General features: G+C 37.1%; 10 protein-coding genes and 1 long non-coding RNA gene across 23 annotated transcripts; 6 read left to right on the top strand and 5 right to left on the bottom strand.

Moving 5' to 3' along the window:
• The first annotated feature begins 27,868 nt into the window (after positions 1–27,868).
• Positions 27,869–72,071, top strand: myo7ab (myosin VIIAb). Of its 5 annotated transcripts, none has more exons than XM_053478517.1 (49): positions 27,869–27,932; positions 29,885–29,998; positions 30,124–30,276; positions 31,021–31,205; positions 34,546–34,667; positions 35,103–35,245; positions 35,538–35,651; positions 35,778–35,816; positions 36,159–36,273; positions 36,356–36,432; positions 38,182–38,301; positions 38,609–38,751; positions 38,838–39,048; positions 40,456–40,591; positions 41,934–42,040; positions 42,453–42,494; positions 43,239–43,376; positions 43,891–44,049; positions 44,576–44,668; positions 44,814–44,908; positions 44,998–45,082; positions 46,667–46,885; positions 47,004–47,321; positions 49,010–49,210; positions 50,529–50,684; positions 51,721–51,810; positions 54,230–54,351; positions 54,894–55,020; positions 55,134–55,253; positions 55,427–55,600; positions 56,569–56,796; positions 56,886–57,056; positions 59,756–59,873; positions 60,085–60,211; positions 63,411–63,580; positions 63,670–63,860; positions 64,334–64,458; positions 64,623–64,777; positions 64,908–65,061; positions 65,329–65,484; positions 65,587–65,692; positions 67,067–67,180; positions 68,686–68,773; positions 68,864–68,964; positions 69,180–69,365; positions 71,038–71,154; positions 71,302–71,385; positions 71,649–71,768; positions 71,881–72,071. In XM_053478517.1, exons 1-49 carry the CDS (start codon positions 27,915–27,917, stop codon positions 71,971–71,973), a joined length of 6,540 nt encoding a protein of 2,179 aa, XP_053334492.1. In that variant the 5' UTR covers positions 27,869–27,914; the 3' UTR covers positions 71,974–72,071. The 5 variants fall into 5 exon arrangements, 4 of the variants coding, with proteins under 4 accessions (XP_053334492.1, XP_053334491.1, XP_053334493.1 ...); XM_053478516.1 differs by having other exon boundaries at positions 68,858–68,964; XM_053478518.1 differs by lacking the exon at positions 42,453–42,494 and having other exon boundaries at positions 68,858–68,964.
• A 3,119-nt stretch (positions 72,072–75,190) lies between these two features.
• On the top strand, positions 75,191–85,534 carry nadk2 (NAD kinase 2, mitochondrial). 3 transcript variants are annotated; one of them, XM_053478661.1, is made up of 13 exons: positions 75,191–75,317; positions 76,400–76,674; positions 77,404–77,492; positions 77,593–77,681; positions 77,797–77,878; positions 78,662–78,745; positions 80,515–80,651; positions 81,157–81,244; positions 82,484–82,627; positions 82,706–82,761; positions 83,505–83,558; positions 83,671–83,794; positions 84,347–85,534. In XM_053478661.1, the coding sequence occupies exons 2-13, from the start codon at positions 76,441–76,443 to the stop codon at positions 84,483–84,485; spliced, it is 1,320 nt and encodes a 439-aa protein (XP_053334636.1). In that variant the 5' UTR covers positions 75,191–75,317; positions 76,400–76,440; the 3' UTR covers positions 84,486–85,534. The 3 variants fall into 3 exon arrangements, with proteins under 3 accessions (XP_053334636.1, XP_053334635.1, XP_053334637.1); XM_053478660.1 differs by having other exon boundaries at positions 75,197–76,674; XM_053478662.1 differs by having other exon boundaries at positions 75,198–76,674; positions 82,532–82,627.
• A 169-nt stretch (positions 85,535–85,703) lies between these two features.
• skp2 (S-phase kinase-associated protein 2, E3 ubiquitin protein ligase) lies at positions 85,704–94,904 on the bottom strand. Its single transcript, XM_053477775.1, has 10 exons — positions 94,534–94,904; positions 92,363–92,601; positions 92,062–92,176; positions 91,491–91,634; positions 91,278–91,412; positions 91,088–91,186; positions 89,919–90,046; positions 89,293–89,344; positions 88,804–88,911; positions 85,704–87,991 (listed from the first exon to the last, which is right to left on the bottom strand). The coding sequence occupies exons 1-10, from the start codon at positions 94,545–94,547 to the stop codon at positions 87,790–87,792; spliced, it is 1,236 nt and encodes a 411-aa protein (XP_053333750.1). The 5' UTR covers positions 94,548–94,904; the 3' UTR covers positions 85,704–87,789.
• Positions 90,097–96,982, top strand: LOC128507128 (uncharacterized). Of its 2 annotated transcripts, none has more exons than XR_008355783.1 (3): positions 90,097–90,316; positions 92,007–92,182; positions 96,524–96,982. It is a non-coding gene; the product is annotated as an uncharacterized LOC128507128 (long non-coding RNA). The 2 variants fall into 2 exon arrangements; XR_008355784.1 differs by lacking the exon at positions 96,524–96,982 and adding an exon at positions 92,349–92,465.
• An 807-nt stretch (positions 96,983–97,789) lies between these two features.
• Positions 97,790–120,833, top strand: lmbrd2b (LMBR1 domain containing 2b). The gene is made up of 18 exons (XM_053478480.1): positions 97,790–97,966; positions 99,993–100,197; positions 100,355–100,455; positions 105,259–105,357; positions 109,852–110,019; positions 110,110–110,320; positions 110,670–110,744; positions 111,908–112,021; positions 112,557–112,740; positions 112,849–113,030; positions 114,844–114,977; positions 115,818–115,923; positions 116,065–116,162; positions 116,419–116,522; positions 116,660–116,706; positions 118,137–118,254; positions 118,361–118,484; positions 119,563–120,833. Exons 2-18 carry the CDS (start codon positions 100,024–100,026, stop codon positions 119,624–119,626), a joined length of 2,103 nt encoding a protein of 700 aa, XP_053334455.1. The 5' UTR covers positions 97,790–97,966; positions 99,993–100,023; the 3' UTR covers positions 119,627–120,833.
• A 4,127-nt stretch (positions 120,834–124,960) lies between these two features.
• Positions 124,961–132,380, top strand: capslb (calcyphosine-like b). 3 transcript variants are annotated; one of them, XM_053478279.1, is made up of 6 exons: positions 124,961–124,998; positions 126,250–126,394; positions 128,091–128,268; positions 129,252–129,461; positions 131,519–131,554; positions 131,817–132,380. In XM_053478279.1, exons 2-6 carry the CDS (start codon positions 126,258–126,260, stop codon positions 131,868–131,870), a joined length of 615 nt encoding a protein of 204 aa, XP_053334254.1. In that variant the 5' UTR covers positions 124,961–124,998; positions 126,250–126,257; the 3' UTR covers positions 131,871–132,380. The 3 variants fall into 3 exon arrangements, with proteins under 3 accessions (XP_053334254.1, XP_053334253.1, XP_053334252.1); XM_053478278.1 differs by lacking the exon at positions 131,817–132,380 and adding an exon at positions 129,718–129,842 and having other exon boundaries at positions 131,519–131,634; XM_053478277.1 differs by having other exon boundaries at positions 131,519–132,380.
• A 447-nt stretch (positions 132,381–132,827) lies between these two features.
• Positions 132,828–139,310, bottom strand: il7r (interleukin 7 receptor). The gene is made up of 8 exons (XM_053478275.1): positions 139,090–139,310; positions 138,509–138,620; positions 138,253–138,413; positions 138,018–138,157; positions 137,766–137,931; positions 136,366–136,453; positions 136,202–136,274; positions 132,828–136,073 (listed from the first exon to the last, which is right to left on the bottom strand). Exons 1-8 carry the CDS (start codon positions 139,157–139,159, stop codon positions 135,711–135,713), a joined length of 1,173 nt encoding a protein of 390 aa, XP_053334250.1. The 5' UTR covers positions 139,160–139,310; the 3' UTR covers positions 132,828–135,710.
• A 12,644-nt stretch (positions 139,311–151,954) lies between these two features.
• myo5b (myosin VB) lies at positions 151,955–230,133 on the bottom strand. 3 transcript variants are annotated; one of them, XM_053478586.1, is made up of 40 exons: positions 229,951–230,133; positions 203,493–203,603; positions 201,330–201,501; positions 193,006–193,150; positions 191,183–191,339; positions 189,556–189,699; positions 189,349–189,430; positions 188,354–188,461; positions 187,570–187,679; positions 187,168–187,433; positions 183,724–183,805; positions 183,154–183,294; positions 182,698–182,820; positions 179,545–179,628; positions 178,385–178,522; positions 178,182–178,279; positions 176,215–176,301; positions 174,909–175,017; positions 173,007–173,218; positions 172,088–172,244; positions 171,690–171,929; positions 169,174–169,410; positions 168,343–168,436; positions 166,851–166,996; positions 165,225–165,344; positions 164,955–165,089; positions 164,604–164,675; positions 162,277–162,516; positions 159,403–159,494; positions 157,892–157,963; positions 157,336–157,534; positions 156,860–156,953; positions 156,635–156,766; positions 156,393–156,544; positions 154,984–155,073; positions 154,749–154,899; positions 154,330–154,615; positions 153,767–153,941; positions 153,596–153,676; positions 151,955–153,014 (listed from the first exon to the last, which is right to left on the bottom strand). In XM_053478586.1, the coding sequence occupies exons 1-40, from the start codon at positions 229,978–229,980 to the stop codon at positions 152,862–152,864; spliced, it is 5,517 nt and encodes a 1,838-aa protein (XP_053334561.1). In that variant the 5' UTR covers positions 229,981–230,133; the 3' UTR covers positions 151,955–152,861. The 3 variants fall into 3 exon arrangements, with proteins under 3 accessions (XP_053334561.1, XP_053334559.1, XP_053334560.1); XM_053478584.1 differs by lacking the exon at positions 157,892–157,963 and having other exon boundaries at positions 229,951–230,132; XM_053478585.1 differs by lacking the exons at positions 157,892–157,963; positions 229,951–230,133 and adding an exon at positions 226,054–226,505.
• Positions 230,134–230,858: 725 nt separating this feature from the next.
• On the bottom strand, positions 230,859–239,052 carry cfap53 (cilia and flagella associated protein 53). Of its 2 annotated transcripts, none has more exons than XM_053478940.1 (8): positions 238,888–239,052; positions 237,583–237,812; positions 237,290–237,463; positions 235,457–235,760; positions 235,033–235,251; positions 233,388–233,604; positions 233,080–233,182; positions 230,859–231,544 (listed from the first exon to the last, which is right to left on the bottom strand). In XM_053478940.1, the coding sequence occupies exons 1-8, from the start codon at positions 238,972–238,974 to the stop codon at positions 231,316–231,318; spliced, it is 1,563 nt and encodes a 520-aa protein (XP_053334915.1). In that variant the 5' UTR covers positions 238,975–239,052; the 3' UTR covers positions 230,859–231,315. The 2 variants fall into 2 exon arrangements, with proteins under 2 accessions (XP_053334915.1, XP_053334916.1); XM_053478941.1 differs by having other exon boundaries at positions 238,906–239,052.
• Positions 239,053–239,932: 880 nt separating this feature from the next.
• On the top strand, positions 239,933–253,159 carry chek1 (checkpoint kinase 1). Its single transcript, XM_053478590.1, has 13 exons — positions 239,933–240,097; positions 241,590–241,657; positions 241,743–241,966; positions 242,053–242,117; positions 246,957–247,026; positions 247,118–247,306; positions 247,401–247,505; positions 248,116–248,211; positions 249,501–249,588; positions 249,678–249,846; positions 252,342–252,473; positions 252,588–252,689; positions 252,791–253,159. Exons 2-13 carry the CDS (start codon positions 241,593–241,595, stop codon positions 252,884–252,886), a joined length of 1,401 nt encoding a protein of 466 aa, XP_053334565.1. The 5' UTR covers positions 239,933–240,097; positions 241,590–241,592; the 3' UTR covers positions 252,887–253,159.
• Positions 253,160–253,191: 32 nt separating this feature from the next.
• Positions 253,192–265,938, bottom strand: LOC128507570 (V-set and immunoglobulin domain-containing protein 10-like 2). The gene is made up of 12 exons (XM_053478589.1): positions 265,869–265,938; positions 264,695–265,048; positions 262,090–262,365; positions 261,712–261,987; positions 260,312–260,569; positions 259,903–260,163; positions 259,502–259,801; positions 258,559–258,846; positions 257,190–257,312; positions 257,043–257,067; positions 256,437–256,528; positions 253,192–253,690 (listed from the first exon to the last, which is right to left on the bottom strand). Exons 1-12 carry the CDS (start codon positions 265,936–265,938, stop codon positions 253,590–253,592), a joined length of 2,424 nt encoding a protein of 807 aa, XP_053334564.1. The 3' UTR covers positions 253,192–253,589.
• Between the last annotated feature and the right edge of the window lie 3,484 nt (positions 265,939–269,422).

Genomic DNA, 269,422 nt, shown 5'->3' with positions numbered 1-269,422 from the left:
AAGACAACTACTCGAATACATCGGTTACATTTTATTTATCATATCATATGAACGTTTGTAATAAAATCTAGTAACAAAAACATATAAACTGGTGACAAATAGAAGGATGTAAGAGCATTTAATTTTATCCTGGAAAAAGAAAAGCTTACTGCAATTCTATACAACCTGATTAATTATAATCACCTTTATCCTATGATAAAACATTTTTATCCTTATAAGGCAGAACACAAGAGCTCACTGAATGGTTTGATGAGGATGAGAATAATGTAAATCATATTCCATGGTTTTCACAGTCACCAGATATCAATCTAGCTGAACATCTGTGGGAGATTTAGGAGTGTTATGTTAGACGGCACTCTCTACCATCACCATCATCAACAAAAGGCCAGCTGAGGGAATAGCTTTTAGAAAAATGGTGCTCATCGCTTTACTACAGTTCCAAGCTGGGCGTTCCTTTAATTTGTCACTCAAGAGATGCCAGTACTGTATTAAAATGATGACTATCTGAGATTAATCATTACGAGCTTCTAACAAACATCATGGTTATTTGTGTTCTGAATTCTTTGCATATAGTTAATAATACAGCATAAAATAACACACTAGATTTGGATAATCTATTGAAACTATGAAACTATTTTCATATCTGTCCAGCATTCTAGGCAAATATACTGATGCTCAGTATTTGATCGCTGCCATCCTAATTGTGTCATTAAATAATAAGCATTAAACAGCAACCTTATTTATGGATAAAAAGCAGCACTAGCAGACATGAATCATTGCTTAATTCTTCAGTGTTTAAACAGAGGCTTGTCCCAGCATGGGGTACAGTATGTTCTGAGGTGCTGCAGCTAGCTGTCACTCATTGATTAGCCCCTGCATTGTGGCCTGTAGTAAATGAGGACATCATCTGCTTTAAGGCTGTATTCAGAGTTGACTTAAGCATGCATAGTTAAGTCTACACACATGAGTATTCAGATCTCAGATGGACCCACAAGAGTATTCAGAGAGACTGAATATCACATGTCTGTATTGATTTTATTTCCCTCTGACAGTAATATGTGCTGGATCAAGTGCTGTTTTATAAACTGAAGAATACAGGTCAAAGCCATATAGTAAATTTAAGCCAAATTTGCAGAAAAGTGCTAAATGCAGTCATTTAAATGCTATTGAAAAGCCCATCTGAGTTGCTTTCCACGCAAGAAACATCTGACAAGTTTACAGGAATAAAACACAAGAAGGTATTTGAAATAATCAGACTAGCAAGATAAGAATCACTTAACCCAAACCTGAATATGCACAGATATTGGCTTTTGTTTTGAACCTAAATAGCTAACTCTGAATACAAAGTCCTGAGAGATGGTGTTCAGGTTGGTTTAGCATGAAGTGCCAAACAAATAAGTGTACAAGAGATGTTCTTGCCATGCAGATTAGTCCTAAGGCATAAAGGTAAAACCAGACAGCCATAGATAATGTGACTTTATTATGTGTTAGTACGTAGCAAATTAGGAGAAAAGGGAATGTTGATGTTCTTACTGTTCTCCCAGTTCTTGTATCTTAATAGCTGGTTTAAGAGAAGATGGTTAACAGTGTATTTGTCCTGTTATTATAGCCTGAGTATTTAAAAGAATTAAGTTTTTCCATCAGTCACTCCAGAGTGTAAGACATGCCTTAGGATTGTTGCTCTGTTGCATGAATTAGAGTCATCACAATGTACCAGGTATTTTGTAAACCTAAAATGACAACTCAGAACCTCTAGCATTGTTGTCCAGTTTAGTCTTTGCCTACTTAGCAATGCTGTAATTGGTTGCTGCATTGTTCCTTAAACAAAAGACTTTGTTTTACTGCTGATCTTAATCTCACTCTGACTTCAGAGTGCTTTCTATTTATAGGTCTATTCTTTTCCAAGAATGTACAGTATTATGGTAATACACTCTTACACACACACTCTTTTGCTATACTGCTTATCCTGTATAGGGTGGTGGGGGTGAAGCAGAGTACACACTGGAAGAGGTGCCAGTCCATCACAGGGCATACAAGCACACACACACTCACATGTGCATTCGTACACTACAGCTTGTATGTAGGAATCCGGATTACCCAGAGGAAGCCCACCAAGCAGGGCGAGAACTTGCAAACTCCATGCACACACAATGGAACCCTCAACCCTGGAGGTGCGAGGCCACTGTGTAAATCATTACACCACTGTAGCACTGTAGCACTTTTCTCCCAAGATCTGATGCAAACAGTCATTCCAGTTTTAACTGTATTTAAAAGTGTAAAGGGTTGTGTAACAAAAGTAGCTTAATTACAAAACTGAAATTCTCCTGAAACCTGTACTGAACATCAAAATAATGACTAATGATAATTTAAAATATTAGCATATAGTATTATTATAATTATTGGATATTAAAACAATGCGGTTTTCCAAAACAGTCCTTAAATGGACTGAAATTTGTATAGTTAGATGTATTAACATAAATAAAGATAAGCTAGGACAATAAGTAAACCCGTTTGCAATTATACAACAGTATAAATAATCAAGAATTTGTATTTTATGTTACAGACATAAGTAGTCACTCATTACATTATTTTTAGGTGTTAGTTTTATTCATAGCCACATACCTACCTTATAGGCGATAACAATTCTACTATATCAAATTAAAAACCAACAACAAGCTTAAAGCCTTGTGCTTTTTGACAGAAAACATGCTGAATCGAATTTTAGTTTGGCTACAATTTTATTAGACATGACTTTTGGCCAGGATTTTTTTTTTTTTACCTTTAAAAGTCTGGTATTAAATGCACACAGGTTATAATTTGTGCTATGGCCAACATAGTACAGTAGGTGAAATATATAAGACTTTTAAATTAAGAAAAAAATTGGTAAAAAAAAAAAAATATATATACATATATTAGTGCTGTCAAAATTAGTGCGTTAACGCATGCGATTAATTTGAAATATTTAACGCATTAAAAAAAATTAACGCAATTAACGCGGTTGCAGTTTTTTTTATTTCCTGTTGTGGCCGACGTGTGTTCAACGTGCAAAGAAGTATGGATAAGACCAAGGAAGGACTTTTAGACGGGAAGTTTCAGTATAAAACTCTGCCGGATGGTCCTGTGGATAAAACAAAAGTAATCTGTACATTTTGCAAAGCCGAATTTAAATACCAGAGAAGTAATTCGTCTTTGACATATCACTTAAAAGCAAAACACCCCACAGAAACAATCTTTACAGGGCCTTGCCAATGTAAATTGCATTGATTGTTTTGAAATTCAAATGACACAAATGGCACATACCTGTGTTTTTATTTCTGTAATAAATATGGCTTTCAAGCCAACAGTTAATTTGGAGAATATTGATGGTTTATTGCAGGTATGTTGTTTACATGAGAAAATCTGTGTTACAAGTTAAACAAAAATTCCAATAAACAATCATATTTGAATTTAAATAGTTTAATTGTCTTGAGTTTACATTAATTATTTACATTTACATATCCAAAAAGTTTCAGTCTTTTAATTGTGATTAATCGCAATTAATTGCAAAAAATTTTAGCGATTAATTAGTTAATTTTTTTTAATCGATTGACAGCACTAATATATATATATATATTTTCTCCCCCTGATTCTTCAACATATGTAGGAAAGGTTTAAATACCAAACATTGTTGAATAGAAGAAAAAAAATTGATACTGTAAATGAAAATGAAAAAGTGCATTTTTCATCATATAAAATTAGGCTGAGGGTTCCTTCTTCTTTACTCATTCATGGAATCCTCATTTAAATATTCTAAAAATAGGATTTCAATGGATTTTCCCAAGGCCCTCCGTGTAAACAAACTTGCACTCACTGGATCTCAGCAACCAGCCATGATATAGTAATATACTCATTAAAATGGAGCTTATTAGGAATCAACTTTTCAGGAATCTGAAAATGCATAACTCAAATGAGACTTAAGATAAGATATACCTTTATTCGTCACAGTGGGAAAATTTCTTACTGATTTCTTGGAGATTTTGGACTGGAAACTGGAAATTTCTTTTTAAACTTAATACAGTACAGGATTTGTTGTGACGGGTCAGAACTCTCTGTTCATCTCACATAGTTTGGTCAGTAAAGATTACTAAGAGAGTCTGTGATTATTTTTGTTGTATTGGAAATCATAACCCCACTATTATTGGATTCATAACTAACTTGTAATGCTTATTAGCCAGTCGAATGATTACTCGATTCGACTTGGTTTATTCCAAATGTTTGAAATGTATTTCTAAATCGTATGCTATACAGTTCTTAAATTCAAACAAATAATCTCAATCAGTGGATGAATTATAATTGTGTAGGTTTAAATTGTAAGCTTTATATTTGAAGAGAAATAATTCTAGACTGAAATTGGCTAAGGAATAAAAGCTTTTGTCTTCTAGTCTGGAAAATGCAAAAAAAAAAAAAAATCACATCCAATACCCATGCCTTCAAGTTCTTATTGTCTTTATTCAGCAGGAACATTTAGATACACTTTTCTTTATTTTTCTCATTTTCAGGTTGAATTTGTTTCGTGTAAAGTGATTAATGTGCCATCTAATACTTGAATGTTTTTATTTACTTATTTATTTATTTATTTATCTGTTTTAATTGTATTCTCTGTATTTCTTTTCTAACATTCAGTCTGTAAAGCCTAACACAATGGAATATGTATTTATCTACCCCAATGTTTCAATCTTACCACACTTATTTAGCAACACGCACATTTATTAAGACGATGCTCAATTTAACAACAATTTGTGCGTGCCCGTTTTCCAGAGGCAGGTTTACAGACACACATGCACGCTAACTGTTCTACAGTGTTTCATGTTAAAATGAGACAACAATACGGACGTCGCTGCTGCTTGCACAGGCAGGTCTGCGCTTTCGCCGGATGTGCTTTTCACCAGTGCACTTGTGTATGCACTTCGTTCAGCTTCAGCCAGGCACGTTTCTATATATAAGTGGCAGCAGTCTGGAAAAGAATGGCCTGCTGGACATCCAGTTTCATGGATGTTTGTAATATTACAGTACAATTCCGTGAAGATATTAACCTGCATTATTGTGTGATGAAACTTTTCAGCAGTTTGTACGTTTGAAACGGGGTGGGAGGGATCTTTTTAAATGCTCACTACATTTCTACTCAGACAGAGTGCTATTCCTGGTCGTTGAAGTTTGCTTATGATTCGGGTTGTTACTGTTTGACGAATGAACTTTTTCAAAATGCAGGTTAAAATGATTTTTCGTCTCCTGCTGTCAATTTATTTCACGATTCCGTCCCTCTGGATTACAGCTTTTATTCTCCATGCACGGGATGCAACTGCACTAAAAACTCTTTGGATGCGTTATCTGCTCACGCTTTAAATCCATCTACATTGCTACCTCTGCTGCAACTCCTAGCATGTTCCTAAATTTAGCATACACATCCTCTATCAAATGCACAGAAGAAATTGTGGCTGAGCAGTGCTTCACACTACTGCGCTAGTTAAGTAGTATTTTTTGTCCTCTTGCCCTGTGCATACTTTTGCCTTTCTTTACAGACTCTTTTTTTTTCATTTATATATATATATATATATATATATATATATATATATATATATATAATTCTAAATAAACATCTTTCAAAAAACATTTAGGGGATTTAATCTTGTTGCTTTGTTTTGGCTTTTAGATATACAGTATATAAAATACAAGGATTTTTACAGAGAAATTGTAACAAACTTGTTCTTCAATTTTTACCACAGGCTTGTGCATTTTAAATAGTATACCGTGACATGATGAAACCACATTATTTTTAAACTAGGATACCATTCCTAGAATATTTGAAACCGTAATATCTCTGCTCTGATGAACGGAACTACTTTTATCTGTTCTCTGTCTCTTTTCTGTCTCGGGTGCACTAGCTTGCTGGCCTGCATTACTGCATGTACTGTGACTAACTGGAAGCTCCGCTCGGACAAAAAAAATATCACGAACGGTGAAATGTGCCATGTCTGAATTCTCAAAGCTTCACGGAGCTGCCGTCGCCTTAAGATTCGGAGAATGCTTGCGTGACAATTCCCTTTTCTTCTTCTCCCTTTATTATAATTTGTTTCATTTAGAACAAATCAGACATCCAGAGAATGAGCTTGTGATACTCTTGTATTTTTCTTCCGACGTTGATCTTAAAAGCGGCGCTGATATAAACTTGCATGATGACATTCTACAGTATATATGGTAGCAGACGCTGAGAACTTTATAACAAGTCTCTTTTAGCAACGTTTTGTACTTATTTGTTTAATCTTTTATATCTGTCCATCAAATCTTTCTGTTAATCAAAATAATAGTCTACCTTTATTGATTATATACGTTGAAAAAAGCTGTATCTTATGTATGTTCTAACGTGTTTTATTTATTTGTGTCTTTCCTGGGTTACACTGTGGTTATTTTATATTTACTCTTGAAGTCTTTATTTTCTCTATTTTGTATTTTATGTCAACTTGTGGCATGACTTTGAAATAAAACATTCATAAAACATAATTTGGGGTATTTTTATATAGTCTATACATTGCACTTATCTTCACTGTTAGCTCAGTATAGTCAGGATCTCTTAGCACACATTTCTCCATTAGGACACATGTAGCACTAAAAACTCTGAAACTAAGGCAAATATAAAGGTCTTGTGATAAAAACTGTAAATTTGTAAATTCATCAAGTATTCCATATAATTTAATTACTACTAGTTAATATCAACAAACCATAATGTAAAGCATTAAACCATTACCCAATTTGTCTTCATGGGTGAACTCCTTTCTATGCTGAAGTCGTCCAAAAATATATAAAAAAAAAAAAAATTTGGTATTTATTAATATTAACTCTCTGCCATAAATTCAATCAAAATGTTAAGTAAAACATTCTCTCCTCAAGCATCATCCTGAACACTGGCGTTCCACAAGGCTGTGTACTAAGCCCCTTCCTGTTTTCACTGTACACACATGACTGCAGTGCTATGTATGGTTTCAGTACCATAATTAAGTTTGCTGACGACACAACAGTGATTGGCCTCATCAATGACAATGACGAGACCAACTACAGGGCAGAGGTAATGCACTTGGCTGAGTGGTGTGCTGACAATCACCTGCTTCTGAACACCAGTAAGACCTAGGAGCTCATTTTGGACTTTAGAAGGAGAAGAGGTAACACTCACACCCCTGACTACATCAACGGGACAATGGTCGAACGTGTTACCAACTTCAAGTTCCTGGGGATACACATTTCTGAGGACTTAACCTGGTTCACTAATACTTCCAGTTTCCTCAAGAAAGCTTCCCAGCGTCTCTTCTTCCTGAGATTACTGAGGAAGAATCATGTTTCTAAGGACATAATAAACTATTTCTATCGTTGTGCAGTAGAGAGCATCCTAACCAGCTGTATTACAATCTGGTACGGTAACTGCTCTGTTTGGGACTGTAAATCCATCCAACGGGAGGTGGAAACCGCCCAGCGCATCATTGGTACCTCACTTCATGGCATTAAGGAAGTGTACAGGAAAAGGTGTCTGTGTAGGGCCCGTAGCATCGTCAAGGACACCTCTTACCATGCACATAAACTGTTTTCTCTCCTTCCTATGAAAAAAGGTTCAGATGCCTAAAAGCCAAGAGCAGCAGGATGAGAAACAGTTTTTACCCCACAGTGGTTACCTTATTGAACACTTCACCAACCACCTAACCCTAATCATCTCTGATAACCCAACATCCCTGTATAGTGTCTCTGTAAATATTCCCTGTACATTCACTTATATAATCTGCACATAGACAGTACACTAATATATGTATATTAATATATGTATACAGTGGTGTGAAAAACTATTTGCCCCCTTCCTGATTTCTTATTCTTTTGCATGTTTGTCACACTTAAATGTTTCTGCTCATCAAAAACCGTTAACTATTAGTCAAAGATAACATAATTGAACACAAAATGCAGTTTTTAAATGAAGATTATGTTATTAAGGGAGAAAAAAAACTCCAAATCTACATGGCCCTGTGTGAAAAAGTAATTGCCCCCCCTTGTTAAAAAATAACTTAACTGTGGTTTATCACAGTTAAAAGTTAAATTTCTGTAGTCACCCCCAGGCCTGATTACTGCCACACCTGTTTCAATCAAAAAATCACTTAAATAGGAGCTACCTGACACAGAGAAGTAGACCAAAAGCACCTCAAAAGCTAGACATTATGCCAAGATCCAAAGAAATTCAGAAAAAAATGAGAACAAAAGTAATTGAGATCTATCAGTCTGGTAAAGGTTATAAAGCCATTTCCAAAGCCTTGGGACTCCAGCGAACCACAGTGAGAGCCATTATCCACAAATGGCAAAAACATGGAACAGTGGTGAACCTTCCCAGGAGTGGCCAGCCGACCAAAATTACCCCAAGAGCGCAGAGACAACTCATCCGAGAGGCCACAAAAGACCCCAGGACAACAACTAAAGAACTGCAGGCCTCACTTGCCTCAATTAAGGTCAGTGTTCATGACTCCACCAAAAGAAAGAGACTGGGCAAAAACGGCCTGCATGGCAGATTTCCAAGGCGCAAACCACTTAAGCAAAAAGAACAACAAGGCTCGTCTCAATTTTGCTAAAAAACATCTCAATGATTGCCAAGACTTTTGGGAAAATACCTTGTGGACCGACGAGACAAAAGTTGAACTTTTTGGAAGGTGCGTGTCCCGTTACATCTGGCGTAAAAGTAACACAGCATTTCAGAAAAAGAACACCATACCAACAGTAAAATATGGGGGTGGTAGTGTGATGGTCTGGGGTTGTTTTGCTGCTTCAGGACCTGGAAGGCTTGCTGTGATAGATGGAACCATGAATTCTACTGTCTACCAAAAAATCCTGAAGGAGAATGTCCGGCCATCTGTTCATCAACTCAAGCTGAAGCGATCTTGGGTGCTGCAGCAGGACAATGACCCAAAACACACCAGCAAATCCACCTCTGAATGGCTGAAGAAAAACAAAATGAAGACTTTGGAGTGGCCCAGTCAAAGTCCTGACCTGAATCCTATTGAGATGTTGTGGCATGACCTTAAAAAGGCGGTTCATGCTAGAAAACTCTCAAATAAAGCTGAATTACAACAATTCTGCAAAGATGAGTGGGCCAAAATTCCTCCAGAGCGCTGTAAAAGACTCCTTGCAAGTTATCGCAAACACTTGATTGCAGTTTTTGCTGCTAAGGGTGGCCCAACCAGTTATTAGGTTCAGGGGGCAATTACTTTTTCACACAGGGCCATGTAGGTTTGGATTTTTTTCTCTCTAAATAATAAAAACCATCATTTAAAAACTGCATTTTGTGTTTACTTGTGTTATCTTTGACTAATAGTTAAATGTGTTTGATGATCAGAAACATTTAAGTGTGACAAACATGCAAAAGAATAAGAAATCAGGAAGGGGGCAAATAGTTTTTCACACCACTGTATGTGTGTATAGATATACTCCCTGCATTTCCATCCAGCTGTTAAGTTATTCATATTTATTCATTTATATATCCATATTATTGCACATGCTGTCAATTCAACCATATATAGTTTCTGTATATCTTTATCCCATACTCTTATATTTAGATATATCTGTATATTTACACCTATTCAGTCAATTAATTCATCATTCAAATATATACATACAGTATATTCTTCTGTAAATCCAATTCACACATAGCCTTTATTTTTATTTATTTATTTATGTATAGTATATATATATATATATATATATATATATATATATATATATATATATATATATAGTTTTATAGATCTGTATATATTTTTATATCCCACTGCTAACTTACATTTCTGGTTAGATGCTAACTGCATTACGTTGCCTTGTAACTATGTGCAATGACAATAAAGTTTAATCTCATCAATCCTGTGAAATTTTACACGCTGCAGTAATTTTAAGACAAAACGTAATCTTTATCCAATATACTTTTTTATTTTCTCATCTATAATTTACTCTCCGATTAACAAACAGGGAGGGCATTTGGCTGATGACTAAAGGACAAAGTTCAAACAGGGCGTAAAATACTCAACCTTACAAAATGTTATTTCTTTGTATTAGGAAGGGTTAAATTCTGTCATTAAGTTCTGTCATACAGAAAGACAGGCAGACGTACATGGGCTTCAACCTGAAATAATAATATCACTGATTGCATTAAAGCTGATCAGCCTATTTTTAGCTTAAACTTTTTGACTATTTTTATTATTAGCTTCTATTAAACTTACTGTATTAGCTGTCACTGACAAGCACTTACGCTAATATGTAATAATCTCTAAACATCTTCTACTCAGCTGTAAGTTCTAACATTTGTGTGTTAAAATAGCAACTGATTATTGTTGGTGTTCCTTGATTACCTAATGCCATACAGGCATTGTATGTGTTATTTAATGGATTTTTGAAAAATCCAGTACTGTTCTCAAATATAGAAAATAAATCTAAACTTAACACACATACATACAAACGTACGTACAAACAAACAAACATACATACATACATACATACATACATACATACATACATACATACATACATGACTTTCAATGGGTTAGGACCAGTTAATGTGTAAAAATGATCCCATGTTGTCATGATTTATGCCCGGTCTGCCTTGTGCTCCCTTTTTCCCACGCTGTCACTTTGTCCATGTGCTCATGTTTACCTTAGTCTGTCTGTGTCCTTTCCCACGCCCCTGTTTCCGCCCCGTCTGCACACCTGTCTCTAATCCCCGTCTGATTACTCCAGCATTTAAGCACGCGCTGCGCGCTGCTTAAATCGCTGGATTATCTTGTGTATTTTGCCTCGATTCTCTCGCGTTATTTTTGTTCCTGCTTTCACGTTGCCAAGTCTGCTTTGTTTCTCGTTTTTGCTTTCGGTTTCTCGTCTCGGTTTTGTTTGCCTCGCTCTTTGATCTCCCGGTTTTGACCTCGCGCTTCCTTGCTTTGACCACGGCTTTTGTCTCTCGTTTTTTTGGTTGTCGCTTCGCTGATTGATTTCCCGGTTACCGATTAAACGCCTCCCCTTCTGACTACTGCTCTCGTTTTACGATTTGACTTTAACGCTGCGCTGATTTATCTCCCGGTATTGACCTCCGATTCCGCTTTCCGACCTCGTTCTTGTTTTCACGTTGCTGCCACTCATCTGCGCCTGGATTCACCTCGTTCCGCTCTGCACCGTGACAGAATAATCCAGCCACGAAATGAATCCAGCAGATATCGACCGCCTGAAATCAGCGCTGGGGAGTCAAGGTGCACTTCTCGGAGCTCACCAGCAGGAGCTGCTCAACACCAAGCAAACCCTCACTGATGTCATGAATCAGCTCCAACGGCTCCATCTCTCTCCGGCACAAAATGGGGGTCTCTGCACGCAACGGGAGCCACGACTTCCCGCGCCCCCCACGTATGAAGGAGATCCAGGCACCTGTCGCTCCTTCCTCTCTCAGTGCACGCTGATATTTGAACTCCAGTCATCCACATTTCTCACTGAACGCTCCAAGGTCGCCTACGTGATAACTCTCCTCTCAGGACGGGCTAGGGAGTGGAGCACTGCACTCTGGGATGCTCATGACCCCTGCTGCTCCAACTACGAGCACTTCGCTAAGGAGATGAAGAGGGTGTTTGATCGCTCGTGTCACGGCAGGGAGGCAGGTCACAAACTGTTAACACTCCACCAAGGTTCACGTTCAGCCTATGACTACGCCATAGAGTTCCAGACCATAGCTCTCTCCAGCGGGTGGAATAGTCGGGCCCTAAGTGACGCCTTCTTTGAAGGTCTAACTGAGACGCTCCAGGATACCTTGATCTCCCAAGAACTTCCCTCGTCGCTCCAAGATCTCATGGATCTAGCCGGCCGAGTAGATTCGCACCTCCGCCTTCGAAAGCCAACTGGACTCTCGCCTCCTAAAGACCTCCCGCAACCTCACTCCCCTCAAACTGTTCCTCAGGAGAGACCCATGCGACTGGACGGGACCCGCGTCTCCCCTGAAGAACGACGACGACGCAGAGTAGATGGTGCCTGCTTCTACTGTGGGAGATCTGGTCATCAGCTCAGGAACTGTCCTGTAAAAAGGGAGCGTCTTCTTGTACAGCTGGGAGGATTGGAGGGTGTGACACCAGAAAAATTCTCAAATCAACGCCGCCTGTTTCCAGTCTTCCTCATCCACGAGCAACGGACCCATCTGGTGCAGGCACTGATTGATTCAGGTTCAGATCGCAACCTGATCAATGCGACTTCTGCCAAGACCCTAGGAATCCCCGCTCTACCCTTGGAGACCCATCTCAAAGTTCAGGCGCTCGACGGTAGCCCGCTCCCACCTATCAAGCACAGAACGCCCCTCATCGGGCTAAGGGTCTCAGGCAACCATTTTGAACAGACTTCATTACTTATCATGGAGGGATCACATGCTACTGTTGTCCTGGGCCTGCCCTGGCTAACCCGTCACAATCCTCAACTCGATTGGGTCAGAAACACAATCATAGCTTGGAGCCCGTCATGCGCCACTACCTGCCTGCGAGCTGCAGCCACGTCTTGCCTCAGTCCTGCATCTGTGAAGGAACCGCTGGATCTCACAGACGTCCCGTCAGAGTACCATGATCTCAAGGAGGTCTTCAGTAAATCTCGTGCTGTCTCCCTGCCCCCCCACCGACCATATGACTGCGCTATCGACCTGCTCCCAGGCACCACGCCCCCCAAGGGCCGCCTATATTCTCTGTCACCCAGGGAACGTGAAGCTATGAACCATTACATCTCGGAGTCCCTCGCGGCAGGGATCATTCGCCCCTCCTCCTCCCCGGCGGGAGCCGGTTTCTTCTTCGTGGGCAAAAAAGATGGGTCCCTTCGTCCATGCATCGACTATAGGGGCCTGAACCAGATCACAGTAAAGAACCGCTATCCCCTTCCATTAATGACAACCGCCTTTGAACTTCTCCAGGAAGCAAAGATCTTTTCCAAACTGGACCTTCGCAACGCATACCACCTCGTCCGAATCCGAGAGGGTGACGAATGGAAGACTGCTTTTAATACTCCAACAGGACACTATGAGTACCTGGTGGTCCCGTTTGGCCTGACCAACGCCCCGGCCGTCTTTCAGGCTCTCATCAACGATGTCCTCAGAGATTTTCTGAATTTATTTGTATTTGTGTATTTAGATGACATTTTAATCTTCTTCCGAGATCTAGGGGAGCACCAACACCATGTTCGACGGGTGCTACAAAGACTGTTAGAAAACAATCTCTTCGTCAAAGCAGAAAAGTGCGAATTTCACACAACAACCACCACCTTCCTGGGATTTGTTATTGGCCCCTCAGGCATCGAAATGGAGCCTGCCAAGCTCCATGCAGTCACAAACTGGCCCACGCCCACCACAAGACAGGAACTTCAAAGATTCTTGGGTTTTGCCAACTTTTATCGTCGGTTCATCCGAGGCTACAGCTCCATCGCTGCCCCTTTAACGGCCCTGACTTCTCCCAAGATGTGTTTCCGTTGGGACATGACCTCTGAAAAAGCCTTCTCGGAACTCAAGAAACGCTTCACGTCTGCCCCAATCCTGACTATTCCAGATCCGTCACGCCAATTTGTTGTGGAAGTCGACGCCTCCAGCACAGGGGTAGGAGGTGTCCTTTCCCAGAGAGCTGCACATGACAACAAGCTACACCCGTGCTCTTTCTTCTCTCACCGCTTAACTCCTGCTGAGGTGAATTACGGCATCGGCGATCGAGAACTGCTGGCCATCAAGCTGGCCCTAGAAGAATGGAGACACTGGTTAGAGGGGACGGAGACCCCATTTTTGGTCTGGACCGACCACAAGAACCTCGAATATCTGCAGAACGCCAAGAGGCTAAACTCTCGCCAGGCTCGGTGGGCACTGTTCTTCGCCAGATTCAACTTCGTTCTCTCCTATCGTCCTGGGTCCAAGAATTCCAAGCCAGATGCACTCTCCAGGCAGTTTTCTCCTACTCACGACTCCGCTGCCAACGAAACCATTATTCCCCCGTCATGCTTGCTCGCAGCTGCTGAGCTTGATATCGAAACCAAGGTCCAGCAAGCCCTGTCTTATGAACCCGGGCCAAGTAACGTGCCTCCAAACCGCTTGTTTGTTCCACTTCCCCTACGTTCTCAAGTTCTGGAATGGGCACACAGCTCCAAGCTTTCCTGTCATCCTGGCTCAGCTCGAACTCTGTCTCTAATCCAACAACGTTTCTGGTGGTCCACGGTCAAGGAAGACACCTCCAGCTTTGTGGCAGCATGTGACACCTGTGCTAGATGCAAGCACACCAACACCGCGCCGGCAGGCCTCCTCAGACCATTACCTATCCCATCTCGTCCATGGTCTAACATTGCCCTGGACTTTGTCACAGGGTTACCCTCCTCCAACGGCCACTCATGCATTATGACCGTGGTGGATCGGTTCTCTAAGGCGGCCCATTTCATTCCGCTACCCAAGCTTCCATCCGCCAAGGAAACCGCTGATCTCATGATAACGCACGTTTTCAGGCTGCACGGTCTCCCCAATGACATCGTCTCTGACCGTGGGCCCCAATTTACATCACAATTTTGGAAGGCGTTCTGTAGACTCATTGGAGCCACCCCCAGTCTGTCCTCAGGCTTTCACCCCCAATCCAACGGACAGACGGAAAGAAAGAACCAGTCCCTTGAGGTAGCCTTAAGGTGCATGACCTCCCGAGATGTCGCCTCCTGGAGCAAGTTCCTGCCTTGGGTGGAATACGCCCACAACTCCCAAGTATCGTCATCTACTGGTTTGTCTCCCTTCCAGTGCTGCCTGGGCTATCAACCACCCTTATTCCCGTCTCAGGAGGAGGAGGTCAGTGTCCCATCAGCCCAAGCTTTTGTTAGGCGCTGCAGAAAGACCTGGCTGCAAGCGAGGAGAACACTGTTACGGGTCGGCAGAAGATATAAGACACAGGCTGACCGCAGACGCTCTCAGGCTCCCAAGTACAGGGTGGGGCAGAGAGTCATGCTCGCCGCCAGAGATATTCCCCTAAAGACCACCTGCCGCAAGCTTTCCCCTCGTTACCTCGGCCCCTTCACCATCACCAAGATAGTCAACCCCTGCGCTGTTAAACTCTTGCTCCCCTCAACCATGCGACGAATCAATCCTACGTTTCACGTGTCCCAGCTGCGCCGTCTCGCCTCATGTCCATTAAGTCCCCCCACCCACCCTCTACCTCCTCCCCGTATCATTGACGGCAGTGAAGCCTACACTGTCCGCCGACTCCTGAAAGCTCGCCGCCAAGGTAGGGGCATTCAGTTCCTGGTGGACTGGGAGGGCTATGGACCTGAGGAGAGAAGCTGGATCCCTGCCAAGTTTGTCCTAGACCCCAAGTTAATTTCTGACTTTTATAAATGCTACCCTGAGGCTCCGCGCTCTAACGCCCAGAGGCGTTCATAAAGGGGGGGGTACTGTCATGATTTATGCCCGGTCTGCCTTGTGCTCCCTTTTTCCCACGCTGTCACTTTGTCCATGTGCTCATGTTTACCTTAGTCTGTCTGTGTCCTTTCCCACGCCCCTGTTTCCGCCCCGTCTGCACACCTGTCTCTAATCCCCGTCTGATTACTCCAGCATTTAAGCACGCGCTGCGCGCTGCTTAAATCGCTGGATTATCTTGTGTATTTTGCCTCGATTCTCTCGCGTTATTTTTGTTCCTGCTTTCACGTTGCCAAGTCTGCTTTGTTTCTCGTTTTTGCTTTCGGTTTCTCGTCTCGGTTTTGTTTGCCTCGCTCTTTGATCTCCCGGTTTTGACCTCGCGCTTCCTTGCTTTGACCACGGCTTTTGTCTCTCGTTTTTTTGGTTGTCGCTTCGCTGATTGATTTCCCGGTTACCGATTAAACGCCTCCCCTTCTGACTACTGCTCTCGTTTTACGATTTGACTTAAACGCTGCGCTGATTTATCTCCCGGTATTGACCTCCGATTCCGCTTTCCGACCTCGTTCTTGTTTTCACGTTGCTGCCACTCATCTGCGCCTGGATTCACCTCGTTCCGCTCTGCACCGTGACACATGTGCTTTCAGAACCACTTAACACAATTTGCCTCTTGTTGAATATTGCCATTGTTTGCCATTAATGAGTTAAAATTAACCACATAATGTTAATGAGACCAAACCTGTGCAATCCATGTAACTCTTAACGCCTCTGGAGGTTTGTTAAATACAGTAAGCACTATGCATGACGGGTGCATCACTTCTAACCCTGATGCCTTGCTCCCGCATAGGGTCAGTTAGGACTCATTAGACCACCTCATTTTTTCCTTTACTCCAAAGTCCAATTTTTGCGATCCCTGGCAAAATAAATCTTTTTTTCTTTATTAGCCTCATTAACAAGTGGCTTTCTTTATTTTCACTACTACACATAAGTCCGAATTCTGTTGCCATAAAATTTTTGATTTTTATGGCAACATTCCTTTCAGTAAGTTGATGGTTTAGCACTACCTTTCCAGATCTTAATAACATGATGAACAGTTCTTAAGGCAATTCCGGTCATTTTACAACCTCAGTGTTTGTTCTCTTTGTGTAATGCAGGCCAATAATTAGATCTTTCTTTTAACAAGACCATGTGATACATCTTCTGTCATGGGGGATTAAAAAACAAGAAGCTACTCACTACATTAGTCACGGTTAAAAGAATTGCTGCTAACTAAAACATATTAATCACTTCAGTAATTATCCACTTAAAGCCATTTTAGTTATTTGCTTTTTTAAAATCCAAACAGCAGTTTTATTTTGGCAGGCAGTGTAGATTAGTTCCTTAAAGATACAATTTAAATAAGCATCTATAAACCACATGTTTGTCTTTTTACTTATTGTACTCTATAAGTAAGAAGATTTTTATTGTTAGTATATATGTTATACTGTATTTACTTTTATTAATAGCACATTCTGAAGTGTATTGCAAACACAAATTATTATTTTCTTTAAGTATAATGCATCATCATTTCTATTCATTTCTTTTTAACCTTTAATGTTCTGCAATATCTTGCCTAGGATGGAAAACTTTGTGGATGGTACAAAGCACTGACATTTGTGACTCCTTCTATAAATGTTAAATAAATACATCACATTTTTATTCTCTTATAATATTTGTGAGCAAATGGCAAAAAAATTTCTTGTTCTATGTCTTTCCATAGAAATAGTAATAACATTAAGAAGTGTGTAGTAGCTCTTGTGTGGTTCGTAATTACTAATTTCACTTCTCTAATTCTGTGTGATATAGAAAGCTGTTTTGGACTCTTGTCATTTCCCTAAACAAACTATTCATTGATAATATCAGTCACACCCAGCTACCATTTTTACATGGAAAAGCACTGACCTTTTCCCATACACAATCCGAGAGAGAGAGAGAGAGAGAGAGAGGAAGCAGCGGGTGAGGGACGTGACCACAACATGTAGTGTACTGACCGGAAGACCTTTGTATCAGCTGTTCAATCTCGTGGCTCTACGTGTACCTTAAACCTTCCCTCCCTCCTTTAATCAGGATCAGGAGTGGACCTGAGTGACGTGCCGTGTGTTTCACTGCTCTAATGCTGCTGGATCCAGCATCGCTCAGAAGCAGGTAGAAGGTTCAGCTCTTCACTTTATACACAGGGAAGAAAACATACAAAGTTGAATTATGTGTATATTGGACTTATATCTAATATTGGACAGGATAGAAGTTTGATGGATGAGAATGCACTATAGCTACTGAAGGTTGCTTTTGAGTTTGTGCATTCATGTGTGAACCTACTGTACCTCACGTATTTCCAGAGAAATCGGATAAAGGAAAGAAATGGAGTGAAATGAAGAAAAGAGAAGTGATTTTTTTCAATATTAAAGGTAAGTAAACTTTCGGCAGCAGGGTTTAAGCCGCCTAGAGCAGCACATGCTTAACTGAGGCTTTACTCAAAGCTTCTTACTGCTATTTTCTAGTCTCCACACCGGGCCTCATTCATAGACCCTTTACCAGAGTTAAATAAGGTAATCCATTCATTTTGTTGTTGTTCTGTTTGATCTTACGGCTATATAAATAGAGTTTCCACATCCTGAACCTTTACAGAAATATACAGATTAAAAACAAATAAAAAGTGTGAAAGCATACAATTTCCAAGTACAAAACTGTGACAAGTGTTATGGTGATGTGAGAAAACACATTAGTGTCCTAGAGAAGGAAAAGTAATTATGGACATTTTCTTGATCTTCTACCACAGTGCTGATGATTCGAATCAGACAGTACTAATTCTTTAAGAACATTTTATAACAGATTTGTGTACAAAGTTAGTACACCTCCCTTCATTTAATTCTACGTGTAAAATCATCTTCAACATATTTTATTTCAGCATTCTATTATTTATTTAACAAAAATGAAGCCGAAAAAAACACTAAGGCCACAATAAGTATGCCCAATACCTTGAAATCCACCTTTAGCAAAAAAATAACTTAAAGTAATCATTTTCTGTCTGAATTTGACAGTCTCTCACATAACTGTGGATCAATTTTGGCCTATTCTTCTTTAAAAAATTGCTTCAGTGCTCTGTTAAGGTTCTGCCACAGCAGCCTAGGCCATTCCAAGACCTTTATCCTTTTTGTTTTTAGCTGTTAATGTAGATTTACTGGTGTGCTTTAGATCATTTTACTGTATTATAATAATTTCGACCAAGATTTAGCTGTTGAACAAATGGCTTCACGTTTGTCTTTGTAATATTCTGGTATACAGAGGAATTCATGGTCTACCCAATGACTGCAAGGTGCCCAGGTCCTCTGGCATCAAAACAAGCACAAATCATCACCCTTGTACTGCCAGACTTAACACTGAGTATGATGTATATCTAATAATATTATGTTAGGTTTTTGCCAAACATAGCACTGGGCATTAAGGCTCAACGACTGTACCTTGGTCTCATTTGTAGACAGCAAAGGCTTTCTCCCTTTCTCCTGGCAACCTTTACAAACAAACCATATTTGTTCAGTCTTCTTCTAATTGTGCTGTCATGGACTTTAACACGTAACATGCTCAGTGAGGCTTAAAGGGTATGAGATGTAGCTCTGGTGCTGTTTTATTTATTTATTTATTTATTTATTTATTATTGGGGTAATTGGGCTAGGACAGGTACTCCTAGGAAGATCTGGCAACTAGGCAACTGTCTTGAATGCTTTCCATCAGAGAATAACATTTCTCACTGTAGAATGTTGAACTACAAATTGTTGGGAAATGGTTTTGTAACTCTTTCCAGATTGATGTGCAGCTTCTCTACCCTCTTGAATCCTGTGGGAGCAGGATTAGTCTAGCCTGCAGGTTTTTTCTTTTTGACTTTTTTTTGTTAAACAAACGAGGTTAATAATAATAAATGATGGTACAGTAAAAAGGGTTGTATGTTATTCTTCATCTGGCGTTGTATTTGCTTAATACTAAGACATATTATGACCAGGGCATGCTCTTAAAGGAAAATAATCATTAACAGAGCATTGTGACTTTTGTGAGCATTGTCAACAGTAAAAATGTATTTATTAAACAATAGCAAAATTTTCTTATCCATTCATGAATACATGTTGTGCAACCCCAACTATTATTTGGTTCTTATTTTCACTTGCATTATTACAGCTCGGAACATCCATTAACTCATCAACTCTTTTCCTAACTTTTTTCAAGTTAATAAGCTTATCAGCTTATATAAGCAAAAACCTATCACATTACCAAGAAATGTCCTTTGTCCTGAAGACTTTTCTGTGGAGGACATTTTAAATTTACAATCTTACTTATTGTAATACATAAACATGAAACTCCTTCTGTAAATATTAAATAAATATAGTTTGTCTGATGTGCATGACCCTGTGTAAAAGCTGTTTCTATAGAAATTATTACATAATGTTGCTGATGTTAATATACAACGATTGCATTAATATACTGTATATAAACCTATAACCAAACGAGGTCCAAAACTCAGAACACTTGCAGTCTTTTACTCCAGAATAATGCTTATGTTAATGCAAAGAATGAAAAGATTAACCTTGAGACTTGAGTCTTCACAGGGGATGAATTTTAGACATGCTGCAGATGGAGAAATAGAGGCATGTGGTCAAAGTCCTGTTTCAGTCACACAAAATGTCTCTCTTTCTGTCTAATTAAATGTGTGAAAGCCTGTCCAATATATAACAGGTTTTTATGCAACAACATGATCAGAGCGACTTATGGCATGACATACTGTATGAGGTCAGAACACCTTGGTACAGATACACTCACAAGTAAAATAAAACAGATTTTGAGCATAGGATAAAGTAAAGGAAAAGCAAATAATAATAAATAATAATTGCACTTAATAATTTCTATCCTGGTGACTGGCACTATGCTGGGCTCATTAGCACATAGCTTGTCTTCATATCTGTGTACAGTACAGTGAAATTGATTTCCTTTCAAGTTACAATTTGAAGGCTTGGAAGAAAGCTGTAATCATCTATAGTCAGCGTCCTTCCTAAATGCAGTAATCCTGAAACCACTTGGTGATTAAGGTCTTCCTTAAAGAGCCAACTAAGGCAGCTTGGAAGTGCTTGAGTTTCAACTTTCAACTTTTCAGTCATCACTCCAGAACTTCATCTGTTAAGACATTGCTGCCCATGCATTGCAAACTATGTCCATCATACCAGAAATCAATTTAGACTTCCTACACAGACACAGTAGATATTTTCTTTTTGGCACAGAAAGGGAAAAAAAAGTTGACATAAAAGATGCAGAGGCTGTAGGATGGCATTATGTTTGGTAACTCAGCATCCCATTTCTTGGCAACATCTAAGATGCTGTAGTTCGCAGCAGGACAGCCTGTAACAGCTGAAGGGCCATAAAACACATTTATAGGCTCCTACTCTTCTGAAAATCATTTTTCAGGATTTTTCAGATGGCTCTTCCTGATAGAATGGTATATTAGAATGTCTCACATCTGATAATATACAACCACTGATGACCAGGGGTGAAAGTACTTTGAATTCTTGTCAGTGATACTACCACAATTGTTCCCACAAAGTTGGGAGCATGAAATTGTCCAAAATGTCATGGTATTCTGCAGCATTAAGACTTCTTTTTACTGGAACTTCTGAAAAAACAACCCAACACCACTTTCCAACATGACTGTGCACCAGTGCACAAAGCAAGGTCCGGAAAGACAGGGATGAGCAAGTTCGGTGTGGAAGAATTGACCCCTGACCTCATCCCGATAGAACACCTTTGGGATGAATTAGAGTGGAGACTGCGAGCCAGGCCTTCCCCTCCAACATCAGTGTCTGACCTCGCAATTGTCTGACCTCGCAATTGCACTTCTGGAAGAATGGTCAAAAAGTTCCCATAAACACACTCCTAAACTTTGTGGAAAGCCTTCAAAGAAGAGTTGAAGCTATTATAGCTGTAACACCATACTAAACCCTATGGATTAAGAATTGTATGCTATTTAAGTTTATATGCTTGTGATGGCAGATGAGCGAATACTTTTGGCAACATATTGTATTTATCATCATTCTTAGAATATGTTGCCAATCTGCCAGACAAGTCCCTGTGATTAAGCTGGTGCCATAGAAACAACTGCCTTTTAGGATGAGTGTATTCATACTGTATAAACCTGCGATTTGTCAGAGCTGCTACTAAAGATTTATCAGCATCTGTGATTGTACAGTAACCAGTCAGAATGGTGAACTCAACAACACAGTACTCAAACTGTTATACTGTACTTATAGTAAAATGCATCTTATCTGTACAGCTTCAAAAGGTCAAGACCAGGTTTTTCAGGCTTTTAAAGATGTGTGTGAACCGTGTTGGAAGAAAACGCTAGAAAATCCTGTGAAATGTGGGTGGACAAATCTTTTTCCTGAAAGAACTCTAGAGGTTTACTTAACAAATCTGCTTATATGTGTCAGTTCTTAGGTTACAAAACACAAGTCAGGCTGTGAATTTCTTCATCTTACCTTTAACCTAGTTTTAAGTTTTTCTGTAAAATATAGTCAATATTAACTTTTAAGTACAATTTTTTTTGTTTTCTCATTCGGGGGAAGACATCTGTTCTTTCTTCCATTGCCCACAACTCGAGCTACAGCTTGAGAACAATAACCTTGGGTTCAAATTGTAGTTTATTAGCAGCAAGTACATAAAAAGACCTAAAAATTATTACTTGAGGCAGACACCAAACATTTAAACATACACTGTATGGTCAAAAATATGCAGAGACTTGTCTATCACACCACACTATTGACTTGACCATTTGTTCCAGCATAACGGAGTTGCTGAGAAACAAAGCAAGGTCCATGAATGCATGTTCTACCAAGTTTGGTGTGGAAGAATTAAAAAAACTTGAACAAGCCCTGATCTCAACCCCACTGAACACCTTCTGGAAGAAACTGGACGGGGGCATCTCTAAACTGTTCCCACAAAGTTGGGTGCATAAAATAGTGTCTATTTCCAATAGTGTGTGACTGTCCGAGTAACATGCAAGGAAAAAAAAAACTAGGACTAACATCTACAGTATGGACAAGGACAAAGATAAATAATGAACATCTGTTGACATTTCGGGTCAGTCAACATTTATTTGAACCATTATTGCTCTCACTATCCAGTAACATCTTTACAGTTCTTTTGTATTGAAAGATTCAAGGCTTTACCCTGCATGACAGTAGCTACTTGATTCTTGTCAGAGGTCATAGTAGACCCAGAGCCTATTCTAGGAAAACTGTTTGTGAGGTGGGAATATAACCTGGATGGCCCAATAATATTTTTATTATTTTGTTTTTAATCTGTTTGTTATTACAACCCAATTCTGAAAAAGATTAATGTTGAAAAAAAAAAAGTAACAGAGTTAATGTTACCACACTAATGTTTATTAGGTTCCTATAACAGCACATTATAAAATGTTTCATATAATACTTATATATTACATTATGATACAAATGATAACAATTTTAATTTATTAACAGAAATAATAATTTGTCTAATAATTGTTGCAGAATGTCCAATAAATAATTAAATTTCTGATATCACTTATGTTATAGCATAAACATATCATAGATTTGTTCCCTCACAAATATAAATTTTTTCTATAAATCATAATAAGATGATAAACAGAGCTTGCCATGATACCCAGGAATCAGAAAGTCAACAATTCTGTGTCCTAAATACTTTTTCATACCAGAATACCTTTAGTTTTCACTGACAGTGAAAGTGACCGTTTAAGTGATGAATCCATCATGTACAAGATTTATGTAATGTAAAATATATATATATATACAAATCTGGATAAAAGATAAACAATTTTAGATATTTTCATACCCTTATTGTGTTCAAGCAATTGTGTTTATTAAAAAAAGATATTGAAACATTCATGTTTAATCACAAATATCAGCTTCTTGGTTTCATCCAACTGCTAAAGCTATGATCTGTTAAGAGTATTTAAAGGATCTCATTGTCAAGAGGTGCACCACAGAGCCTTTAAAAAAAAAAAAAAACATTCAGTCCGAGGAGTTTGACAAACTGTATCTGGAGCTTTTTTGTAAGAGTGGAATAAAATTGCAGAATCAAAATGCTAAATTGCTAGACTCCTATCTGAAATGACAGAGTGATGCATTGCAAGTAAAATGAGTTTTACCAAAGCATTAGTTACCGGATGTGCACAGTCAGGCTATTGTAAATGTTTTGTTTTGTTTTTTTTTATTCAATTTAAATTTGGTTAGTTGCTTTATCACATTAATGGTAGAAAAAGACCTGACATGATGTATCTCTGGTCACTTTACCATTACAACCACGTTTCCTTCCATTCTCTATACATATCACATTTATAGAAAGAAGGCTTGATATAAAACCTGTACGTTATATGATTGAAGTCTGTATATTATAGTATTTATGAAAGCAGGCTTGATGTACATTATATGAAATATGTCTCAGCTTATTTCCCAAAGTACTCTTCACTTTACAATCAATGTTCTCAGCTTTTTCCCTCAATACATTCTTACTGAAATCTCAGCTGACCAGCTTGCAGTAATGCTAACATAGTTTTTCTTTTCTGTAAGAAAGAAGGTTGCTGTGGTAACACGATAAAACACAAAGATGAATGAGAGCACAGTGTTGAATAGGGAAATGAATAAACAGAAAAATGGAAATTAGAGGTCTGCATAATTAGCAGCAGCTTTATCCCTAGGAATTTGACTAAAGCCCTAAAGCCCTCAGACCAGCTGCTCTGTGTTGTGTGAGATGTAATGCTGGCAGTAAAATTGCTGAGGACACACATAAGAGATGTAGCAAAGAGTCACAGTGACCACTCAGAATTTTTCAGTTCCACTATATGTATCTGTATATATACTCAGCAAAAAAAGAAATGTCCCTTTTTCAGGACTGTGTATTTCAACAATGATGTTGTAAAAATCTAAATAACTTTACAGATCTTCATTGTAAAGGGTTTAAACAATGTTTTCCATGCATGTTCGATTAACCATAATCAATTAATTAACATGCACCTGTGAAATGCTCGTTAAGACCCTAACAACTTACAGAAAGTAGGCATTTAAGGTCACAGTTCTAAAAAGGCAGGACACTAAAGAGACTTGTCTACCGACTGTGAAAAACACTCAAAGAAAGATGCCCAGGGTCCCTGCTCATCTGCGTGAACGTGCATTAGGCATGCTGCAGGAAAGCATGAGGACTGCTGATGTGGCTAGGACGATAAATTGCCATGTCCGCACTGTGAGACGCCTAAGACAGCGCCACAGGGAGACAGAAAGGACAGCTGATCATCATCGCAGTGGAAGACCACGTGTAACAACACCTGCACAGGATCGGTACATCCGAATATCACACCTGCGTGACAGGTACAGGATGGCCACAACAACTGCCCGAGTCACACCAGGAACACACAATCCCTCCATCAGTGCTCAGACTGTCCGCAATAGGCAGTCCATGAGGAGGAGATGCACTGCAGTACTTCAAGCAGCTGGTGGCCACACCAGATACTGACTGGTACTTTTGGTTTTGAGCCTCCCTTCATTCAGGGACACATTATAAAACATTTTTAGTTTGTGTCTTATGGTGTTGACTCTTTTAGTGTTCATACAAATATTTACACATTACGTTTACTAAAAGTAAAAACAGTTGAAAGTCAGAGGACGTTTCTTTTTTTGCTAAGTATATTTAGTGCACTTAAGATCTTTACCAATACAGTATTTATATTTAAAATTGGGAATGGCTTAAAACAGATTGCTTTTATTCATTATAATATATGCACCACATCACTATACCGCAGAAAATAAATAATGTGTAAAATTCCACCAGAACGCTACATAATTCCTGGTGGGTGCATTGCTTAATTCGCTTCTCTTCTTATCCTGATCATATGTCCTTTTTCCACACTTACTTTCTCACTCACCATATATTACGCTTTAACCTGTATTCAGGGTTGCGGGAGGCGTGGTACACCTTGGATGGGGTGCCAATCGATTGCAGGGCACATGCACATACACTACGGGCAATTAGAGAAGCAAGTGTCAGGACAGTGGGTGGAGTAGCCGGAGGAAATTCACGAAGCACAGGGAGAACATGCAAACTCCATGCACACAGACTCTAGGGAATCCAACACAGACCCTGGAGGTACTAGGCGTCGGTCCTAACCATTAATCGACCGTGCTGCCCTTTTCCCACTCTTCCAAAGTTACTTTTTTTCAGTTGCATTTACCTTTACAGTACAGCATTTGGCAGATGCCCTTAACCAGAGCGACTTACTGTACATTTTAATCTCATTATACATTTAAGCAGTTGAGGGTTAGGGGTCTATCTCAAGCCTTACATTCTCACATATGCTGTTTTAATAAAACATTATGAGTCCTTACCTCTTATTTTGATGCCTCCATTAAATCAAATAAAGTGTGGAAATAAATCCCTTAAAAAATGAACACAACTAAATTTTATTTTAACTATATGCATAAAAAAGACTAGGGTTAGCTAAGCCAATTTCACCTAGGCATTGAGTGTGTGGCTAATGAAAAACAGGATTCAAGTGTGTAACCTCACTTTGTAGTTTACTTGGATGTGGTCCGTAGGATAACACAAAAGAGATACAAGTTGAAAAAAAATGTATGACACTTCCTTGAAAATTTGGCTTGCAAGAGACAATGAGACAGGGTACAAATATAGGGCACACAAGAGATGCACACTTTTACAAAACAAGCCATAAACAGGGCTGGCACAAAGAGGACTAGAGTTAAACTAAGGTACATAGCAAAATAACTCCCTGCACGTGGAAGACAAAGATCAAGTGTTAGCAGTGCTTTCCATGATTCTGTGTATATACTGTATGTGCCATGTGTTGATTGACATCTACCCATCCCCACATTATATTGTCTTTTTGTGAAACATCACGTGGATATTATTTCAGCACTATATATATATACTGTACATATACAGCAATTTTATAGCTGATTGCTTGGAGGTGGGTATAGAGGTCAGTATAGTAGAAGTGCTTTTACAATCACATTTACATTTATGACATTTGGCAGGTGCCCTTATCCAAAGCTACCTCATTACACATATGATCAGTTAAGCAGGGTTAAGTCACATGCGTTGCATTTTTTCTTCCTCTAAGTGTACTAAGAGGAGTTAACAATGACTTTAGGGTTTAGGGGCACAGACTCCTGACAGTCTTGGTCATGTGATTTGCCGCTATTCTAATACCTATTGTGGCTAAAAACGGAGCAACAGTTACTTTCACAACGATTTCTGCCCTGGCTGGGATAGAAAGCTTTTTGTTCTGGGGAATTTGAATATTTAATGTATTGCATCACGCGAGAGACATTTCTTTCTAAAAGCATAAGGTTTTAAAGGTTGTCTTAAAGGGAAGGTATGGTTTTGCATGGTTCAGTGATACACTACAGTGCTATCTTTGACAGAGATAATCTGCAAGCTAATTAACATAGAGTAGTGGAGCAATTAAGCTGTCCATGACAAACTTCACATCAGCTTTATTTAGTAACAACCAGGAAGTATCATGTCAGCTATAGTTTCTTCCCTCAACACTCAGCCCATTAGCTACTTTATGACCTTTTGCTTTCAGTTTCTACTTCGAGATACTATACAAGCTGTTATCCAGTCATGTGATTAGAAGCTTCACGCTGAGGCACTTTGTTCCTGTCATTTCTCTGGTCAGCGGCATGTGCGCTTTAGGAAATGTGCTATATATGGTGGATGGGCCTACAGTGTATTACCAGTGCTTTATAAGTGAGCAATGTGTTTAAAAAATTTAATAGAAATATATATGATCTAAAATTTTAAATATACCTAAAAGTCACATAAACTTCACATTTGGAATGTGGACATTTCATTGTGTTATGCTTTTTTTGGACATTTCTATTGTGTTATAATTTTAATACATGAATGATTGTACTTGCACATGTTTTATCCTTATGAGTAGTGCAAACATTAAAATTTTTCACATTTGAATTCTCACATCACATCCTTTTTAATAAACATATTGAAGCATGCAAACACACAATTACGAGATTCATGGAAGGCACATTATTAAAAAAAAAAGGAAAGGTTTTGTTTGTACATTGCTTTTGTTTGCTCTTTCAATGATATCTTTACAGTTCATACATCAGAGGACCTGAAACCAGTCTAAGAACAATTTCAGTCCGTATGCATGTCTGTTTGTTCAGCCGATGTTCTGGCTGTACAGAATTCATTGGAACTTTGCCAGTCCTTTAGTATTTGCCTGAAGTTAAACCTGCATAACTTATACGTAACGTAATCACATAAGAAATGCAATGCTTTTTACATAAAGGCTACAATTTGTTTATAGTGTTACTAAGAATGTCGCTATTTATTTCATGCAGGAGACTCACATCATGTCTAACGCCAAGAAGTAAAAAACAGAAACATGGTCATTCTGCAGCAGGTAAGACTCCAAAACACACTATACAGGTGCAAATACAGTATTTCCCCTCGGTACTGTTTGTTTTAGTGGTACTAATTTGGTATTTGTGACTTTTTCCTTTGATTATCATTTCAAATGCTTATAAGTATGAATAGTAGGAATGATGCAAAAATAAAATCACTAAGTCATGAGCCCAGCTTATCAAAGCATAATGAGTAAAAACATAAAATAAGTGTATTAAAAAATTTATATGTTTTGTGGGTTGTGGAAGTATAAGGAGGTAGTTAGAATAGCATTATTGTCTTATGATACTATTATAAAGTGTAAACTCGACTTATGTTCGGCTCCTAATAAAAATATACAAATGAATAATATTTATTTTTTTTTTTGTTTGTTTGTTTGTTTTTGTTAACCTACATACTCAAAAATTCAAATTCAAATTTTATTTGTCACATACACAGTCATACACAGTACGAAATGTAGTGAAATGCTTACACGACCGCCAGTGACCTTAAAAAGAGAATTAAAACTTATAAGTAATAAATATCAATAGAAGAAATATGATAAAAAATTTAAATAAAAATTTAACTAGAAAAAATAGAACCTGAAAAATAGAAATATATTGTATACATAGAACTATAATTTTGTGCAAGTATGCATAGAAAAAGTGACTTTGTGCAATGGTTATTAAAGTGACTTTGTGTAATGGTCCAGAATGTAAACGTGAACATGTAGTGTAGATGTGATGTCCGTGGAGTTGTCCATACTAATAACAAATATGTTGTATCTGTGCCTATTACTCATGTATTGGTGCTTATTATATTTGTTTAGAAAGTTTGCTTATTTTTTCAAGATTATTATTATTATTATTACTGGATGTGCCCATGATTTTGTTCACATGGAATTTAATTGCACATTCATAAGCGCGTATTTAAAAATGTACAGCACCATTTGTTGAATTTTGAGATGAACTAATGTTTTTTTCAAGGTTTTTTTTATGATAGAAGGGCATTGTCCAATGAAATATCAAAGTAGAACATTTTCTCTTCCCGTGGGCCGATTGTGATGAAACAAAGTCAATACAGTATGTTACTTCAAGCTCGGCCGTAAACCATCTTGGTGTATTCTATTACTCATCTTACGCCTCCAAAATTATTTTTTTGCAAAAATCTTTAATGTACTAACAAGCCAATATTATTATACTATTATACGGTATTATTATATTGTACGTAGAGAGTATTAATATTATTATGATTTTATTACTTCTAATGCTACTATCATTATTAATAATAATAATAATAATAATAATAAGGACAAGACAGAATAAGACAAAGCCTTTAAATATTTTAGGGTATATGGTCAAGAGGTTATGTAGAGTTTGTTAATAATTTACTTAAGTTTTTTTTCCCAATATATATATTGGAAGAATTATTTGCTGCTGACGTACGTAAATATACTTAAATACAAACCAGCTCATTTAATACTATCCCAGTTTACATTATAATCACAATATGTACCTTATCAAAATAATTGCATAATTGTGATTCTATTACATTTTACTGTATATTATGTGTATTTTTGGTTGCTTTAATATTATTTGTTATAAACTATAAAGGTATTATGATCTTCAAGGGGTTGTAACAAGAATTTAATCTAATCTAATCTAATCTAATTTAATTGATTTTCTCTTCCTTACAAAGCCATGAACATGCATTAGTTTTAATTAAGGATTGATTGTAACACCCACAAATTATTGCATTGCTTTTGTAATTTATTATGTTTGTGGGCTGCAGGATTCACAGATGGATCTTCTGCTGTATTTTGTATAAAGGTTTTAATATACTTTTAATATATTTTGACTCTTAGGACATAACTGTGCTTTTAGGTGGAAATTGGCTAAATTTGTCAAGGTAGTTTCAATTATCAGGTCATTGATTTATTGATTAATTTTCCCTACATCATAATCTCTACAGGGGGATTATGTCTGGTTGGATCTTAAGACAGGCAAGTCATTTGACGTTCCGGTTGGAGCTGTGGTCAAGCTCTGTGACTCAGGCTTGATTCAGGTCTTGGATGATGAAGGTCAGGTGAGTGTTTAAGTCAGACAATGACAAACACCCGGCCAAGCGAGTGCCCTTATGTCTTGTCATTTGACCTTTAGTGTGAATGATGCTGCAATCTAAGTGTACTGTGTTTTTTTTTTTTTTTTCAGGAGCACTGGATCTCTCCTCAGAATGCCACAAACGTAAAGCCTATGCACCCCACTTCCATTCACGGTGTGGAGGATATGATTAGCCTGGGAGACCTGAACGAAGCTGGTATTCTCCGAAACCTCCTCATTCGCTACAATGAAAGGGTGATATATGTGAGTGTACAAATACACAAGGCCCACTGGGAATGACCTAGACCTGGGGGCATGCTTTTATTTAAAAAATCATTAACAAAAGGATGGTGTTATGAACAGGCTTTACTGTTAGCACCCACCATAAAGTCAAATACATTTTTCCCTTGAGGTATTTTCTTTTAGCATACTTTAAATCTCAATTCACATTGCTGCAAAGCTATACAAAGAAAAACAACCACATTAACATTTACATTTATGACAATTAGAGGGCATCCTTATAGAGAGGATATCCAGTGTTTTAATAGTTATGTCTGGTGCTTTACCCGCAGGAACCAACTGTACTGTACGTGTAAAATACTTGCAGTGAATTTTACAGCAAGATTCTAGAAACTCAGCTGTATATTATAAAATTGATAAGCATAAACACACACAAGTTAATGGTCTTTAGAGAAGTGTGAATATATAAAGTCAACATCACAACATTTTTTTTATCTTAGATCCTATAATTTTTTTTTACTTATTAATATATAACGATATTCTTAATATATATATATATATATATATATATATATATATATATACTGTATATATATATATATATATATATATATATATATATATATATACTGTATATATATATATATATATATATATATATATATATATAAAATCTATACAAAGAAACAAGATTTATGTATTATTACTTAATATATATTTATGTATTATTACTTAATATATACACCTCTAAATTATTTGACAATACAGACATACACAGGTTCGATCCTGGTGGCAGTGAATCCCTACCAGCTGCTGCCCATTTACACAGCGGATCACATCCGCTTGTACACTAATAAAAAAATCGGCACGATGCCTCCACACATCTTCAGCATTGCTGACAACTGCTACTTCAACATGCAGAGGAACAACAAGAACCAGTGCTGCATAATCAGGTACCCACTATGCTGTACAAATGCATACTGAAATGTCTATAATAAAACTTTTGCATACAATTAAATAATCATTAATCTTTAAATACAGTGCTGTATTTTTACATACAGGGTCATAACGATCCCATTCAATTAGGTACTTAGCTACCATTGCTATGGCATGTGTTGAGGTTGTTGACAAGATCTGCAGATTGTCCTTTGATATCCAGCAGTTTCGGTGGTTTCATGGTGGTTTCATGGGGGGTACTGCTGGATATCAAAGTGGTGGGAGATCCAGATATTACAGGTTTATTTCAAGAAACATGGAAATAGGGTGTATCCAGCAGTGACATAAATTTATGGATCAAGTGCATACATTTTTTGCTAGCTTGGGTATGTCAGCCCTACCCTTTCACCAGGCTGTTATGGTGGCGGTTCCCATCAGTGTCTGTCTTCATGGTGACAGTGTTCCTGTTTAAGTTGGGCAGGACAGTGATAAAATCCATGCCGCCATGGGAAGCATGAATTTAGTTGTTGGTAACATCTTTGGGACAGATACAATGCATTAGGAGACACATAATTTCAAACCAATTACCATATTGGTCTACCAATATCTGGCCAGTAACTACCCCAAGTCCTATGCATACCTGGATGGCCGGTAGCTGGGAAAGTATGCGACCATGTGATGAGTTTCTCACAATGCTGTGGGTGCAACCTGAGATTGAGAACTAAAGATTCGATGAGGCCCTGTAATTTGTTGGTGTCAGGTCACACTTCCCATAGGGTGGGAGAATGTGCTCTTCAATGAATTTCTTAGGTGGTACTGAAAATTTGTTGGGGCATTCTTGGATCCTGGTCTGAAGGTTAGGGTAAACTGGGACCTTTTAAAGAGTATGGCCGATCGGGCTTGGTGAGGGTTGCGCCATTTGGTTGTCTTGAGGTCTTCTAGATTCTTGTTCTCAGTAAATATGGTGAAGGAATATGTACATCTTTCCAGCAAGTGACATCATTCCTCTAGAGCTATCAGTTCCTGTTATCCAGTTTGTTCAGCCAAAGATAGCTTTTAAGAAAAACAACACCACTGAGTGAAGTTTAGGATTGTAGACAATTTACTGTAATAAGGTAGCTTCTTCTGCTGTTTTGGAGGAATCAGGCCCAACTGGGAATGACCTAGACACGCCAATATGCTTAATTGGAGGAGTTGTGGTGAATGCAAAGCTGTGAAATCACTATAGATCCTTCACTGTTTTTGAGTGGGTCTGTCACAGCAGATACCCTGTTTCAGTCCAGGAGTACTCATTCAGTGCTGATGTACCATGAAAAATACATCTGGTAAACCTTCTCCCCGTTCACAATAGTGAATTTATGAGCAGCCTTTGGAGGATTTGCCAAACATAGTAAACACTGGTTTCGAAGGAGGAAAATTAGATAAAGATGTCATCAGTGTATCCAATTACAAGGTTCCCCAGCATGTCCCTTAGGATTTTGCTGATTAAACACTGGAACACTAAGGGAGTTCAAGAGTTTATATGTCATGATGCAGTCTTTGTAGTGACCAGAAATGATGCTAAAAACACTTTCCACTCTTTGCTCTCTATGGGATGGACCAGAATATAATTTGTGGATAGTGTTTGCTAAAAATACAGGCTGAACAGTCCTGTTCCAGTGCCTAGCAAAGGTGGACAAAGGCCACCCCACCTTTTCTCAACAAAAAATGCCAATGATATGATGACGCCTGTTACACTGTATAGCATTTCCTAAATTATTCCATAGCTTGCTGTTCAGTAAAAGCATAACATCCATAAAGGTTCAAATCATAAGCTGAGTAGGCGGCAAGAATTGTAAAGCAGGATAGCAAAACATGTAAACAATGTAAACAAAGAGCTTTAAAAGCCATGAGCATTTTGGGCATTTGTTTAAAAAAATCTCTGAATTAATGGAGAGTGAATGATTGTGTAATTACTTATGTAATTAGTAATCAGGTGATTGTCAATATGATCCATGCAATGCTGGAACATGTAGTCCTCAGTGGCCATATTTGTATGCTGCAGTATGTGCTGGGACATGGAGACTAATTGATTGGGTGGGAGGGCAAATATTTCTCCATCAGAGTTGGAGGCTGGAGCAGGCTGGACATTGGGGGCCTCTTTCTTCCTCTGGCTCGAGTGTTGCTAACAAGACTGGGCATTTATTCTCTTGTTTCCTCTCTGTTATCATGTCACTATAGGGGATCAGCTGCCTCACTCTAGATGATACAACAGCTGATGCTGCTGTCAGTGTTTGGATGCTCTGCTTTAGCCGACAGTACAGTGGCTGATGGGCGGTCTAGTGGTGCTGCTCTCTGGTGCTACCATGGCACTTATACTATAATTAAATTTTATGTTGAACATCCATGACGCAAAGCTTTCTCATTTAAAATAAAGTTTGTTATGGATATCTCTGTTCTGAAAGCTTTTTGATTACAGAAACCTAAAGCTACCTCTGTTACATAATAGTGACCCTGATGACCTTTCCATGAATGTTCAATAAAAGTTTCTTCGCAAACTTGTATATAAACTTAAAATTTATGAATCTTATTTTAAATTTATCTAATGTCAATTGAGAACAACTATTTGATTCAAGGTTATATAATACACTATACAGTATAAACAAAAGTATTTGGTCAAACCTGCAGTGACATTGTATCCAATGTCAACTTCAATATGGAGATAGTCCCCCTCACTCTTCACTCTTCTTGACATCCATTCGTTGATATTCATTCTGTAGAGCATTTACGAGGTCAGGAACTGATGTTGGATGAGAAGGCCTGGCACGCTGTTCCATTTCAGATCCTCCCAAAAGTGCTCGATGGGGTTGAGGTCAGGGCTCGGTGCCGGCTAGTTGAGTTCTCACACAATAGTGGCTCAGAGAGCTAAGGCACTGAGTTACTGATGGGAAGAGGGGCGGTTCGATCCACGAACCATGTTCATTGTCGTCGCTTTGTGCACTGGGGCACAGTCATGTTGGAATAGAAAAGGGCCTTCCCTAAACTGTTGCCACGAAGTGGGGCCTAGCATTGTCCAAGGTGTGTTGGTATGCTGGAGCATTAAGATTGCTCTTCACTGAGGAACCTGATTGAAAAACCTGAATTGTATAATCAACAAGTTTGGCCAAATACTTTTTTTTTAAATATAGTGTATCATATAATGAAAATAAACATTTTTAGACTGTATATACAGTATGAGATTGAGTAAATCTATGGCCACTGTACATCTAAGTTTAGTAAGGCTGTATTCTGTTGTGGTGCTTAAATATGTTTTGTTTTTTTGTTTTTTTTAACTGAAGGCAATGTATGTGTTCTTTGTTGATGTGTTGTTCTCCCAAGTGGTGAGTCCGGAGCAGGAAAAACAGAAAGCACCAAGTTGATCCTGCAGTTCCTGGCTGCTATCAGTGGACAGCACTCCTGGATTGAGCAGCAGGTTCTGGAAGCCAACCCCATCCTAGAAGGTCAGACGGAACACTATTATGCCTTTAATGGGGATACGGAGGACGAGACCAAATCAGTAGCAGTCAGCATGTCTATTTAATGCTCTATAGACTCATGATGAAAAGTTATTCAGAGGTTTAAAGTGACATCAGCCTGCTGTTCAGACCTCCATGTGGGAGACGCTTCTTATTGGAATTCATTCCACGCATCTTCTCACAATATGTCTGCCAAGTAATTTTCTCCTAATGACTGAGACAAAATGCGTCCAATTTATCTCAGCCAATTTTTCAAACTTTGAACACAATTAGACTTTAAGATAAGTGCCGCAGCAGTTCCCTACCATTATATTTCTTTTTAAAAACATGACAAAATTTTCAATAAAATTCTTTCAGCATGAAAGAGGTGTATTGTACTAGAACTTGATCAATCGGACGTCTTTTTGTTCTCGTTTACAGCGTTCGGCAATGCAAAGACCATACGCAATGACAACTCTAGCCGGTTCGGGAAGTACATTGATATTTACTTCAACAAGAGAGGAGCAATCGAAGGGGCAAAGATAGAACAGTACCTGTTGGAGAAGTCAAGAGTGTGCAGACAGGTAGGGCAAAGGGGTTTTTCTTTGTTTTTAATTTCAATATTTATCACCCACTACTAACAGAATTACTGAAAATTAGTGATCACCCTCAGACTAGTCGGAATTGTATATTTAGTATTCAGTTGCTTCCTATTTGGTCATGGTTCTGACTTGCATATTGCACTTATCCATAGAACAAGGTGCTTTCAATGTGTCAATATGTTAAGAACTAATGATGTTGCTAGGTTACTTAGGATATTTGCATAAAAACCAAAATGTTCTGGGATATTATAAGCTCAGAGAGTTTTCCATACAGGCTCCGGATGAGAGAAACTATCACATCTTCTACTGTATGCTGCAAGGTATGAATCAGGAGCAGAAGACTAAACTGGGATTAGGTCAGGCTTCAGATTATACCTATCTGACCATGGTGAGAGACTGCTTTCTTATTTCCTGTTGGTAATTAAACCCGTCAAACGTTATAAATAACACAAAACATGTTACTTGTCTCCTATGTGCCCTCCATTATGTCCTCCCATCTTTGGCTATGCTACAGGGCAACTGTACGGTGTGTGATGGCCGAGATGATGTGACTGTAAGTGATGTGTTGGATGAAAGCTGGTTATATCATCTTTCATCCACGGAGATGATGCATTGAATTAAAGTAAATTCTGGCAGCTTGTTTCTACTGATTTAATCACATGTCCTCCATGATTTATGGATTTACTGTACAGTATGTACTGTTTGTGTTCTGATTATCAAGTTAAATGAAGAAAACTAATCCAATGAATTTTTAATAAAGGAGATCTTAGTCTAGATTATAGGGATGTAAATGTTGGTGTTTTCTTTTATTTATATAAACATGTTGACTGTGTGATGCATATTTACAGTTTTTATAAAATAGTTTAATTTGCACTTGAATGCATTTTACATGAAGGAGTACTCCAACATCCAGTCAGCGATGAAGGTCCTAATGTTCACAGACACTGAGAACTGGGAGATCTCCAAACTGCTGGCTGCCATCCTGCACATTGGCAACCTGCGTTTCGAGGGTAGGCCATGGCTCATAAACAAACTGTGATTGAATCACCGCGATGTGAAAAGCTGATCAGTGTCTTAATTCTTGATTTACAGCTTTGATGTTGAAGAACCTGGACGCTTGCTTAATTGTGCGCTCTCCTGACCTGGCAAAAGCTGCAGCTCTTCTAGAGGTAAGGAGTGATTGAACAGCCATAACATTTAAACCCAAAATATTAATCCCAATATGCGGCCCCTCAGTGCATAACTCTAAAAGACATCTGAGGTTGTGCTGTTGTGTCTGGCACTGAGACATTAACAGCAGATCCTTTGGGTGGTCTGGATTGCAGGGTGGGGCTTCTGTGGATCAGGCATTTTTGTCCAGTCTGTTCCATGGATGCTTGGTTACTGTAGATTGGGATCTGGGGAATTTACAATGCACGACCCTGTGTAAGTTGTCATGGTAACATGGTACAAACACATTAATAATTTGCATTAATAAACTGTGATTGAATTTTCAGCAGGAACTAGTGTCAGGGTGCATATGATATGTGTGTGTGTGTGTGTGTGTGTGTGTGTGTGTGTGTGTAGTTACTGTACAGTACACCTGTGAATGACTCAAACGAAGAACATCTCTAGCACATGACTGATTTTTTCCCCACCTCTCCCTCTTACTGTCTTGCTCTGATTTCCCTCCCTGATTATCCTGGTGGGAGGGACTCCTCAGTGCTGATAGAGGAAAGAAGCAGAGGGGAGTTGGAGATAAATGCAGTCATTAGCGAGACTCAGATGGTGTTATTAGAGCATGAGCACAGCGTGGGTAAAGCCTTCGCTCTGCCAGCCTGCAGCTCTTCATCTTCTTGCAGTCAGACACCTGAAAGTCTTGAAAGTCTGAAACTGTAACAGAATTTAGTGGTGCATCTGCCCCCTGGTGGCAAAAGGCACAATTAAGAGTGATGATCGTCACTGTGTGTGAAAATGTGTGCGTGTTGAAAGCTTCCCATGAGCTAGAATACTTAAACAAGCAGGTTGGATCAGGATCAGGTTTGACAGGACCACCAACCAAACAAATCGTGTAAATTGATACTAGGTACAGGATCAGGTCTCAGATACTAGGTGATGCGGTGGTGTAGTTCTTACCGCTGGGGCCTTACATCTCCAGAGTCCAGGGTTCGATTCTTGCCTCGGGTCTGTATGCGTGTGCAGAGTTTTTATGTTCTTCGTTTGCTTGCAGGGTTTCCTCGGGGTACTCTGTTTTTTGTTTTTTTGCAGATTAGGTTAATTAGAAGTTTAATTAATTACTAGCTGGCTTCTTTGCCATTATTACAGTTGGTTGGATTTTATGAACTCTGCTTGAACTTTCTTTCTAAATGGACCAATTTTTTTTTTTTTTTTTCTTTTTTTTTTTCCAATAAAAGCCAAAACAAGAGCAAAATGTTCCTGGTGCCAGTGAAAAACAGTTTTATGTTTTCATTTCCCATTATATTCTTTTTTATTTGCTCTAGATGGATATGTTTTATAAAGACATAATGAGACAATAAAATGACCAACCCCACTCCTTTTTATTTATTTATTTTAAGCTCAAGCCACCCTCACTGACAACAATCATAATTCAAGGCATATTAGGAGACGCCCAGGCACTTACATGGCTTATTAGATAAAGTAATCTCTGGACACAAAATCGCTTCTCTAAATGTGGGCTCTTAACCAGGCTTTCACAAGAATATAATAAATATATATATATAAAAAAAAACAACAACACAAAACATAACACCAAGACTAATTAGATTAAATAAACAGCTTGCTTAAAAAAATTTATTAAGAAAAATAGTGCAACAAGTGTACAGACTGCTTTACCAAAGACCTGGTAGGTGCAAAGACAATTATATCTGTGTATTAGATAATAAAGATTTTATTGCATTCATTTCTATTTGTCTATATAGGTGGACCCACACGACGTTATGACATGTTTGACAACGCGTACGCTCATCACTCGGGGAGAGAGTGTATCTACGCCACTCAGTGTGGACCAAGGATTTGATGTACGCGATGCTTTTGTCAAGGTTAGGGACATTCATCCTGACACTGCTTTACTGTAGCACAATCATGACCTCACGTTGAAATAGACATTTGGAGGTGACATATATATGACATGATATATATATATATAAAACAATATAAAATATTCTAGGATGTCTATGTAGCAAATTAGGTCCTGATATCACTTGTGCTACAGCAGCTATAACAGTACTTTATAGCTTTGCATTTATATAAAATAAATCAACACCTTCTGATTAAAATTAAGGGTTCCGCAGATTTTATGCAATGCTTAATAATCCACACTAACATTTAATATTTTTCTTCCCTTAGGGAATATACGGGAGGTTATTTGTGTGGATAGTGGACAAAATCAATGCTGCCACATACAGAGCCCCGCCCACTAAGGACAAAATCATCCACAGGTCCATCGGGCTGCTAGACATTTTCGGATTTGAGAATTTCACAGTCAACAGGTATGCATAGGTTTTTTTTCACCCTGATGAATGGTTGAGCTTCTATTCCTCACTCTAATTCCTATGTTGCTGTGTTTTTTGGTCAGCTTTGAGCAGCTGTGCATCAACTTTGCCAACGAGAACCTACAGCAGTTCTTCGTGCGTCATGTTTTCAAGCTGGAGCAGGAGGAGTACAACTTGGAGCACATCAACTGGCTGCACATTGAGTTCACGGATAACCAGGATGCGCTGGATATGATCGCCAACAAACCTATGAACATCATGTCGCTCATTGATGAGGAGAGCAGGTTCCCCAAGGTAAGTATGAAACAGACACAGTGGGAGGCTGGGAGTTAAAAAAAAAAAAAAAAAAAAAAACAGGAAATACTACATGAACACAGCTGCATAACTCCTCAATAAAAAGTGTATCCAAATATATACTTGTTTTTCATTTATTGTGTTTCTAAATGTGACATTATTATTATTTTAATTTCAACCATATGTCACACCAGTTAACAATGATCAGCCACAACACTGCCACCATTAATAGGTGAAATAAGATATACCAGGAAACCAGAATCATGGGCACTCAAGGCTCATCTATGTCTACGGGCACCAAATTCAGCCCTTCTGGTCCAATTCCACACAAAGCCATTTTCAGCAACCTTAAGGGTATTACTGGGGTCCAATTTCCCAGATCGAAATCCATTCAAGTGCTCTAGCACTCTCCCACAAATCATGATGCTAGCCAAATCATGGGCATCTGTGGTGACCTGTCCTATGGCTATGGCCCTCTCCATGTCTCTCTCTCTCTCTCTCTCTCTCTCTGTGAGCTACACATCGCTCCTAAGCTGCCAGTGATCCAGACCCCCTCTGCCCTCTGGACCTGTCTGACTCGTCCTGGCAGCCCGCTTTTGTTTGGAGATCCCATTGCATAGATGCCCTGTGTTGTCTGCTTGGGATGCATGTATTGACTGGGGGCCGGGTCCAGGCCTTGGCTGATGCTGACAGCTGTTCTCTGAGGACTTGTGACAGCAGTCGCTCAATAGGTCAGGACTGAAATTTCTTACAGTCTAACTGAGCCTACAGTACCATTACGAACTGGACTCCTTATTAACTTAAAGACATCAATTGTTTTATTGAACTTCCAGCTGCCTAACACACAGTATAACTGCAAAACAATCCCTCCTATCCGTTGGGGAATGAGGATGGGTTCCCTGTTGAGTCTGGTTCCTTTTCCTATTGCCGTTTTAGAAAGTTTTTCCTTGCCACGTCACCCTCAGCTTGCTCATTAGGGACTTTCTGATCATTTTGATTCATACGCATTTACATTCAAATTTCCGTTGTTTTTTTTTTTTGATTGTGTAAAGCTGCTTTGCGACAATGACAATTGTTAAAACGCTATACAAGTAAAAACTAAATTGAATTAAATATTGTATATACACACAATCAGTTTAGCCTGGAATGTACAGTGATAGATAAATAGTTAAATACTGTAGATAGTGCACTTTTATCAATCTCACATTTTTGAGTACTTTATTAAAGGAATTTGTATCGTTATAGCAGCCAGTGAACATAATATACAACAAGTAAGCAACAAGCAAGAATTGCAAAAAGAAAAAGTAACCAAAAAAAATTTAATTCACAATGTCAAGTGTATTTTTATTATTATTTATGTTTATAATAGTGTTTAATTCATTGATTGATTTAATTTCATTTTAAAAGGGAACTGATGCCACCATGCTGCACAAACTCAACTCTCAGCACAAACTCAACACGAACTACATCCCTCCCAAGCACAGTCACGAGAGCCAGTTCGGCATTCAGCACTTCGCTGGCGTGGTCTTCTATGAAACCAAAGGTACCTCACAGACTCATTGATCCTTCTGTTAAGTTCTAAATACAATTCTCTTTTTAATGTCTGCACTCATTTTTACCTGGTTATCCTCTCATGTAAATATTTAGCAACATTTTCCTTTTTACCTTCTATGCCATCTATATATCTATAACTCTCACAGCTGTAGCTAAATGAAGTTGTATAAATATATATATATTGTATTGTATATATAAATGTAGTTGTGGTGGTAAATTTGACCAGGTATGGGTTCTGTTAGATAAGAATATGGCAATGCAAATGGAATATCTAATGCTGAAACCCGACTCGAACTTGTTACATCTTCGATGCTAACTAACTGGACTTTTATGTAATTATTTTTTTCTAGACTATGCTTCAGCTCAAAACTGACCCTAATGATCCCACAATGTTTTGGACTTAAATAAGTCAAAGATCTACACACAGTTGGTTGTATTGCTTTTTTGTAATAGTTAATAGACTGGCAGAATCAGGATAGTCAGGGGAACATGTCAGTTTTGCATTAATAATTTAATTATTCCATTATTATTTTAAGCGTGATAAATCTGTTATAATAAACAATTACAGTTGCACATTGAAGTTGACAAAAGGGCAGCATTCAATTTCTTTTGTCATGTCACCATTTTACCTTTTTTGTGGATTGTCCACAAAGCATTTTCCTCCAAGCCTTTTCCATTGTTTTTTTCTGTTGAAGTAAATGAGAACAAAAATACACACATGGCTTGTTTTGTTGCTGCAAAGCCCTCTGTCCAGTTAACTTTATAGCAAAACTTTAAGTTAGAGCTTTGCCTCTGACTGTTGGAAGGCACTGGAGACCCCTTCTATAAATGTAAAAATTTCCTTAAAGGTTATTTCAGAACATCAACATTCATTTGTAAACTCAATCAAAGTCAATAAGTGTCTAAGGGCATAACTTTGCTGGGTACAGCACTGGGGACAAGTCTTACTTTTTGTGTGTGTGTTGTTGTGGGGCTCTTTACGTGTTTTACAATATGTTTAAAAGCATGAGACACACCAAACAACCTGCTTCTGATTTCCATTGTGCATGTTGTTTTCTTTACATGATGCAGCCCAATAATTTGACAATTCTGAAAGGGCAATTTTTTGGGTCAGGCCGTGTATACATATCCTTTTATTAAAAACCATTTGCATTCAGATTTGCAAACTCAGCGCCACTGTGGTGCATAATGACATATTCCTAGGCTACTTTCATAAAGGTTCAAAAGCATTTTTGACGGCCTAAATACTGTTCATTCGGGGTAAGTGTCTTTTTATGCTTTAATCACACGCAGGTGCCTGTTTGACGTGACTTTGTTTTTTATCATAACAGGTTTTTTGGAGAAGAACAGAGACAGTCTCCACAGTGACATCATCCAGCTGGTGCACTCTTCCAAAAACAAGTTCATCAAACAGATCTTTCAGGCTGACGTCGCCATGGTGATGCCCTTTTCCAACACTAAATCCCTATTCATTCTGCATTATTGTGCCTCCATTATATCCACTTATGAAACACATCACTCATTGCACAGTCAGGCCTGAGTTGATGTTAACAGGCTAGTGAAAGATTGAATATAACTGTTTTTTTGTTCCAGGCTTATGTATTTTTTCCCCCTCTAGTCTCATATGCTAACACTCCTTCAACACAGTCATGTCAGGCGTCTCTTGCTTGTCTGCCTAGTGTTTGTTTTTATGTGGTCTTAATCTTTCTTGGCATAGACTTTGCCTATTCTGACATTACCAGCCTTCTAACACCAATTAAATCTCTCTCCCTCCTTCTCTCTCTCTCTCTTTCATTCCATCTCTGGGTGTCTCTCTATCTATCCATCACACCCTATTTGTCTGTCTTCAGTTTCTCTGTGGCTATGTGCAGACCACCATGTCACTTCAACAGGTAATCTGCGGTTGTGTGTCTCCTACACTCCCCATCCTAGTGCTAACAGCATGTATCTCCGCACCATTAATTTACAATACTCTCTCAGCGGTCTCCTTCCCTCAAAACCCATTCCTGTGGTTGATTTCTCCATGGAAAAAAGCTCTGGCAGGCTAGCAGCATGATTTAATAAAGGCAGTAGTGGCTTTCACTAGGGTGATGCATTCTGGGGAAATGTTAGTCATCGATTGGAAGTGAGAAAGGCGAAGATGGTTCTGGTTCCAGTTCAAGTGCAATGTGGCTGGTTCCTTTCAAGATACTTTGCTAAGCAAAAGCTCGGCTTGCATTTGACTTTCCTGGAACTGAGTGAACTAGAGGAGGGGATAAAAACCTTTTTATATTGCTGTAGCTGCCTATCCTGCATGTACTTCGGTATCCTAACACAAAACACAGACAGGTACAGACTCAGAGAGTCTAATATCAATAAAATATAGAAAGTTAAACATGAGAAGGGAAAAGCATGGAAGGTTGCTTTATATAAGACAAAGACGGAAGCTTTGGAGGACCAGAATGATTGAGGTACAGTAAATATCAACCCTGTAGAATTTGTTCTATTTAGAACGTGTAAAGATGCTGTATTTGTGTGTATGTGTTTGTGCATAATTTTGTGTATGTATTTGCAAAAGCTTTTTTTTTTCTCCTAAGCATTCCCAGCTTTTTCCAAAGTTTTAATTTGAGTGTGTGTGTGTGTCTATGTTTGGACAGGGTATGGAGACTCGGAAGCGTTCGCCGACTCTGAGCAGTCAGTTTAAACGTTCCCTTGAGCTCCTCATGAGGACTCTGAGCACATGCCAGCCCTTCTTCGTGCGCTGCATCAAACCCAATGAACTCAAAACACCAATGGTGAGCCTAAGGCCAGTATTTTGTGTCATGTATAAAGGTTGGGTATTTAAGTCTGTACTTATTAGGTAGTCTGACAATTGTAGCTGACAAGTGAAGTTGAGTAAAAGAAAGCATCAGATTATGATCGTACAATTTTAGTATACAAGCAGTATCACAAAGAAGAAATCTGTATTGGAATGGTAATAGTGTCTGATTCCCTGCTTTTATGGTTTAAGCCATGCCTCCATCATGACTGTTGTGTGCTAAGGAAAAAAGTGCTTTGGCTTCAGTGACTGTTAGCTCTGAGATATTCTTTTGTCCATTTTTAGAAACATCAGTGTCACACAGTGTCAAAAATCATATCCTCTGTATCCTTTGAGATACTAAACAACTCCACATGGTTTGAGGTTTGAGTCATGTTAGGTTTTTTTTTCCCAGCAGTTCAAACAGAATCCTGTCAGGCTAGATTTAAAGTAAATCAGGAGATTATGGTAATATCCCTTTAATGTCTGATGTTTTGTTTTTTTCCATACAGATGTTCGATAGGGGATTGTGTGTGCGGCAACTGCGGTATTCCGGGATGATGGAGACCATCCGGATCCGCAGAGCTGGATATCCCATACGCTACACCTTCGCTGAATTTGTGGACCGTTATAGGGTCTTCATGCTGATGGTTAAACCAGACTGCTTACAGGTTGGTCAAGATGACAGCAAAGCAGATACAGAGCACATAATAGACATCACCTCAAGTCACACTGGTCATTAATGATTTGTTTATTCACTCAGTAGATGTTTGTTTGTTTGTTAGCTTTGTGGCTTTTCTGTGGGATTGAACCACATGGTCTGGCTTTTAGTCCCCTTGGGATTGGGTAAGCCTTGGGAGCCCAAAATCCTCTTACCAGTTTACTTACTTACCTACTCACTCATCATCTATACCATGGGGGGCCTGGAGTCCATCCCAGGAGACTTAAAGCACGAGGCGTGGTAGCCCTAGACAGGGGCACAATCCATTGCAGGGCACACACATACACACACTCACACACACCAATGGGAACGCCATTTAGCCTAATCTGCAGTTCTTTAAATTGTGGGAGGAAACCCACCAAGAACATGCAAACTCCATGCACACAGAAGCAGAAATCGAACCTAGCCGGGAATTTTACTTTTATAATAGATCACCCAATGTTTCAGTCTTTAATCAAACTGTGATTAATTTATAGGAGAATCTGAGAGGAGCATGCGGAAGAATAGCCAGAGCGTTCCTGGGACATAATGATGACTGGCAGATTGGAAAAACTAAGATATTTCTCAAGGTTTGGCTATTTCTTAAACTTTATTTACAGTTAGCCTTAGTGTCTTTTAAAATAAACTGTAGTAGCATCAAATGTCTAGATGCATCATGAAAAGTCTGACACTGATCAGAAACAATGAAGCTTGATTGTTTTGTTTACGTTGTAGGATCACCATGACATGCAGCTGGAGATTGAGAGAGACAAGGCCATCACAAACAAGGTCATTCTCCTTCAGAAATCAGTGCGTGGAAGGAAACAGAGGTAAAGAAGAACAGGACTGTGGATGATTCATGTAGGAAACATGGAAAGATATATGTATGTGACCAGTGACTTTTGTTTTTCTTCTCCAGGACCAATTTCCTGAAGGTTAGGAAATCAGTGATATTGATCCAGAAGACGTGGAGAGGCTATATCTGTAGGAAGAAATATAAAGTGGTATGGATTTCCTTTTTCCTGAATATGGAGTGCTTTTGCTGTTTTAAGTTCATCAGCACTTACTTGAAGCATAGTTTGGTGACCACGTGGACGAAAGCCATAGCCAGGTTTTATCAGTTAAAAATGATAGCCAAAAAAGTGTCAATATATTTACAGCAGATTTGTGGCCCAGCAAGCAAACCTAAAACTGGAACAAATATGGATGTCACATAAAAACAGTAAATATAATGCAGAATATGATGCATAGAAGCAGAATTTTATATTAATTCTAATCATTTGAACCAGATAGGTAGGTAGGTAGGTATGGTACTTCATTAATCCCAAAGAAAAATTGTATCATCATAGCAGCCAGTTCATAGATTGTACAAGAAATAAGCAACAAGATCCATTTTCTGACATCCTTCTTTCAACTATCAACTCCAAACACTTCAGGGTATGCCCAATATTAAGCTAGCTGTAATATGATGAATGGGAGCTACAGTAACACTACAGCACTAGCATGGCGCCAAACCAGTGAACTTAAAATTAGTTTCAATCCAGGAACTAAGAAAAATCCAAACCATCTTTGTTAAAATTCAGATAAATCATAAAATTCTTAAATCCTGTGTTTTAAAAATGTTATTAATCATTTAAATAATAATAATAATAATAATAATAATAATAATAATAATTTTGAATCCTGTAAAGCTGCTCTGCAACAATGTCCATCATTAAATGCACTATGCCAAAACATTAAATTGAACAGAATTTATTGAACAGACTCAATAATTGGCTTAAAATCAATACATCCTGTGGATTTTTAGAAATATTGAAAAAGTTTATGCTTATGAAATGTTTATGCACATGAAAGACAAATGTGAGAAGACACTCTGTGATTTCACTGACCTGGATTTAAAATATAAAAATGACAATAGAAAAAAAAAACACAAAAGTAAAAAATGTCTTGGAAAAAACCTTGAAAAATTCCTTATTTTTTCACATTACTCTACACTCTATACATCAATAGATAGCAAACAAAACTGATTACTCCAATAACGCCAACAGCACCAATAATCTTTAACACTACACTACCGCTCTAAAGTTTGGGATCACTTTCTAATTCCATGGTTGTTTCTGATTTTTTTTTCTACCTTGTAAAGCAATGCTGAAGGCATTTAAAATGTGCAGTAATCTCCTTTGAACACTTACTGTTGAGATGCACTTGCTACTCATGATCTGTTAAACCTTCATAACGGCTCTAAACCTTCATAAACGTAACTCTAAATGAAGTTCTCCTCTGCAGCAGAGGTAGGTTTCGGTCTTGCTTTCCTGGGATGGTCTTCATGAGAGCCAGTTTCATCATGGTGCTTGATGGATTTTGCAAATGCACTTGACAAATAGTGTACATGCAAAGAAATTTCCCAGAAAGGCTGACCTCCGTGTTTTAACATAACAACTGACTGTTGTTGTTGTTGTTGTTGTTATTGCTGTTTCATAATTACCTAATTCTATATGTGTTATTTCACAGTTTTGAAAACATGTCTAAAACTGTCTAACTTAACTGTCTGTTTAAATGTCTAAAACATCTTTCCTGTTTCCTGTTAGATGCGTGCAGGTTTCATGCGGCTGCAGGCTCTCTGGAGGTCTCGGAAACATTATTTGATGTACCAGGAGGTCAGGAAACGCATCATTCTGTTCCAGGGACAATGTCGAGGTTTCCTGGTGAGACAGGCTTTCTGGAAACGCTTAAATGCCGTCTGCGTTATCCAGGCCTACGCCCGTGGCATGATCGCACGCAGAGTGTGCAGGAAACTAAGACAAGAGGTACAATATCGCTGCTGATCTTTGAAATTGAACCGGAGTAAAATAATTCTTATAATCTATAACAAAAGGCAGGCAGCATTTGTCTACATTTGTCTCTGTGTGTTATGTGCGTGAGCAGAGGGAGCACAGGCTGGAAGCCGAGAGGCAGCGTCTAGCTGATGAGGAACGGCTGAGGAAGCAGATGACGGCACGCAAGGCTCAAGCCGAGGCCGAGAGGAAGCATCAGGAGCGTCTGGCTGAGCTGCACCGCGAGCAGGAGCAGAGGAGACAGGCCGAGCGTGAGGAGGCTCGACGTAAGAAGGAGCTGCTCGAGCAGATGGAGAGAGAAAAGCAGGAGCCAGTCAGCGATTCTGAAATGGTGGACAAAATGTTTGGCTTTTTGAGCAGCTCCAACTCACTCCTGAGCATGGACATTGAAGCACCTGCAGGATTTGAGGTACTGTCGAGCACTGATGATCAATTATTAATCACCTGTCCTGTTCACTGGATCTCTGGAGATGTTACAGCAATGTTCAACAATTTTATAAAACAGAAAACCCTTACTGGTGTGGTTTGTGATATTTCAGTGCCTTTATAGACTTACAAGGAGCGCTCAAGTCAAACTGGGACTTGGTAATGAATGTTTTTATGAAAACTGGTTGACATTTACAAAGTCTTCAAGCACAGTACAGTTATGAGACTTTTACCCGCAATTAAACGTTTGCCCATGAACATTTGTCGAGTGGAACTCCAGATCTTTAAAAATCTTTTGACAACTAGTGGCCAACTGGCAAAAAAGACGCACCTGTCTGTTGGCCCTTCTTTTTTAGGACCTCTGCAATTCGAATGGGCATGCTCTCAATCAACTTCTGGCCCAAATCCTGACTTATGGCAACCAATTCTTTTATAATCACTTCTTGGAGTTTGTCAGAATTAGTGGGTTTTTGTTTGTCCACCCACCTCTTGAGAAGGAATGAGATTAAGATCTGGGGAGTTTTCAGGCCATGGACCCAAGATTTCAACGTTTTGGTCCCCGAGCTACTTGGTTATCACTTTTGCCTTATGGCACGGTGCTCCATCGTGCTGGAAAATGCATTGTTCTTCACCAAACTGTTGTTGGATTGTTGGAAAAAGTTGCGCTCACACCTTGCGCTCACACCTGCCTGCTGCCATTCCTGATCAAGCTCTGCACTGGTGGCACTCCGATCCCGCAGCTGCATCCTCTTTAGGAGACGATCCTGGCGCTTGCTGGACTTTCTTGGACGCCCTGAAGCCTTCTTAACAAGAATTGAACCTCTTTCCTTGAAGTTCTTGATGATCCTATAAATTGTTGATTTAGGTGCAATATTAGTAGCCACAATATCCTTGCCTGTGGAACCATTTTTATGCAACGCAATGATGGCTGAACGAGTTTCTTTGCAGGTCACCATGGTTAACAATGGAAGAACAATGATTTTAAGCATCACCCTCCTTTTAACATGTCAAGTCTGCCATTCTAACCCAATCAGCCTGACATACAGTAATGATCTCCAGCCTTGTGCTCGTCAACATTCTCACCTGAGTTAACAAGACGATTACTGAAATGATCTCAGCAGGTCCTTTAATGACAGCAATTAAATGCAGTGGAAAGGTTTTTTTGAGATTAAGATAATTTTCATGGCAAAGAAGGACTATGCAATTCATCTGATCACTCTTCATAACATTCTGGAGTATATGCAAATTGCTATTATAAAAACTTAAGCAGCAACTTTTCCAATTTCCAATATTTATGTAATTCTAAAAACTTTTGGCCACGACTGTATATGCAAATAAAGGTTTTTACTCCCATCACTTGCATCAATGTTCTGTCATTGTGCACAACTAAAGTCCCGATTTGACTTGAACACACCTGTATAAGTCTAATTTATATTGTTGATTAAACACTACACGAAGGAATTGCTCCAGGTCCCTGTGACCATGAATACAAAAAAAAGGGAATAGAAGATGAGTGAGTGAGTGAGTGAGCAAGGAATTTAAGTTATTTTTAACATATAATATAAGATAATATATTATACAATATACACTGCACGTATATGGAAGATACCTCATTTGTAGGTAATCTAAATAGGAAGAGTAATCAGTTCTATGTTTGGTACTGTTTGATAGGATCTGGAAAACGTCCACAAAGAGTCTGAAGAGGACAGCATCGAGACTCTTCCATGTCCTGATGAGGAACACGAGGACCTGTCAGAGTACAAGTTTGCAAAGTTTGCAGCTACCTATTTCCAGGGAAACACAACCCACACGTATGTGCGCCGGCCCCTGAAACAACCACTTCTGTACCACGAAGACGAAGGAGACCAGCTGGTGAGAAATTGTCATTTTATTTAATTTTCATTCTTTCTGGGGTGAGGGATCAGCATACAGCAAAAGAGAACACATTTTATGTGGGTTAGATTCCCGACATATTGCTGGCTTATGTGGAGAGCCCAATGTGCTGTCATGGTTCATTTTTTTTCTACCTGTGTTATTTAAAAACAAAAAATCGGGGTTGTTTCAGTCTATTCATGATAATTATTCATGAATCTGAAAACAGTACAGGGAGACATTTTAATCACCTCTAGTCTCTACATCACAAAATTGTCTGGCCCTTGAAAACAGCCAAAAAAAAGAATTGAGAGCCAGGGTCCGTGAGTGCGGGTCAGCTGGCAGCATGTAACCCAAACAGAACATGGTGATGCAGCATATAGCTTTAATGATGCTCAGAACTGGAATTCCAATCTAAACTACAGACAGATCTATTTGACCATTCTCTCGATCCCACATATAAGCTGTCAGGACTGGCACTTTGTCCATTGCACTGTATACATGGCAATATACAAGGGTATTTCTTTTTTGTTGAAATTTATTGTAGTAACCATTAATTACTATATATATGCACACACACAGTATATAATATTTATATATTTATTTAAACAAAAAAAATTACAAAAATAAATATTTATCACTATTTATTTTTGTTACATTGTTTGTTTTCTTTGCTGTATTTGAATTAATATTTTCAGTGGTTAAAAGTTTGTGGTTGAAATCAAGAAAATTGCTTATTAAATAAACATTAGTTAGTTAGATTAAGTAGGCGGCACGGTGGTGTAGTTAGCACTGTCGCCTTGCACCTCGAGGGTCTGGGTTCGATTTCTGGCCAGGCTCGATTCCCGTCTCTGTGTGCATGGAGTTTGCATGTTCTCTCCGTGCTTGGTGGATTTCCTCCGGGTACTCCGGTTTCCTCCCACATTCCAAAGACATGTAGGTTAGGTAAATTGCCCAAATTGCCCGTAGTGAGTGAATGGGTGTGTGTGCCCTGCAATGGATTGGCACCTTGTCCAGGGTGTACCCCGCCTTGTGCCCTAAGCCTCCTGGGATAGGCTCCAGGTCCCCGCGATCCTGAATACAGGATAAAGCGGTATAAAAGATGAGTAAGTGAGATTTGGATTAAACCAAGAACTGGACCTTAATGCCAAACCATTGTGTTGTTTTAACTACCTGAAATAGGGTAACATAAAACATCCCCCAAGACAGTGACTTGATTATGGAAATAATCCAGTGTTGTTGTTTTTTTGTAGTGGTGAAGGTTTTATGCAACATGCTGCTTGTGCCTAATCATTGTAAGATGTTTCTACCTGTGCAGGCTGCTCTGGCTGTATGGGTCACTATACTGAGGTTTATGGGAGATATGCCTGAGCCCAAATATCAAATCAGTCTCAGTGACGGCAGTGAGAAGATCCCAGTTATGACCAAGATTTATGAGACTCTGGGCAAGAGGACCTACAAGAGGGCCAATGAGGTAATCACATAAGCAGGAGTAATAATAATAATAATAATAATAATAATAATTAGGGGTATTTTTTAGATTTCTTTTGTTTTGCTTAAAAAATTCAGCTAAGAAGTATTTTTGTTCATTTTGGTTGAGAAATTTGCGGACACAATGTATTTATATCGCATGGATGAATAGAGAATCTAAAATGCTCAGCTCTTTGTAACAGTTAGAAGTAAAGCTGTAAACAGGGTAAACACTTCAGAATAGGGGATTAGCTCTATAACATGATTTTAAAAAATATTTGTTTGTTCATTGTATTAACTTTATGAGTTAGAAAAAAGATGGCCGGTGAGGATCAACTATTTCCAGTTTATATTATGTAAATAAATGCTGTATTAAATCCAACAATAAATTGATTACATTTATTTTTCAAATCCTAGAAAATTGCAACGGTAGAAAAAGTCTTTATAAGAATACAATTAAATTCAAATGACTGAGAATACTTTCTATTTTGATGGTATCCATGCACTAATGAAACACTAGGATAGGTTTAGCCAGGAATTATATACTGTAGGGGTACAGTATATACAGTAGGGATAGATATTTCTTTCAATAACTCTGCTATATGTTGGGCCAAAACCCATCCCCCACTTTATATTATTTTATTATAAATGCCTATTTCCATCTGTTTTTTTACGCTTTATACTGTATACTCCCAAAAACTACAGTTATAACAAAAAAAAATTGTCATGCCCATATGTGCTTGTTAAAAATCCTGTTCCAAAGTTACTGCCCCTTTGTTAATATCAGAATTAGATTCAGAAGCACTTTATTGCCTTTGAGTTGTGCTCACAGGAATTGCTTTGGGTTTAATTAATCAGTACATTAAAACATACAGTGCAACAACAAAAACAATAGATTTTGATTCCAGAGCAAATAAATGCATTCTATACAACTGTGTGCTTTCAATTGTATGTTTGTGTTACATCCTAATAACTAGACATATTGTCTCGAATGATTATGCCGTGCACTAAATGTACACTACGTGCTGTTTCTCTTTCAGACTTCTGTTATTGACAGTCAGAAGAAGAACAGCATCAGACATAAGTTAGTTTCTCTCACACTGAGGAAGAAATCAAAACTCACAGAAGAGGTGAGAACACTGTCCTATTAATAACACAATGTCAGTGCGCTTTTTCAGGTTGACATTATATATTGGGAAGAAGTGATTCAGCCAAAGGTTCAGATAAAATTATCTCTACACAATGTTCCTTCGTACTCTGAATAAAGTTAGTCAGCCAAGACAGGTTAGAGGTCGAAAGTTCTTTACTTGTGCCGTGGAGGTACAAGAGGCGTAAAATAACAGAAGCTCATAACCACAGATTTAGCATTGTGTCATAAAAGAGGAATAATTTTGATTGATGAAAAAATAAAGGCACATACAACTGGAGATACTATACAGTACCAAATACCAATAGACTAATGATTTTGCTAGCTAATGTAACCATTAAGTCTTTCATAATGATGGTAATTTAAAGGTGGGGAAACTATACAAATAAAAGAAGTTTGTCAGGAATATGAGCATTTTCCACAAATGTGTTGGTAAATTAGAAAAACTACGGTGTATTCCAAATGTCATGTCCAAACAGCAACACTGTAGCACAAGTTGAGGACTTCAGAATCTGTGATAAAAGAACATTTGAGAATCATGACCTTGGTGCTGAGAAAGAATAATAATACACTGTAAACCCTAATGCTCAAAGTAATTAAACATATTGAGTACTGTTAACTTAAATTATTACAATTAATTTAAATTAATAGACCTTGATGAGTATTTAGAACTTTTTTTTTTATATTTTTGAGTTTGTAGAAATTACACTTTTTAAGTTAGCTGAACAAATTTGATATTTTAAGTAGCCTATCTGTAAGTACTTAAGTAACAGTAACTGTCACCTTAAAGTTCCACCAACTTAAAATCTTTCAGACTAGCGATTTTGTGGCTCAGTGGTAGGTGTTTCACCTGCCATGCGAAAGGCCTAAGTTCGATTCCCAACAACTGGATGAAGTGCCTGTCCCAAGCCCAGATAAAATGAGAGGGTTGTGTCAGGAAGGGCATCTGGCATAAAACCTGCGGCAAGCTTGTGTGCAGACCGGATTGTCCTCTGTAGCGACCCATTGCCGGGAGCAGCCAAAAGACAAACAACAATTTATTTGATTTGCAACAACTAAAAATGAGTTAGGCTACTCAATAATGCAAGTAAAAAATGATTGTTATGAATGAGTACAACAAACTCAAAAACTCATAGTTCCGTTTATTTAAAACTGGAAACATGATTACTTAAAAAATTTGATGTAACTTAAATTTTCTTGAGTTTTGCCAACTTATTCGGGGTTACAGTGTAGATATAAATTTGATTAATTAAGTTAGTTTTGAATACAGTAGTTACATACTATTTTACTTGATACTGTAGTACACAGACTAATCTCAAAGTGCTTTAAAATAAAAAAGATATACTGTATAAATACCTCTAATGCTACGGCTCATTATTTGGTATGGATAAAAAAAAAATACAAAAAATATCATAATTTATCATAATATTTAGTTGGACAGTGGTGGCTCAATCGGTTAAGCTTGTGGGATACTGGGTTACTTATTGGAAGTTTAATTGGGTGTTTAAGCCCCAGCACCGGCAAGTTGCCACTGTTGAGCCCTTGAGCAAGGCCCTTAACTCTATCTGCTCCAGGGGTGCTGTATTCTCTCTGACCCCAACTCTCTAATAATTTCACTGTTGTAAGAAAACGATTTAAAATCTTGTTTGTTTTAACAACTACTGTATAAGCCTTTCATTTTGTGTGTTTTGCATGCTTTTAAAATGGTCAATAATTAAATGGTGCATAACTAAATATTATTATTAATTATAATATTTGATTATGTACCATTTTAAAAACCCACAAAAATAAAAGGCTTATAGTTAAAAACAAACAAGATTTTGGATTGTACTGAATAACAGGCCTGCTGTGATGTCGTCATAGGCATCTGCTTTTACACAACAGTTTTATAAGTCATTTAGTCATTTATAATCAACAAATAATAACCAATGAGCAATGATTTGTTAACAATGAACAGTAATAATTAATAAACAATGACCTGTTTCTTTATTTATCCAGTCACTTTGCTCTGAGAACACATATCTTTCCATGACTGGTGGATCTACAGTAGGAACAAATACTAAGGACACAAAGTGTTGTTTAAGATGACATCACAAAACATAAACATCAGATGTGTTTTCTTGCTGAATGTTCTTCAATGCCTGGTTTCGAATGTGTGCTACAGTATATCAGAACTTGCGGAATGTTTCTCATCCAATCAGATTACTCGGTCATAACGTAACTATAACCTTCCGTTAATTGTTAGCTATGTACTTTATTCTTGCAACTCTAGTACAAAACTGAAGAAACTTCAGGCAGGTCTTGGCTGATCATCTGTTAGCTACTAATTGTTGTTAGCTGTACTGTCTCTGTAATATTTCATAGACCGGTAACTAGTTAATAAAGATACGTGTTTTGGTTAGATGAGCAAACACCTGGCTGACAGCAGCTGCAGTGTACAGTGGATGCTGGAGGATCGACCCACTTCCAACCTGGAGAAACTGCACTTCATCATCGGAAATGGGATTTTACGCCCTGCCCTGAGGTTAGTTACAGTATGGCAGGTTAATCCTCCTGGATAAATATTCCTTCCCCAAGACTTATATCTTATTGGGCTTTTTTTTTTTTTTTTTTTTTTTTTGCCATGATGTCGGTTGTATCTTATTAGCTACTTGAGACCTCTAACTTACCAGTATGATCAATTCTCATATTATCATCACATTAAACACATTAAACAAAAATTTGTTTGCTATTTCTCATGGGCAGTGGTGGCTTAGTGGTAAGTTTCTTTCCTGCAGAAAGCCCAGGTGTGATTCCCATCCAGTGGACGCAGTGCTCATCCCAAGCCTGGATAAAATGGGTGCAACAACATTTTTTTCCCTTGTTTTCCTTTTACCCATAAGAGGATGGGTTTTCTTTAAAATTAGCTTTCTTTGACAGTTGCTTTCTTTTTATCATAAAAGGTTCTGGTTCTGATTGCTCAATAGTAGCTGTATTTACATCTAATTATCTGAGAACTTGATTTAAAACTCCCATTTAAATAAATACACTCCCATGAGAAATGATCTCATTGTTTATATTTAATAGAGATGAGATCTACTGTCAGATCTGTAAGCAGCTGACCCAAAATCCATCCAAAAACAGCCATGCTCGTGGCTGGATCCTGCTGTCTCTGTGCGTGGGATGCTTCGCACCGTCTGACAAATTTGTCAAAGTAAATATTTATGCTTTTACTTTCATATCAATTTATCTTCAAAAGAAATGAAATGAAAACTTTTATTGAGCCACAAATGTAATATTGTTCTTCCCTCCTGTTTCTTATCGCAGTATCTGCGGACATTCATTACCTCTGGACCTCCTGGGTACGCCCCGTACTGCGAAGAAAGACTAAAGCGCACTTCTGTGAACAAGACACGGACCCAGCCTCCCTCGTGGCTCGAGCTGCAGGTGCTGTCACTGTTTTCCCCTGCAGCCATCATGCTCACTCATTTTTCTTTATTTGGCAAACACTGTCAGGGCAAAATTCAATGCAGGCATCTAGCTATGGAGGTGAAGGTTAAGAGTCTTGCTCAAAGGTGCAATGGTGCCTCTCTCTCTCTATCTCTCTCTCGCTCCTTTAGGCCACTAAATCGAAAAAGCCCATCATGCTGCCAGTGACCTTCATGGACGGCACCACTAAGACCCTGCTAACAGACTCAGCCACTACTTCTGCAGAGTTCTGTAATGCTCTGGCAGATAAGATCGGCCTGCAGGACCGTTTCGGCTTCTCTCTGTACATCGCTCTATTCGATAAGGCATGTATCTCACAGCTTCTAGGTATAATGTAATACAATAATAACAACACTCATATATGTAATATGTATTGTTACTTTTTATGTAGAACCTGATGCACTTTAATAAATTACATGTTACTACAACAAATTACAATGATTTAGTTCAATGATGGACATCATGTATAGTAGAGATTTAAGCCGGTAACAGAATAAAATAAAATAAAATAAAATATACACACATTGTGGAGACAAAGTATATAGACAGTGCTACAGAGAATGTAAATACTACAGAGACTTTAAACATTAACAAGACTTGAGGACTAAACTACATTCAAAGGACTTAATACTTAAAACTAAAATACTTCAGAGACTTATGTGCAAATTCACTTTGTAGTCATTTTAGACCGTCAGAGAGGTCTAAAGTATGCATGTACTGTACAAACAAACAACAACAAAAAAAAAATTTTCACAGTGGCCAAGGCTTAAACATGCTAATTAGATTTTTTTCAATTAGATCTCTGAAACAGAGAGAGGTTGAGTTTTTTTTTTTTTTTTTAATCCATTAATCTGGCGGATATTTCATCAGGGACATTAACAGTTACACAATGGGGGACACATGAGAACTATGTTGACTTGTTAAGGAAACAGTACAATATGGAACCTTTAAAGTCTTATATAAGACCGCAGAGACCTGAAAGCTTTAGATACTACAGAGTCTTAAAATACTACATTATTACTAAATATACCATGTCAATTGATTACAAATAATCTGTCTAGATTAACAGCTGGTGCATTGTCTGTACTTTTTCACCTTTGCCCAAAAATGATAAGATCCATGCGTTTGCATTATTTGCATTATGATAAGATCCATGCGTTTGCAAGGGTTTTCTTTTTGCTATACTGACATTGTCCTGTAACCTATGACTTATTGCATCCATCAGCCAAAGTTTTCCATTGTTTCCCATACAGTTTGTGTGCCATTTTTGCAGGTGTCATCTCTTGGCAGTGGGAAAGACCATGTGATGGATGCAGTGTCGCAGTGTGAGCAGTATGCCAAAGAGCAAGGGGCTCAAGAACGCAATGCCCCCTGGAGGCTGTTCTTCAGGAAAGAGATCTTCACGCCTTGGCACAACCCTGGTGAGGACACTGTGGCCACGAACCTTATCTACCAGCAGATCATTCGTGGAGTCAAGTTTGGGGAGTACCGCTGTGAAAGGGTGAGAGCTGTATTTGATGTGTCTTACAACAGAGTAAACATTGTAACTTTTTTATATACTGTACATCCATTTGTTTTTTGTGATCATAGGAGGAGGACTTGGCTGAGCTGGCATCTCAGCAGTATTATGTAGACTATGGGGCAGAGATTCTTCAGGAACGTTTGTTGAGCCTCATCACCTCGTACATCCCAGAGCGAGAGATCAGCGCCTCCAGAACTGTGGACAAGTGGGCTCAGGTTATAATGTCAGCGCACAAAAAGGTAAGCACAAAACAATAAATTGTTACTCGGGTAAAAAAAAATAATAATTGTGCCAGTTTTATGGCTGGGCAAAATCAGATATTTGCTAAAAAAGATGGTAAATTGAGACAAATTGCTTAGGGTGTGAGATGCAAATAAAACAATGTTTACTACTAATTACCTACTGCTGACTTCTGCTTATTTTTGGCCAAAAATAAAGCAACAATTAAGTGCAATCATTAGCTCTGTTTTCAATTAGGGATTATGTCAGCAACATCACAATACCAATGTGTATTATACAGTGCCGGCATCACAGGTGGCAATCAGACACACCCAACTAAATGGGTGACTTTCCTACATTGTTGGACCACAAAACTTTCAACCACCTTTAAATCTTGGCTCAATGTAATTTTTCATCAGTTGAGACAAATTTTGCCAGATTTTTTTTTCTTAAACTTATTTTTTGTGTAGATATAGGAAATGTAATTAGTATGGTAATGGAATTTAATGCAAATGATTCCAAGGAAACCACTTTCCATTTTTGAAGTTCATTACCTATTCACTATTTTGAACAGAACTGCAGTGAGACGTGATTATGTTAATAAAAGGAAATTAAACTTCACAAGCACTCATGTTCTTTAAGATGTGACTTGCACTTTCTATTCCTTTATATTGTACCAGTGTAAGTACTGGTCATTGACGAGAAAATAATTTTTAGAAATAGTTAAAAGGTTAAAACAAAAAATAAGCTGATCAGCTTTAATATAATCAGTGATATTATTATTCCAGGTTAAAGCCCACGTACATGTCTTTCTGTACAGCAGACATACCTTATTAACACAAATAAATAAAAAAAATTAAGGTTGACAATCTTACATCATACGCTAAGTTATATTTCTTTCATTGTCAGCCAAATACACTTCGGATAAAGATTAAGTTTTGTCTTGAATTGACAGCAATGTGTTAAAAATAACTTTATTTTAGCGCTGTTATTTTAGCAGTAAAAATATGAAAAAAATTACTAATCCCAGTAGCATATAACTGTTCATAACATCACTTTAACTCACCATTTTGATTTCACTTATGGTGCGGGTTAAACTTCAGGCAGATATCTAAGTACTGCAAAAGTTTTATTAAAATCTGTTCAGCAGTCGTTTTAAGACGTGTCCACAGTTTGGCGCATGCGGAGAACGCTGACAAAAAATTGTGGTTCATAATTTGGCACAAAACTACATATAACCTCATTTTTACTCAACATTTTGGTTTCATTAATGGCGCTATAGCGAGGACTGGCAAAGTTTCATTCAATTCTGTCCAGACAGTTTTGCATGATGCTGTGGCAAAATCTGGCTGGACAGACAGAAAAAAATATAGACACAAATTTTTTTGAGTCCAACAATGTATGAAACGTAAACATATACTGTAATTGAAAGAGCAAGTTCAGATAAAACTTTTCTTTTATTTATATAGATATTCAATAAAACTCTTCTTACTGTACCAGAGGTAGGTGAACATTTTGCTAATTTTATGGAGATTAGTAGATCTATACATTTTATGAGTGGATAATTGTATTAGTAAACATAATTATATTTAATTGTTAAAAATAAAGAATTACTTGAAGTAATGTTGAACAGTGTGTATTACTGTGTTCTCTGAGACATTGGTACCATTATGTCTGTTCTGCTGGCCACTGTCATTAACATTTGGCCATGAGTCATTTTCTAATTTATGTGTGTGCCAAAGGGGTGTATTCTCATTATAATCTGCTTCGTCTCTCTGTACCTGGTGTTATAGGCTGTGATCAGAAATTAGACTGAATAAAATGATTCAGCCTTTTTGTGGCCTCAGGCACACAAGGTGGAACATAGTCTTTGTTCTTTATTGCAGCTATGAGGTTGCAGGACGCTGCAAATCACATTTATTAGACATCTAAATGTAAAGTACCTACTTCTAAAATGACAAAACATTTGTTTTAAAATTAGGTTTGTCTCACAAGTCCTTTTGCTAACAGACAGTATTATGGTACAGATGAATATAGTAATATATCAGTCGTGTCAAGCTAAGTTATTATATACTGTAGTACCCACAGTGGCCTGTAAGTGTGGATTAAACTATCCAACAGCAAATCAGAAAACACCAGCAGTAACACCAAAACATACGAACACATTTGGGAACATATCAACATTCATTAAAAATCAAAGAGCAAGGTCTTTATTGAACGCTGTGAATCTATGACATTCTCAAGAAATAAGAATTGGCCATTTGTGTGTGTGTGTGTGTGTGTGTGTGTGTGTGTGTGTGTGTGTGTGTGTGTGTGTGTGTGTGTGAAAGCAGCATAAAACTTGAATTAAATTGTAAATTATACAGTTACAGTCACTAATAGCACAACATATTCTAATTTTGCAACATACAAAACATACACAGCGTTAATTAACTTTAACTTTAAGAATGCAGCCTAAGGATTGAGTGATGATAACTGAGGAAACATTAATTACTTTTCCCCCTTTCAAGGGTGGCCAGTTTAATTAGCCTTCTGCTTCCCATAGGCCAATGTGATGGACCTGAATCTTTAATGACGCAAGAAATCTATATTATGGATTCTCTGAGCAGCTTATTATTGCATATGCTCATTAAATATGATGCGCATTAAAAGGTCCTGTTAGGACTGATGGGGACAGGGAGGAAAGAGGTTCGAGTTATTGACCGTTTAATGTCCGCAGGGAATCCACACACAGAAGAGTTTTGATCTGCAGAGAGTGAAGGAGGACGTGGTGGATTTTGCTCGGTTCAGGTGGCCTTTGCTTTTCTCACGTTTCTTCGAGGCCTTCAAGTTCTCAGGTATTCTCATTGTTTTACCTTGCTGGGCAAATGTCCACTACTTAAAATGAGATAGCTACTTCTCCAGAAATAATGTTACCTAAGCTAGCATGCTACCATTAGCTGTGATGGAATTAAACTATGCTAAGCAGTACATCAGGCTAAACAAAGTATAGTGATGACATTACACATTCTTGAAAATCGTATTATGTTTAATGTTGTAAATCTCCAGGACCCAGTCTGCCAAAAAATGATGTGATAGTGGCAGTGAACTGGACCGGAATTTACTTTGTGGATGAACAAGAGCAGGTCCTTCTGGAACTTTCTTTCCCAGAGATCACTGCCATATCCAGCAGCAGGTCAGTAATATTGTATTTCTGTTTTCCTCAGAACCACTGAACAAAAAATGTTAAAGGTAATATAAATAGACCATGGTTAAATGACTTCATAAAATCTTAATAAAGAACTGTCTGTTCCAATTATAAACTTTCTGTAATTATATATTCAACACACTCAACATTTCACTCTCCCATGAAAGCTTAAGATTGAGCTCAGGCATGCATTACATTAATTATCACTTCCTTTGTAGACAATAGGTGCCTATCCCCTGAGGTTTAACAGACTTTTTGAGGAACTAAACAAAGGAATCAGAACTTTAGCGCACAGGTTGATGTATAGATCTATATAATGTTGGTCATTATAGAATTGTTTTGTTATTTGAATGACATAAACACTTTAAATTGACTCTATAGTGCAGCACAGCAGAAACATTATGTACCCTGAAGATAGAACTACATCTGTGGTCCAGAAATAAATTAGTTTTGGTTTTTCTGGTGAAATTGCCCCAAACCCATTGTTCACACTAACAGGCAAGTTTGCATCAGCTTTATTTGTTTATTTTAATTATTTATTTCATTTATTTCCTTTTATTTAAAGTCATGAGCAAAAGATAGTATCCCCAATGGTTAATTTTGTGTTTCTGTGTAAAAACGTAATTAAAATGTATCTGATTGTAGCAGGTTTTATTATTATTAGGCAAATACAACCTCATACAATTTTTTCACTGTGCCATTATTTAACAATAATTAAGCCAAAAAGTAAAGTTTATAGAAAAGTCTTCCTGTTCGAAAATAACTTGGGTTTATTAGTGAAACTAAATAAACTCAAACACAAATGCGAACACAAATCCCCTGCTTCTCAAGCAGGACTAATACTTATCTTTTCTTTTTCTTTTCAGTTTTTCTTTTTTAGTTTTTTCTTTGCTCTTTTTCTTTTCTTTCCAGTTTTCTTTTCTCTTTTTTAGTTATTTTTTCTCTTTTTCAATTTTTTTTCTCCTTTTCTTCTCTTTCCCTTTTCAATTTTTTATTTTTTTTAAGTTTCTTTTTCAGTTTTCTTTTCTCTTTTTCAGTTTTTCTTTTCCCTTTTGGTTTTCTCTTTTTCCTTTTCAGTTTTCTTTTCTTTTTTCCAATTTTTCTTTTCTTTTAGTTTTTTTTCTCTTTTCAGTTTTCTCCTTTTTAGTTTTTTTCTTTTCTCTTTTCTCTTTTCAGTTTTTCTTTTTCTGCTGACCATGCGTTTGCCTGTCACAAAACCTGCGACATTACAGTAATTGTTTCCTGTATGACTTTATCATTTTCCATTATAACATTGCTCCAGTTCATTGAGATTGTATGACCCAATTACAACCTTGCTTTAGCTGCTTTAGGTGTTTTAGGTGCCAAACAACTCTACTTTGGTCTCATCTATACATACAGTAGGACATTTTTATACATGAAACCTCAGTCCTGTTTCCATGTTCTTTTTAGAAAGAAAATGCTTTCTCCTGGCACCCTTCCAAACAAACCATACTTGTTCAGTCTTTTTCTGAATGTACTGAGATGGACTTTAACACGCTTAGTGAAGGAGTGAAGAGTCTGAGATGTAGCTCTTGGGTTTTTGTATTTCTTAGAGCATTGCATGAGATCCTTCAGGTGATTATGCTGGAATGTTCCCTTCTTGGAAGATTGGTAACTGTCTTGAATGCTTTTCGCTTGTTATAAAGTTTCTTACTGTGGAATGTTGAACTCCAAATTGTTTGGGAATGGTTTTTAACACTTTCTAGATTGATGCATCAACAATGCTTCTCTAAGACCATTGCTTATATCTATGTGCCCTGTTGGCATTGTGTTAACACACACCTGAATGCTCCAAACCAACAAACTGCTAAAACATATGCTTTTCTGGGGTCTGCACACCTTCTGATGATCAATTTAACAAGGGCAGATGATTTGTAGCACCTTGTTGCAACTTACTCTCTAAAATGTGAAGTGAAGGCAGAAAGAGGGTCCTTTTCCCCCACATTTTTTCCCACATAGATTTCACACATTTTATTTATTTATTTTGCTTTATAAATAATGGCATGGTGAAAAAAGTTACATGTTATTATTTATCTGAGGTTGTATTTGCCTAATACTAAGACCCACTACAAACTTTTACATATGACTGTGGATCTGTGAAAAGAAGTAGTTTCAGTTTCAATCAGCTGTTAGACAAATGAAGAGTGCAACAGTGTGACAATATGACAACTGCCATTTAAATCAAGATTCTCTTAATTTCCAATTTGAATGTAACATATAAAATGTGTTTGATTCAATCCTATGACACATGTACAGTGAAACCTCGGATTGCGAGTAACACGGTTTGTGAGTGTTCCGCAAGACGAGCAAAGATTTCTAATAAATTTTGTTTTGAAAAATGAGCAAGTCTTGGTTGACAAGTACCGAGTATCATGTATCACACATGCACTTCTTGTTTTGACGCCGAGCATCAGCGCGCGTGTAGGTTTTCTTATAACACACGTGTGTGCGCGTGTGTAAATCAAAAGAAAATCTCATTAGAAGGTTAAAAATCAATTTTCTCCCTCAGCCCTTTCTGTTGTTATGTGTGTGTGCACGCAAAATTTGACACTGTGCCAGTTTACACACTCTCTCTCGTGATGGGAGGGGCTTCACACACACACACACACACACACACACACAGCGCCTGCAGGCATAAACGGAAACACTTATCTGTCAGGATTTATTTTTTCCTTTTTTTAAAAGGTAAAGTGCAGGTTAATTTGTTTTATTTTTACTTTAGATTTTGTGTTAATTTTTTTATGTATTTTTTTTTGGGGGGGGGGGGGGGCTGTGGAACGAATAATTTGAGTTTCCATTATTTCTTATGGGAAAATGTGTTTTAGAATACTTGCACATTACAGGAATTAAGCTGGGAATTATTGCCACATTCCCCGTACAGTCCTGACGTCCCTCCAAGCCATTTCCACCTGCTTGGGCCATGAAAGAATTTCCTGGAAGGTGAGCGTTTTAGACCTGAACAGGCAGTCCAAACATGGCTCCAACACACTAAGAAAACTTTCTACCTGTATGGTATCCAAGCACTATTGAAACACTGGAATGTCATGACTGTGTTCTGTTATTCTTCATCAAAAGTCCTGGTTTGACCTGAACACCCCTTATAATGTAGACCACTTGGTTTGCTTATCTTCTAATTCTATTGATTTCTTCTTTGCTCCCCTTACAGAGGAGGAAAGCTCCAGGGTCAGAGTTTCACCCTGGCAACCATTAAAGGAGATGAATACACCTTTACCTCTAACAATGCTCAGGACATTTGTGACCTGGTTGATACCTTTTTAGATGGGCTAAGAAAGAGATCAAAGTTTGCAGTGGCTCTTGCGGATAGCTATAACCATGGTAATCCATGTGCAACACATTACAGAGATAAAAAAGTATACATTTTTATGATTGATCCATGACTCTTGGTGGTATGTTGCTTTTTGTAGATAGGCACGACTCGTCGTTTCTGACATTCTCAAAAGGAGATCTTATCCTGCTGGATGAACACACAGGAGAGGACCTATTGACCTGGGGCTGGGCCCACGGAGTCAATGATAGGACTAAGAAAAGAGGAGACTTCCATGCAGACCGCGTTTATGTGCTTCCCTCCCTTACCAGACCGCAATATGATATTGTGGCAAGTCTGCTTTTCTTTCAGCTAATAATTACATTACATGATACATGATCGTCTCAGGACATACATTTGGTGCATGTTGTAATGAGTTGATTTGGAATTAAGATTTAGCTTCATGGTTGCTTTTTTCCATGTGGTTTTTAACATATATATTTTTCTTAAAAAGAAGGGGGGGCCCAAACTTCCACTTAATATAACGTTTTTGTAGTCTTTTACTGTTTAGACTTGTATACGTTGAAAGGACCAGTGTCCACCACCTCACATGTTTAAGGTCCTTGATTTTTCAACCACTTATTATATTGTCTATGTGAAGTTTGAAGAGTATCCGGTTTCCCGTGTGGGTTCTCTGATAGGTGGATTAACAAGTCTAGTTATGAGTGAGTGTATTAATATACTGTATATTTGTGTGGTACCCTGCAATGACTGGTGCCATGTCTAGGTACAGGCTCTAAATTACTTTTCACTTTCCATTTCAGACATTGGTTAGCATGTCTCAAGAGCAGTGTAAGGACTCAATAAGTCTATCACAGCTGAGTCTTTTGGATGGCGAAGAAAAAGTGAAGCCCTACACATTGGAAGAGTTTTCCTACGATCATTTCAGGTACATTAATACTCCCTTATTTTTTATTTCCCTTTTCTTCTATAATCACTTTTCTTTAGATAATACTTACTTTTAAAATTATGCCGTCTCATTTCCTAACTCTCATTCGTAGGAAAATATTTCAGTTTAAGTTTTGTGTTATGATGTTTTCTGGTATCTGGCAGACCTCCTCCTAAGAGCACTCTAAGCCGTGTGATTACAAAAGGCAGGTTGAAGGATAAGCTGTGGTGCTGGACACGAGAACCTCTTAAACAACCTTTGCTAAAGAAGGTCCTTAACCACGAGGAGCTTTCACAGGATGCTTGCCTGGCCTTCATTGATATCCTTTACACACCCATCATACTATGGCATTTGTTATTTACAGTGCATTACTTGCATTACAGTACTTCAGTGCTGCATATATATACATACTGTTGATCTGTTATTGATCCTTGACTTCTTTGATCTACCTATTATGAAATATATGGGTGACTACCCAGCCAAAAGAACACGCTCAGTTAATGAACTCACTGATCAGATCTTTGAAGGATCTATGAAGGCTGAGTCCCTGAAGGATGAGATCTTCTGTCAGATCATTAAACAGCTCACTGAGAATAATGTCATGTAAGTCACTTCATCAATTGAATTAGCTAGATCTAATTTTCTGTCCGAAATTTGCATTCGTTGGTTTTGCATTCTTTAGTCTTGCTAGACACTATACCTAGACCTTGGTTTACTGACTATGTTCCAGGTATATTCATATATATAGATGGTTAAATATTTTGTCTAAATATTCTTTTAAAATTTGTGAATCGACACAAGTAATTATTTAGCCCTGGCTCTACATTTAAGAAGAAGTCAAGACTGACCCCGTGTGTTTCATCTACGCAGGTACAGTGAGGAAAAGGGCTGGGAACTGCTGTGGCTTTGCACTGGCCTTTTCCCTCCCAGCAACATCCTCCTGCCTCACGTGCAGAAATTTCTCCAGTCCAGGAAGCATCACTCGCTGGCCCCAGACTGCATGCAGCGACTACAGAAAGCCTTGCGGTAAGGCTAGCAAAAAAGTATTACATACTCGAAAGAAAACAATGTAGCAAACACATAGCCCATGTGCTAGTAAACATGTTCTCACACTGTATGTGATGGCAGGAATGGCCCCAGGAAGTACCCTCCTCATCTGGTGGAAGTAGAAGCCATTCAGCACAAAACCACACAGATCTTTCACAAGGTGTATTTCCCTGATGACACAGATGAGGTCAGTCGTCTTGTAGTGTTCATACGTCTTTGTGTTCATTTACTAAAGAAATTATAGCATGACGAAAAGAATACATCCATACAATGTGTACTGTATATGCAATCGAATACACGGAATACAGAATATAGGGTAATGGAGAGTCCTTTATTGTGACTTATTGGCATTAGAGACCACTTCTATTTCACAGATCTTGACAGTGATAAATTCAAATTGAAATTTTATTTGTCACATACACAGTCATACACAGTACGATATGTGGTGAAATGCTTATATATATATAAATATTTAAAAAACAATTGACAAGAAATAAGAGAGAAATAGAAAAAGAAGCAAGAAATAAATAATTAGTTTAACTATAAGTTAGACCAAAATATAAAGGTTTTCAAAATATATAAGAAATATAAAAACTTTTCTGTACAAGACAAAATAAATTTACATTTAAAAGCAAATAAAAAGTGGAATGAAGGAAAAATGTCCAGAAGTGTGCAAATGAGCATCGTGAGTGCAAGTGTGCAATATGCAATATGTGTGCAAATGTTGCAAAGCGTGTGCAAATGTGCAGTGTCCATGGTTGTCCGGTCTACAGTGTATTGAAGTGTGTGCACAGATAAATAATGTCCATGAGTGACCGTTTCTGTGCAATGTTGCAAAAACACGGAGATGATTAGTCCTGTGTGTTAACCTGGTTGAGAGGCCATATCGCCTGCAGGAAGAAGCTCCTCCTCAGTCTCTCAGTGTTGGCCTTCAGGGAGCGGAAGCGCTTTCCTGATCGCAACAGAGAGAAAAGTCCATGGTTGGGGTGGCTGAGGTCCTTTACGATCTTCCTGGCCTTGGTCCAGCACCGCTTGCTGTAGATTGAGTGCAGGTCAGGGAGCTCGGTGCGGATGGTGCGCTCGGCCAAACACACCACCCTCTGTAGAGTTCGTCTGTCCTGCATGGTGCTGTTTCCAAACCAGGTTAAGATGTTTTCCATCATGATGCTCTTTATGGTGGCAGGAGTAAAAGTTCCTGAGCACCTTAGAGGGCAGTCTAAAGTCTCTCAAGCGCCTGAGGTGGTAGAGACGCTGCCGGGCGTTTTTCACCACGGTGTCGATGTGACAGGAGCATGACAGGTCCTGCGTGATGTGAACATTTAAAACCCCACACAGAGGGTAAATAGAGGTCATGATCAAACTCGGGTGCCACCATGCCACCCCATTTGTTTTCAAAGTAATCAAAACAATAACTAAACTTTTAGCAACTAAATTTTTCACATCCACAGCTTCCAATATAGAGATTCTGAAACCAAAGTTTAAAAAATAATAATAAGGTGATTTTGGTTGAAAATGTAATTGAGGTTGAGAATTTTCTGTCCAAATTACATCCTAACTGCAGGTTTTTGAAGTAGAATCGAGCACAAAAGCCAAGGAGTTTTGTCTGAACATTTCCAGCAAGATGCTGCTAAAGTCATCAGAGGGCTTCAGTCTGTTCGTCAAGATTTCTGACAAGGTAAAACCAACAAGCGATGTCAAAAAGCATTATTGGTTCAAAAATTAAGGCATGATTTCTGCATGGATTTATCGTTCCTGGTAGATATTATACTTTAAACTAATGTTAGTTACATCCGAGCAATCTGATTGGATGAGAAGCATCCCACGAGCGGTGATAATGATGTACCAGCTATATGTATATTGTATGTATACTGTATGTATAAGTCCCAGATGTGTCACTAGCATAGGTGAAAGTAGGTCGGTACAGTCCGCAGTACTGAGGAGAGAGCACCCACCTGTCAAAAAAAAACATATTTAAAAACAGTCACAGAAGCTTTCAGCAAGAAAACACATCTGATAACATTGTGGCATGCTGTATCCAGCAGTACATCACTAACCCCAACCCTAATCCTCTCATGTAATGTTGCTCAAGTATATCCTCAATTATAAGACCACAGCTAACAATATTAGAGATGTAATCAATATAAAGGATAGCTGTCCTGGCAGCCATACTGGTGCTTCAGAGTTGTCAACATATGACCAATGATGATAATAATAATGATAATAATAATAATAATAATAATAATAATAATAATACAGTAGTAATTACACTTTTTCAATACCTCTAAAGCTATCCAAGAAACGTAGACCCATTTTATTTTAAATTACTTCCATCATGTACTGTTTTTAAGAAGTAACAGCTAACTCAAACTACATACACTACTCAAAGAATCATTAACTAGCTGAGCAAGCTAGGGCTTTTCTTTTTCTTTCTTCACATATGAGAAACAAGCCATCAGGGAAATGAAGTCAATGCATAGTGCATGCAACAGTCCCACACTAAAAAGATTTTAATACAGTCTGGTAAATGATTTCAATGTTCTTCAATTGAAACATTAAGATCTCCCCATATTTAATGTAAAAAATGATAAATTTGTTATGTAAATCCCTATATATACAGGTCAACATGTTTATCTGAGACAAGACAACAAGAATAGCCACCAAACACTAAGGGTTTAATCATTCTACCTGGGATATTAGGATTCTAGAGGGGGGTGGGGCTTAGGGGGTTAAAAAACATTTCTCTCATCACATTAATAATAAATTATAGTGGGGAAAACCTGATGCCTTACATTGTATGCAAATAAAAGATGTGCTACTGTATAAAGTGCAATAAAAACTTAACGCAGAGGTACAGGTTTTGGGTTTTGCTCAGTCGAGTTGGGAAGATGCAGAGGCTAACACTTTAGCCCCGGTCACAGATCACTGTCTTCATCATGAATGTGTTCTCAAAGTGACGGATGCTGTGAATATATATTAGAACAAATTGTACATTCTTCTTTGTGTAATAAAAGATATTAGAGAGATATTGTCAACTGTCTAAATTTAATTTAATTTGGTGATAATTATTCGGGAGATGATGAGTCACTTTCCATTATTTATAAGTGAAGAATAATACTGTACTGTTACCTATGGTACAGTGACTTTTTTAATACCTGACCTCCCTCGCCTGGGTTCTCTCAGGTCATCAGTGTGCCAGATGGAGATTTCTTTTTTGACTTTGTTCGACACCTCACTGACTGGATCAAAAAAGCCAGACCTGTTAAAGATGGTACAGTAATTACATTTCTTCTCAACTCATCATATTATATTTAACCTGTTGTAGACTCTGTGTAATATGCTGTTTGTGTTTAAGGTATAGTGCCTTCCCTGTCGTATCAGATATATTTTATGAAGAAACTCTGGACTAACACTGTTCCAGGCAAAGACTCAAAGGCTGACTCCATCTTTCACTACTACCAGGTAAAAATGATGTTTTTATGTATTGAATACACTGGTGAATTCTTAAATCATTTATTTCTGGTGTTGATAATTGTTTTTTTAATATACTTTTTATTATAATAGAAGCTTTGACAGTAATGCAAATTATTACTAGTCCTGATCTTCCCATGGAATTTTAAGCTTAAAGTGTCATGTATACATGACAGCTTTGTGTATTTGTTCTGTTTTTGGTGTAGGAACTGCCTAAATACCTACGTGGATACCACAAGTGTTCTCATGAAGAGGCCTTCCAGCTTGCAGCTCTGATTTACAGGGTAATGTTTGAAGAGGATAAATCAGAGTTTATTCACTTCCATAAGATGATGAAAGAGCTCATCCCTCAGGATCTGATCAATGAGCTTTCACCTGATGACTGGAAACGGGTGAGTGAGAGAAAGAAAATGCCAAGCACTGTTCACATCATTTACATCTCTTTATGATTATGTGGAAATAACGTAATGTAGGAATTATACAAAAAAAAACTAATACTGTATATATTTGAATTATAGGTATATATATTTGCATTGCAATGTAATGATTACAGTATGCACATTAGTTAGGATTTCTATGATGGGTGTGCTATGCCAGTAGTTACAGTAAAGTTATTTTGAATACCCAAGCATATAGCATCATGGTACTGCAACACAGCAAATGCAAAAGCTTCTCAGTTAGTTTAGAAAAGTATTCTGATTCCATCCGTTCCACGTATGGTGATAATGGATGGTAACAGCACTGGAACGGTTAACTATATGTATTAGTCTGCATCACAGGTGTCCTACAATTGTTAAATAAACTAACCATCCAACATTAGTGAAAGTATGGTCCCACCATCTCTCAGGGTTCTGGTTGCATTCAGACTCTGTTCTGGCACGTATAGCTGAGTCTTTGGCAATCTTTAAACGACAACTCAAGACGTATCTGTTTCTTCAGTACTTTCCTATTCCAACTGTGTTTGACTGATGGCACTTAGTTAGTAACCTAGGAACACAGAGTAAGTATCTATCCGATGACAGAACCTTTAAAGCACTTTTTGTAAGTTGTTCTGGATAAGATGTCTGCCAAATGCCTAAATGTAAATGGTAGGTCGGTACGGTCCGCAGTCCTGAGAAGAGAGCGGCTGCCTGCCAAAACCCATATTCAAATACATGCACGGAAAAATATTTAGCAAGAAATCAAATCTGATGACAAAATGTCACCTTAAACATTATTCTCCTCACCTTTTGTCTTCTAGTATCGATAAGTATTAATAAGAATTTAAATTACTTTCACAGCTGTTTTTACACTGTCGATCGCTAACTTTCGGTCTTATCTCTGTTAGTTAGTTCCCACCAATCACAAATAGATATGTGTGGCGGAAAAAAATTACTGGTTTAAAAAATACAAAACACTTTCACTTACTCACTCATCTTCTATACCGCTTTATCCTGTATTTAGGGTCGCTGGGACCTCAAACCTATACCCGGAGGCTTAGGACACAAGGCAGGGTACACCCTGGAAAGGGTGCCAATCTATCGCAGAGCACACACACATACACACAGTCACAAACTACGAGCAATTTCGGGTATGCCAATTAGCCCAATCTGCATATTTTTGGACTGTGGGAGGAATCCGAAGTACCCGGAGGAAACCCACCAAGCACGGGGAGGACATGCAAACTAAATGCGAGACAAATCAGAATATTTTTATGATAAATGGTGTTTGTGGAACTGTTGTATAAACGCAATATCACACTCAAGGTCATGCTGTTGTATTGAATATCAAACAGCTATGCTGATATATAGCACAACAAGCCTCACTCCCATGTGATTTTGCTTAATTATAAAGAAATTTCATCATTAACGAATGTTGTAAAACAGGTGTTACAAAGGTGCAGCCCAAGTCCTGCAGGCATCACAGCCATGCTGATATTCAACAATTGTAAACAACAACAACAACAACAACAAAACTATAAAATACTTCATAATTTTAATTAGTTACTTTTTTATTAGTTGGTATGTGTATCTATTACTCCTTATTTTCAAACTATTTACTTTACTAAGTTTCTTTTCTCTACAGTCTATTGTGATGTGCTTTAACCAACATGCTGGAAAACATCAGGAAGAAGCCAAACTCATGTTCCTGACAATCATCTTCAAGTGGCCCACTTTTGGATCAGCCTTTTTCGAAGTCAAAGTAATTTTTTTTAGTGTACAAGTAATGTCTGCAGATAAATAACACTGGTCATGCCATAACAGTAAAATTCTGAATAGAAACTCAATAGGTATTAACCTGCTTATGATGCTAATGAACCTGTTTTTTTTTTTATTATTCATTTCATAGCAAACCACAGACCCGAATCTACCGGAGTTACTACTGATAGCAATCAACCAGCATGGTGTTAGTCTGCTTGATACAGCAACAAAGGTAAAGTGGAAAAAAAGCAAAGAAGTCTACCTGCTGCATAATCTTAATATGCTTTATACAACAGTCAGTTCCAAGCGAGTATTGTAACATTTAACAGTAACATCCCAGTTGTTCTACAATTGTTAAATACATTGAACAGTCAATCAAGAAGACTACAGACTACTATGTCTTGTCTGACTGAATTAAATACTTGTAAAAAATGTTTACAACTTTTCCATTTTTCCATTTTACTGAACTACAGCATGCTCTTCTGCTCTTCACAGGATATCATAATGACGCACCCCTTCACCAAAATCTCTAACTGGAGCAGTGGGAACACCTACTTTCACATCACCATTGGTAACCTCATGAGAGGCAGCAAACTGCTCTGTGAGACGCCACTGGTGAGTCAGAAAGATCTATGTAATGATTTCCTCTGTAGCACTGTAAGTGAGACACAATGCCGTCAAACCTCACAGAAAATTTTGCAAAAATACTTCCCTTGTCTGACCACAGGGCTACAAAATGGATGACCTACTGACATCTTACATCAGTCAAATGATGAGCACCATGACCAAACTGCGCAGCTCCTGTGGAAACAGCAACTAGCCAGCATCATGAACAAAGAACCATAATAAAAATGCCTTTTGTGTTTAAATCTCTTACACTCAAAAATATATATATTTTTATCCCTTATGTTTTGTTGTGATTTCATTTTTTTATTAGCTGTGGTATGTATAATAATTAGGAAAAAGATATAATCAAAAAGGTAAATATTAATCTTAACATTTATTAATTGCTATAATTATCAATTATTATATTACATATTCTAATTATTAGTGTTAAATATATAATTAATAAATTATATTATTTTATTTTTATACTCTTATTGGCTTTAATTAATTATGTATGTACATATTATTAATAAGATTGGATTATATAAGTTCAATATTGTAATTTTTATAATGTTGTTTAATTAAATTATTCCAATTAAGAGATTTATAATATTTAATAAGTTAAATTAATATTTAATTCATTTTAAAAAATCCCCTCTCTACTGGGTAGAGAGCCTTAAGCCTTACTGTACCTTATTTACTGCTTCATAAAATTACTACACAGTTTCAAAAAATCAGAAATATAACCAATAAATGCACCAGTATGAAAAATATAGTTTGTGTAAACAAAAAGTATTGTATGCTGCAAAAAAATGTTGTATACAATACTTCTTGTTTACACAAACCATATTTTTTGTCGTTTTGTGAAAAATAAATCATTTTCTGTAAAAACATAATAAAAATCATCTGATCATAGCAGGTCTTAGTTTTAGGCCGAACACAAACCTTAGACAAACTAAGAACTTTTTTCCATAAAAGCATAACTAGAAAAAGACTGAACAAGTATGGTTTGTTTGGAAGGGTGCCAAGAGTAGCCTCTTCTGTCTAAAAAGACAGTTTACAAAACTGCAACTAAACAAACCACAAGGCTTCTGAAACATGAACAAATTAGATAAAAGTAGAGTTGTTTCGCCTTAATGCCCAGCACCAAACCATTTTATTTCTGTAGAAACAAACCATACCCAGTGTCAAGCACGGCAGTGGAGGGGTGATGATTTGGAATTGTTTTTATCAATTAATAAAATTGAAGGTAAATGAACAGACCAGAAATCCAAATTAAATTGGTATTAGGTGTGACCACCCTTTGCCTGAAAAACCAGAATTGCCATCATTTCATTAAAGTAACAGCTTTTGTGAACTTTGGCAGGCAGGTAGGTTGTTCCAAACATTTCGGAGAACTAAGCACAGACCTTCTTAGTTTTTAGACTGCCTCAAATCCTTCTGTCTTTTCGTGTAATCCCAGACAGACTTGATGTTGAGATCAGGGCTATGTGGGGGCCAAACCATAACTTTCAGGACTTCTAGTTCTTCTTTATGCTGAACATAGTTCGTAACGTTCTCCAGCCCTTTGGTAAACAACTTGCCTCCTGCTACAGCCAATTATTCAAATTTTTTAAATATTAAAAAAAAAAAAAAAATTAAATCTTTTATGTGTAGTTGATTTGCTTAGCCTTGTTTCCTTGTCGGAAGTATGGAGTTTGGGCGCAAATCTTCCATGAAGACCTCTTGACATTTCTAACAGGACTTCTTCGGACAGTAGATCGGTGTACCTTGGTCCCAGAGGTTTCCACCAGTTCCTTGCCAATGGCACTGCTGGACAACTTCTGATGTCGATAAAAAAGTAAGCATTACTGTATGTGTCTTTCATCTGCTGCACTAAGTTTCCTTGGCCAACCACTGTGTCTTTGGTCCTTAACATTGCCATTTCTTCAAATTAGCTTAAAAAGCACATCTTAAAACTCCAGTCTGCTTTGAAATTGTGCCCTTGGAGAGACCTTGCTGATGCAGTAAAACCACCTTCTATCATGTTGCTGTGCTCAGTCTTGACATGGTTTACAAGCTGGGATATGAAACTGTCTTCCACAAGCCTCCTAGACAGCCGTTTTTGTTTCAGTTAATGACTGTATTTCATACCCACATTTGAAATTGATAATCATTAGCACCTGCTTGGTATAAATGGTTAATCATACACCTGACCTTGCTCCTACAAAATCCTTGACTTTGTGCAAGTATACAAGTGTAAGAATTTATACTGGTTTAAAGCCAAAAAGTAGTCACTCCAAATATGGATTTGATTTAGATTTTTCTTTTGTTTGCTCACTTTACATTTTGTGTTGTTGGTGGTGGTTCCGCAACCCTTCCATTTTATCAAAATAAATGAACCCAGGCCTTCTGCATGGCAGGTCAGAAACCTACACTGAGCCACCAATGCTCACTTTGCAATTGGTAAATTGGTAAAAAAAAATTACCAATTACAACATATCTTTTGAAAAGCATTCTAAGTTGAAAGCATTGTTAGTACAGCATTTCATCACATCTGCTGAAAACTACTGCACATTACTGGATATATAATTTATACATTTAATAAATCCACGTTGCAAAGCAAACATTTGTGCACATGACCATCATCTCTAAATCTAAAAAAGCCGCTGAAGCCTTTTGTAGCAATTTATTACAGTAATTGCCTTTTGGGAAAAATAACTTTTTGCAATAGAGTCCTTCTCTTTCTTGGTGGCTCTGTTTAAAAATATCCTGATCAACCATAACATTATGACCACCTGTCTGATATTGAGTAAGTCTCTCTCTACATTTTCAATATCTCGTTATAATGGAACGAGAAGGGATGGGTGGGATATATTAGGCAGTAATAAAAGTAGTTAAGTAATAAAAAGTAAAAAGTTTAGTTTTTTTCCTGAAGTTGATGTGTTGGAAGCAGAAGAAATGCCCAAGCATAAGGATTTGAGTGACTTTGACAAGGGCCAAATTGTGATGGCTAGAGGACTGGGTTAGAGTAACTCCAAACTGCAGTTCTTGTGGGATGTTCCCAGTCTGCAGTGGTCAGGATATACCAAAAGTAATCCGAGGAAGCAAAACCGGTGAACTGGCGACATGGCTAACTGAAGATGCACATGAGGAATAAAGGCTGGCCGGTGGAGTCTGATCCAACAGATGCGCTAGTGAAGGTCAAAGTGATAAAAAGGTCAAAAGTTAATGCTGGTTGTGCACACAGTGCATGACTCTTATGCTGGCAAAGGTGTCATAATGTTATGGCTGATCGGTGAAATAGCTGAGTAGCAAGTGTCACGCTATTAGGTCGCACAGCACGCTGATTGGTCACGTCATTGGTGATGTCACTAGTCACGTCACATTCACGGAACGGACACAGACTATTTCGAACCGCCCCCTACTGCTCGAGACAAGTTTCGCGTCTTCAGAGTTGTACGTAACAGGAATAACGGTAGATGGCGCGTGCTTTAAAGATGGCGCCGTCTGTGGATGTCGGAAGTAACTATGGTGTTATTATTAGCACTCAGCTAAAGTCTAAACTTTAGAAAACAGGTACGACTTGCCTCAGACGGACTTCCACTCAAGTCAATAAATCGCGTCGGGACTTATGGCATAAAAAGCACAAGCGAGTTTGGAGCTGGGAAAGTGTTTGCTAGCTGACTAGCAGCCTGAACCCGCCCACTGCTGTAACACAGTTACTTCGTGTTTTTGCATGATGTTACTGTATAACTGATTTTAGTTTCGGTAGTTTGTGGTTTTCGCGCTAGAAGGGTTAACCGCTAACTAGCCGGAGTTTTCGTAATGACAGCGAGCTATTTAGTTTAGCGTAACTTGAATGACAGGTGCGTACGTGACCTTAGCTGTGGGTCCTACTTCCGAGCGTAACTGTCCTGAACTTATCTGACACTGAAAGTTGGCTCGTTGCTGTAGCTGTTGCCGCTTTATGAAATAAGCAGCACATTTAATGCTTTCTCATGTAAAGACAACTTTACTAGCTTGATAATGCTTATGTAGAGCTAAGAGAGCTTTTAGCTAGCTAGTTGGCAAGCTAGCAAACTAGCTAGACTGACAGTTGGGCAGCTGTCTTCTTTTAATAGCTACGAGACCTGTCTTAAAGCTGAGTTATATTAGCTGTTTAAAAAAAAAGGGATTATGAAATATTTGGTAAAGTATTTCCCACAGCTGAAAATTCTATGATGAATAACTCTATGACTGTAATATTCCATTGAATAAATAATATTTTACTGCCTTTCTCTAGTTAAGGCTAGCTTTGCATTATTCCTCTACTCCTGCATTATTCATTCATCTGCATAATAAAAAGCTTCAATTGTCGAATAATCAACTAATTTGAGACTGCTGACACTTAAAAAAAAAAATGTTTGCCTCTATATAGAGTGTCATTGGTCCACTGACTACTGCTGGGTTAAAATACAATATAACATCTTGGGCAAATAACTTAAACATTTCCATAGAAGGCTTTTTCTACTCTTTGGGATTTGGGATGTGCACTTCCTGCCACTTCCTTGCACTGCCACCATTTTCTACCCAGATGCTTTTTGTTTCCCTTCGGTCTCTTTGAACCCAGTGTCTACTCAGGAACTCTACGATCCTCACCAGTTTTCTCCCATTTGCAGCACATTTACAGGACAGAATTACTTGACCACTTGTCATTAGAATGACACTCCCTACATTAAGGACATTTCTCTGCTGTCGAAATCCAGTCGTGGCGATTATCAACAGGGGAGGCAGCCTGAATTTCCACCAGTCCAGTGTTTGTAAAGATGCTTCGCAGGCTGAGAGTGGTTTCAAACCTTTAAAAGTCGCAGTGGTGACCAAAACTACGCGTTATGAATTCGAGCAGCAGCGGTACATCTGTGCCGGACTTTCAGAAGAGGATCTCAAACAGTTGGTAAGAAATTTCTTAAATGTTTTATTATCTCTTGAATTATTATTCACTCTCAGAAGAAGGGGCAGAGTATCAGAGAGAACAATTTTTTTTCTCAGCCAAAAGTAAAGCTCAGGCATTTTGATGAGACTTATGTTTGTTTTGATAGCTATACAGGAACTTGATAATTTGTGACATGTTACCACCGTGTTTGTGCACATCTTTGCAGAAAGATAGCATGCAGTCAGAAAGTATTTAATTTTTTTAGGAATGTGTTTTGTTTAAGCCATACAGTGACCTATGAATCATTCAAGCATAAAACATCTATATTAAGGCATGAACCAGTGAGTAATAAAGGCACAAAGCAGATTTTGGTGGAAATGAAACCACCAAAATCTGGATCCCAACTGCTGTAAAACAAAAACAGGAAACGGGTTTAGATAATGGAAGATAATCAAGACATCAAGACAGAAAATAAGACCTTCCTTTCTTCTTAGCTGCAGTTGCCCCACGTCACAATGATTAAAAAACTGCCTTAACTGATCAGTTACAGCTAGTTTTTGCATGTTGTTTTTTTGGCTTTGCCTGTGCCTGAAGCAAATGAACAAACATTAAACACTTAATTCAGGGCCTTGGCAGCAATCTCCTCTGTGTCACCTTGAACACGATGATCCGGTGTATATTGTGTAATCACAGTATATCCTACCTCAAATTGTGTGTAGATTATTTTAGTTTTGTGTCCTGTAATTCCAGCTTGCATTAAAGGGATCCAGTTACAGTGGACTTCAGGAAAGGCACTACATACACACGCACAATGTTGGACACATCGTGGACAATTTGCAGTAAGTGACAGACATTAATATTCATTAATGTGGTCTAAAAACAGATCACCTATTTTTTATATATAATATATGTAATTATTATTATTTAATTTTTTTTTAGAAAACTGGGCATGGAGGTTCGTGTGGTTAAAAGAGGAGAGTATGATGAAGACACAGTCAGATGGGCAGATGCTATTGTGTCTGCTGGAGGTAAGTTGTTTTGTGCTCATGAATTAGGAGAAAAGGAGCAGCTGGTGCACAGGGACACACGCATGCATTTATTGCTCCTTTCAGGTAATTTCAATGTTTTCTTTCTCTATTTTAGGTGATGGCACCATGCTGCTGGTTGCCAGTAAAGTGTTTGATAAAAACAAACCTGTAATAGGAGTCAACACTGATCCAGAACGGTAAAACAAACTTTTACACGTATTGTGCTACTTTCATCGGACTAAAAAGTTGTGTGCACGTGGTTATAACAGCAGGAATAACCGAGGGGCGCGGGTTATCGGGGGCAGGGCTTGTAGGATAACTTGCACACCCACTAACGAAATTAATGCTGTCTGGCTCACGAATTAAATAAATTGTTTAAATAATGGATTACGTTTTTGAAAATGTAATTAAATAACTGAGTACTTAAATGGCGGACCTAACATGTTAGATTACTTGTTACATAAGTAATAAAAGTACTTTAACGCTCTAGTACTTTATAACGCGTTACACCCAACACTGGTGGTGGGCCATTGAGAGAGCAGTGCTACAGAGAATGCCCAAATACCTCAATGAACTGAAGCTTGTATGTTGTAAAGAGGAATGGGCCAAAATTCCTGACTGATAAAGTCATAAATTAAATAATTACTTTAAGTCTAATTTTTAATTCTTGCTAAATGTGGATCTACAAGCTACTAAATCATGGAGATACTTAGTGTTGCCCACAAGTTTTTTTTTTTTTTTCTTTTTGGCTTCATTTTTGTTAAATAAATAGTTGTGAGAATGAACATGCATGTTGTTTGCCTGAGGTTGTATTTGCCTAATAATAAGAACCGTTGCGATCAGATGATTTTTATTGTTTTTATGCAAAGAAAAAAAAACTCGATTCAAAAATACATTTGTTTACTTCCAGCTTGAAGTGTTTCAGTAGATTAAAAAAAGAAAAGAAAGATGTGACGATTGTTTTCTGTTTGTAAATGAAGGTCTGAGGGCCATCTGTGCTTGCCTGTGCGCTATACGCACGCATTCTCTGAAGCATTACGGAAACTTAGCAAGGGGGACTTCAGGTGGGTATTGTGTTATGTACTGTTCATTTTATTTATTTTTTTTTATACTTTTTTGCTTAGAAAAATTGTAATTCCTATTTTTTTGTTCCATTATTTTAGAAATACTCCCTTTTTTGGTTGTTTGACATGCAGACATATAAACAGAATGTACAGATAGATTAAAATATGTTTACTAACTGTTGAGCCATGTAGATGCATGGGGGTCATATTAAATTAAATAAAAATAATACATAGGTTAAATATGTATATTTATTGTAACTTGGTTTGTTGGTTTCTGAAAAATCACCTTTGACTTCACAATGGTTACAACACACATGACATGAATTAATCAGACTAAACATAAACCGTAAAGGTGCAGGGGCCTCATGTATCAACGCAGCGTACGCACAAAAACTTTGCTTACGCCAGTTTTCACGCTCACGGTCGGATTTACTAACAGTGAAATTAACGTGAGAATGTGCGTTCTTCCACGCCAACTTCATGTCTGGCGTACGTGGATTTCTTGTGTGTGTTTGTTTTATTTTTGTTGGCGACTCCTAGAGGCAATTATGTTAAATTGCACACTACAAAGTATAGCACCAACACATGTGAAAAACATTGCTATTAATTTATAATTGATAAAATGGGTTAATTAACACAATATTTTTCTACCAGTTATTTGATTTAGAACATATAAAAGCATTTGCAAATGTATACAACCCTCAGTCTATGAAAATGGCAGTGTTGGCCTTATTAGAGGACATTGTCAGTGGCCGAATCCGAAGGGAACCCATTTTTAGGGATCACAGTGATTTTCTGACCCACAATGATGACTGGTTTCCTAGCCTTTTTAGATTTCCAAGAGCTATCCTCTCGCTTGGTTCCCTGGCAACTGATTCTGTCCAAATCGAACTGGCAGACCGCTCGGGGTTAAGCCAGTCGTCTTTGAGCCGTGTAATGCCAGCTGTATGGGATGGGATCATCCGCATGTCTAGCAGGTATATAAGGTTTCCATACCATGCAGTTTACCAGCCAAACATTTGCAATTTGCAGCGATCGCCGGTTTTCCTAATGTAATTGGAGCGATCGACTACACGCACATTGCTATAAAGGCGCCATCCGAAGACGAATTTGCATACGTGAATCGGAAACATTTCCAATTAATAAATGTGCAAATAATATGTGATGCTCAAATGCGCCTAACAAATATTGTAGCAAGGTGGCCTGGGTCAACCCATGATTCATTCATCCTCACAAACAGCATGGTTGGGATGAGGCTCCAGGGTGGCAGGGTGCACGATGGGTGGCTTCTTGGTAAGTGATGTATTTAAAGATATTATTCCAGCTAAGTTTTTTTTTTTTTTTGTAAATTCCGGAGGACAAACTTGCAAATAACAGTACCTCCGATAGGAGCACCTCCAATTCACATTCTGTGAAGTTTCTCTTTGCTTGCTTTTGCCAATGCTTTTTCATTTGGTTTTGCCAAATTGGAGTCATTACCATATTTATACGGAGGAGGAGGCAGGGAGGGGTTTTGCGCTCGTGTACGTGCGCTCAATTTTAGGTTAATTCGGATGTACAAAGAGAATATGCGTGGGATTCCGCGTACGCAGTGTTTCATACATCAGATTTTTTTACTGCGTACGCACATTTACAGCTTTGTCCGTACGCAATATTTTAGTATGAATTTAACACAAGTCATGAGGCCCCAGGTGTTTATTCATGATTTGCATAATTTGTTATACATTGTAAAGTTGTCACTCAAAAATCACCAGATCTGCCTTTGACAGGTGGCAGTGGCGTCAGCGGATCCGCATACACATGGAGGGCACAGGGATCAACCCCACCCCAGTGGATCTGCATGAGCAGCAGCTGAGTTTTGAGCAACACACCAAAGCACACCGCATCACTTCCAACTCCCAGCACAGTAAGGCCTCCTAGGGCAAACCAATTTTTAACAATTTTTTTTTTCTCCACTGTTTATTTATGATATTTTTCACAACATTAAAACTCACTGCACAGGTTTACTTGAACCTAATTGTCATTAAAATCATTCTAAACTTCATAAAATGTGTTTAATAACATCAGGTGCTTTCATTAAAAGAAATGGATAGTAAGACCTGTCTCTGCAGTGGTTTGGCAGTAATGATTTGGGAAAGTGCAACTTAAAAGTCACATACAACAACAGAATGAAGCAGTACCCATTTCAGTACTAATGCTTTTTAAGCACCTTCACACAGGCCCCAGTAGAAAACATAGTAGTAAACGTAACATTAAAAAAAGGGTTGTCTACTGGTCTGTCCAAACCTTTGGTGAATAGCAGCATTGTCTTCCATAGTCACTGTCTTTGGAGTCCATTTCTCAAGAATTCAGAGACGAAGGAAAACAAAAACTGTGCTTAAACGTAATAAGAGCTGTTGTTTTGCTGGCAGGAAAAGCACATGAAACCTATACGTCACCATACCTACTTCCTGTCCGAGGACTCAATGAAATCTTCATTGGAGAGTCCCTTTCCTCCAGGTAACTAAACAAACCCTACAATACAACATGAAGGAAAACTCCACCCTGAAACACATTAAATATGTATATATTGAAATACGCTACATAACCAAAAATATATCATTATTTGCTGTTGTTATATGCTCCAATTTTTTGGAAAGGGTTTCAGCTAGATTTTGGTGTACTACTGGGGATTTGTACTCATTTAGCTGTCCAAGAATACCTGGAATACAATTTGGCACTCCAGTTCATCCCAAAGGTGTTTAATGGGGTTGAGGTCACTGTCTATAGTTGAATGATTTTTGATTAATTATGGATTGAAAAGGTCTGTGTGCAAGAAAGCTCCAAAATTGATACCTCCAGAGTGACCAGAGGCTTTTTAATGGGAGGAAAAGTGAGTCATTCAACCTCAGGAACACTGTACTAACTGTTAAGCATGGTGGCTGTAGCGTCATGCTTTGTGGCAAAAAGAAGGACTACCTCAGATGACTTCAGCATGACCTCAAATCATCAGCTATAGTGTAAAACTTGGACAAAATTGACTGTTCTAACAGTACATTGACCCCAAACACATCAAAGTTTGTTATAGAATGTGAAATCAGGCTTTAAGCGATTGCAGTCTTGACCCTATTAGATACAATATATGGACAATGTTTCAAATAGGGGTCATTCAAGTAATACTAGGTGTGCTGTATTTATATATTGACCCTTTTATGCATCAATATTATCTTGTGTTGATTATAGAAATCCCAAAAGAAATGAAAGCCTGTGCAGTAAATTCTTGGGAGTTTTCTTCTGCTAAAGATGTACATTGTAAAGTCATTATGCCAGAAGAAAGAAAAGAAAAAAAAAACAGTTGAAAAGGTTGTTGCAGGTCCAGTATTGCATGATACTCATGCACATGATGGGTGTTTGTAAGCCTCTGACATAGCTGTACATTGTTCTCTTTACTTGGGGATAAATTAAGGGTTAAATTGTAATACACCACTGTGGGGAGGTGGTTGTAGGACATTGTGGTTAATGTAGGAAACACTAACCAAGTGAAATTACCCCCAAATATTGCATTGCCACATAAGCCAACTACTGACTTTTAGTTTGTAGGAATTAACAAGGAAGTCATTCAGGGTGGATTTTTTTTTCTTCCCTATAACATTTCAGCTGTTTTCTCCTTGGCCATTAAACATGTCTTTACCCATCTTCCCACTCACTCCATCCGTCCTCGCCTATTTTCCCTTATTTGTGGATCTCTATCTGCCACAGGGTGAAGTATAAATCCTTCAAACCCCATCTTACCCTCTCGCTCCATAGGGCTTCCTACTACGAGATCTCAATCGATGATGGACCATGGGAGAAGCAGAAGAGCTCAGGACTTGGTATTTGCACTGGAACTGGATCCAAAGCTTGGTAGATAAGCGTGTCGTCTTATTGATTTTATTTACTAGGGTTAAGGTCCCTTGTGACTTATTTCATTCTTATCTGCAGGTCTTATAATATTAATAAACTTGTGGAACAGACCGTGGAGGATGTCCTTCGAATAGGTACGGTCAGAATGAAAATGGTTACGAATACTAGTTGGTTAGTTAAGCCAGCTGTCTGTGTGAAATTTCGCTTGTTTTTCTTTATATTCTGGTGTTTACTTGGTTTAGTAAACCTTGTTGCTTTATTTAAAAATGTATTGGTTAATCACCTACATTTGAGGTGAAGGAAAGATCCGGCAATCATAATAAACTTGCTGATATTTAAAAGGGACACATGTAACATAGACTCTGTAAGAATAACACCACTTATTGTTTCTAGCTATTTATTGTATGATTAACTAGGCTAGCCAGAGCTCTAGATTAGGGTTATTATCATCAGATGTAGATTGCCTTATAAATTCCCAAATAAAGTCAGATAATAATCAGATATTCTTTTGCACCATGTCCAGTAATTTCTGCCACAGCTCACATTTTCCTACACCCACAGTGTAACATGATGACCTGAGTAAAACTAGCTGGTCAAGATAAAAAAAAAAAGTCTTATCTAAGAAACCAAATGGGGCACAACTAAAATATGGTGAAATGCATGTCAAAGTCTGTAAACTGTGTAAACTGGACCACAACCAGGCTTTGAGAAATCTGAACAGGATGTTCGAACAGCAACCTGACCTTAGTGAAACTATATAAATAGACGGATCCTGTGGGGTACACTCAGTAAATGATGCATTTGAGAATTTACCATCCCTAAGCAAATACATGTGCATATCTTTACACTCATTATTGTTGTCAAATATGTTTCACAGGCAAAGGAAAAACTGGCTTTGATATTCCACTAAATCAGGAAGTCATCAGAAGTGGTGAGTGCCGCCGAACTTCCTCTTCTGAGAAAATGTTTGCTTTTTTACATTTCATGAATATTTCAGCAGTGCCATGTATGTATGAAAAATGTATGTTTTGAAATGTGTTTAGTGACCGAAGCGTACAATGAAGCTCTCATGTTCAGTCCAGAGGAGAACCGAGTTTTCTTTAGCATCCGAGAGCCCATTGTCAACAGAGTGTTTTCCAACAGCCGTCAGAGAGGATTTGCAAGCAAGTGAGTATTATGTACAGTACTGTGCAGCTTTATTAGGCAGGGCTTATAAATGCAGGTTTGTTTTTTTTAATAGAATACTTGTGGGATTGTGTGTAATGTGCTCTTATCTGCAACTGCTGTATTTTCCAGATTATTCTATAAGGAATATTAAACAATGCGGTACACAATAGGATAGTAAATCATAGTTACTGTTACAGCCCAAAGTTGATATTTTCCTCTCCCAAAGCAGTTTGCTAACAATAACATTTACCACTATTTTATATACGCATTTGTTTTATTATTGATTTACATGTAATGCTTTGGATTATCAAAGCAAAGTGGCTTTTTTTTTCCTTTTTTGAAGTTAGTGAACTTGGTGAAAACTACAAAATTCTCACACTGGAGATTCTTTTCATTTTAGATAAACATCCTTTTATGCAAAACTTAACCCTGTCTAATTTTTTTTTAATATTTATTTGTGAGTTTCTATAGAGAGCCCAACATACTCATACACTTAGAATAACATTTTCTAATGTATACATGTTTAATTTTTATTAATTGTTTTTCTTTAAGGGTTTGTGTTCGTTCAAGGTGCTGGGACGCGTGCATGGTGGTAGATGGAGGAACGTCGTTTGAATTTAACGATGGTGCTATTGCCACTATCAGCTTACACGAGGAGGACTTGCTGAAAACAGTTTTGCTTGACGACTGAACTTACACACGTAGTTTAGTATTGGAACTGGGTCATCAAGCCTGAACTGAAAATTTTCACTGACGCAAGGTCAAAAAAACAAAACAGGTTACGGTCACAACCTGGAGGCTCATCAACTGTTAAAGATGAGGCTAAAATGAACTTGCACTCTTAAGGTTTTACAGGTAGAATAAGAATCTTTCATGGTGTTGGTAAAACCCTGCTGGGAAGAAATCTAAGTCTGTAAGTACATGCTGTCACAGACGTCTTCATACCTATGGCAAATTAACATGATTAAGCAGACCTGTTAACGTGAGTTTATCAGGAGTAGGGGAGAGGAGAGTTAACTTTAACTATGTATGAAGACTTTTTGGACACACTGTTAATTTTGTTTGTATTTTTAATCACGGGGATGTAAATGTGAATACAATCATGATAAACACAGTTTGAACATCAAAGAAATTTGGGGTTACGGTGATAAATTCTCACTTATTTGGTTTTTATGTAAAGTGAAGCATATTCCAAAACTTAATTCCAACAAAACAGTAAAGCCACAAATTTTTGTTCTATCAGATCAGTTTTTATCTTTGCTCAGTTCTGCCCAATACCTTTAATCAGTGTTGCTGAAATACTGATGTCTATGAATGTCAAAAGTGTGTTGTTACAACATGTATGTACTATCACCCACTCCTAGTATTCAGTTATCCATATTAATGTCTCAGTAAATATAGGTGACTGGACCCGTGTTTGGATCTAGATGAGGGACTTGAAGGGTGTAATGTGTCGCTCACTAGAATTAGGTGAGTGACTCAAATACAACTGCCATTACCTGGATGTACTGAAATAAAACATTCAGATTTAAAGCCATGTGGTACTAAATCGGACGAGCCAAGAAGCTCAAGGTAGCGGCAGTCCAGATCATTAAACTCTGTATTACTGCATTAAAATGTTCTAGTTGGAAAAGAACTCGCCAAAATGAATTTTGTAATGAGAAATGACAGCATTGGAATGTTGAATTGCATTTCTGGTTTCTTTATTAAAAATAACAAAACACCTGTTTCATGTTCTGATTTAAGACAAACAGCTAATCAGTACTTATTTTACACTAATTTATCACTCAGATTAGTCCTGATGAATCCTGGCATGTCTCCATTAGTATATTCATGTGCAAACAGTATATAAATAAAACATTATATTTGGTATATAATTGCTCACCTTCCTAACCATAGCAAACAAACCCTGACCCCAAGTAGGAGCAAGTTCTTATTCGATCAACTCGTCAGTAACTAAGTGAAGGTCTCACAATAATGATCAGAGAACACATTTATAGCGTAAAATATTTATTTAAAAAAAATCAGTGAACATTCAAAAGTAAATATTCATAAAAATACATTATCCCAAATTCTGTTCTTAGTAAAGAACTGATTGCTTCAAGTTTACTCGTATTCATAATCAGTGGTAAACCACCCAACTGATTCCAAGACTTCAGGCAATTTGGTCATAAAAACTTTAAGCTACTACAAATTTTACAACGGATTAAATTACAAAAAAAAAAAAAAAAAAATTGTATATAACAATGGATGATTTATATAGACATTGAACAGTGAGTTAACAAGTGTACCGCAAATGGGTTTCCTGAAATGGCACCTTTAGTGAGTGGGGAAACATGCCTAATTCAAAGTACTTACACATGCACATCCCCTTGTTGTTACAGTACTGTTAACCAATTGGTTTTGATTTTGCAGAGCAGTGTTTTAGATTAGCCATGTCAAGACATGAGCAATCACTCAGGATCAGTAGACTCTTATTTTAATGCTTTATGGTTTTATGTGCATAAAAATGTGTGCAGTGTACAAAGCATGAAACAGATGCACCAATCTGATGCAGAATATCAGTATTACAAACAACACATTTTCTGATTTAAATTACTGATATACTGTACTGTTTACACTAATCAGCCATGACATTAACACCCAAAAAAAATTAACATTCATCAATTATAAAAGCTGGCCTAATCCCACAGAAAAGCCAATACAGATCTGAATCCATTCGAGCAACCCATGGGATGCACTGGACAAACAAGTCCCCTTCACAGAGGCCCCACCCTGTCCATGTGCCAGACACCACAGAACAAAAAGAACATTCACAATACTGGGCATAATGTTTTGGCTGATCAGTGTATTAAATACATTCTGAAATCATTCCTAAGTGATGCTCAAATAACTGGGTTACGATCAAAATGTTCACATTATAAGTAATGAATAAAAAAAAGCAAAAAAAAGTTATGATACTGGAGTTGATATTTTCCTAATAACAGCACAATTTTTCCACCTCTTAAAGCACAGCAATTCGCCCATGATCCCCCTCAGGTAAAGGATAAATGTTAACATATGGATGGATAAGTTGAGAATGTGTGGGAAACTTGTTGGTTATAGCAGCTTTACACAGTCGCTCCCATATCAGTCTTTTTCTTTTTAAATAATAGAAATTAGCAACTTCAGGTTACCAACAAACTGGAAACTCCTGTCCCAAACTTTTCATAACGGAAAAATACCAGTTTTGACCCGAATACGTGGAAGAACACTGAAACTAGGCATGTCTATAAAAGGTGTTAAAAACTAAGACACCTCCTTAAGCTATGCAGCTTTGTCATGGTTTGCAGCCTGAAGCTCCTAATTGAATACTACTGAAACCACTCAGCGGCACTTTTTACCCTGGGTCTATACTCAAAATTCTGCTTTCTGTATTGTAACGGTGCATCCCTATGATTCAATAATTTATTAAAATGAGGCTCTGGAATGAACATGTAACGATAACATACACATCTGGTTTAAAACTACTAAACTTTCAAAAACCATCATCAAAAGACATTAAAGCACTAGAAGTCATTCACAGTTCGATTGATACTTTGAAAAGGTACAAAATTGTTAGAAGTTCAATATTTGCACTTCTTTTTCCTAAAACACTTTAAGGAATAAAACCAACATTGCAGTTAAGGTCCTTTACCCTGCTGCACTTATCACTAATGGTAACAAATAGCATGTTGAAGTCATGTCCTTTACTCACAGAAACAAGTTGTCAACCTGCTGAAAGTGCAAAAGTGTTGACACACATCTAGAGTCTGTAAACAACATTTTTCGTTAATTTTCTGTTTCTTACAAGTAAGGCGTGATTCATACAGCATAATAGATGATATCGCCATAACAGTGATCCACAAAGTTACCACATCATCACTTAAAACTATTGGTCATTTAAAACATAAAAAAAAAAAAAAAAAAAGTCACCTCTTGTTTCACTCCAAACTCAAACTGTGCTGGAGTGCTGCTTAGGGTTTATACACGAGTCGACAGTGCATTCCCCACAGTGTGCGATCTTTTCGTGAGGCCGCAGTGGGACGAGCCACGGTCGAGAACGGCTGCGTGTTGATCTGTATCCGTGGCAGCCCTTTACTCAGGATGGGCAGGGAACTGTCCTGTACGAGACCAAACACCTCCAGGGTCTGCAGAGCAGCAAACTTCTCAAACTCTCTATAAACCAAAAACAAAAGAAGCCTTTTAACATTGCAAATGTAAAATAATAATTTTTAAAGATAAATGAATTCACCCTTCTGCTAAATTCCTTATTAATTACAGTACATGATATATTCCTGAACTAAATAAAATTCCAGAAAGATAAACTGGATGAAGGTAAAACTTAAATAACCTGAAGGAATTTAGACATACAACATGCAGTATACTCAGGCAGCACTGCAAGAGGTGCAATGAAGGAGATTACTGTACTGTATGATAAACGCCTCGTAGTCATGATGTCAGACTTGCGCTGGGCAATATGACCTCAAATCAATATCACAATTAACTGAATTCCATTTTTAAATCAAAGAGTTTTCAATATTCCTTCCATGTCATGTGGGCGGACGGGAAGCATAGTAAATGTGCTCAGTGTCCTTTACACACCAATGAAACAGGCAAAACTTAATTTTAAATAAAATTCCTAAAAAATTTCACCAACTAAATCCAAGCCTAAAAGAACCAAATGATTTAATTTTATTAAAACTAGGTTTAATCGATTTAAAATAGCTGTTAAAATCTTAAATATCAATGGCCGAAAGTCTTCACTCTTCTGGGAAGGGGATTTGCACTAGATTTCAAAGCAACATAAATTTAGTCACATATAGGTGTGATGGTCAGGTGTTTACAAGCTTTTACCCAAAAGATAATTACACTTAGTCAATTGATTGATTGTCTGTAAACTTAAGCCATGTTTGTGTGGATGTCCTTTATTTATCTAAACTTACACTAATACAACCTCATTCATATACATTTGTGTGTGAGTGGCTTACATGAGCGCAGCTGGATGAATCTGGTAGCAGCGACTTAGCGCTAAATGTCTGAGTGAGGAGAGCTGCTGCAGGAAGGGAAAACTGTCCGTAGTCACAAGGACGCTGTCACTATAAGAAAAGGGTTCACATTAACACCTGACTGTACAAAAAGTGCACTTTATAACTAGGGTTGGGCACCGGTACCTATTTCGGTGCCACTTAAATGCCTGAACTGTCGATTGAATGACGCAGTTGTAATAAGCATCAGATTCATCAACACACATGATCACTAGTAAAATTTAAATACTACATTCATGGGGTGTCAGAAATGATCTGAAAAATCCACTATCATTTTGTGGCTTTTGTAAAGTATCGGTTCTGGCACCGTTTTGCCACCGGTACCGATTTAAAAGTATCGATTTGGCACCGGTATTTAAAAAAACAAAAAAAAAAAAAAACAACGATACCCAACCCTATTTATAAAACTCCTCACCAGAATTCTCATCTCACCTTAAATCCAAATGTGTGAGATTCGGACATCTTTCCACCAAAATCTTTACATCTAAATAACAGGAGAAGAAGCTGATATTATTACAGAAACATCTTTTTCAGTAGCTACAGTACTACTGCAGCAGTTATTTAGGAGTTAGAGAAGAGACTTGCTTATTAATTGCCAAATATAAATCACAGTACTGATATCTTCTGGATTCTGACTGAGCAGAAGGTTATGATGAATTGTTTTATGAAACTGCAGATCTAACAGTAGCTCACCTGCCAATTACACGTTTGTGATATTGCATTTCTGTTTCTATAGTAACAGCTTACACAGGGCATGACAGACACCTGCACAACCAGTTGTAACCCGCAAATCAGGAAATAAAGGAATCCATTATGGGGACGACCAGTTGTTATGCTTAAAGTTTAATAACAGGAACTAACTTGTTTGCAGACTTCCCGTTAAATGTAATAAATTTTGTTAAACAAACAAAAAAAAAAGGAGAGAATCATCCAGCACTAGTTATGGCCAGACTGTCTTCACTTGGATTACAAGGCATGACGGACCAAAGGTCAGGCGCCACCAAACAGTTCAAATTCTAATGTGTGTACCGTTACACCTTATTAGCAAAGTTTCTTACCATCCATGGTAAGGTTTTGTCTGTAGCCACTGATGTTGAGCTGAGTGACAGTGGAGGGGATGTGGTTAACGACAGCCTGAACATGTTCACTGCTGAAGTCACACCATGACACGTTCAGCTCCTCAAGCCTGAAACGTACAGAACAGACGGGTAAAGGGAGTGACAATAGAAACTTTGTTGTGCTCTTCTCTCCACGTGGATGCTTTGATGCTTTAAATGGCTAATAATTTTCTTTTTTTTTATTTCTCTCTTTTTCAGACACAAGTCAAGCCATTGTGGGACAAGAGTAATATAAAAAGCTCCAGTGTGACTGTGACTCCAGCTTCTCCAATTTTCTGGTGGCATATTAGACTATAGGAATGGGAATCACCGGGTACCTGATACATCACAATACCCAGGTGCTGATTCAATTGGTATTACCATTCTAAAAGTATTATGATGTTATAAATTTACCTTTTTTTAAGATTTTGTTACAATTCCAAACAAATATAATTATAGCATACTGTATAATTAGTTTAAACCACAGGATGGTGTGCTACCTGTAAATGTGTAAATAGTTTACAGTGCACTACCTGTAGGACCTGCTGCATATTGCCCAATCAAAAGGGACACATATATACTGTATACAAGTTAAAATAATAATAAAGAAATAACACATTAAAAAAAGAGATATATTTTGGAGCCACTATGGCATTATATTAATTGCCACACAAAAGAATTACGATGCATTTCTGAATCGAATTTCCCCCAACCCTATTTGACTTACAGTAAAATTACACACTGCGAAACCAAACGTGTCCTTCACATGCCATGTTCTTTCTGCTTCAGTGAACTGGCTTTTCTGCCTGGTATTCATTAACATATAATACATTTACAGTTTTCCCTGATCCATAGTAACTGCCTGGTCAGGGCCTGGCGATTGAAATTTTAAGTTTTGTGTACATCGGAGATAAACTGGAGGGATTTTCAGTAGTTAAGGATAAGGAACTGCCAGAGCCACACACCGTGTTAACAATGCCGCCATGTATAACTGAGAGGACTGTAGTTATGGTGACGTTGTGCACATTAAGCCGCTTTTATTGCATCAGGATTTTGTTGAAATAATTAACATCAAGAGTGAGAACTTGCTAATGTTCGTACCCCTTTAAACCTTTAGCCAATTGTCTTACTTGGTGCAAGATTGAAGCATCTCAGTCAGAGTGTCAGCAGAGAAACCAGTACAGCCGCACATGTTCAGCCGCACCAGTTCTGTGTTCTCCCTTAAAGACCTGCACCAACAACAAAACTTAAGTCAGACTACCTTATTTAGCCCAAAATGTTCTGTGCAAGCATATGTTCCATGACTTTAAGTTCACACACCGAAGAATCGAGTCGGACAACTCGAGTCCCTCCACGCTGAGGTTCTGTAGCCGTCTGCAGCGTGACAGGATGTCCTCCAGCACAGGCGTCTGCACAGTACAGCTGGACAGGTCCAAATGCTGGACACGCAGGAGTCTGTAACACATTACAGTGTTTAGGATAATTAAAACACACCACAACTAAACTCGTGTACACAACACACACAAAACTCACTGTGTGTTCCTAAAGCCGGGTTCGCTGATACAGGAGTGTGGACAGCGCAGCCTCAACACCCCCGCTGTGAGCACCTGACCCAGCTCGCCATTCAGCTGGGCTTTTCCTACCAAATCAGCGCTGTGCCACAGTGACTCATCAAACCTGCACACACACACAGTGATCTTTTCAAATTTTAATTATCTGATTGTCATATTAATCTCTGAAGAGAATGCTGTAGACCTTTTGAAAATGTTTTCAAAGTTTGTAAACCCTCAGTTTAGTTTGTTACAGTATGTTACATTTTACAACCCAGTTAGAGAGTTTTAAAATAAATAAAATAAACAGGGCAGCTGAAACTTAGAACTACAATAAATAAACTGTCCAATAAAAATATCCTAACCATTTTTATGCAATAAATAAAATACACTAAATGATATCCCAATAGCATCAGTTTAAAGTGAGGGTGTGCAAACTATTCCAGTCTGAAGTCTTCTAAAGCTTAAGTCAGTCAAAAAGCAACTCTCTCTATTGCAGAACCAAGAATCCAAAAAGTAAAACTTTAAAAGGAAATTGTCAGGATGTAACTTACGCCAGTCGATGCCAGCGCTTGCAGACACGGGACGTCCTGAGAAGGTCTTGCAGTGAAAGACGAGAGAAAATCCCCAACAGCAGCTCATCCGGGAGAGTGTCCCAACACAGACCGCCTGCAGGTAAACAGAAACAAACAACATGGCCCGTTTACACTTTGGATAACAATTTTCAAATTTTCCCCACAAAGCCATGAGGTAAATTCTAATATCTCAACAGAATAATTGGGGGGAGGGGGGGGGTCTGAAAATATCTGAAATATTAAACCTTCCATGATGATATGTGCAGGAATTGAAACTGACCCGTGGTGTCTCTGCTCCTTCTGGGGCGTCTGGCGAGGACAAAGACGTTCTCTTTGCCCTTGGCACATGGTCGGAGCTGCTTACGGGGTGGGGACCAGTGCTGGATAAGCTCGTGAGGAGTGTTTTCAGAGTGTAGTCCGTCTTCATACACACACGGCCTTTTCTTCGCTTTGGACTGTGACATGCACAGCAGGGAACCATCGAGATTCTCATTCAGGCACGGCAGCTCCTGTAGAGGCCTGAAACAGGGCAACATTCAGCAGCATTATTACACACCATTTACTGTATTACATTACACCTGCTTAAACTTAGAAGCCTAATATGAATATTTGGGTCACGTTCAGAGAAAACCTCTGAAATTTATTATACAAATAAAAGCATTCACAGTTGCAAAAATTTGGGAACCCCTGATATAAAACTTAAAAATTCACTGTGCTGCTTAAAGCAATGGTTCTCAAAGTGGATTTGGTGACCCCCAGAGGTCTGTGATTTCAATTCTTTAATTATAAAGCTGGATATTACCATCTTCAAACTCATAAAGATGAATCTTTATGAAGATTTTCATGCACCGAAAATAGAAACATTTTCTTTTAAACAGAATTCTAAAGGTATCTGTAAATGTAATATATAATTTTTATGACAGAATCTTGTGCTACATGCCAATGTATGAATAATGTAGCACACCACCTGTAGGATTATAGAGAAACAGCAACATTTTACCCCACCAAATTTATACATACATGAGTGTGGTGTGTATGCGTGCATGTGTGTGAACCTTTTCATATACATTCTCCCCTGATAGCTCACGCAATACACTATCAAGAGCTAGTCTAGTAGTTTTATAAATAATAGGGGATACAAAATCAAGTGCTTTTTTTATATAATTATACACAAGTTGCTTTATCCAAGAGCTGATCTTTTAGAGTATAATAATTTCTACAGATCCCTTTAAAATTAGCCTAGCGATAAAAATCTTCATGAACTATAATTTTATGAGGATCATGATTTCCAGCACTATAACTAAAGAACTGAAATCAGACCTCCGGGGGTCACCAAATCTATTTTTTAGAAGCGCTGCTTAAAAGCAACACAGTGAATTTTGGTTTTCTGGATCAAGGTTTCCTAAATTTTGCCACTCAACAATGCTTTTTGTTGTATAATACATTTCAAAAGACAGTCTACAAAGATAGCTCAACAAATTATACGTGTATCCTGCCTATTAATATACCTTCGTATTGATAAACTTTCCACCTGTGGAATACATGAGTAATTTAGAGGCGACTTGTTTTTGAGTTACTGTGGTTTGGAAAAAAAATCTAATTCCAAAGAGAAGTCAAGCAGGTTGATACAAAACCTCTCATGGTCTCTCTGGTGTCGTGGGACACTTTTAGAATCATACCTTCAGCCTTTCAGGTACTTTACATGGATTTACTTCTTGATACATTAATCTCGAGAAGAGACACCTTTCTCAAACAAGGCTTTACACTGTTTATGGAACATGGAGGCTTTTAGGAAAACTACTAGGGGACATCACCCTGGTGGTCATACTCACTTTTCTAAAAGGAAGTAGAATTAAACTAAAACCGAATTAGCGTTATATGTAATAAAATATAAATATATTCGTCTAGCAAAACACACAAGTCTAATTTTGTTTCATTTGTGAAAGCGTGTTGTTTTTAAAGTTACACCGCGCGCGTGCAGATGTTGCTCGTGCCCGCCATAACTCCCCCCTGTGATCGTGCGCGCCATCTCATCAACAGACACGCTCGAGCTCAAAATAACACGAAATAAAACAAAAACATCGTCATCGGCTCTATAACTATTTATACAATTATTTTACCCCCGGTGTGCAGTGGTTATATAATGTATCCCTGCTCTGTAAAGCCTGAGACACAGCAGTGTGTGAAGGCCAGGGCGCGGGAGAAGCTTGGAGGGAGAGAAGTCTGAGCTAACAGTACACATTACCAACAGTTAATCTGTTGTGGATTTAAAGTCAAACTTGCAATAAGTTAACATTTTCTATCAGAGCTATTTTTATTTTATTCTGGGTGCAGATTAGCTAAAACGCGTTATTAAACCAACACTAAAATTAACTCCACACTCTGTCTAACTTTATGTAAAGCTTACTATAACACAAAAAAATACTGAACTTAACAACAAACAAAAGTTACCCTTCGGTTGACATCTTGTCTTCTTCCGCTTTAGCGCGTTTATTACTGATTTATTGCAGATTTCAGGGATTTTCAGCTCCTCTATACTCTAAACTCTGAGCAAGTTCGCGCGAGCATTTAAACCTGTAGAGTGACCGCCTGCTTCGGCGCAATGCCATTGGCTCGAACCTGGCTGAACGGAAGTGACGCACTAACTTTCGGCGGCGGACAAAATAATATGACGATAATATAAGTGTCGACACCTAGCGGCGAGGAGGAAACACTCACTCAGTCACACTGTCTACACCGCTTTATCCTGTATACAGGCTCGTGGGATCGGGGGGTATGAAGCCTGTTGCACAAGGCGAGGTACAGTACACCCTGGACGGGGTGCCAATCCATCGCAGGACACACACACACACACACACACACACACACACTACGGGTGAATTGGGAATGCCTTTTAACCTAATCTGCACGAGGAAACTGGAATACCGGGAGGAAACCCGCCAAGCACAGGGAGAACATGCAAACTCAAGTCATGCACACAGACCTGAGGCATGAGTCAAAACTTTCCTGGAGGTGCAAGACAACAGTGCAATACTAACCCTACTAACCATACCAACTACTACTAACCGTACTAACCGAATGCTAACCACTTTGCCACTGTCACACCTCTATTACTGTATTATTATTTCAGTTTATGAATAGAATTTACTTGACCTTATTGCAGCTACATATACTGTTATCCAAACAGAGGTATGTGTCCTTGATGTCAGTCGCAAAGACTTACTTTTCTTTATTTTCATATATTTGGCACTGTGACAATATAAAGCCATTTTGGAAGCAGTACATTTGTTTTGCACTCACATTCACTCTCCCAAGAGGAGGGGTACACCCTGCTTGGGGTGCCAATCCATCGCAGGAAACACACTCATACTCTCACATGCTCATTCACACACTGGGCAATTTGGGAATGCCAATTAGCTTAATCTTTATGTCTTTGGACTGTGGGAGGAAACTGGAGTACTCAGAGGAAACATACAGTGCACAACGAGAACATACAAATTCCATGCACACAGACTGGAGGCAGGAATTGAACCCTGAATCAGGAGGTGTGGTGCTAACCACTAAGCCAGCGTGCCGTTTTTTTTACCTGTCAAAAACATCTTTAATAAACATTTTGACTTGAGTCCTTGTTTCTATTGACTTCATCACCAGTTAAAAAAAGTTTCTGGCCATCAGCAGAGAACTATTTTTATGTTGCATTACTTTTTTGCAAAAAGAAGGTAACAACAAACAAACAAAAAAACATTCTGTTAATGTGGTTTAAAACAGAAGCACCATCTTTAAACTTGGTTTTCTCAGATCTCAACATATCTTCCTCCAGGAAAGTTCATGATCTGAGAAATAAGTCTGGAAAAATTCGAGGACATACTGTAGATGGAGTTGTGAGGAGTTATATAGAGAGCATAACATAGGACAATGCATGCACTACTGTGGTGATAGTTCTTATGGTTGCTTTTGTTGTCCTTTTGTTTGTTCTGCTTTGTGTTTTTTCAGTTTGTACTCATTGCTATTTCGGCCATTTGCATTCAATTTTTTCATTACTGTATTTTGTTATTTTGTTACCTTGATATGGTCTCTGAATACAAATATCTGGGAGTCCATCTGGACAAGAAACTTGACTGGTCACTCAACACAACAGCACTCTACAAGAAAGGACAGAGTCGGTTGTACTTTCTTTGAAGGCTCAGGTCTTTTAACGTCTGTAACATCATTCTGCGGATGTTCTATGAAACCGTTGTGGCGAGTGTCATTTTTTACGCTGTGGTCTGTTGGGGTGGTAACATTAAGGTGTCTGATAAGGACAAACTGGATTCAACAAGTCAATTAAAAAGGCCGGATCTGTGCTAGGCATGGACCTTGACTTTGTGGATGTAATAGCAAAGAGGAGGATTCTATCCAAAGTACAATCCATTTTGAACAATTCTTCTCACCCGCTATACAGTGTCTTCGCTGAACAGAGGAGCAGTTTCAGCCAGAGACTGATTACTATCAAGTGTTCCACAGAGCGCCACAGGAGATCCTTTCTCCCAACGGCCATAAAAGTTTTCAACTCTTCTCTGTAACTCATACACACATGTATGTGGATTTTTCACTAACTGTTACACAACAGGACATTAATACTTACCCATATTAATAATATGATAACTGCAATACTACTTCCCAATAAAACATGTAATACAAGATTACATATAATAATAATACAATATTACATAAATATACTAGATTACTGTGCAATACTTACAGGTGGTCTTGAGCCATATTCTGTTGGTACTTACTGTTTTAGGAACTTTTTTTTTAAAGATTATTATTATTATTTATTACCTTTATTACCTTTTCTTAGATAACAACTGTGAGCACCTGTAACCGAGCATAAGTAATTTCCCTCTGGGATTAATAAAGTTATTTGAATCTTAAATCTTGAATACATATTTTAAGAAATGCGATCTTTGATATTGTTACTCTGGCTAGTTATTTAAGTTTACAGCTTTATTGGTCCTTTCCCCCTCTCTTATGTCTTTCTTTCTTTCTTTCTTTCTTAATATTCTAACTCCCTGCAGACTTTTAATGCGACAGCTGTCAATTTTATTAGTGCATGAATTGCAAAACTGCAAAAAAAACTTTTAAACATCTGTATTTTTTTAAGTCTTTAAAGTTTTTTATTTTTGCAATTATGTACGTATTTGGTAACAATCATGTTAATTTTTATTGTGTCAATTGATTTAAGAGATTACAATCATATCCAAGAGCTTATAGACAGTTAAATTCTGCTTGTTCATGCATGACATCAGGGTTTGGGGCTATTTATTAATCCAGACGTATTTTGCGGATTTTTATCAGATGCATTTTTTTTTAATCTTACAAAAAACCTGCAAACTAATAATTGACCAATAATTAACTAATTTGTTAATAAATAAAAGGTGTTGTGTAACATCACTTATAATAGTTTATTTACCACTTTAAAATGTAGCAAACTGGCATGAATACAAACTTGTATTTCTACTTTAATTTACCAACAATTGAATCTAAATAATTAAGATGCTTTTACTACCCAGTGCGCATGCGTTAAATTTTCACACGCCTCTTTCATCTCCCCTACCCCTCTACCCATCCATGGAACATAATAGAAGGCTTGTAGGTATGGGCGGGGCTTGCGTTACCCTGACTCCCTGCCCTTACGTAGTGACGTAGTGACGTGGCTCTAGCAGACAGCTGCTTGGGATACGGGTTGCTGCCTGAATGACGTTTAAGATTTTGTTGAGAACACTATGATGACTTTCATTCAAATAGCTTTATTTTGGAAGAAGAGTCCGTCGATGTCGTTAATTAATCATCAATAGGAAGAAATATCCACGTTTTAAAGACCGTTTATTTCGCCACAGCTGAGGTAAGAGCAATCTGTATCTGACTTCCTAATACACCGCTAGCAAAACGCCATAATAACAGACGCGTTTAATCCGAGTGTCACTGACTATAGAGTGCACTTCCTGTGTGTGTTGTTTAGAGCAGACGCAGTGCGCTTGTGTTGGAAGGAGGGCGATATTTGGGACTGGGCCATAAACCAGCCTCACATTTAAATATTCTGTACTGAGTTTTGATCAGTGTGTGATTATGATTGATTGTGTCTTGTCAGGTTTATTTTTTGACATTTCTTTTAATGTTCAGACACTAGGTCTATTACATTAATACATGACCTATTTTAACTGAATAATATTTATATAAAACACTTTAAAATACTTACAATCAGATTTTCTTCTTTTCAATCATAAACTTCAGTGCATATTGGAGTTCAAATTAAAAGTATGGGAAAAAAAAGCCTAAAATTATTTTTACCTCCTGAGACCTGATCTGTTTTGTACAGTGTACTTTTCCCTCTATGAAGCAGCTCCAGGGTGGAGTTTGTGGAGTTTGCATGATCTCCCAGTGCTTGGTGGGTTTCCTCTGGATACTTCAGTTTCCTCCCACAGTCCAAAGACATGCAGATTAATTTAATTGGCATTCGCAAATTGCATGTTGTGAGTGTGTGTGTAAGTGTCCATCCTGCGATGGATTGGCACCCTGTCCAGGGTGTAATCCACCTTGTGGCCTACGTTTTCTCGGATAGGCCCCAGGCCACAGTGACCCTTTATACAATATAAACAGTATAGAAGATAAATGAATTAAAATCTCTCTTTACTGGGTCCATTCATACACCATCGGGCGACAGATACTTCCGGACCAGAAGATATAGCTGTCGTTTCTGTGCTAGTTACTTATGGAGTCAGGTTGCCAATTTGATGCCTGATTGTATCTGAGCCCTTGGGGGTGAAGGACCTGGCAGTCTGACGGCATCAGGGCTTAACCATCCAGCTACCCCTGGCCACATTTTCTCTTTACTAGCACCTGATAACTGAACTGAACCAATGTATTTAAACAGAAAGTAAATGACACAAGAATTGTATTTTATGGTCTTCAAAATTTTTTGCACAAGGATAAAGACATGTTGAATGTTGAAGTCCATATGAGGACATTCAGATTTCAAGAGGTTAAGTGGTTCACCTTTATAACATCTACAATCCATTTAAATTTGGTTGTTTAACTTTAGATTAATATTATCTGTTAAACATTGCACCTAATTTAAACCAAAGACCAACACATTAGCTGTGTGGCATGTCAGACATTGATATAGTGTTTTGAAAAATGTTGAAAAATAATCCTGAATTTGAAATGGATGCACTTGGTCCAGAAAGAAGCAGTAAGACTTTTATTGTATAAAAAGTATCCATGTGATCATTTCTATTATTTCCCTTTTATTTTTTTATGAAAAAAAAGTAAGCCAAGCATCAGTCCGTATTCTTTAAGAATTTCAGGTCAGTGTGAGTACCTGAGGTCCTGTTGGATAATTGTGGTCATGTGACACATCATATGATTGAACAAAGTTGAAAGAAATTCTTATCAATGCGTTTTAATGAGACATCATGCCACGTGTGTACATAAACATGTAAAACCCTCAGGACTAAATGGATGCACTGCCAATAACAGATGGTTTTATTAAAATATAATTTAAAAGCTTGCACACGGATTCAAGTCATGGGATGCTTTTTAAATTTATTGAAAATGTTTCCTTACAATTTTAAAAATAGGCATAAAAATGACAGATTAGTAAATTCTAAATACACGTTGTAGTGGCACGTTTCTTATTCCATGTTAAAGAGTCATGACCTCGCAGTTGTACAGCTTCAGATCTAGGACACAGCGCATGCATGCACAGTTCTTGCTCTGCTGAAGAAAAACAAAAGAGTCTTTCAGTGAACCCAAGCGCCACACCGGCTTTTGTCAGAGACCTGAATTATGTGGAAAGTCGTAATGAGCTTGTAGGAGTCACGCAGTAAACATGATCACATTCAAGCATCTCCTGAATTTCTTTCCACCAGGTGTCTTTGCCGCACAGGGTCGAGGAGCAGAATGAGCGGGGCGGCGTTGGCCATCGAGATAGTCGTTGTCTTTTTTTTGGCTCTTTTCCTCCTGCACCGGTATGGAGACTTTAAAAAGCAACAGCGTATGGTCCTGTTCAGCACGCTGCTCGCCTGGTATCTGTGCTTCCTCATCGTCTTCATTCTCCCTCTGGACGTCAGCACGGTTTGTTCAGGCCAACAGTTTAAGTTTGACATATATGTCTAATGGTGTTAAAGGACTGCCTTTATAAGCCAAGGAACATCAGGCTGCTTTTGAAATTGTTCTTCACGTTAAAGTAAATCTCACTGTGTGATATTTGTTTTTGAATTTGATATTTCAGACAGTATACAGACAATGTGTAAGCAGCCATCAGGCTCCTACTTCAGGACCTCAGCTCCCCAACCAGACAGCAGGAAACGTGACTGTTGCACCCACTATTAGGTGAGTTTTGTGTTCTGTGTGACTCGTCAGCCTGGTACACTACTTGCCTTTGCTTTTGTTTTACCCATCAAGTGTTTCACCTTTCAACATTGACACTTTAGCTTTTTAAAACAAATTTCCTTTACCAAAATTTCAAATATCCAAATGAAAATACTGATTGAAAAAGACCAGAACTAAATTTTTTTAGTTTTTTTAGGCTGAGGTATAAAAATTATCTGATTTATACAGACAAGATGTGAAAAAAGTGTCAAAAAATGTGTAAAATTATGTACTTGAGTTTCACCTGTTTCCCTGATATATCTAGGATCAGTGTAGACAATAAACGACATCATCGACAACATATGATACTTTCGAGGTGTGAGCGTGTGTACTGAAGGTTTTTCTTGGGGGAAAAAGGCCAATCAGAGGTTTCTAACGTGAGCGACTTTTAATAACGTAACACAATAAACATGCGATACATGAATCGTCACACAAAAGAATCAAGATTCATAACTGAATTGATTCTTACCCCTTCCCAACTGTAATATTTAGGTTTGTCACTAAAATCTAAAAAAAAAAAAACTGTGATAAAGAGTTCAAGTTCTTTTTTTGATCAGTACAAAATTGTCACATTTTAAAGTTTAAATAAATAAAACCAGTTCATTTGTAATTGCTATCATTATTTATAAAGCTGGATAAAAACAGAATTATTCATAAATTGTTTGCACACAGGTTAGCACTGTCTCCATGCACCTCCAGGGTCCAGGTTCGATTCCCATCCCTGTGTGCATGGAGTTTGCATGTTCTCCCGTGCTTGGTGGGTTTCCTCCGGGTACTCCGGTTTCCTCCCACAGTCCAAAAACCTTCAGATTAGGCTAATTGGTGTTCCTAAATTGTGTGGGCCGTCCAATGGATTGGTACCCTGTCCAGGGTGTACCCTGCCTTGAGCTCTAAGTCTCCTGGGATAGTCTCCCGCCCCCCTGTGACCCTAAATACAGGATGGGTGGTATTGATGATGAGATGAGTAAGTATTTAAACACATAATAACATCATAATTATGGGATTTTTAAGTGTATTAAAAGAAGAATTGGTTTTATTGGCCATGTATGTTAACACACACAAGAAAAATGACTCTAAAGAAGTTCAGACTTAAATAAACGATAGTCTATAATACTGTGCAAAATTCTTAAGCATCCTCGCTTTTCTTTATATTAAATTGAATTCAATTAAAGAAATGGAGACAATTTTTTTGCTGTGACAGTCATTTATAACCCCATTTCTCAGGTTTCCCACTAGATCATGACTTAAGTTAGATGTTTTTTTTATGTTTGAATAAGTCATTGGTCACTGAGGGGCTTAAAAAAGCAAAAAACATTGCTCTGAAACTTGGCGGGAACTAAACGGAAAAGGAGAGCCAAAAAAGTATTTCAGGAAGTGAGGAGAACTATTCCTAAAGATTACATTAAGATTAAAGCAAATATGAAACAAGAAACGAGACGGCACACTACAGACAATACACAATATACAGGAAATACACAATGTTCAACTACTATACAGATTAAATAAAGACAACAATATACTGAGTATCTACACAGATCAGAAATGTACATGAAACATGTGGGTGCTGCACATATAATAAATTGTTGCGTTTGATTGGCAGGCAAAACATAGTACGATATGTACAAGAAATGCAAAGGACAAAAATACTGTATGTGTCACATATAGAAGTGATGTGTGATTGTGGAGTCCATTATTTATAGATGTGAGGTAGGGTGTGACAAGTTTTTGTAGACCATGCTGATGTTTATTTTGCAGCAGATAGCAGGTCATCCTGATCTGGTATTTATGAGTGTGATTGTTATCAGGAAAGAAACGGTTTGTGTGCGTGGCAGTTTTTATTATACAGGATAAACACTACACCTTTAAGTTTAAACAATGAGTGTTCAAGTCCACTCTTACTTTTTCAACCCTGACTCAGGTTTTCATGCAAAACAACAGAACACGGATTATGAGAATAAAAAAACTACTGTACGTTTATTTGTCTATATAATCCCCTACTATACTAATGCACTTATAACAGCGTTTAGGAAAATAATATGGAGGTCAGGTCTGTACAGGGACGGAGCAATAATTTCCAGCCAGGTTTTTCTGTGAATGATTGTGTGTACAGTTTCTATGGATGCGTATCTTCCGCAAGTTGGTGAATAGTTATCTATCAATGTCTTGAAGTCTTCTGTTAATATTGGTTTTAACTCCTTCATTCATGAGGTTCGAACTTTTGTAAAACCCAGTAATTTCATATTAATGGCACTAACTAAAATAACAAGTAAAGAAAGCAAAAAAAGAAACTTAAGGCTGGTTGTTTAATAAGGATGGCACTGTGTATAATTGGGACATACTCGGGCATTGTGTAGGTCAGTCCTGTTTGTCGTGGCATCTTCTTTATGGTCTGCAGCACCAAGCAACCGATCTGGTATGTCTCCTGCTGCAATGTGCTGCATACTGTGTAGTGTCCTCGAATCATTCACTGATGGATTGCATTTGCTTCTGCGTCACTGGGAGAGTGTGGGATCTCAGGGCTGCTGAGAGTTGCCAAGACATTCCTGTTTGGAAAAATAAATAAATGACTGTTTAGCGGTTTCTCATTGCGATGTGCTTGGTATACACAATCACCTGCTATAATTTGCTTCTCTGCTAAGCATTACGTAATAATGTACACTCACCTAAAGGATTATTAGGAACACCTGTTAAATTTCTTATTGATGCAATTATCTAATAAACCAATCACATGGCAGTTGCTTCAATGCATTTAGGGGTGTGGTCCTGGTCAAGACAATCTCCTGAACTCCAAACTGAATGTCAGAATGGGAAAGTAAGGTGATTTAAACACTTTTGAGCGTGGCATGGTTGCTGGTGCCAGACGGGCCGGTCTGAGTATTTCACAATCTGCTCAGTTACTGGGATTTTCATGAACAACCATTTCTAGGGTTTACAAAGAATCGTGTGAAAAGGGAAAAACATCCAGTATGCGGCAGTCCTGTGGGCGAAAATGCCTTGTTGATGCTAGAGGTCAGAGGAGAATGGGCCGACTGATTCAAGCTGATAGAAGAGCAACTTTGACTGAAATAACCACTCGTTACAACCGAGGTATGCGTCAAAGCATTTGTGAAGCCACAACACGCACACCTTGAGGCGGATGGGCTACGACAGCTGAAGACCCCATCGCTACAATTTGCACGAGCTCCCCAAAATTGGACAGTTGACGACTGGAAAAATGGTAGAGTCAGAATTTGGCGTAAACAGAATGAGAACATGGATTCATCATGCCTTGTTACCACTGTGCAGGCTGCTGGTGGTGGTGTAATGATGTGGGGGATGTTTTCTTGGCACACTTTAGGCCCCTCAGTGCCAATTGGGCATCTTTTAAATGCCACGGGCTACCTGAGCATTGTTTCTGACCATGTCCATCCCTTTATGACCACCATGTACCCACCCTCTAATGGCTACTTCCAGCAGAATAATGCACCATGTCACAAAGCTCGAATCATTTTAAATTGGTTTCTTGAACATGACAATGACTTCACTATACTAAAATGGCCCCCACAGTCACCAGATCTCAACCCAATAGAGCATCTTTGGGATGTGGTGGAACGGGAGCTTCGTGCCCTGGATGTGCATCCCACAAATCTCCATCAACTGCAACATGCTATCCTATCAATATGGGCCAACATTTCTAAAGAATGCTTTCAGCACCTTGTTGAATTAATGCCACATAAAATTAAGGCAGTTCTGAAGGTGAAAGTGGGTCAAACACCGTATTAGTCTGGTGTTCCTAATGATCCCTTTAGGTGAGTGTGTATTTTATGTTTTAGGTGAGCTTTCAGTTGAATTCAGTTTTACTTGCGTAGCACTTTTAACAAATGGTCATTATGCAGTTTTCAGAAATGAATATTCTGGATATAAATTTATTATTTTTAAAGTTTTTTTTTTAATAAAATGGATTTATAGCTTCTCCCTTTATGAAGCCATAGGAGTATCACTATATTTATATACCAGCTGTTCCAGGCACTCACCTTTCAATTAACTCTGGATTTATTAAAATAAAGACATGAATAAAGGAAAGTTCAGCATTTCTAAAATTTGTGCATACATTTACAAACAACTGTGCAAATAATGATAATCTGTCATGTAATATGTTGTTTGTTTTACAGGCATGCAAATATTTATAATAAATGTTATTTATGTATTAATTGTCACATAATGATTGGATTGATTGGTTCTGTACATAATAATGCAGATATGATGAACAGATAAAAGTTGTACTAAAGATAATATGGTGTCTAAGACTTTTGTACAGTGCTTGATCACTAAAATACAACTCTACACAAAAATTATAAAATGTCTGTAAAACTCTAAAAAGATGTATATTGATAATAATTCATCTTATTACCAAACCTTAATGTATAAATGGAAACATGGCTACAGAAAACATTTTGTGCTTTTTGGATATAAAGTTTTATTTTTACTTTATTACCCTAGGTAAGCTCAGATATGACTGCGCCTACTGAAGATGAATAAATCTCATCATTATGCTGCTGTGTTGCTGTTTGTTTCTTTTCATATGTGCAGCCAAGCACTTTGATCTGTTTCACCTCCTCACGTTTTTGTCTTTTTCAAGATTTTTACACGAGCATAGTTTGTTATACATTTGTTTTCAAATTGTGAAACACTTTAACAGAAACTCAGCTCACATGTTGTGGTGTGATGGTGCTGGTCATATGGTGTCAAATCAAGAAGTCACATTGTTTCATGTTCATTTCACAGCATTGCAACAGTGTGTCATAAACCATGGAGCTACATTCCTGATGGGATCATGCCGGTTTTCTGGAGGGTTGTGTACTGGACCTCACAGTGTCTTACATGGTGAGAAAACACAATTTCCTAATTTCTAACCATAATCTGTCATGAGGTGGACGGAAAAAAAGACAATGCCCTGATCCAAATATTACAGTAGAGTGGAACCTTGGATTATGAGCATAATTTGTTCCGGAAGCAGGCTTGTATTTCAATAAGCTCGTAAACCCATAAGAAATAATGAAAACTTAAATTATTCGTTCCACAGCCCAAAAAATTATTGTATTAAAATAATTAACACCAAATTCAAAGTAAAAATAAAACAAATTAACCTGCACTTTACTTTTAAAAATAGTAAAAATAAATCCCGACAGATAAGTGTTTTCGTTTGCGCGTGCAGGCTCTGTGTGTATGTGTGTTAATCTCAAGTAGGCTCCCCTCTCCCCCTTCTCGTCTTACACAGTTACCCTTCTCTGTGTGTGTATGGGGTTTGGAGGGGCTAACATGCAGACTTTATTGTCTAAATAACTGGCAACGAAAATGAGTACACCCTAAGTGAACATGTCAAAACTGTGTCCAGAGTTTTGACATTTTGTGTGATATATTACACAAAATGTCAATATTTTGTGTGAGCACTATTGTTACCTAGCACGGCCCTAATCCTCCTGGGCATGGAATTCACGAGAGCTGCACGATGTTGTTGCTGGGATCCTCTTCCACTCCTCCATAATAATATCACATTCTGCTTAAGGACGTCCCACAGGTGCTCAATAGGGTTCAGGTCTGGAGACATGTTGAATTATTTTCAGAAGACAGTCTACTGTTATATAGGGCTGGGTATCGTTCCAAAATTACCGATACCGATACCCTGAATTCGATACCGGTTCCGAACGATACTTTTTTCGATACTTTTATTTAAGAAAAATATTTTTAAAAGATTACATAATACACATAATCTCTAAGAAACTTTGGTTTTATTTTTCAGGATGTTTGTGACACTTTTCACAGCAGGCTTATCTCTAAGACCAGTAAACAAAGGCACAAAATGAACAAAGTGTAATTAACATAATAGATCAGTGTAAACAGTTTTAATAAAGTTCAATCAGTTTTAAGTATTTGTGAGGCTCACTGTCGCTTAAAGGTTTAGTTCACCCAAAAATGAAAATTCTTTTATTAATTATCTATAAATGAAGATATTTTGGACTTAATCCAAGAGCATTCTGATCGTCCCATAGATAAATCGTTGAATAAAGTTATTTTTGTTTTTTGTACACAGAAGTATTCTCACAGCTTCTTATAATTTTGATTGAATTTTGATGTTTTTGGTTCCTTTCTGGGCATTGAAAAATGCATATCCAGTAAATCTATGAGAGGATCAGAAAGCTCTTGAATTAAATCCAAATTATTTTAAGGACATTTAAATAAGATAAGTTTTATGTGAGGTAAACTTTCATCATTTACTGTTAACCTTAAAGCATTTTAGCATCAACATAGCTACGTATTTAAAGCCATCAAACAGTACATAACGTTGCATAAGGTAAAAATGATTTATTAAAGTGACCCCGCACAAACTTAAACTTAACTTTAACGGTACACAAGCATGAAGCGCTAAAAGTTAGCCGATTGTGTATGTCGGTTTACCTGTCGGAGCCCCAGTCATCGCGCCGTTATCCTCATCAGTCACGGAGGACGGCGCTTGTGGTGGGCATGTTGTTGGAGGCCCCGAGTCAGGAAAATACTGAGAGGATGATGATGACTGCACCGGCGTGATCTTCTTGCACTCAAACACGGAGCAACTTTCTGCTCGCAAATTAATTCCGTGTACTGTCAGGTGTTTCATCATATTTGACGTGTTGCCAGTCTTGGACGCGATAACCTTTTTACAAATATTGCATCGCACGCTGTTGCCGTCAATCTTGGCATAATGTAGCCATACTTTTGATCGCTTAAACATCGTTTGCGTAAAATTTTTTGCTACGGTTTAAAGTGTAGTGTGCATTACAGCCTCACATTTGACAAGTTCTGGGCGAGTGGGCGTAACCGCTGTAAACTATTGATTTTCAAGGCAGTCTCGCAGCAGCCAATCACCAGCATTTGATCCGGGCACATTAAGGATGTCGCACTTTTTGTAGCTCACTGACGATGACAAGATTATACTTTTGGGTATCGAAATTTGGCACAGAACGAAAATGATTTTTTCGATACTCGATAGTATCGAGACGATTCGGTCGGTGCTTCAAAAGTATCGAACTCGATACCCAGCCCTACTGTTATACAGTACAAGCTGCACATTAACTACACTGAAATTTATCCAAGTTTCATTTCTATAGTATTATCCTTTGAGAAGATATAATTTTTTTTTTTTTGCTGAAATTAGAGAAATGTACTCACTTTTTTAACTGGGCGCATATAGAGGAACGTTTTAATAGGAACTTTAGAGGCTCTAGAATCAAGCGCCATATTAACTATTATAGTTGCATTCAAAAATAATTAAGTAGTATTTAGAGTTGTGATGTCATTTTGTAATAGTGTATACGTTAAATAACTTGCATATGCCAGATTCAGAGACTCCTCATAATTCAAAGGTACTCTATATGATTAAAATGATCCGCTGACTATTACACCTATATGATGTTGTTAAACATGTCGTTCCAAAGTCTTGCTGCGATAACAGCCTCCATTTTTTTGAGAAAAATGCCACAATGTTGAAAGCTTATAATTGTTTAAAATGTCTGCAGAATTAACATTGCCCTTCACTAAAACAAATTGGCCAAATTCTTTTTTTTTTCTTCACCACACTAGTGCTGGTCTGTTCAAACCGAGGCACTGTTCCTTCTGGGAGGTAGCGTTCTCCTGGCATATGGTGAATCCAGGTGAATTATGGTTTCTCACTACAGAGAAAGCATTTTTACTCCTCCAGTGTCCAGTGGTGCCATGTTTTATACCAGGGCTGTTCAGTCCTAGAAAGCCAGTCTCTAGCACAGCTTGGTTATTTTTCTTTTCAAACTCAACTGATTCACCTACTGTAGACACTGGCCATCCAGGCCTCGGTTTGAACAGACCTGCTTCACACCAATCAAACTAAGCCTTGGCATTGCACTTATTCATGAAAACTCGTAAAAGCACAGTGCTGATGTGGATGTTGTCTGTAGTGAGTGATGCATCAGAAGCTAAGAGATTTTTAAACGTAACATGCTTCGAGAGAGCAGTGCCTGCTGCATAAAACGATCCGAATACTGTTTTGAAGGTTGTTTAACATGGTATTAGGTTCATTAATGCATTTCTGTGTATGTTTAAATTGTAAGGAAGCTTTATTAATACAGAATTCTTTCCAATAAATAAATTAATGGAGGTTTAGTACTGGTTGATTTTATTGTGTATTTGATACAATGATATAAGTGCCTTGAGGAAGTATTTACCCCTTCCTGCATCAGCACTTGTTGGGTTTGTGTGGTCTAATGCTTTGTGACTGGACTGTTACTCCTAAACATAAATATTTCATAATAATAGCACTTACAGTTAACCAGGACAGCTCCAGCAGGATAAAAACATCAGCAAGTGACTGTAGTGGGACATTTAAAGTGACTGAGCTTTCAGTATGACCTATTTTACAGCCATTGTTTGTCTAAGATTGCATGGCTGTGTGCTTGATTATATCCACCTGCTAGAAAGGGGTGTGTCTGACACACCTGACCTGAATAATACGGAGAAGTTTCAACATGCTTTTGTGTTCAAAACAACCAAATTGTGCTTCCGCGACTTATTGGAAGCTGCGCATGTCAGGTCAAGGTCAAAGTAAACAACTTTATCAGTATGCAGAAAGGTTACCAAGCAAACAGGAAACCAGCTGACCCCATATGTTCCCAAAAGATTCTGTGATTGAAAAGATCAAAAACTATTATTTCATTCTTCATGAGGACTGAAGGTCAACTCTCATCAGGCATGGGTACTGTGAGATGGTCAACATGGAGTTAAACTGAATACAGCTTTCTGGTAGTTGACCTCAAGCAGCTAAATTCACAATGCTCCAGATTTTCACAATGCCTTACATCAGATGCATTATCAGTTAAATCTTTGGACACTTTAAATGTTTGGACTTTCCTAGGATAGTCTTCATGAGAGCCAGTTTCATCATGGCGATTGTCACACTGTAAAGTCTTAAATATTTAATGATCATAGGATTACAGTTTTGTCATCCATGACTCTTCAGGTTTTAAACTAGTTCTGTTCTGTATCTTAAAATTTTGAGTTCATATGAATTATTATCAAAAGAAAACAAGCCCTTTTCATTGTAATCTCAAACTATTTATTGGTATTTAAGATTAGGCTTTGTAGCATGTTTGTTCTTCTGGACTTTGAGTAAATACCCATTGTCCTATAGCCCATTGGACTACGGTTTGGGAGGTCCCAGATTTAAACCACACGACCACCAAGTTACCACTGTTGGGCCCTTGAGCAAGGCTGAACCCTCGACTGTTCAGATGTATAATTAAATAAAATGTAAGTCGCTCCGGGTAAGGGAGTCTAAAATAACGAAATGTAACGAATTTTGTTTGTTTCTAGGCTTCTCCTGCCCTTCATGCAGTCGTATGCCCGCTCAGGAGGCTTCTCCATAACAGGAAAAATTAAAACCGCTCTCATCGAGAATGCCATCTACTACGGTACCTACCTGTTCATCTTCGGCTCGCTGCTCATCTACGTAGCTATACATCCTCAGTGGAGTCTGTCCTGGTAAGAGGACCTCAGCAGTCTTGCAGCCTACACACTGGCCTCGTCTCCGTGTGGTTTATGACAGCGCCTGAACTCACCTTTTTTTTCCAGGTACGAGCTGCAGACGATCGGCATCACAGCAGCGAACACGTGGGGTCTGTTTCTGTTGGTGCTGCTGATGGGCTACGGCTTGGTGGAAATCCCTCGCTCTTACTGGGAAGCTTCTAAACAAGGACACCTGCTCATCAAGACTTACTTCAAAGCAGCTAAGCTGATGACGGAGAAAGCAGATGCAGAGGAGAACCTGGAGGATGTTATGGAGGTGGGCGGTGCATGTTTATCAAAGACCTGCAGCATGAAAAATTATATATAAACTGTATATAAAAATATATATAATACTTGTTTGGGTTTTTTTTTTAACACAGCATTATGTTAATTCCTGCGTATGTAAGTGTGTGTAAATTGTAAAGAAGCATTATTAACCAATAAATCCAGTACTAAAGCTTAATTTTATTGGTAAAACACTAGTTGATTTTATTGTCCATTGATACACTGACCCGGCCAACATTCTCATGCATCCACATGTAATGCAACAGTTCTATCTTTCCTGATGGTCACTGTGTAATAACTGTGGTTCTTTATGGCAAAACTACTTCTTGTGTATAATACAGGAGGTGAGAAAAGTGAACGAGTCCATCAAGTACAACCACCCCTTCAGAAAGTATGTTGATACGATCCTTAGAAAGGTGAGATTGCGTTGAGTCACTAAACAACATAGTGGGTTTTTCATATTGTTGATGTATTTTCTGAACTGTAAAGGTGTTAAAACTAAAAAGGAAACGAAAAAGGCTTCATCACCAGATGCTTGAAATGTAGCATTGAAATTCATTCGTGTACACTCATGTGAACAGGATACAGTTACGTCATATGTACTACTACTACAACAACAGTGAAGCAGCATAATGCACATATTCTGAGATGCAACTTAATTTTTTTTTTTTTTTTATATCAGCTCATCTATATAAATGAAATAGAAGTTTTGTCTGTAAATTGGTCCAAACCTGCCTTCTCACTGATCTCTTTATGTTTCATACATCGGAGGACACGAAACCAGTCTTAGAAAATTTTCTGTCTGCATATCTGTATGTCTGTCCAGCCACATTTCATCACAGCATCAAGCAAAACCGGCTGATGACAGAATTTAATGAAACTTCTCCAGTCCTTAGGTATTATTTGCCTGAAGTTAGACCTGTGCCATAAATCAAACCTTTGAGTAGAAGGGAAGTTATGAGCAGCTATGTGTCAGTTCATAAACTGAAGATTTTGACCGAGTATCATGTACGTGTCAAACTGTGGGTGCGTCTTAAATCGACCACTGGACAGTTACGTGCCTGATCATGTCACAGCATCACACAAAACTGTCTGGAGAGAATTTAATGAAACTTGGAAACAAAAAAACGTTTTTCCCCCATTGGCGAAGGTTACTAAGTCTAGTAACATAATATAATAGGGATGGGAATCATCAAGGATCTCTCAATACAATATAATCATGATCTCTATGGTTGCCGATTACAATTCTATAAGTATCACAATTTTATAAGTACCCTAATTCGATGTTAATCTGTTTTTAGATTTTGTTCCATTTCTAAAGAAACTAAGCAAATAATTTGCTCCTACCACAGAGGACACTGTGCCGTGTGAATAGTTTAAGGACGCCACTTTCGGGATTATAGAAGAACACAAACATTTTATTACTTTAAATCCAAACATATATAAATAAAAAAATAATTAAAAAAAAACTCTATTTTGTGGTCAATTGCATCTTTATAGACATGTGGATTTCTTTTCCCACTATCTTAGTATAATAACATGCAGGCTGATTAAATGTTGTAACTGTATTTCCCCTCAGTGCCCTGTTGAATATCAGGAGAAGATGGGCAGAAATATGGACGACTATGAAGATTTTGATGATAAACAGAACACTTATCCCAGCGAAAGGAGTTTGGTGAAGCTTCACAAACAGGTGTGGAAAAATAAATCTGTCTTGTACTTGTGTTTCCATTCAGAAACGTAGTTGTGGTTCCTCACTCAAGCATTGTATTGCTTACATAATAAAAAAAATTCATTAGCATTCAGATTCAAATTCCTTGTTTGGACCTTATGTCTTCCAAATTAAAATTTTATTTGTCACATACACAGTCATACACAGTACGATATGCAGTGAAATGCTTGTACGACCGCAGGTGACCTTAAAAAGAAAATAAAAACTATATATATAAGGAATAAATATTAATAAAAAGAAATGAAATACAAAAGAAAATAAATGTAACTGGTAAAATAAACAAACTGTGCAAATAAGGGCATAATAAAAATAGTACGAAATATAGGAATATAGGGGAGAATATATATATATATATATATATATATATATATATATATATATAAAAATTTAAAAATGTTTTAAAGTGGCAAAGTGTCATGTGCAATGGCAGATATACAGTATAAACATGTATTGTATAAAGTGACTTATGAAAGTGACATGTCCTTCTTTCTATCAGGTGATATACGCTGTGCAGAGACACAATCGGACACAGGTACAGTGGCAGATTCTGCTTGATCAAGCCTTTCACCTGGAGGACGTTGCGAAAAACGAGACCAGCTCATCTCACCAGTTTGTCCACAGCTTTGCGCCAGCAGAACCTGCAAACTGGTTTACCCGCTACATCTACACACCTACAGTAGGTCAGAACAGCACAAGACTTCTGTAAACAATCAAATAAAGCAGTACATAGACTGAAGCCATACAAATTATTTACTCTGTTTTGTTTGTTGCTCCATGTGTTTTATTAGAGTGGTATTGGGAATGTTTCCTGAAGCAGTGGTTTTATCGCGTGCTGGCCGTGATCCTGTCCCTCTTCTCTGTGGCTGTGGTCTGGTCAGAGTGCACTTTCTTCAGCACTCATCCTGTCCTCTCTCTCTTCGCTGTATTTATTCAGCTTGCAGAACGAGATTACAACTACCTGTACATCGAGGTAAGCCCAACCCAGCTCTGTGTTCAAAGCAAAATAAACAGGACAGTGAGGATTGTTAGGTCATGTACACGGGACATTGTGCACAGGATCGTTGGTGGCTTTGAGTAATACATGAAAATCATTAAACAATAAATGTGTCAGGTTAATTATACTTCCCCATTGACTGAATACTTTAGCATATGGTTGTAGCACCACCCCAGGATGCAGAGTATCGATATGCCCAACCTACTGTGACTTGTACAGTATCTGTAGCACCATCCAGTTTGTTATGCATCTGTAACTTTGCCCCAATTTGTACAGCGCATATATAGCTCCGCCCAAATTCATAATACATGTGTAGCTCTGCCCCAATATGAAATGCACATATATTACTGTCTTGGTTTTTATTGCATTTGGAGTCCCACCCTAATTCGTTACGTACATGTATTGGTTTATAATGTTCGCTATACAGTAGACATTTGGGCATATAGGGCTTTTAACAATGGTCATTATCGTTAAAAAGCAGAAAAAATGGAAACAATTTTAAAAAGGGTAAGGAAATTTGTGTAAATCATAAATACCAGATTGTCCTTGATGAGCAAGCCAAAGAAATCTTAAAAAAGGACCAGACTTAACCCTCATTTGGTGATATTTACATCTGGATGTGTTAAAAAAACATCTCAGGCACCTTCATTAGCAGAACACCAATTTTATGTGAGCGAAAGTACTGCAACACCTACAGTAGTTGTGTTGGCAGCGTGCTTTCTTGTGCTGGACGTCTACTTTGGATTGTCGCGTTGGTGTATTATAAAGTTTCTTCCGTTTAAATCAGATGCGTTTCTTAGTAAATTGTCAGACAGAACGTTTCAGTGGACTTTTGAATTCTGTTTGCTTCTACCACCATGAGTTGAATCATTCAGAGAGATCAGTAAGTCTCCCAGAAGCAGCCATGCTTTAACACTGTCTCCACCATGCTTGACCAGTGAGCTTGTATGTTTTGATTCATGAGCAGATCCTTTCCATTTCCCACACCTTGAGTGATTTGATTCTGGTGGTTGCAGCTCTTTATTTATCCTTTAAACAGTGAATTATTTCTTCACTCCTGCCCTGTTGAGGATGTTGTCACTGATTGTAGTCTTGGAGTTTTTTCTTTACAGCAATCACAATGACTCTCTGTCATCATCTGCTGTTGTTTTCCTTGGCCGACCTGTTTCATGTTGTGTCATTAGTACATTTTCTTTAAGTACAGTTTCTGTTTTCCTTTTCTCCCCCTCTCTCTCTCTCTCTCTAATTTTTTTTAAACAACATTCCAAATTGTTGGCTAAACACAGTGATTGTGCAATGACGCTGAATGATTTTTTTCCTGCTTTAAAATGGCTTGCTCTTCCCCATACACTGTTCTTGTCTTTATTTTGGCTTATTCTTTTTAATAACAAATGCAGTATTCTCAGGGTTCTTTAAACTAATTATTGTTTAAGCAATCAGTCTAACAGAGCACACCTGTTACACGTTCCAGTTTTTTTTTTTATGACAAAAACTAGTTGTGTTCACACCAAATATGGCATGTTATGGTTTTAACACAGCTAGGTAAAAATATCGGGAACTACCATCTGAGATTGATATATTGTCTCATATTTATCTTTTAATCTCAAACGAAAAATATGTTTATAGTAAAAACAAAAGATTTTGACCTTATTTTCTTTCCTTTTTCCTTTTGGATCTTTCTGTTTTTGACCTTACTTTCAGAAGACACTATACATCCGTTGCTTATCACTATTTGTCTAAGTTGTTACTTTCAGATTTCAGATGCTGATATTTCTGATCTGTCCTCTAGATGGCATGTTTCATCACAATCTTCTTCCTGTGCACTTGTGTGTACTCCACTGTGTTTCGGATCCGTGTCTTCAACTACTACTACCTGGCCTCACACCATCAAACTGACGCCTACAGTCTTCAGTTCAGTGGCATGTAGGTTCACAGAGAACATGTAGGTGGCATGTAGTTTCACCGAGATGTTTATACAGCACAGGATTTTAATTTACAGGTGCTTTTTAGTTGAACAGCTACATGTTTCTGTCTTTTGATGTCTAATTTAGGAGAAACTTATAGCTACCATGGTATCATTGTGCAAACTGCATGTCTAAATTAAAATCACATCTATTTATTAATTAACACTAACTAACTTTACTAACTAACTACAGTTACATGAATTAGGACTCATGTAAGTGTAAACGTTCAGTTTATGCAATATTGTGCAAAGGTCTCTTTTTTATATTAAACTAAATTAAAATGTACTGTGTACAACTGTACAAGTGTACTTGTACACTGTCAATAAAATGTCAATTATATTAAAGAAATGGAAACAAATGTTTGACTATGAGAGGCTGCACAGTGCCTAAACACACAAACTGTTCCAACTATTCAGCATCAGTATACTAATCACCAGCTTGATCATCTGTCATCATCTGTACCGGTTTCATGCTTTGAGTTAGATGTTTTTTAATTCTTAAATGATTCATAGGCCACTGTGTGGGTTAACAAACAAAAACATTCCACTGAAACTGGTCAGGTGCGGGAACTGAACTGATAATGAGAACCAAAAACGTCCTTCGGGAAGTCTAAGGGACTACCATTGTTTATAGCATACTATTATTTGCTAAATTAGTAGCTATAAGCATACATTAATCTAATAGTAAAATTGAACAAGCAAACCTGGCACTTTAAACACATCTTGGCTGATCAAGTATGTTTGAAGAAGGAAGACATTATGCACATTTTTCCCCCCACCAAAATGTTATTGTCTTTTAGGCTTTTTTGCCGTTTGACCCCACCCCTGTGTTTGAACTTCCTTGGTCTCATCCACATGGACTCGGCTATCTCTCACCAGGCAAGAGAGCAGACGGCCTACACTTCAGTAAGTCTCAGCAGCAGCATCTCTTACTGCTTCTCACTTTTTATTGATTTATGGTGAAACATAAGATGCTGGTGCGGGTTATTTTTTCTAACAGCACACCCAGTCATAAATTATTCTTTACTCGAATCATGTCTTTCACAGATAATGGGGTCGATGCGTGTCCTCTCCTTTATCGCCAACGGATTTTACATTTATTATCCCATGCTGATTGTCATCCTCTGCATTGCCACATACTTCAGGTCTGTCAGAATCATCCATGTAGAGAAAAACAAAATTTAATAATAATATTGCATATTTATTCTCTTGTATCATAATGAGATATTATTATAAGGTATAATAATATAAATCTGTAACAGAGAGATAACACCCATTGAGACATAACCATAGCAATAGACACATGTATAAATGTTGTTGACATGTATAAATAACCCTTTTAATATATTGTTACTTCTAACTCTTACATATACCTGATACCTGCATTGTTATACATCAAAGCCTCGGTACCCGCTGTCTGAACCTCCTGGGCTTCCAGCAGTTTATGGGAGATAATGAGCTGACCTCTGACCTGATCGATGAGGGCAGGGAGTTACTGCGCAGGGGTGAGTGCATGGTTATGACTATTAAAAGGCTATGTTTAGGGTCTAGAATAATATGTAACAAGATAATTCTTTTTTTTTTCTTTTTCAAAGAAGCGTTTATTTTCCCTGTTATTTATTGTGTTCTTATTTGGTTGCAGAGCGAAGAAAACGACAAAGAATAGAAGACGGGGAAAACAGAAGAAGAGTGAGTTCATACAATTTTTTTTGTCTTTCTCTTTGATTATGTTAAGATTTTTTATTTCTCCCTGATGTTTAATTTATATTTAGATTGTTCTTTTATTCCTACGTTAAATAATCACAACAAAATCTAAATATAGTTAATATACATTTTATTATTGTTATTATTATTATTATTGTACTGTAATATTACTATTTTCCCTACATTGTTTTATGTAGACAAAATCTCGCACAAATGTTGAATATTCAGAATTAGTTTATAAATAAATGACTAAAATTCCTATTTACGGTCCTGTTCAAAACTCTTGAGCCACTTCTCATTTCTTTTTATATATATATATATATATATATATATATATATATATATATATATATATAGTCATAAGGAATAATAATAATAAAGGTTTCCTGAAGGACTCTTTTGGCTTTTATTTTGGCGGGTTTTTGCCTTTCATGTTCACTTTAGTCCCTGTATGTAACCAGTTTCAGGGAATTTTTCTTGTTTGAAAGTTGTTAAGCCCCATAGTGACCCATGATTCATTCAAGCATTAAAAACACCTAACTTAAGGCATGAACCAGTGAGAAACGGGTGCAGATGATGACCAGGCCGGTGATTATTAGTATACTGGTGATGCTGAATGCTGATTGGGTGGAACAGACAAAAGGGGAAATAAGGTTTCTGCTGAGGTTGTTACATAAACAATACATTTTAAAATAATATCTTAAGGCATTTTGCAGCCTGTCATAAAACATTTGATCCCAATCCTTTATTTAAACAACATAATGTAATTGAATTTAATATGAAGAAGTGAGGGGTGGTTTATGACTTTTGCAGAGTAATATATTTTCAGTAGTACAGCTATAATATAAATAAAATGTTTATCTTATATATTTATATCAACGTGTTTGTGCGGGGACATGATTGACAGATGCTGCACATCCTCGTTTAATAATAAGCAAATAAAACAGTTTTGTTGCTTAACAAAGAAAAATGTGTATTAGTTAATATGGCTAAGCATTCTGTGTCTGCAGTTTCTGTTTTCTGCCACAGGAGTCTTTGTGGTTTTTCTGTTGTAAGCTGCTTTTTTTTCTTCTTTTTTAACATCAAAGTGAACTTAAAGGGATTGCTGTTTATAACAAAAGTGATAGCAAGAGCCGACCTGTTTCCTGGTCTTTTCACATCATTAAGCTTTACTATAAATGGGAAACAAGTATATAAATTAAAATTACAGTCTGGAAGTTTACAGTGGCATCACAGGAATAATACTCCCCGAGTTGTGCTGTCAGTAATAACTCACATTGATAATAATCCTGTAACCGTGTGTATTTTATCAATATTGTGATAGTGAAAAATTATGTTTAAATGCTTCTTAATCCCCTAGTCATTTTGATGGGTATCAGTGAATACATTTAAATGGAAATGTCCCTCTGTGCCAGGAGTGGCGTGAGCGCTACAGCCATCAGAGAGACGAAGCCGGAGCCAGAAACAGGGTCTCTGCCTCTGAAATGAAGGAAACCAATTACGCAGACACAGTCAGCTCCAACTCTAACAGACGTAAGTTTCGTACCCTGACCACATTTGTCTCTGTTACGTGCCGGCTTGTGCTGACTTGGCTTTTGTTACATCCTGTTTATTCCATCTCTCTCTCTCTCTTCCACAGAGGCTAAATACTCTCGTGGTGGGGGCCCACGGTCCGAGAGAGACCGCATAGAGCTCCTGCAGGATGCAGAGCCTCTAGACTTTAATGCAGAAACAGTCAATGAGGACTCGATGGAGTCCAACAGGTTTGCTTTTGATATGTTCACTTACCTTGTCTGACTGTCTATTTCAGAATGGAGGTCATGTTGTGTGTAGAGCATCACTTTATTTAATTCTTTATGGAAGAGAGATAAGGTTGTTCCTGATGAAAGAAGATATTAGAATAAACTAGGAAGCTCAATTTCATTGTGCATAACATTAGTGTGTGTAGTGTGTTCACAATGTCAGTCTTACTAAGCTGCACCATGACATTATATTATTAATATTTTGGGGGAACCCACCATTTCCAAATGCCTATTTTCTGTTGGTGTATACTTCAGGAATGAAACCTTGGTGGCTCTAATCAGTATCGGGATAAAAAATAAAATAAATTAAAAAGAGGAGGCATGGTGACAGAGTGGTTACATTAAAGTATTTAGCAGATTAGAACTGTGGCCTCTGCGTGCCCTCTGTGTGCGTGCATGTTCTTCTCGTGCTTGAAGAACATGCACGCACACAGAGGCAGGTCTCCTCCCACAGTCCCGAAAAACATGCAGATTAGTTTAACTGGCGTTTCCAAATTGCTCCTATTGTGGAAGGTCTGTGAATCAACTTGCATTAAGCATTGAAAAGGTGTACCCTGACTGGACGATCCATCCATCCGTCCTTCCATCCAGTGTGCCCACATCTGAGAACATGCAAACTCAACAGATACACACACAGATTTGAACCATGAACCCTGGTCGTGTGAGGTGAATGTGATTTAATAGTGTTTATAAAAAGTGCTTATTAAATAATAGCTCCTCACAAACTTCAGCATATTAAAAATTATACACTGATAATTACCCCTTAACCTAGTCTGTGTTTATATTATTAATGTAGAGATAATAAAGAAAGGATAAGAACAAGGTCAACTGTGCGAGCTGCTTTAATTAATACATATTCAACACATTTCGACCAGTCAGTTTTGAGAATTTAGCAGCAACTATAAGGTAGAGTGCTATCACAAAAGCAACTGTTTTAGCAGAACCATGTTGTGATGCTGCAGCGTATAGATGTGTGAGATAAATTCTCTCTCTCTCTCTCTCTCTCTCTCTCTCACGCACACTCTCTCCAACGCTACAGGCATGCAGGAGGACGTTATCTCTCCATGTCCTCCTCACAGAGCAGAATCTTTGATGACGTGTGAGCATACTTTGGCAGAAGAAGGGCAGAAAGGCAGCTGGAGTCATCTTCTGCTCAATCTAACATTGCGTAAGGAGTAATTATTGGACTTTGGGTCCTTTGTGAATGTACAATGTTACATTAGCTGTGAATGCACAACAGTAATGGATACTCATGTTGTATCCTTGAATGAAGAGTTTATATCTACTAAAAATGCTATTCCAATCCTGTTTAAATGCTCCCTCACTGACTCCCTCACCTGATCTTTTCCCCTTGAATGATTGTTAATGGTCCTTCTCTTGCTTATTTATTATTATTATTATTATTATTATTATTATTATACCTAAGAAGCTGGAGCTTACCCAAAAGGCATTGCTATCTGACCGTTTCAGTGAAGCAAAAAAAAAAAAAAAAAAATCTTTAAACATAAAAGTAACCAGGCGCAATGAAATCATTCATGTTTTATATTTGATTATTACTTGACATTGTGATGTTACTGTCTGCTAGTTAGCTTGGTAGCTAGTTAGCTCTGTATATAGTTCAAAGCAAATTGCAAATAGCTACAGAAATCATTTGCAAAACATCTGATTTGTTAGATCTTGGTGCAAATTTAAAGTGATGCGCTTAGCCTTGACCTTTCATGGATAGTGGATGTTGTCGGTGAAAATGTGCAAAAAACCAAATAGGTGAGAAATGGACGAAAGAACACACAGAATACACATAATACAGTGTTGATTGAAATCACCATGAGCTACAGTATTAATTCTGTGTGAACCTGTCAGAGATTGGATTTAGAGTGGGGTGGAAATTGGAGGTTGCGCTTTGCCTGTTAATACTCTTCTCCTTCTTCAATCCCCTCCTCATTTAAAGTCAGCAAGGTCATTTAAAACAGTGGTGTAGTGGAAACAGTTTTCTCTTAAATGCTGCATGTCAAAAACTGGATCTGTTCTGTCTTTGCACACAGAGAAGCTCTTTGTTTAGCTCATCACTTACTGAATGACTTGAGCAACGAGTCACCCCAGGCATGGTGCAATTAATATTGAAATATTTACAAGAACTTTTCTATTCATTGCATTCCTTTTACCGCTAACTTCTAAATGTACCAACATTCTACGAATCAGCCTTCGAACTTTACTGAAGTTTACTAAAACTAAACACTTGACCCTGGATAAATGTTGTTTGTTTTTATCCCATTTATCCCAAGGTTTGGCTTTTTGTGCATCCAGAGATCTCTAGTAATTCGGGTCATTTTTACCCTGGCGTCACTCAACAAGGTAGTTTTTCTCCCAAAACTGCAGCTCACTGTATTTTTTGAACACTCCAGGAATATGATGTGTGAAAATCCCAAGAAATACTTTAACCAGCCAGTCTGGCACCAACAACCATTCCATAGTGACTGAGGTCACAATTTTTCATTATTCTGGTGTTTAACATTAACAAACGCTCTTGTTCATTATCCACTTGTCTGTTATACACTGCACAACTGTATCATGATTGGCTGGTGTACAGGTGTTCCTACTACATTGACTAGTAAGCATGTATTGAAAATGAACTCTTAAGCTTATAGATAGCATTTTACATTAGATTTTACATTTATGGAATTTGGCAGACAGCCTTATCCAGAGCAACTATTTTTTTTATCCCTTTAACCATCTGAGCAATTTAAAGCTAAATAATTTTCTTCTTTTATACCCTGCCTTCTGTGTTATGATCGGGTACAAGAAACTGTTCTTCTCTATGATTGGTTGGATCATTTACACAGTTAAGCATCATATCATACAGTTTTTTATCAAGTAATGGTGTAGTGTCACGCTCAGCTAGTCATTTTAAAGCTGACATGGTTCTCGGCTAAACTGCTTTAGGCTACTGCTATATCGAATTGAAAGTAAGGAACAAAATCTAACATCTGCATGTTGTCCAGGATATGAAATAAGAAACATTTGCATAGTAGAAACTAACTAGTTCTGGTGTCCTTTTCACTGTCCATAATGTACAGTTTTTTTCTGTTGTAAAACAAAACAGCTTTCTCACATAAGTAACTGTGGTTATAATGCCAGCATTTGTACGACTGACACCGCAACCCTTCTGATTCGATACTGCTGCATTAGCCATGACTTTACTTGAAGTGAAAGTAGCACTATGGAATGTGGTGATGCTGCACAACTACCGAGACAAATGCAATGCTGGCGATATGCTGGCTCCGCCATGTCTGTTATCTACAAGATGTTCATGGGTATGGGTTTCTTTTACTGCATTTGGGTTGACCATATCTGCTTCTGGTCATTGTTTCTTTTACTCAACAAACGTCTCAAATCATGGATCTGTGCTTAGATCCAGATGTAGATTTTGCCATGTTATAAAAATACAGTCAGCCCAAGAAATTTATAAACACTTCAGGAAAGGAAAAACTTAGCAAAATGCATTGCTATACTTATGTATATATCATGTTATGATAATAATATGATAATATTATTACATTATATAAATATAATATACATCATACACTTTTTTTCTGAAGTGTGTATACAATTATTTTTGTCTGACTCTATATATACATGATCAGCCATAACATTAACACTACCATCTGGTGAATTGAATGTTGAACATTGATCATCAATTATCACCAATAAGCTGGGGACAAGATCTTGGGCATCCAGGTCCCATTAACAGCCACAGGGTCTAAAGAATAGCCTGTGGGGTCAGATCCTAAGGAAAAGCCAGCACAAATTGCTGCAAAAAAGACAATGCTGTCAGAAATTAAAAGGTATCAGAACAACTCCAAATTCCCGAGATCGCAATCCGATCGTGCATCCAGGAAATGCATCGGACAAACGGGTCCAATCCCACAAACCATAGCACCTCACTGCTAACATCCCAGTGCCAGACACCACGTTACACCCCCAGAGGTATTGTGGAGTCATTCCACAAGGGGAACCTGCACAATATTGGGCTCAGTGGTTTTGCTTTTTAATGCTATGGCTGATTAATGTTGTATAGTGTTTAAGTTCTCTGGTTAAAAGATTTCAGGAGTAAATAAACTGGAATAAAGTTTGTAGTTATCTCACATGGGAAAAGGCTGACAGTTGATCTTTTCGGGAGTTTAATTTAGTATGTATTCTTCTTTTAATATTAAATATACTTTAAAAGTTTTGTTGAAAGCCTAGCTTGCTGTGTACACATGCACACACCATGACTAAATTAGATATTTATTCTGATCAACTGTCTTGTAAAGTAAATATATCTTTATTTATTTTTGTGCACCGTGCAGATGGGCTTGTGGTCACGGTGAAAATTAACTTTGCCAGGTGCAAGTTAAAATGAGAAGCATGCACTACTATGGTTTCTTTTTTCTGTTGTCACTTAAAATAGGACAGACATGCTGTTTGAGAGAATAATGATGGTATTTAATGTCAGTGTTTGTCATATTTTTTTCCTTTTAATATGAATTAGATGTATATATTTAATTGAGATACTGTATATTGCTTGTTTGGTCAGAACACCGATAAAGTGACCTTATTTTCTATATAATTGTGTCATGAGAAAAATAATTTTTCTTTTTTTAATAATACCCGATACATAATAATTAATGATCAGCGGCATCGTTTTCAGCGTCACGTGTGAAATGTGTAAAGATAATGGGATTCTTTAGATCATTTCTTATAATAATTATTATTTTTCCAAGGCTCAGTCATTAATGACAGCCAGCATGAGGTTACAGAAGATTACAGAATATTACCTCAGTTTCATTCAATGTAAATATTCACCTGTATTGGCGTGAATCTTTCAGCAAGGACTTAGGGCAACTTTTTAAGGTTTATATGTAAATACAAATTCAAAACAAGAATAATGAAGTCTAATATGTTATCACTGAATTTACTGAATGTCTATTTTGTTTCATTTGTTAAAGGAATAGTTTACTGAAAATACAGATTTACTTCATTTTCCCCTTAATCGAATGTAAGTGAGAAGTTTAGATGTGTTGAGTTTTGCACTTGATCTGAAACACAAAAGCCAACATTATGGCTAAGTAATAGCATTCTTTTACCCAAAATGTTCATCAAACCTCAAGCAGCTTTTCAGTGATGGGGATAAAAGTCTGATATTATCCTGTAATGTACAATACAGCACGAAAGTCTCGAAGCCACTCCTCATTTCTTTATTTTAATAAATTATGCCGATAAAATTAAAGGTATGGAAACAATTTTTTAATGCCACAGGTTACAAAGTACCCAAAGATACAATTCAAAAATTGGTTGTTTAGATAAGACCCCCACAGCAACCTCATTTCTCCACCTATCTGTTCCAGCTGATCACTGGTTTCATTCACTGGTTTTTTTTTTTTGTGCTTGAATGATTTATAGGTCACTGTGTGGCTTAACAAACAGCAACCATTTCTCTGAAACTGGTCAGGTCCAGGGACTGGACTTAAAATGGCAGCCAAAAATAAGAGCCAGGAAAGTTTTATAGAAAGGCTGAAGAACTCCTCGAGGATACATTAGGCCTAGATCTTTTGGAAGCAAAATATGAAGAAATGAGTGGTGGCTCAATACTTTTGCACAGTACTGTTTTACATTTTATTAAATGTGTAAAGATGTGTCTTTCCTGTTTTACTGCATGTCCACATGAGACAGGCATCACAAATAACTTGTCGCTTTCTGTTACAGTAACTTTATAAATTATTATTATTTAATTTATTTTTGGTTTTGGTTAAATTTGGTATTTCCTTTAGGTTCCTGTTGCTTTTATAAAAATTGGAAGCAAAATTGTACAAAAAAAACCTGGAAGTTCTAAAGATAATAATACAGGAAAATGGTTTTAAGAAATTATCCTGCTTTGGTTGAAGTTGAACTGTTCTTCACTCTACCACTCATTTAACTCTGTTAATAATTTATCTCACTGTATATTTCTGAAGTTAGTTATTGGTTTCTTACAGAATCAGTAAGACCATGATCATGTCAGTGTTTGATTTAGTGTGCAATGTGAATCAAAGACAACTCGTCCGACTTCTGATGCTGGATTGTTGTGATATGTTTCCTGGTGTTGGTCCTCAATGTTCTTCACTAGTGATACACTACGGTATATTGAAATTGCCAATAAAAACTCAAATAAAATCTCACAGCTGTGTTTTTTAATTCTTAAAAAAAAAAGAAAATTCAGAGAGATAAAATGCATAAGAAAGATGCAGTCATGTGAGACTACACTGTGCTTTTAACAGTAAAACGTAGAGCTTTACAACATTACTATTATTATTTGGGTAAATTTAAGGTGCGTTTGAGATTAAAATCCCTGCGCCGGCTATAGGAGACTCCCCCGAACAACAAAATGGTTCGTCCCGGAAGTGGTCGAGGATTATGTTTATTCTCCATGGCAACAGTGAGACGCAGAACGCAGCAGCAGGTGAGTAACCAACATATTAACCACCACTTTCACCGCGAGTTTCTTTTTATTTCTTACAGTTTGGGAATGTAGAAAACGTTTAGAAGTTTGTGGTCATGATGTTCGCTGTTTAATTTATTCCAGCCAAGTGCTTCTGATCCGAGTTGATAATGAGGAGGGGGAGGGGGGGGGGATGAACAATACTACTGATGACTATCTTCCGTGTTTGTTAGGCAGCAGAGTAAACACTGGGTTAATCTCTCATGGCAGTGGCAGTATACTTAGAAACAACATTTCGTTTAACAGACACTTTATGACTTAGATTTTAAGCAAGACAATACATGTCAAAATAACACATTTAGTCATTTCAGGTAGGTTTTTAAATAAACTTCATAAAAGACTGAAGGCATTAGCTTATAGCTAACCTACAGTAATATAAATACCATACAGCAGTGTTTATTTGACAGTTTTTGTCCTCTACTTTATCTTTGATTACGGTTTAAGCTCCGCCCACTTCACAGAGACACGTTAAACCAGACTGTGTTTAAACCCTTTTGCCCCCTCGGTCATTCTGTTGGATTTTCAGTAACACAAATCCGTGTTTAACATATGCATGTTCATTCAATACCTAATGAGAAGGGTACTGAAGAGGAATTTACTCCAATTATGATCAGCTCCTAGTATATAACTGGCATTTACTCATTTGAATAACAGTTTTCTTGTTAAACACTAAAAAAATATATATATATATTTTTTGTTAAAGGGCTTCTCTTTTAATTAAAGCACAATAATTACATAACATTATTTCTTTTATTTTTATTTTTTTATCGTACATGTTATGTTTGCTCTTTTCTCCTATTTTTTTTATCTTTAGATGTCATGCAAAATGTAATTGCGCCTAGTTTATTACACCAAGCCTCATATGTTTTTATATATATATATATATATATATATATATATATATATATATATAATGTTTTAAATATATATAATGTTTTATATATATATATATATATATATATGTTTTATTTATTACTTTCTTCTTTTTCTTTTCTTTTTTTTCTTTTATTTTAAATAAAAAAAGGATTTTTATTTTAATTAGAATAAAATTACATTATTCCTGTAAATTTTTTTTTTACCTATTTCTGTGCTTTGGCAATACAAATGTCTTTATTAGTCATGCCAATAAAGCACCTTTGAGAGAGAGAGAGGTGTTTAGTAGTGTGTGTCAGTACTCACAGTACTAGTAGTTGGTGTAAATCTCCATTTCAGACAGAATAATGGCGGGAACTTCTCGGCATGACCGCGAGATGGCGATAAACGCTAAGAAGCAGCTGAAGGAGTGCTCGGACCCTGTGGACCGGCTGCGGCTGCAGTGTTTAGCCCGGGGATCATCAGGAATTAAAGGCCTCGGCAGGTGAACACATATATGAAAGGAGATCAGACACACACACACACACACACACACACACTCACACACACATACACACAGCTGTCCAATCACATCAGCAAAATAAACAAAAAAACTTGTCCATCCTTCCCCAAAATCAGGGGTTGATTTGTTTGCTTGTTTTTTTTTTTTTTAAACATAGAAACTTTCCAAATTTTCAAGTGTCAAGTAAAACTAAAGTTATTTTAACTTTTATAACGTGAACATTGTACCACTACCAGAATATGGGAAGGACATTGCACATTATTATTATTATTATTATTATTATTAATCATAGGAACAACCGAAAGCAACCATAAATACATGTGATCGTGTCTATCTGTTCTATTTCTTTGCATAGGAAAAGAATCTACAGTAAAACCTGTAGCTATACTTAATAGTGAAGGCAAGAGCATTTTCATTCACAGAATGTGATGAACTTATAGGATTCTGACTACACAGCTGTGTTTCTTCAGAAACCTACTTGTTGGTGAGACTAATCAGAATAAAAGGATTCAGTTTGCTAGGGAGAACAAGGTTTGCACTTGCAATAGAAAAAAGGTCATGTGCTCTGATGAGTTCAGATTGACCCTATTCCAGAGTGATGGGCTCATCAGGATAAGAATGGAAGTTCATGAAGCAATGCATAGTGGCCCTTATACACTACCTCTGTACTTCTGGAGGCAGTGTTATGATCTGGGGTTTGCTTTAGTTGGTCAGGTCAAAGTCAGCCAATGATCTGAATGGATTAAGTGACCTCTAGTGACCTTCCCGATAGCATGGCCATAGTCAAGGACTGTGAAAGACTGAAAGGTTCTGGGAGCATGAGGAATCTTTTTGACACAAGAATTGGCCACCACATTTGTGTGCTGTAATCAGAGCCTAAGGTGACTAAACGACATCTTGAAGTGTGACCATTTTTTTGGCCAGGCAGTACAGTATATGGCCAGAAGCACTGAGACAAAAGTGCTGGGCATAGAGTCAAAAGAACCTCTGCAGTACTCAAAAGTGCCGCAAAAGTTCCCAATTCCCTGTAAGACTTCAGAGATGGACACCACAACTTCAAAAAACACAAAATTAACACAACTCTTCAGCAGACAATTAGTTATTTCACCTGTTTAGTGCGCAGGGAGAACTAGAATATCATGGATCATAGGTAAACGTTTAAATGCATTGACTGATATCAAATTCCTGGCACGTTCTCACATTATGTACAATATAAGCTCTTGTCCAGCACATCTCTGACCAGAATAAAGTGTGGACTTAAGAAGAATTTAAGAATGAATAAATGTTATATATATATATTTGAATGGTTACAGCAACAGTTCTGTTTTTTTTTTTTTTTTTTTTTTGGAGCACAGGAGCTAAAGATCTCACTGGAAAATGTGTTTAGGTTATTACTGAGCAACATACAAAGAGCTTATCTATGTAATAAAGGAAATAAAGTGGGTGCATTTTTTTTTCAATTTGCATATTCACTAAATCTTTATCTTGATCTGTACGTGTAGGTGTTTATTCATTTTTTTTTTTTAAAATCATTTAGGACTTTTTTCATTTTGGGCCATTTAAAAAAAAAAGTCAGAATGCTTTAAATAAACAGATTAACAAACATACAAAAGCAAAATTCAAATGCCAACACTGTTAACCCCCCCCCCCCTTTTTTTTTTTTTTTACACATATTAAGAGCTTTTCGGATTATGGATGACGACAACAACAGAACACTGGACCTGAAGGAGTTCATAAAGGGTCTGAATGACTATGGAGTTGTCATGGAGAAAGATGAGGCCATGGCACTGTTTCAGCAATTTGACAAGGATGGAAGCGGACAGATAGACTTTGATGAGTTTCTCCTCACTCTCAGGGTAACCACAAGAATAGATTTGTGTAGACTGTTATAGTGTATAATTTTCATGTTTTGTATGCATCGATTTCTATTATGCAAAGTGCACAACTGGCTGACCTGGGAGCATAGATACAGTACTAAAGTATTGTTGATAAGCAAAGTGCAAACTAGGACAAAGTGTAGAAGGTTGTAAACTAAGGGGAAGGAAGCATATGTGTCTCAGTCTTTGTAGAAATGAAATGCTCTTATACAGCACTGTTTTGCTGCATTGGTGGCCAAAAGTATTGGAACAAAAAGTGCAATTCAAAGTTTTACTGACATTCTAATTTGTTTTATACAATAATACCATTCAGAAAAATAAGGTGTGAAGTTTCTCCCCAACAATTAATATTTAGTATAAAGTCCTTTATTTTTTAAACCTTGCTCGATTCTGTTGGAAATTAAAGAGTCAAAAAGACACCTGCAGTATAAGTATTCTGTATCAGTATTAATCCATAGCGATTAATCCATGCCTGCTTAATTGCTTCCTGAAGATCATGTAGAGAAGATAGCTTCTTGACTCCTACTGCCTTGTTCACCATTGTACAACAGTTTCCTATTGGGTTTAGGTCTGGAGATGACCCAAGTCATGGCACCAGAAGCTAAATCCCCTATCACAGTCTGTTTTTCCACTAGGTTTTTTAACTCTTCAATTGATGGGAGGGCTGAGGCAGAGCTATAATACAGGGCTTATGCTGTTTTAATAATTTGGCGACCGCTTTACACTCTCAATTAAACTCTCACAAATCTTTTGTTTGTGCAATTCTGTGCTTATCTAAGCGAGCAGACTATCTGATAGTGCTCGGTTTGCTTAAGTCAGCTTCTTACTGTATGTACTTTAATGTTACATGTCAAGATGCAATGTTACAAGATGTTTCACATCTTGCACAGAGCACAGTTCGTGGTTTGATTTGCTCTGATACTGGCATTTTCAGTTATGTTTACGCAGGTTTGTGTTCACAGCCACCGATGTCCAACGCTAGAAAGGAAGTGATCATGCAGGCGTTCAGAAAGCTGGACAGGACTGGTGATGGTGTGATCACTGTTGAAGATCTGAGAGGAGTGTATAATGTAAAACATCACCCCAAATATCAGAACGGGGAATGGACAGAAGAGCAGATCTTCCGCAAATTTTTGGACAGCTTCGATTCTCCTGATGATAAGGATGGACAGGTAGGCGAACACTACAGAAAAAGGTGCAAGGTTTCTGCATAGTGTATCATATATATCATATGTATTGTATCACACATCGAAAGGTATTAGCAATGTATTCGTCAGTCTTGATTATAAACGTGGATGGATATTATTAAAAGGCAGGTTCACACTATTACTGTTTCTCTCACTATTGATTTTACTGTATGGAATATTAAACAGAACGAATCAGTTTCCGTAAAGATGGTTGCTAATTTCACCCTGTTCTGTGCATCAGGTCACTAAAGAAGAGTTTATAAATTACTACTCTGGTGTGAGTGCATCCATTGACAGTGACATCTACTTTATTGTCATGATGAAAAATGCCTGGAAACTTTAGTGTCTTCGAAAGTTTGTCTCAGGGTAAAGTGCTACCAGATGGAGCTTCTTTTTGTTTTTTTTGAAAAAGAAAACAGTGAACCAGAACCAATCATAACATGGACAAAAGATTGATTATGTACCTGTCCTGATTCAATCAAAACTAACTCAGTCCTGTAACACCTTTTGCGAGTGTGGGTGTGTGTGGTTTATTAGAGTTTATCTGCAGATTATCAACCACTAATGGCATGTTTTTGTGTTCATGAATAAAAATCTTAGATAATATGAGGTCATGTGCTATATAAGCTAAATATTCATATTCTTGAAATCTGGTGCTGACCAGCATGATAATGTGACCTGACAAAGTTTCTGAGAGAGTTATATAATAGAGGGTTCAAGTTAGACTGGAACTTTTGATAGTGAAAAATAAGAGAACACAGTTATGCGAGTGAAACCCCTACCTTAAATTCTCTATATAATACCTCGTTACACTTAAACACTTCTTCCAGCGTTTCACTAGTGCTTGTATTCCATCAAGCCAAAAAGTTTTCTCAGCATGCTGGAGCCATAATCGGTCAGCCTGCTTTACATCTGGAACGCTGGCCTCCCAGGAAATTCTTTGATGATGAAAACATGTGGAAATGGCTTGGAAAGTTTCTGAGAGGGTTATATTAGTTATATCATAAATATAACATAAATATAATCTATATATAAGCTAACAGTGCTACTAAGAGAATTCAAAGTCATATCATTGGCAATATAATGAATATTCCTAGTCCTAAAAGCTAACATTAGGCAGCTTGCTAAGATGAGCTGATATGCTTTCAGAAAAAGAAAAAAAAAAAAAAAAAACGTCCTTGTGGAAAACTCAATAGTAAATATTCATAATATTAAATGCTCATACTATCCAGCTTGGTAAAATATTTACCTGACAGAATTTCTCTGTGAAAGCTACTTGTATTGACATTAACTTTTAACTATTAACATGACTTCTGAAAGGATTTTGACTTCACATTCTTAAATATATGAATAACCTGAATATAATAATAACCAACCTGGGAACTAATGTGAACCAACCTGAGAATTTCTGTGAGAATGTTTGGCGTTTTTTCCTTAGCTTTAATTAAAGGCTAAAAGCAGTCTGTTGATGTTTTGATTAAATCAGGATATTGGTCTTTCCTTCTCAGTGCTTGCAGATCTTTTCTTCCAGCTTAGCATTTGTTTGATGGATTTCAGAAATGAAAATGCTTTGAACATCTTTCCTTACTTGCACTGGATCCACTTTCCTGGGTTTATTTCGACACAAAACAGTAACAGTATTTCTCAGTGCAGGCAAGCAGGGGTGTTAACAGTGTTCGTCTCACTATCTCTGTTATCTGGAAAGGGCAGGTGATGTGGCAAACCTGCTACACTGAGCCTCTCTGTATCTATTTAACTATTGGCTTATTTGACATTCACACCTGCTTGGGTCCTGAAATGAGAAATATACTTTTAGAAGAACGCAAGAAGCAGAAATAATCCATCGTTCGTATGAACAAACATTGACGTTGATGTGTTTTTCTCTGGGTTGGGCAGTATTTATCTTTTCCTTCATCTTTTCATTCCACTGTGCTGTAACATGGGTGATGGAAACATTTTTATCTTTAGAATCAAGAAAGATGCAGTCACATTAGGGGAAATTGGTTTGGTGGAAATAAGTTTATCCACTTTTCTGTCTACAGGTCACGAAAGAGGAGTTTGTGAACTACTACAGTGGAGTGAGTGCGTCCATCGACAGCGATGTTTATTTTATTTTGATGATGAAGACATCATGGAGGCTATGATGGTTTTATAATTGTATTTACTTTTTACTTACTAATTTATAATGTCTAAATGTTCCACTGTGATGTCTTTTTTTATTTTTATGAAGCACTGATTGTGTAAAACGGCCAGTTGATATTTGTTAAGCGTGAAGATTTTGACCTTTGATTATTTCTCTTTTAAGCATTTGCTTTTTTTTTTTTTTGCTCCCCTAATTAGTACGCCCCTGTAAAGATGGTTGCACACTGTTCACGGAAAAAGAAGTGGGTGTAGAGACAGATGGTTTAATGGACAGGTCATCCAAAGTTGAAATAAAAATTGTTTTAAAAAAAGTTTGACCCAATTCTCTCTCTACCCCAGTGCAATACCACCCATTCACACATTCTTTTACACTCGCTGCTATTAACAGAAAAAACAATCGGTCTACTGGCTATTTTTTTCTTGTCATGAAAGGAAACCAGAGTACCCAGAGGAAACCATGTGGTGAAGAACCTGTGAAAAGCAATAACCTATGCTCAGGATCAAATCACGGAGCTGTAAAGCAGCAACCCTACTTGCTGCACCACTTTGCTGATCTACAGCATTAGAATTTTTACTTTTTTTAGAACTGTAGAATCCTGGCACTCTTTTATAACACTTCCCAGCATGGTGACTGGAGCAGAATACCAAACTTTTAAACACTTGCTCCCATCCAGATAAGGATAATATTTTCCTTTTCTTGAAAAGACACCATTTTTGTAAAAAAAGTATTCCTAAATCTACAGCAGGCCTGAAAAGTCAAGTGTCGATAAGAATATTTTATGCAATATATTTGAAAAACGTAATGCAGCCTCTAAGGATGCCTTGTAAATAATAAATTCACAATGAAGTGCATGTACGTTTCTTAATTTTATTGATCTGACTTTTAGGACAGCTTCTATTGGTTTCATCCTTAAAAAAAAATACCACAAAATATAAGACTTACAGTTTTCACTTTTCACAGTCATGTAATGAATCAGGTTTGTTTCGGGCTACAGTTAATTTTTTTTTTCCTGGACAGAGTATAACTCCACCCCCAAGCCACAGCTTAGCTCATCATTTTCTTATTAACTCACCGGACATATGTAGTTTCAATAAAGAGGAAGAGGTGATTTGTGGAAAAGGAGGTTATTTCAATTCCCTTAAACAGCAGAGGGGTCTGCATATTACTTAACTTTCCCATTCAATATTCTTAAGAAATTGTGACAAGTCTTAGGGTTTAGAATGTCTTTTAATATCTGGTTATGTTGTGCAAAATCTTTAAAAAAAGCCAGTAGTACAAGTAATTATTGAAATGTACTATACACTGTAAATGCCTTGTTTTAATAAAACAATTACCAGTAAGGGCTTGTGAGAGATGGAATTCAGTTAAATGTGATGTTACAAGTAATAAAGCAGTGATTAGGAATAAAATCTAAGAATACTGTATATTTAAATCATCCACTTTACAGTAGGCAGGACTTAATGGGCATCAATCATCAAACTGGCTATGTATAGATTTGTACATAAATCATTTGAAGACGGCACAAGAAATATTCTATTTACAAAAATCCGGTATATCTGTAGTAGACGATGCGTTGCAATGACGTGCGCCACACTGAAGCGTAGACCTTTTACTGTTCTGATTGTTTTTGGTCATTTTCAGCTTTACCTTCACAGAAGTTTTGTGGAGGAAACTGTAAATGCAAATCAGCTCTACCTTGAAAATGTGTGGTCAAAAAAATAATTGGTGTTTATGCAAATACATTAAGCTGGGTTATGGATAGCATTTACACACAGCTTTACTCATAGATTAATAAATGAGTTCCATTTTAAGATTGTACATTGTAAGACAGTTACAAGTTATTTATAAATCATAGGAATACATGATCCTTAATATTTGTATAAAAAAAGTAATGCTTTTAAAAACCTTCGCTGTCAGTGCAGCTGTGTGAAAGTACATTCCCTCTGATTTACTGAAATAAACCATACACAAGTACAAAAACAAAAAGCAAAAAGAAATACTGTGTACCAGACTGGCATCGGCAGTGATTACTGTAACAGTGACTAAGGCTAGCAGCTGTATTACTGTATATGTCATCAGCAGTGATGATTAAACAAGTACCTACATTTGTAAAGGCCCGAACTCCAAAAATGCTAACAGCTAACTTCGTGCCATACTGTGATTATGATTATTAAGTGGTTTCAGCATTTCACTTCTTCTTTCAGAAAAGCCAATGGTTTCGTGCAAATCTACAAAACATTCAATGAGCAAATCCAAACCACAGCTGAGCTGATGCATTACAGTGATGTTTCATGGGCATATGTTGTACATGCACGTTATATAGTTCCATGAAATTGACATGCACTGAAGAGAAATACATCGGAAATATATTCTGGTAGGTAACAAGTGACTTCTAGATAGGGCTTAGCCCAGGTTGAATATTAAAACAAGCGCCCACATTAAACTTCCTGTATTGAGAACCTTTCCTACCCCTGAAGTCTGCATACACCATGTGGTGAGTCAATAACTCGCTCCATCTGTGCTAATAGAGTGATGGAAGGCCTTTAAGATGGTGCTTGGATTTCCCCAGGGGAAAGACAACTTGTAGAGAGAGTGTAAAAATGTTCTTAAACCGGTCCCTTATTCTCTGAATTAATAGTCTTCCCTGCGTGTGTGTGTGTGTGTCACATTTCATGTTTTAACTTTTTAACCTCTCTAGACACCACTGCTCTCATATGACAGATGACTAAGCAATTTCTTCTTCAAAATCTACTTCATTGTGTCTATATCCTTGTAAGATCCTCATATGAGGATCATGTTGTATTAGTCTTTGACTTAACTTCTTCCTGTCTTAAGACATTTATCAATAGTTATACTGATGCTAATAAACAGAAACAATGAGGAGAAACTACGAGGCACACAATGTAAGAGTTTGGCTACGAGGAAGCTATGATACACATACGTTTAAAATGTTTTGATTACAAATAATCACCCAGTTAATTGGAATAATACTTAATAGCAAATGCTGAGCAGTCTACTTAAAAAAAATGCAGTTAGCTTAAGCAAAGTAGCTGCGCTGAAAACAATGAACGGCAAAAGTAGCATGACTTATTTGAAATTACATAATTGAAGCTACATTGTTGATGTTAGCATGTAAATGCATGTAAACAGGTCATGTTAGCAGTCAGGAACATCTTTGAGTCCTTTACTAAATGATGTTAGCAGTCATGTGAAGTAAAGGACTAACAGTTATCCCAGAGCGACTTACAAAAGTGCTTTGCCGTTTTTAGCATTAGATATATTCTTACACTGGGTTACTAGGTTACTAACTAGAATTACCATTTTTCTTTTTCTTTTCTTTTTTAGCAGGGGTGGCAGTTAACCCAAATGCCTAAGAAACAGATATCTCTTTAGGTCATTTGTCATATGTCAGTGGACAAATTATTTTTATACGTCAACAAAATGAAATGTAGCACTTGGTGTAGCTGCAGCATTTACTAATTGAATTAATTACTTGATTACAAATAACTAATAGCTTCTCTAGTAGTGCTATCACTTCAGTATGTTTATAGGTTACTAAGCTACACAGTAAAGAGCATTTGCAAAGGCTAAGCTTACAGCACTAGTGGTTTTACAAGAATCAGCATCGACTCTTCTCATAGCTTCGCAAATCCACCCACTCATATCTCGGAGGTGCATTAATTTGATGACTCATATTAGTAGGCACAAAGGCTTGCTCTGGCACGTACGGTGAAAGAAATCATACCACAACACTGTTAAGCATTTGGAGTTCGAGTTTTTTTTGTTTTTTTTTGTTTAACATTCAGAGAATTCTAGCAGCGAGAAATACTGGATTGACTGAGCCTGTTGCACAGCTGCCTACACACTGTTGCCATGTTTCCTATTTATGTAGGATGTCAGCTATAATATACGTGATTACAAGACCTGTCAGTCATGTATAATAACCATATCTTTGTTTCGATTAGCCATTTGGTAATCCGGTTCTGGTCAAGGATTTCTAACTGAGGTCTACCATGTGGCTAAAGCAGCCTAATTAATTGAGCAGCTACAGATGAGAGATTTACCTGTCGTGAAATTTTTTTCCCACTTTTTCACTGGGTTTTATAAAGGCTCGACATGGTGACGTATGTCTCGTCTTTAGAATGTCTTTGTAGAGCTGCCACACTTTGGCATTCGGGGTCATTGCGTACATCCTCAGTAGATGCACTTTCATCCAGCAGCCTAACGGTCATCTGGGATGTCTCCAAATCCAGACTTTGGTCATCTTTATATTGCTTCTCATTGATTAAAGTGGGACAAGAACGTTTCAAAGCTGCAACCTCATCATTGTAGGATTCTGTTGTGTCACCCTTGTCTTCACCAAACCCAGTGGTGAACTGCTTCTCCTCATTGTAAACCACTGGATAAATGTTGATATCTTTGAAGATTTCAGGGCTGAAACTCACTGGTAAGTGCTGTAACAAAATATTTATTTATTTATTTATTTATTTATTTATTTATTTCATCTATCTATCTATCTAATTTACCTTTTTTTTCAAATCATTAATGTATACATTCCTTTAGATGAACTGATCCAGCTTACCTCCTTTTGTCTGTGGATTTGAGCGAGAGTGGCCTTTGGGTTTGGAACATCTGGGAAAATGTAGGCCTGTATCCTAGAAGAGGCAAAATGTGAACAAACCCGAGTCAATGAAACACTATATACATGGTTGGAATGTCACATGTTTGTGTTGAAAATGCACTGACTCTTTCTTCCATCGTAGGATCGGAAACATGATGACAACCAACACAATAGGGGTTAAGCAAAGAAGGATGTACAGAACTGGAGAAGATTCTGCAAATGGAGGATGGAAAAGTTTTAAAAGTTTAGAAATCTTCAGATCTTAAAAATATGACAAGGAGAATAGGCTAAGGGGAAACATATATTACTACTTAGAGGAAGCGAGGCTGATTAGAGGATATGAAAGATGTCTGCGCCAGTTGTGATACCAAATTTATAACAATATTTAAGATCGTAATCTCAATTTAAAATTAAACCATGTGTGATTTCAAACTGTCTCTTTATTGTAATGGTGAAGGACTAGACAAAAAAAAGAGAAACATATAGTCCAAATGGAAAGCTCTTTTTGAGATCTATTGGAAGCCTGGAACCTTTACATGAAGCTTCTATTCTTCATTGTCTTCCTGTAATTTCCTGCATAAAATTCCAAAACGTTGATGCCTGCCTACAAAGCCAAAAAAAAAAAAAAAAAGTCCCAGCTCCCACTGACCTCAATGCACTTATTACACCCTATAGTGCACCACATTCCCTCCGATCATCCAGCACTCCTCCCACCATCTCTCAGGGATCGGGGAATATAGACTGGTTTTTGTTCTGGTACCCAGGTGGTTAAATTAATTTCCTCTACATTTCCATACAGGCGAGTCACTGGCAATCTTTAAACAGTTTCTAAAGACATATCTGTTTAACTAGTGTAATGATATGTATATTGATGGAAACCTTTAACTCAATTATGTAAATCTTTCTGGATAAGGGCATCTACCAAATGCCAAAATGTAAATGTAAATGATGACATAGTTTGAATGGGCTGTGATGCTCCATCAGATATACTGTACAGTAAATGAGTCAAAAAAATGTAAAAAAAAAAAAAAAAAAAAAGCTTTCATTGCAAGTCATTTGAATAAACCATGGTCATATAGTCTGACATTTTATTTCCCTTAAAAAAGACACAGACTGGTTTACTTTGAAAGTTTTGAAATATAGTTAAAGCAATAGTAACTATCATGCATTATGCAAGCACAGACTAGTTTCTCATGTAGTGTGTCACAAAGCCTGTCCTTTTACCACAGTGCTGCTTATTTCTCGATTCTGATTGGCCAGATGATGTTGCTTAAATTTCTATAATTACAAATCATCTTGGTTGTTCAGTCTCATACTTTGATGCTTCTATATAAAGATACAATACAAAGGACATCCTTTCCTAAACCGGCATGCCCCCAAGTGTTTTATTGCTTGCTCTAATGCTCAATTGAACAAGTGTCCTTTGATGTTGTTGGTACGAGACTGAAATTAAAAGTCACTAGGAGTCAGGTGTGAACTTTTGCTTTCACCTGACCTGAAAAGTGTGCTCATAGAGGACTCTCACCGTTCGGTCTGGTGTGGTTTACTCTGAAACTTTTCACCGTGCTCCATTCAGTCCAGCTCCCATTGAAAAAGTCCACAGGTTTAGCTCTGACCCGTACCTTGTACACGTCATTGTCCCTCAGCTTGTCTCCTCCTATTCTGATTGGTTGGTAGTTCACTTTCATTTTCTGTCACAAAGAGCATGTTATTGTAAAATGTTGATAAAATGTTTATGTGCTGTATGAGGTTATGAAAATCTGAAATCTGAGGGCACCTCTTTATTAGAAGAATGGTTTTCCCAGAATTCCACTTGGAACTCAGGGTGTTTGACATAGTCATGCATGTATCTTAAGTGTATAACAGCCTCATCGAGCATATATGTAGCATTTTCAATCTGCGGGGTTGGAATTTTAACTGCAAAATACAAATAAGACAAATGCTTTTACTGTCCATCCGTCACTCAAACATCAGCAAATAAAGGGGTTGACAAAAAAAAAAAAAAAACATACCAATTTCCTTAACGTGAAACGTTTTTGTTTGGTGTTGCCCTTCTCTTAAGTCCAAGTGCAGGGTGTACTTTAATACAGGTATCACATGCTGAAAAGTGAACCTGTTATCTTCCATAGTTGCATTGATACACTCCGAATTGTTGTAATGGGATAAAAAAGGACTATAGACAAGACAAAAAAACGATGCACCAAAATCAATTTTTGCTAGAAATTTTACAAGATAAAATGAACAGAAATTCCAGAAACAGCAACGTACCAAAGTTTTGCACATGTCTCATAGATCTCGAGGTCATCCTCATTCAGAACACAAATTATCCTGGACTGTGATAGGTTCATCAATGACCAGCAGTCAGGGTCATTGAGCTCTTCTGGATTAGGATATATGGATGAAACAGATCAGGAATTACAATACAAATGGCAATATCCTTGAGAAAATGCACAACCAATTAACTAATAATGCAAAAAAAGAAAGCTTATAGAAGAACATAGTTGAACATGTACTGTAACAGGAAGAGTATTAGGTTGTATGACAATTTCTTTAAGGAAATCGAATAGATTAAACAAGCAAAAATATTAACACATAGTTTCGTGTCATGTTTTTCATGTGATCCATTTACCAACCAATAAAATTATGAAAGAAACCAATAACTATGATACCAGCAGCAAAAATAGTTATGTTTGTTCACTTTTGTTGGATCATAAAACCTTACAGATTATAAGGCTCACATTGCATGCTTTACTCAACTTTCTCCTGACTTGAACATGAAGTACCTTATAATAAATGAATGATCTGCTCACAGCATTTGACTGATATAAAAAGAAAAAAAAATCTCTTACCATCATCTCCACTTTGAGAATGAGCCACAAACGGATACAGCGCCAGGATTGTCCAGAAAAGAGTTGCCATTTGTAGGTTTGGAAAATTCACAGAGATTAAAAAGTAGAGAAGCAGCAGCACAACATTGCAGTGTGACAGATGAATGTATGTGAGTTAGCTGGTGCTGCTGTGTTTACACCACAGAGCAGAGGAAGAGGGAAGAGAAACAGCGAGAGAGAGAGAGAGAGAGAGAGAGAGAGTGAGAGAGCAAGAGATAAAGAGAGGTTGAATATAATCTTTTTTTTTTCTATTGCTGTTTAATACATATGCATTAAAAAAAATACAGAAGTTTGTTTAGTCAAAAATCCTTAGCAAGTGAAACTAGACAGACTGGTTTACCAAAGTGTGTCTTGCAAGCAACAACAGCTAGGAAGAAAATGAGCAATGCACTAAACTTATGACTCATAAATACAGAAACAGAGCATACTGTGTTTTATAAAACCCATCAGAGTGCAAACTATATTTAAACGTGTCCTGTTAGAATTATGTTTTCATTGTACCACCATATGCAAACTTTTTTAACACCTCTAATAATTAATCTCTATTTGAATTCTTGGAAATATAAACTGTGGCCTGAGCAGCTGATCCAAGTGATTCCTGATAGTCAAAGTCAACTTTATTGTCAATTCTGCTACATGTACAGTGCATACATATAGAGAATCGGAATTACGTTTCTCTCATCCTCGTTACAAGTAACACTAAAAAGTCGTCTGAACTTAATCAAATTGTTAGGGATAATCCCCCAAAAAAAGGTAAGGAACACTGTTAAAGTCAAGTTGGGTCTGAAAAACATAGAAATTGTACTTATGTATTAAGGAAACTATTCATAGACAGGTTAGACATAAATGCAAAACTCATCCATCACATCACTATCAAAGATGTGCAGAAACCAGTCCACTGTGCAGCCATGCTTGCAGAAAATAAGCAACATGCATGTCTTTAGACAGGACGCTTAGCAGTAATCTCATCACAAAAATATGCAACCCAGCACCGAGGCATTGTGAAACAACCCGCTGGGGGAGGATAAAGCACAGACTGAACAATTCTTAAAGATTAGTTGGCAGAAAAATCTGGAAAATCAACTGACTAGAGATGATTACCTCATATGAAGGGGAATTTTGTTATGCTTTGTAAATGTGTGACTGTTTGTGGTACTGGACATATTGTACAGATAAATGGAGGAACAACTAATACTGAAAGTCAGTGTCCAACAGTTTTCAAGAAAATGAAACTGGAAAGAGAATAGAGATTCCAACAAAATTGTGATCCAAAGCATATCTGAACATGAATAACAAACATTATGGAGGGAAAAAAAATGAGTGGGTATATCTCAAACATCACATAGACTTGGACATCAATCATCAAAGAAGCACTGGGAAAATCCTACAGCAAGAACAAAAAGACTGTAAACTGGCTATAAGTAACATATGGAAGCTGTAAATCTCGCCAAAAAGAATGCTACTAAGTACATTTTTTAATAGGCAAAATCATGCAAAAACCAGTAATGTACAGAAATATGTGACATTTTCTGTAGGTTTCGCTTTCTTATCATATTTGATTATGGGTGCTCGAACTTGACATGTACACATGACATGCCTACTTTTAATCAGATTCCCAGCATTTACATAGTTAAGGTGCAGAAACTTAAAGCAAAAGTGAAATAATAATAATAATAATAATATTAAAAAAACAAGTCTCCTCTCAACACTCCAATCTGAAAAACAAAAACAAGCGGTAACCTGCTCCAGCCCACTTCCTGTCACCTCTGGTAATTGGGGTTACATCAGAATGAGGCCAACGTAAAGGGAGGAATTACTTTGCACATCTCTGATCTTCCAGTGAACTGAGCACAGCAAGATACAAGTTGGTCACATGACAGATGATACAGAAAGACGAAGTGCACAGTCTGTGAAATCATCTTTTTTGAAAAGTCGGTGGTCAGATTAAGCAAACCGAAGCATTATACTTTGAAGATTGACGGCATGCGGAAAGTCGAGACTTGTGGTTACGAGTTGTATACTTCCTGTGTCAACAGAGAATGTTGGTTGTTGTTCACACTCCAAAAACAGGAGAGCAAGTTCTCTGCGCCAATCACCATGTAAGGAATAAAACACTTTGCGGTGTAGGGTGTGATGTGGCCACACTTGAAACGAATCGTCAACACCACAAAGATTTTCCTTTAACGGCATATGAAATGATTTATTCCACTTTTACCGCAGCAATATTCCGATCATTAATTGTTCTCCTCATTAAAGATCATGTCATACTTTTTTTTTTTTTTTTTTCTATTTGTAATTAATGTTCCGGGACAAAGTGCGTTTTTTTTTTTTTATCACTTATATTACAGCAGCTGTAAACAAACATTTCCTCATCAGCCTCCTTACTTTTCTTCAACCTAATTAAAGAAAAACAACACAGGTCATTTCAGGTCACCTGACTGATGAAACACAAAGCAGATATTTCTCCGTCTTCGCTCGCATGGTTGAAAATTTATAACTGTACCTCTGACTCGGAGAGTTTGTTCAGAAAGACTAAAAAGGTCAGCATATAAACACTATTAAACAGTGCTAGGGGGTATCATTTTTATATAAAAGCTTTGACTAGTTGGGGAACTCTGTGACTTGGTAGAGTTTAGTTTCCGTATAAACCTGCTGTAAAGTGCATCATCTGTATGATAAAGCAGTAAAGGGTCTGGTGGTGTCCCAATGTGTCACCTGCAATGTCCTATCTCTCATTCAGATCAATATCTATGCTAGAAATCATTTGTCAGGGTATGACTAATTCTCTTCACACACTTTAGCTTTCTGAGTTACAGTGAACTGACTCAATTCATATCAGTTCAGGATCAGACACATGGAACGTGCTGTAAGTATCATTCCCTTGCTCACCTAAAATGTAGTCAGTTTTTCTTGTTTTCTTAGCTAGTTTAGCAGGCGCGGTGTGGATTAGCGGGAATCCGCATCAGGAATGTGTGTATGTGACGGGGAATTAATATGGCATCCCTTGCCTCTTTCACACACTGTTACTGACAATGCCTTCATGCTCCCAGGTTGCAGCACCAGTGTGACACTACGCAGCTCAAGGACACAAACAAACGCAAATGCACACAAAATGACTGGAAACACATCAGAGAAAAAAACGGAAAGGACCGAGACATAGTCTATGTCTTTGTGCTGTGATTTCGGACAAAGCCTGGCTTACTGTAATCTATATTCATAAACTAAACTCCATTGCGTAGTGAAAGGCTGTAGGTTGACAGGAAAAGCCTTCAGACAGAAGTACACAAATGAAATCACTCTTTCTTAGCCGTAAACTTTGGCATTATGCCATATTGCACTACATAACTGAAATGCACATTTTTCATTTGGAATGCATTTTTCTACGGAACGAGGGTTGTGGAATTTGGCTTTGTTTACTTACAGTATATTCTATTTGTGTTCCAGGTAATAACCTTCATGGTCAGTGTGCAGGAAAGCAGGAAAATTTATTAGTCTTCTATGCACCTAAATTTTTATTAAAACTAAAACCTTTGCTAACTGCCCTAAAACTAACTTTTTTGCCTTATTGAGTTTATTAAGTTTTATTTGTTGGCAATAAGTCTACTGAAAGTTAATGCAATGTAGGTCAAAGCAATATTTACAAAAGTTCAAGCAGACTAACCTCTTTCTCCATATCTCAGAAACAGGTAAACAGCACACTGTTGCATAATGAGAAGATCGAGCATATTTGGTAGAGAAGATATAAATAAGAGGTAAATACATGGAAAATCCATATACATTAAAGATCCGTTTTCCATTAAAGGCTGTGTGGTTGTGTCAGTTTTTAGGACATACTGTAATGAAACCATGTTAGTGTATTTATAACCATGATGTACTGCAGTAAAACCATATTAGCGGCATGGTTCAGTGACATACTATTGGCTACGCATAGTCTATTACCAGGGCAGTGGTTAACGCTCTGGGTTACCAACTGTGGGGTTCAGGCCATAACAGCCACTGTTCATGACTTAAGCAATGTCCTTAACTCTAACTGCTCTAGGGAATGTGTATCATGGCTGACCCTGTGCTTTAACCCAAGCTTTCTAGCAAGGAAGAACCATAGCATCAGGTAGTGTTATGGTTACCATGTTCATAAAATTAGATTGGTACAATGGTTACAGTAAAATACCATAGTAGAACCATGACAGCATTAAGTAACAGAGTCACCATACATTTCCGTAGTACAACCATGATAGTGCCATAATGTGCCATAATGTACCACATGTAATCCATAAAAGTACTAGTATTTCCCTAAAGTACAGCACTATAGAAAACTTGGCAGTACCATGTTTGCTATAATGTACCACAGTAAAAGCACGATTACCGTAAAGTATCACAATAAAACCATGGCCCATGTCTCAGGAACCATGATGTTCTACAATAATCCCTTTGAAGCATTACAGCTACCACATATGTACCAGAGTACAATCATGTTAGTTTCCTGATTACCATAAAGTATATTATTAAAGCTATAGCAGTGGTATGGTAAACTTAAATACCACAGTAAAGCCATGTAAGCATCAAGGCTACTTTAGTAAACTCCAGTAGTGTTCTGGTTAGTGTAAAGTACTAGTGTAAACCCACAGTAGCATCAGGGTTGCCATAAAGTACAATAATGTTCAACCACAGGATTATTATGGTTACTGTAAAGTGTACCATAGAAAAACCATGGTAAAGTCATGCTCACCTTTAAGTACTATGGTTAACCACAATAAGCCAAAGTTGAACCAGAGTAGTATTATGGTTACTAGCTAATGTTATAGTAAAACCATGGTAAACCACAGAGTAATATCAATGTAAAGTGTTTTACTGTTAGTAGGAAGATTTTCCATACTTTAATTACAGTTGTTTTTTTGTAAGAACTATATTCCGAGCGACATATTGTTTATTTGTTTATACTGACCAGAAAAGTTTAGCTGCGGGCCCCTTTTCGATAACTTTAATAAATGAAGTACACCGAGTAATTTTTTCTTCTTTGAAAATCTATACTTGTAATAGTGACTAAAAACACTACAACTTCTTAAGAAGCTTGAAGAGATTGAGGAGCTGGAAATGCTGTGTACGGGGGTGGGGGAGAGAGTGATGAGAGGGTGAAAGAGAACTGGGTGGAGTGAGCGGGGTGCGGGGCGCCGAGCTTCTGCTCTCGAGTGCGTCCGTGGGCGTTCGCTGTGGTTAGCTTCTCAAAGACGTGAACGCGAGTACGGCGGCAGGGAAAGGGGGTAAAAGCACCAAACACACACACACACACACACACACACACTTTCTCTGCTCTGTTTGTCTCTGCTCTGCTTTGTCATCTTCTTCTCAAATATGCACTGATTGGTTAGTTCTTGTCTTTCACCTCACAGGCGTTGTGGCGGCTCCAGGAGCGGCCCGAGCGAATCGGCTAGACGCTTGAGAAGTCGTGCGGTAGTGCCGCTGCAGAGCACTGCGCTATACAGGAGAGGTTTCACGATATACAGGATGAGAACGTCAAACAAACCCCCTGAAACCACACACCCATCACTGAAGGCCCCTATCACACACATCATCTCTGAACAACAGCTTCAGAGCTTGTCTTATCTGCACGCAGCACTTGTCTGTGCTTGCCATTTGTTAATACTGGAATGTTTTTTCCCCCCCCCCATCACTCATCCTCTGCTTGCAGTCATTCTCCATGAAGCTATTCAGTTCTCATGGTCTCGTGGTTCATAACTCAAGATCAAATATCCATTACACACATTTACAACGCAGTGATGTTGAATTCTCGGTGCTGAGCAGTGGGGGAAAAGGTTTCGATCGATATTCCTAGGCTACAAGACAGATCATATAGTTTGTAAAGCTACTCTATTGTTTCTGTGATCATAACGTACGTGTGGACTTGTACGGGATGCTCTGTATAAACATTAAAACCGTGTGTAATCTGATCTGATGCAGATTAAAGGAGTCACAGTGGTTTAAGAGGTATAAAGCTGTAGCTTTTAGTTTTCTCAAATATAACAAGCTGCATTATTTTGTATTATTAGCTTAAAGAGAGAAAAAAGGAGGCTGCTTGGGGAACAAATATGTATGCATATGAAATATGGTTCTAAATTATTTTTCTATATCAACTTTACGTACATTATCCCTTACATAAACAACCCTCCTATTTCCCTATTGGAAAATACACCACTAGAACATATTTTTAGTGGAATTAATATATTTTTCCACTAGAAATATGTTTTAATTTTATTTCACATAATAATAATAATAATAATAATAATAATAATAATTATAATAATAATAAGCCATCCATGAAAGATGGTTAGATTGAGTTCTAGTGGGATTATTAAAATATATATTTGTTGCTGGAAGCCAATTACATTAAGTTTCATTATGCAATTCGAATTTTCCTAATAAATTCTAACAGGGTTTTTCTTTTTCTTGTTTTTTTTTTGTTTTTTTTTAAAGGGTTGTCAACACAAACCCCACACCTAGCAGGATATGAAGCGGATACAAGCACGACTAGAAAGCACAACAGAAATACACTTACGAGGTGATTTTAGGACTGAATAAAGATAACAGTGGAAGCTGAGAAGATATCTGTCACGATAGCCATATGTTGAAAAGATGAAATGAAACAAGCTAGACAAGGTTGTCAGGTCACCACACGTTCCGTGCAGACGAGCTCGAGAAGGTGAGAACTGTCAACGGGTAACCTTTAAAAAACAAGCTTAAAACTGCTGAGGTGACATAAAAGGAGGTGCAGCCAGCGGATTAATTAATTAAGAGGCTAGGACGCTTGCTCGTGACCTTACAGGTTTTGTTTACTTCATGAGTTTGGAAATGGTTTGCACAGCTGATGACTTCCTGTTCATTTGTGGTAACTAACCGAGCAGAAGACATGCCAGAGAGATTCAGAGTTTAGCAGCGCTCTGTTCGTCTGGAACCGTTAGCTTTGTGTCTGTGGATGGGAAGGAGTGCAAAGCCACTTTCACAAAAGCTCTGTGAAAAAAAGCCACAAACAGGAGGAGAGAAAGAGAAAAAGAAAAAAAGGAGGGAGAGACAGAGTGAGAGAGGAAGACGGAGGTTAAGTGCAGTGCATGTCTGTTTGCATGCACTGTAGAGCAGTAGCTTTGACTCGTGTAAAATGTACTTACTGTATAGTACATTAACTGTAGATTATTCTGCAGTGGACAGATACTGTATACAGGGCCTTTAAACCTATGCACTAACCTACAGCGTGCTGTGACCTAAATGTCACAGGAAGTCAAAAGTTATATGATTAAGAAATAAACTGACACTGATTCATTAGGTTACTTTGGCATTTCAATTTGAAAAACCAGACTATGATATTTGTTATATTCTGTCTATTAAGTCTTTCTTTGACGTTGTGCATCTTGTAACCCATTTTAATTGTAAAATATCATTTAGACAACCCTTAAGCACATGTTTTGGAAAATGAACCAAAGAATAGTGCAAAAAAAAAAAAAAATGCATAGCATAATATTTTTTATATACCTTTGGGGTCATGGAAGTGTAACTATTGAGTGTTCTACAAATGATCTGGCTAAGTTATTGATTTATTGTATAAAAGTGTCTGCAATCAAGCAATCAAACACCGTCACATGAAATGCTGACACATAATGTATAATAAAAGTGTTAAATATTATTATTATTATTATTATTATTATTATTATTATTAATTAAAATAATCATAATAATGGGTTAATAAGAACTTAATAAATAAAGAAATAAATAAATAAGAAATAAAACTTAGTTTTGGTTGAATGCATCGTGAATTTAGACCAAAACTTATATTGCCTTGCTAATTGAGAGCATGTATGTGTGTGTGTGTTTGCGCCTGCACAAATGACTTGTGTGTGTCACCTTGTTTGTTTAGGTCATAGTGCACAATCTTGGATAAACATGACTGTTTTCATCATTACTAACACGAATAGAGCTCAAGGGTTATTTTCCAGGGTTAAAAGTGTTTCACAGTTTTGGCACGGGACTTATTCATTTGCGCTCCTTTTCAAGCCACAGAACCTCAGGGTGGTGAATGCATTTTGCTTACATCTCACATCATACAGGGCTCAGATTGATAACTCATAGAGAAATTTAATTAATGTCCATTTCCAATATATGTAATATAGAGACATTTTGGAATTTATTATACTTTACTATGCAAAAGTCCTGAGCTACCCCTAATTTCTTTATATTTTGCTTCCAGACAAGCAGATTTTTTGTATTTTTAATGTAGTCGTGAGGAATAGTTCTCCAGGCTCCCTAAAGAATGTTTTTGGCTCAGATTTTTGTCCAGTCCCTGTAACATTTCTTTAGGCACTTTCAGCCCTTCACAGCAAAACAATTGTTCCTATTTTGTAAATGTATTCTTCATAATTCAAAAAAAGAAATGATAGGTGGCTCATCACTTTAGTACAAGGTATAAATTAATTATACATTTTTTTCTCCACTGTGAAGTGATTTTAGTTGACTTTTTTTTTTCAATTAAATTTGGTGATTCATTTAAGAAATACGTAAAACACCCAAACTCAAAGTTTTTATTTTTTTATTACCACAAGTGTGTGTTATTTATAGACTTTTAAAGCATTCATTTCAAATGATCAGCAAAAATGCTAATAACTTTTTTTTACTGATCATGTTAATAACATGTATAAACCCAATACATTATTTTATAATGGCATAATTTATAATCTTTTGTACCCCTTTAAATTAACAAAAATAAATCAATAACACACACTGTGATTATTAGTAGTGTTATGTTATGCAAATAAAATGCATACAAATAATTGAGTCATTCATAACATCTAAATACAATTTTACAGCAAAAGTCAAACATTAAATATACCTTATTTATTAGTTTTCTTGCTTTCTCTCTCTCTCTCTCTATGAGAGATTGTTGATATTTTGTTAGATTTTCTACTTTGTGGAACTACATTGAATGCATCAAAACTATAAAATAACACAAATGAAATTATGTAATTAAGTAAAGAGAAATAACAGTTTATCATTACTTTTAAACATCAAGGTCAATCATAAAAATTACAAGTATTTTGAATGTACAGTACAGTATCTGCAATAAAAAATACTGGATAAAACACTCATGAATAATATCTCAGAAAAGGAAAACCATGATCTACTTCTGTTCTTAGGCAAAATTACCTTTTGCAGAACATCAGTCTGTCCCTGATGGTTTTCCTGGAGAGATGTGGCTTCTTTGCTGCCCTTCTTGAAATACATGAAGGTCAGCGCTACCATCACGCCCGTGTGATGCCAACAGTAGAGCATTCTGACACCATTCATGTATCATTCATGTTGATTTTTCGCCAAGGAAGTGTAAATTATACTCACAATTTTGCTTAAGAATACAGCATGAATAAAGAATGGTGCAAACATCCTTTAGGGCAACTTCTCCAAACCATCCAAGAAGAACAAACAATGCATTTTCCAGCATGATGGATCACCTTGCCTTAAATTTTGGATCCATGGCCAGGAAACTTCTCAAACCTTTATCCCATTAAGAAATTAATCTACAATCCTCAAGAGTCAGGTAGACAAACAAAAACTCTCAAATTCTGACAAACTATTATGCAAGAATGGGCTGCCATCAGTCAGGATGTGGCCCAGACGTTAATTGACAGCATGGCGGGGCGAATTGCAGAGGTCTTGAAAAGGAAGGGTCAACACCGCAAATACTGACTTCATGCATAAACTTAATGGTATCCTCAATAAAAGCCATTGACATCTAGGAAATGCTTGTAAATACATACTTTAGTATATCGTAACATCTGACAAAAAGATCTAAAAACACTGAAGCAGCAGACTTTGTGAAAATTAATGTGTGAAATTTTTGGCCCACGGATTTACACTTGTATCTATTTCTGCTGCAGAGGAGAAGTTCATTTAAAGTTATAAGCCACAGAAATCACTGGTTAATAACATCTCAACCGTAAGTGAGATTGTGTAAAATTATTGTATTTATTGTATGGTGTAGAAAATTATTATTAAAAAAGAGAAATAAAAAAACATACATACAACATTATACACCTCTCTAATATGCACTCATTGGTGGCTTTGCTTGTAGCATGTGTACTCATGCGTTTATGCAATTAGCCAATCATGGAATCTGAAGCTTCACTGGACAAAGGACAATGGCTAGTTGGGGAGTTTTAAAATAATAATAATAAAATAAAAAGGTCTTGGTGTGCATGTGGATGTTACTTACAGTAACCTTAATAGTGCTGCATAGACTGATCTTCCACAACATCTTTCATCTTTCACACAACATCTTTCTCATCTTTCAGTGGTATATTGCTCCCTGTCCCTATATTTAACCCTGCTATAAATGTAGTAGAAAGGAATCAACATTGATATTCTAAGAAAGTAATGATGTGATGCTGTTATGACCAGAAGTTATTGTTTTATTCTTAAATTTCTTAGTTCTCATGTGATCTAAATTTATAATCCAAGAATATATTATCTTTTTTATCCAATTATGACTGCACAACTTGATAATAAAGTCAACACTGCGATTATTTTGACCTCCAGACACTATGATATTTAACTACTAAATGTTCTATTTTAATATTCAAACTTCTTTATCTAGGCTAACACTGAATAATTGGACAGATGTCATCATTAAAAGTATGTTTACCAATATTTATTTATCAAATCAAAATAATATAAAAAATATATTTAACTTATTGACCAACTCTATATAAATTCCTGGGTATATTACCAGTAATAAATTGCAACATTTTTGCAATTTAATAATTGCACAGGTCCATATTGAGATTTTGATTTTTATGCAATTTATTGTGCAGCACTAATTATATTTAACATCAAGGACCATCTTATCACTTGCCATATAAATCATTAGTCCCTGACCATTCCACCTTAACAAAACAAAAATGTGAATAAGTTTAACTGTAACATATCAGGAGTTACTTTACACTTATTAAAATGGATATGAATTTACAAAAATGTGCAATCCCACATACCTACCTTGGTAGCTTTGATTCTACATAAATTACAGCAACTTTTGTAGTCACTACTGACATTATCCAGGTTGGCTAGCTAGTAATTTTTTTTCTGCCTAAAATGCTTTTTGATCTGATTCTTGATGGTGGAATTTGTTTCAGAGATCATGAAGTGAAATTCATAAGACAGTTTTTTTCCACAAGGTTTTAGTATGAACAGAATTTTAACATTTGTTCAGACTGCACACATTACATTACATTATCTCAGGAAAAGTGTACAAAGGTCTGGAAAGTAACACCCAAGAAAAAATAAATTCCTTGAATTTTCTCAGAGCATGTAATGAGATTCACAATCAGGTAGAAGGTTTTTCTGTGAAGAATGTTAGTTGTTAGTACCAACCTACATAGCGCAGTGACACACATCCTCAGCAAAAGATGGACTCAGGAGCCATCCAGTATGAAAGCACTGCTGCCCCCCAGCAGCTAAACTTGGCTAAAACATGCCTTTTGGCAAACAGAAAAAATCCTGCAGCACTTGATGAGATTTTGAAATAAATACATCTGAACATTTAGGCAGGTTTAAGTTATCACAGTGCTTTAAACTACACATTCCCAAACCCTTTAAATTAAAATAGATTAAAGTAATAAGCAGGCAGGAATGAAGCCCAAGGTAAAAGGGTTTTAAGATCATTTGTAAAAAAAAAAAAAAATACAAAATGTAAATATATATCCATTATATATTTACACCTGCATTATATACGAAAACAACACTGAAATCCACAATGGTGTTATTTTTATTGCCTTTTTAGAAGGTATATTATGGCATAACTGAGACTGTCGCCCAGCTCATGTCAAAAAGATGAGAAACAGAGGAAATAAACCAAGACCTGAAAAGATTTGTGCTATTTACACCCTCCCTGTTGTTATGGCACAAATATACTGTACTGTGCAAAAATCCTGATCTGCCCCTCATATCCTCATATTAAATCAAACTATATTTAAATTAATTAAATGAAGAAGATAAAATTTACGAAATTTAAACAAATCTTTTACTGTGACAGGATGCAAAATACCTAAGAATACAATTGGAAAATTGGATGTTTATGTAACAACCACGGCAGCAACCTCATTTCCCTTCTCGTCTGTTCTAATCACTCAGCATTCAGCATCACCAGTATACTAATCACTGGCATCATTCATCATCTACACCTGTTTCTCACTGGTTCATGCCACACAGTGACCTATGAGTGTTTGAATGATTCATATATCACTGTGTGGCTTAACAAACAAATCCTCTAAACCTGGGCAGGCGTAGGGACTGGACTAAAAATTAAAGGCAAAAAAGTAATTCAGGAAGCCTAAGACCTATACATTAAAATGCAAAAAGTCTAGCTCGTTGGAAGCAAAATTTTAAGAGATGAGGGGTGGCTTAAGACTTCTGCACTCCAATATAAATTGAAAAAAAAAAACATTTTGCAAAATGTACAGTAAAAGTGCTGTAGCTTCATCAAAATAGTGCCAGCATGTTCCAATTTTAAACATTATTTTTTTAATAATGGGACATTATGATCTACAATAATATAATATTGTATTTAAACAGGGAATTCTGAAGATTACCATGTATTTACAACTGATCTAATATAATTGTTGCCTTGCAGAAAAATGTACCATGTTTTTGAAATGGGCATATGTAAGTTCATCCAAAATCTTAGGTAGACAAATCAGTATCCTGAGACATAGGCAGGATTTGCGGAGAAAATAAACATATTGACTTAACACACTTCATGTTGATGTGTCACATAGTGAGGCGGTAACTAACTTGTTACCACAATTTTGCATTGTGAATTAGATTTCTGGGCAACTGAAGCATGGGACTTATGAGGAACCTTAGCGTGCACACACACATGTCCTGCATACTTAAACCTGCAGCAGACAAGTGGGGTTATCTCCAAAAGAAGCTGTCTGCCTCATTGTTAATTAAGTTAATTTAAACTTTCAGGAACACACAATATAGTGATGTGTACATGAAGGGCAAAACCTTCTCCAAAACTTGACATTTGATATAGCAAGAATAAAGATAAAGGGAAAAATAAGAAATGACAACTAGTCCTGCTTGTTTACAGTAGCCTTGGAAGTCTTAAGCCTTCTTAATTCCTGCATTTCACGTGAAAAGACCTTTTAAATACACGTATCCACATACATTTACCTCTCATCATAAAAGTTTGCAAACATGGCATTCTTATGGTTGGGAAAATTGATCTTCAATTGTACAGATGTGTCTGCAAAGCAGTAGTTTTACCTGACAGCTGAAAAAAAATTATAAAAAAAAATGAAGACTTTTTAACCAACTTTAGAACTTGGACTGAGGAGTGAAAGTGTGGAAAACTAGACCAAACTTTTATAAAAGAATAAAAGAAATCTGCAAGGAATCTTATGGTCTCCAGTGTTCTCTCCAGCACTCTTACGTACATTTTAAAGACAATCCCTGCCTGTTTCACCCCAAAGAGTAACCAGAGGACAATAACCTGCATCTCTCACCTGCTCTGACATACAGAAAGCACTTCAATATTGTACTTTTTTAAAGAAAGACTCTTGCTTTGCTTTGTCATGATCTGTCAGGGTATTTTTTTGGTTGCTGAGGCTGTGCTGCATGAGGTTAGCTCTCCACTCTACTCCCAGGCTGACTCGGTGGAGCTCAGAGAGAGAGAGATACACAGAAGAAACATAGAGACATCAAACTCTGACAAGGAAGTCCAGGTTGAGAGAGGCAGGGATGTGCAGCGTCTCCAGGCTCAAAGCTGAAGGAGTGTAAGGGAAGAGCACGGGGTATGTGTGCTTGGTGTCCACCAGGAGCTGGCTGTTTTCTACACGGTCTTGTAGAAGGTTCTGGAAATAAAACATATCTCTCTCATTCATGGAAGAAGAAACTTGCAGAGATAAATTATATATCAATATATAACTGTATCAAAAATATAAAAATTTTTAACGACCTGTATTAACATTTTGGGGTTAAAATTCTAATAAAGACGCTTTACATATTATTCTTATAACATTTCACATTTGAGAAAAAGTTGTAAGTTAGACACTTGCATATATTTTATATACATATATATTTTATTGCATATTTACATTTTACATTTACATTTGGGCATTTGGCAGACGCTTTTATCCAGAGCGACTTACATTTTTATCTCATTATACATCTGAGCAGTTAAGGGTTAAGGGCCTTGCTCAAGGGCCCAACAGTGGCAACTTGGTGGTTTGTGGGGTTTGAACCTGTGATCTTCCGAACCGTAGTCCAATGCCTTAACCACTAAGCTACCTCCGGCATATACTGTATCTTTGTCACTAAGAACTAAGATAAAAGTTTTTGCAGCCGATCAAGCAGACTCACAGACTCAACAGCACTGTAGTTTAAAGAATAATACAGACGACAGCCTTGCCTATTTTGTGTTACACTAGTGTACCTGTATGTCTCTGATGAAGGACACAGTGACCCTTTCCTCAAACTCGTTCAGTGGAGTGTACAGATTCAAGATCTTCACAATCTGTGGAAGTAAAAGTGCAGGTTGAGCTCTTTCACTCAGAGATGTAGAGAGGGTGAATAAAAAATATTTTCACCCTACCCAGGCTCCTACCTGTTGTGTGCTCAGAATATTACACATGGCGCAGATGGCCTCAGCATCCTGAGATGTCTTCTTCTTCACCTGTAGCAATTGAGCAGCCTGGATGAGGGGCTCAATGGTTAACATAATTTCCCTCTGATGAAGATTTCGTCCCCTCAACCACTCCTCCATCTGACTGATGTTGTACCTAAATCATCAGGATATACAGCTGGTTTTAACGTTGTAACACATAAATCTTAAAAGCAATGACATATAGTTCAGTACCTGAGATGCATTTCAGTGTGAAACATGTTTCAGTACTTGAGCTGCATTACAGCACATGTTTCAGTATCTGAACTGCATATTTATTATACCGTAATGTGACAATTTGTTCAATACAACAAAACCTGTACCGATGCTGCATTATAGGCAGTTTTAAACATTTCAGTACCCAGACCATTATGGTGCAACACATAATTCAATACTTAATTCTGCATCACAGTATAAATATGGTTCAATACTTGAGCTGCATTACATATGTGTAATACATAATTTAGTATCGGAGGTATATTACAGTATGACACATGGTTCAGTACCTGAGCTGCATGCCAGTGCTCCAGGAGCACATGTCTTTGCGCAGCAGTAGGTTGTTTAGTGACACAGCATTGATGCAGTAGAAGAGCTGGCGCACAACCTGTCCGCCGATCTCAGGATCCAGACCATGGTCGGACATGACTGTGTGGAACTGACTGAGCTGTTTGATCAGAGCCTCCAATGTGTAGCTTGACGGGCCATCGCTGTAACAGTCCACGCTAGAGGAGCGGTGTCTGTAACCCAGGGGCTTGACTCCAGTCAGACTGCCACTTTCTAGCATAGCTGACACTAATATTGGGAAGGGGAAGAACATGTCAGTTTATTTTATTTAAATGTAATAGTCACATTCAATAAAAAAAAAAATGGATGTCCTTAAAAAGTTTAATAGAGTTGTGCGTATAAATAACACTTCTCCACAAACCGATCATGGGTTGGAGCATGCTCTCGGCTATTCTAACAAGCTGCTGGTAGATCTGGATGCTCAGGTCACTCAGAACCTGCCGGTACTCAGCCAGGTCAAAGTTCTTCAAGCTGTGCTCGTTCTGTTTAGGTGTGTTCTGGGTCATGAATGACTGTGAAACAAAATCATAGACTTAGACCAGTTTACTACTATTAAAGATGAGGTGGGGTGATATAAGGAATAGTGCTTTCCTCACCTCCTCTCCACTGTATTGTTTCAGGCACTGCAGCAGTCGACTCGTGTTAGCCAGCCAGAAAGACGTCATGTCGAAGTCATCACAGTTTTTCTGTAGAGCAATGAGAATGATGGACAGTGTTAATAACCTGTAAGCTTGGGGCGATTTTATTTAATTAGTTTCAAAAGACTGAAATGGAATTTGATAGTTTTTTTCAGATAATCAAGTAAAAATTTTAAAAGAAATAATTGTTATCTCTGGCAAACTGCTGTGGTTTAAAGGAAATAAAACACTCCGTTTCATATAGACTGGCATGCAAAAGCATTCTTGATTATTTTCTTTTAACAGTGCATAATAAATGTGGTTTATTCCTAGTATAATATTTTGATTTACCAGAGGAAGAGGCAGGGTGTGTTTAAATTGGACTGTTCAAGTTTGCATGTTTCTGAATTCATGATAAGGCTAATCATAATGCCACTTATAATTTTTTTATTTTGCTTAAAAAAACAAACAAACAAATTATTACATTAAAAAATATTTAAATTCAAGCATTCTTAAAAATTAACAATCTATGACTATGTTTAAAATGGTTTCCTACAAATGACTATTCTAATGCACTTAATTTAAACTTTAACCCTAGGTAGTGCATGGCATGGTAATTTTATAAGCTTAATCTTTCTGTAAAGCACTCGGGAAAAGTTCAGTAGAAAAGGAACAGTAAAGCTGTGAATCCTAGGTGTACTGTTGATTCGATTCAAGGTTTGACAATGATTTGTTTAATTTATAGCTTTGTTTTCTACAGATTTAGAAGTTTTAAAATCTACTAAAAAATCTAATAAATATTGAAACACTAAGTGACTTGCAGCATGTTAATTGTTTAAATGTCATGCCTCATAACCTCTGATAAAATTTTTTCCAACGTCAGTCTTCTGCTCCTTACTCCAGTACAGTAGGTGGCATAATTGCACCAACTACCAATAAACGAATGTATTGCAAAACTCTTGCAAAACGTGTTTTTTTCCTGTCAATTTTATAACCTTAAGCATTTGTAAGATTACCAAAACTAATTTAAAAGTATGAATGATTCTGAATCAAAAACAAACCCATCTATTAAATTAAACGAATCGACCAACAAAAGATCGATTCAATAAAAAAATTAAAAAACGGTTAAATTGCACGGCATTAGTGGATAGTTTTTAGTTTCCCACAGTACTGTATGTCCATGCAGTGATAACAGCTGAAATATATGATCTTATAACAATGATGTGTATAATGTATAATAGGACAAAAATAACTTATTAAACAGCCAAGAATGATTTCTCTATAGTCATTTTAATAAATAATATTATACAAATTAATGGTAGACACTGGAACATGGAAAAGATTTTAAACCAAAGTTGTTTGTATAGACACATCAGGCTATACCGTACCTTAAGGACTTTCTTGATAGCGTTAATGGTGGAAGTGAGCAGAGAGTTTACTTTATTGTCATCGTTGATGTAATCTGCATGACGGATGCACATGAAGAGGACGTACGCTGGGAGACAAGGTACTGTAGCGGAAACTAACTGTGGCTTCATGTCTGAAATCAACACACACAGACACCCAGCACCGGGGATGAGCTTTGTTGTAGTTAAAGCACTGGCACTTTATGTTGACTGACAACGCTTACCAGTGATGAGCATTCTGATCAGGACGGCCTCGTCATCTTTGTGGTACTCCAGCATGCCCTCAAAATCTTTCTCCTTCCTCTGAACTGTGACCTGTCTGACCAGACGGGGTCGATTCGCCGCTGCCTGAGTGGCTGTACAACACAAAGACATTGCTTAGTACCATAATACTAACTTAACTGCATAGGTAACAGAAATTTAGAAGGAAAGGCAAACAAAATGTAAACCTTCAAGATCCTGAACTTTCTTCATGTAGATCTTGAGCTGCTTTTTAAGCTTCCTCTCATTTTTCTCCAGCTTTTCCATGATCTCCTTGAGGTCCTTGAATGCAATTAACACCTCTATTATCATCATCTGTTGTATTTTAAAACTGGCAAACAATTTTAACACAATATGTGTTCACTTTAACTGTTACAAGTTCACTTTAGTCTTGATTGTATTCTAATTGTTGATCTCATGGCTCAATTTAAACAATCTTTTCCTGTAGAATGAAAATAAGAATCTTTATTAATCTCTTATTTAAACAGTTTGGCTATATTCAGCGTGCCTTCTTAAATCTTAAAAATAAAGTTTTACTAAAAATAACATGTAACATCCTGCTCTAATTTTATATCCATAGCAATTTTCAGATGTCCATAACTAAGCAATACGATTTTATGAAGCTGACAGCTTCTTAAAGGTGAGAAAAATGATTGTGTCGGACCAGGTTCTCGTTGGTGAGCCGTGTGATCTCCTGCTGGACGCTGTACTCCACCAGGGCATCTGGGGGCAGCAAGCTGAAATGATTTAGCATCTCCTGTTTCTTCTCCAGATCCTCCTTCATCACCTCAATTTGTGTGCGCAGAGCCTCGAGCTCATCTTTGTGCTTCCTGTTTTGGGATTGGAGCTGTGTCTCCAACAGTCTGACACATACACATGCACAAATTTCATTATTTGGTTGAAATGAAGTTTAAATTCTAAGAATAAATTCTGCATGCACTGAGAGGTCACACTCATCAAGCTAAATCCAAGTGTTCAGTACTGTACGTCACAAAAAAACTTAAAAGAGTGACAGAAGAGAAAAACATCCCAAGACCAATTTTTTCCCCCCGCAAAATAACAAAGAAAAGCTCAGAAATAAGAAGGCAGGGCCATACTGTAAATATTACATTTAAGTGTTTATATTAACTATTTATTAATGGAATATATTATTTGTTAGTTAGCTGATATTAAATAAGGAAGCGAGAAAGTAGCAGAAGACCACAGCACAAAAGCACAACCTGGCTACTTGCTTTAGCCCCTGATAGGCCAGGCCAAGCTCCCCATCTTCGTTCAAATAACACCAGTCATGTCTGTTATTGGTGTCCGGGCAGAGAGGGAAGGAGGCAAGGCGGAAGCACAACAGAGTCAGAAATCAGAAGAGAGGAAAAAGGGAAAAAAAGCAGTTATGATGGCAATTTATTCAAAATAGGTTTTATTCTGTTTTTTTATTTCCCTTACAAAAACATTTGCACTTTAACATTTTTTAAATTGTTACACAGTTACACTGTGAGCATTTTAGCCTTTCTTACAGCACTTGCCACGCAAACTATACCTGCAGGTAGATAGGAAAAGAAACATGTCCCCCAACAAACAGAAAGATGAGGAAAAACTATTAATGCAAGAAGGTAAGGAGGGCAGCAAAGCAATTTAGAAATGTTCCCACATGCCATCCACCACTGTCAGTTGTGATGTACGAAAGGTGTTTTGTGTTATTTACTACACCAAGCAGTCTAAAGGTTAAATTGTTGAATTTCTATTCTCATAGGTTGATTATGACCTCCTACCTAGTGTTGATACTATCCTGAACGGCATCTACGCTAATTCTTTTCTTTTCCACCTGTTTTTCCTTTCTCTATCCATACTGAGGCAACTGGAAATTGTGCCAGCTGCAGTGCCCTTTCCAGGAGGCCAACCCTGGAAAATCTTGAGGCATCCAGAGAGGGACCACCTACAGCTGGATTCTGCTTCATGATGGTTTGGATCCACATATGCTGCTCTTGAGCTTCTAGTGATCTACAGTAGACCCCGCTCTGTCCTCTGCACCTGCTGACTTATCCGTGGGCTGAACTGGACTCCATGATAACCAGGACAACTTTTGTTGTACTGAACGTCCAGCAGCCTAACACATAATGCCGTTATATAATTTCTGTTATTCGTTATCACCCAAATGAGGATGGGTTCCCTGTTGGGTCTGGTTCCTCTTAAGGTTTCTTCCTATTGCCATATCAGGGAGTTTTTCCTTGCCACAATCGTCCTCGTCTTGCTCATCAGAGACAAACTCACAATCTTATTACTATCTTAACACATTTTTTTCTCACTCATACACACTTCCATAAATTTTCTTTACATTTTGTGAAGTTGCTTTGAGACAATGACCATTGTTAAAAGTGCTATAAAATCTTTTTTTAATTGACTTGATTATTTCTTAATTTTACCACATTCTTACAACTTCTCACAACTCTGGTAAAGTATGAGTCAGCCATCAGTAATAGAAACAAACACTTAATTTGTGTCCATCCAAATTCCTCAGCTTAGATAATAAGACAATATAAATAATTACTTAATCAAGTTCATGATTTTTCTTTTTAGCAACTTAAATAATCTGCTACGACATTTTACTTGATTGGACTCGTTTTGTACATTTAGCTATTTAGTCCTCAAAGCTACGGCTTTTGTTAGCTTTTTATGGATGTAGGCTCAGTTTTTTTTTTTTTTTTTTTTGCCAAAAGAATATAGTTATCTAAATCACCTCTTGGACTCACTGAGACCCTGGTAGGCCTGTATAACCTCCTCCTTGTCCACAGGGTTTTTGCTGTTGTCCCATTCAATGTCTTTGGAGATCTGTTAGGACAAAATTACAGTTACATCTGTGAGTGTCTGTACCACTTACAAAACATGCTGTAAAGTATATTTGCCAACACGGCTTTACAAGATAAAACCCAGCAGTATTGAAAACATTGTTGTGTAAACAATTGTTTGAGAACATGTACTGATGTAGAAAAATGAGAAATACAAGATTATTTGTCCATAAACAAAATATTTTCAACCTCAAACACCATATATGGCATCTGATACTAATTGTACAAGAATATCAAGAATTTCATTATATTTGGTTAAGTCCATTTAGGAGCTTTTCAAAGAAATTACATTCAAGAACTGAATTGAAGGCTAGTTGACTAGTTAAAAAGTTTAGTATACAGTTTGTACTCCACAAGTTTCAAGAGATGTCGGTATTTGGTTAGTTGCGATGTTAATCAAACAGCCTTATCTTATAAATACTGTACAGTAGTTCTTGGCTGTGTATCTGTAACCAAAATCAGACTCTCTATAAAATGGTAGAGGTTAGGCTTTTTGATTCATTAAGCTGAAAAACCTACAGGGTCTTAATGTTTACATATTTATTTCTAAGATCATTTGGTGTTTTACAAAATCAAATGAATAACTGAGTATTAACATCCTGCATCTTGAGACACAATAGCAGTGGAACCATGAGTAGAAAATGTACTACTTGGCATCTAGACTAAGGAAAGGATTAGTTCACTTCAAACAACTGGATTTTCTAGATGTAAAACAAGTCTTTTCTCAGTTTAGAAGCAAGATAGTAAACACAAAAGCCAAGGCAGGAATCTGGTACTGGGTGCCCTACTGAACTTGAATCTCTGCCTCGGCTCATATAATTAATTAGTCCATAACCCTGTGTACTTGTGGATTTGTGTAATGTTGTAATCACTGGGGACTTGAATCCTAAAATATACTAGAGCACCACCTAGTGCAGGGGTTTAAACACAAAATAATTTTCATGGACCCTTTATGAATGTAATTCAGCTATTCAAATATTAGACTTATTATTTATTTGTGAGTAAATACGTATTAATAATAGAATTACATCTCAGTGTGAAAAATTACATCTTAAATACATGTTGACTCTGGAGCTGTGCTGTGTTGTAATTTAATGTACTGTAATATAATCTATACATATAATAAAACTGTAAAGCTGTCATGTCCGGACATTGAATATATTTGCAAGAAAAAAATTGGGGAGACGTAAAATAAGTAATAGAACACATTAAGATGGTTTTCGGAATTTTTGTCTGTCTGACTTTTTTTGTGCGGGCATCACATAAAAACTACTGAAAGAATTTTAATGGGAGACGTGTATTTAGCCAAGCTTGAGGTAACATATGGGCTTTGTTTCATCGCAATTGGCCCATGGGAAGAGAAGATATGCTACTTTAAAATTTAAATGGAAAATGCCCTTATATCATAAAAAAAATAATCAACCTCGAAAAAATCATTAGTTCATCTCAAATTTAACAGATGGCACATATTTTTAAGATATGCTTATGAGTGCGCAATTAAAATCTATTTAATAAACGCAATCTTACACCTTCATTCCGTGCACTTCATGGTAACACGTAAAAAAAGAAAAAAAAAAAGAAAGAAAAAAAAAGTTTTTAATTAAATTCCACGCAAGTCACAGGCACATCTAGTATAGTATAGTATAATATTACCTTTAATATTACCTAACGAATATTTATACATCTACTTGTTTTTTTTTCTTTTTTTGATGTTTACATTTAAACCATTAAATTGAACAGAATAATTCAGTAATAAATTTAACATTGGTTATACTGGGTGCTTCACAAACCCCTTGGGACCAAATTGCTGCAGTGCATGAACAATGCAACAGTAACACCTTACTCAAATCTTTAGAAAAGTTAACCCAATTTTCATCTCCATTCTCACTAAACCTGCCCACTACACAAGTGTTCTCATGGTTCTTCAGGATTATCACTTAATTCCCTTAGCTTAGCTCTGACCAAAAAAAAAAGTTAAAAGAAACTGAAAGAATGAGCCTAAGCAGAAGATAAAAGCAGCTCTTTGCGACGAGATGTCCTAATAAATCACACTCTAAACATAAAGAATGCTGACATGAGCGATGCACTGAAACTGTAATGATGTGACTCTGTAGCCTCTTCTCCTCTCTACAGGGACTTTCACAGCCGAGCTCTTGATGGCAGACTAATGGACTGCATAATCACATGAGATCGGAGTGACTGGACATTGATTAAGTCTGAGAAATATTGAAGTCGTCACTGCAGTCAGAATGAACCCTGTGGTGCTGAAATGATTTTTCAAACTCCATGCCAACAGATGAAGGCAGAGCCGACAAGGGAATGTGTACTTACAAAAATACCAGGCTAACCAGTGTAAAATACAAATATCACTCTACTTCACTCTGCATTTCTGTCAAATATGAACTGGACTGAAAACAACAGCTTTTTAGAAATTCTTTCTTGGTATTTATGAATACTGGTTATACTGTATCTTAACTGTTATACTGTATCTTAACCCAGAAAAAAACACATACTATGAATCTATCTGTTTTTGTTTAAACTAAATGATTACATGAACCTAAAATAACTTGCCTGTTCAATATGCTGTTGTTCTCCTTCAAGTATACTGTATACATCACAGTTTTAATCTAGAACATTTGCTTTAGGAGATGAAAGTGAGGATGATCTGTAGCGATTCTCACAGAACTACAGGTAATTAGTGTGATCTGAACACACAAATCTGACTCTCCTAAGTTCACAAATAATTCCATAATATTCAGACTCACAATTTGACCCTTGCTTTCTGATGGCTTGGGGGTACTGACGATTTGGGTTTTTAGCATGAGAACCTCTTCTTTGCGTACGTCCAGCTCCTCATTGGCCGCTTTGAGCTGATTGAGCAGAACACTGTAGCTGTCTTGCAGTTCATTGGATGAGCAGTTCTCAGATGCTCTGTCTGCCAAGGACTTCCTGAGTTCGTTCAAGTCATTCTTTAGCTTCTTGTTTTCAGATTCCAGCTCCTGCCTCTGTACATTTAATAACAACAAACAAAAAAGGAAATCAGAAAGGGGACTGAGGTTGAATGTTAAACGCCAGCACATAGGAGCTAGAAATGATTAGTTACTGACATCATAGGGTGAAATAAGGATCTTCCACACCAATGTGTGACTGAGTGCGATAGATAAATAGAAAACAAGTGAAAGCAAATAATCTGTCATCTATACGATAAGGAACCTGATGCTTCTTTATATCTACAGTAGCTGCCTAGTTTCCATGTTCATTTCAACAACGGAAAAAAGGTGCAGTTAAGTATAAATGTAGACCCTTAAGATCAAATCAAGATCTTATGATATTCTTGTATCACAGACAAGAAAAAAAGTTGTTTTAACATGTTTCCATCACCTTTTCTGGGTGTTATCTAAAAAATACACACTTTGCCTCCCTTCTTTTGTTCAGATTGTCTTAAAAGCTTTTAGATCCTCTGAGACCCCCATAGCTCCTTCTATACATACTTCTTGACATATATCTTTTGTCTCAGATAATTTTCTCAAATCTATAATGAACCTAAAACCGTGCTTGGACTGGGTGAAGATTTTTAACCAATTATAAAAAATTTTTAAAATAATAAAGTAGGTGGTATCCTATTCATATGTTGTATGTTGTTAAAGACAGCATGAAGTGCATTAGATTTTGTGGAAAAAGCTTTTTCCTCACTATAGTGATCACCCTTTTTCTATTTTCTACTAGTACTAGTCCTTAAATAAAACATAGAAAGATTGTAAATTAAAGCTATACCATGTAATGTAAGCACTGCAACCATTTCACATGATCAACAGACTGACAGTGAATTAAAGAAACAGTACTGTACAACTAATGAAGCTGATCAGCCAAGACATGTTTGCTTCTTCAGTATTGCAGTAAGAGCACTAGGCTACTGTAGCTTATGACTCCAAGTCTTTGCATGATAACATAACATTGTCTTATAAAGTAACTGAACATTAAGTCTGTGTGACACTGAACAACTTGATATAATTTGAGACACATGCACTGCCTGCTAGCTACACTCCCCATAAGGAAAGGTCGAATTACTAGCTAGCATCAAGAAAAGATAATATTTAATTTACTGAAATTGGGATAGGAACTGTTTAACACCATATTAAAACCTGCAAGGATAGTGAAGAACCAACTTGATAAGGTTCTAAAAAAATGGAAATGGAAAAAGCGCATGTGGTCTAATGAGTCGAGATTTACTCTGCTTTAGAGTGATGAGTATGTCAGGGAGAGAAAGAAAGCGATAAAGCGATGCTCGTGTAATGCATAGTGCCTGTTATACAAGGCAGTGTTATGATCTGGGGTTGCTTCATCTTGTCAGGTTTAGGCTCAGCAATGTTCCGTTGTAATAAAGTCAATGTACTGAATGAAGTCAAATTATGAAAGAGTGTTTTTGGGTGCATGAGGAATCATTTTCACACATGAATTGGCCACCGCATTGCGCACTGTAATCAAAGCTAAAGGCGTTGTGACTTTTTGTTTTTCCTTGGCCAGGCAGTGTGCATTATCCTCATAGCTCAAGTGCAAAACTAAAGCAATCTTAGACACCAAACTTCACTATGTTTGCGGTTTGCCACATGAAAGCGGACTAATTAATACACAGGTCATAGCAGAGTGCAAAGTACTTTGGTGCTATAAAATAATGAATATTTTGCTCAACTTCTATACAATGATAAAGTAATAAACAGCAATGTCCTGACAGTTACAGCAGGCCATTTAAACTCTGTTTTAGTTTGTCACTTAGACTGCGGTTAAAATCAACAATTCAAATGTTACATTAAAGATGATTCTGTTCCTATCATGCAAAGTCCTTATGACACCAGCAAACATCAGATCATGCTTGCTGATAAAAAAAATAACTAAATCAACAAAAAATAAAAAATCTCTAGGTCAACTTCCTCACTGTTCCTTCGACTCACCCACAGCCTGATAGGCAGCAGAACCAGCAACATCAGGGCAGCCAAAGTGCAGCACAAATCGATTACCACGAGCAGAGACATGTCGACAGGGTGTCAGTCTAAAAGAAGGATGTGTATGTGTGTGTTTGTATGTGTGTGTAAACCTTGAGACTGTTGTATGCCAGATCTGCCTGTGTGTCTGCCTCTTCTGACGCCAAGGGCTTTGCTTCAGTCACCTGACAGATCAGATCAATATGATAATTACTTATCACCTTGTAAAAAGTGGTCACAGAGTCCAAAGACAGATAAACAATAATTGCTACCCTATATAGAAAATGCACACCTTCGATTACACCAATGCCGTGCTTTGTTTTTAAGAAGATATATACCAGCCTTTATATACAGTATAAAGTAACACTCTTAAAACAATGAGATAGAACATGAAAAGGTTTTAAAAGTAGGCATACTTTTGACACAACTTTAAATGCAATCTCCAGTGTTCGCATGACTCTAACCTTTTGCTTGTTGAGTTCCTCCATCTTCTCCAAGTTAGTCTGGAGCCTCTTCCTCTCCTGCTCCAGCTCACGAACTCTCTTCTGCAGCTTCATGAATACACTGATGTCGTTGGCTGCCTTCTCCACTCCCATATCCTATACAGAGATGAAGGGTAACACGCAGATGTGTATAACTCATTTAACATTGCAGCTATATCCTGATAACACAGATTTATCACATATGTATACATGATCAGACGTAATGTGTAAAGTGATGAGAATCAGCCATACCTCCACCTGCTGAATAGTGTCCTCAGTGTCTCCAACCTCAGACATAGAGATGGAGGGGAAGGTGGAGTCTGAGCCCAAGCTGCTTAGGTCGGACGGTCTCCTCCGAAGGCCTGGAGCTAACTACAGGAATAAAGCAAGTTATTAGGAATTAGTATTTGGCACCATTACTCCCATTAAATTATTCATTATATTTTACTTACAATACTTTATAACAAGCCCTGTGGCAAGTGGAGCTAAGCTCATACCCAGTGCCTTGCAGAAGTATTTAATGTAAATGCATTTTTGTGATAGGCCACCACAACATGGCAGATAATAGTGAAGTGGAAAGAAAATTATTAATGCTTTTCTTTTTTTTAAACAATTAAAATCTGTAAAACATGAAATGCATTTGCATTCAGCCCCTTCACTCCGAACATTAACTAAAATCCAGTGAAACTACAGGAAGTAAAGAAATCACATAATTAGTAAAAAAAAATATCCCAAGCTTCGACCATCTCACAGAGCACTGTTCAATCCATAATCTGAAAATGGAAGTATGGCACAATTGCAAACCTATCAAGACATGGCCGTCCACCAAAACTGACATGCTGGAAAAGAAGAGCATTAATCAAAGAAGCAGCCAAGAGGCACCGAGAAGGTGGTCAGAGTTGATGGGGAAGATGGATGGAGCCAAATACAGGGCAATCTCAGGAGGAAACCTGTTAGAGTCTGAAAAAGACTTGAGACTGGGGCGAAGGATCACCTTTCAGCAGGACAACAACCCAAAACATACAGCGAGAGCTACCATGGCATGGTTTAGATCACAGCATATTCATGTGTTAGAATGGGAATATAGAATATATATATCATATAGTTATAACATATTTAAAACTATATCAAATGCAAGCAACATCTTTCTGCTAAGTGTATAAATTTACATGGATACGACTTTGATTTCAACCATCAGAGCATGATTAGCTTATAAAACGTGGCCATTCCAAAACAAACATGAAGTCAATCTGGCCTCAGTAATTGACTATAGACTAGCTTGATTGCTTCCAGTTCATTACTGCAATTCTTTGCTAAGAGCCTGCACGTTGTTTACATAACAACCTCAGCAGTAATCTCATTTCCCTTCTTGTCTGCCCCATCCACTCAGCATTCACTCTAATCCACGGCCTGAACATCTGTCAATCATCTGCATCTGTTTCTCACTGGTTCATGCCTTAAATAAAAAATAATTCTTTAAGCTTAAATAATTAATTGGTTAAGTGGCTTAACAAAGAACCAAAAAACGTTTCTCTGAAATTGGTCAGGTGTAGAAATATTTATGACTGCACCTAAAATGAGCGCAAAAAAGATCCTTCAGAAAGCTTGAGAACTATTTAATTCAATTCAATTCAATTTTATTTATATACTGTAGCGCTTTTAACAATGGTCGTTGTCTCAAAGCAGCTTCACAAAATGAAAACAATATTTATGGAAGTGTGTATGAATGAGAAATATATATGTTTAGATAATGATGAGATTGTCCCTGATGAGCAAGCCGAGTCTGCCTCTTTGGAAGCAAAATATGAGTGGTGACCTTTGTACATATGTCAAATCAAATCAAATCAAATTAAATGTATCAAATCAGTTATGTGTTACCTTGGCAAAACTGGCCTCCTCCTGAAGGTTTTCATATCTCTGCTCCAGTCTGGAAAACTCCTTCAGCAGGTTCTGATAGCGCAGTCTCTCGTCATCCAGCTCAGCCTGTAGGTTAGCCTCTTTCTGAGTCAAATTACCACCCTTACCTGCAGGACAGTCAGACAGAAACACACAAATACACAGACCACATTTCAAGAAATATGCTTTTCTGTTTTATAGACACTCAATGTATTTGAAACACTTAGTTGTTAAAGGCCTATTAAATTAATCTAAAAAGCATTACATTTCTATCCAAAGGTAAACATGCTACACTATAAAAGTGTACTTACAGTGATGTACAGGTGCAGAGATTAAAGAAAGTAAAACTTTACTAGGCCATTTCACAGTCCTTGCCAAACCGTAATTGCAGAAATATTTTTATGATGGGATGTGAGTTGACAAATTTATTAATGAACTTTGATCCTTTCATTGCATGGACAAGACTCTAATCATAAAATCAGATTGCATAATAAAATTGGAGATGCTGAAAACAAGTTGTCAGGGCTTTAATAATTGTCATTAAGTAATGTGCACTCTTGTAATCTGCTTTCATCCATCCTTCTATTAATGATGATTGGAAACAGACAGGAAGGATGTGGATGGAGGAACTCGGTCATGTAAAAAATTACAAAACTTAACTAGGAAGTAGGTGAAGCTTGTCTTTCACAAGCTTTGATTCTTTTACAGCTCCGTTATACTCCATATTAAGTACTTCCATTTCACCATTTCCCTCTGAATCTATGTTCAATATGATAATGTGACTGTGTGAAGTTATGACAATAAGCCTACAAATAGTATGTAACCCAAAGGGTAACAAAGAGTTAACTGAGAACTAAACCTTTTTATTCTTCTGCTAACTCCACAGTAAAATGTCTTTTTTCTTTTAACAAAAACATTTTAAAAGAATATTATCTTCCTGTAAGATTCAATCAGAGCAGCCAGAAGCTAGAAGATCGGAGATGACTAAATAATAATTTAATAAATAATAGTAATAATAATGTTTCAGACCCAATGCACGGCCAATAGTCCATTATTAAATAAAGATGTTTAGCAGCAATGTCTAAGCTATATAACTATTGCTGAAAGCATTATGCAAGCACGAAATATAGACATACTGGCTTTAATAAGAAATAAAAAAGTAAAAAAAGCTGAACAAAGAACATGTTTATTTTAAGTTAAAATCCCTAACCTTTGGTTTTGAGTATCTTCCTTGCCTGTGAACCTGCCCAAATCAATGCACAGCTTAGGAGCCGGTAAAAAGGTGTACTGCATTCCTTCTCAGAAACTCAATTCAGCTTCTCTCTTGTCCTACTTCTGCACAGAGATCCCTCTTATATGGGAAACAATACCAGCCCAGCCCTCGGGGCAGTTTTACTTTAGCTGAGCTTTATACAATACTCAACAGATGGTGTGTGTGTTTAGAGACGCAGGTGCAGTGACGTGTGAAACTCACCTCCAGAGCTCTGTGACTGGCGGAGTATCTTCTGGTTCATTGCTTCTTTTTCCTCCTTCAACAGAGAGTTTTCTTTCTCCAACTCCTGGACTTTCTGAATAGGGCAGAACACAGATTTCATCAGTGATGCACTTGCAATCGGCGCTTCAACCGACTAGAATAATGACTATGTCGTTGACATTATCGTATCAAGGGTTGGGAAAAATTATAGTGGAGTTGGACAGGAAAAACAACATACTGCCTAAATTCTGTGCCATGAGATAGGGCTAGATTGAAAAGGAGATGACACCTTTATTAAGTTTACTTTTTAAAATGTGCCTGATTTTGCACCACTGTTCACTGCAATGTTGACATGAAATATAAGAAAGTTTTATAATGTTAATATACCACATCAATAAGTTTTTGTGCAAGTTGTGTACGTTTTGGGAAAAAGTTCAAGAGATCAGGGTTACGGTTGTGATATATATGTAATTCTTGATTAAATATGTCTTACAGTAAATGTCTTAAAATGTTTAAAAAAAAAAGAGGACAGCAAAAAAGCAACAAATCCCATCACTACATAAAACATTTTAACTAAGTAAAACTATCGTCACTATCACACGTTTTTATTTAAACAAATCTGACACAATCAATTCATAAGTCACTAACAATTTGCACAAACGAATTTTGAGCCAAAAAGGCGTACAGTACTATAGTTATGTAACCTCTGACCTCTTAAGAAGCCTACATCCGTTTAAAATCGGTGTACAGCCGTGTTGAGTTTTTACCCCTCCTCCTCCGATCTGTTTTACAATGCGAAAGCTTTTTTTTTCTTAAGCTTTAACCATTTACCTGTTCCAGTCCCAGCTTCTCAGTACTGTGCTGCTCCTCAAGCTGCTTTCTCTGGACATGTGCCTCCTTTAGCTCTGCCCTCAGTTTCTCAACCTCGTCCTGGAGAGTGCTTAGCTTTGGAGCCTCAATTTTACTACTCTGTGCCGTCTCCAGCTCCTTCTGCAGTTTGCTGACCTCTATGACCAATGCGGTGTTGGCTACAGACAGCTTCTCACTCTGCGACTTATACTCGAGTTTCTGCAGGAATACATAAGGCCAGGTCGGGGTTTAGATAAGAGTCAACTTTACTGACTAATGCCATTAAATCATTATCAATTAGCATTACTGGAGCTATTGAAAATAAATGAATGATGTTTGATGATGATGATTTGTCTCTTTGTTTTGGTGTCAAATTATGGTTTTCCGTTTATTAACGCATTTTTTAAACCATACAGAATTTTCATTTTATATCCAATTCAGTATTAATCTCATTCTTTACAGGTATTTATTTATTTTTTTATATTCAGTTTTTTTTTGTCATTCCTGTGTAAGCATGGGTCAACTTCCACATGTTTTTTTTTTAACTGTATGCTGAATGACTATTTGCAATTGTAAACTGCATGTCAATTGTATTACTATCCTTTCTATGTAATGTTTTAAATTTTCTTTGGGATTAAGTAGGTAAGTAAATATGCATGTTGTCTTTCTATCTGTCTGTCTGTCTAAAACTAAAAATAAGCAGTTTTTAAATAGAAAAAAGTAAATGTTCTTAAATATCGCTATGTCTATATTCCTATTAGATTAATATATGAACTGCTTCAAAGTTTTTTCACTCCGTGACCGCTGAGTGTGGATACAGACCAAATAGAGAGAGAGAGAGAGAGAGAGAGAGAGAGCATGCATCTTTAAATTTTTTCTCAGAGGTAAACGGAAAAGTGAAGTTGTTCATCTGTTTAGTGTCACTATGCAGATGTTACACTCAGTGTAGTTACCGAAATCTTTGGTTTAGTTCTCATTGAGTGGCCACTCATCACTTCCACATTCCCTCGCTTTTATTACATGAGCATAAGCAGTGAAACATTCCGCAGGTTTATAATACACCATGGCAAAGTAAACCACCTTCCCGCCGATTAGGCGCGTGGTCCGTTGCCTAGCAACACTGAACGAAACGAGGCATAATCGTGGTGTTTGCTTTGGTTATGACATAGCATAGTTTATTATCTGCTGTGGTAGATCTGATTTATTCAAACCTAATATTGTTTTAGCGATAATTTCACGGAGTTCAGAACTAAATCGCTGCTCCTGCTCCACCCGAGACGTTCAGAAGCTTCAAATAGAATGAACAAACTAATACATTTTCTCCATACAATATAAAATTAAGTGAGCTTTCTTTTTTGTTATAGTACGAAGCCCCTAGATGGACAAAGGAGGAGAAAAAACGGCAGAAAAAAGTCATGCCAAAAACTTTGGGTTATAATGCAAAACATGACTTGTTTTTTTTCTGCCGTTTTCCCCCCTCTTCCTTTGTCCCCTTAGAGACTCTGTAGTAGGTTTTCTCAGTTAAATATAAAAAAAAAGATACCGCTGATTATCAACGCGGGAATGAATGGCGCAATGTCCAAGTGCACGTTGATCTTGGAGCTAAACTATTTGCTTTGGGTGAAAGCGCCATCTAGCGATCATTGTGTGTCAGCAGCAGCTTCCCATTCAAAACAATAGGCGGTCAAATGACCGCTGAACCGCGTTATTAGTAGGTGACACTGGCGCGGCGCCTCTAGTGTTAAATGCAAATAAATGTGTAAAATTGAGCATGTTAACTGCATTGTACACAAGCCTGGATTCATCTATCCTATTAAAGCATGATTTCACACAACACTATGATAAATTCACTATAAAATGGTTCATAAAGTTTGTTAAGTCCATGCCAGCTTAAGTACACTTTTACTTTTTAAGTCCATTATATAAACATGAGGACACACCAATTTCCAGGAAACTCTGAATTTCTTGTAAATATTTAGTAATTAATATTTTTTTATTTTTAACTTAAAAAACAGTATAACTTATGAATTTAAAAAGAATGCAGAATTTATGCATTTTCATTAATGGTCTCATAATTTTGGACCTCACTGAGTAATATGAAATTTTCTTTGCTTCTGTTCTTTACTTTTTCCTTTTCATCTCTTGGTTTTAATACCCACACAAAGGTAACCTTATATGGTATATTACAAACAAAGCCCTAACCGTCCTCTAAGTCCACTCAGAAATATTTTTTGTGCAAGCAGTAATTGTGTGATAATCACACAATTATTTCTAGACATTTTCTGTTTTAAGAAAAAAAAAACAGCTGAATTAATGTCCACTAAGTGATGGTTTTTACTGATGGAGGATCTGATGGACTGAACATACACAATTATTAACTGCTATACACCTCTATGATAGTTGGACCTAAAAAACTGGCAACTGGGTGAATAAACAGAGGAAAAGTCTGCCTCAGAGTGGATTACAAGCGCGTGTGGAATGTGTTCTGAGTGCTGCACCTGATCATCCATTTTTCTCCGAAGCTGGACGATCTTATTCTCCATGCCGACGTTGAGATTCTTGAAGTGTTCTGCTGAGCGGGCCTCGACCTTCAGCTGTTTGAGCTGTCGCTTGGCAAGTACGCGTCTGTAAGCGCACTGCAGCACCACCGCTGCATCACGTGCACGGCAGAACTTCCTTCTCTGCAGCCATCCACGCACGGCTCTCTGGATGACACTGGCCTTGTGGTGCATCAGGTACTGTAAGGATTGAGAGAGGGGGGAAATATAGAGTATGAGAAAATCTGCACTATAGAATGTAATTACAAATTCTATAATGCTATTTTCTATAGTGCATTTACACACACACATATATAAATATATTTATTAGTTTAAATTAAATTAATGCAGTGGGGGACCTCGTGGTACATGCGGCGTGTGAACATGCCCCGTGTGAAGGCCTGAATGGTGACTGTAGCCTTGCGAACGGTCAGATATGAACGCCGGACTCTCGCCATCCTGTACTGCTTCTGACAGATAAGAGCCACTTTGGTGAGACGCAACTGTTCTGCATACCTGAACGACACAGGAAAGAGAAAATTCACATTACCAAGAGTGCATGAGAGAACATGAGAGAGAATGCAGGAAAGTAAGAGACGGCCTAAGAGAACAAGACATAAAGAATGAGAAAGAACACGTGAAAGAGAATGTGGGACAGAAAACACAAGCAAAAACAAGACAACACCAACACAGTAGGAAGAGGAACAGAGCACATGAACAAGAACAACAGAGGGAGAAAGCAAGGGTAAAAGAGAGAAAGAGAACATACGAGAAAACAGGAGACGGTGAACACTATCAGGAAACAAGACAATATAGTAAGAAGTGAAACACAAAGACAAACAGAGCAAATAAACAAGAACACCAGAGGGACAGACATGAGAGCTTGGATGATCGAGAAAGCAAAAAAAAATTAATAGAAGAAGAGAGAAGCTGGTAAATAATAAGAGTGAGAAGATCAGAGAAAAATAGGAAGAATATGACAGATAGGAAAAAATTGTAGAGAGAATAAGAAAGTAGTAAGAATGATAGAAAAATAGAGCAAGAAGAACAGAGAAAGAGAATAATAATAGAGAGACTGAGCGAGACGCATTATTTAATTGGACACTACAGTGCCTAAAGACAGTCGTATTGCCCATCCTTTTATCCCACTTATTACTGTTTGTTTTAAGCACTTTGCTAAATCCACCATTTCTTCCTCATGTCGTCTCAGAAAGTTTTTTCTTACCTTTGTTTATTTGAGATTTAAATTCACATCTGCACTCAAACACATTTCCTCACCTGCGTGCCAAGACGCCACGGCCATATCTCTGGAGCAAGACAACTGACTTGCGGATTTTCTGATAGCGCCTCCTCTGCAGCCATCCTCTCACTGTCTTCTGCATCTTAATGCAAGCGTAGCGGAACTTGTCGCCTCGGAGCTTCTCGAGGTACGCCACTTGACCAGCTCGGAAAAAGATCTTAGTCTTTCCAAACTGGAACTTATCTGGATCCTGGATGGAAGAGGGAATTTATAAAGGTAAAAGTTAAAATTAAAAAAGTTATAACCTGTTGATCTTTAGTCTTTCACTTAATAAAAGCAACTTAAAAGTATACATCACTATATAATAATATCACTTATATTATAGCAGCTATAAACTGTTGTTTCCTCACTGAGCCCTCTTTGTTACTGTCTAATAAATTTACTCAACCTAAGAAATCACAGATTAATCCATTAAAGAGTGAACACGTCTGTCCAATGAAATGTAATTTTGAAAATTTTAAATTACGTCATTTACTGGTGAGAGTAGGCTAGCACGGTCTGGAACCACTACAAGAAAGGGGAGAGTAGCTGCCTAAAAAAAAAAACCCACATTCAAAACCATTCACATTAGCACTCTCAGCAGGCACTTTGTCTCCTTAGTAGTTCAGTCATTCTGAATTGCCTCTGAAACACCTGTGCTTCAATCCTTCATTATGCTAGTTAACATGAGCAAGAGCTTCTGCCAAAACACTGACTGATTCATGACTCTCCTCACCGCTTTGTTCACAGTTTTGTTCACAAAGTTAAGAAGCGTCTAACACAAGGCTGAATCCCAAATCACTCTCTAACCCCTGATCAAGGAAACTACCTGGTGTGTGGAATAAGGCATTATACACCTACTGTATGTAGTGCACTATCCTTCTATCTTATGCTATTTGCCATTCAACCACAGAACAGCTAGTAAGCCAAGGCTATTTTAAAGCAAAATGAGTAGGGACATAAAGAGAAACATGCTAGATTTACAGGATAGACCACCAAGAATTTAAAACTACTTCCACCCCTAATACTTCCATAAAAGATACATAAATTGAAACTCCTTAAATAAAACATCACGACAGCAACAATGATGTTATTCTGTAATACAGAATTTTTTTTCAAATAGTTGATTATTGAACTTAAGATTATGTGCGACATCCACCATGTATACAAGTCCCAGAGGAAGTTGTTACTGCAGGAATAATTAATGTGCTAGAACAAGAGTGTTAATACAAACCTGTGATTTTTCTTGCCTTTAGAACTATATCAGTGTGCTGCAGAATTTTTATTTTATTCCAGATTAAACCATAAAAGAAATTAAAACATATTTAATTGAGTTTTAATCTCATCTTGGCAGTTTTATACACAAATCTAATAAAAGCTAATTAAGCAAATTGGTTATTGAAATCAACAAACATCTATATCTGAGCTTAACAGCCTCTGCCCGTGCGGCCCTGCTGATTATGCAGCTTTTTTTATCCAGTGCCCTGCTGCTGAATGGAGTACGGAAATGCTGAGCTAAGAAAGCTCAAGCCATTAGAGAACTCACTGAAGCAGAGGCAGTGACGTTCACAGATTAAAATTTATTGATATTGCTCGGATGAGGGATGAGATTTTGAAAATGGCAAAAGCTGAGCAGCAGCCGAAACAAAATCGTGACCGGATTTATGCTAGCACACGATATATTTTAAAAAGGATAGAACAGAAGCTTAAGGAGAAACTGAGTAATCGGTTTCACCAGTAATGAATCAGTGCCCTGCACCTCACATTCGCATTCAAATGAAAGATAAAGAAGAGTAAAGAAAATCATCTGGAGCGGTGTGGCTGCTTTACATCCCACTAATGTACATTAGCATCTCGGCATCGGGTGTAAAATAAAAAAAGGTAAAGTCAGGAGGTGTTACCTTGATCAAGGTCTCCAGGAGGGTTCTGCACACCTGCTTCCTATCAGCAGTCACGTCTTTCTTTTTCATCAGCACCCGATATCTGTTAAAGAAATCTGGGTACGTCCACCTAAAACGATATATATTACATATCAATCAATACACAGTGATACTCATACACAGTGACTCGTAAGACTTATGTTCTGCATAAAACAGAAATAAGAAAAACAAGAAAAAATGATTGACCTTGCAGTGCTTGCAGTGCAACTAACTTTTTTTTGGCATAGTATTCAGACAACTGGTTTCTTATAAAACTGTTATAAGTAAAACATTTGTTTCACAGTCATTTTTTAACATTAAACTGAACTAGATGCACTTCTAACCCTTACAGTTACAAAGATATGAATCTTGACGATGCCTGTTATTCCAGGGTGTGTGTGTGTATGGTCTGTATGAGAGAGGGACAGAGAGAGAAAGAGAGAGCGAGAGAGAGTCAAGGGGGCGTGGCTCGGGCCACTCGCTGCAGCCAACCCTGCCCTTGCAAAGGAAACTCTCAGGCATAGAGAATGTATCCAGCTTTCAGCACCCCTGGGTTTATTTTACTTATATCAGATGGACTATAGGTGCAGGTTTGGCTCTTGGATTTTTTAAGAAAGGGCTCTTTTGGCACAGGATGGCAGTTTCTCCAAAGTGGCCCAAAAGCATTTTCTCAGTGTGTGCCCACTCTACAAACCACATTATAGTCTATGGAGTGATTTTTGCACAGATTTTCGAGCTATTTTTAAAATAGGGAATTATTTTTGATTAACATGATTAACTTGCAAGTTTTGACAGTGCCCCATTGACTTTGCTGCTTCTGGGTTCTTTCTTCTTAATCATGTTGAACTTGTCTCATTAGGTTCAAGAAAGGCCAGAACGGAAATGACTGTTCATAGTTGCTTTTACATACGTGATAACAGGAACTAACTTGTTTTATTGATCTTCTACAATATATACAGTAATATGCAACAATAAATAAAATAGATGTATAATGCCATGCTTTAACTCCTTAAAGGTTTTACCTGTGAAAATTGCTGTGGTTAAAGAGGAAGAAATAAATCATTTTACTATTCCTTATGTTCTCATTTTAAATATGGTTAATTTAGAGTTTAAATTGAAAATTAAAGTTTTAAAAGTAAAGAAAAGTTGTTAGAAAAGTCATCATAATTTATTGAATCTTATTATTTGGATTTGTAGCTTTAATATAACATAACATTTAATATGCTTTAATATTTGTACAAAAATATAAAATAATAAAAAAATCTTTTTAAATATCGGTGACAGTCACCTGGATGGATATCCTGCAGCGCTGATGCGAATGGTCTCTAGAACACCACATGCTCGTAGCTGCTGGACGGCTCTCTTAGAATCAAACCTGCACACAGAATCAACAGGAACTACTGTAAAAATCATCCAAAATCATTAAAAGCATTTCCTCTAAAAAAAAAAAAAAAAAAAAAGGCAAGGATGGTCCAGGATAGAAAACTACCTTAAATTTTCCTTAAGCATGGTACATGTTTCAAGTGAGAGAGGCATTTAGAAAACTATAGACTCTTAGACACTCAAGGACACTAACCCTGACAAACTCAGAGCTCTGAACAAAGTTCCCCTTCTGTTTGTGAGAAACCTCTCAGCATGTGACTCAGAAACTGCTGTCAATGTAAGCTTAATGAAGAGGCTCTTGTCCTCAAAAATGTGAAGGAGGGACCAACAGAACATGACTAAAAGCCGCAGAGATTTTAACACACCAAAAAAACGGAGGAAAACTGAAAACTACAGCGTAACACTACAACGCATGACTACCATGTAACCAGACGGTGAAGATCTTGCAAAATGATGCTGACAAAGTACAATGGCCTAAAAAATTTATCCAAAAACAACAAGCAAAAAATTGTGTCCTTATTTTCAATAATAAACTAACAAGTATTACTTAAGTATTACACAATAATCTATTCCTAAATAAAAAAATGATTAAAATACATTGCTGTTATTTAACAAAAAAAAAAAAATAGAATCATTGACATAATGTTTTGTTTAAAGCATTTTCCTATTATATATTAATATATTAAATATATTATTTATCCATTAAGTCCTAATGACATAATATTGTCATTTGCTGTAAATTTGATGGCTTATTAACTTATTAAAACAGACTGATGAGGAAAGGGCAGCTTCTATAATGTAGGTGTTAACAGGAAACTGCATAAGGTGATATTCTTCAAGTGATAAAAAATGTAATAGTTTCCAAATTGTTGTGGTATAGTACGAATAAAACACATTTTGGGTGCTATAATAGGAAAATCAGCCCTGTGGTGGTTAGTTATTCTTTGTTAAGCCACCTCACATAATCCCATTTTCCTATAATGACACACCCCCAGATGTACCGAAACTGTGTAGCTCAAAAGTATATGCAGTTGATGGCTTTAGGTTTAGAACTGTATAAACCACATGTGTAGAAGACACGAATGGTGCAAAAGACACCATTTTTCTTGCTAACACCAGGTTTTGACTAACTACAATAGCTATATAATGACTACACACCTAAGGTAAAAAAAAAGCAATATCACATGATAACAGCACAACCTTGAGTGTGATATTGCATTCATTTAGCAGTTCCACAAACACCATTTATTGTCATTAGATTATTATTAGTTTGTTTATTTAACTAGTTATTTTTCTTCTCCAACATTTATTTTTCAATGACTGGTGGAACTTTTTTAGCTATAAATCCAAAAGCTAGTTAATCACTATAAGAACACGGACATGGCAGCATTATGCTTCGTGGCTGCTTCTCTTCATCTATTGTAAGCCTGGGGCTCTTGTCATGATTTTTAAGTCTTGTGAGATTCTCCTATCAATCTTTCTTGATACAGGGCACAGAACCTGCAGACCTACACAGCTGAAAATGAAGACAAATTGTATCTTTCAGCATTATAATGACTCAAAGCTCAAATACAGCTCAACAAATAGATGGTTTTGGTAGAAGATTAATGTTTAGAGATGTCCCAGTCCAGATTTAAATCCTATCAAAAGGACTTGAAGAGGTCTGTGCACAGGTGATCGAGTCACAGTTGACAGATCTGAAACATACTTATGCAACCAGGTTATTTATCTACTGTAAATAAATGAGCAATAATGTAAACAATACAGTGACATACCTATAATTTTTAAAGAAGTTTTAATTAATTTAAGCATTTCCCTCACACACAAGTACAGAAATAGAATAATCATTGTATTTATAGAAACTAAACTTACACAAAGGCTTCTTTGACATCATTGGGTTTTATGCAGCGTACATAGTGTGGAGTTGTAGCATTCAGAGTTTCCATCAGAAGATGTAAAGAACTCCGAAACTAGAAATAGGAGGTATTATAAACACAAACATGACAGACTTCTTACTTCTAAAATAAATCACAAGCATGTCACTAATCAGAACACGTAACTTCTTAAAGCCTCACCTGGGTGCCAACAGTTTTGCGGTGCTCACGGTTGTGTCCTTTGGGCATGGGTTTAGCAGGACGTACGTTGTGCTTGCCGGTTTTGCTTGTTGGAGCAGGAGCATCCGTGTCCTGGAAGAGATCTGCCACAAGCTGGAACTGAGGGAGGAACAAACATCAGCACAGTGTTTAAGAGCACAGCAGCAACTGTTACAGCAGGCTAGTCATCAGGTTAGTGGATCTGGAGCCCACTTTGCCAACAATTTGCTCCCACATACCAAAACATTTGGGCATTAATGAATAAGAAATATGTTATAAAACATCGATATAACCACTTGGGTGCTTCCCCCCCGTCCCAAGTAATTATTCAAGGAAAAAATGCCAAAAGGTGAATATGGTGCTTTTATAGTACGATATGTAGATTGGGTTAATTGTGGTGATCAGAAGGTTCCTCTTTTCTGTGGCTTTTAAGGCAGAAAATGTTGAGAACAGAAGCAGCTGTCCAGGAAAAATAACAAAACAAAAGCTGTAACATTATGAGCCATATCAGAGCAGTCTTTAAAGCAGAGAACCTTCTGTTTTCAGAAAATGTGTAAAAGGGATAAAAACTGGAATAGTCCAAAGTTGGTGAGGTATGAGAGAAAAAATGAAAACATTTCAACAAGTATAGTTATTGAAAACTTCAGGGTGGTTACAGTAAGTCTGCATTTCATTTTAGATCATTTATGTACGAGCACACCCCAAGTGTTTTATTTAACTTGCAAATGACAGGGTATTTACATATTTATCCAGATATGTATATAGATTGTATAACTTTTAAACTTTTTAAACTAACTTTTTAAAAAACCTGCAGCATGTGCCAAGTCTCAATTAAACATGGCCACACTTTTAAGCATCCTTTTACACACAACTACACACAGACACACACACACACACACACACACACACAGTTGATCACTATTCACAAAGAGAACTAAAAGCTTGTTTTAGTCAAATCAGATTTATAACATTTTATTGCAAATTTGGAAGAAATTTTATATTACACACGTATATTCCATGTGCAAGGACCCTGTACAATATACTGGGACATGAACTTGATAGCAAAAAAAAAAAAAAAAAAAAAAACTATAGAAATCCACAATATTTAAGAACCTTGATTGGGACATACTGTATCCCCTCACCTTGCTGGCCTTCAAGATGTTGATCTGTTCTTCATACACAGTGTCCCTGTTCTTCTCCAAGAAGCCTTCACACTGATACTCGACCTGAAAAAGCAAAATCAACATACATTATATATAAACGTGAAGAAAAGAAGAAAAAAATATATCATTTATTATTATTATTATTAATTAATTAATCAATCGACGAACTAATTTATTTTGTTTTATTCTTTAGCAAAGCAGTCAAGGTATTTAAACAAACTTACTATCTAGACTACAAAAGGCAAATGCTGTACTTCATGCAGTAAAAAAAATGCAAAATCTCTTGGAAAGATTTTGAAGTTGCACTGCTGTTACATAAGTCTGTAAATCCCACAGGCAGCATAGAAATGAGCACCATCACAGCTGCCATGCTCAGGCAAACAAAATCTGCTAAAATGTAATTTTTATTTTTAAATGAATGATTACAAAGAAAAACTAAAGTCACAGAAGTACCGTAGAACTCTGAGGTATGGTTGCCAAGGGCAAAAGTCATTAACGCTTAAAACCCAGAGCATTTTAGCAATTTTTTGACTAAATACAGGTTTGAAGATTGTGCAATATAGAGAGAGGGTCTTATCCTTTTTTTCAGCACAACTTATGCAATATAATGTAATTAAATTAATTTAATTTTAACCAACTACATAAACATGACTGAGCAAAAAACAAAGATGGGTAAAATACCACGGAGACATATGGTCCCATGTTTTAATGGCCTTTTTCAGTTGTTTCTATGACTATAAAAAAAGGAAGATGAGCAGTTTTGAGCTCACCATATTTATGACAACATTCCAGTAGCAGTGAAATTCAGACATTTAAAAGTAATGATAACTTTAGGTCTATATGACATATATGAAACCCAAATGCACATCATGATGTCAACCATACGGTTGATGTTAACCATTCCTGATTCCTTAGGACAACCATAAGGAATCAGGAAACACATTAACATTTACTCGAATCAGAAACTTCACATTCTCTTACTGCACATTCCATCCTGGTTGCTGTTTGGACAGAGCACAACACATGACTAATGAAAAAGCTTTTCTGTGCTTTAACCTGTTATCTAGGTAACCTGCATAAAAACAATTTTAAACAAAGTTACTTCTGTGTTTTATAAAGATAAGGAGTTCTCACAGTTCACACATGCATATCTAACAATAGTATCATTTGGATGCCAATTGTAAAATACATTAAATATAAGCTTCAAAGGAATCTCATGTACCCTTAAACTCTAAGCTCATTTTCATGTGTTTTAATGGCTGTTGCATTTTCCACTTGTTAATTGTTTTTGCAGTTAAAGGACACATGGTGATTACTGTTTTTCTTATAACTCTCTCTCTCTCTCTCTCTCTCTCTCTCTTTTCTCATAAAAAAGCAACATCTTAAACAAAGCATGCATGTTGCTTTAAAAAGGTATAAATAAACAGAATAAAATATTGTATAAATAAAAAGAACCTAAAGAAGTGCATTATAGTATACAGAAAGGGCCAGAAGTTCATATTACAGTAGGTATTTGTGAGGCACAATGTATAAATACTGATGTGATTTTTAATGTATTTCAGACAATCTTCAGATTGCTCATGACCATCTTGGATTTTGTGGGAGGATGCTCTTGGGCTGCTCTTTGAGCATTGGTGGATTTTTAAACACGTTCTATGTATCCAGTGTTTTGGGGCACCCTGGATATTGAAGTGAATTATGTCCATAAAAAGGATCAAAAGCCTTCTCTCAGTTGTATTCAATGCTTTTTTTGTAAACAGATATTTTCCACACATCATAGCTGTGCTAATGCTTTGTTTCTTCAGAGATGCCCAACCCCATTCCTGCAGAATTTAGATCCAACACACCTCACCTTGCATTCTGATGAACTGATTGAGTGGGTGAGGCTTGTTTAATTATGGTTGGGAATACATTGTTCAGAATATAGAAAAAGCACTAGGCTATCATTCATTCAGCTTTCTGGATTCTTGATGAAAGTCAATGTGCATGAGGACACTGTGTGTAAAATCTGTGTGTTAAACAGATTAGTGAAAAAGAAAAAAGCTGCCATGGATAGAAAACATCATTCATGACAAATATCTTTTGCAAGCCTGTTTCAAGGTGGAGGTGTTTTGTAATTTAATAGTGTTGGGTATAATAGGAATCCACACCTCTGCAGAACATTAGCTTATAATGCCTCTTGGTGGAGTTAAGGCCTTACTGTGTGTCAGATAATTACTGTGGAGGCTTTCACAATGTTCACATGCACCCTCTTTGTAAGTAGTGAACTGGTGATTACAGAACTTTGATACAATACTGTCTCTGAAAGATGATAAAGAGCACCGAGTCCATGTTCATGTGTACCTGACTTGCTTTTTATATGCACATTATTTATATCGCATAAAAGTGGCTAAAACTGCAAAACTGTTTTTAATACACAATACATATTAAACTATTTATTTACAATTCGTCTTGTCAAAAGCATGCTTTATGATCCAGTTTCATCTCTTAGGCTACGATCACAATACCAGACTGAAGAGACTCTGTTCGGGTATTTTCAATAAAATTGTTTGCAATATGAATTTATCTTTTCTTTTTCTTTTTTATTTCTATAATTACATAGTAATATATTGTATGTGGTCAATGTTCTCAGTGATGGGGTAGTTTTATGATTTCTAGTGTACTTTTTGTGCCACTGTATTTTTATTCCCTAAATGAAAAAAAAATTCAAACCTACTGTACAGACTCCTCAGACACCATTTTTGCTTTTCATTCACCTAGTTACAGTTGAAACCAGATTTCAGAAAAACTTCAGAAAAAAAACACTAAACCCTTTTTTTATCTTTACTGAACAGTGATGCAAAATCACAGAAACTTTTTTCTGTTTTAAATAAATAAATATTAACATTTTTGCATTTGTTAAATGTCAGAATCGAGCAAGGGAGAATGTTTATGTATTTTTTTAAGTTTCAAAGTCAGAAGTATACATACACTAACCCTTGAGGAACCATTTTCCCCAAGTGTATAGTAAAGTGGTTGTACCTTTGGATTACTGCAACAATAGCGTGAAATCACCAAGGCATTTTCTATAAGCCAACCCAAGTTTTACAGACTGCTTTCACTTTAAGCTGACTTCATTAGAACTTGACCCACCTTATCTGCAAAATGGACCACAACGAATGATGTGTTGGACATTCTCGGCTTCTCGAAGTGTTCGCTGCTAGTGTGGCGGCTGTAGAGCTTCTGCGCCCAGTTCTGATCTGTTCCTTTAGGTACCTGCAAGATGAAAAGGGCAAGAGTCCGGAAGTTAAAAAAAAGTCTAGGATTTTGTTTGATTTTATTACCCATTTTTTACAACTTTACAAGGTTCTCACAATCTAGACTGCAACTAGTAACAGTAATAAATTCTTTAAAATACTGAGTCAATTATTTTTATTACTTTTTTTTTATTTTATATCTTATTTTTCAACGATCAAATATAAATGAGGCAAAGAAATTCATTAGCCTCAGGCTCTACTGATAAATGACAAGAAACTTTCTGCATGATACATTTTACTCTGGTAAAATGTTTTTAGCTCAAACTTGACAATCTGGAGTATAAAAACTGGCCTTGCACTCTTCATCCAGGAGGTCCAGGATACCAAGTTTGGCCTCGATTAAGTCAATGCAGGGCTGGTTGTCGTAAAAATCTATGAGCGTCCATGGGATTTGTTCCTTCATGTACTCGTCCTGCTCCAGTTTAAAAACATGCTGCAAAAATAAATTAAATGATTTATTAAAGACCACTTCTCAGGCACGTTTAATGTCTGTAACTAATTGTATTACATATTTCTTTTGCATCTTCTCACATTTGTAAATATACTTTGCATAACAGAGCTTTAAGTAGCAACTGATACCTGATCAGATACTAAAATCCTCATTGACTATGTTTGTACTTGAGTGGTACAAGTAATGTTTTTATTAGTTATGTAAAATCTGAAAGGCTCAGTTATAAAATATGCAAAGATTGTATTACTTTGCAAATTTTCGTAAAACCTCAATAAAAAAAAAAAGCATGTCATAAAATTTCTAACAGATTACACGCTGAATCACTGACCCAGATCTGCAAAGGATCAATCTAGCCCTAGAGAATCATGAACAGAAAAGAGAGAAATTGTGGCCACCGTCTCTATTACTCACAGAGTTGAATTGCTGCTGAAGTTTCTCATTGGCGTAGTTGATGCAGAACTGCTCGAAACTGTTAATCTCGAACGTTTCAAATCTTTCAAGACATGACAATGGGTGTTAGACCAAACCTCTTTTAGAGGTTTCAAGCTATGCTCAAAACTAGCATAAAAGCAAAACATTCTCTGTATTCACAGTATTAAAAATATCATCATAACCGCCATAGTTTTATGACTTCACTTTAAATCAAAAGAAAATGCAATCCTAATGTATTTACTATACAGTATTTATACACATACAATATATGCATGGATGGTGGTAGCAGGTGACTTATATGATCAGTAAAAAATGTTCCTTTTCTTTGCCTTGGGTAGCTTTCACTGTATGTTTTGAGTCATTATCCATTTGCAATATGAAGTGGTGTTTTAGTTTTGCATCATTTGCCTGAATCTGAATAGACAGTATAGGCCTATACACATGAGAATACATCCAGCTACTTTTATTCTTCCCTATGGACAGAATTCTATGGTTATCCACTTTAGTCATCTTTTGTGGTTTTGCAGGCCTTTTGCTATGGTTGAGTTTGCCAGTTAATTCCTTTTCTGTTGTATTGGCCACTCCCACTTTCTGATGAGTTTAGCAAATCTAACACACTGAACCACCTCCAGGCCTTTTATCTGACTGATTAGTCATGGTGAAACAAGAAAACAGGCCACACGTGGACATGCAATCACCTGTCTGCCTATTGTTTCTATATTTATGAGCCACATAGTACCAGTCAAAGGTTTGGACACACCTTCTCATTCAGTGTTTTTTCTTTATTTTTATTGTTTTCAACATTGTATATTAATCGTAAAGACAAAATTATGACCGAGCAAATGTGGAACTATGTAGACATTAAAAATATGTTCAACAACCCAGAATATGTTTTATGTTTTCAATTCTTCATAGTAGCCACCTATTGCATTGATGACAGCTGTGCGCACACTTGGCATTCTCTTAGACACCTGGAATAGTTTTACAGAGGTGTTGAATACTGTAATTGTTTCTTCAGTCCAACTCATCCCAAACCATCTCAAGTGGATTTAGGCTGGGTTATTGTGGAGGCTAGGTCATCTGATGCAGCACTTTTTCTTGGACAAATAGGTTGTACATAATCTAAAGGTGTGTTTTTTATCAAAAGGAAGAAAAATGAAGAAAAATGTTGGAAGAAAAATGATGGTCCCACTTGGGGATACATTCAACGACTGACCTTCATTTCTTAAAATAATGATGGAGTGTCATTTCTCTTTACTTAACTGAGTATTTTTAATTATACATTTTCTTCAGTAGTTGTAGTACCACTAGGACTATTGGCTCTGTTTACACCCTTCCCCAGCAAAAGACAACTGATAGTCTTAAACACATTAAAAAGGTAAGACATGTCACAAATTGACAAGGCACATCTGTAAATTGAAAACCATTCCAGGTGACTACCTTGTGAATGTGATGAGAGAATGCCCTGTGTGTGCCAATCTGTCATCAAAGCTAAAAAATATTCTAAAATATAAACATATTCTGTATTGTTTAACACTTTTTTGTTTACTACATAATTCTATATTTGTACTTTGATAGTTTGGAAATTGAAAAAAGGAGAAATAAAGAAAAACACTGTAGAATGTTTGAAGGTGTGTCCAAATCTTGACTGGTATTATAATTCGGTTCCAAAAGTGAAACTTAAATTGATATGGATTCATTACACACAGACTAATATATTTCAAGTGTTTATTTCTTTTATCATTTCTTTTGATTATTATGGCTTACAGCTAATACATTTAGCTCTTCTCTGTTGTTAAGTTTGGTTTCTCGCATCTTCCTTTTCACGATACTTCATAGAATCTCTATCGGGTTTGGGTCAAGCAAGTTTGCTGGCCATTCAAGCACAAAGATAGCCTGGTCCTTAGAACCAGGTATTAGAACTGTTGGCAGTATGGGCAGGTTCCAAGAACTGCTGGAAAATTAATCAGCATCTTCATAAAGCTGGTCAACAAAGGGAAGGAGAAAGTGCTCTAAAACTTAAGGGCAGATGGCTGCACTGACCTTGGACTTGATAAAACACAGTAGGCCAACACTGTGTAGATGACATGGCTCCCCAAACCACCACTGACTGTGCAAACTCTACACCGGAACTCAAGGAACTTGCATTCTTTGCCTCTTCTCTCATCCATCTGAGATAAATCTTAAAATTTCATCTGACTTTGTCCCGCTGAGCAACAGTCCAATTCTTTTTGTCATTAGCCCGCCTCTTTTCATGGTGGATCTTGAAGCACGAGCTCCAGATTCTCCCCTTGTGAATCTCCCCCAAATTCTTGAATAGCCTTTATTTCACAATAAAACAGTTTATCCCTGTTGCTTATGAAACTTTTTTTCTACCACATTTTTCCTTCATTCAACTTTCCAGTAATGTGCTTGGATACAGCACTCTGTGAACAAACAGCTACTTTAAAAATTATCTTTTGTGTCCTACCCTCCATGTGCAGGGTGTCAATAATCATCTTCTGGAGAACTGTCAAGTCAGCAGTCCCAACGATTGTGTAATCTACTGAGAATAAGACACTATTTAAAGGCTAAGAAAACCTTTGAAGGTGTTTTGAGTTGATTGTCTGATATAGTGTGACACCATGAGTCTCCAATATTGAACTTTTTCACAATATTTAAATTTTTACGACGTGCTGAATTTTGGGTTTTCATTAGCTGTAATCTATAATCATCAAAATATACAGAAATAAACACTTGAAATATACCAGTCTATGTGCAATTAATCCATATAATGTTGTTGGTCTTTCGGCTACTCCCGACAAGGGGTCGCCACACCGGAATATCCAGTCCGCACAACCATTTACCCAGGCTTGGGACCGGCACTGCGTCCAGTGGCTGAGGGTTTGGGCACTGGCTGGGAATCAAACTCGGGCCTTTCGCATGGCAAGCGAAACACCTATGACTGAGCCACCAGTGCCCTCACTAAATTTATATAATATATAAGTTTCCTTTTTTTAATTTAATTCAAAGTGATACTCCAATTTATTAAGATGCACCAAAGAAAGAGAGAGAGAAAGAGAGAGCGAGGTAGCAAGCATAGTTCCATATGAAAATCTTTGAATTAGTAATGGCTTCTTTAAAGGCCAAAAGAAGACTGTGCAAGCATATAGTACTGCCTTGTCAGTACCTCCAGCAGTGATTAATAATGTCCCCTTTCCAAGGGACCATTTACTGCAGCAGAATTTACTTGGCTTTGTCAATAGTCTCAACTTGTATTGAAATAACAAAAGGCACAAAGAACAAAACACTGACACTGCTCACAGCAACCATGCCATGATCAATAATCCAAGTATAGTAAACTTAGGCCCATGTGGCAAACTCCCATTCTCACATATTTATGAATGTTTTAATTCCTAAAGAAGCCATTACAGGCAGAATTACCCGTAGATATCCAACACCCCGATAAAGGAGTGCTGTTTGGTGGAGGTAACCAGGGCTTTGTTAATGTGCTCTACGATCCAGTCAAACAGATGGGCATATATGTGTTTGGCCAAAGCGTCGCGAGCATTAGCAGCCTGGTCACGGGACATGTTCTTCACGTAGGTCTCAGTTGCTGTGGCTAACTTTCTACGGCTCAGCCAGTTTTCCATTTGGTCCCGCTCGACCCCAAGCAACTCACAGAAATGAACAAGGTGAGGGTCGTTTCTCTGTTAAAGAGCAAAAGACAGCCATCTATCATCTATCTATGAAAGAACTAATACAATACAAATGACATTTCTGCACTAAAATTTTAAAAGAGTAAATAAATTCCAGGATAATGTCATATCCTCTGGCAGCACTTACAGCTATATGGCATGACTCTCCATCTCTCTCAGAAACAATTTCCACATTCCCAAGGTGCAAAATGGAGGCAATTATCTTGAAGATGCTCATCTGATGGGCCTCCTTTACACCTGCACAACAAAACACAGTGTGTAAATCCATTTGTGTTGTCTGTGATATATCCTAAAGTTATCATTACTTCATCATGCTCAGAGTCTGACTAGTTGGATGCAGAGACATGTATAGCAAAAGTGTCACTGCTGATATGACAAACTTTAAAGTTTTCAAATAGGTTAACAGAACAGATTTTCCACTTATTCAGGCTATGTTTTTGTCTTAAGTTCAACAGAGAGAACATGAGAATCCTGTTGGGATTGTTTAGAGCTGCTCGAATACAAGTGATAAACTAGCTAGTCTAGTCATTCTACAACTTTAAATGTAACTATTAAACAGAAAATACATAAAGTATCATTCTTTAATGATCAGCCCAAATCACACCAGCCTATCCTTAAGTATTTTTCCAAAACAGCACAACCCTAAGTTCATTACTTTCCTAAAACTTCGTTGTTGACTTTTTAATATCACAGCATAATCTGTAACAACAGTTCTGAGAACAGTTGGTTCTCAGAAAACTGCTTCAATTGAGTAGGCTCTGATTCTAGATCAGGCTCTCAAATAGGCGACCAATTCTACAATTCCATCTGTAGAGTTTCTCCTACCAAATACAACACTTGTAAACTTGTTATTTGCAGAAGTCTGGAAAATGCACTAATTCTAAAATGTATAAGAGAAGTATGAGCCTCACCCAGCATGCTCAAGGCTTCCCGTGTCTTCTTCAGGTCCACAGAGTCATTAACCCCTGGAATGAAGATGTTCTGACCAAAAGAGGTGTAAGTGAAGTCTTCTGCACTGGCTGCAAAGCAAACCAAAAAAAACAAAAAAAAAAACAATTGTCACGAGAAACATTTCAACAAAATATAGAGAAGAAAACATTTTCTTTATATTAAAGATATGGTCTAGTCTATTTGAGTTACATCAGAAAAGCTTTTTATTTAGGTTTCCTTTACATGCAGCATTAAGAATACTGACAACAGTATTGAGGCTAAGACTAATATTAGATGAATGTTTAAACAAATAGTTTCCAGTGAATACTGCTCTTAATCGCACTCTATACTAATGTTTAATTAGGAATGATGTTCAGGTAATGTAAGGTAAGTTGAGCAAATGGTAATATTAAGGGAATTTTCAAATACAGTAACAACTTTTATATTATAACACACTGTATAAGCATTACAACACCCTTTAATCTGTGTTGAATTTTAACAAAAAGGAATACCTGAGGGTTATTATAACAGACATCTAAAAATAAGCTTTTTAAAATCAGCATCAACATCTGATGCAACTATATAATTGCTGACCACAATATAATTGCTGGCCTAAAGAAAAGCTCACACAATCTCATCTTTAAAAGTTTTGAAACTCTTTTGTTTAAAACAAAAGTAATAACAATCTTGTAAGTTAAGTACATGATGTCATTGTGCATATTAAATCACAGTCCAATTTTTTTGTGAAAGGTCTTTTGCATCAAATAATATTTATTGCACACATGAAAAAAATGTGCACTCAAATATTTGTTAAGTAAGACTTAATTATTATGGTTTTGCAGGTTAATTGATTGAATTCTTATAGGAAAGTAAATTAGAGCACAGTTTCATAGTTCGTTTAAATTATAATGAAGATTCGAGTATTCTATCACTAACGAAAGCCCTAGCTCTAGCAGCAGGTCGGTGGAATACTCACTCAGAGACAGATCTTTAAACTCAGGGAGTGAGGCAGAGGCACACAGCTGGTAGAAGATGTGGTAGTTCCTCTCATCTTCCGCCTGCAGAAATAACACAGGCTTCAGCACTCTGAGAAACAGCTCATTCAGCAGAGCCGCTGATGAAATGACAGGCTTGGTTACAGATCTGATTAAGGCTAAAAGCTTTCCTGCGACACCGTACTCACCTGAAACACCACTCTGGACTTCTCTAGCAAATACGTGCGCATGTTGGCTCCAATGATGTGATATCTCCTGTCAAAACCGATCTGGATGTATTTCCCGAAGCGGCTGCTGTTGTCATTACGTGTCGTCTTTGCATTTCCGATTGCCTGCAAAGATTAATGGGTAAGAGTAAAAAATGCTCAGTGAGTAACAGCAATTGGATTGACTTAAAGCTGCAGTGAGCAATTTTGAGAACACTTCAGCTGACAATCTGTTGTTAGTTGAAAAAAAGAGCTTTAAGAGTTCATGAGGTAATGTTATCTTATTGAAGTGAACAGATAACTGAAGGAAGGAATAAAAAGGAAAAGACTTAAGATTTACTATGCATCCAATTTTTAACAACTTTTGGGTTATGACCATGGATAAACAAATCAAACAAATTAAAAAACACATGTATAATATATATGTGGTCAATTGGATTGGGTCAGCAGTCTTGAGCTCTTTGCTTGCTGGGCCCTGTGTGTGGCAAGCTTTGGTGCATTGGGTATTTTGGTACCTTTCTGTCATGGCCAGCAGTGACATTTTTGTTACTTGTGCTGCATTAGCTTTTCCACGGGATTGGAATAGACGGGCATGGGTGAGCCTTGGGTGGTTATGATTCTGTCACCAGTTTTATTGGTAGATAATTGATATCAATGTAAATGATATAGCAGATCGATGTATATATACACAATGATCAACCATAACATCATGACCACCCGACTAATATACAGGAGGTCCCCCTCTCTGCAACCAAATCAGTGATGCACTGATTTGTTCTGACATGTTTCAGTGAGAACAAGTATTAACTTTTTCAGCAATTTAAGCAACAATAGCTCTTCTACTGGACAGTACTACCTTTACTTTCCATATGCATTAAAGAAATTTAGACGTCCGGTCCTTCTTTCCAGTCTCCACTTTTGGTAGGTCCTGACCACTGTAGACCAGGAAAATCTCCTAAGAGTTGCAGTCTAACCAACATCATCTTTCCTTTGTTAAGTTGATCTAAACCTTATGCTTGCCTATTTTTTCAGCTTTCAACACATCAACTTTAGGGACAAAATGTTTATTTTGCTGCATAACACAATCCACCGCCATTGTTATGAGATATTGTAACTGTAAATAATGTGCAAAAGTGGTCCAATGAGGGAAAACCAAAATAAACAATTTTATAAAGAAGTGCACAGTGTTGTCTGAAAGTGATAAATCTGTGAAAAATCACTTTAATCACAACCTCAAATAATTGATTTGCCATGTCCTAATATCCCATGGTGCTGGATGAGAATGGAGAAGGGGGGGGGGGGGGGGCGTTGGGCTAGCAACCCGCCCCAGAAAAAAACAACCGCTATGGAAACAGCGAAAGTCCTCTACAATGGAGAACTCTCGTTGCCCTATGCACTGATCGGTGCTGGTGGCCTTAAGAATTAAGGAATATCCAATGGTAATAAAAACAAGAGGATTTCTTTTTTGAGTTTTACCCAGGTTGAATGCGGAGCTAATCTGCACACCAGAAAAATGTACAAATCTTTGTCAATCTATTTTTCTCAATTACTGCAGTTATGATGTTAAATTTACACCAGCATAAACACTTAAGGTTATAATATACTGCACCTCCATGATGGGGCTTGATGCCAGCACTTTCTCCTCCACGCTTGTGTCGTTGAAGGATCCTCCCACAGTGGCGAAGTAGCGCATGGCATATTTTGCAGAGACCGTCTTCCCAGCTCCTGATTCTCCACTCACAATGATCGACTGGTTTTTCTCATCTCTGTAGGAGACATTTAAATGAGTAAACATTAGCTTACAAGCTTTACAGCTTCTGGGTTGGTTCCTGCTTATTAAAAGTGTTATGTCAAAATTGCTGAGGTTACATTCCCCCTATTCTGATGGCTGATGAACATTATCCCAATGACCTGTATCTGTATTGCAACTCCACATGATTGGTGTATTGTCTCATTGCACAAAAGTGATCGGGGAGTGTATCATCTTTTTGTGCAAATTACAATAGTGTAAAAAAAAAATTGATAATTTTTTTTCTATGATTGATTTGAATAAATAATTCGTTGAGCAAATAAAATAAAACTAATTGTTACATAAACAAACTGACCAATCATGATGTAAAACAGCTTTCTACAGCATTTGATCGCGATTCATCACACTGTTTGGATTTGGATGAATTGATTCATACAGTACTGACATGCTGAGAAAATAAAACAGTCTTTCTTGGTGATCTAACATAAGCTCTTCAGTGTGAACTTAATGGCCTATGTTAAGATTGAAAATGGTCCTGAAATAGTGACAAATTTGAGTGTGCACACACACACATATATACGGTACACACACAAAAGATCTTACTTTCTTGTTTTTTTTTTTGCCACCTCCCCATCAAATGACCGCTACCACCAGTCTGAAGTCTAGCATGCGCTTCCTCCGAGACATTAGAGCAGTTAAACACTCACTTTATGTCTTCTACAGTACACATCAGCTCTCAGATGCCCACAGTTATTTGATGTCTGTCTGGCTGACAGATAAGAGAGTAATCCCTCCCAAAAGCAAGGTCAACTTTGCACTCTTGAATCTTTCTGGTGTCAGATAGAGAGACTGGAGAGACTTTCTTTTAAAGAGCTTTCATATAAACCTAGTTCATTTACAGAAGGAATACAGAGTCTAAAGACAATAAACCACTATAATAAAGTTATGTTTTATTTCCAACTCTCCCTTTGTACTGTTTTTAATTGCATTCACTAGCCTCATCACTGAGCAGTCCCCGGGTCTCTGCGGGGGCTTCACTGACTCAATCTTAAATTGAGTCTTAAATCTGGAGTGAACACAGACCAGTCCTTTGTTTTGCAAAAGGAAAAAAAAAATAACAAGGATGTGTGCACTGTAATCTTCCTCCCACTCCAGCCATTACCAAGGCAGCAGGAAGGACTCGAGGCTGACTCAAGATGAGTTTTCAAGGCTCTCCCGCTCAAGGTTCACTGCATTGTACTGCACTGAATATGGTCATTATGAACACTGGTATAAAAAAAGAGCTAAGAATAATAGTAATCATTATGATACTGTTTGAGTTATGTAATGTCTGTATCAAAATACAAGATCGCTAAGAAGATCAAGAAGGACCAACACGCTGTGTGTGTTTTTTTTTTAAAGCCTTTAGCAAATGATGCAAAGTTCAATCTTTATTACTGTGAGTGAAAAATAAAGGAATTGAAGGTCAAGTAACCTGTGTGTGACAATCTGTAGGAGAGATGAATGTATCAAAGAGTTGCAATCTCAAATCAAGCATGACCCTTAAATGCACACAAATTGCACTGGTGGGTGTATAAGTACAATGACGGCTTACTGAAACGTCCTTAAAAAAGCAAGCGAAAAACTCCCTGGGGTAATGTATTCCCAAATCATACTTCCCAGCATAGGACATTACTGCTTACCTAGCCATCTGTTTATAAGCCTCCTCTGCCACAGCAAATATATGAGGGTCCATGTCACCCATGTTCTGCCCGTTGTAGGCATTGATGACTTCCTCGCCATAAATCGGCAGTTGCTCATAGGGATTAATGGCCACCAGTACGATACCTGAAAAGTGGAGTAAATAAAAGAGGATAAAGTTAAAACAAGGTGTACCACTTGAAAAAGGATGCAAGGATCTCAAGAATACAAATGGTAAACGTGAAGTAAATGTGTAGTGAGTCAAATGTTAAGTGGTACTGTTATTCAGAAACATTCACTTAAAAGAACCCAGAACACTTCATCCAAAAATTCATTCATAAACAAAACTTTAAAATGAGTTATTATTATTTTTTTTTCCAAGATTTAATGTGTTCATTAAATGTACAAGGTGAGTGCTGCAACCACCCTAAAGCTCATTATTTTTGTTCAACAGCATGGTCTGGAGTGGATGTTCCACTTACACCACTGAGATTTTCCAGTCATTCGTCTGGGATGTGATATAAATTTGTTTTATCTGCTGATGAGTTTCTTTATATTACTTTATATCATTTTAATAATACTACAGCGTGGTTAAAAAAAAAAGTATACACTTCTGCTTTATTTATCATGTGGTGTGTAGCAGCAATAAAACAGCAATTGCTGCTATTATTATTATTATTCCGTAGTATATACTGAAACCACGGAATAATAATAATAATTATCAAATTATACTGCACAATCCAATCATTTTAAATGAAGTAGCACAAAAATCAGGGAGTAAACAAATCAAAAATTCAGTAGCTACCCCATCAGAAAGCTCACAGGGTTTGATTGCCCTGGAAAATAACTCTGACTAAACTAAATAGGACTGACGTACTATTATAATGTACAGTGGGAGCCACGTCAAACAGCCGCTTGGAGCATGATAGGTCCATGACAGGACCGTGACAGGACCATGATCGATCCGTGCACGGAATGTGATCCCCCGCGATGACGTAGTTAACGATGCCCCACCCCATAAACGCCCCCATGCGCTTTCTAAAAAGATGGTTGCAATGCTGTATAATTCCGCCAGATGGAGCATTGACTGCTTCAGTTAACTGCAGTGTCCAAGCAGCCGGTTACTATATTTAATATATATATATATATCATAACTTACGTCAACATAGTTTCATAAGTAGATGATGTGGTAAAAAAGAGGGATAAAAAACGATTCATAAAACAGATTTAAATCACTCAATACACAATCCATGATGCTTATGCTATTTTAATTAATGATTAAATCAATTAATAAAACTACTTATTGCAATATTTTTTACGACATCCTTAATAATACTTAAAGACGGTACAATCTGTAATTTATCTATACCAGTCGTTGTAGGTACGAAATACAAATGCGGGCTATGTACAGTATTTTACATTACAGTGTATTTTATCTATTTCCGTTTAATAGACTGGTAGATCATATTTTACTGCAAAGTAAAGCTTAAAATTTAACTTCTGCTTGAGTTTGTTTTCGTTATATTTTTGATGTTTTCGCTGATGTTTTTTCGCTGATAGTCAAAAATTGGCATAACAAATCGATTAATAACGCATAATATCTGGAACAAATATCTGTTCATACGGATCAGTATGTCTTTAACCAGCATAACGTTTCCCCATCAAAGATCTGATGGGGCATTAATCACTTATCACTACGGTGAATAGATGCGGCAGCAGAGACAGACTAAATCCCCATAAACATTCACACCTGAACACAATAGTAACAGAACTAAACAGTTCCAGAGGGTCAGCGCCTGTTATCAGGACAGGGATCACCTACAGGATACTACTGTAATTTTTACTGCTTATATATTTTTGCCATAGTTTCATTTGGTTTTACGCGATTTCATGTTTTACTTGTTCGTGTGTGTACGTGTGTGTGTGTGAGAGAGAGAGAGAAAGAGAGAGAGAGAGAGAGAGAGCGTGCGTGAGAGAGGGCTTATATTGTGATTTATCCAAGGTTACTAAAGACTGGCTTACTACTACTAATAAAAATATTTCAATGTAACCCATGGGTCTCAATCACAAAATCAGCCAACGCTGTAAACAGATGACAAGACAAATTATATAGGCTACTCTGAAACGTTAATTCGAACATTAAAAAAAAAAAAAAAAAAAAACATATATATATATATATATAAGATCGACTATTATTGTCAGGGTCAAGTTTACGGGGCTTCTCAGTCTTTCGTTAATTTTACTACTGACTCGAAACCAATGTGGCTTATTAAAGATGCACTGTTTTATTGGACATGGCTGTTTTGTAATGTTCTGCTAAATAAACACTGTCTACGGTTCGAATATACTGTGAACGTCTCAAAGTCACGTCTCTAGATCCTTCTGCAGTAATGTTATCGTGGTGTAAATTATTAACGTATCGATGTATTTCACTTGCAGACAAAATAGACCATGTCTAGTAACGAAAGTAATGAATTTGTCACTACTCTTCTCTTACGCAGCACGGCTAAAAAGATAAGAAAAGTTACACCAATCCTGCCAGGATGCTACCCTGTCCCAACACTGGCTGGGGAGATGAACTCATACCAAAACTCCAAAACTTACTATTATTTCATGAGATGAAATTAAGCTAGGATGAAGAGAACAGAAGTGAACTCCCCTCTGTGTAATATCTAAGTAGAGTGTAACTGGAGCAGCCACAAAATGCCCCCCGTCTAACTCTGATTAGGAAAAGCTCACAGACACCAAACCTGCAGCACTTTGGTGTAATTTTTATTATCTTTTTAGCCATGCTGCATGAGAGAAGAGTAGTGACAAATTCGTTAATTTTAATAACGTGATGTTTGATTTGATATTATATCATTTCCAAGTTTGATAGTGTCGATTTTAGAGTGCATTATACGTGCGATGCGAGAAGGAAGTAAATAAACACGTAGCAATGCAAAGAGGACAGAGCTGCGAAATATTTAAGCAATATAAATTCAACAAAGTGTGATCATAATGGTTGTTGTTGCTGCTGTTTAAGTAATTGGTTCCATCGTGTTACTGAACGCAACTGTGTTCACAAAACCGAGCGGAGGGAAAGAAAAACACTCGCTAACGCGTTTGAATGAAATGGGGCGGCGGCTTTTCTTTGAAGATAGCGATTGCGTAATGGGGGGCAATCCGTGACGGGGGGGGGGGGTGGGTGTTTTAGGGCATAACACACCTCTGAACGTCTTTTGTCTTGTAAATGATTATCTTCGTTCACCTTCCAATCCCCCACAGCGCACACACTCTCTACACTGTTGCTATGATTGTTGGGGCACTTGGTTATACACAGCACCTTAATGTATGAAACACTTACTTCCTGGTTTGTTTTATTTTAAATATTGCTTATTACCTTTTCCCGCAAAATAAACATTAAACATAAACAACATCTTATCATTGTGTAAATTATTAACATATTGGTGTATTTTAATTAAGGACAAAAACATACCCTGCGCTTGTGTTTAGGACTGATGCTGAACAGCTGTGTTCATAGGTTTAATCAACGATTTACAAGACAACAGTTAAAGCGTTTGTGGATGAGAGGTGTGTGTGTGTGTGCGCGTGTGTGCGCGCGCTCCGGCATTTCTCCGTTGCTTTAACACAAACATTTGGGCAGAGACAAGTAAGTCTGAAGTACCCCTCCCCCCGCCAAACACACACACACACACACACACAGAGCAATTAGCACCATGTCACAGTCAGTATTCTCCACTGAGGTTTCTTACCTTCCACTCCTTCTAAGTTTGTCTTTGCTCTTTTAATGGAGTTCTTAAAAAAAACCAAAACTTTTATACTGAGAAAAAATTATTATGGGTCACATAGTCACAAACTAGCACAAATACATATGATCAAGTGTTTAACTGTTGTTTTAATTTGTTTCTATAACCAGTAATAATAATAATAATAATAATAATAATAATTATTATTATTATTATTATTATTATTAGCCTAACTCTTTGACTATTTAAAACAACGTCGGGTCCCATTTTTGCACATTGAAGTTGTTGGTTTAAGTAAATGTATTTTTAAATACACAAACAATCCCCCAACAATTAAAACACGCACACATGACTTTAAAAATAAAATTTATTCTTCCAAAACTGGTCAAAGGTAAAACAATAATTTGTATAAAACAGGTAAAAACATGTTAAATTTTTGCTTAAAGGTCATTAAAATACCCGGATAACACCAGCTGCTTATCAGTCTCTATCTGGTTCTTTTATATTAAAATATCATTAAAATATATATATATAAAAGAGATGGAACTGTTTAATTCTTTGTTTTTCCCCTAAAGTATCAGACGTTTTGCAATTCTATGTTCAGAACATACAGTAGACCTGACCAAACATCATACTAAAGCTGTTGCACTGTGACGTCATCCCTCCTACAGCTCCCTCAACAGCTTGTTCAGGCTCCTCCAGTAGCTCCAAAAGGCCAACCGTCATCCGTCTGACCCCCCAATCCTCCACAGCGGAGCTCTGATTAAAGAAAACAGGAGAATTTAGTGGAGACAAAGATAAATAAACTTTACAGAATATCTAGTTGTAATAAATATAAAAGATATTAGTGAACCTACACCACAGAGTGGGTGAAATACTGTTTTGGGGAATTCTGGAATGTAAATAAACTGGGATAACTTTAACTATTGAACTTTGTTAGTGTTAACCCCGGTCTGTCTTTATTATCGTCTGCATTAAATTAAAATGCGCTTTTCATACAAATAAGTTAAGCGATATAACACTCGTATACATTAGTTCATATCTGAAGCCAAACTATAACTTTCCGAGTACTGAAGCCCCCCACACCTCCCCACACACACACCTCCCCACACACACACCTCCCCCTCCTCACACTCCTTAACTGATAAACACTTCAGAGTTTTTATCCAGCTCGGTAACTAAGCGCTCGCGCTACCGCGCAAAGTCACAGCCAAACTGAGAAAAATATAAACCGGGTTATGAGCGTTTAGCTCGCGAGCTCCTGTACATCTATCCTCAGCTTGTGTCCTTCATGAACTGCATCACATTATATTCACAGATATAACCTGCAGATTAACCCTTACCCAAAGAATAAATAAATGCTGAATTTATCCAGACAACACGCGGTCAGACTCTAAAGGCATTTTTATAGAGCACAAACACTCTTCATCCGGTAGTGCAGCTTTTGTAATAGGGACATTAAGAGTATTTTCGAAGCTTCAGTGTCTTTTTAGTTGAAGAGGAGTGACATTGTGAGTTTGTGACACTGACAGTAAGCTGTAATGTTAACTCCAGACCTGGTAAACAGATCAATAAGTTATCTAAAGTTACATCTGACCGCTGCTGGTGCTGCCAGTGATTTTCAAAATGGCCGATAAAAAACTAAACTGGGAAATAAACTGTAAACTAATCCCAAACAAATTTTATAAATTAAAACACCACTTACCGCGAATAGTCCATTAATCCGCCATCTTCATCTCTAGTGCAGTTTGGCAGCGTCAGTTCGGCGGGGGTGGGAGCGGGTTGTTAAAATCACGTGATTGCAACTCAGCGCAGCTAAATTGCTGGCTTGTGTTAACGTGTCCTTGAGAACGAAGCGCCATCTAGTGGTGGAACCAGGTAAATGCATAAATAGGGCTTGAATGGGCGTGTTTACTGTGAAATCTTGACACGCCTTTCTCGAAGAAAAAGGAGGGGGGATTACGGCGTGCATAGGGCAGCCATACGCCATTCGTACGCCATTCACACTTCCGCGGCTATTTGGCGTGGCTCCATCTGTAGCATGAGATATTTAGCTTGTGGATTAATACAGGCTAGGAAAAGTGATGTAGTTTTATCACATCAACAAAAAAGTCAGAAAGGCATTGGACAAATATTAAGCTAGACGTTGCACTGTTCTACGTACTGTATATAATTCTATGTTAAAAAATTAAGTTTTAGCAGAAAAGTGTTCAGCTGAAAAGTGATTGGTTCTTAGCAGGAGAATTTTTCCTGATGTTCGTTATACCACTGTCAGCGCATAAACTTTAATCATAGTTACACAGCAAATTAAACTATAAGTTTTAAAAAAGATTTTTTCCCCATTGGTCAGTTTATTGACTGATCCGGTGGGCAACTTTACATGGACCCTAATGGTTCACTAATAAACGAAATTGTATCACATGAACGTCTTATTCGGAACAGTCTGACCAGACCTGGCCTTATCAGAATAAATCTGAATGAAAGTGAAGGTGTAAACCTTTAATAATCAGTTTGGTAGATACATTTTAGCCATGAAAACTAAATATTGATTTAAACATTGAATGACGTAACATACTTCCAGGGAGGAAATTTTGTTTCTGTTATGATTGATAAATCCTGGAAAAACAACTCGAAAAAAACTTTTCTTCTGGTATATTTTCCTCACATTTACATACGTGAAAAAAACCCCATTATAATTAAATGCTTTAGGCTTTGTAAAGACACATCTTATCAGATCAGCACACATGTAAAATGTAATAGATGAATAAAAAATAGCCGGCTGGACAAATTTTCTGTTTCTCTCAGACACGCAGTACTGCCCATGAAATATACACACCATGTATATTTTTTTGTATATATATATATATATATATATATATATATATATATATATATATATTATACACCATGCTTTTTAACCAGCAGTTTTATTGTACATTTATACTCTATCAAGGTTAATCAGTTCTTAAAGATAAAACTCTAGATTAAAAAAATTAGTAGATTTTTTTCTAAAAGGAATAAATCAGAATAAATAAATAAAGTGGTAAAGAAATTGGAAGGAAAAACACAATATTTAGGTTCCTGTATATTCAAGCATTGCTGCTAAAATTCTGGCTGTAATGCATTCTTTGGAAGAACCTAGAGAAAGAATTTACACTAAGTGTCAGAATAGCAATGAAAATCTGTCTACTTTTCTTTAGCAAGCCCTGGTTGTCATGGAAACACCCAAACCATTAGAAATGCCCCTTAATGACCACAGAGGACAACGGAGACAGTTTTTTATGCAGGATCCTTATACCACTGCAAAGTTTATGGCATTTTTCCATGGAGATGATAAAGAATGCTAAGAATAACAGAAGCTCAATGAAAAAAAAGAAGCTCAATGAAAAAAAAAGACAAAAAGAGACACTGGATCAATATGGAACACGTACGATTCAACTCTGAGCAATATCAGTTTGCATAATGCACAAATAAATATAGGTTACGCTCACTGAGCGCTTAATACAGAGCTCCTGTACACCTATGCATTTATGCAATTATCTAATCACGTAACAGCAGTACAATGCAGGCCAGCAGCTTCAGGTAATGTTCAAATCAACCATAAAAATGGGGAAAATGGGGACGTTGACAGGCTGGTTTAAGTATTTCTATAACTGGTGTTCTCCTGGGATTTTCACACATAACAGTCTCTAACAGCTTAAAATGGTGCAATAAGTTATCCAGTCAGCAGCATTCTTGCTAACAGAAGCTACATGTTGATGAGAGAGGTAAAAGGAGAATGGTTCAAGCTGACAGAAATGCTACATCAACTTAGACACCCACATTATACACCTGTCATGAACAGAAAAGCAGATCAGAATGCACAAATCTTAAGATATATGGGCTACAACAGTGGAAGACCACATTGGGTTCCACTTCCTTCAATCACGAACAGAAAGCTAAGGCTGCAGTAGACACAGTTTTCCTTCCCTGACTTGTGTGAACAGTCAGACCCAAAGCAGAAAATTAACCCACTATGCTACACTACCCAACGTGCTGCCTAGCATATCCTAAAAAAAAATGTCCTGTGGCCTACCAGTATAAAAAAAAAACTAAAATAAACATGAATATTAAATATATATTTGACATTCATTTCTAACATTTCTTTAGAAAATTTATATTTCTAACATTTCTAACAAATACTTTGTATACGTTAATTAAAAATAGGGAAATATTTCTATATATAATATATAATATATCAGCCTATTTATGTAAAATATTATAGATAAAATTAAAATGTTATTTTAAGAATTGTCAGGTTCTGAAAGGAAGCTTCTGTATTTTGACACAAATCGGTAATAGGTCTAATTATATTGTGATGGTCTGGTTATGATTAATTTTAGATTTAGTTAATGGTGTGAACTAAAAGTAAAAAAAATATATTTTACTTTTCTGTGAACTAAAAAATAAAAATTAACTATTTTTATCAATAGAAAATACTAATGTTTTAATCCTTTTTTTCCACCAAACAAATCTTGAAATATAATTTATGTTATTAAATAATGATGAAATATTATTCAGTCACTGGTTGGACTTACCACAGTAGGTGTAGATGTGGTTGGACTCCAGGAAGCGGACCTTGAGGTTGTGCAGCACTGCAGGTTCATGCAGGTAGCTGAGGGCAGTAAGGTCATTCTCTCCCACCAGGATATCAGGGTTTCGAAGAAATGGCAGCGGGTTGTCTTTAGGACCGATTGGATACTGCAGGGTCTGAAACAATACAACAGTGCCTTTAGGGAGAATTGTAGCTTTCAGAATAACATGAAACATGTATACACATCACATTAAATTAAGGTATATTTAATTTGCATTACATTTCACAAGTATAGAAGTATAGAATTGATTGTTTTATACCACAATGCAGATGAGTGCCCGATACTGAGTGGTCAGAAGATATAGAGTCATATAATTTTAGCTTTGACAGTGGGACAGTTGCAATTGGAAGGTTTATCACAGGCAAATCACACACATTTTAAAAACTACATATAATCAAAGTGTGTTCAAAGGGCTCATGAAATGTTAAAAGAGCCATGCTTTAATTTCATACATGGACATACCAATATTTCCGTTTTAAACAGGAAGTCAGTGTAATGGTTTGTCATGTTCATTATTTTTGATATTGGCTTTAATAAGGCCGGTGATGTACTGTATATACAGGGCGTTCCTGAATGTATCTTTTTTTTTTTTTTTTTTTTTTTTTTAAGTCCATCAGCTAGTATTAATGGTACGTTGTAATATTCTTAGTATTTATTCACAATGTGTAAGGCTGAGCATTATTTTACCACCGATCAGCCCTCAATTTTGAAACCATCAACATTAAAACCCACTAAGGTTTTAGGTTTCCCTTGTGCTACTGGGGTGGGGCTGGCCTCTCCCTCTTAGCCTTGCTTCAGAGGACCTCTGGGGGCGTGGTGTGGACATTAGCTGCGGATCCTTTTGGTGGTATGGGTTGTGAGGTGAGGCCTCTATTGGTCCGGTCTTGTTTGCCCAGCACATCCCATGAGTGCTCGATCAGATCGAGATATGATCAATTTGGAGGCCAGGTCAGCGACATTGGATGAGAGTCAGTGTTCTGAAACTTTTCTGTCATGGTCAGCATTCGCTTTTTTCTATGGTTTGTACTGCACTGGCTTTTCTGTGGGATCCACCAGGTGTCCCTGGTATATATGATAATCAACTTTATTAATTTTACCTAGCAGTTGTGTTAAATGTTATGGCTGATTGGGGTATATGTTAAAAATAGAACCAATATGTAAATAATATAAATTTTCCAATATTCTACCTAAAACTGTAATTAAATTAAACAGGAATTACTGTTGAAATTATCCACAGTGCTTCTACATGTAGGGGAGTAGAACGTAAGGAAGGAAGAAGCTCTGCTAACTTGAATAAATGAATATAATGGAATACAAACAAATAAAATTAAACAAATAACTTAGCACAATGATCATAGTAGTGTTTAAACCCCTGGCCTTCAGTGCATACTACTAGCCCCCCGGGACTTCCAAACAGCTTCTTAAAGAAATTTCCCCCCTGTAGGACGAATTAGGGTCTTATCAAGGTTTATCTTATCTTAGCCAACGTACCTCAGGTTAGTTCAGAGCCATGATTAATATGTTCACAAAGACTGAACAGAACGAACGCCTTCTTATTATATGAACATTAACTGAAGCTCTTAACATGCATCTCCATGATATATGTTGTGCCACTGCTACAGGATTGGCTGATTGGACAATTCTTTATAAAGTTTTGATTTATAAAGGATTGTATACACAGTATTAGTTGTATCTTCAGTGGCAAGTGACGAAAAAGCTCTACAATGTCAGTTTTGCTTTCATGAGGACTTTAAGGCCAACAAAACTGTAGTTGAGACATAAAGTGGGCTGATGTGTATATAAAAAATAAAAAAAACTCATGCTGGTGATTATCGCTCTGAACATTTCCCCTGATTTGCTACATTATTATTCAAGAGGTGTCACACACATGCACACGCACACACACACAGTTCAGCTGCATATTTCACGGCCTGTACTTCCCACACACCAAAACAAAGTTAATCATTAATAAAGAAACACAACACACACAGAACCATACAGATACACGCTGATATGCTGAATAGGAAACTCAGGATCCAGCAGAGATTTAGCACTACCTGTGATTCTGAGTACAGGAAAACATAGACAGGGATTTAGAGTACTTACTGATTCATCTTCAAGTTTTAGGTGCAGGACCGCCTCTCCCTCCTTATAGTCTTTTATAATCTCAGCAGGTTTCCACACCTCCTCTGGGTCAGGGATCCAAACCCGGGTGTACTGAAACACACATATAATGCACATATATTAAAACACAAACACAAGCAAAAGGTTTTCCCATTGGACATCGCCCTTAAAAGCTTAAAAACTTGTCATATGGGTCGAGAATGGACCAGAATTACTTATTATGAACAAGATTAAAAAAGAACTGTATGGGATTATAGCCAATCTGGCAACACTGGACACGCTCCTGGAGCTGTTTAAAGTCCTTAGTGATAAGGTGATAGGTTTTTTTTTTTTGCTTCAATTGTTTGCAATTGTGAAAATGAGAAGACTGAGGCAGAATGCTAATTCTTCTTTCCTCATGTTCTTTTATGAGAAACTCATAAGCTGCCGAGGTCAAGCGCAGGGTTAAAAAGGTGATAGGGCAGACCACAGCAGTCTGGCTTAGTCAAATAAAAAGTAATAAGGTGTGTTCTCTGTACACTGCGCCCTTAGCCCAAGAGCAACATTTCTAAGAGAGAATGCGTGGCAGACTTCACCTTATTGAAGCTTATAAAATTTAAATCTTGTTAACTTCTTATTAGCTCTCTATACCCTCACACATCACTCTTATTAACACACTAAACTGTTACACATCACTCAAATAGACTAGTCAAAAGTCTGGACACACCTCCTCCTTCAGGGGTTTTTCTTCATTTTTAAGAACATGTTTATAGAACTTCGATGACATCTTGGCACACTCATGTCATTCTCTCATCAGATTCATGATGTGGTCACCTGGAACGGTTTTCTAAAACCAAGAGCTACCTCTGCTGCAGAGGATAAGTTATCAGCCAGCCCCAGAAACTGCCAATTTAGGCAAGGCAAGGCAACTTCAAGATTATGGCACACATGAATAAATGCTTGAGTTTAAGTGGCAAACATATTTGAACATAACCACTATTCAGTGGGACTGCGTGAGTCAGGCCTCATGGTCGAATTGCGGTAAAGAAACCAAAACCAAAAAGCAGCAGAGACTTGCTTGGGCCAGAAATAAATAGACATTAGACCAACAGAAATCTGTCCTTTGGTCTGATGCATCCATTTCTATTTTAATTTTTTTGCTTTTACTGCCACCTTTGTTAGACGTAGAGAGGGTGAACACACAGTTCCTGAATGCATGGTTCCCACTGTACGGCATGGAGGAGGAGATATACAGGTGTGGGGTGTTTTGCTGGTGACACTGTTGGTGATGCAGGGCACATGTAACCAACATGACTACCACAGCATTTTGCAGCAAAAAAAAAAAAAATATATATATATATATATATATATATATATATATATATATATATATGATATAGGTTATTTAACAAATTTTTTTGACTATATTTGTTCTGTTACCATTTCAATGTCCTCAGTATAAATATATACAAATAAAAAAATATTTAAAAACAGGGAATGCAAACTTTTGAGTGATACTGTAAACCCGCTACAACATTAATTCATATTATCTCACTAAACCATTACACATCAATTTTTTAACCCACTACACTGTTTTACCCGACACTTATTAAACTGCTACACCATTACACAACACCCGCTTACCCACTGCACTGTTACACCTCACTCTCCTTCCCATGCTACACCATTACACATCACTCTTATTAACCCGCTACATTGTTGCATATCACACTTATTGACCCTCTACACTTTTACACATTGCTCTCATTCACTCACTACACACACACCGCTCTTGTTGACATACTGCACCGTTGCACAATACTTTTATTAATGATACACTGTTACACATTACACTCATTAATAAAATAAACTGCTACACATCACACATTATTATGCTACACAGTTAAAAATCACTCATACTAATATAATACACTGCATCACATCTTATATTAAAGAGATGCACTGTTGCACATCCATGTGTTATCCACGTGTGTCTATCAATTTATGACTTTCATTTTGCTTAATTTTTTTTTCCTTCAATACTTCTGTAACTCGTTATCATTCCAAATACAAAATCACACATGCACACAAACACACACGCACGCACACAGATTGCATAATGAAATGCCATCAAGGTCACACCAAGAAACCCTGCAGAAGCGTTCTATCCCGTCTGATATTTACTGCAAGTAGTGTGCTGCACAGATACAAAAGGAAATACAGGGGGATCCCACAGCTCTAAAAATAGAAAGCCATTGCAGCAGAATTCATTAACAGAAGATTTCATTAGTGCCTCTGAAAGCACAGATGTTTAACGCATGTGTACAGACTGGTAATAAACTACAATACTGGGTGAAGGGGTTAAATGTGGACAATAGTGCGCACACACACTGTTATCTGTTCCTCGAGCAGTGCTACAACACTCGTTCAACCCTCGACCTTTATAAGCACCATTTCCAGTTGTATCACTATCAGCTTTAACAATCCACATAGTGGACCCAAGGCCACATTCAAACCAGCACAAAGCATTCATAAACCTGATTTACAACTTGCATTAAATTTTAAAGATTTCAGTGATGGACAAATCACTAGCCCAGTCTTCTGGGACAAAAAGATTACGTGTCCAGGTTATTCATTTTTTATTTATTTTAATATGCATAATAACGGACAATAAACTGCTCCTTAACACCAATAAGCCCAGGAGCTCATTGTGGACTTCAGGAAAGGAAGAAGAGGTTCACATGAACCTATTCACATCTGTCTCTTCCTTTAAGTTCCTGGGGACCCACATTTTGGAGAACCTATCCTGGTCCACTAACACCTCTAGCCTGGTCGAGAAGGCTTTTGTTTGAAAATAAAAATATCCACGCACAATACATTTGTAAACTTCTGATTGAGTACATATTCGTACATGTCTACTTGTAAATTCCTGTTTATAGGAAATAGCAACCTGTATATTATGTTCATATCTATTTGCAAATCCCTGACTACAGTTTATAGCAAGTTGTATATATTGTTTATCCATTGCAAATTTATAATTATAGTTACTAGCAATCTGTATATTATGCTCACATAATATCCTGTCGTTATGTTCATATCTATTTGCAAGTTCCTGACTATGGTTAATAGCAACTTGTACATACTGTTCATCCATTGTAAAATTATAAGTATAATTACTACCAATCTGTATATTATGCTCACATAATATCATTCTGTAATAGTTACCCATAGCCTCTCCCTGCACATATCCTTTTTAGGTGTATTTAGAACTTGTACCTTTATCCTGCACTTTCTGCTAATTGCACTTCTGGTTAGACCTAAACTGCATTTAGTTGCCTTGTACTTGTACATGTGTAATGACAATAAAGTTGAATCTAATTTAATCTACAGTAAATCTAATCTAATTAAAAATATGCTTCAAAATGTTATGTTAGTACATTAGTAGTTCTGTACTATCAGTATCTAGAATTCACCAATTCTGTGGTAAACAATATACCTTTTTGCCAGATCACTAGGTATCAGGTCAGCCCTGTCATTATTAATGGCTAATATATTGGGCATAGCAGCTGGTAAGCAGCCTGGCAGTTCAGGCTACACTAAACTGGCAGAATGGATAATATGACTTGGAAAACTCTTACTAGCACAAAGATCCAAAGCTTCAGACTCAAAGTCATAAGACAAAAAGAAGATGAGCTGTGGGCACCACTGTAGGCGGTTACTTAGTATAGGAAGGATAAATCTGATTCTTTTTTAGACAGGTGTCAGGTTTACTTAAATTAACCAGTTAAAGGTTGCTAACGTGGAATAAAATGCTCTTCATGATTTTTTTAATGCTAGCTGCAAAAATTCTATAGGTTTTGGAGTTGGAGGTCGGTGGTAATAAGGACAAACTTAAAATAAAACACATATAATTTAAATCTTAAATAAGAATTAGGCCTCCAATCTTGTAAAATAAGGATGAAATGTTCAGAGCAAATGTGAAATGCTAATTGTGCACAAAAAAAGAACAGAATTATAAGTTCAGTGATTTACAGATTCATTAACTAGTTAATTATGTATGTTATACTACTAAGTTAAATAGTTGAATAACTTTATAAAAATAAATGTTTTTTAAATTTAGATTTAATTTAACTAAAATATTATAAGTTAACATACACAATACATTGATAACTGAAGGAATAAATATATAAAGTAAAGCGAAATAAACTAAATAACTAATTTCACCATGAAATTAAATTAAATTGAAATTTAATAAATAATAAAAAAAAAGAATTGTACCTATTACAATATAAATATGTACCAAAATACAAATGTACCCAAATATATAACCAAGTTTTGCTATGGCATGAAGATTGAAATTGTCTGACTTGACAGTGTTAAATCAGATGTGACAAAAAGAATAAACAACAACTGGTCTGGCACAATGGTAAAGTTTATACTATAGATCACATACATAGACAGGGGTGAATCTTATTAACATCTTATTATGGTCTAGTAAAATTACCTTAAAAACATTATGACTCCTGATATATACTCAGCAAAAAAAAATAAAAAAACGTCCCTTTTTCAGGACTGTGTATTTCAACAATAATGTTGTAAAAATCCAAATAACTTTACAGATCTTCATTGTAAAGGGTTTAAACAATTGTTTCCATGCATGTTCAACTAACCATAATCAATTAATTAACATGCACCTGTGGAATGGTCGTTAAGACCTTAACAGCTTACAGAAAGTAGGCATTTAAGGTCACAGTTCTAAAAACGCAGGACACTAAAGAGACTTGTCTACCAACTGTGAAAAACACCCAAAGAAAGATGCCCAGGGTCCCTGCTCATCTGCGTGAATGTGCATTAGGCATGCTGCAGGGAGGCATGAGGACTGCTGATGTGGCTAGGGCAATAAATTGCCATGTCCGCACTGTGAGACGCCTAAGACAGCGCTACAGGGAGACAGGAAGGACAGCTGATCATCCTCGCAGTGGAAGACCACGTGTAACAACACCTGCACAGGATCAGTACATGCGAATATCACACCTGCGTGACAGGTACAGGATGGCCACGACAACTGCCCGAGTCACACCAGGAACACACAATCCCTCCATCAGTGTTCAGACTGTCCGCAATAGGCAGTCCATGAGGAGGAGATGCACTGCAGTACTTCAAGCAGCTGGTGGCCACACCAGATACTGACTGGTACTTTTGATTTTGAGCCTCCCTTCATTCAGGAACACATTGTGAAACATTTTTAGTTTATGTCTTATGGTGTTGACTCTTTTAGTGTTCATACAATTATTTACACATTAAGTTTACTGAAAGTAAAAACAGTTGAAAGTCAGAGGACGTTTCTTTTTTTGCTGAGTATATATTGTCCCATAGCATCCAAATTTACACTATTATAATTAATAAACTATTTTAAAACTATTTTAATCTTGAAACAAATGTATTATGTTAATTATAACTATTACAATTATTATTATTGTTGGTGAAAATATTTAATAATTGAAATCAATTTAAATATACGATGTGATAATTTTATTATACGAGATAAGAAAATTAAGGTGTGAAAACAAGTGTTTAAAAAAAAAAACCTTCCACCTTCCCCTCCAACTACCAAGTATTCAAAACGTCTGCACTCAACTGTAAATGTCCTCGAGTTGAAGCAAGCATATGAAATCATTGTCACCTTGTACATGAAAAATGCAAAAAATAAAAATAAATACTTGTACACAAAAATGTTTAAAGATAAAATATGTGTTGCTGTTGTGATGACTATTTGATTTATTTTTTCAGACCGGGATAAAGGTATATGCTCTTCATGCATGCTTTACCTGAAATTTGCAAAGAAATGGAAAGCTAGGAATATTTTTAATCTGCTGTTTATGATAAAGGGTGAAATATCACCTGGTCAACTTGGACATTTTGCAGGGCTGTTTTAAGATGTGTTTAGAATAAACTCACATTCTATGCCCGGGTGAGTTTGGGCTTTTGTTAATGTATGTGCTTGTATTAGTTAAATTTTTATATATAAATCCTACTTACAAATTTTAGTGCATAGATTTTATCATCAGACTGTGGGTGTCTAAGCTTAAGGAGCACACGTGACCTTACTTCTTCTCACCCTTCAGGTGACTTGTGGTTATGTAAATCAGATGATTCTGCTGAAACCTAAACCACAGCAGTCAGGAATCAGAGTAAAACCACCTAAACAAATTGGTGTGTTTGAGGAAACCAGAAAATTACACAACTGTTCCCATAACATTATCAAGAGAAGTCTAATAATACAGTATGGACAATACAGACAATAATAATAATAATAATAATAAATGAAACTGCAGGTGTCAGAAGGCAACTCCTGACTGCAAAGCTGCTATTATTATTCCCTTTTCTACTATCCGCAACTTTCATTTTTCTTTTCTTTTTAATTTTTTTTTATTTAAAGCTAGTTGTTCTAGGTTTTAAGTTCTCCAACAAGTTTCGTTGGACCTTTGCGCCTTTAAATTGATCTATTTTATCGTTTGCCATGATATCTTTTTTGACAACAATATGCAATGTCACTACATTTATGTTTATCAAAAAATAAAATAAATTTATTACAGCCAAACAAATTTTTGGCAAAGGCCTGGTATTGATGTCAATATAAGTGTCGAACCCTCTCATAAACTCCTCTCCAGCACATCCCAAAGACTTGCAATAGATGTACGAGCAGGACTCTGTGGTGTCTCTCAGTGATGTAAAGTGTGAAAATGATTACTCATGCTCGCAGAACCACTCTTTCACAATTTGAGCCGGAAGAATCTGGGGAATGTCAACCTGGAACATGCCCATACCTTCACGGAAGATAATGTGATAAACTGGTTATTTAGTACATTTGGGTCATCAGTTGACATTATTTTACTGCCACATAACATTGCTGAACCTGGACCTGACCAACTGAAGCAGCACAAATCAGAATGCTGCCTCCAGAGGCTTGTAAGGTATGCACTAAGGTTGATGGGTGCATCGCTTCATACTCTGATATGCCCATCAGAAAAGGATCAAATAGGGTCGATCTGGACACATGACCTTTGCCTATTGCTCCAAAGTCCAATCTTCTAATCTTTTACAGTGAAGTACTGTAACTTCTATGGGATTTAACACAGTTACAGAGAGACATTTCTCCCTATTTTTGCCGCCAGTTACATACAACAGCTACGGCCAGGGAGGATGAAAGTCTATCCAAGCTGGTTACTGCAGGTCTGAGAAAAACTTGCAATTTTAATTTTAATTATTATTATTTGTATTTTTTTTTTTGCTATAATACCGAGCTGCTAGAGAAGTTACTTTTTCGGGCTAGCAAAATATAAAAATAAGCTGTTCCTTGTGACATCAAAAAATACCCATTTAAATATGCTAAAAGATTTTTGTAATCTGGATTTATAATGGATTTATTTAAAAAACACACAAAGCACTTAATTACAGCACCAATCCTTAATATTCAACACCGGCTTTTTAAATAATTTATCCATTACCAAAACTAGAACATCCACGCAATGAAGCAAGGTTCATTCACTATGGTCAGTCTGGGTCTGTTTTTCACTCTTTTTTTTTCCTGTTTTCTTTTGCTGGATTGTTTGGGTTAGGGTAATAAAATAAGCATTCCCATTTCGGGAAAGAGACAGAAAGAGGAAACGAGGGCAGGTGAAATAACCAAATGAGCTTCTCATTGAGAAGTCTCCACCTCTAGGGAACTTTAAGTTTAGAAGCATTTGCTGAAGCCTCCAGTTTAATTTATTATTATTATTTTTTAAAAAGCAAGTGTTATCGATCTTCCAAGACCAATTCAGTAAGAAAATTCCTAAAAATTAAACCTGTCCTAAAAAAAAAGAAATCCTAATCCAGCATGTTGTCCTTAAAAAAACATAACACAACACTAAGCATGTAGGCATGCAATCCGCAATGATAAAATCAATCAAGTTTATAACATCTAGGCAACACCTATATCACACTGCGTCCCTATTACACCATGTCTGATGCAAATTGCCCACAGTGAGAGCACAGCTCATTTGATTTGTAAAGTATATTCTCAGGAACCAGGCTGGATAAAAGCTCTTGTGGACTATTCTAAACCCCACCTATCTACCAACACTGTAATTTCCTGAAATCACTACTTTAAACCATAAAGATTTCTAAATTTAGAACTAGAAACATTATCCCCTAAAACATAATGCACACACACAGACTTTTTTTGTAGTTTGATAAAATATTCATGCCTCAAAGAAAAGTTCAGATGAAAATTAAACCCAAGGAAATCCCCACAGGGCAATTTCATACAAATAACAGACATAGCCCTGAACAATATAATCAAGATTGCAGAAAACTTTTCTTTTACGTTTCCCATTACTCTGCGTTCAAACTAGCAAACAAAATAACTGATTATTTATTTACACATGTACTTTCCTGAAACAGTCAGTTTCAGCAACAGCAGTTATCCAGTAACAAAGTGGGACTGTGACAAGTGAAATAGGAGCTTAGAATTTCTCGACTTTATGCAAATAAGTTATGATGTGATAAAAGCAAACAACGAATATAACACCTGGCACATATGTCAAGCAACCACCAATTGCCACAATGATAAGTTTCATTTAATTAGTGGTTAACTAGTTAGGAAAACATACAGACAAACACAGATCAGCAATACTATTGAAATCACTGACAGGTCAAGTGATGTTAGTTATCTCTTTAACTGTCACCTGTCAAGAGTTGGGATATATGAGGCAGCATTAGAACAGTCAGATCTCAAAGATGTTGTGCTGAAATGCAGAAAAAAAGGGAAAGCGTAAAAGTAATAAGATGTAATTTATGCAATAATTTAGGTAGTAATTTTTGTACATCCTCTATGATGTATTCCCAGCAGAACTAAAGTACAGCTGGCAGTAACCATATCTTTTATCTTTTAAGGTTGTTGTGTTGACTTAAAATCACAATGCAATAAAAAAAAATGGAACTAGCATTCCCACTATTATTGCTGTTAGCATTGCCGCTAATTCTAGCATTCCCACTATTATTGCCGCTAGCATTGCTGCTAACATTTCTGGGAAAGTAAAGACGTACAGTACATGGATGTGTACAGTGACATAATGATGTGACTCTCTAGCCCATGGAAAAACAAAGCCAGTTCTTGGAAGTTCGTTATTGAATTAGCACCTAGTTCACTTTGGTGACTAGTGTGGTTTTTGGGCGGAAATGTATTGGTATGTTTGATTGGTCAATCTCACAGTCTTATTGGTCACATATTCACTCCGTGAAAAGCTTTTTTTGTTTACTTCCTCAATTACCATTATGTCATCAAAAAGAAACTGAAACCTGTGAAGAATTGACCCAGTTTTTAGACATTAAAATCATAATTATTTTTATCACTTGTCCAAACAGAAACAGAACTGAAAAAGTTTTTAGACAAATGGTTGATTGAATACTTCTGTATTGCTTTTAACTGCAAGAAATTGTTCATGTACTGGACGTTATATACAGATGCTGTCTAAAGTCTAATGGCATGGTAAAATTATATAAAAATGAACATTTTTAGCATTCATCTTTAGTAAGACATGTTGAATTGCCTGAACACCATTCTGCTTTTTAAGAAGCCCTACTCCAACAAGACCTTCTGAGTTGCAAGAACAACAACATATCCAAAAAAGATAAAGTCAAGTTACTGCACTTTTTACTGTAAATGTGTTAAGTGAATAAAAACTTATTGTGGGACCCATTGTTTTAAGAAAAAACCCATTGATTAAACTTATGTAACTTTTCTCAGACCCATAGTGGTAATTTGAAAAATTATTGCTGAATGATTATATTTTAAACTCCAAAATGTGCAGGGTCTTCTCGGTATGCAGTGTTTATTTCCTACAAAAACTTTTTCAAGGAAGGACAGTGCAGTAAACTGTGAGCAGGCTCATGGTTGTCCAAGGCTCACTGAAATGCATACAGATCACAGGCTAGCCAGTCTGCTCCGGCCCCACAAATGAGCTGCTGTAGCACAATAATGTATATGAGCCTGCGTAGCTGCAGACTGGTCAGAGCGCCCATGCTGACCTTTGTCTACCATCAACAGTCCAACAGAGGAACAGAAGAAGGTGGCCTGGTCTGAAGAATCACATGCAGAAGAGCATATCTGGAAGTTGAGTCGTGTAAACTGGACTTTTTTCTTGTTAGGTAGAAATGTTTCACTACTCATCCATTCAGTTTGAGTGAAGCTGGTAAGTTCCACATATTTGAATCTCACAAGGTCAAATAATCCTCCCTTGTCTGAAAAGGCTTGTTATGTGAACAATGGAGAAGGTGAGAGTAGGAGGCAGTGAAATTAGAGAGTAGGGGAGGAAGAGAGCTTTTAAAAAGAAACAGCAATAAAAAGAGATTAGAGAGAGTCGTTAAGGTGTAACGACCAGAGGGAGTAAGGGGGGGGGGGGGGAGTCCTTAAGTGTGTTTTCCAGGTGAACCTGTGAAGAGGTTTTAATCTTTCTGGATAGGGATGAAAAGGCAGCCTGGAAAAACAGGAGACGGGTTCTGCCATAGATCTTCATCTCTGTTGAGAAAAGGATTTTTCTCTTACACACAGATGGCTTATTTTCACCCCTCCCGAACCATCATCTCTCAAGCATGTGTCCTTTTTCCTTCAGGTTAAGGTATACTGCTGATTGAAGCCTTGAGGTATTGCACTTTCTGTGTTGATAATTGGGAAGCAGAGAAGCCAGCAGACACAGTGTGATGCTCTGCACAGTGTCTTGGTGAGAAACATTGGGTCCTGTCAATAATGTGAATATTACTTTCACACATACCACCTACTGTACCTAAACATTGTTATAGACCACAAATACAGATTTTAAAGGATCTGCTTTTAAGTTCTTGTTGTCAGACACCACAGCACACATTCAGATGTCTTCTGGAACCCGAACCTTAAGGCAAAGCTGTTTTGGTACAGTAACACAATAATAAACAGGTGATTTTAATGCTATTGCTGATCAGAGTATAGGCTTGTAAACATATGGTGTATTTAAAATACACATTCCATTGTCTTAAATATATCCCTTAAAATATAAAGTATTCCCATCTAGATCAGTTGAACTAGTACACATCTAGTATTGTACATCTAAATTTAAATGTCATGTAACCTGACATGTACACTGTTACTGATAATATCATTTTGTCCTAATATTATTCACAATAATTATGTGGCAATACACACTTAGCCGGACACAGTCTATAACTGATATCACACATACTGTATCACAAGAGCCATACTGTAGATCCCTGTCACAAACCAGTTTGACAAGTTCTGAACTTGTCTGAACTCTATTTTTATAGTCTATTTCTGAATGCTCTAATTTGCTCTGGCAAACAGTTTTGCAGAAGACTCCTTTTGTTCTCTCTGGTATGCAGGGCGAGGATATACCCAGGGTGGGGGACATGGCTGTCACTGGCCACCATGTGAACACTGATTCCCAACGAGAAGCATTTAATCTTAGTCAGTCCACTAAATGGCATGTGGCAGGAGGTAGAAACAAACAAGAGAACACTGAGGAAACCATGAACACAGAAAGTTTAAGGTACAAAAGGTACCTAGTGCTCTGCTCTGTTGCCCAGACGTTTACCAAAACCGTCTCCTCAGTCATACAAGACTACTTCTTCTTTGTCTTTCGGCTGTTTCCTTTCAGGGGGTCGCCACAGCCAATGATCTGCCTCCATCTAACCCTATCCTCTGCATCCTCTTCTCTCACAGTAACTAACTTCATTTCCTCTCTTACTGGATGACTCAGTCATATAAGACACCAAAACTAATTAATAACTTCTAACCAGTGATATTCAAGAACACAACAATATTCTGGATTCTAATACATTTTTCACTGCAAATATGAACTCCATGAAAAGTTACAATATGAAAGGTTAGGCATCAATTAAAAAAAAAAAGAAGTCATTAGCAATACTGCAGTCATACTTTCTTTTTACAACTTCATCTTGATATTTAATATCTGACTCGCTCATTCATATTAACTTCAAACAAATGTTGATAAGCTTCTGTCGTCTATTGGAAAAAACCAAATCATATGTGTATAATTAAGCTTTATGTATAATTTGAAGTGTTGTCATTTTAGTCAAGTCAAAGAGCTGGAGTTTTAACAGAGCCACATAAACTTTAGCGCATGTCATGAATGATTGATAAAATGGCTTTCACTGACTGATTTTCAGTGACATAAAAAGCGACAGTGCTAACCACTACACCACTGTGCAGCCGCAAAGTTTTTTTATTGAGGTAAAATAATAATTGACAATGCAAAATATGACAATGCTAGTTTGTCCAATTACTTAAACTACATGATATTGTCACAGTTGACCATTTGATCTGCACATCCACATTTTCATAGGTTTTATGCTGCCCATTTTCATCCCCGCTTAGGACCAGCATGCCCTGAATCTAGTGGTTGGGTCTCAGCACTGCTGTGAATTAATCCTAGGCAGCTGAAAAACCTATCACTAAGCCACCAATGCACACTAAAAAAATTATTTTGTTAACCTTCTTGAATTAAAGCTGAAAGTCTACACTTTCAAAGTATACAACAGACCCAGACTGTTAAAGGAATATATACAAACTTAAAGATTACATAAAGACCAAGCAATAATGTTTACTGCTGGTGTTCCTGTGGTTAACGTATCCTCAGATTTCCCTTCTCCGATGACACACGTGGAATTTGATATGGTCTTCCCCTCTTGTAGCTGCACGGTTTGGCATGCGAGATTCATTTATGTTTTCCACCGTTGTAAAGAGTGTATATTTTAATTTCTTTCCTGTCAGGTCAAAGTAGTCTGGCCATTCTCCTTAGAGCTCTCATTCACGTGCAGAACTGCTGCTGACTGGATGCTCCATTCTATGTAAACTGTAAAGACTGCTGTATATTAAAAATCCTAGCAGATCAACAGCTTCTGACATACGCAAACCAGCCCATCTGGCACCACCACCATGCCACTTAAATCACTTGCTCCACTCCCTGAAAGATTTATTGTGCATTATCTGAAGCTTTAGACTTTAGATTTAAAATAATAAACTTATTCTGTAGATTTAATAATAAAATAAAATAAAAACACTTGATAACCTTACAGCATCTAACCGCGGTCTTGCCCTACATTCACTCGACATTTAATAGACTGATTGAATTGATGTCTCACAACCAATTAACTAAACAGTAACATCACCATGAGCACCATGCTCTCAGCTAAACTAAACAAACTGAAATATACCACAGTCTTATTTCAGATTTCTGAAGTTCTCCCATACTTCTGCTCCTGTTTAAAGTCGACAAACAAACAAAGACCCAAGGTGGCCGTTGGTAAAAGCTGACATAAGCTACAAAAATGCTGTTCATGCAATTAGCATAAACCAGATGGGTTAAAATCTGATGATAAGATTGCTGACCCAGCAAATCTACACATTCCCGCGACAAAATTACCAAATGATAATCATATTGACCAATAATACGGATAAGCGCCAACTCTCCACTTTCACATTCTATTATTGAGCTGTACTGTATATCACTATTTAAGGAATAGCTCTTTCTACACCACTTCATGGTAGAAGAATAGCATTGATATCAAGTAACTGACATTTTTACTACAGTATAAGAGAAATATTTGTTTAATGATGTTCGATCAAATAGTTCACAGGGAAGCCATAACTGGATATACATACAGAACTACTCAAAGCTTATGGTAGAGGTGAAAGTTTCAGTGTAACATACTATTGCTAGATTTGGAATTTTATGCAGCAAACACAGACAACAGAACAAATGTCCCAATGCAGCACTTGGAATTACACTCATCCAATCAAAATGGTGGATCTGTTACTGTATATAATAAAATATTATTGTTACTGTATAAGTAAGGTAGTGGTTAACAGGGTGGCTTGCACCTCCGGAGTCGAGGGTTCGATTTCCACCTCAGAGTCTGTGTGTATGAAGTTTGCATGTTCTTCCTGTGCTTGGAGGGTTTCCTTCCTCGGTCCGAAGACATGCAGATTATACTAATTGGCATTCCCAAATTGCCCATTGTGTGTGTGTTCTATGTGATAGACTAGTACACTGAAGGTAGGCTTAAGGCCCACTGTGACCTTGTACAGTATAAGTGGTATAGAAGTTGAATGAATAAATGTTACAGATATAACATAATAAATTGATACAAGAATAATCCGGGTTCAAAATGAAAAAAAAAAAAAACTTGACTGAACACATAATTCACCCTGATCATTTTATAAAAGCATACTGTAATAAATAATTTGCCAACCAAGTCAAAACAGTACCCCTACTCTATGTCTATGTTCCTACAAACTCCTACAAAAATTCCTATAGAAAAGTTCCTATTCCTCCTTTTTATACTTTCTACTTAAAGTGTTCTTAGATACACAAGAAAGTAAAGCATAAAACACTACACACTTTCCTGAACTGAAACATCTGTTGCTCTTTCACATGTACAAGTATACAGCATAAAGTTACAGCATCATAATAGAGATAAAATTATTTCATACCATCAGTCACAAAGGAGTCATTCTGTCAGTTAGTATCTAGTTACCAAACTAGGCTTATGTCCATTTCACTTTAACATGTAGCTACTGTATCTGTTACCTTGATGAAGGTGTGACATTTACTGTGTGAAGAAATCTTACTTGGTAAGCTTTTAGACATTTTAGACAGACTGACTGCTTTTACCGTGGCATTTTTTAAACCGGCTCCTTCCCCAGGCTCAACTTTGCAAGAAGTTATGTACGAATCCAAACGGGATTTGGGTATACCCGATTGACATTTACAGAAGACTTTAAACACAGTACAATGATGAGACTCGTAGTCGAAGTAAAACATTTAAATGGGGCTAACAATTTTAAAGAAGGTCCTATGTCGGTCCCGGTCGACGGGGCTCGGAGCCGACTGCAGTCATTGCCATGAACATTCAGCAGCTCTAGGGCCTGATTCTTATAAATTGATGGACAATATGTTTTATCAGAACTGTACCCATAATCATTCATGACCACCACTTGAATGTTACAGGAACCGGCTGGGAGTTATTGCCACATCCTCCATACAGTCCTGACCTGAGAGGATTTCCTTGGAGGCGTGAAGCAGGCAGACTTTTCACACTGATGATGTCCAAGCACTAGTGAAATTCTGGGATCAGTGCATTAGTGTAGCAGAATTATTCTGCACGATCAAAAGTCACGGTTTGACTTGAATGCCCCTAGTCATATTAAATCTTTTTTTTTTTTTTTACAGTTTCAGGTTAAATTAACGTCAGTGCATTAATCCTTAGAACCAATAGTAAATCCATTTGATTTTAAAATTTCTACTTGTCTTGTATATCATACCACAACAAAGATTTAGCAGCACCTTTAATATGCAGACTTCTGAGTTGCAGGTAGCACACATTCAACCAGTAGGCTGTGTCCCAAACTGCATCCTGTGCACTAAGTATAATGTCTAACTTATGTAGTTATGCTGCTTATGCAATTCTGCAGCTTGGTCTGAGCTGTCCATGAGGCTTGTGCATCTTTGATGCTGCTACTGCAAGCATTCCTAGTTAAAGCCAGGAATATAAAGGGCAATCATCACTACAATTGTTAGCAAACTATTACTTTTGTCAAGAATATGGTGTTTTAGAGTCTGACACAATAAAGTTTAAACTGGTACATCCTAGTCACTGTAGCTTTAAATAACTCTATCTTCATAAAACAAAAAACTATTCAGAAATCTCTACAAAACATTGCAACATGCACTGGGTAATAAAAAAGGTCAGTGATAAAAGTTGCTCTGGTACAAGAAAAGCAACTGATTGCATGCAGAGTACAAACTTGCTCTACTAGTCTTTTGTACAGGTTTTATTGTCCCTGTGCTTAGATACAAGCTGAGAATGTTAAAATAACACAAAGAAATTTATCCTTATTATGCACACGCATAAATCCTTATGTTTAAGGATTTATAACGTTTATGAATTATAGACCAAGTAGTAAAATAGCTATGGACAATAACATCAACAATCCACAAAAACAGGTGACGTTGCAGAGTATTACAGTCATTTGTTATTTCTAATAAAGTCGCAAATAATGCTTGCAACTGAATACCTGTCCTATAGGTTGGGAATGTAACAGCCACGAAACACTCCTAGAGCCACACCCAGCACTGTAGGAACCACAATCAGGTAATGCTCAAAGAGACAGGGTGTGCCGTAAGAGAAATGGAGCTTCCCCCTGACTGCACTCTCAAGTCACTGGCTGTATGATTGCTGAATTATGTATGGTGACATCGTATAGCCATTTTTCCCCACATTATTTATTTCCTTTCCAACAACAAAGTGTCAATATTCCTACAAACACATTTGTCACTAATGAAAGTGTTCAGAAATCAGCACAAAAATATTTATTATGATGAAATCTAATGAGACACATGCAAAAAGCAAACTGAGATATGCGGAGCTCACAGATGCCTGTGATTGGTTAGCTGTGATTGACAGCTCGCCGTGTTCCTGTCGGGATTTACCCTTAAGCTCCTGATAATAGGCCAATGCTTTTTTCTTGCACCACTTCGGAGCCCAGGGGTTTGTCAGGTATGTGCTTCAGAAAGAATTTCGGAAAGAAAAACTGTCACATATACATTAAAGTACATCAAAATAGTTTGATAGATACAAATATTTCCTCATATTTATTTGTAAATTTTAATAATATGGATTTATATTTCTGCTTGCACTGGGTTTCTTGCAACTGCAATAAAAAGTTCCATTATTGCCTTATACAGCAATAAAGATATTGAACTTTTTAATCTGATTGGTCAGAAGCTCACAGTTGTTTAGGCCCCAGTCGTACTGAGATGGACACCATGAAATCCCCACTGAGTTTTAAAAAATTTTAAAGAACGCAGCTGGAGCGAGAACATAATGTAAAATGTTCATTAATTAAGTTCATACTCGCCATGTCCCTGTCAGGTTCTCAATGCGTCTATCATGTTATTACTTATTTCCTATCACACACATGATTACATTATTACTACTGTATGTCTGATCAGATTAGACTGTGCGCTTACAGGGCATTAATCATGAGCTTGCTACATTGTCATTGTGTCCAGAAGGTCAGAATAAATTCAGCGACGAAGTGATGGTATGAGGAGCTGCATCCAGTATTCATACAAAATTTAGGACCCTGACACTTTGATAACTTACTGTATGTGCATGGTAAAGGCTGCAAGTGCCAGAAGAACATAATATGAACCTAATGCGGTCTTCCACAATGTGGCATGGACCTGCCATGGTCAAAGAACAACTTTAAAGAGGTCGTGGTGAGAACTCCATTAACATAGTAACAAAACAGTAACATCCAAATGCAGACATCTTTCCCATCTTGTAGTATGGGAGACATCGGTGAAGTCCCTAAGAGAAGTTTGTTACACCATTAACTGGTCTGTGCCTCATTATTACACCTTTATTAAGTCCTTGCTGCATCTTGCTCTGACTATGTCCTCACCAGGCTTTATTTAAACATGTCCAAAAGAGTATGGCTGCTCCATGACAAGGGAGATAATACGATGTCCCTTATCAAACTCCACTGCATTGTGGTCACCCCCATTAGACCGGGCCATATTCCCACCACATCTGCAAAAAAAGTGGCTGAAGCAGTAAGAATTTCTAGCGAGTCTGCTTGTGCTCCATGATGGGAGGGTGTTCCAGACTCCAGTGTTCCTGACTTGTGCATTAAGTTCCCTCTGATCTACTGCAGGACCCACTGGGGTTCTATTTGCTAGAACAGTAGCTCAAAAGAAGATCTGGCTGCAAGGCAAGCCAAAGGTTGATTTTCACATACCTTGGGGTTTTCTGCCATTAGACAGTCTTCAAGATTCTATTGACTCACATGACAAACCCTGTTGTTGATAATTTTCCTATTGCAGCGTGTTCCCAGCGCATTTTATCCATTACATAGTGCATACTTTACAATCAATAATTAAGACTGTAGCAGTTTTGACACTCCAGCTCATCCTCAAGCACCTTACACTTAAACTATTTCCATTATCCATGGTGGCAGTGCATTCATCCTAAAGTGCATTCATTCAAGGAACACCTCCTTTTATTCCCATAAAAACAGATCATTAGAAATATTTCCATGTTTTTGTTAGGGGTTTTGTTATGTTTAGTTGTGGGTTTTGTCCTAACGGTACTATGTGTTGAGGAACCTAAGCACTGCTGCAGATAAAAAAACTATGTTTTCCTTTTTGGTTACATCATGAACTGACTAAAACTCTGTTGATGTGCCAAGTCGCAGCTGAAGCACTTTGTCGAGTGTGAGGACAGATTTAATTAGTGCAGCATTAATTGAGTGCAGCATTTCTGGCTTAGAGTCCGGTGGTCTAACTGGTGGGACCTGAAGTGAGTGTGGTAACTGTAGCTGCAGTGGGGGAGGGAGACACACACACACCCACATACATACACACATACATACACACATACATACACACATACATACACACATACATACACACACACACAGAGACTCTGAAACAAAATGCACACACATCCCTTGCTCTGATCTCCACTCCCCTTGGACCTACATGACTTGTTTATCTGCCCCAGGCTGTGCCATTTAAATCGCTCAGGTGGAAGTTAGATTCCCCTCCCCTGAACAAAGCCACATTAGCTCCATGTTGAATGCTTCCCTGAAGTAGGATGAGGTTTCGGCTTTTTCTTTCAGACTTTCAACCTCTTTATAAAGATCCTGTGATTAAAACCTCCCAGTTCACACAGTTTCTTTTTTTGGATTGTAGTGAAGAAACACAGCATTAATAGACCACAATAAATTAAAAATGTTCACAGACTGTGCTTCACAGTATGTTTTAGACTTAAACAGTATTGCTTTTCATATTACCCCTGTTTAAATGTGCCTTTTAAAAAAGGTGTCAACATTCAATCAGCCGTATCAGAGTCTGCCAGTATTACGATGAAATTCATATGAAAGCAAAGATATACACTAAATCTTCTAATAGTGTATGGTGACATAGTTTTAGATTATTTCACCCATTCGCTCAGTTCAACCTTCATCACAGTGCTAAGCTATGAGCTATACAAGCCTCCAGTACGTTAGCTACATCAGCACTTTACAATAGCTGTGATACAAATCTAAAGACTATAACCTTACACCCCAAACAAGGAATTTTCCACTCAATTACTGAGGTAAGGTAGAAAATTACATTTGTTTGTTCTATCATCGATCAGCTTCCATGAAGACTAGAAGCTGGTAAGTTTGAATCCCAGCAACACACCTAAATGCTAGAGCTTGTTCTATAACCCTCGCCTGCTGAATTAATACACAACTGGTCAGAGCCAGATTTCGGATTTGTCTTAGTACCTCTGGTGAAGATTAGCCCAGATTATAAGGAAACTAATTATTTGGCATCAGATAAGCAGAAGAAGCAGCAGAGGTGACGATTATGAACTATTTGACTATAAATTATACTTAATGTTAAAGGCTGAGCTGTGTGATAAACGCAGTTAGAAATGCATAAAACTTATTTCTGTTATTAATCCAGTGGAGGTGTCTTAAGTTTCTTCAGAGTGTGTTTTCAACATTCGAACAGTAAAATTACTTTTTTGTGTATACTTTACACTATATTCCTGCATGATGTCTGGAGGAAAAAATAAGCAAATATTTGATGCAGTGAACAGTAATATCATGGTTCGCCAGGATTTAAGAATATATATATATATATATATATATATATATATATATATACACACACACAAATACCATGCAAGCACAAATACCATTGATTGAACAGAACACAGCTATGAAAGTAAAAACTACCTTTATTTCTGTATATAGTCCCCTGCTACACTTATGAACTTATCCCAGCATTTCACCAGTACTTGGATGCCATTAAGGTAGAAAGTTATCTTAGTAGACCAGAGTCATGATCAGACTACTTGTTTCATTTTTGAAATTCTAGCCTCCCAGGAGCTCCTTTAATGGCCCAAACCTGGCTTGTAGCAAGATCAGGAGTGTATATGGGTTGTGCCAATATTCCTCAGCAGAGTTCCTAAAATGTGAATGATTGTGTGTACAGTTCCCACAGACCGATGCATCTCTTCCAGGAGTTGGCTACAAGTTATCGTTAATTTTTTAAAATCAGGTGTTCCACTCACTAAATATTTACAGGCTGCAGTGGGCTCTGAGCCACCTTGGTCATGATCGTCATTCAAGAACGTAAGCTCTTTTTTTACATTTTTCAAATGCACCACTCAAATGTTCTACCGCAGCCAACTGCACAGAAGAGACAACATACACTGCATCCTTTCACCATGACACTAGCCACTTATAGGTTTACATGAAGTCATGTTTGTGGAAAAGGGTGGGGAGAGCTATTCTTTGAAACTGTATTGCTTTCATTCATGGAAAATGACCAATAATAAATAAAGGAGAAAATATAGACCTGTACCACACTGCTCTTGTGTAAAACATTTACATTTCATTCAGTGGTGTGAAAAATACAAATAACAGTTCTCACCTTTTTACAAAAAAAAAATCCATCACTGCTGTGATTGCGCAAAGACTATTCATTTTCGGTTATTATTCATCTTTTCATTTCAGAAAACTATTTACTGTGAAGTTTATTTTTCTGCTTCTCAGTAAGCTGCAGTTGTCAAATTGTTTGAGAAACTATTCTGTCTTTAGACAGAATGAATGAATGAATGAATGAATGAATGAATGAAACTGAATTCTCTGCCAGGGTATCAAACTAAAAGAATCCTTTGGTTTTCTAGTTTAAATCCAATTTTCCAAAAGGTTATTTATTCTAAAATGTAACATACTTCCATGACATGGGTCACTCAACTTTAGAACATTCCAATTCCAAGCTCAGTTTTTCTTATAAGATAAGAGAAGTACTGCAAGTATACAGACAGAAGTCTAGAACAATTTAACATAGTGTATCAACTCTGAAAACCAAATTCGAGTGTAAAGCATGCCCAAGACTATATAAGGATGTCATGGACAAGGGCAATTTCGAAGCAGGTCAGAGAACCATGCTGTAGGCTACATTTAACATGACTTTATATGGTCATCACCAGCACCTGCATGACACACACCTGTGCGCTTAGGCTCCACCCCCTCCTGGACCTACACAACTTGTTTACCTGCTCTTCCCTGTCCTGTTTTGTTTTGTTTTTTCAAGTTACTAAGCTCATGGTAATCTTTGTGTCTAAAAAAAAAAAAGGACAATGCCTTGGGATTCCCTTTAAGGCTTAACACGATTCCAAACTGTATATACACACACACACATATACACACACACACACACACACACACACACATATATATATATATATATATATATATATATATATATGTTTATGGGGCATGTTAAATGCATCTTTGATTTTTTTTTTCGCCCTAAACTATGCTTGATTATTATTAATTTCTTGAATTTGGTTGGTCAGAAGGTCTTCATTATTTTCATGGAACAGCATGTCTTATGATTGTTAACATTAATGCGCTCATTCCCAGTAAGCTATAATTCCTATAGTAACAGCTTGTGCATGTGGGCTTGTACTGAGACAATCTATATAATAAGATTTTAATAAAGTGTTGTTACTTAACAAAGAAAAATGTATGGATACGTAATTTAAAAAAAGCAGGGAAGGAGTCTCCAGTGTCAGAATTCTGTAAGTGCCTTGCGCACATTTTAAATTCACAAGCATTTCACTGCATATCATACTGTGTATGAGACAAATAAAATTTTAATTTGATTTGAAATTAAATGTAACTATGATAATTGATTCATGCATCTTCTATGTCACTTATCCTGTACAGGGTCATGGGGGCCTGGAGCCTGTCAATGCCAAGAGACATTTGGAATGAGGCGGAGTCTACATTGGAAAGGGTGACAATCCATCACACTACAGGCAATTTGGGGACACCTATTAACTTAATCTGAATGTCTTTGGACTGTGGAAGGAAACCAACCACCAAGCACGGGGAGAACATGCAAACTCCACGCACGCCATCATGCCACCAATGTTACACTCTGTGAGAACATAACCAACTTAAAGAGATTTGTGATCATCACTTTACTTCCTGTGCTTGTCTGTTGGTCTTTATTGCACCATGACTCATGATCTGTGCGCGTGTGCGCGCGCGTGAGCGAGTGAGTAACACCGAAACGGGCTCGTGAGCGACATGACTACCTGTGCAGCGCACCTGTCCGCAGCGTCCCTGTTGGAAACGGAAGTAAAAGCTTATGAAGTCAAACGGGGTTTTACGGAAGTGTGTATGAGAACCATTTAAAAAAAAATAAAGCTGTAAAACACGACAATATACTCCACTGCCCGAGTTTACCGACTAAATAAACAATATATAACCTAATAAAGACTTTTTACTGGATTATGGATAGCTTCGTATGCTGCACTAGACAGCTCTAACAGGTGTACCGGATATCCCTACACGACAAGAATGATGAAGTAAGCCGAAACTTCCCAAAAGCAAACATTTCAATAAAATAAACCCTGACCCGAAACTCACCCTGGTGTAGAGCTCATTCACTGACATGTTTTCGTTTCTGTTACAACATCAGCGCAGTGAGGTTTATCTATTTATCCTTCCGCGTTGAAAACACTCCTGATTGCATTAAATCCATGAAACACACATCCCGTCACTACTTCATGTCCCACACACGTCCTGGTTAGTCCTAAAAGTCCCGAGTTGTACTTCTGAACCCGCAGATAAAAAACAGGCGATAATGTTCGAGTCTCCCTGCGCCACTCGACTGTTCACAGCAGGTGGCTCTTCCCATTTATTCCAGCCAGTCGAATAGCCGGTGGTTTTCTCTTCCTTCTGAACTTTTCGGTCTGCGCTCAACGTACAAGAAACTCTTTTCCAAAAGCGTTTTATATTACCAAACGACAAGAGTAGCCGAGAGGTAGATACCGGTTACAAAAATAAAAGAAAACAGAACTAATCTAGGTGTGCGTTCCTTCCCTGTATCCATAGACTCCACCGGGTTGGGAGCCTACCTGCCCGATTCTATTGCGCCTCCTGCTGACCAATCAGAGCGCTGCAGTGCCCCAGGTCCAACCAATCAGGATCACACGAATATTATGACATCAGTATAGTATGAAATCATGGTAAAATCATATTGAAACAGGTGTAGTTAAAGCTCAGAGCATTTTATCCATTATTAGTTTTGCTGTTTGTTTTGATAAAAAAATAGCACAGAGCTCATTATTGTGCAGTACAGAGTGACATTTCCTTTTTTTTTTTTTTTAGCACAAAATAGGCAATATGATGAATTTTAATTAACTATACAAACATGACTCAGCAAAAAATTTAAACTCTGTAAACACATGATTTTATTGTTCTTTTGGTTGTTTCTATAAACATAAAATAATAATACTCCTTTTAAGAGTTCTACATTTTTCCGACGTCATTCCCATATTCTGTCAGTGGTACAATTTACCCTTTATAAAAGTAATGACAACTTTTGTTCTACCTACTATAGGAAGAACAAAATATAGAAATATAAACTGCTCAAAAAAATAAAGGGAACATTTAGCCCCAGTTTGACTTGAACCATGCATACACATATCAGAGGCGTTCAAGTCAAACTGGGACTAAGTGTTCGCTTAATTTTTTTGAGCAGTATATTATTCACCTTGCAGTGTTGCCGGAAAATTTCTTTGCTGCTAGCATTAATTAGAATTAATTAATTAATTGATTGATGATTCATTAGCATTGAGGACTTTATACTAAATATTGATTGTTGCAGAGCAATTTCATAGCTTATTATCTTGATTGTTATTATTGCAAAAAATCAAGAATGTCATTAAAATATTGAATTTGATTTTTAAGCCAATACTGTTGGCTCTTACAATAAATGGAATTAACATTAATGAGCAACATATTAGTATTCTTACTATGGTTTTTATAATATAGTCTATTTAGTAAAATAGTATATAGTAAACTTGCTAGATTATGTAATTAAACAAACTTATGTAAACTGGCAATTATGTTCTAAGACATGTAATTAATAAAATGTGCATATAAATGTTTCTCTTGTCAGCTTTACCAAAATACATAACCGGTTAATTTATTTGTTTGTTTGTTTGTTCTTACTAGAAAAGCACCATAAAGTCTCAGGTACACATTTCTTAGGACAATGCGATTCTTACACACAATTACCTAAACAGCATGTTATCTTGTCCCCACACCTCAGTTTGCTGCCAAGCATTAGGATTCCAAGTCAAAGCTAGCGGTGACAGGTAACAACGTACAAATACTCAGTACTGTACTTTTTTATGTCTATCTGTACTTTACTTGAGTATTTTCTGCAGTTGATACTTTTTACTTTTAGTCAAAACATGTACTTTTACTCCTTACATATTAAATAATCTTGTTAGTTTTCAAATGAGGATCACACAAAACTGCAATAATTTTCTAACCTAAACAGAAGAATTGGCACAGTTACTCACATCATGACCATGATGACCTCATGAATGACCAAGTCATGAATAAGTTCCAAACGTGGGTAGGACTGAAATAAAACAATTCCACCGGTCCAACAGTCCAAGTTTACAGAAATGATTGTCAGGTCATTATGAAAGCGCAGATTGGTTAGTGCACCAATGGGATTCATGGTTACCTGAGCAATGGATCCTGTGCCCACAGCACTTGGTCTCTGAGCTGCAGGGTCTTTGGCTCTTTTTTTAATTCTTAAATGGGTGCACTTGTCAAGGAAAGATTAGAAGTAATCTAGCTAACATAGTGAGCAAAACAGTTATAAATTTGATTTATGTAATAATAATTATTATTTTTATTATTATTTATAACAAGCTTATAATTATAAGGTTTTGGGATGTCCCTCTAAAATGATTCTCTGTGGAGTACTTGTACTTTTGTTCTTAAAGTACAATGCAATTCAGAGCATGTACTTCATTACTTATATTTCAACTTTAATAGAAGTTTGAACTGGTATGTCTACTTCCGATTTGAGTACAGTTTTAGGCAAGTACTTGTGCTTGAGTGTTGTACTGTGTACTTCTGCCACCTCTGGTCGTAGTTACAAATTATTTTTCCTAGGATGTCACCAGCATAGTTCAGTATTGTACTGTATGAAGTATACATATTCATAAATTCATAGTAAAAAAAAATATTTCCTATAATGTAGAAAGAGCTTAGAACCCAGCAACTCAACTTAAACCAAATAAAACTGCACTATTTGAGAAATCTATTTTTTTGGTTTACTAAAACACAACAAATGTTTTGCAGATTTGTCTGCATTTCTACTTGTGTTTTGTTTTTACAAAAGTGTGCAGATCACTTTAGCTAATCAAAAGTTCATTAATATTTCTTTTGCATCTCATACTTTGTCTCATGTGGTCAATATTAAGCTCTGCAGGTACAGTCTCTCTCTCTCTCTCTCTCTCTCTCTCTCTTTCTCTCTCTCTCTCCATCCTGTACCCATAGACTCCACCAGGTTGAGAGCCTACCTGCCCAACCAATCAGAGCACTGCAGCGCCCCAGGTCCAACAAATCAGGATCACACAAATATTGTGACATAAGTATAGTATAAAATCATGCCAAAATCATATTGCAACAGATGTAGTTAAAGCTCAGAGCATTTTAGCCATTTTTTTTTTTTACTGTTTTTTAATAAACATATATAGAGCTCATTACAAAGTGACATTTCCTTTTTTTTAAAGCACAAAATAGGCAATATAATAAATTTCAGTACTTGTTCTTTTTAATTAACTATACAAACATGACTGAGCAAAAAATAAATATTTTAACACAGGTCACATCAGCTACACATGATAACATGATATCTCTCTCTGATAGACAGAAATCTAGCCAATGACCAAGCCAAACCATTTCAAAAACCCAACCTCATAAAATTATACTACTAAATATTTCTTTATTTTTTTTAAATAAAACTTTCTTTCCCAACTTCCATGCATTGCATAGTGTTACAATCTGTAGCTAAAAGGGACTTTAGTAAGACTTGTAACCAAGAGACCAAACATGATGCTACCACCAACATGCTTTATTGAGGGGATAGTGTTCTTAGGATGATAAGCAATATTGAGTTCCTGACAAAAGTAGAACTTGGTGTCAAGGCTACAATAATGACCCGGGTTTATGGAGGGTTTTGGTTATGGTTGTTCTAAGAACAACTTCTCTTATTTGGAACTTTAACCTCTAGGTTGGAGTTAGCCTCTCTGACTAACCCTTTAATTACTCTGACTATTGGACTATTGTGCCATACTTAATACGTGGACTACATGTTTTATATATATAATGGTGCTTTTTAAAATGTGCAATTCTAGGATTTTTTAAAAATAATCATACTACAATATACCACACATCATTACACAGCAACCTGCTACTAGTAAAACAGAAATGAGTATAGACTTCTAGATTTACCTTGCTGTAAAGCTCTTGATCAGTTGTCATTCTGTCTTGATCTTTTTATAAAGATTATACCAGTATCCGAAAATGTTCCGAAAACCAAGTTTCCTTCTTCACATATTTAAAAGCTCATTACAAAATGCAGTTTAGAATGTTGTAAGCGTTAAGTTGGGAGTGAACTAACTATCACACACAGGTTAAAGCCTGCACATGCCTGAGTGGCAATAGGGAGAAGACGGTAATGACATCAGACAAAACCGGTTCACTCCCAAACCACTCCTTTAGCAGGTATGGGGTGTTGAGCTCTTTAGCATGCTTTCTCCAGGACTATTCTAACCTAACCCAAATATTCAAAAAGGTGTTATGCGTACAGTAATCATTTAAGCAAGCATGCCATTGGATAAAAGTCATACTGCAATTCTGTAGTTTGTCTTTAAGACAAACTGTAAACTAAGGATAACTAAAGATATGCTTTTACAGCTGAAACAACTAGGGGTAAAATGACTATTTTAAAATGAATTATTAAAATTATTGCAAATGTAAGGTCACAGTTAAAGAACATCTAAACATTCTCTTACACATTTTTTTTAAGAATCTGTACAAACTAGAGGCGTGACAGTCTGCCTGTAGACGGTTTCATGCTCCTGAGACTGACACTCACAAACATAAAGGTTGCTAAACAAAACGTGACATTATGAAAAGTGGCTCAATAATACATTACTAATAAAAAAGATGACCTTTAATTGCATTGAGAAATGCATAAAGATTGTTGAAAACCTTGATATTGAAATAAGTAACGTCATTAAAAACAAGTCTGTCAAGTCAGACAAGTTTCGAAAATATAGTTGCAAAACAAACTAAGATGCAAGTTAGAAGACAAACTCACGAGACAATCTCTTCTTTTTAATTTTATTTTTCACGTTAATCACAATTCATAGATACTATAAGTATTTTAGCCTGTAAAATACAGTATAATGGTATAAGACCTCACTGAAAATATCTCATTGTGAGAGCTAATCACAGTTTAATAGAAGAGATTAGATTAGATTCAACTTTATTATCACTGTGCAGCAGTTATTATTCAAATCGATTAAATTCTTTTTATATAGCTCTTTTAACAATGGGCATTGTCTGTCAGCTTCACAGAATCAAAGAAATTATGAAAATACGTTCAAAAAATGTGAAGAAGGTCCTGAGCAAACCAGGGTGACAGTGGCCAAGAAAAACCTCCTGAGATGATAAAAGGACCAACCCTTGAGAGAAACCAGACTCAAAAGAAACCCATCCTCATTTGGGTGATATCAGATAGATACAGTAGGTACTGATTTGCACTCATACAGTGTGCTATGAGGCTGATTATAATTATTGACTTCAGCAGGTTTAGTTATTTGTCAGTTGATCCCTTCTTCTTCTAAAAGGGTGAACTGCTCTGGTGTGTGACATCGGCCTTGACAGGATGTCCTGCACCTTCTGATTGTATTCCTCCTGGTACATTCGATTCCTTTGGAGCTCCTGTTCATTCTCAGCTTGCTTGATATCACACAGCTGTTGCCTGTGCAAAATTTGAGCTAACAGACCAGCTTGATAGTCCTGACAAGCCTCCCTGAGACTGTAATACAAAAGAACATTATATTATCAATACAAAGTTTTTCACTTATTGCAAAATCAAGTCAGGAGCGGATCCAAGGCTGGATATGGTTTAGTTGATGCAACACAAAAACACTAAGAACATGGATTTTAATATCAAGAAAAGGGCACCCATGGAAACAAAAGGACATGAAGAGAACATAACACAAAACTAACAGTGTGACCAAAGACCGAACTTAAATCCCAGTGCCATTAGGCATTAACATACTGTAACCCATTTGCACATGATCTTCTGTGCACAGATATACGGTACTGTGCAAACGTCTAGAACCCCACCTTTATTTTTTCGTACTTTACTTCTAAAGAGCCAGATTTTCTTTTTCTTTTTTTTTTTTTTTTTTTTTTTACGTAGTCTTCTTCATGCTTCCGGAAAGACTTTTTGTCACAAATTTTTGTCTCTCATTTCCAGTCCAGTCTCTGTACCTGTCCTGTTTCAGAGGAATGTTTTTGTTTGTTAAGCCACACAGTGACGTGAATCATTCAAGCATAAATAAAAACATCTAACTGAACCAGTGAGAAACAGGTGCAGATGATGATAGATGTTTAGACCGGTGATTATTATACTGGTGATGCTGAATGCTAAGTGGCTGGGACAGTAAGGGGGAAATGAGGTTGCTGCTTTAAATTGGCCTGTAAGGAATTTGAAGCCTGTTGCCTGTTTTTTTTTACTTGATCTACATAATTTAATAAAATCTATTATTATTTTAATATGAAGAAATGATGGGTGGCTCAAGACTCAAACCACTTCGAGTTCCTCAGTGATAAGATTTGCAAGTTAAGACCATGTAGCTAAATCTTGGGCAGTTTTTCTTTTTTTTAGTGCTATTTGACATGAATTGTAGTTTGGAGTAAGTGGATTGTGGAATAGTATACAGTATACATTTTAAACTGGGTTTTAGACATAAGTGAGTTAACAATGAGATAAACTTCAATATATAGCTGGCCATCACACCCATGTGTGCTATACAGCAATACTGTATATATATATATATATATATATATATATATATATATATATATATATATATATATATATATATATATTTATATATATATATCTTTCCAAATCAATATATTAAGACAAATAAGGCAACTTATTCACAAGAAAAAAATAAATGGCACCCTGTAACCATAGGAGGAGTTTGTGTGTAGCGCTTGTTTCTGCGGTAGCCCATGCACTGCAGTGGCTGAGCTGCATTACCACAAGAAAATGCCCTGACCAAATGTAAATTATGCTTGGGACTTTACAGATAAACATAGGGAAATTTGTAAGCATCACAAGTAGGGAAAAGTTCAGTGTTACCCAAACGTATGTAAATCTGATGAGAATTTCTCACTTAGTGTGACCAATGAAAAACAGTTACAAATGCCTATACTAAAAGAATAATCATTATGGCCTATATGTGCACTTGTTTTTTCTGAACACTTCCTGCTATATGAGTAGCAGAGAAAATCAGACAGAGAAAGTAAACAAGATGTGATAGCTCTAATCCCCACCGTGCTTTTTCTTGTTCATCCAGCAGCTTGTTCTCCTGGATGGTTCTATTCAACTCGTCTCTCTCCTTAGCCAGTTCAGCCTGTTTCTGAGCATTTCTCTCCACTAAAAGAATGACAGAAAAAAAAACAGACAATGAAAGTAAGAAACTTGATTGGCCTTAAATCGTCACATGAAGTACTACAGATATACATACAGTAATAACAACATTTATTGTCAGCACCTACAGTACAATGTACCTTTTGTAGTGCTATTCCTTGTTATAGTGATTATATTGAAATATATGGTAAGCATTTATTATGTTCCTTACACTTTTCCTCAATTTGTAAGCGCCGTGTGTCCAGAACATCTTTCATGAGCCGGTCTCTGGCTGCTTTCACCAGACGGTTCTGCTCAGCCCTTTGCTTCCACGTCTGCTGCAGGTCAGCCTCAATCAGCTGCTCCGTCTCTGCCTCTTGCTTTCTCTGTTCCTCCAGCTGTTCTGCAAGGTACTGCCGATACCTGTGCTGCTCTTCACGCAGTTCCAGCTATTCAGAGAGAAAACTTTGCTCACAAAGCATGTCATTCCTGTCATTATGTCATTCCTGTCATTATGCATTATGTCATTCCTGCTTACTTTTACTCTATCAGTTACAATTGGTTGCAGCGTAACTGAAAGAACAACATAACACTTTGACACTCTGTGTGCTTGTGTTCTTATTCAGCCTGAATACCTAACAACCAAAACTGTACTTTTCACTGATCCACTGGTTAGGATTATAGTTATAGTTAGGGTTGTTTCTAGCAATCACATACACACACTATGGGCTTCATGAAAGAAGTGATATACAAAAAACCTTTCTCTTATTTTTGATCATATCCACAGTGTTCTTATCTTGTTCATACACATTAATTCCTGTGACATAACAAAGGTTTTCTTATTTTTTATTTTTTTTTAGGTAAGAGAAAATTCTATGATTTTATACGTGGTTGAGAACACTTAAACCAAATTATTTGTACGGTGTCCAGAAAAACTGAAAAACATAAAAAATGTGTCATACAATGAAATTTAGATTACTATATGCTTTAGGAGAATTTATAATAATTTGATAAATTCATTTGTGGGATAAAGAGATACTATTGGTCAATTGATCCCAAAAACATTGGAATGCTTGTGTGTGTTCTGCTTTTTCACGGCTTACAGATTGCTGATAGTTGCTTTGGCTATCCAGGGCAGAAAATACGTTTTTAGAGATCGCACAGATCGAGTTGATGAGACAGCTAAATGGATGCTTCACAGCATTCACAGCATCATGGATCATTGTTATTGCTGCATTTTTGATTTACCTGTCAGTGTTCATGCCCTGGAAAACTTCCTTTAAGTTGATTTCAAAGTACTTTGATTTCACTACTGCTGTAGTCCTTTATCTTCTTCTTTTTCTTACTAACATTTTTCGGATGCATCTTTTTAATTCTTGTGTTAAGTTTGCACATGACCCAACGTGCACCTACTGTTATATGGTGTTTAGGGGCATTACCTTGGCTAATTACACACGAATCCTATGCTAAGTCTATGCACCTCCAATTTAAGATCAAGTGGGAACAATCATTCAGCTTACCTGGGAAAGAACAGCGTTTTGCACACCTGGTGTTTACTTCTTTTATATTCACATGCTTAAAGGAGAGTCCCACATAGTTTGTTTTCCTCACAAGAACATTTCTTCACTTTCTAAAGTGTTTTTCCTCAGAAACTTGTCTCGCTTGCAAACTCTCTAAAAATTTTATTTTTATTTTTGTAACTTCCTGAATACCCTACTTAGGATAAGTGGCATGGACTAGATGGATGGATGTTCTGCCCATACCTATACAATGGCATAAGCACAACATGTGCAGTAAACATTTCACCACTAAATAATAATGCAGTCATCACTGCTACAAATAAGTGAGTGTGCAGTGGACAGACATTCGTCTCTTACCTTCCTCTGAGACTCTTCTTTTTTCTCATCCTTCACCTGTGTAAGCAGTTGCTCAAGGATGCTCATGTCTAACGCCAGGTCCTCCTGCTGTTTCCGTGCCAGACGCTTCATTTTCAGGCGCAGCGAGGTGTCTAGCTGCCTACGCCAGCTCTCCTGGTTCTGAAGCTTCCGTCTGTGCTCCCGCTGCTCTTCAAGACGAATCATCTCCCTCTGATCTCGCTAAACATATCAACATATCAGCACAGACTCAGCACATAAAGATGACATTAATCATTTACATTATTAATGTTTCATTTTGATGTAACATGAAAGTAATTAAATGATACAGGGTATGCGGTTATAGAAAAGTAATCAGTGATATGGCAGTAAGACATGGAGTTACTGTTACCACACTAAAGTTAACTGTATTCCGAAGACAATGTACCAGTAACTGGGCCTCTTCATCTTTGAGTAGTTTGGCCTGCAACCTCTGTTGCTCTGCAGCCTCCATTTGAATACGCAGGAAAGCCAGCTGCTGCAAGTTATTCTCTCTCTGACGCTGAGCCTTCAGGTTCTCTCGCTGCTCTTTGGCCAGGCGATCTCCTTCCCAGAGCTGTGCAAACAGCATTTCTTCCTCCTGCTGCAGTCGACGCTCTTCTTGACGTGATTGGATCTGTGCAGCACGCTCTGTGCAGATCTTTTCCTGGTGTCGGCGTGTATTCAAAGCCCGCAGCTCATCGCACTGGTCTCTGAAACCAAGAAGCATAGAGAAACCTCATAGACATTTTACAGTGGTAGATCCTAAAATCATTACACTCAGGCATGTGGTATTCAGACTAACAGAAGTCTAAACTGGTAGTCAGTCATACAGTATGTTCACCATTATTCTAGAAAATGACTTCTAAAAGGGCTATTCCGGTCAGTGGCTTTTTAGAAGATTCCATCAGACTTTCATCCCCAACATCAGAAGGCTAACCTGCTAATGAGATGTTTCCATATACCATATTTCTAAAAAATTCCATTTGAAAGGGGCCCACTTTTGTAATATTTCCCACATCAGAAGTCTAACTTGTCTTTAAGATGTTGAAGGTTTGTAGAAGATACATTAAATTCCAAAAAGTACCCATTTTTATAGCATTTCCAACATCGGAAGTATGAATTGCCAATGGGATGTTGACTGTGTTTCTAAAAGATTCCATTTAAAGGACCTATTTCTGTAATACTTCCAAAATCTAAACTTTAACCTACTAATGATATCTTGACCATGTTTCTAGATGATTCCATCTGAAGAACCCATTTTTTTTTAGTATTTTCAACATCAGAAGTCTAAATTGCCAGTTGGACGTTGACTGTGTTTCTAACAGATTTCATCTAAAAACCCCACTTTTGTAGTACAGTACCTCCAACATCAGTTTTTAGATTTTAGATGTTTTAGATTTTTAACATTTTTTGTTTATCTTTTTAGAAGATTGCATATGAAAAAACCACACTTGAGCTATTTAAAACATCAGATGTCTAAACACATAGTCATATGTTAACCAACTTGCTAAATTCCATCTGAAAGGCTATCTCACTTGTAATATCCATATTAAAAGTCCACATATCGGCGGTCGAATGTTCACCATCTTTCTGGAAGATACCATCTGTTAGCCCTATTCCAACAGAATAGTAAAAGCACCAACAGCAGAAACCCAAACTGGTAGTTGTATTCCCACTGACACCTCTAAAGAATTCTCAATTGACATAATGATAAACCTTTCCAGTATGGCTGAAGTTTGTGTAGCGGTAGATGCTAACTATAATTATACAATTATCTTAGCTGTCTTTATAATTTATCAATTTAACATTTTGTCTGATCAAAACTTTGGCGTTTCCATCTCAGTTTTACATTCACTGTGCCTTTTTCCTGTACTGTACAGACAGTAGAGTGACTTAACAACTTAGTGCTAGCATTTTAAATAATTAGCCTCAGTCATTAGACAGTTTCTGCTAGCTGTCATTGTTATCCAGTTGCCTAGCTACTACTCATGACTTAAACTACTAAAACAAGTACTGTATGTTTAGATTCTTGAGGAACGACATCCTGCATTTTGTGATGACACTATAACTATTAGGCAGTGGTATTTCTCATATAACAGTACTGATGCATACCTCTAGTCACAACAAGATATCCTTTCTGGCAAGGTTTCCAAACATTATTTTTGTATTTGTATCTGTTTATAACACATTATCTGTTCATTCTGACTCATGGGTTAACATTCAATTATATTCCTATTACCTAGCGAGTTGATCCAGCTTCTCAGCCACCACCTTCTGCCTCTCACTCTCTCTTTTCTCCCGTAGATACTTTGCTCTCTCACGCATCCTGGTTTCCCTTTCAAGCACTACGTCATTCTTTGTCTCCATCTCTTGCAACAATCCTCTCTCCTCAGATTCCAGCATTTTACGCAGTCTGTATAAAGATAGAAAGAGATGGATGGACTAAACAAATGATACATAAAACTGTACAAATTACCAATTCAATCCCATTAGTTTAACTTAAACAATGTAGAAATGAAACAAGCTAAGTACGCTTCTCTTCGTTCATCGATGCTCATCTCGTACTGTTCCATTGCCTCATTAACACGCTGTTTAATAAGGGCCGACACCATCCTCTGCTCTGTGCTCCTTTCCCAGCGTGTTCTTAGATCGCAGGCATTCTGGTCCTTTGTATACTCCAGCACATTGTTGCGAGCAGCATCTTGTTTCCGTCGTTCAATGATAAGGTAATCTGGGGGTCTGTATGATGGCTGTCTGGCTCGCTAGAAAAGTGATCAGGCAAAAAAAAAAAAAAAGCTTATTGTCAAAGATACAATGCATACATTGTCACAAAAAATGTTGGGCCCCTCAAGGGTGCAGCTCTTGTACTTTTAGTTAAAGCACATAGAAGATGTAGTGTACTGGTGGAACAAGGTACATGATTAGATCTGAAGGACTATATTTATACCTTTGAACTTTTCATTCATTAATCCTTAGTAACCACACTATTCTGAGCAAGCTTGCAGTAGATTGTAAGACACAGAATGCAAAAACACAACAACAGTAGTAAGAGACAATACCATAAGCTCAAGATTAGGAATTGTGTGGTGTCCACAGTACCTACAGCCTTCTCGCTGCCCCACATTACCTTTCCTTTTATAATTAAAATAGATTTAAATAACTAAATAATAAAATGCTCATAACATTTCTGCTTCTTGAGCTTGATTAGATTACTTCAAACATCATTTACTTATATACACTCTATGGCCATACACTAGTATGAAAACCTATCCATCACACATCATATATATGAGTCTTCCACAAACTGTTCCTTTAAAGTTAGAAGCACACAACTGTATAGGATGTGTATGCTGCAGTAATGAGATTTTCCTTCGCCTTCCTTTCCCAGCATGACCATGGGTCTGTACACAAAATACCTTGTGGCGATATAATATAAATATTGAAGAGAGTGTGTAAAAATTATATAAATATAGATGAAAATAAGTATATAAAATAATATATAAATAAGTCACATCTGCAAGGCGTAAATGAAATGCAAGGACTAAAATGTGTTTTCTGTCAACCAGAAAATTGGAAATTAATAAGTTACTTAAGTTATTGAAGTTAATGTGACTCTCATGACTATGATGATATAATATATCCTCCATATTATGAGCTAATTTCTAAAATGTGTTCACTTAATTGCAAATAAATGTGATCTTTAAATAAAATCTCTAAATATTTTCCCCATAGTTATGACCCTACAGATGCGTTTATAGCTCAAAACCACATTTAAGTAACTTTACGTTTTTAATCTAACATTATCTTTTTACATTTTTTATATTATTTTATATTTACTTTCTTATTTGACCATACCACTGCCACTGAAAGAGGTGTAGGTCCGGTAATCTCCCGACACTGAGCTCTGCTTCTGTGTCCAACCATGTCTGATCAGCGCCCTCGATCTGAAATTAAATTGCTAACAGATCAAAAAGAACTTAATAAAAGAACTTAAAATGCGTTCCAGTTTAACGGCTCCTGTTTACGGAACTGTTGCCACGACAACCAAATGTGACGTCAGACTCCCGGACCCTCCGCTCAATAGGGTGTTTAGGTAACATCAACTTTCTATTTCAGTACAGTCAGAAAAAGTGATAATTTATGATATAAGATTTATACAATAAACTAGACGTATAAAACAATTAAGTGTTACACTTAGTTAATTTTACACTTACGCTGCAATTGTGGGTAGTTGTACATTCCAAAATAAGAGTCGATATACCAACTCGAATAATTTTTTTAAAACCTTAAAAAAATTGTGTTGATAGAATTTTATATAACGCACAGCTTAAAAGCTCGATTATTTTTTAATTTATTACTAATTAAAACTAATATTATTTCATTTATGCATATTTGGTACGTGCTCTATCCTTGCCATGGTCGTAGTGGATCTGGAGTGTATTTCAGCAACAGGAGTTAGAAAACACCATGGAAAAAAGTTTTTTTTTTTTTCCCATGTATTTATAAAAAATTATATTATCTTTGGTAGAACAACAATTTTAAAAACGACAACCCAAAGCTATTAATAAACATATTTTAATCACCAATATTATACGTTTATTGTTATATTATCATAATATTATCATATATATCAATGTATAAAGTATAGTAGCAAAACATTTTGTATTAAAATATTTAAGCTTCTGTTTTACTGGATGACTCTCTCTTTCTCTCTCTCTCTAATATATAGCTTCTCTAATTGATTTACTTCAGAGTCTGATATAGATGTAAAGCATCATTTTAAATAAATAATTTGACGCGGAATGTTTAAGGCTTTTATATTGAAAACAACCCAGTCCTAGTGTTATAACTTCCGGCTTTGCAATGCGTTTGTAGTAAACGCGCCAAATTAGTAAAGACGGCAGTGAGCGCTGTTAATGTTAATGAGCAGTACATATGCCTATGTTTTGGTCGTGTAGTTTGTTGTTTGTATACGGTGTCTGTGTATTCGCATGGAAGAACCTCCTGTTATCTGACACTTTACCTTAACGGAACTGGAAATCTGAAGGTAATTTAGTAATTCATTGGAATACAGGGGCTGCTGTGTGTTAACAGTTACACTAAACTTATATGCTGATTATACTTTGTACTTTTATTATAACGTCTCGTGCATCGTAGTAATATGTAATAGTGTGTTTTTATGAAAGTTTAAAACTCAGTCCATGTGTGTTGATGTTACTGTTGAAGACTTGCTCAGTTTGGTTACTGCTAATATAATGTCATGCGACAAAAGTACATTTTCCCCTTAAACTCAGTTTTAATAAATTATACAGTAATACAAAGCAATTATTCACGAAGAAGTGGAAATACTTCTCTGGATGTTGTAGTAGATATTTGCCAGCTTGTACCCTGATTAAGAACAAGATCCTGTAGACATCTGGTCACGTGACCAAAAGAAAACGTAATTCTTCTCCTCGTGATGATGATGATGATGAAGAAACCTTGAATCTGAATCCTGATTGGTCAGACAATTTTAATTAAACTTTTATACCACCAGCAGCTCTGACAGTAGTCCTGGCTGTCATCTAAAACGCACAGGCTTATATCAATGCACACGTTCTAGAATTATAGTTTCCATGGTAACATCTTGTGCACAAGAACCTGGGTGGTAGATGCACCATATAAAAGGTACTTGTTAGGGTTGCACAATATGATTTAAATAATATATAATTGCAATTTATTATTATTTTGATTTATTCATCTTCTGTAGTGTTTTTCCTGTACAGAGTTGCAGGAGACATTAGGCACTAGGTAGGGTACACCGATTAATCACATGAATAGTGTGCCATCACAGGGCACACTATGGGCATTTTGGGAACAGCAGTTAACCTAATCTTTATGTCTTGGGAGGAAACCAGAGTACCAGGAGGAAGCCACTGTGCAAACCCCCCATACAAAGCCACAGTGCTAACCACTGATCTCATTTAGAGGATGTTCGTGGATAAAAAATTTTTTGGATAATTAACTTAACTGAATAACTTAATAAGATGGATTTATTTTGGTCAGTGAGAGAAAAAAAAAACTATTCATGGAAAGAGTTTCAATTTTTAATGCTTTGTAACATTCCGAGATAAAGCTGTAGCTATAACTTTTCCATAATGGAAAAAGTATTTAGTAGTCAGGAGTTTATACTTTGCTGTTTCTTAGTTACATAATCAGCTGTATTGTGTTAAATACAAGAGAGAGGAAAAAAAAACAACCGGTGAGAAAAATGACTTTATAGGGTTTAAGTGGATATTGAATATCTATTAGGCTTAAATTAATAATAGAAATAAGCATAAACATAAAGCAGTGACACATTGCATTGCTAGAAAAAGAGGAATAAAGCACTTTAGGATGTGTTGGAAATTAAGACTTTCTGTGCAGCTGCTTCATTTGGTTAGTTACCAATAACAGGACATCAAAAAGTGCTTTATTTTCTTTGATTATTATATCAGAATGATAAAACCCTTTTAAACTGTCTGCCTGACCTCCTTACCCTGTGCTTTGGATTTGTTCAGATCATGGCGGTGCCTTTTGTTCAGGACTGGGATCTGGTGCAGACTCTAGGAGAGGGCGCATATGGCGAGTGAGTATCAACCAACGCATCCGGTATCCAAACCCGTACAACACGATCATTGTGCTCATTTTACCCTTTGACCTCTGCCTTTCAGAGTCCGCCTGCTGGTCAACAGGAAGACTGAAGAGGCGGTGGCAGTAAAAGTTGTGGACATGTCCACTGCCAAGGACTGCATGGACAATGTGAAGAAAGAGGTGTGCGTGCACAAGATGCTGTCCCATTCCAACATAGTGCGCTTCTATGGGCACAGAAGCGAGGGCTCCATTCACTACATCTTCCTGGAGTATTGCAGTGGCGGGGAGCTGTTCGACCGAATAGGTGAGGACAGGTGTGTGTAGGTGTGTGACATGGTGTTAGGCTGCTTAACGCACAGCTGAACACACAACTCTGACCTCTTGTTACAGAGCCGGACGTGGGGATGCCGGAAAAGGATGCGCACAGGTTTTTTCAGCAGCTAATAGCTGGAGTGGTGAGTTTGGCACTTTTTTTTTTGATGTATGTATATATAATATATATATATAAATGAAAAAACTTTTGTAACATCAGATGTTATTACCATCGCCGCTTTGGACTGTCCAAAAAAAAAAAACAGTTTTTTTTTGCTAAAAAAAAACAGGTGCTTTCACACCTACATACAGGTAGTGATGTTACTATGACACAGGAGCTCCGAAGCTTGTATCAAGCAGGAGGGGGTGTCGAGAAAATGTGGCCTCGTTTCAAGTTGTATGTTGGTTTAAGCACTTAAGTAAAACGCTTAATTTTCAAAGATTCAGAGATGTTGATTATGTGACAGTGCTGCTTACAATGTTACGATCTTGTTGCTACACAAAATCTGTCCACTAGATGGCAGTACAATGAGCTCATGAATGAACCTTATGTTGAAATTATTGGCTGGGAAGCCTCGACACCTAAATGTGGCTTCATCTGGCCATCTCTACATACAGGCATACAGTAATAAAAGGTTGGTACGTTTGGTACGGTCTGGTATTGAGGTAAGAGTAACTGCTGGCCCAAAACCCACACTCAAAACCAATCACGGGAGCTCTTCCAAAAAAGAAAACACATCTGTGAACATCGCATTTTAAGCAACGCTGTCTCCTTAGTAGTATCTAAGTCGTTCCGAATTGCTTTGTAACGCAAGCAACCAGCTTCTAACATAAGGCTGAATCCCAAACCTTTCTCCAACTGCTAAACAAGGGCACTACTTAATGTGTGGAACAAGGGATTGTACACTCTAGCACACTAATGCTATTTGGGATTCAATCCCAAAACAGTAGAGACATCAATAGAAACTTGCCAGATTTACAGGACCATCGACCACCTTCATGGTTTATTCTCTTGACCTTTTTGGTACATAGTACCTGTTTAGTGCTAGAAGGGTGTGTGTGTGAAACTGAGTTTTTATGCCATTAAATCAGAACTGAGAATAAATCAGTCTCAAAATGTACATGCATTACATGTTCTTGCAGTACAATGCATTGCATGCTCTTTAGTCTTTAAACTCTTGCATGCAGAGCGTTGAGACTAATTAAGCTTCAATCCTGTGTTATGTACATAAACGAAACATAGTAATCAGCAAAAAGCTTCTACACAGCAGGAATATACTTAATGTGTGCAAATAATGAAATCTGCGAGACTGACTGTGAAGGGAAATCTCGATCATGCACAGGCCCCAAGTTAGTTAACAAGGCATCATCTACTTCTGACGAAGGATAAGAATTATCACACAATTATCATGCACATCTCTGTATAGCAAAGTCACAAATTGTGAAAAAAACTATCATACAGTAGAGTAGGACAAAGCCTAGTCTGAAATTGTGATGTGTAGTGTATATGATCCTTCGCAACACACTGTTTCCTAGATATGCTTACAACCTCACGAACTTATTACTAATATTATTAAGAAGTATAAAAAAAATCATGACAGTATTGGTATCAGCAGTAGGGATGCACCGAATGTTCGGCAACCGGAATTATTATATAATAATATATAAGTAAAAAGGCCGAATAAATTTTGCCGAACAATGACGTTTTTAATGACGCGATCAAATAGTAACCCGCGCAGAGTGAGAGGCGCGCGCTTTATGCAGCAAACATGTCAGCAGTGTGGAAGCACTTTAAAGTGTCAGAGAAAGAGGCAAAAACGCCGTTTGCAAACACTGTTCTGCTGAATTGTTCAGAGGGGGTGCATCTGCAAAAACGTACAGCACTTTAAGTTTAATTTATCACTTAAAATCAAGACACCCCGAACATCATGCAGAGTACGAGAAAGACACGGCGGTGGCTACGGCAACAGCAGCAGCGAATCCACATTTTTTGCACTATTTAATGCACATTTGTTGTTGTAGACATACAGAGTTACATTCTTTTAGCAGTCAGTTATAGCCCTAACATAGGCTATTCAAGAAGGGGGGCTTCAAAGATGGCCAAATAAAAATATTTTTTTATTTTACTAATTTATTTATTTTAAGTTATATTGTGCTTTGTTTGTATAATATCTGCTGGAATGTTAAAAAAAGTGTTCAGTGTTAAATAAATATTTTGAAATTGTATTTTTGTTATTTGATTTATTTTTCTGAAAAGCAACACAAAATAGTAAAAAGCAAATTTGTACTATTTAATAAATAATTAATATAAATTGACAAAATAAATGGAAAAAAAATGCGAAACACCGCGTTCGGTATTCGGCCTTCGGCCAAGGATTTCATTATTCTTCGGCTTCGGCCAAGAATTTCATTTCGGTGCATCCCTAATCAGCAGTGTTCTTTTGATACCAAGACAGTTTAAATCAACAATTCTTTTGAACTTGCAGTTTTGGAATAAACTTGATTTAGTAGCAGTAGGGTGCAACTTGATTCACATGGGAACTGTAAACACTCCGATGTGTACAGTAGGTGTTAGACTTACTGGAGTGAAGTGTTAATGTATTAATCGATACATTGTTTCAATAATGAATAGATTAGTTATTAAAGTAGTCGTTTGTTGCATAATTAAATAGTACTAATGCTTATTCGCTCAATTATTAAAAACAAGTACTTAATAAGCCTAAAAACTTTTTCCTAACTTGTCATGTCATTTTTACCCTGATCTACACTCCAGTCCAGTAGATGGTAGTATTGCTCATAACTTAAAAAGAAATAAATGAATAATTAATCCGAAAGAGAATTGTGTGTACTTCGAAGATGAAATCTGTTTGTGTTTTTTAGCATAAGGTGGTGTGAGTCTTTACAGTTTTAGATCATTTAAAGGTCCCGTATATTACTATTTCTTTAATAAGTCAACATTGTTCTCTGGGCTTCCCCAAAGTGTCTGTTAATGGTCCAGCTGAAATACCACTCAGCTAATACACCTTTCATAATCTTTTTCACTTTTGCTCCTAAATGCACTTTTTCAGTGTCAATGTAATAAGATAAAATAAGATACTGCTGAGCCATACCCTACTGGAGAACAGCCGAACAGAGCTATAAGCCAGGGAAGATATGCTTCTTATGAGGTCATAGTAGTGTAAAATTGCCTGTTTCAAGCACAGTACTGTGATGAGCCTTAATAAAACATTTAAATGATGCAAACATTTTAAAGAAGACCATACATTCATGTATGATGAGCCCGGCCAAGTTAACTTGGTCATACCACTGATATCTTATGGCCAACTTGTGGAAGATCTGCATCTGTCTGTGGGAGCTGTACACACAAGCGTTTGAGCACCACTTACACATTACAGGAACTTGGCTGGGAGTGATTTCCACATCCCGTTATAGTCCTGACCTTGCTCCAAGCCACAAGTTTGAGTCATTTAATGATTTCTGGGTAAAGCAGGGCATCCGATCAGGACTCCCACATACTGAGAAAACTTACTACTTTGATAGTATCCAGGCACAAGTGACATCCTGGGATAAGTGCATTAGTGTAGCAGGGAATTATATAGGGATATAAGGCTTTTAATATGGATTTAAAAGTTGATGAAAAAACACAGTAGCTCTACAGAATTGCGAGGCTAGGGGAATACCCATAATGATCCGCCCAACCCCCCGTTTAACAGGAAGTAAGAAGCCATGCTACGTTTTTAAAACTGCAGTAATGCTGACTACACTGAGCAAATTGTAGTAAAGTGGCAGTTATGCATTGCGAAGCTGTTATATAACTCCATTACCAGTACAGTGCACCATTGCATCAAATGAAATCTAAGATTGCATCCAAACTGGAGCCGATAGGAGCTGTTTGTAATGTTTAGAGCCGTCTGCTGCCTGAACTGCAATTACAGTGAAAGCATTGAAAAGCCATCCCATTCCTCTGACTGATTTTATCACCCTTTATGCTGAAACAGTTCTTTAGGAATTGAGAGAGTGCCTCTGTTTCAGCTAGAGAAGGAACTAAATCCTGTGCTGGGAAAAAATGTCAACAGAATCCCGAAATGAACTTAACCTTTTTTTATGTTACAAATAATAGTGCTTTTTTTTGTGTGTGTCAGAATCTGTAGAATCTATTTGAATAAACTTTTAGAAAAGAAAAATGCATTTTTTTAATATAATGTCCTGCTTCTCAATAGACTTTGTTTATTTGTCAACAAGCTTTTGTATTCCCTCACTAAAAATCATTTTGACTGTTGTCTTTACTTCTTCATCAGAAGTGAATCTTCCTCTTTGTAGGGCTGCTTTTACACAGCTGGAGTCTGATGGAGCGAGATCATAACTATAGGGAGGACACCTCGAAACAAAGTTTTCGCAGAATGTTGACCGAGTGTCAAGTGTACGAGTGCATTGTCATGCATGATTACAACGCTTTTGGCTAGTAGTCCTCTGCATTAAATCTGAAGTTTAGGCTTCAGCTCTTCAATAAGCATCTCACTCTAATAAGCTCTGCTGATTGTTGAACCTTTTTTCCGATAATGTTTCAATCCTGGCCCTTGAGAATCCCAGAAAATTGTGAGCATCAATATTTCAGCTGGTGGTTGACTTTTGAACTTTTTCTTCGTCAGGCTTGTATTGATGAATTCTTGTCTCGTCACCAGTAATGATTCTTTTTAAGTATCATGAGTAATTTTGAGTATCAGTCAAAATTTTGTTTGCAAGTATCCAAACATCTTCTGTTTGTTTCGGCAAGTGGCGCATCCACTTTTGCTCGCACCGCAGATACAAACGACTGATGTAACATCTGCACAACAGCGATCGATAACGTTGATAAGACAGTGCAGCCAATATAATATACCCGGAGTGCGGAGTCCTATACCAAGTATATTTTTCCTGGGAAAAATGTTATTCAAATCCTTGTTGTATAATGCACATTCTTATCATCTGCTTTTTCTTCACAGGAATACCTCCACAGTATCGGAATCACACATCGAGACATCAAGCCAGAAAACATTCTGTTAGATGACAAAGGTGATTTTGATTTATAATATATTTATATTATAAATAAAATGACTTGTATGCATTCAGATGCTTGTTCCTAACTGATACTTGTGTTTCCCAGACAATCTGAAAATCACAGATTTCGGACTGGCCACCATGTTCCGGCACCGTGGCCGCGAGCGTAAGCTGGCCCGTCTGTGTGGCACTCTGCCCTACGTGGCACCAGAGCTCATGTCCCGTTCCGAGTTTCACGCTCAGCCTGCAGACGTCTGGGCCTGCGGGATCGTTCTGACCGCCATGCTGGCTGGAGGTGAGGAGATCGTGTGTTAGGTTGTTGAGTAGAGGTAGAGCCTGCAGCGTCTGTCTGCTTGGGTGTAACTAATAGATATTTGGTTTTTCCACAGAGTTGCCGTGGGATCAGCCAAGTGAGAGCTGTCAGGAGTACTCTGACTGGCTGCAGAAGAAAACCTACCTAACACCGTGGAAGAAAATTGATTCCATGCCTCTTGGTAACTGCCAGTAGAATGTTGAGTTTTAGAATGTTATTTTCGGTTTCGGGTTAGTGGATGATTGGACGGTTACTTCATGTTTTCAAAATAAAATGCATTTTCATGTCTCGCCATCTTATATTTAATTTTTTTCCCATGTATTTTATTCTAGTGCTTCTCATTTAGATATTTTTGGCTTGTTTCTCTGCCTGCTTTCTTTTACAGCTTAAAATGGCAACATATTGATATTTTCAGTTTATGATATTTTCAGTCTGTGGCGCGTTTTAACTCGGTTATCTATACTGCAATTCTTAAACTGGAACACCTTTAGTATAAAGCGATGCGAATGTTGAACTCCTAACCGTATTTGGATGGGATTAGAGAGCGTGTGTTCTCATTGTAAATTTGCCATGCCCTGTGGGCTGTACATTTTAAAATAAATATACATTCCTTCTGTCTTGAATGCCAAGATTCAACTCACTTCTCCTGCATTTAATTCATATCCATCAAAATGCAAGTTTTATTACAGCGTAGACACTTTTTTCCCCCTAATGTCACTCCAAGAAGAAGTTGTTTAAATAAGGCTGTATTTCTTTTTATTTATTTGCAATTTGCTCTGTCTGATCTGTAGGTCTGTTAACTAAGATACTGCTCCATAGTCCTGAGGACCGGATCACCATTCCAGAGATCAAAAAGCACCGCTGGTTCAGCAGGAGCTTCAAAACAGGTCTGGGGTTCATTTTATTTCAAGGTCTCTTGGTTCTTAGATCTTTTTTTTTCATGGTAATGTGTGCTGCAGTAATGGAAAAAAACAACAAAAAAAACATTTTAGGTCTTGCATTCTGTTGTGATTAAAAATGCTATCTAAAATGGGCCCAATATTAATATTAATATATTAATATTATGTATTTGTATTTTCATTGTAAAGGTTTTTTTAGAAAATTTTAGAATAGCTAGAATTGAATGCTTTCATCATCATTGCATAGTAGTACAATGTTTAAGCTGTAGTACCCAATGGTGCTAGAAGTATCACAATATAAATATACAGTACTGTGCAAAAAAAGTATTGAACCACTCCTCATTTCATCATATTTTTTTCCAAAGTGCCAGACTTTCTCGCATTTTTAATATAGTCTTGAAGAATCGTTCTGCAGACTTCCTGATGGACTTTTTGGCTCTGGTTTTCAGTTCAGTCCCTGTACCTGAGCAGTTTCAGCGGAATCTTTTTTTTTTTTTTTCTCCGTTTTACAAGCCCCACAGTGACCTATGAATCATTCAAGCATTAAAAACCATCTAACCTAAGGCATGAACTAGTGAGAAGCAGGTGCAGATGATGAGGCTGGTAGTTAGTGTTTGGAACAGACGAGAGGGGAAATGAGGTTGCTGTTGATGTTACATAAACAATGATCAGTTTTGTAACTGTATCTGTAGGCACTTCGCAGCCTGTCACAGTAAAACATTTTTCCCATTTATTTAATTGAATCTACATAATTTAATTAAAATTCATATTAAGGAATGAGTATTGGTTCATGACTTATGCACAATAGTGTAGGTATAAAAGTGAAGCCATGCATTATTATTGCACATAATATGTCACATGACACTAATTGCACACAGTGAACAGGGACAGTAATTGCATGTTTTCATAACGATTAAAATACAAAATTGTTTTACATTTAAATGAGTCATTAAATATAAGAGCCAGTCATGTTCCAGTGTCCAAGTGAAATGTGTAGGAGTTTGAATCTTTCTTTCAGTAACACTTTCATCCTGGTCAGCGTCACAGTGGATCCAGAGTTTTTTTATTTATTTATTTATTTTTCAAGTTAATCTTGAGGATATTGCAAATGATAAATTATTTTATTAATTAATATTAAATAATACATTTTATGGAATTACTTGGCAGTAAAATCATACAAAATTTTTTTAACCTATGATTTTTACACTAGTGAGAGTCAAACGTACTGAAAGCGTTTAGCAGGGTGACTCGTGTCATTTCTTTTGTTTTGACTGCAGGGGGAAAACGCCAGGCTGACGTCCACGGCCCGTTGACCAAGATGCTACGCTCTGACTCGGAGAGATCTCGGCTAGCACGAACGAACAGGTTTGTGGTTAAGCACACAAACTGCATAATTTACTTATTTACCCAGCTGTCCAAGAGAATAAGCATCACGTGTGTGGGTGTTTCCCCAGTGGTGAGCGGATGCAGATTTCCAGCTCTCAGCCAGAGCCGCAGGGATTGTGGGAGGTCAAAGACGACGTGGTACACACGGAGGGCGCTCAGGTCAGCTTTTCCCAGCCTGCCTGCCCTGATCACATGCTATTAGGAAGCCAACTGCTGGGCACACCGGGCGCTAGCCAGGTAATAACACTTTACCATATGCTGCATTTCTCTGAGGCTGTTTAAAACAAGAAGCATATGGCATCTGAGAGTTTTCACCACAGTTTCACCTTTTAAACACACACCTTTTTAATAAATCCTACGGTTCAATTCGGTTGATTTAGGGTGCTGCAAATATTTGCATAACCTTTCCCATGATTTTTTTCATTATTATTTCATTTCCCCTAGAGTATTTTACTTTTATTCCTCATGGACAATCTGTCTTTTCATAAGAACATGAAAATTATTTACACATGGTAAAAACTCCATATTTACTTCCAAAACTTGCATCTCTTAAACCTGAGTCTTGCATCACTTTATTTAGGGTTTTGTATAAATGGCATTTATGGCACAATTTAGTAGAACATATTTTTAACAAGATATTTCATATTTCAGATCAAATATAAAAAAGATGTTTTGAAAATGTTTTTTCTGACTACATGTAGTCTAGCTAGCCAGACCAGCTCTTGGTTTCATCATCTCATTTACTCATTACTACTATTTAGTGTTTTTAAAAAGTGATCTTTAGTACTGTATATATATTTCTGTTAATCTTTTTAAAAAAAGATAAGCAGAAATCTTTTTGTTAATCACTACCGAATCCTTTAAGACAGAGACCTGAAAAACCACTGATTCAATTTGTTTCCTGTTCTTTATTTCTTCTTCCTAAATCCTGTACCTAACTGAATACATTTCTGAAACGTAAAACTCGGCTTAGTTCAATCATTCCTGTATAGTGTAATATTTAAAATCTTGTTTTTATTATTATTTGTAAGGGTTCAATCTGAACTGTCCCTCTTTTTCAATTTTTCAAAGGAAATGATGTTGAACAATAGTGTATTGAGTGAGTATAGTGAGACAGAACAAAATAAGTTTTTAATATTGTGTGCAGGAGCAAATTCAGTGAATATCTCATTGTGGTCCGTAGCTGTCAGTTCTGCAGTTAGACCGAAAAACAAAGGACTGACTGTGTAATTCTACAGCACTGATTGTGCCTCATAACCCTATTCCAGCTAATCAACAACAAGGGTGTTCATGCTCATTGAAGTTTTATATTAATATTGGACAGCTAGCCCAAGTTGGTAGTGATGCTTACTTGAATTTGGGGGCGGAGCTTCTGAATGAGCCCTGAAGGTAGCTACTGAGTTCGAATATTAAAAAAAATCTTTCTCCAGCATCACTGACTCTCCTCTATTAACATACTGTACTTTGATAAGCCATAACATTACAACACCAAATACTATGCATGACACTGTGTAAGTTCCCCTTGTGCCACCTGGGCAGCTCTGCCCCCTTGGAGCATGACTCCACAGGACCTCTGGGGCTGTGCTGTGGTAACTGGTACCAGAATGTTGGCGGCAGATCTGTAGGATGATCTGCGATACAGGGTGGGGCCTCCATGGATTAACCCTGTTAGTCTGGCGGATAGCATGAGTGGTTCAGATTGGGATCTGTGGTGTTTGTAGGCTGCCTTGGCATTGGTCGCCTTGGACAGTTTTCCTGCTAGATCCTGTGCACAGCAGGATTTGGTGCACTGGATGTTCTGGTGTGTTTCTATCATGGCCAGAACTGACTTTAAAAAAAAAAACATTTTTTAAGTAAGTTGTGTTGCATTGGCTCTTTTCTGGGATCAGATCAGACAGCCTGACCTTTAGTTTCCACAGTCATGGATAAGCCTTGGGCGCCCGTGATCGTGTCACGATCAGTTTACTGGTGTAAAATCAATAATCAGTGTTAATGTTACAAGTAATCTAAGTTAAATTGGATTAAACACGTTGATGCTCTCACTGTGGTTGAAATTTGTAATTTGTTTAGATTTTGAGAAATAGAACCAATTAAATTGCTTAGAAAATATCACCAGGCAAAGACTGGGCATTTTTGTGGGCAGGGGTAAAAATGACCAAAATGATCATGTCATCTGTCAAGACTTGACTCTTAACTAGTTCAAGATGAAACTTGGTTCTGTTTGCCGTTGTATCTAGATTTATTTGTTTGTAAAAGTTAAGCAATAATCACAGCAGGGGCAGCTGGAAGCTAAACTGGGCTGAACTTTTTCTCTCCACACATCCTGCCAGTGTGTGGTTATATTGAAGCAAAAGCACCTATTTGACATTCTCACCAAAATGTGAGCTTTAGGCAAGCTGTTAATGCACGTCGAGTTAAAATTAGATTTGCGCTACATAGCGACACTCTTCCTTCAGTGGACTCCGAGCCATTTGGTCAAAGTGGTTTATAATTTAGTCCATTCTTCAAACTAGGCTTGTAATGGAGCACTTGACATCATACAAACTCTTCCATGGAAATTAGCTTATTTTCTAATGCATAAAAATTCAAATGATATTATCTTATCCAACAAAGTCTGCACTTTTTCCAAAGCTTTCATTTGAAGGTCATTATAGCCGGTCCTACAGCTGTTGCTGCTTCAAGTCTTTACTGATGCCTACAGAGCTGTCCTGACAGAACTGTTTATCCCACAGAACCCATGGCAGAGGCTGGTGAGAAGAATGACCAGATTCTTCACTACCCTGAAGGCAGAGGCGTCCTGCACGGCCATGCGGGACACATGTGTTAACCTGGGCTACACGTGGAAACAGAGCTGCACCAACCAGGTACTATACAGATAATAGAGAAGTACTCTAAATTCTTGGTGGTTTGATTTATAAAGGGTTACTTAAAAAGGGTTTCACTGCTTTTTTTCTTCTTCTTCTTTTCTTTCTCTCAAGGCGACGGTTTCTACATTGGATCGCCGTCACAACAAACTGATCTTCAAAATCCACTTCCTGGAAATGGAGGAACGTATTCTTGTAGATTTCCGACTATCAAGGGTAAGCAGCAGAGTAACCCTTCTTAAGCAGATGCCTAGATTATTGTGTATATATACTTGTTTTAAAGAAAACTCAAAACTTTTTTTTTTTCTTATTTTCAGGGTGATGGTTTGGAATTCAAGACCATATTTGTTAAACTCAAACAAAAGCTGTCAGACATAATAAGTAACCAAAGGGTTCCTTTAGTTTTTACATGATGACCTAAACCACCCAGTGTTGATGATCTACACATCTCCGTATTACATGTTTTGTTTTTTTCCCTTACTTGCTACACTAGTTTTCAGTGCTTCCATTTTATTAGAATGAGTAAGAGAGGAGAAAACATATAGGTTTGTAAAGGCTGTTTGTTCCTGTTCTCCCCTTCTTTTACTGTGAAGTTTTAAGACTTTGTTCTTGTTCATTTGTTTTCAAGTTTTATCCTGCTGCTCCTGTTAGAAAAAGCTCAGAATAAATGCTATTTTCAAAACTGATATCTTTTACTTTGTTTTTTTAGATTTTAAATGGCTTTTTTAATTTAGTAAAGACCTAATTGGAGTGGTTGAACCACCTTGCTATTGCATGCTTGATTCTGATTGGTCAGGAGCTATAGATTTTCTATAACATCTCAAAAATAAAGAAATAACAGTTTTTTTAATGGCATGAAAAAAATGATCGCACTAATGAAAGTTCAGAAAATAATAACTTTTTTATTGTTTACAAATGTTTACTTTCCCAATGTAGAAGTCTTCCACTTTGTTCAGCTTAAATCAAAGAGTATAATAAAAATAAATGTTAACTTTTTAAAGTTATTTCAGACCTGCCAGTATTATAACTCCTCCAGGCAATGGTTTGTGTCGTTTTACTTCCTGTTAATTTCTATATCGCTGTCAGAGATAAAAACTTTCGGTTCATATGGTGAGTCTAGCTTGAGGCCATGACGGTGATGGTGACATTGACTGGTTCTTCTCCTGGGGGTAAGTTTGTGGGTGTTGCGGTGGGTCGTGGCAGCACCACAGATGGTCCTAGGAAAGAAAATGTTATCAGGGGATGCAGAGAATTGCAAAAAGGAAAAACAGCAGATGGCAGTGATGCATGCTCGGAGATCAGGGTTTTTCTCACAGATGTATCAAATGCACCTGCCAGTTAGATTAAAAATATTAACTACCTGTATGGAGTATATGTTATAACATCCACATGTCTTGCATAATAAATAGCTCCAGAGTACATAGTGCCCGATTTTAGCATTGCTAAATATAAGCAAGTTATAAATCCTAAGCCTTGTTATTCCATTTTAAAGGTTTGTCTACTCACTGCTATTATTATTCAATTCAATATTATTCTTTATTTCAAAAGAAAATGTATTATTTTATGATGATTTTGATGATAATAATAATAGCTGTTAGTACTAATCCTGTATCTGGTGTAGTACAACTAACCTTTTTGCTTATTAGAGTATAAAATAATAATTATGATTAAAAAAATTTCTTTATTTGATTTGCTTCAAAAAAGGCAAATAAACCACCTGGGCAAAAATGTAGTATGACCACCTTTAAGTTTAATTATGACAAAGACAATGTGTTGTCCAGTTCATGTGTGAAAATGATTCCCCATTCTCGCAGAACCCTGGAATATGCCAATGCTATCAGGGAAGGAAATCCTGGTCATTCAGTACATTCAGGTCTGAATACATCAGCTGATTTCATTTTATTGCAACATAATGTTGCTGAGACTAGACCTGACCTGCTGAAGCAACCGCAGATCATCACACTGCTTCCAGAGGCCCAATGCATGATGGGTGCATGGCTTCATGCGCTTCCCTTCTTACCCTGACACGCCTGTTGTCCTGGAATAAGTATTTCACTACACGTTGATCAGCATACGGAAGAATTTAAGCTTAATTTGAATAGGGTAAATCTGAACTCATTAGACCACATGACCTTTTCTACCATTACATCCTTATGCTTCCTACAAATTGACCTTTTTTTTTTTTTTTTTTTTAAAGCCTTTTTTTGATTAGTCTCAATAACAAGAGAATTTCTTATGGCCACACAGCTCTTTAGTTCCAATGCTGTGAGTTTTTATTGTGTGTGGAGGAAATGCTTTTACTTTTTTTACTATTAAACATAGCTGTGATTTTTACTGTCCATTTTTATGATGCAACCTCACTAAGTGATCTTTCACAAAGTTGAGGGCTCACCACAATCCCTCCAGGTTTTTATAATGAGTCGAACAGTTCTGAGCCCAATTCCGGTAATTTTAAATCTCCTCGGCTGTTTTCTTTGCTTAATGCAGCCCAGTAATTTGACCCTTCTCAAATGGTGACTTTTTTTTTTGGCCAGTCACTGAATTTTTAGTCCCACTAAAGCAGCAGCATTAAAGCTTTTCCCATGCTCTGGACCTTGAATGAAAATTCACCATAAAGCACATAAAATAAATGTATCTGGAAACAGCTGTGATGTTCATAAGTCTTTTAGAAATGATTTTATTCTATTGCTTATTTATTCTAATTGATTTTTTATGGTATTGATATGCATAGTGTCCTATGTAGGTGTTTGCTGTGTTTTTATGATTCCTGTAAAAACATAGTGACTGTCTGCTACGCCGCATGTCACAAGAGGGGACATTACTAGTTAGTAAGAAAACCCGATTTTAGTCTTAAGCATAGAGCATAATGATCAGGCTGTTAGCTCTTAAAAGCAGTAGACATGGGGCTTCTTTTCATACCTGCCATTTTCCATAGAGATGCAAGTTCATAGTAATGAGAATTTTAATGTAGACTGAGTGTAAACAGCTAACATCAGACACATTTTCACAATTCGGTTCACCCACACATGCGGTACAATTGCACTGAATTGTGGCTCGGCTAGCTAGCAATCTTCGAAATGACAAGCTTGCTGGTATTAAAAGTCATGCTGGTATAAGCATGAGAATTGAAGCTTTAGAGCTTTATGTGTTTGAGAAGTGTGCACAAGTGAGGAGGTGGGAGAGCCGGACAGATTAAAGGACTGAAGTGCTGCTTGCTTTTTTTTAGGTAGAGATATAAAGCAAGGGCTAAATGTCACTCCACCGCTACCAGCAGTCATCATGGGTTATTAATGTAACGGAGGAAAACAAAGAATAAACAGTCCAGCATGTCAGTAAATATGTCTAAAGTAAAAAAAAAAAAAAAAACATCAACCAGAATTTCATTACAAATTGATTCCTGAATGTGTTTGATGACAATATGTTAACTCATATTCATAGGCATTTGGCAGACGCTCTTATCCATAGCGACTTACAAAAAGTGTGAGGATAATATACAAGTTCTCACTCACTCATCGTCTATACTGCTTTATCCTGTATACAGTGTCCCAGGGGGCCTGGAGCATATCCCAGGAGACTTAGGACACAAAGCAGGGTACACTCTGAACACACACATCACTCTGGAACACTAATTAGCCTAATCTGCATTTCTTTGGACTGTGGGAGGAAACCGGAGTCCCCAGAAGAAACCCACAATGCACAGGAAAAACTAGCAAACTCCTAAGCCACCATACCAGTCTTTTAGGATGTCTTTTAAAGCAGCATTTAAGCCCCGTTCTTATGAAATTGATTGATAGACACTAGTTAAAATATTTGAATGTATGCATTATAGTGCAGTTGGATCAGCGTTTTGAGAATATAAATGTAACCATGTACTCAGTGTCGAATTAAATTGATCCCCAAACCCAATCCTCTTATTAAAGGGACATGTTTTATGGCATATTTGTGTAAGTTTGAGTATGGAACCTTGACTTGTCTCTCCTCCACCTCCATCTGCTTCTGACACTCCAGCTTCATCCTCAGGGGAGTTGATATTTTCTCTCGACTGGCTGTTTTGCCTGCGAGTGAAATAATTAATAAAATCTATTAACTATAACTATGCAGTCATAATTAATTGTGGAACAACTTAATTTGCTTTACTTTATCGGATTCGGTTACACTAAATGACATAAATGCATTTAAAAATGTGTTGCTGCTTGCAAAGTGAATTGCAGTTGCAATGGAAAAAAAAGACAAGACTTTGATCTGACACTAAACCATAAGCTAAAATTAAATTTCCCAAGGTATTAGTTGGATAAAGAATAGGTGAAGAATGAAGTAACTATTCTGTCTGTGGGCGGAGTTAATTTAGGGCAGGAAAATTTTAAACAGTAATTATAAAAAAAAATAAAAAATGAAAGTAATAAATGTTTAGTCCATTGCACTGCAAGATTGAACATTTTTGAAATTATGATTGTTCCAGCTGTCGAACACATTTAGAAATGGTATCAACATCAGTAGCTTACACTAAAGATAAATAATGATTTTTATCATTCAGATTTGGGAATAACCATTCCAAATGGGCAAACATACCTGCCAAATATCAAATCATGAAGTCCTGTTGAAATAAATTGGCAACCGGTATTAGCAAATGATGAACATGACATTACATTTGCACAATGAATGAATCTTTAATAACAAGAAAAATATGGTGCAAAGTGATGCCAGTGTCACACTTACGCGGATTGTTATTGCGATTTCTCACCACATACATGAACAGCAGTACCGTAGCGATCGTGGCCACGAGCATGCCTCCGATAGCTGCTCCGATAACAGCAGGATAAGCGTTAAAGCCTGGAAGAGCTGAAAGACAGTAAAGCTTCATTGTTATCCATCTGGATATACGGTTATTTCACACTTAGCTCTAACATCCTCTAGTACAGTGAAAGCTATATTTTCTTATGAGTTGAACTAGTTAAGATAAAAATGATCACAAATGATGTAAAGCTTTTGAATGTAATGGATGTATTTCAAACATGCACTGTATTTGTAATACATTGCAATGTATTTGGTCTTAATTAAAAAAAAAAAAGACAAAGAGAAAGTAAAATGCAGTCCAACAGTAATGGTAAAGAATAAAGGAAAGGTAAAAGAATGAGATGGCAGACAGATCATGTGAAGAGACAGATCGTTAGAGCGAGTGTGTGAGGTCTGTTTGTTGTTGTGGTTAAGTGGTTAACTTGTGATGGTGCATTTCACCTAAGTAGACAAGACAAAACAAAAAAGAAACATTTCTGTTAGCTTGCATGCAATCAGTGGCGTTATTAGAAACTAGCGCATCAAACATAGTTTTCTGGTACGTTAAATCTTTTCGCATGAGACAGTGTCCAACTGCGTTAATAAAGCGACAAGGCTAGTGTTGATAGCTTGAATTTCAAGCTCCATCCGGTTCATCTACCATCGGACACATTGTGATTAAATGTGACCATCATGCTGGACGCTGTAGAGACGGCCCATCTTGGACAATTGGAACAGCTTCATTACACAGTATCATTACATCCACATGCCCTGCCTTTAAAGAAGCCCGAAAAATCGAATTATGTACACTTCATATTCCAAAGTATCCAGCTGGAATATCCTCTGTTCTGCTCAGTGATCTCACAGGTATCAACTCAAAAAGAGTTTAATTAGCTGCTTAGTTGAAATCAGTAGCAGAGAAAACAATAAAGACAGTGGTCAAGGGTAGGTTAGTGGTTAAGGCATCGGTCTACTGGTCGGAAGGTCACAGGTTCAATCCTGAGCATCACTGTTAGGCCCTTGTGGGCCGTATCCCTGAACTGCTCAGATGTATAATAGGATTAAAATCGAAGTCGCTCTGGATAAGGGTGTCTGCCAAATGCCGTAAAGGTAAAATATGAATGACAAGGGGTACTTCAGAACCAGAGTTAAGAACCTGCAAATATTGCAAATGTTCCCACAACCTGTCGCTATATTAACATTGTAGCTATAAATGTCAGACACCAAAACATTTCTTAACTGACTACCTACTTGCAACTGTATGTAGTTAACAGAACACGATGTAAGTTTCAAATTTGACATTGATTCCCACCTGGACTCATGACCTCTGAGGGATGTCCAATAGTGCGGTGATTGACAGCCGTGATTCGGAATGCATATGTACCAGAAGGATCCAGGTTGGTGATCTGGTAGCTTCGGCTGCTGGGGTCCAGATCTCCTATTACTTTTTGCCAGATTGGGAACGGAAGATTTTGGCGCTCTATGAAGAACCCAGTAAAGTCATCATCTGACAGGATCAGCCATTCCATGTTAACATCTGTCCGTTGACGAGTGCTGTACAGGATCTTATTAATAGTGACATTTGGAGGCATTGGGTACCCTGGAAACAGTATTTAACAGATAAGTAATATGTACTTAAAATACCTTCTATTCGACACATTATTTAAGTGGTATTTATATTTACCTTTTATTGCAATACTTGATTATTAATCTAGATCACTATGGCTTTTTAAAAAGTATCTATGGTTTGGGATATTTTACTGCTTGTTACTTTCATAACTCTGCTGTTAGAACTTTTTTTTATTTAAAGATTAAAATTAAGATATTTTTTAAATTTTAAAAGATGGTGCATACTGTACATTTCTTACTGGGACTTTTAATTTGTCTTTAAGGAATAACAGTAAATGTAAATTGTCTTTATTATAGACGACCTTGTGTGCCAGAGAATTATAATTGGCACAATGCTTTATAATAATTATGTTGTTGTCAAACTGTTCATATAAAAGAAACAACCGTTGTCCCATAACGGTACCATGAGAGCTGTTCAATTCATCACATTTTTTTCAACTTTGTTAGACATTACATAAATTTTACCTGAGACTGCGTTAGCACAAGATCAATTTACAATAGCAGACAGGAGCATTAGAAGCTATTTCTCTATTGCCAAAATTCCACATTATCACCTCAGTCACAAAATCAACTACAAGAAAGTAATATAGTTATGATTATTTTACAGTATAATATACTAAACTTACTAAGCACCACCAGTAAGATGGGAATCTCTGCTCCTCCGACAGCATTGATAGCAGAACACCAATACTGTCCACCATCCACCAGGCCATCTGTTTCCCGCACAGTCAGGTTAGACGAGGCTGCAGCTTGCTGAAGAACATATTTCGTTGGTGTGCCACTGTCGCCCACCCTTTGTTTCATATTATTGTACCAAGTAATCTCTGTGACTGTGGGATAGTTTCTGCTCAGGATGCAGGTGAGCTGGACATCATTTCCCTCATAGACTGAAACAATACTGCGCTGAGCCATTAATACTGGTGCCTCTGGAAGAAACAGTGGAGGAAAAGAATGACTCGTTGATTCACTATGTAAATGCTGTAAACACAGCTACTGAATATTTTTTTTCTAAATGAACGGTCCTTACCCAGTTTTAACACACACGTCTTGCTCTCTTTAATTAGTGGATGTTTGGCATGGCAAACAAATGCTTTCCCGCTGTAGATGGCACTGGAGCGCAGGACCAGGATGTTGGAGTTCTCCTCAGATGTTCCCTGGATGTCTCCTGAACTAGAAGCCCACCACAACAGAGCCCGAGGGACACCGCCCTCCCAGGAGCAGGACAGCATCAGGTACTCGTTATTGCGAGTTGCATATGCAGAACATTGGGGTTCTTCATTCAGCAGCCCTGGAGAACAAAGGACCTTTGAACTAAAATATATAGTAATATTTTTTAATAAAAGTTTAATACTAATTTTGGAAAATTCCTAATGACACATTTATTCTAATATTTACAAGACTATTTTATGGTTAGATCAATAAAGCAGAGTACTCACATGTCTTAGTGCTGCAGCGCTGCGGGAGACTAAGTGCCACATGTGAGCCATAGCAAGTGAAAACAGAGTTGTTAGTTGTCTCAGGCCCTGCCTGAATCCGAGTGATGTTAGAGACGCCCTGTGAGCTGTCTCCATTCACATATGGACTCCAGTTGAGGGTAGCTAAAGGGTAACCCCCCTCCCAGGAACAGATGAGAGCTAAGTCATTGTAGTTATTAGTGGGAGAGATAGAACAAGATGGCACACCATCTGGTGGATCTGAAAGAAGAAAATCGTTGAATAACTGAAGAGAACTGATCCAGAGAAGTCCAGGAATGTAAAACTAAGAGCTAAGGGCAATACGCAATACATTGTGCTAGCTAAATGGCGTTCATTGATGGGAAACATGGTTTTTACTTTGGGCAATTTAAAATGTTTCTTTTGTAAATGGAACAGAGTATTCTTAGGATCTTTGTGTAATTTTTCCTTTGCAGAAATTTTATGTTGTAGTCTGCAAGGGAGGGGCAATGGGGAGTGTGTGTGTGTGTGTGGGTTGGGGGGGACGGGGACGGGGGGGTTCGGGGGGGTTGTGCTCTCAGAACCTCTGGCCAGTTATTTTTTAAAGATACAAATAGAGACAATTTTTGAGAACAAAAATCATACAATTAAATCTTATTACAAACCATTTTAACTCTATTCAAAGGTTATGTCAGTGTTTATGCGGGAAAAGTTGTGCATATTTAGAAATGGGTTATGTAAGTATGTAAGTTGTGTGTCTGGACTCTCACTTTGAAAAATACAAACCACCTTGGTATAGATCATGCCTCTGAAGTTATCAATTTATTTATTTTTATTTTTTGCATAGAAGTATCTGAAACTAAATTTTGCCAACGAAAAATCGGAAAAACAGATTAACACTGCATCTAACTAAGACATCCTTATGCCTATTCCATACTCATTGCTACTGACTGCAGTTGTGTCTGAAGTCTGAATAGCATCAGTGTAGGTGTGGTATTGACACATTACATATGTGTAACCTCTGAATACAGCCCTATGAATTTTTTTTGTCAGGTCTAATCTAAGGACTTGAGAAAAATGCTTTCCTTTGCATGTCATGATAGAGGGAATAACATAGCTCAAGACTTTCAATTATAACAGCTGCAGGAAAGTTGTCTTTACCTCATCCAGAAGCTTGTTGTAGACAGAGGACAATAATTTGCAGCATCTCCCCAGTCAGTGGACATCTAACAACGTGTTTATGTGTATGCTTGGTAATAGGGGAAAGTATGATAGGAAGCAAAGGTATGAATGATAGACAAGAAAAGTTCAGATAAGACCACACTAGAGGTTGACCAAGAGGCTGCATGGACACAGGAAATGTCCATGTGATCCGAACAGAGTCATGACAGTAGAAAACTCACAGTAGACGGTGAGAGTGATGGTTTTCGTGGCCCGGGTGTTTAGGTAAGTGTTCTGAGCCAGACAGGCATAGTAGCCTGTGTGCATTCGCAGGATCTTGGTGATGGTGAGCTGTGGTCCAGTGTAGACCTGGGAGTTGTTGTAGAACCAGACATACTGACTAGGAGGGTTTGAGGAGGCTTGACATAGGAGAGAAACAGTCTCTCTCTCCAAAGCTGAATATCCTCGATCTGTTACTGAATAGGGTGTTACATCAATCTGAGGCACATCTGGTCCAACTAAAGAAATGGAACATTCATGTAAGAAACTGCTAAACTTCAAGGAAAATGTATTGCATGGATGTATAATCAGAACCAGATACTTTCCAAGCTCTCACTCACATATGACGTTTAACCAGATCTTGTCACCAGTCTCCTGATTGACCTCGTTCCTGGCTAGGCACCTAAACCAGCCTGTGTGGTTGCGGCTTACTGAGGTGATGTTGAGCAGATTGCTGTCGCTCTCGAGCAGTTTGCTGACCTGCCCATTCTGGGTCTCTTGTTCCCAGACATAGTGAATTGGGCCTGTGCCATTCTCCAGACCACAGCGCATCCACACTGATGCTCTTTCTATTGGAGAGGAGTCACTCAGCAGGATGTAGGGTTTGGAAACTGGCACTGTAGGACATGTTAGCATTGCTATGGTCAGTATTCTTGTTAACTAAGTTAACTCAGACAGTGTACATGCACTAGCTACTGTATGCACCAATAAGTATAGATAACTGGATTGGCTTTAACCAACTTTTTCTTTCCTGCTGACATTATGATTTCACACAGAGCCAATTTAAACCTACAGAGATTAAGCGAGGTCTTAAACTTTCCAGACTGTTTTATGTTTTAGAAAATTGTAACTGGCAAATTACTGAGATTAGTTTTTAGACTCAAAAATTATCTAGCAAAAATCAGCAATGAAGGATTTTACACATTGTTTGCAAAAAGTAAGTTGATGTGGTTGCAGATGTTAGTCTTACTGTATAGTTACTGATTATTCTTTTAGATATAGAAATTATTACTTGAAGTAGAAAAGCAGTTTGTACATAATATGTAATATTTAGTACAAATATAAAAGCAATAAGAATTGCTTTTATATTTTTATATTAATGACCACAATCTTAAAATACCCAAGTACTACAGTGATCAAAACTCGAAATTATTTTATATTACTCAAAGGGGGAAAAAGCAATCGAAATCCAAAGTCCAAGTACCATTTTCATATCAGAAAAAATTGAGACAACGTATTAGCTACAGTGGTTCACATATGCTGATTCTCACATACTTAGTACAATTAAATAGTTGATAGAACTGTTGACTTAGTAAAATGCTAGTCAGTAGTGAATAGGCTAGATTTACACGGCCTTGTGAAATGTATCTGTTCACACTCGCTTAGCTCTTGTGTACATACGCTGTCTGTATTGTTGTCTGAAATTACCCCACCATGGACACACAATAGCTTGCTAGCAGTAATGCCCGGGTCACAAAAAGAATATTGCTGCCTGTGATAAAAGTTCTGACCTGAACCTGCCTCATTAAAAATGAACAAATAATTTATGAACAGACATTTAGCATGGCTTGATTAGCATTTGTGTATATTACCATATCTACTGTAAATAAATTATAGGTGAAGCTAGACTAACCTAGCATGTGTAACTGCAAATTTGTTTTCATAGTTGGTTTACGGTTAATGGCAATTATGAAAATTAAACTTAAATGGATAGTGATCTAGTTTTTTCAGGTTTGTCTTAAAAATTAAGGTGCATATAAGGAGATTACGATAGGTCTTGGTCATTATAGATTTTCCTGATTTGTACACTGACCGTGAAGTTTATCACCCGGAACATGGAGTACACTGTAAGTAATTAGGGACAAGTTCTACAGTCCTTGTTCATTGCAAAAATGCATTCCAACGTTTAACTGTGACTCATATGAATCTTCTGCAGTCCCACTGAGCTAAATTGAATTGCTATATTTGAAAGTTATGGCATATTTAGTACAAACTTAACTTCTTTCTTTACCTAGGAATAGCCAGACTCTGTCATGTGGTATGCAGAGCAGAAAAATTGATAACAACCTAAACTAATTGTAATGTATATATGTGCACTGCGATATTTATTTTGACAAACTTGAAAAATAGCTATTCCACCAACAACCAATTAGGGTTTACTTAAGGCATTCCAATTTGGCAAGCCATTTAAGGTTAAAGAAAAAAAATTCATGATGCAACATTTATTCTTAATGCTACTTAAGAGTAATCCATAAATTGCCTTTTCAAGACAAAATGCAAATCTTGACAAGGACCTGTTTCTCAGTACTGCAATAAATTTTGTTGGTTGTGTTTGGATCATTGCTTTCAAGTAAATAAAAACCTTTAAACATTTGCCCATAATGCATTTCATATTGCTATAAATGACATGTAAATGTCTAAATCAAACCATATGAGCCGTGAATAGTCTGCTGTCTTGATAAGGGTTAAAATACAATTCACGTAATAAATTTTTGATAATTGCTTACTTATGAGTCAAAAGACTGCGATTTCAACTTAGATTTATTCTGTTCTTTAAAAATGTTAAAAATGGCAATAGCCTTTTATTACTCATCTGTAATGAAACCTGTAGATACAGTAGATCGAATTTTTGGGGGGTCCTTGGTCAAATCTTTAAAGTCATAAAATTATATGATCAATTAGATATTTGTGGTCATTTCACAAAAAAAAGGCCAAGCTTGCTCCATAACAAATACATGTCTTTGCTTCAGTTAAAAAGGTAATAAGATCTTCTAGACACAATGCAATTCTGTGCAGTCCACTTATTTTTTTTCCAGGTAAACTTGAAACCTTGTGCTAATCATTGTTAAGAGGATAGCCTAGACTCATTAAGGGATTGACTTTCTCAGGAAATAAATACTGTTGAGCTCATCCGGTATTAGATCACTCTAAACACTGGTTGCTCACCTAAAACACGCAGATACACATAGTAATAGTAAAACTTGGCTCCTTCAGCAGTGTCGTATAGAGCCTGACAGGTGTATAAGCCCTCTGCTGCTAGAGGAAGCTTTGCTATAGATAAAGAGGCACTGTTAGTGATGACATTCAGGTCACCCAAATCTTTAGCCAGTTCCTGCAGCTTTGGACCCTTTCCAAAGTTATACACTATGGCTCGAATCGTGTCAGTGCCTGGTTTGGTAAAGCTCCAGATGTAGACATCAGGGAGAGTTGGGCCACATTCCAGGATTACTCCTTTGTCTACCACTCCATTGGTCCTGGTTTCTCTGTAGATGACTTGCCCTGGGTCCACGATCTCTAAACCTGAAAGCATAATGCATTATCATGCATACTGGAACAAATAATAATAATCATAATAATAATAATAAAAATGCATGCATCACTTGTGTATAAAAGAATGATCTACAAGGTATTGACAAATCTGATTAAATAGAAGGAGTTGATTACTGTCCTGAAACAGCAGCTCAAGTGGTTCATATTAATGCACTAAAATATTGTTTTTATAGCAATGGATTTTTAAACAAAGGAACTTATAAAAGTCTTAATAAATATGGATATTTGTATGATTATGATTAAATTACCTGTAAGAAGAAATATTGAATTAAAAAACAAATTTTTAGAAGGAGTCTACAGTGTCAGTGGTTTGCAACTTTACATTTTGAGACAAAATCATTCTACATTTTAATTTCTCTGCAATCATCTGCAATAATTTAATTAATTTCAAAATAGAACACTAACAATTTAAATCATAACACTTGTTTTGATGTTTCAACAAATTAAATGTGAGTATAAAATACTACAAAACATAGCATACAATGTGTTTTTTTTTTTATAATTAGTCCAATTGTTGGCAAATTGCTATGGTATAAAATGAATAAAGCACTTTGAGATTAAAATTATTTACTTTGGAAAATACACTTTGGATTGATAATAGTAATTTTCAATAATGCTTTAATTATGTTTTAGCAATCTTTCTGAAAGCTTAAGCTCTCCCAGAGCATTTTTATTATAGTATATACTGTACATTTTGACAAGTAAAAAAAAAAAAAAAAATCAGCATTAGCTATTGCAATGCCAGAAGTTTCTGCTAAGTTGCATTTAACCTTTGTGCATGACCTCTTACCATGCAGAAGGAGAGGAAGCAGAAAAACAATTAGGGAGGAATCCACCAGCCCTAACAGTCTGTGTACCATGGTGCCATGACGCTCAGGTGACCAATGCTGTATCCTTTAGGAAGAAAAGATCCATAAGAAATTTCCAAGTTAAAATTGGTAAAAAAAATATTTTGATAGCAAACAGACTCCTGTCCATTCAGTGAGTTTAGCTGGTGCACTCAGGCAGTGAGAAGCTGAGTAAGAGCTGATCGAGGCTCTGTTAACTGATTTGACTTAAATTATTCACACACACCCCTGCCTCCACCCTCCACCCCCTAACCCCCCCTTTTCCACCATTTGCAGGAAAGCAGTGGAGTTGAGAAAAGAGACTGGGTTTTGGATGACGAGATGATACCTGTGTCTCATTCATTATTCAGCAGCGCACCGGGATCTGTGATCTTTGTACCTTTCCATTGCTTCACACTCAGCGGGCAGGACACTTGCCATACACTCCATACAACCACAATGACTTCACATTTGTACAAAATGATCCTGGTCATGACCTTTTTCTAACATGACTTTACCATGGGAACAAAATCACATACATACAAAGAAAAGCCAAATCTGCTTTTTTATGTTGAACCAGAATTGAAAAGAAAATTAACTATCACCTTATATTAATCGTGTCGATTGGTTTAATAATTATAATTAAATACACACCTTAATTGTCCATTCTTGCTTCACTCCCAGTTTAAACCTTGTAATCTTTGCACACTCATGCCATGAGATGATAGTAATTTAATCACAGATGCTGATTGAGTGTGCAAGCTCATTCGTCTCTCTGTTTAAGGTCACTACTGTGCTAATGTATTATACAGAGTCATATTTCAACCAACAGCAATATTGTGTTCAGCCCGGGAAGGAAAACTAAGAGCTCTCTACATTCATTGATGAGGTTCTCGTATTACGCATCCGTGTAATGTGAACAAACACACTGATCCGTGCCATCTCAAAGGCAAATACACACAATTAATCTGAAGACTATAAATATATAAAATGCCAACTTTTTAAAAGATAGTTGGGCTTAAGAAATGGAATCAAGATAAATATTCTACATTTATAAGTGTTTATTTTGTTGGGAGGAAATATAGATGTAACTGGAAAATCTAACTAAAATCCTCTAATCGAGCACTTAGCTAGAGCACACCACTTATACTTGTGTATGGATGTGATTCTACCTTCTCATGGGGCTCTAGGCCAAATTTTAGAAGGCTTCTTCAACCAGCATTCATCACAATTATCTTATAAAAGTAAATACTTTTGTCAGCACTCAGGGGCCCGCTGCTGTCCTGGGGCCCAAAGCAATTGCCTGCCTTGCCTGTTGACAAGCATTGCCATTGCTTGTGTTATATGTGAAAATAACATGAAAGCCGAAGGATATGCAGTCCTCTCCAAATATCTGTCTAAATGCATGCATTGTGTATACAGTAGGTCATAATGGAAAATCATTTCACTAGGTTGCACTTCAATAAGGAAAATAGAATACAACAACTTGCAGTGATATTTACAGATAAGCACCACAGACTGGATAAAAAACTAAAAACAGGACAAAACCTCTGTGTCCATAGGTTATCTAAAGTGTGGTTTTAAAACTAGAATCCAGATACTCTGATTGTTGCTATCTTGGCAGAAGCTGACTCCACCTCAGTAACCCATTTATGGAGTAACCCCCGTTGTTATGGTGGCTAGCGTTAATGTATGCTAATGCATTTGATTAAACTTTCATTCATTTCTTGTACTAAGTTAAACTACAATGATTCAGACTTGCTACTTAGCTAAAGTGATGCATAGCAGACACCATCAATGCAGCTGTCACTCAAATTGGCCACACCCCTAATATACACGATTAGGGAAATTTAGCTATTGAGACAAAAACTGTTTTTTTGTTTGTTTGTTTGTTTGTTTGTACCAGGCTATTAACATGTTTCTGTTGTAAAGTTAGGTATTTTAAAAAGGGCTCTACGGGAATTTGCTTGCTTTTTAAAGCATCCTAGTTAACATTCAAAGAACTGCATGTTTTGGCACTTCTGCATTGGACTCATTTTTCAGAACTGGAGGTTGCCCCTTAATAGGCATAAAAGGAAGTATGATGTACTGATGTAGGATGCATAGTGGACCATCCAATGATAGTAGTCTATGAAAATTTGCTGTAAAAGCTGTGAGATAGGGCTTAAATGATTTTCAATGGCCCACATTGCACACTTTTGGGATGAAACATGTCGTGCGCAGGTAATGTTAAAATTATGACATCATATGTCTTTTATAATTTTATAACTTTGTTTTATTTTGTTTGTACTTTAAGTGCTATTTTATTGTCTTTTTTAAAAAAAAGAAAAACTTAAGATGCGCTAATTTAATATTTTTAGTTTTATGTGTTTTTTTTTATAATATTATAATTTTTATGTGTTTTATTTTTGTTTTACTGCAATGAAGCACTTTGGTTTAACTTAGGTTGCTGTAAGGTACTATACAAATAAATGTTGATTGATTGATTATGACTCATTTTAATGAGTGCAATAACTGTCTTGAAGTAACAGCTTTACCAAACAAGTGCACCCTTAATAATGCTCCAATTTATTACATTATTCATTACAACCTGAGAGTCAGTGGACTATAAACATTCTTACATATAAAGATATTCAGTTTTGTTTAAAGTGTAATTTAAGAGCATAAAATACAGGTTATGAGCTCCTACTGTATGAGCTCACACTCTACGAGCAGTTATGTGCTTGTTGGCTGCGATCATCCTGGAATTCTCTGGTATGATTCCCAGGTAATGTTGCAGACATTCACAGAGAGCTTGGCAGTGGTGACACACTCGGTTGGAAGAGATAGCATACCTGCACTCTAACATCAATCATCGTGACATTAGACAATAGTGGGTATCTGTGTGCTCACGCAAGCAGAAGGGGTGGATAGCCCTTTCCTCTGAGTGTGTTACACTGCTTCCTTTACCTTGCGTGAGCTGCAGTTCACAAAAAGGTTGTTGGTTGGTTTTACATGTTTCGTTGAAAGCATGTGATAGTCTTGATGATAGTCTTTAAGGTAAAACCTACTCTTTAACTTATGTTCAGTATGTGATCTAAATGTGCAAATTAATTTTGAGTTTATATATAAATATATTTCATTCAACAAATTTCTGTTTGTTTCCTATACTCCATGATTTTGATATATATAGTATACTGTAATCAGGCAAGCAGTAGGATTTAACACTTTCATTTATCTCTACCTTTTATCTGTCCTCCTCTCCAATCTCATTTGTTATTATCTCTGTATGCTAAAGCAGGTCAGGGACCAACTCTTCAAATTTATAGCTAATCCTGCTGTCAACACCACTGCACTCATCATCTCATTGACTGCTAAACAGCTTTGCTGAGTCTCAGCCATAAATCAGTGCAACAGTGTCACATATCTGCATTGCATTCTGAGATTAGAGCCTATCCTCCACTATTTCTACATCAGATTTTTTGCTAATATGAACCTGAAACTTGTTTGAAAACGAAATGCTTAGTTATTTTTTTCG

This window comes from Clarias gariepinus, chromosome 19 (genome assembly GCF_024256425.1).
Source record: "Clarias gariepinus isolate MV-2021 ecotype Netherlands chromosome 19, CGAR_prim_01v2, whole genome shotgun sequence".
Lineage (NCBI taxonomy): Eukaryota > Metazoa > Chordata > Actinopteri > Siluriformes > Clariidae > Clarias > Clarias gariepinus.
This window is presented reverse-complemented; position numbering and strand designations above follow the sequence as displayed.

Excerpts from the sequence above, each read along its gene's own strand:
- nadk2 (XM_053478661.1), top strand. The coding sequence starts at position 76,441 with ATGACACTCCCTACATTAAGGACATTTCTCTGCTGTCGAAATCCAGTC. Across the intron at positions 77,879-78,661 it reads GTCAACACTGATCCAGAACG|GTCTGAGGGCCATCTGTGCT; the intron begins GTAAAACAAACT and ends TTGTAAATGAAG. Across the intron at positions 83,795-84,346 it reads CAGAGAGGATTTGCAAGCAA|GGTTTGTGTTCGTTCAAGGT; the intron begins GTGAGTATTATG and ends TTTTTCTTTAAG.
- myo5b (XM_053478586.1), bottom strand. The coding sequence starts at position 229,980 with ATGACAACTGATCAAGAGCTTTACAGCAAG. Across the intron at positions 175,018-176,214 it reads GCTGCAGGATATCCATCCAG|GTGGACGTACCCAGATTTCT; the intron begins GTGACTGTCACC and ends ATATCGTTTTAG. Across the intron at positions 166,997-168,342 it reads CCAGTCACAGAGCTCTGGAG|GTAAGGGTGGTAATTTGACT; the intron begins GTGAGTTTCACA and ends ACTGTCCTGCAG.
- LOC128507570 (XM_053478589.1), bottom strand. The coding sequence starts at position 265,938 with ATGGTACACAGACTGTTAGGGCTGGTGGATTCCTCCCTAATTGTTTTT. Across the intron at positions 257,313-258,558 it reads CTCAGAGGTCATGAGTCCAG|CTCTTCCAGGCTTTAACGCT; the intron begins GTGGGAATCAAT and ends ACTGTCTTTCAG. Across the intron at positions 257,068-257,189 it reads AAATCGCAATAACAATCCGC|GACTTCATGATTTGATATTT; the intron begins GTAAGTGTGACA and ends TTATTTCAACAG.
- il7r (XM_053478275.1), bottom strand. The coding sequence starts at position 139,159 with ATGGCAACTCTTTTCTGGACAATCCTGGCGCTGTATCCGTTTGTGGCT. Across the intron at positions 138,414-138,508 it reads GAGACATGTGCAAAACTTTG|TCCTTTTTTATCCCATTACA; the intron begins GTACGTTGCTGT and ends TCTTGTCTATAG. Across the intron at positions 137,932-138,017 it reads ACCATTCTTCTAATAAAGAG|AAAATGAAAGTGAACTACCA; the intron begins GTGCCCTCAGAT and ends TCTTTGTGACAG.
- skp2 (XM_053477775.1), bottom strand. Across the intron at positions 92,177-92,362 it reads AAGGAGCAGAGACACCACGG|GCGGTCTGTGTTGGGACACT; the intron begins GTCAGTTTCAAT and ends GTTTACCTGCAG. Across the intron at positions 91,187-91,277 it reads TTGTCCGACTCGATTCTTCG|GTCTTTAAGGGAGAACACAG; the intron begins GTGTGTGAACTT and ends TTGTTGGTGCAG.
- chek1 (XM_053478590.1), top strand. The coding sequence starts at position 241,593 with ATGGCGGTGCCTTTTGTTCAGGACTGGGATCTGGTGCAGACTCTAGGA. Across the intron at positions 248,212-249,500 it reads CAGCAGGAGCTTCAAAACAG|GGGGAAAACGCCAGGCTGAC; the intron begins GTCTGGGGTTCA and ends TTTTGACTGCAG. Across the intron at positions 249,589-249,677 it reads CGGCTAGCACGAACGAACAG|TGGTGAGCGGATGCAGATTT; the intron begins GTTTGTGGTTAA and ends GTGTTTCCCCAG.
- cfap53 (XM_053478940.1), bottom strand. The coding sequence starts at position 238,974 with ATGGTTGGACACAGAAGCAGAGCTCAGTGTCGGGAGATTACCGGACCT. Across the intron at positions 233,605-235,032 it reads AAGAAGAGTCTCAGAGGAAG|CTGGAACTGCGTGAAGAGCA; the intron begins GTAAGAGACGAA and ends CTCTCTGAATAG. Across the intron at positions 231,545-233,079 it reads GATGAACAAGAAAAAGCACG|TCTCAGGGAGGCTTGTCAGG; the intron begins GTGGGGATTAGA and ends TTTGTATTACAG.
- myo7ab (XM_053478516.1), top strand. Across the intron at positions 55,601-56,568 it reads ACATCGCTCTATTCGATAAG|GTGTCATCTCTTGGCAGTGG; the intron begins GCATGTATCTCA and ends CCATTTTTGCAG. Across the intron at positions 71,155-71,301 it reads CAGCCTTTTTCGAAGTCAAA|CAAACCACAGACCCGAATCT; the intron begins GTAATTTTTTTT and ends TTCATTTCATAG.
- capslb (XM_053478277.1), top strand. The coding sequence starts at position 126,258 with ATGGCGGGAACTTCTCGGCATGACCGCGAGATGGCGATAAACGCTAAG. Across the intron at positions 126,395-128,090 it reads GGAATTAAAGGCCTCGGCAG|AGCTTTTCGGATTATGGATG; the intron begins GTGAACACATAT and ends ACACATATTAAG. Across the intron at positions 129,462-131,518 it reads CTGATGATAAGGATGGACAG|GTCACGAAAGAGGAGTTTGT; the intron begins GTAGGCGAACAC and ends TTCTGTCTACAG.
- lmbrd2b (XM_053478480.1), top strand. The coding sequence starts at position 100,024 with ATGAGCGGGGCGGCGTTGGCCATCGAGATAGTCGTTGTCTTTTTTTTG. Across the intron at positions 105,358-109,851 it reads ACCTCACAGTGTCTTACATG|GCTTCTCCTGCCCTTCATGC; the intron begins GTGAGAAAACAC and ends GTTTGTTTCTAG. Across the intron at positions 110,020-110,109 it reads CCTCAGTGGAGTCTGTCCTG|GTACGAGCTGCAGACGATCG; the intron begins GTAAGAGGACCT and ends TTTTTTTTCCAG.